We start from the raw sequence: 238,420 nt of genomic DNA on the forward strand, positions 1-238,420 counted from the left end.
TTGATTAGAGTATTTTTAAGCCCCAGTCTGCAAGGTTGTTTTGGGGGTGGTTTTTAAGGGTTTCTCCGAACGGGTTGAAATTTTTATTAACAATCTTCGTATTGAGAAATAAGCAAATATCGAGTTTCGATCTGATTGGAGCATTATTTAACCCCCAGTCTGCAAGGTTGTTTTGGGGGTGGTTTTTGAGAGTTTCTTCGAATGGGCTGAAATTTTGCACCAATAATTCTCGTATTGAAAAACTAGCGATTGTCAAATTTTGACTTGATTAAAATATTTTTAAGTCCCAGTCTGCAAGGTTGTTTTAGGGGTAGTTTTTAACCGTTTCTCCAAACGGGTTGAATTTTTGTATTAACAATCTTCGTATTGAGAAATAAGCAAATATCGAGTTTTGACTTGATTGGAGCATTTTTAACCCCTAGTCTGCAAAGTTGTTTTGGGGGTGATTGTTGAGGGTTTCTCCGAATGGGCTGAAATTTTGCATCAGTAATCCTCGTATTGAAAAAATAGCGAATATCAAATTTTAACTTGATTAGAGTATTTTTAAGCCCCAGTCTGCAAGGTTGTTTTGGGGGTGGTTTTTAAGGGTTTCTTCGAACGGGTTGAAATTTGGTATCAACAATCTTCGTATTGAGAAATAAGCAAATATCGAGTTTTGACTTGATTGGAGCATTCTTAACCCCCAGTCTGCAAGGTTGTTTTGGGGGTGATTGTTGAGGGTTTCTTCGAATGGGCTGAAATTTTACATCAATAATCCTCGTATTGAAAAACTAGCGAATGTCAAATTTTAACTTGAGTAGAGTATTTTTAAGCCCCAGTCTGCAAGGTTGTTTTGGGGGTGGTTTTTAAGGGTTTCTTCAAATAGGCTGAAATTTTGTATCGATAATCCCCGTATTGAAAAACTAGCGAATATATAATTTTGATTTGATTGGAGTATTTTTAAGCCCCAGTCTGCAAGGTTGTTTTGGGGGTAGTTTTCAACGATTTCTCCGAACGGGTTCAAATTTTGTATCAACAATCTTCGTATTGAGAAATTAAGAAATATCGAGTTTTGACTTGATTGGAACATTTTTGACCTCCAGTCTGCAAGGTTGTTTTGGGGGTGATTTTTAAGGGTTTCTCCGAACGGCTTGAAATTTTGTACGAACAATTCTCGTATTGAGAAATAAGCGACTGTCAAGTTTTGACTTGATTGGAGTATTTTTAACCCCCAGTCTGCAAGGTTGTTTTGGGGGTGATTTTTGAGGGTTGCTTCGAATAGGCTGAAATTTTACATCAATAATCCTCGTATTGAAAAACTAGCGAATGTCAAATTTTAACTTGATTGGAGTATTTTTAAGCCCCAGTCTGCAAGGTTGTTTTGGGGGTGGTTTTTAAGGGTTTCTCCGAACGGGTTGAAATTTGGTATCAACAATCTTCGTATTGAGAAATAAGCAAATATCGAGTTTTGACTTGATTGGAACATTTTTGACCTCCAGTCTGCAAGGTTGTTTTGGGGGTGATTTTTAAGGGTTTCTCCGAACGGCTTGAAATTTTGTACGAACAATTCTCGTATTGAGAAATAAGCGACTGTCGAGTTTTGACTTGATTGGAGTATTTTTAACCCCCAGTTTGCAAGGTTGTTTTGGGGGTGATTTTTAAGGGTTTCTCCGAACGGCTTGAAATTTTGTACGAACAATTCTCGTATTGAGAAATAAGCGACTGTCGAGTTTTGACTTGATTGGAGTATTTTTAACCCCCAGTTTGCAAGGTTGTTTTGGGGGTGATTTTTGAGGGTTGCTTCGAATAGGCTGAAATTTTGTATCGATAATCCTCGTATCGAGAAACTAGCGAATATCAAATTTTGACTTGATTGGAGTATTTTTAAGCCCCAGTCTGCAAGGTTGTTTTGGGGGTGGTTTTTAAGGGTTTCTCCGAACGGGTTGAAATTTGGTATCAACAATCTTCGTATTGAGAAATAAGCAAATATCGAGTTTTGACTTGATTGGAGCATTTTTAACCCCCAGTCTGTAAGGTTGTTTTGGGGGTGATTTTTGAGGGTTGCTTCGAATAGGCTGAAATTTTGTATCGATAATCCTCGTATCGAGAAACTAGCGAATATCAAATTTTGACTTGATTGGAGTATATTTAAGCCCCAGTCTGCAAGGTTGTTTTGGGGGTGGTTTTTAAGGGTTTCTCCGAACGGGTTGAAATTTGGTATCAACAATCTTCGTATTGAGAAATAAGCAAATATCGAGTTTTGACTTGATTGGAGTATTTTTAACCCCCAGTCTGCAAGACAAACTGTGGTCTGCAAATTAGAAACGCCTTTGAAACAGTACTTGCGGTTTGGGGTATATATTTTGATGTTGTTAGTACGGCAGTTGAAGGAAGAGTCTTGGAGTGTGTGATTTTGAAATGACAAGAAAGGTCGGTAGAAAACGGTGAAAACAGTGTTGTGTCTAAAGGGTTCTTGGAAGGTATTCGAAATCTGGGAAAGGATAAGTATTACTGAGAAGGGTGAACACGAGAAGAGCAAGTTTCGGGGTAATACTGGGAAGTAATTAAATACAGATTATATACAAATATACAAATGCTATACAATTTTGTGGGACTTGCTAACCCCCACAATACAATTCCGCGCGTTGATAATAAACGAACTAAACGTTTCTCACACATACCTATACTAGATGGTGTAACGCCAGTGTTGGTAGGTATAATTCAGTATCTAGTAAAGCTCTTGTCCGGGAACTAGCTCTTGCCACCCACTGGTTGATTCGATTAAGTGCGCAAAGATTTGCGACAAAAATATAACCTAGTGAAAGCTTTTATGTCAACAAATCTGAGAGTCAACAGTAGGGAGGAAGATTTCGCAATTTGTGCCTTCAAACGCTGGAAGGCGACAAAATATTGATTAAGACATTTATTAGAGTATGATTTACAACACTAACGTATTTTCTAATTTCATCCTAACGATAACACTTGAGGACTTATGCGAGGTAGGTAGGTATATATTTATATAGGTGTACTTCTGTACTTGTTAGCAATACAAGAATCTTCACGGGAATTATTTTTATATTGAATTAGAGGCTTTTGTGTTAAAAAATGATAATAAAAACCGAAAAAGCAATTTAACAGCTGACAAAGTAGACAATATTATTGCCTACCTATTAATCTTCATTTTTTTGTTAAACTGTGCACTATTTAGTTATTGATGAATAAAGCAGAACTTAAATAGCTCATTTTTTTAGCCAATGTTTATTGCTTTTACATATAAGAAACAAATATCTTAAATTGATATTTGTACAAAAAACATTAATGCAAAACAATTCTTCCAAAAACTGTCTTATATTATCCACCTGATCCATGGCCCGAGGTGATCACTTGACTCACCTTTATCTCGCTCATGTGCATAAGGTAAAGGCACCAGTGATCGACACTATTAGACCAACATAAACAAAAAAAATGTCAAAATTGAAGATTTACGGTCAAGTAACTCGGAAAATTATTTTAGAGATTCAATGATTCTTTCTCTTCATTCCTATAGTAACAAATGAGGATTTGTTTGTGTAGTTTTGAAATTTTGAATTTTTTAAACAACTGTTCCAAATCCCCAGTAATCGACGCAGGAATTGTTTGATTTTCCAGTAATCGACACCCCAATAATTGACATGACTCAAGAGATTTGTTTCGAATAAAAGTAAACAGAATGATAAAAAAAATAAAGTTTATTTGTCATATAAGAACATAACGTAAAATTATATCAATGAACAAAAAATATATATATTCTATAATATTAACAGCTTAACAATCAGTCTCCATTAGGTTTTAATCAGTCTTAATATTTTTGTTAATCAATTCAAACCGAAAAATCTCTATATTTTGCCATTTCCGGCACAGAATATATTCCACGTGAATTTTTTTTCATTGGTGCTTGTATTATTTCTATTATTTCTTCTTCTGTATAATGGATTTCGTCCTTTTGTTCTGGCCATTTCCAGTCACATAAACCACTTTTTGTCATGGTAGAAATAAAATATCCGTTTGTGTCCAGTTTTGTCACTCGACCAGGAAAATAGCGCTGTTCATATTCTACAATTACATATGAATTCTAATATGGTTGCTTAGGTGGTGTTGATTTTACTTCAACTTTGTAATACCCAAAGTCTTCATCGCTATTTTCTTGTTCTAAATCAATGTCGTCTAGGCTGTCACCACTTTCCACCCATTGTTCCTCAGATTCAGAATCGCTCGTCAGTAACACCGTCTGTTTAGTTTTTATCTTTTTCTTGTCTTTTTCAAGTTTTTTGGCTTGTCGTTCTTGACTTATCTTTTCCTTCACTTCCACTTTTCTTTTTTTCTTCTTCTTCTTTTTGGATGATATGTTGAACACTGTCAAGTAATTCATCTTTCTTTATTGAGTAGTGCATATCAGACAAAGACATTATCCAGTCTTCTAAAATGTTTTCTTCATGTTGTGTTAGCACTGTGTTTGGCCCCATCTTGGTCTCGAGCGAGCTTCTGCCACTTATTTTATCCAAAAGTGTTGTTCTTGGGACAGAAAAAGCTTTTGCTGCTGTAGCTATCGCCATTCCACGCCCAACAGCATCAATGGCTTTAGACATTTGTTCTTTTGTATAATTTCTTCTAGGAGCCATTTCTCTGAAATTAACGAACCAGTATCAGACATTTGTTGCCCCAGTTACTGACACATGTGTGTCGAACACTGGAGTAAATCATGGTACAGAGGTCTGGTGTTGAATGCGATATTTTAAATTTTGCGCGCAATTTGTTAGTGTTGCCAACATGGAAAAATCGTTTTCCCTATAATCGACACCACTGCCGGTCAGTGGTTCCCCAATGATTTTTTGTATCCAATAATCGACACCCCCCCAGTATAGGTTAGAAAATGTACAAAATCTGATTTACATTGACTGATCGCTTTAATAATGTGTATTCTGATATTTGGACATTGATATATCGGCCAAAAACGATTAACAAGGAAATTAGGTGCAATAATGTGTACCACTTACCTTACGGTTCTGCTTTACAAAAACGACACTGAAACACATGCGCTGATCTTCTGGACATCAACACCATTTTTTTTTAACTTAAAGTTTAGTAAAGTTTCGGTCTCCTTCTCCATTGTTGCCAATATAAATATGGAGCAATTCACTGTTGATTCTAATTCATTTGAACGTAAAATGAGCTTAATATTAACAACAATAAAGGAAAGTGTCGGACACTGGTGCACTGTCGATCACTGGTGCCTTCTACATATGAGTCCATATGTAGAAGTGTGATAAACATTATTTGACAGAAGTTCATAGTGAGGTTCATCTACGAGTATAGTGGTTCGTTTTTACGGCTGCATCCTATTATGAAGGAGTTAAGCCTTCCACAATAGGTCTCTGCCGCAAGTTATCCAGCGGTCATTAATCATCAAGAGACCAACTGTCTACACTACACGTACACGCTCGTAAACCCTTAAGATAATTTATGGCACAGCTATTTACATTTTCAACAGAGTTCCTAAATTTAAATTGCAGTGTCATACGAGCTATTGTAAGCTTTGTGGATCCGAACCGCAAGAATTATTACTGTCCATTGTTGGCATAATGGACAATGGAGTTGCAAAGTTTTACTACGTATATGTCAACTGAGTTAAGTTATACAATAGCCAGTTTGACTTATAAGGGTGGTTTGGCTTAAGCCGCTTAAGTCATAAAAGTTTTACTAGGTGTATGTCAAATGAGTTTATTATATACATATATCTATATCAGAACTTGCTTGATTTGTAGCCAATAGCGTGGATAGAAGCGTTAACAATGAGTTTGCCAAGAGATGAAGGACTAGAGCCTGCCAAATAGTGAACAGTGAGGTTTATTGGAAACAACCAGTAAACCGTAAAAATGGTTTGAAACATCAAAGATGGTTTTACTTTGTATTTCTGGTTGCGTCTTAAATTTTGAACTTGAAACAGAGGGGTGTCCATCAGACTCCATCTTCTTACCTACTATTTTCTTGTTGCATTTTTTTTTTCTTACTGTGAAATAGTCATACAGAGACGATTCCTAGGGTAAAGACGCGTTTTACTGAACCTATACCAATAGCTTCAAATTGTGTCATATGTTGTGACAAAATCATTCTTTGATCATCCAGGGTGACCTGGTCCTTCGAGCTAAACATCATTTAATTAGGTCACCTATTTATGACCTAACAGTTTGTTCCCTGGATGCAGCAGATCATCATTCAAGTAGGATTAGGTTACCCATTTATGACCTAACAACCCTTATATCTTATATAGAATACTTTGTTAAATATACCGGTTATAAGAACATTCGCACAAATCTGAAGTCGGATCGGTTAGCCTTCAATCTTTGAACGCGTGCAAATGATTTATGGAGGTAAGGGACGCCGCCGTAAAACACCCTATTATTAGTGGCCAAGAACTGTTGCTGTCATATAACCTTGGAAAATGTGTTTTACTATAAATAATAGACCGGTGACACGATCTGTTACAGAGGAAAAGGAAACTGTGACGTGTGTTAATTTGTTTATTATTTTTTGTTTGTGTTTTAACCTGTTATGATTTTATACAGGGTGTCCCAGAATTCGCGCCATTCCCGTGAATGACATGTTCCCTGTCCCGAACTCTGCCGTTATTCGCAAAAAGAATTGTCCAGGCTTTAACCGTGTGAGAACTGGAAGGCGCTTAAGTTGAGCAATAGAGAGGCTGCTTTTATATCCGAACGTTTCTATGTTCAAAGTTACCTATGCCAAGAACAAAAAATCGGGTAATACTAATGTTGAATGAATTTTTTCCGAATCCCCCTCCGTCAACAAAAGGAAACAGAAGTGTGGTTATAAATTTAATCATTTTGACAATTGTTTGTCATAAACTGTCACGAAGTTCATCACTGACCTGAAGAGACGCTTCTACGCCAAAGATGACTGATTAATGTACACAGAGACGTCAAGGTTTAGTTTGAGGCAAGTAGCATGGGACAGAAGTTATTTCTGCTGCCATTCTAGTTAAATTGTGTTTAACTGGGCTGTACATGTCATAAGAGAAGCTGTTTCATTTCATTGTAGGCAAATAATACATTTATTACTGTTCTACATAGTGTAGATACCGAAGAGCAGGTATTAGAAGTCATTTTCTTCGAGCCCCGTGAATAATGTGTTGTTATTTTTAACGAAAATTAGTACATTTTCAGAATTTACTCTGCATCATATCCCTGATATTAAGTTTATCGTTATTTCTAAAAAAGAGTACCACATGTCCATTCAAAGAACGTTATTTAGTGTACTAAAACATAAATATCGCTTTCGATTAATCGGTGCTTATGATTTTCAATAAACAGTATCAATTTGTACTGAACAGCTTTGTTGCTGATACCTAATCTAAGCAACGAAAAAAGAGACGAGACTCCAGTTCTCTGGTGTATTAAGATCATAGGTATCTGCTGTGGTGTCAATCATGTGGGGGAGATACTGAAAACTGAGACTTATTCAAGAATAATATTGATGTTGCACATGATGATTTAAAACAGTTTCTTTAAAGTTGCGAGTACTTTCTAGAGAGTGAAAAGATACGAATAAAAATTATAACAAAAATCGTGTAGTTGCATTTTTTTTTAAGAACAATACAAACTATAAACAAATCAGTACCAATACCACTAAGTCACTGATGTCTTATTCATACTAGTATAAAGAATATTTGGAAATGATGTTAATTTATGGAGAATGTAAACGCTATGCAGCCACTGCTGTGTGCGAATATACAGGTCTTTTCCCCAATCATCGGCTCCTTGACCAGCATGTGAATATTTAATGCGCACAATTGGCACTTCTGGGCAAACGAAAATCCACATTTGGCTAACGTGAGTGCATATCAAGAGCAATACTATTAATCTATGGGCCGGAATCGTTGTACCGTAACGTTATTAAACAATGTGCTCAAAATGATCACCATTAACTTCAATGCCAGTTCTAGCTCGTCGCATTATGTTGTGTTGTATATTATTTAACATAGATAGATAGACTCTTTTCAATGTTCGCCGTGCAAGTATCGAATTATGTGGAGGAGCGCCGTTGTGCTGAAACCACATATTCCGCCGTACATTCAAAGGAACGTCTTCCAACAACGCCGGAAGCTCTAGTCGTAGAAAATTAGCATATGCCTCCCCATTAAGTAAGTAAGTAAGTAAGTAAGTAAGTAAGTAAGTAAGTAAGTAAGTAAGTAATGTTTTATTGTGTTAAACTAAAAGTTACAGTCGTCATAAAAAAGAATATACAAAAAGGTACTTATATTTCTATAAATTACAAACTGAAATTGTACTCTAAATATTCATTAATGCTATAAAATGCATTTGCCATTAAAAATGATTTTATTTTCCTTAGAGCTTCCTTAGATGATAGTTGTCGGTAACTTAACGGCAGCTTGTTAAAAAATAATATACAATAATAATTAATAGCATTTCTACAGCGCGAAATCCGCCAATATTCAATCGACAGGTCAGCTGATCGCGTGTGATAGTCGTGAAAGGAGCTTAATGTGGGAAAAGACACTATTTCCAGGAGGATATATTTTAAGCTATGGTAAATATATAGAGATGGTAATGTCAATATGTTTAGTGTTTTGAAATACGATTTGCAGTCATCCCGGTATCCAAGATTTGCAATGATTCTGACCGCCCTTCGCTGAAGTCGAAACAATTTGTATATTGCAGAGCTATGTCCCCAAATTAATATGCCGTAAGTTAGGTGAGCTTGTACTAAAGCGAAATAGGCAATTTTTAAAACCTCACAGTCAACATTGTTCGATAAGTTTCTCAATAAATATACATTTCTGGAAATTTTATTTGCTATATAATTCCCGTGCTCTTGCCATAATAGCTTTGTATCTACCATGATCCCTAAGAATTTGTTTGTTTGATTATTGTTCAAGACTGGACAATCTCTCTTCAAACTAAAAATCATATCGGAGGACTTATCTTTGTTCACACAGAGTCTGTTTGCTAAAAACCAGAGTTCAGCTTCAGTGTGGATGTTTTCTAGACAAGGGGCGATTGATTGCATAGAAGTCACATTATTACTAATAACAGTATCATCTGCAAACAGTGTAGTTAAATAATTTGCCAGAAAAGAAGGCAGATCGTTAACATACATTAAAAATAACACAGGTCCCAAGATGGAACCTTGCGGAACCCCGTAATTTAATTTCATTGCTTCAGATGAAACACCATCAACATTTACAATTTGAATTTTATCCGAAAGATATGATCGCAATAATTTTATGGCAGTAGGGTGAAAATTGTAACACGAGAGTTTGTTTATTAATATATCATGTGACATACAATCAAAGGCCTTGCTAAGATCTAGAAAATAAGCTGCAGTATAGCCTTTGTTTTGAAAAGCCATTGTGACATTGTTAATGAAGGAGAGAATGGCCTTTTCAGTTGACAGACCTTTGCGGAATCCGTATTGACTGTCAGAAATTAGGCAATGAAAAGTCAGGTGTTTGACAATTTGGTCCAGCATCGCACTTTCAAAAATTTTAGAAAAAATAGGTAAAAGTGAAATCGGGCGGTAATTGTTTACGTCGTTGATATCCCCTTTTTTATGCACAGGTGCAACAGAAGCTACCTGTAAACATTTCGGAAAAACTGAGTTCGCTATGCATATATTAATTAAAATAAGGTGATCAGGTAACACAAACGGCCCCACCTAAAAAACAGGAACGGAGTTTAGTGATTTTATCAGATGCATTAAAATTTTTACCACAGTAGTACCAATGATTCCAGCCCATAGATTAATAGTAAATCGCTCCTGATACGCTCTCACCCTAGTGAGATGTGGATTTTCGTGTGCCCAGAAGTGCCAACTGTGTGCATTAAACATTCCTTCTCGGGAAAATGAACATTCGTCGGTGAAAAGAATGCGCCGTGAAAAATCAGGATTTAGTTCATTTTGTTGCAAAAATCATTGAGCAAAATGTACTCGTCGCGGGTAGTCGGTTGGTCGCAGATGCTGCACTTTCGTGTAATGGTAAGGATGCAGTATTCTCTCTTGAAGGATACGATGAGTGGTCGATCTTGAGCATCCACTCATTTGCGCTACATAGAGGACACTTCTCCTAGGATCCGCTTCCATGTTTTCTAACACTTGCTCTTCAGCACCCACACGTACATTCCGTGGAGCCCCAGCACGGCCTTTCCGACTAGGTTGAAAAGATCCATCTTCTCTTGCTCGATGTAACAATCGGTGAAACACTTGTTGGTCTGGGTGCCGACGATTATTCACGGGGCTCTAAGAAAATGACTTCTAATACCTGCTTTTCGGTAGCTACTCTATGTAGAATAGTAATAAATGTATTATTTGCCTACGATGAAATGAAACAGCTTCTCTTATGACATGTACAGCCCAGTTAAACACAATTTAACTAGAATGGCAGCAGAAATAACTTCTGTTCCATGCTACTTGCCTCAAACTAAACCTTGACCTCTCTGTGTACATTAATCAGTCATCTTTGGCGCAGAAGCGTCTCTTCAGATCAGTGATGAACTTCGTGACAGTTTATGACAAACAATTGTCAAAATGATTAAATTTATAACCATACTTCTGTTTTCTTTGTTGACGGAGGGGGATTCGGAAAAAATTCATTCAACTTTAGTATTACCCGATTTTTTGTTCTTGGCATAGGTAACTTTGAACATAGAAACGTTCGGATATAAAAGCAGCCTCTCTATTGGTCAACTTAATCGCCTTCCAGTTCTCACACGGTTAAAGCCTGGACAATTCTTTTTGCGAATTACGGCACAGTTCGGGACAGGGAACATGTCATTCACGGGAATGGCGCGAATTCTGGGACACCCTGTATTTTTATAAAATGCTGCAAATAAAACAAAAACATTTACAACAAAATTCCCTTGCATTCTAAGTTGTAAAATAACAAATTACTTAAAAAATTCAATCTGAATGTGAAAGTTTATTGAATATTGTGTACTAATTCTTTATTCCTTCATTATCATTAACCGGAGTGTATCTGAAAATTGGTATTTCAGATAAGCTGCTAATTTGATGACGTCATAGTAAGGCTTGTGGTCTTTGGTCTTTAAAATAGCGTCCGGCGGGAGTAGACATACATACGCAGACCTTATTAATACAGGGATTTTACTCTGTTTCTATTCTTGTTCAGTGATGTGTCTTAAATAATAATAATAATAACAATAAAATTTAATCGAGTGCCACGCTTTCATGTTTCATTCAAATGGGTCTTCCACCACTAGACTATACCTGAGCACCGCACGCTATTGCTTCTCTTCGCTAACGTAATATGCATTGTATTGGCACGCTGGTCGGTAATTAAAATCGGCGTGGGTAAAACTCAACTCAATACTCAATGCATTCCTCAGTAATAGAAATTTGACTCAACTTTGCGCGTACTTATTTTTCGACTCCGCTGGATTAGACTAGACGCTCACGCTAGTTCTCTCGTTGACTGACTACCCGTTCCCGACGGTTGTCTCTATTTAAACCGCGATGCGTTCTTCTAGGCAATTCACGAACGCCGTCTTCGAGGTTGTTCTGGAGTCCTCCATCGAGACTTCCGGCACCGCATCCAGGCTTTTCTCTATCCGAACGCAGTCGTCACTGATGATGAGTCCCCACCGCTCATCACCGTACATACTAGAAAACCATAGGCGGCGTATGGGTTTGCTTCGTAACAGTATGTACCATGGAGGTAAAATGAAATTCCTCTCATTCCTGGCGCGTAAAGGAGTACGAGAAAGTCAGGCAGTTGCGCGAGCGGGGGAATCTTGTATCCCGACCAGCCATCCTGAAGAGCCTTTGATAGTCATGAGGAAAGCGACAGTAGCAGCACTCTGGCTCCCAAATCAGAGTGAAGTGGCATGGAACTTCAACTACTGGTCGCCGGGCACACGGAGGATTTAAAAAGGCTTAGGCTTTGATCATTGTGAGTTAGCCTTATGGGAGGGAGACGAGGAGGCAATTAAACCCCTCTAAGGTCCACTCATTAAGTGCAAATTTAAGACGATTGACGCAAATACCGAATACATAGCCTCTCACAAAAAATCCTTGTCAGAGGTGCCCCCTAGGCAGAGAAATCCTGTAGCTTGGGGCGGGCTTCCAAGCTCCACCGGAGTGGTGGCGTCCTCCATTGTTAACCCACATTGGAGTTATGCTGAGGGGATAGTGAAAAGGTTCTTGATGGTAGTTCCTAGGCCTAGGGGACTCCGTGGATTTTCATATCCGGGTCTGCATGGTTTTTCAATCATTGCAGCACTTAACTGATACTGTAGAGGATAAATAATTGTCGTTACTGGTTTCACTATTTTCGAAACTGGTGTCGCTGATATTCTGCGCCCTACACCCATCTACTATGTCGACAGAGTAACACCAACAAAAGTGAAGTTTGAATGCCCAGAATCTGTTCTAAAATTTTTCAAAGAAATGTTAGAATCACAGGTACAACAAAAACACAATGCAGTCTAATCTTTATTTATTCATTTATAGAAATAGAATAGACATTTTTAATCACAGTTAGAAATACTATTCAATTAAGTTCTGTTCTGTAATCTAATCTACAGAATCTGAAAATTTTGTTAAAGTTAATCTCGGAAAATACTGTATTTAAGTTGCTTAAACATCTTACAATCAACGAATCGTAAACTCGTAAGTTATCAACCACAATTTGTTACCTTTTGATCGATAAGGCTGACAACATAATACATTTTTGATTTATTTCGATTATCTACACAACAAAGTCAACGAGAAACAAAGGTTTCGAAAATGAAGTCACATCTGAAAATTAATTAGAATTTTGCAATTCTTTATTTAGGCTTTGTTGAAAGTTAAAATGCAATAAAATGTTTTTCTGCGCATATGACACGCTTTTGACTGAGCATCGCTATGAATTTATGAAATGTAGTATTATTTTCTTCCATTTATTCCCGACAGTAAAAGTACCTCCTTTCGGTTTTATTACGTTTCGGTTTTACTCTTATTTTACAAGTTGGCCCAAAATTAATTTGATGTATCATGTAGTCACCCTGATAATGTTTGTACGGTTGTCTCTACTTAATGTATAGAAGAAGCCTAAATTTCGATGTAACTAATAAATTTAAAAACTACAAAGGCAACTAATTTATCATTCCGCACCATAGTGAGCCATATTCCAATCACAGTCTTCTAGTAATACCTAACTAAACCACTTTACAATATTTATTTCTAAAAATCTGGAAAAAGACTTGGAAATATCCAACACGATTGTTACTAAATAATAAGTTCTACAATGTAGTGAATATCTAGCTAATTTTTCTTTATCTACAAACTGTGTTGTTGATTTTTTCTCAAAGAATACAAAATAAAGTTCAACATAAATAAACAAAGTTGTGATAAAAATGTCTACAAATAATTAACAAACATAAACAATAAGAAAGAAAGCATCCATTTTATAATACGAGTGCAACAAGAATTAATTAACATAGTAATTCAATAGTCTTGTAACATTTTTCCTTCTAAATATATCTGTCTTAGTATTAGTCTATTTAAATAGGATATACTATACGAACGCGTGCTGAATTTTGCATATGCATGCAGATATAAGAAGGATTGTAAATTATTTCAAAAATATAGACAGAATAATTAGTTATTAATACTGTTGTAAAATTGTCACGAGTTGTTGTCATACACAAATTTTCTGCCTTTTAGACCATCCGCTTATAAGAAAATAATTTATTATCCTATACTATTAATAAGTAGACTTTAAAGCCCATTAACAAAATACCACACAAACTAAAATTATCAGATTAAGTATCGCATGTAACTGCATAGAATAGCCTCTGGACAAAAAACATCACAAAAAAAAATGCGAAATACTTTTTCCTTATCGTTCGATATAGGAAGTATACCTTAAGTAAAGGAAATGTACTCATTAAGTAACTAAGTTCCTATCCCGGAAGTGGTGCCTCCGCATAGAAGTCAGGTTCGTCGTCATCGGCATCCGGTTGGTCTCCATCAAGCTGAAATAATTAAACAACTTTATCAGTTTAAAAGTTAACAACGAATTGTTTGTTTACACAAGGAAAATCGATTATTTAGATCTTCTCATACTTCAGCGACTAGTGTTGCATAAACACAAAGCAGCTTTGGAATTTCTCTAACGAGCTAAATGCATATTTTTCATCTTAGGTGTCCCATTAACGAGACCGTTACATTTTGCGGTTTCACCACGCGATAGTTTAATCAGTTTTATTAAATATTTTCAGTATTATGCAGATACAACGTAAAGTTAGATTAATCTTTTTTCCTTTTGGCTGTAAATGACATAACATAAAATAATTGTTTGTAAAATCTAGAATAACATCGGCAAAAAATCCAAGAAAGAGATTTGCCAAAATCGCTGGAACAGTAATAAATATGAAAATAATAAAAAATGACGCTCGTCACATGACTTTTCATACGGGTTATATTTACGGACGAATAAATTTAGATACAGCATCAGGAAGATCTTGAATACACCCGTACTTGTATAAATTTTATCACTCTTTTGCTCGTCGTTAATGCCACAACTGAGCAATCTGAATGTGAAGTATTAAATAAATCACATATTTCTTAGTAGGTACGTGTTCTCTCTCTATATCGTATCATGACAAGCATTTCGATGCGTTTTTTCACTGAAAGGTGTATATTCAAGCATGTTAAATGCTATTTTAACACAAATCAGTCGACAGTGAACACTTTTTTTCTCTACTCGATAAATTCGTCCATGAAAATGTAGATAACAAAATTCAATTTCTTCACAAGGTATCATTCGAGTGAAATCGTAAGAATGACGTGGAAAGATGTTTTTTAGCGAAGCAACAACATTTTTATATCTGCCTATTTATACAATTGTTTTTTTTAAATATATGATTAAAAACTGAGGTTTCTAATGAAAAAATATGGATAGTCATAACTCAGAAGGTAACCAGCTGAATTTTATATAAAATTTATTCCAGGCTTTACAATTCGACATTACATGATTGTAAAAGTTATTAATAAACGGCTATAAAACAGAACAAAGCATGATTCAATTTATTCGATTCAAATTGAAAATTTTACGCTCACTTTAATTTAATGCGAAATCTTTTTTCTTGAACTAATGTTTCCATAAATTTATATTACAATTGTATCACCGAATAATTTAATAATAAATATGAAATAAAGTTCATCAGACAATTTTATAGTTTTTTCAGCAAGAAAAACTGATTACTGTTATCAAAACTATTTATTCCGGTTGAATGTTATCAAATAATTTACAAGAAAAAAGTTAACTGTTCATTATTTACTGAAGGTCAATCTCCCTTAGATAAAACTGAATTTTATCTAACATTGAGCCACTTTTATTTTCATTAAAATCACAATCAGTAATTTTAGTTTCTGATTTTGAATTTCTTGGTAGCTACGAAATGTTAATCAGATCATTTTGTCGAAGAACTTTATGTTTTCTTTGTAAAGTTATCTCAAGATATCTTTCGAAATATGGCGTATCACGTGCCCCTTTCCTTATTTTTAATAATCCACCCCTAATTTTGTCTACAACAGATCTAAACTGACACTAAGTTCTAAGAACGCAGAAACATTATGCTTATTAAAATTAAAATCACTCTTAACATATAACAGGTATCGGTTTTGCTTCAAGTCAAGTAGTAACACAAAATTTCTGAATGATTTGCGCTACGTGTTATTATTTTCTGCATCAGATAACTTATTTATTTGATTTCTACGGTTATAGAAATAATTAACACAACTCTCACGATGTTCAAACGAAAGTGTTCGGACCGTAACGTTTTCACAGAAGTCGTGAACAACCCGAACACCCAATATAAAAACGGATAATTTACAATGAGAAATCGCATCAGCAGAAACAACATGTGCTAGTTTTCTATTGTCAGGTCATTCAAGTCTCGTTTCTCCGACTTCAAATAAAACTGTTTTATCGGTTTACCAAATTTTAAGCATTATTTAACAGTTTCGGAAAGTATGCGTTACAAAAAATTATAGTGAAATAAAAGAACTAAGTTCGTCTCAAAAGCACAATCCATATCATTAAGCTGGAGATAAAACAGGTAATAACGTCATCAGATTTTTAGTGGGGAAGAGAAATCAATTTTGATATGTATAAGGTAACACTAATTACAACAGAATCAATAAACTGTACTGACTCATTAATTAATCTTTTGAGACAAAACAATTCTGTACGGAAGTATGCATATTTCAAACGAGATTTTTATAAAATTTTCAGATGCCATCACCGAATTTTTGGAAGGGATGAACAGATAAATTTTGATTAGCGTTTTGCTATCTACACGATATCCGTAAAATACACCTACAATTTCGCAGTAATCCCGTGGTTTCTATGATTACTCCATCAATAAAATTTTCAACAGACAAGTTGAAACGGAAGAACTCATTTTTCGCATTCTAAAGTCACGGAAAGGTGAAATTAGCTACTCATCAAATGGAGCTTACGCTCGAGATGTAAAAGCAAGATAATTTAAAAAGTAAAAGTGAATTTAATCAACTAAAGCTATATTTAACCAATCAATATTCTGGTCGGTTAGGTTTTGAAAATAACTTCTAAGGTAGTGACAAAACCACCAACATATGAAAGTAAAAACTGAACTAACCAGTCGAGAACAGACACGACAGTTGAATTTGATTTTATCAAAAATTAATGTTCTCGTTTACTCAAAATTTTATGTTTATTTCAAAATTAAGTATTTTTAGATTATCTACATATTTTCCGCGACTACACCAAATCTGCAAAATTGAAAAAACTAATGGCAGCTTGCTAAAAATAACAAGTATACAAGACGCCACATCCATACGGTACACATACAGTCCAGAACACATACATTTCCGAAGGTATGGCTTCAAATATTTATTTTTCTACGTGGGGTTGGAATCGTAAACATTACAGTTACAGAAATTGAATGAAAGGGTCTGCGTAAATTCATAGGAAGCCGTATTTATAGTTTCACTACACAACAGAAGAGTACAAACTTCCATATGATCTACACACTACACAAGCCCACGTATTTAGAATTACCATTTTATAAAATGAACCACTGACGCTATAATTTTGTAAAAATATATAACGAAAACAGGCCTAATTATGCATGCGTAATCAGTGAAAGTTAACACGAAGTAAACTTAAAGCAGCTGTACTGGTTTTTAACGATTGACTGCAAGCTTTCGTATCGATAAATAAATGAGTAAAACAATTAGTTTACATTAAATCTATTGCTGGTCTAAAAGTACTAATGTCGCTCCACATTATTTTTATAAATTTTCTGTCTAACTGTTTTATAAAATCGAAGAAATTGAGTTAAAAATTTAACAGTCGTTTATTTGCTACAAGTAAGTACATATAAAAATTAAAAAATTACTTAACAAATTTTATAGTCATCTTATTAATTTCAGCAGCAACACCTTTACCGTATGTTCTGTTATAAATTATTGCACGCGTCTAACTGTCAGCACTTAATTTAGAATAGGTTTTTAGTGTCTTTGGTTAATAAATGGACCTAACTGAGAGCTGAATTGAATTTAAGTTATTGTAATTAAACTTATTATTATTCCTCTGTGATTGTATAGGTCAAAGTAATTTCTTTAATCACTCAAGTGAGTAATATAATAGCGATGTTGATTTATTATTGCCAACAGATAATCATGGCAGAAATTAGTTAAGTATTTATAAATGATTCACGACAGTTATACACAAAAAACAATGCAAAAAAAAGGTCGATCATCTTTACATTAACGACACAGATTGCATTCTTTCAGTTTTTTAAACGTAATTTAGGGTGTATAACAAAAACCAAATTATGAGAAAGTATCACTATACAATATTCCTTATTAAAGGGTCGATTTACGATTTTAAAATATCATAAAGTGTAAATCTATTAATGCAGATGCATTAATTAGTAACAAATAACATCATTCAAACAACATCCTTCCTAAATAAAAATAAATGCAGGATCACTGTAGCATAAATCAAGATATCGTGTAACTTCAAAACAAAATAATATGAATGAAGGACGAAAGACAACCTTGGGATCGATGTTTTCCGGACAAACAAATTTGTCTTTTAAAGGACAGTCTAGTATACTGTACGACATGACTTATGTGTACCTATCTACAACGTATCCGAAGGAATAAAGTTTAATCTACGAATAAGAACTGCGTTTATTGTGACAAATGGTTACAAAGAACCACAAGGGAGCGAGGTGAACTGATACGAAGGGTATTCAGCAAAGACATGACACTGATGCATTTTGGATTTGTGTAGCTTATTTTTTATACTAATTTCAATCTTTTCCGAATACTTACTCTCTTTTGCTATTAAAATTTCACAGAAGTTAGGCGAGTTATATCTGAGACAATTTTTGGATTCATAGTTAGAAAAGTATCAATTAAAATTTCGAAAGGATTATTATGTAACTAAAATGTATTGGTTCAAACATATTTTTTTAGAATGTGCATACCTAAAGTAAAATAGTGGCTTGTTAAATCACAGGTAACGGAGTTATGATATGTCAGACACTTACGTGGTCATTTTCTTGAAAGGTATCTTAAAACAGTCCCAAATTTTGAAAAGCATATAGTAAAATACATATAAAATTTCATATTAATTAGTCCAGTAGTTTCGCAGCTTATCTGTCTAACAGTTTTGCAACAGACGTCCGGCAGACGACTAGCCGATAACAGAAAATCTGTATTTTCATATTCTGCCAAATGCTAACAACGGCTAATCAAAATTGCTTGAAATGTACACGATTTTTTTATTTCAACAGTAGCTACAATAGTTTTCAAAGAAAGAAGAATTCATTAAACTGCAGGCAATTTATTAAAACAAGAGCACTGATAACCCAGGGGCAAAATGAAAGCAACTCGCCATTTATGGCTTGAAATTAAGATCGAAACTTTACTTTAATAAGACACCTGTCGTACTGGTTGTTAATAACTTCTTTCTGTAATCAACGTTACGCTGCAGAACGTATGTTCTGTTTAATACATGTTTTCCGTAGCAAGCTACCTATAGAAAAGTCAAGTTTTAAATACTTCGCTTATTTTGATGATTTGCTTATCAGCGGTGTGATATCTTATCAAACACTTTACAATTATGTACTTCATTTTTTGTTTGAGAACATGCCGAAATAAACATCAAATAAAATTATTTATTTTAAACATAAACAGAGGCAACAGAAACACGTTCTTACTAAAAATAGTACATAAATGAATAAAAATATCTAAAGTAATTTGTGTTGACCTATAACGACTGTTTTATCGTTGATAAACAAAATTATGTGGTTTACATCGTTGCGCTGTAAAATTTTAACCACTGGTTAAATCATGTGAAAAGTTACAAGTTCCTCGAATCCTTTATATTTTTTAACCACTTAGAACCTTCGATTTACATAGTTTCTTAAGATGCCATTAATGAGTCAGTGAACAGACCCCTTGTCAATCAGCCGGATGTTAATGTAGAATTTCTGATAAGATAAATATGTTTTCAACAAATTAAGCTATCTCATAAACATTCTTGTGTTTCTTGATATTCCTTTGTCTACAGTTATAAACTCACATTACACTAAAACAAAATTAACTTACCGCTCTCAGTTCTCTAGGTGAAAATATGCGATCCAAATAACTTCTTAGTGGGACCATCAGTATTAAAAAGAAGGGGAATGCCAGAGAAGCTTCAGTTGATTTTACTATCCATAACACAACCAAACACAACAGCTGAATAAACGTGAATAAATGCATTTTCGCAGTTTTAACCTGAAAAAAGACAATATTAATTAGATGCAAATTTAAATAAAATAGGTTTATAAAAACACTTTAACAGATATTTTTGTTTCGTTAAATATCGTAGATTTTTGCAGTAAAGAAATGATTGACGTTATTCAAAGTAATCTAGTAAAAGTAATATATAAAGTACTACACAGAAATTTAAATAAAATTCTCGTATTTCCTAGAAATTTATTTATTGTCGGATCATGACGAGTTGTAAATATCTGTGTTGGGTGTGCATACATATTTATGAAATTACGAAACTTCCCCTTAGTCTGATAACGTTTAGTTAGAAATTTATAAAAAAACACAGTTACAATCGACTTGAAACAATAGTTGATGAAACCAAATTGATTTCATCTCATGTCAAAACATCAATTATTATTATTATTAAAATGATTCCCAATGATTGGCGCGATTGGTTGAACACTTTTAAAATATTAACGTATGTATTACATAATAACATCAAAATCATATTCGATGCTCTAAAACATATATGTGTACACAATATTTTCATTTCCCAATTTTGCTACACAAGTGCATGTGCTACTGTGAATCATCGACTTTTAACCTACTTCCACCTAAATTTGAGGTAAACCGGCGGCTAAAACAGTTGAAAGTATAACAATGAGTACTATTATTATAAAAATAAGTCATTTTGAAAGTAAAACACAAATTATTTTTATGCATGATCGATAAATGAATTAATTAAGTATTAAGGTGCAAATAAAATGGATTTAAAGATTGTACTATTTATCGAAAAGAAAACAGATCAAATTAGTTCCATATAAATCACATTAATAGCAATGACCATACAACAACACATTCTGTACGGGTCTCTTATATTAGATACTGTGGTTTTCTTCAAGGTCAATTTTTACACCTGACTGAAAGTGGTTATGCTATGCTATAACACTTTAATCGAAACTCTTTAAACGCTGAAAAATATTAACGACAAAAAAAAATGAATTGTTCGTTTATTAATGCAGAACAACTATAAACATTAAAAATTGATTTGACACAAATAGTTGTGCTTTATTTGTTTTCTACAGTACTCACGAAGTTTACTTAATTAAGTTAGTATCACATTCAGTGCAAAACTGAATAAATTCGAGTAAATGTCAGAGTGTGTTTAAATTCAGTAGAAGCATTGCAGTGTTCTCAAGTGAATTTTAAGTTACAAAAACGCGCAGTATTATGAAATTTTTTAAGTAAAGAAAGTTTATGTAATAGTAAAGGGTTACTATTGTTCTGATTCAATGTTTACCAATCGAAGTTTAGTACGAAATACTTATACAAGATATAGTTTGTATGTAACATGTGTATAGTTTTTAGTATGCATCAAAGCTCGACAACAGTGTCTAGCTCTGCTTTGTGTGAATAATTAAAAACTTTTTTTCATCGATTCTATAACATCTATTTGCTAGATGTTCGTTTGTACAGTTCACACTTCTGCAAGTTTCTCATTTCATTTGTTTAAACATAAAACATAAACGAGAAACCAAAGTAACAACCAACGGATATTTTAAATATTTGATTTAAAATCATGATTTTGCGCATCCGATGTTTAAATTACGAAAACTTTTCCCACCTCAAACAGTGGGTCAGTGCGTTATTAAATATTCCATTTTAAATATAATACTACAAGAAAAAAATTAGTTTTGTGTGTGTGTAATCAAAAAGAAATTAATACAATTCTCGGCTTGCTTCGAAAATAACCACACAAAGGGTCTATTTATGTATTTAATGCTTAAATCCGTGTCGAACGTATCGAGTTACTTCACCTTCTTTTTTTCAATGAAGACCGGTTTGTTTTAAAAGAATCGCAAGTGTCGGACGTTGCACGTGCAGAAAAACGATCATTATTCAAAACGTGTCCTATTTTAAAAATATTGCCATTGGTTTTATGAAATGTGCGTGATGCGTGTCTTCATTATCGATTTAGACCCTGTGTCCCGACCTGTGCGCAGGGCAACCTTCATGTTGCGCTCAAATCGGACACAGTGGCGTGCGGATAGAGGGGCTGCGTTTCCTGTGCTATTAGAGTAAGGTGGAAAAGATTTTAAACAAAAACTTATAACACAAAAGCATTCAAGTACAGCAAAAAAGTTTGTGATATGCATAAAACTACAATGTGATAGTTTTTTTTTCATAAGGAAATGTTTTATTAATTCAAAGCATGATAATAATTAATTTACCGTTTTGACCTATTGTTCTATTTTATGTTTTCAATTTTACTAATCGAGGTGATTCTTGTCGAAAGTCAACAACATTTTTGTCCTGTGAATTTAAATTATAAATGATTTGTAGCAAATAGTAACAGAAAAATATTCATGACTTCCCAATAACTCTAATTCAGTGTTATTGTATTACATCAAACTGTCGAATTCTTATCAATCAGTCCCTTGTTACAATGACCTTAATGCGAAATAAAAAAAAAAAAACAATTATTTTCCTTTGATTGATTTGGTATAGAGTATAGTATGTGGAAAACTCTATTAAAATTATTATTTTTCAATACACACATTCGGTAGTTTTTTAAGCCACTTTGTAATAAACACAGAATTCTCATGTCTCTATAAACTGCAATTTTCAGCGACTACGTCATGTAATTTTGTTACAGTACGTCCCTTTCCTGCTTTAAATAAGTTTTAAATTTGAGAAACATGTCAATATCTGGTAAAGTTCAGCTGAAGATATAGTGCGTTTACGACTATGCTTTGATACGCATTTTACAGCGAATCTCTAATAAAATTGAATATACACAAGAAAAGATACGTTACATAGACAGTTAAGTAAGCCACGTGATTTACTAAAATAATTCGGATTTACTGTTCCCATTGTGACGAACTCGTAAAAATTATTACCGTACGAAGAGTAGCAATTACGCTATAACCGCACTATATTTTTAGCCGATGCTCTAAGGAGCATTTTTCTATTTACATGATATAAATTGATTTTATCAATAGATTATAATGTTAGCTTATCTGCCGTGAAATAAGGTTCTGTATATGTGCTTTAAAAATTTTAAATTTGGTCATATTAGAAACATCGAAATGGGTTTATATGAACGGAATTTTATTGAACTCGATTGAGTGGTAGTGTGTTCCGTGGATAAAAAAGCAGACACTTATATTACAATTGTCACAATACTTTCACTTTAGACTAGAAAAAGGAGAGATTACCTGGTATATTAAACCTTTGGCCCTTCTTGCCATTCCGCTCGCTTGAGAAAGTTGTCAAATTGGATTTAAAATGTTGTACCTGCTTCGACTCGTTTGGCGTAAGAGTCAATTTGTTAGAAAAATTTAAGCAATAGGCGTTCGCTACTCGTTTTACTGTCTAGTTCGATTGAGAAAGCGGTAATGACAAAAGTTTAGCCAACGATTGATTTGCGGGGGCTAAAATTCCCCTTTCTGTTTTAGTCAAGGAGGGTCAACATCAATTAGCTTTACTATAGTCTAGCTTTCTATTATTCTTTAAAAGGGTTTGGATTTATGGTAAGTAATGTGCATCGCTTGCAGTTGGTCACATCACATCGAGCTATACTTTTAATTTTGGAAAAATAGCTATTTAATCCCTCTTTTAAAAATCATGTGATCGATTTCACGTTTTAAACAACTACATACATATATGTAGAGATAATTACGTTTATTTTCCCATTTTTTTTAATTGGGTTATATTTGAACGGCCGAAAATACAATTCAAACACGTTATTTCCAAATTCCAACACGGATTTATGAAAGATCGGTTAACTTTAATAACGAACACATTTATATAGCCAGAGTTTATTTATCATCAATACATTGGGAAGTGGTCACTAAGTTTGTAGGGATTTATCCAAAACCTTTGACCTTGTGAACCATAACATATTGATGACAAAGCTGAAAAATATGAATTTCAAGCCTATATTTATTAAATGGTTATAAAGTTTTACTAGTTAGTAACCGCTGTCAATTTGTAAAAGTGGGTAATTTGATTTCACGTGCGGTAACTACATGTGGTTTCTGGTGGTCCTCAAGGGTCACATTGTAGACCCTTATTATTCATTTTACATGTGAATGACATTTGTAATATTGTAATGTAGTTAAACACTCTCAATATTATATGTAGATAATTTTAAAATTTATAAAGTTATTAGAAATCTATACAGTTGGGAGTTACCACTTCAGGATATTTGTAAAGATGGTATATGGATAATCAATCATTTAGAAACATATTTTTAAAAATATCATAGTATATTTTTTGATCGTTATAACTCTTCAAGAGAGTAACAACTGTCGTCTGACAAAAATCAACCGCAGGTTAAAAATTTAGAAATATTTATTTTACTATTTTGGTATATGTATTTCTAAATTAATACATGGTTGTTCTAGTAGCTCATTCAAATTAATTTGTGTTTTGTATGTACATTGTACGCTCTGTCTTGGAATATGGTATTGTGGTGTAGTCATGACTCAGGGTACACATATCAATGACTGTGCGAAAGTTCAAAATAAATTAATACATATTTGTGGATGTCATAAGGTCTAGTACGAGGAGAATAGAATCTAGAAGAACAAAAATTGACCCATTTTTTTACAGTTTAATTTTAGGTTTAACCAACTCTTCAGTTATATAGTTTGTTTATATCGTAGATTTCGATCCGATCGAATTTCGAGACGATCGAAGTCGTCAAACCCACTTTAATCTACGGGCGTTTATATCACGGAAAACAGTCCGTTCGATCCACTGATTTGTAGTTTGAAATTGGTTTGAGTTTGACGTTTGGAGAAAGATAATAGTGTAACATTATTTCTTTTTATCTGTGCAGTGGTCAACATAAATAATAAACCTATAAAAGTTCAAGCCCGTTTACATCGCATCTTCAAGCATTTGAATCCGTTTTAGATCCGATCGGTTCGATTCGATCCGACTAGTTTGTCGGATCGAATTTTGATAGTCAATCCGTTTCAACATTCGATCTGCAGCGTTTATACCATTAGTTTCAATCGGATCGGACTGAGTCGATCGGCTCGAAATCCACGATATAAACTAAGTAATAGTTTCCCCAGTTCTAATTCGGTTTTATGATAGTACCCCATTGTGTAAAAGTTAACTTCCTTAACAATAGATTACTACTGCCTGTGATGGGACAGTCATAAATAAGGATTTAACCATTATACTGTATAATGGTAACGACACGGTTAAATCCTTATTTATGACTGTCCCATCACCGGCAGTGATGGGACAGCCATCTATTGTTAAGGAAGTTAACATTTATACATCATAAAACCGAATTAGAACTCGGGAAATAATAGTTTTTCGTTGGTGCAAGATTAACAAGACCTGACAATAAGTTTGGTGAGAATATAGGTCTGTAGAATAGAAATAAATTTCAACATTACATTAAAACAGTACACTGTATTGCAAGGATAATAAAAAAAAATGGAACACCAACTCAACGGCATATTATTAAGGTCACAAGTTCAAGTTAAAAAAAAAATCATTGAAACATTTTAAAAATATTTTCGTTATACTTCAATTTGACGTTCGGTTATAACAACAAAATATTTAAGTAAACGGATTAAAAAAGATGAAAATTAACCAGCATTATGTCAGACTCATTTTTAACATTTATAAGTTTTTTGTGATACTCTAAATTGAAGGAAACCATGATCATATACATAACAAAAAATAGTACTCTAAAATGTGGTGAAAAAAAATTATTTTCTACATTTGGGCCTTTGGATTTTTAAAATTATTTTTTCTTTGTTCAAAAAATAGTCTTTAATAATGTGTCGTACAGTTAATGCCTCATTTTTTAATTACCTGTATAAATTTTCTATTTATTTTTAGTTTTTATTATGAATCCTTTAATTTTTTTATTTTATAAATTAATATAGGTACATACTTTCGTGTAGATGAGTTTAGTTATCCTAAATTTATTTATAAGATCAATTCTATTAAACACGACAGAAAGATTCGACGTTTTCCTGCAAGAATAAATTGCGGAAGATGAAGCCGTCTCTTCAGTCTAATATTAGGAATATTAATTATTTCTGCATGTACTGATATTTATTCAATCATTCGAAGTCCTTATATTTTTCCAAAATGTTTAGTTAAAATAAATATGCTTGAAATAAAAAAAAATGTTGTCCGTTCCTATTTTATCTCGCGTCGATACGCCACTGCTTATTCCATGGCCGAATCCGTATCCATCATTTCAGATTAGTTGGCCGACTGTAAATATCCCCACTAACGCCGGCGCGCCGCCCCTCCGACCAACAACTGCACATCGTTCGGAGAGGGGGCGCCGAACTTCGCCATCTGGATTCAACAAGCAAACCAAAGTTGAAATTGTAGTTGCTTTAAAGTGACAGTGACCCGCATATGTTATTATTGACTGATAAAACGCGATAAGAACAGTTGCCCGAGTGGAAATCGACATTGTATCGGTGATAACGTTATAATCTGACGCAAACTTGGTCTAAATTCGGTGTTTTCAGGCAAAGCGGAAGAGACGCCACGGGCGTGGCTGACCAGCTAAACATTACTCATAGCCGGCATCCCAACTGTCAATCTGACGTAGTAATCGGCAAGTGGACAACAATGGTAGCGTAGATCCGAACCGGTGTTTTCGACAATGAGTGCCAACAATGTGAATGCTCAACCTGCCCCTACCACGCAGGCGACTGCTACCATCAAGTCCAGACCCAACATCATGCCCAGCAGTTACCTGTACACCTCGAGTAGCGCCCTTCTGAATCGCAACTCCGAGAACAAACCCACGCCGCCGCCCACTCTGCCCAAGTACACCTCCAGCTTCAACGCGGGCAGCGGCCTGAACAGGGACCGGGACAAGGACAGCATCGGGGGCTCCTACAGGCTTTCGAGTTTAGACAGGCTCGCGATGCGCCAGAAGTTCATGGACCAGCAGAGCCCCACGAACGCGAGTTCGAACGGGACGATGTCGCAAACCAACGGTAGTGAATCCAGTTCGATACAAACGAAGCGGGAGATGTTTTTCAATTCAACTGAAACGTCCATTGCCAAGGACTCGAACCGGATCAATAAAATTTCGATGGAGAAGCCGCCGGAACCTCCGGTCAAATCGTCGCCTCCAGAAACCAAAGAAGACACCAGTAAGGAGTCCACTCCCGAGATCATCAAAGAGAGGCCTAAACTGAAGGAACTCGACGGCTACGTGGGCTTTGCTAACTTGCCGAATCAAGTGTATCGAAAAGCTGTGAAAAAGGGGTTCGAGTTCACACTCATGGTAGTGGGAGAGTCGGGCCTTGGCAAATCCACTTTAATTAATTCCATGTTTTTGACTGAAATCTATAATTCCACTGATTATCCGGGACCCACTCAAAGACTTAAAAAGACTGTGGCTGTCGAAACCACCAGAGTTATGCTCAAAGAAAACGGCGTAAATCTGCTCTTAACAATGGTCGATACTCCCGGTTTTGGGGACGCTGTCGACAACAGCAACTGTTGGGCCCCAATAATTGAATACATTGAATCCAAATATGAAGACTATTTAAATTCCGAAGCGAGAGTTACAAGAAAACAAATCCCAGATCAAAGAATACATTGTTGTTTATACTTTATCCAACCATCTGGTCACGGACTGAAATCTTTGGACATTGAATTCATGAAACGTTTATGTGATAAAGTAAACATTATACCAATCATCGCGAAAGCGGACACCCTGACGTCCGACGAGTGTGCGCTATTTAAAAAACAAATACTAAACGAAATAGCACAACATAAAATCAAAATCTACGAATTTCCGGATACTTCAGAGGAGGATGAAGAACACAAATTGAACAAATCGTTAAAAGAGCGAGTACCTTTTGCCGTAGTGGGTTCGAATACAGTGATAGAAGTCGACGGGAAAAAAGTTAGAGGACGCAAATACCCTTGGGGTATCGCCGAAGTGGAAAATCTGGAGCACTGTGACTTCATCGCTCTAAGAAACATGATTATACGCACACATCTGCAAGATCTGAAGGACGTAACGAACAATGTCCATTACGAAAATTACAGATGTCGCAAATTGGCCGGTCTGGGGGTGGACGGAAAACCGTCGCGTATTTCGAACAAAAATCCATTGGCACAAATGGATGAAGAAAAGCGCGAACATGATCTCAAGATGAAGAAAATGGAAGCGGAAATGGAGCAAGTGTTTGAAATGAAGGTTCGTGAAAAGAAACAGAAATTGAAGGATAGCGAAGCCGAACTGACGAGGCGGCACGAAGCGACGAAAAAACAACTGGAGCAACAAGCCAAGGAGCTGGAAGAGAAGAGGCGGCAATTTGAATCAGAGAAAGAAAACTGGGAAAAGGAGAACCAGATCACTGTGGAGGAACTGAGGAGGAGATCTCTTGAAGGCAGTAGAGAAGCCGTTGACGGCAAGAAAGAAAAGAAGAAGAAGGGACTTTTCTAACACTGAATTGTATGGTTTTGGTGTGGTACCTTCTATAACATTCATGGTAATTTTTTTATTGTAAGTGACGTAAACGGCAGAGTATAGTTTCGAATAGTGAGACATTAAACACTCCTGCAATAGTTTGAGAAATTATTGTTTTGAATTTTTCACTAACTGCCATTATGATAGCGTAACTGTCTACGTGCCGATTTAATATTTTTTACCATGATTAAATTGTGAGCTGTTTAGATCGTACAGTACTTTTAAGAGATATAAATGGGAATTATTTAACTTATATAAATAAAAAAATAATTATTTAAAGAGAAAAGTGTCTTTTCATGACATTTTGCTTTGACGCAATGTGCCATTATTTTTTATTAATTTTATTTACAATGTATTATCTGTAAAAATAAATTCTTTTCAGACATAAATGTTTGATTTCAGAAAAACATGCAATTTATGAAAAGATTCTACAATTGTTAAATTAACTTTAAAAGCCACTTCGTGGATATACCGACTTATGCGTCAAGGTCGAATAAATTAGGTGTATTTATTACATATTCACAGTACTCATCAACTTCAAGTGGTTTAAACTTTGAATACTTAGTCAAGTATGAAATTGGGAAATTTTCCAATTTTTTATAATTATTTCTTCACACTTTAATACTTTATGGCTCAACTGTATTGTTATATCGTTTTTGTATTTTTAACTCCAAAGATTACAGTAATGTTTAGAATTAGTTTTCAAGTGACGGGCGGGACATGTGAATATTATAACCTATTGTAAAGCCTTGACTTTGCACAAGGATGTATGCTTGAATTTTGATTTCACACAAAATACTCAACATTAATCGAATTTGTAACTTAAATGACAATAACAATTTTTAAAAAGTACATTTAGATTGGAAAGTGCAAATTTTACAAATTTACAAGCTGCTCTTTAAGAATAATACGCCGAATTCTTTCGTACATCATTGGACAATCATAATTGTCGATCAGTCGTCAACAAATGCCTACGTAATAGTATATGTATTTTTCAGTTTGAATATGTGCCACTAATTGTGAGCAGAAGTATCGGTCTGTTAATTTATCGAGAAACACAAGTATTCTTTTTTGTTAAATGTCGAACACCTATAAATTAATTTTTACCTTTTAAGAAATTAACATATAATACCGATGCCAGACAGTTAAAATTACATTTAACTCCCCTGTGTTTCCAGTGGCTTTCTTTACTAGTAGTCACAATAACACCGAAATTAGTTGATCATTCGAACGATTGTGGAACAAAAAAGGTTAATTACTAATGTCAATGGTCACAGCAATTCGTTGTTTAAATGAAAACGGTAGCTTCTATTATACAAAAAAAGGACTAAAAAAGTTTGTAACTTAGATGTTGATCTTAAATTTTTGTAGTTAGGTTGCTTCAAGTCTCAAAAATGTTTTGCACATTTTAACATCTAAAATTTTTTTTGTGTCATGTTAACAAAAATTTCCCATAGGATCTCCTGCTAGTGGATAAATAATTAGTGTGTTGTGTATTGTATGTAATGTGTCGTGAATTATTTTAAAACGATGATCTCTTCACAATTGGGAATGTTAAATTTCGTGGTCAGGTAAGAAAGCAAATTTCAGTTTTTCTGTTGTTTTGAGTGCGCCTGTGTTTAATTAATGACAAAGTGTCACATTGTTTGTCTTAGTATTAATAGCTATTCAATTTGGGACAAAAAACCATAGTGAATTGATATATCCTTTATAAGATTTGTAGTAAAGTAGTTAATATTTATCTGAAATTTGTTTTAAATTTTTTGTATTTCATTAGCGAAAACGGTGATGAAATTTTGAAAAATAATTTTTGTACAGCCATTTTTTACATTATAAATATTACGTTACAGCTCGCGATTACATAAAATAAATCTCAGACAAAAAAAGATTGTTACAACATCGTAATGACAGGAGTATTCTAATAGCAGAAATGCATCTAACTGCTGTTTCAAATCAATACAGATTAGATATCGTTGTCAAATCACCCTAAACCTGTTTGCAGTATTCCTCTCGTTAATTTGCATACCCGCATGGTGAAAAATTAGTATGAAATAATTTCAGTCATGTAAAAATTAACATTAGAGGTAAATTTAGTTTTCCAACTTTGTGCTTTTTAATGTTTATGGTTTAATATTGCAAAATGCCTAGATATAATTTAATATGCATTTACACTTAAAATCGAATAACATATTTTTATTAAATTGTTAGATAGTAGTTTTAAAAACTTGTAAACTAAATAAGCATACATATTAAAGTGGATAAAATTATGCTAATTGTTACAATTACTGCAATTAAATCTTAACTGAAGGGTCGGATACAAAACTAGGCAAGTTCAAATTTGGAAAAAATAGTTTACTACATAAGTAATCGATTTAATAGTTTTGAAAATTAATAAAATTGCCAACACATGGATAGAAAGGGAAACTTGCATTTTTGTATTTTACTAGCTGCAAAACGTCAATAAAACATGAAATGGGAAATGGGACAGTCACCAGACTATCGTAGGAGAAGGATATAAAAGTATTATAATTACAATTTTAAAAGTTACCGAAATTCTAAATTATATGTCGTATATAGTCGTAAAACTAAATAAATAAACATGGACACCTTGCATCTCAGCAAAGTGTATTTTTACAACAAAAATGTAGTACAAGTAGAATAAACTGGCATCGTTCAGTTGAAAATGATTTCCTTTTAAGAGAATATTTTCGTTTTACTATTCGCGCTACGGTTATTTATTTTAACGTATTTTAAATGAAATAAATATTTGTCTTTTATGTTGGATATTATGCATGGTTAGTTCGTTTCAACGATGTTCCATTCCGAGGAAAATATGTACTAACAAAAACTTTCTGGCGCGCTGCAACAATTTTTTTTTATCAAATGAAACAATACAATTATACAGACACATTATTTATGGATTCGGAAATTTTTTATCACTCAGGTTATCAGTCGGAGTATTAGTTTTTTTTATGATTCAATTATATTAAAAAAAAAAACAACAAAACATACCGCAATAATCTCACAAGTAATTTTCCTAAAATTTGCTGGTAAATTTTATTGTTCACTTTTGGCTCTTTTTATTTCTCGAACAATCGCTATTTATATAAATTAAATAATAATTTTGTCCAATTGAAATAAGAAGATGAAAGTACATTTTGTTTCTCCTGTAAATTCTGGGAAACAGTTTTATCGGGTTTTACTTGTTTACTTCCCGAGCGTAAGTTACGGTAGTATTGTAATCGAGTCTATCGGCCGACTCCCTACTTATTTTCTTGACCTTTCATGACTCCAAGAGTACGAAGAAATAGGTCTCCCGTTTCCGCCGGCTGTCTGTCTGCCGTCTGTCCAAATTTTTATTACACAGATAATCTCCGAAACTACTGGCCCGATGGTTGTCAATTTTTTTATGTATATTAGGAATATCATGTAGATGGTAAAACGATAACCAAAATTGGCTGATCATCCTCACTACCAATGGGATGACTTCATCTCCAAATTTTACCTTCGATCAATTTTTTTGAATATTTTTTGGGTCAGGCAAATCAGTCAAATCATTTATTACCTATTAACAAAAAACAAAATTGGTATACTTATAGTACCATTTATAAACAACGGTAGCATATCATTTATTTCTCTTTGAAATTGGTAGTTCCAAATTTACAAACGCACACTAAAATATTTTTTCTTAACTCTCTTATCATAACATCAAGATTGTGTCAGATTTTATAGCTGTGTTCACTAAACGGAGTTAAACAATTTATGTTTTTTTTTGTTATGTGTGAAAGAATTATTTTGATCAAAGTTGCGGTATAAATCGCAGTAAAAACAGAACAAGAATTAAAATTGAAAATTCGCAAAAAGAAGCAAAAATAAAAACAGCCTGAATCGACAAATAAAGACAAAACAATCGTAATAACAGGTCAGTAATTGACTTCAAATAAATATCTATTTTCAGAGGTTTTTGCAAATTATTTATTTCGAAAGTCCATTATCAAATCTGCTGAGATTATTATGAAGTTAGAATTCGTCATATATTTTTATATTGTAATTAGCTTCAAACGGAATATTGGGTCTTGTATACGCTTGGAAAATAGATATTTTTTTATGTTTACTCATGTTAAAATTAAATTTCGCAGTAGACTGTAGTAAAATGTTAGAGGGCGTATTATTATATCATTTTAATGTTTTTAATTATTAATCTCCTGAGAACAAAGCAATTTTATAATTAGTTTTTATGTAACTCGCGAAACATGCGAACAGTGAGATGTTTTATGAGGCCTTGACTTTATACAAGGATAATGTACTTGAAGTTTCATCAAATACTTTCAGACTGATGCACTAATTCAATTTCATCGCATACAACTTTGCATCAAATGACTTATTCAGTTCAATTTATTACGACTTAATCAACCCTAGAAATGTCAACGTATTCATAAAGCGAAGCAAATTCCGATTTTACTTTAAAATACGTACGTTAATTTTCGTTAATTTATTTTGAAGGTTAACGACAATCAAACTGACTTGTTGGCAATATTACTTCTTCCGAATAATTATAACACTGCTACTATGTATAATAAACCAAAATCACAAAGATGTTGTGTTATTATTACTGTTTTTCACTCGTGTCGTTGTATATTTAATAACAAAACTATTGTGTGTGGTTCATGTTTGTCAACTGCGTGTTACTGTCCTGTAAATGTTACTAATTTGCATGCCCATGATTTGGGTTCCTTTTAGGATGGATAGTTATGCCCACACAATTCATAACCATAAGTTATATATTAACATGAAACTCATACATTAATTAAGTACCTACTTACATACTTAAAATAAATAGCAACATAATAACAAAAATACTTCCTCCTACGATATGTAGGAGTTTTAAGAAGAATTACATTAAACGCCTAAAACATATAAATGACATACCGAATTAATTTATAGACATCATCACAAATTTTGACCAAGAAGAATTTCATAATTTTATTTAAATGATGTCTAGAATGAATCATAAATTAAAACATATGAGTTGTACATCGTAAAAGCCAAGTTTAATGAACAGTATACAAAAATAGAGTCTAAAATATCATAGAAGTTATTTTTGCATTGTATGTATATGGATGTGTTCACCCTTTAAAAAATAATGTACATTAGCTGTTAGAAAAAGAAGGAAGAAGCTAATCTAAAATCAAGTAGACAGAACTTCTTTTGAAGAAAGATTTATTTAGTAATTTTGTGTAAGAATTTATTTTAATATGTATTCTGAACACATCCGGTATTGTTATGATTCAAAAGGAAGGCAATGTATGCAGCAGACAAATCTGAGCTAAGGCCAAAATTACATTTATTTAATGTGTAAAAATAAAACTTTCGAGCAACAGATAGCTAATGTTCTCTATTTCTTGAGATTATTCATTGCATCTTTAAAATTTAAATGAAATTGAATTAAGTGTTTTATGTTTAGTAAACTAGTTTATCATAAATCTAATCAGAATTGCAAACGACAGACAGAAAGACAAAAGGAAAATAATATAAAATTCACATTTTTTCATTCTAAAAGCTATGAAACGAAGAAGACGTGAAAATCGGCTTTCATGAAAACGAACCTATTGCAATACATTCAGTTTGGTGAAAATTATACTGATATGTTAGGTGATTGGTGGCTTTAAATGTGACAGTTTTCCATTTGAAGAAACAATATTAATGTGATAAACATTTTAGTTTTCAGGACAAAAAGCACCAATCTCTTTAAAAATAATAATTTTTACTAATTTTAGTAGCTAGAGTAAAATTAATCGAAATGTTTTTTTAAATTCAATTTCCAATAAAACGATGTCTCTTTTATATTAACAATATATTAATCATGTAAATTGTTTTTTTTTTAAGTAGTTGATGAGTGTTGATTCTAAAAGATTAAAATAATGAAAACAATGTTCTTGTTCTAATGTACCATCTGTACTTGAGTCCACAATCTGTTATCTATTGATGATAACGATGTATGTGTCTATACTTGTCTACATCACAAAAAAAACCTTTAGTAATATACATATGTGTGAAACTTCTTAGAATAACGACTTAATTTGTTAGAAAAGCAGTTTTTGTTTTAGTAAAAAATTAAACTAACATTATACAAATTTGTAATGAGTCTCTACGTAATAAATATAATTTTATAAAACGACATTTGTCAGTGCGTTCGTGCGTTCTTTAATATAGATAGATAGAGTAATATGTATTTTTATGTGCATTTTAAATATATGAGCCATTTATTATGGTTATCGGTACGGGCACAAAATCCCCTAATTTTCATTAGCAGTATGGTTAAAATTTATGACAAACAAGGAAACAGAATCAGTTGTTTTACAAGAATATGATTGTTTCAAATTTTCCAGCAACTGACTAACCTACATAATATAGTAAACTATGAGCACTGATAGGAAATAAATATGTTATCACTGGTTCTGATATGTTTCATCTTTGAAAAAATATTTGATGATGAGTAGATATTTATTTTATTTACCGTGAGATTCCGTTTAGGTGTATTAGTCAAGATGTAACAAACTATCCCAAATTCAAACTGATACGAATATGATGAGATCTTGTTCACCTATCGCCTTAAATTACTCAAACGCGATCTAGTAATTGTATTTTTCTATTACTTACATTTAATTTATTTATGATTCTACGTGAATCGTGATACGACGACAGCTGTTAGAAAAGTTTCTCAGTATTTACGTTCTTTGTCTGACATTTTTCGGAATGTAATTAGCGAAATGACTGAAGTTTCGCTCTGAAAACAGATTTAAGAAAACGTTTTATGTTTTTTAATCGAATTAAACATTTTATTGACTGATTTATTTGATTAAATATTTACTCTACGTTGAAACGCAATGAGTTATAATGAGCTGTTCGTATGTCGTATTTCCAGGTAGTTTATGCATCACTGATTTCTAGGCAAGAAAGTAGGAAAAGGTGCGGAACAAAGGTTTAAACATCACCTTAAATGTTTTAAATGAGTAGGTTTTAATGTATAATCTTGTTCTTTTAACTAAACTGTCTTCATAAATTGCTGGTAGGTAGTTAATGGATCAGTCGGATGATTATGACCTACTTTATTAGACAAAGTGACGCCACTTTAAAATTTAATTACCGCTTGTTAAGTTTAGCACCTCTTTTAACCAATCACGTAATTAATTGAGTTATTTTAAGATCCCTCATTTAAAAAGTTCGTTGAATTTTGCCTTCAGACCATAAATAAAATTCGGAGACATTAATTGAAAATAAAAGATGAGAAAAACGTTTATACTGTGACTCTGCGCACAGAAATTTGTTATTCTAATTTTTAAAACAACAGTTAGCCGTTTTCTCAAAATTTTAAAGAACCGCTAAGAACAACTGATTTTTCTTGTTATACGCAGTTTTAAAAATAAAAGAATAATATTAATAACAGAAGTATCTAAGGACGAACTAAATTTTCTTTACATATTTTTCTCAAATTTAATATTTACTTTTTGAAAAGAAGTCAATACAAAAACCAAATATGCCGTAACTATGATTCGGCAATTTCAGGCCAGCTGAATCAGCCGTTTTTCATTACTGAGATAACTGCGATAGGTGTGTTCATAGATTTTTTTTTTTGAATAAACAGTATGCGCTTCAGGGCATTTACTCGTATTTCAAAAAATAATTTCAAATTAGTTAACATTTTGTGATCCCTGTTTCGTACTATAACCCTTAAAATAAAACGTATAGACAAATTTTGATTAGCCTGTTATCATCTACAACATAATCATTAAATACTCTTAAAATTTGGAAATAATTGATTCGACAATTTTGGGGATTCTAATAAAAGTTGTTAGCGCGCTAGACAGCCAACAAAACAAGCTGTGAAATGCCATAAAAATGAAATTAGATATTCGTTAAAATAACGAATTCAAATATCGTAAATAGCTCATTTTCACCATTTCGTCACTTGGGTTTATCTTGACTGTTACTAATATTTGTTTACAATAGTTTACACATTATGATCTGACACTGTGTTTGTGTAAGGTAATTTGTACCGGTGATAAAATCTAAATTGTTTGGTTAATGATTAATGTTGTATTTACGTTTCGTTTCATACACAATAGAAGTTATTGTTTTAGTATTACCAAAACATAATTCTAATCCAAAATTAAACGAAGATAATTCTACGATAACCCCAATTAAAAAAAAAGCCCAACAGTGTGGAGAACTTCCGGTTTTTAGTCTGACGATTTTTCTAGCCTAAAATTAGATCCATTTAAATTAGGAACAACGTTTTTTCTTGGTTTTATTATGCGTTAGTAACATGAAGCAAACGCCATTACCAACAAGTTACCCACATTTTTACTGAGTACTAAAATTATACAGGATGTTTCATGTTAACTAGACGATGAATTAACTTCCAAACTACTGAATCATCTACTTATCCAACTTCTTCCTATCTTTAGACATAACGTTTTGTGTTATGACTTATTACATTTAGTTGAAATAATTCTGAAGAACTAAACTTGTACCTCAAAAAATGACACAGCCATTTGTAACAACGGTGTGTTTTTATCATATCTATATCGACCACTACGTGATCTTAAACTTCCCAAACCCAGTTCAACAATTCTTGTTGATCGCTTTATTCCCCGATCGGCCCTTGTGACATATGTACGTAAATAAATAATTATCTTATGATAGAGGGCAAGAAAAATTACGTTCTTTTGTACACAGTTTTTTTGAAATAAATGAATCAGTATTATGCAGGTGTTTTTAAAATTAATATCGAATCCCACGAGCAGTATAACGTCATAACAAATAAAAATGTCATAAATCAGGATAAGCTCAGTTGCCTGCACTGCGGAACAGTTTCAAAACATATTTAAAGTCATTTTTTATTAACCAGAACATAAAAACACCCCAAGCCCTCAGTGTATACAAACTAGTTTTAATGTATGTATTTCCTATGATATACATTTTAGCTATTAGATGGGAAGGTTTTCTTTGTAAACTCCAAAGTCTGAAAACGTACAAACGATTTTTTAATAAAAAACGTTCGCATGTGGTAACAATGAAATCGGAACTACCATTTAAATCTAAAGGTTTTTTGTTTCAGTTAGATATACGTACTAGATTACTGAATATGTCAGTAATTATTGCTGTGTTGTTTAGAGAGAAAGAGGTAATCAATGCAAAAAGCAACACTTACGGCACCAAGAAAAAAGCTATAAATACATATTTTATTGTTAGACCCATATAATAAGAATGATACTATTAAAAGTGGGAGTGCTGCCACCAAAATCTAATACAGAATTTTATGGAATATTTTTGTATAAGGCCGGAGATATCTATACTACATAAAAACCAAGTTTAACGAGATGTGAAATAATATACAAAAATACTGCTATTTCCTAGACAAGATCCATATCGGGGGATAAGTGGCTTGATATGGTTAAAATTGGGAAGTCCTCACCCTCATAGCCTGACTTGTTGCATGGATCGACAGTAAAGGGCAAGGAGTTCACTCAAGAGTAGAGAAGTATTCGTCACCCCGTCTTTGCCTTCAATTTTGAAAGTCAAATGGAATTCCTAATATACGTTTTACATGCTGAAAGTTCATTCTACGAGATGGATAGGACTCGATCTTTTTATGTACGTTACAGACTACTAGAACATATTACAAAAATTGCTTTAAAGTTATTCAAAAACAATTTTCATCGTCTCTAAAGCATAAATAAATCGGTTCATACATCATCTGATAGCACAAAAACACGTACTATTAAAATACCAGCAAGACTCGTAGTAGTAAATCTTAATTTAATCATTGCTTGAAATGCCGTTGCTGATTTTTCAGAGGAAACGAACGAATCAAGGATGTACCAAAAATTTCCACACTATGTTGCATGTTTCAAGCTAGCTTTTCGTACATCCACTAATGGTCCCAAAATTTCAGGAAAACATTATTAATTATTAAACCACGGGTACAAGGGAATATCACAATATAAATTTTAAACCATATTATACTCAACAAAACTTCTAGAAAACGTCATCAAACTTGCTGGGGATGAACAGGCAAATTTTGGTTAGCGTTTTACCATCTACATGAGAATACTAAAATACACCTCGAATTTCATAGTAATATGTTCAGTAGTTTTGAAAATTATCTAAATCTAATCTAAAACTGAGGAAGTGAGCTGATATTTTGCATAAACATTTTTTTAAATCAATACATTAATTACATAATATATGTATTATTTTATTGTCTATGTTTTCTTTGGTATCGTCTCTCTGCTATTCGGTAAAAGGTACAAACTTCGATTTTTAATGATTGAAACAAAAAATAAGCCGCTGTTATCTTTTTAAAATACCTCTGTTTTCCAATTAACAATAACAAATATTTGAACGTTAGCTGCGTAGCATACAACATGCCAACTTTATCTGTATAAGTATCATAATCACTGTTATTTCTATTTGTTAAATGTCAGAAAATATATCAACCACTATCTACACAACAAAAATAAGTTTTGTGGAAATGATTACACAAACAGAACTATATCTGCATTTGCGGTTGGTCCAGGAATTGCACAAATTCCATGCATGTCCTCATTCTACATGAAAACATCTCATTAAACAGATTACTAAATTTCTTTACGTTGCATTCTTTGTTTTTAAACCGGAATTACGTACACTAACACTTATATCTATTTCGCAGATATAAATGAAAAATAAAAACTTACCTTTCTCACGTAGGAAGCCTGGGGATGATGTTTTACGGGCATAAACAAAAGCTTGATACGATCGAAGAACTGAATCCCATCAATGGAAGCCACACCCATATACAGAAAAACCCCAAGAAGTACAGCCATTGGAACGCATTGCAACAACGGAGACATCAGTACAGAAAGTCCTATCAATATAGAAACCGTCAAAGCCGAAATTCTTTGTTCTTTGACTTCTATCAGATGGGGTTTTTCACCGGGAGCATGAGTTCTTGACATGACAGTTAAAGCAGAAGTATGAGCAATTGAACGTACAGTGGCCGCACATATCCACGGAAGGCCGAAAAATCCACACAGGATATTAATCAAACATATAAGTACTATATCCAAATGAAAACCACTCCCTTTTTTCAGTTTTCTTTCCTTTTTGTCGATAATCAATCTGAAATAAATGGGAGTGTTAGTTTTGGTTTATAGAAGTAATGAAAGGTAAGGACGTACTCAGCAATGTGAGTTTCCATAAACAGAAGAATGTAGACAAGCATTGCTGGCACTGCTGCGGCGAACATGATCCACACGGGCACAGGATCTGTAGTACTACTAGGTGGTATGAGCCACCCTCTCTTTTCGGATCTTGTTGGGGAGAGGCCTTCAGGCACGTTCAGTTTTTCCGTATACGTTTGTGGAATCATGTAGTCGACAAAAACCATTGTTATTATCGCTATTGGGACACCAAAATCGCCCAGCGCACGTCTTGCCTGAAAAATCCAAATGACAAATGTTGTATAAATCTGATCATGACGAATAATTATTTGTGTAAAGGTGTGGGTAGTAAGTGAGAGATTTTTGGCACAAATAACATCATTTTGTCCTGCCTTATATAAAAGTGTTTTTTACATTTCCAATGGAATATTTAGAACGATTACTTTACTTTTTAATCTATACTCTATATGTGGCTCACTTTTCACCTTTCTCTCTTTTTCGTCTCAGCTAGTATGTTAATTGTAACAAATGTTTTAATACTTGATTTATTACTAAATGTAGTTGTCGATCATTTAAAACAAAACTTAATCTTAATGGTTCAATTTAATTTTTTTTTTTCAATTTTAACTGAATTTTTCGGGTTACAACATCCAGATGTTTTTCCATTCATAACAGTTAGTTACATTTATACATACTAAATAAAAAATATACTCGTCGTTTTCCTTTACAGTAGCACAAAAATGTATTATCAATATTATCTTACTATCTAATCTTGAATAATTTAAGTCATGGAACACAAACATACGTAAAAACTAAAAATAAAAATACAATAAGACTTTATAATAATTTGTTTAACAAGTATGTCTGAAAAAACTGTAGATATGGAGCAGGGGTTGTCATACCAAAAAATGAAAGCAGTAGAATCAAATTTAGCAGTTTATTTGCGCTTCGGAGACGAAGGAAGTTCTGTTTAAACAACTCCAGACCAATTTTTACTTTCCGAGCGCAAGCTAAGAAAGTATAGTAATAGAGTCCATTGGGCGACTTGCCACTTTCATGTTTTCGCAACGTTTCATGACCCCTGAAGTATGAAAAAAGTGATCTCCCGTTTCCGTCTGTCTGTCGTCTGTGTTAATTTTTATTAGACAGATGATCTCCGAAACTACTGGACCGACTATTCTCAAATTTTGTATGTATATATTAGGAATATCATATCTTTTATTGATCAAATTGAGATCGACTCACCCCATTTTCCCGAAAATTTGGGAATAAAGTACTGTTATTATTAGCATTACACTGTATCTATATAAATTGATAGACGGATTCATACACCACAAGTGCAGGAGTATTTATTTTATAATATTCAAAACAAATTTTAAACTATTAAACTTATACTCAGGAAGTAAAAAGTTGCCAATACAAAAAACAAAATTTTGCTCCAGATATCCCATTTCGAAAAGGTAAACTTTCCTTCGCCAAAAAAAGTTAAATTGTACGAATTTACAACTAAAATAGTTGCAAAACCGAGTCACTATAAAAATGGACTTTCTGTAATTACACAGTTCCTGGTAGAACGGTCTTCATAAAATTCCATGGTTGTAATTGATACTTGAGCAACTGTTTTTTAATAATGCGCAAACATTCACTGAATTACATAATGTATCTTTCTTACTGTACAACAAAAAACTTGTGATTTTTTTCTTCTGCCGCCTTCGACGTTATTTTTTTTTAATCTTGGGCAATCAAAAACATCAAAAGTAACACTACAATACAATAACAGAGGCACTTCAGAAATGTCTTGAAATAAGATTTACTAAACAAAGTTTTTGAAATAAGATTGTCGAAAATCTTTATGGGGATAAAAATTTCACAATAATTACCATTGCCAATAAATCGATTCACTTTTTTTTTCTAAGAAACTAGCTGTACGCAAAAGTAAAAATAGGACAGATTGTTATACCACAGATAAAGGATTTCAAGTACATTTCCATAACAGAATTTTGAGATGACGTTGTCCATTCTTTGGATGAAACTATGTATTTTCATCATAATTCTAAATCGCTACGGTAATTTCGGAGACTGTTAAAAAAAATCATGGTAGATCGATTATGAATACACGAATTGAAAATCTAAATTTCCGTATTTTATAGAAGGCCCAAAAAATAAGAACTTACAATCGTCGATATGAATACTTTCCCAAGTTTTCACTCAAGTAAAACAAATAAATAAATAGAGTGCATGAATCCACAGCAGATAAATCTACAACAACGTAAGTAATTGTATGGTTTGTTCAGACGTAGACGGCAGGGTTTGAAGAGGATGCCCATTGAAAAGAGAACAGTTACGTTTGTTACATCCGATTTGCACCGCCCTATGCGAAATCGATTTAACAGTGCAGTGACGTCTGTTGCACAAGTTGTAATGAATGTAGACATTAAGAGCACGTTGCACATTTAATACTGATTCAGTTCATTCGGAATCGAATACTTTGTATTGTTCAGACCTTCCTTACGACGTCGTTTTTACAGCGACTTCTACAATTTTCCAGCTGTTTCACTTTTGCTAATATTTTGAATTCTTTTTTTTCGAAGTATTTTCAGTTTGGGCAATCCAAGTAGAATTCTGGATCACTTATTAATGGTTTCAGCAACGTTAATGCGACGTTTTGCAAATGATGATGATTAAGACACCGAATTTTAAACTAGTGTTGATAAAGTTAATTAGAATCTGTTCAAAGAGCCATTAGCTGCAACCGCTACCCTTCCACCCGGAATCTAAAATGTCTTATCAATCGATCTGGTTGAAGTTTCGAGCTCGGCTTCTGTGTGAAAATCCGTGTGGCATATTAGATAAGTGTGGAAAGACGGCATTCGAAAAACCAAGTGTAAAAAAACCGAGCCAGACGTAGGTTTCAGCGAACTCTGGATCCAGACCGCGCGGAGGCCAAACGGTTAGTGAGGGAGGTCCGGCACCGTCTCGCGAATTATTGCGAATAATGGGATCGACGACTGGCCAAGTTATCGGCGGAGAACCAGTCATTGTGGAGAATGGCTTTAGCCCCCCGATTCGGGAACACGCCGCCGTCAGTCATGTGAAAAGCATTCACCGAGGGGCTCGACTGCAAAGCGAATAGTCAATACAAAGATATTACTCATACCGTCCTGGCCATGAAAAAAGTGAAGGGAAAATTTGAGAATACACAAGAGACCATTGAAGGATATAAAAGCGGAGAAAATGAGTCTATTAGAATAATATTCTATGCAAACCTAAAGATGTTTGAAATTAATTTGTCGACTCTATCAGGGAAGCTACTCTAACGATATTACTGCTAATCTGGACGGATTTATTAATATGTCCAGTAACACTTCGTCTGTGTTTTTTCTAAAGATGAGTCGGAAGTTAAACATTAAAAAGGAATTAAAGCAAATTTAACATGCGGTCGTTTTTTTGCTTAACGATTGTTCTCTATCTTTGCCTATCCTCTACTAGTTACATTTAATTTGTTTTTGACGTATTCGTGTTTTCCAAATGTTTGTTACAATTTTCTTGAGATAGTTTCTATCGTTCAATTTTCGAAGTCAATTTTATAAACGGACTATCTACAGTTTACAGTAATCAATCTTAGTTATTTTATTCAGTTCGTGTTAACAGCTTTAATGATCAGCAACAAGCCGATGTACTTAGTTAATGCAGAGTTTTCCAAGGTATTTGATAAATCAAATCATTCTATTTTATTAGTGAAATTGAGAATACTGGTATCTCGGAGTATTTGGTAAACTTAATAGTGTTATCTGTCAAATAAATTTCAGTTTGTGAGTACCTTAGGGATGATTCAGAAAAGGTTTCAGTAACTTCAGGAGTTCCCTAGGGCTCTATTCTAGGCCTGTTACTTTTGGTTATCTATATTAACGACGCGATGCCGTGAAAAGCATCCATTCAAATCCACTGATGTATTCCGATGATCTTAAAACCTCGACGTATATGTTCTCGTAAGAATTGTTTCATACTTCAAAATAGCATTAACTTATTCTACAACTGCAGTTCATAGAACAATCTATGTTTCAGGTTTTTAACGAAGGAGAATTCTGCGGTCGTCTATAATTACACAAACCACTCTCTGACAATAACTCGGGTTGTTTCATTTTTGGACTTCGGAATATTATTTGATTGGAAACTTATGTTTTCTCTCCATATAGGTAACATAATTACTGAAGCTCTAAAAAGCCTTGGGTTTATCATAAAATGTAGTCGTTACTTTAATAATATTAACACATTAACACAGTCATTATTTTATACTCTGCTTTTGATAGGTCGCACTTAGAATACAGATGCATTGCATGGTCTCGAATCCTCTCAAACTCGTATTTGTGTATTGTGAAAATCCAAAAACGGGTTCTCAAGTTTCGGGTATTTATCATTTGTTTCATTCGTTATAAAATTGGCTGCCCACAAGTTGTAAGTTACCTTTACTTTTGTAGTAAAGATAAATCTTATGTTCTTAGTGTGAAGAGCAATCTGTTCTCTTCACACTAAGTGTTGGGGGTAATAACACGCCAACATCAATTGGAATCAACACTCGGGGGCAATTTTTTTGAATACAGCCAACCTCATCAAAGCCGGATTTTCACCCGTTCTAGTCAAGATGGTTTGCCGTGTTTGAAATCGAGGACTTCTGAATAAATATGAAACTGGCTGTGCTTTAAAATTACTATTTTCGACGTTTTTCTGTTATTTTCACACGCGACTCCCTAAGATTCGCAAACGGTATATACAACAGTGCTCTAGTGAACGACGCGACTACATCATCCGGAAACTCCAAGCTACAGACAATTGACGAGGGCAGCGCCGTTCTGTTCCCTAGAAACAAAACACGGAAGAAACAGCGATCGATGTGTCGTTTTGAAAAAGCCATCATATTCCACATTCTCTTGTGGGATGGCTTTTATGAAAGACCGGAACAAAATATTTGGGAGCTGTTCTCCACCATGGCATGTAATTGGAGGTGTACACCCAGTAGGGTCACAATAAAGCGAGAGAATGTTGTAGTTGATGATGATCGTATGGTCGCGACATCGACGGGGGCGAATTATTGGGACAAGCGGCACCTGCCGTTGTCAAGAACTAATCAACATTACTATTGACGTCATTGGTGGAGACTCGTTGAATAATTGGAACTTCAAATTCAAGAATCTATATCTTAAGAACATTTACCATTATAAAAGAAACTATTAAGAGTTAAATAAAAGTATTTTCAAAATGTCAGTTAATTTCAAGGATTACATACGACTTTCCAAAGTAGTTTAATTGAGACTAGAACCTACATCGTTTAGGTTACATGTCAGACGAAAATGTAACAAGTTATAGGTTACAAATATATATAAAATCAGTAAGTATATAAGCTTCATTTATTCTAGTTTTGTTGCCAAATTCTAATTAGTGGTTACACCTAATACTATTTTTATTTATTCACGATGCATTTGTAAATTCCAAGCCCACAATGCAGAAAATAAATATTTATAAACATCATTCTCGACGTCTCAACAGTCAGTGAAGAGAGAAGTATGTAAGTTCAAAAAAAAAAGCTAAACTATACTGTTAAAAGTAAACTTTTGAGCTTGAGTCCTAGACCTGTCAGTTTAATAAAAATAATAACCGAATATTTAGAAGAATTCATTACTAAAACGTTTTTCCGCTGATTATGTATGAAGAACTTCATACATAATCAATAACTTCATTATTTTTAATGACAGGAACTTTATGCTAGCGTACATACTACTGGAGTTGTGATGAAACATTGTTGTCTGACAATTTGATACACATTTTTGTGCTATCTCTAAGGAAAGAAAATTATTTATTTCTTTGTTGTTCATTACTATAATTAGTGAGAAATGTTGCAGAACTACAACATCAGGAGTACAAACAATATTGAAATCACTGTAAAATCTACAACGTGATTAATAAAAGTTTGCCCATCAAATTGGCTCGATAATTTACGTGTTGAGAGAGGTTGTATGAAAATCTGAACATCGATTTTGGTTTTCCCGGTATTTTTCTAAATAAATGTACCTGAAAATTTATTTGTTGCAGTTTACATTAGCCAGTTTGATTTATAAAGGTTGTTTGTTTTATGTTTAACTAGGTACATGTCGACTGAGCGTACAGTATTTCATACCTGATATTGGCAAGTAAAGATGGAGAGAACAATTTGACTGCATATTTCTAATCCATTCATAACTAGTCATCGAACAAAGCCGGTGGTAGTAAATTTTGTGAAAAATGTCCAATGTGAAAACAACTTTAATAAATTCATGGATAAAAGATTAGGTATCCTGAATTTATTTCAATCGACGAAAATGTTTTCCGCAAAGTATGTGGGAAAACGGTAAGTGCTTTTTTAAAATTTATATTGCATATTTTCTAATAATACTGTTTCAACCTTTTTTTGTCTTAAAATTAAAAATTATTTTTTCGATAACATATGATATGAGCGCAAGGTTCAAATATCATAACATATTTGTGTCAAAATCTCCACGAATCAAAACTGTCGCAAATTTCCTTGGAACAATTTCTTACCCGAACTTCAAAGTAAAATGAACAGCAAGCATTTTTGATTCAGATCTATGTAAAATGATGCTTGGTGCCAATATTCCTCTTAAAAAGTTGCAAGACCCTTGTTTCAGAGCGTTTTTAGAAAAATATTGTAAAAATGTTATACCGAATGTATGCTGAGAAAAAATTATATACCAGATGAGTATTTACAATGAAACTATGTATTTGTAGAATTAAAGAAATTGTAAAAAAATATATACATATATATTTTGTAGTCGATGAAAACTTGTGATGCTTGAGGGCGTTATAATACCAATCTACATGTAGGTTGATAAAGGGTCAAGTAAATCTTAGGAGTATTTTATTGCACGCAAACAATTATTTATTATATAGATTTATTAATGAATCTTTCATGAATTTGTTTTTTCCTGATGTTATTGCGACAGACAAGATTTTAATTACATTGTCTGCTTCAGCGGCATATGTAGTTAACTCCGCTCAACAACTTAAACTTTTATACCCTAATCTGATTCACGTTACATGTTTGGCGCAAGGATTAAACCGAGTTGCTGAGAAAATTAGGCAACAATTCCCAACTGTAAATTCGTTAATAAATAATGAAAAAGAAATATTTGTAAAGTCACCTTTGAGGATACAAGTATATAAAGGAAAGTTGCCACCACACCCGTTACCCGATGAGGTGCTTGGTTAAACGCCACAACTTTTTACGATGAACATTTCGAATAAATAAAAAAAAATATTTTAGAATTTTCAAATGACAACAGTGCTATCGCAATATGTCATTTGTGAACGAATAAGTATTCATTAAAACCACTTATCAATTTATTTCGGCGACGATTACAAAACTAGAAACAGAGTGCACGCCCTTAATTGAATCTGTCCGGTTAAGGAAAATTTTTTAAACCAATACTTTGAATGTTTCAGGAAAAATAGGCGATTCTGTAAGTAAAAAATCCGAGATGGCAGGCAGACAGACGGAAACGGGAGACCTATTTCTTCGTACTCTAGGGATCATGAAAGGTCGAGAAAACGTAAAAGTAGAGAGTCGGTCGACGGACTCGATTACAATACTTCCTTTGCTTACGCTCGGGAAGTAAAAAGTAAAAGAGGTAATTAATGAAATTACTGGTTACAAGGTCCTCAAAACATTAGTTTAATTTCAAGTGGAAAATCACTACCATTTTCTTCATACAAAATGTTATTGACACACGGAGGTAAAATTTTTACAATGGAAAATTTGGAAAAAAATTTCACTGTTAATTGTAACAGCAAAAAATATGTATTTTGTAACGTATTTATGCTATATGTAAAAATATGTTATAAATAATAGATGTAATTATAGACATTTCTCGTGTTTTTTTGTTTGAAGTTTATTGTTCTTTCTGTCCGGGTCACGGGAAGTACACTGCATGTGCATTGTGCATAAAACGGCATATTTAGCAAAAATTGTTCATATTTCGACGAAATTTTGGGCATATTTTAACAAATGTTTGTGCAATTTAATAAAGTTAGATTGTCAATCAAATTAAATAATAGAGCTTTCGAAAATAGATCGTGAAGCTCTGTACAAAAAGGCAGGGAAATTTGGTCTATCTCAACAGGTAGTACAAAATGTTAGGTAGGAAATCAAAAATCATCCCTCGAAAAACTTTGTGAAGGTGTCTTTGTACACTGATGTTCTTTTTGCAGTTGTCAAAAGGCTGAGAAGAACATTCCACACTTTCATTCCTACGAAATCTGTTGCCATCAGATTATGAACACCATGAGTATTGCACCTGGTCCGAAAATAAACAACAATAACATATAGGACGTATTTTGTCCAGTAATGAGGCATGTCAATTCACAAATTACAGAATCGGATTATGAAGTAATGAAAACCCTCATGCGGTTATGGAAGCGTCTTTGCATCCACGTTAGAAGTCTCTCGTCGGCGTATAACTAATCAAATTTTCTTCCAGTTCCTGCTCAAATGCATAGAAAATGGATTTTTGATTTGTTGGGGCCCCAGCTTATCCTATGCGTGAAATGATAGAATACTTTCAGAGATACCTTGATAACCGGATCAATACCAGAAAGATAAATATCCTTTGGACAGTTCGGTCGGCAAATTTAACTTCTCTGGACTATTCCATTTTTATGTACATCAAACAAAAAAAAAAGTTTTTAAACACAACACAATGGGAGCCACTTTGAACATTTCTTGTAAAAATGTTTGATTGAATACAACTAAAGCCCGCGGTAATCACACAATATTCTTATTTATGTTAGTTTTGCACTGTAATACAGATTGTTCACTGAAATATGTAAACGGCACATTTTCATTTAAAATACAGTGACAGATTTTTATAAACCACCTTGACAGAGAATATTTTATAATCAGCCTGTATGCTTCGGGTATTGTGACCTGAGAAAATCATCTACAATACCAATTATTGCTTTACAGCTCATTTGCCACGACGTTAACTTTTAACTTAAATTTAGGGCAAATACGAGTATGGTTTAACTTTTTTTTGTTTTCCGGGTATAAAGTTCGTATTTAATTTAATTTTTAATTACCGTCGCCTCAAGGGTCTTCATGACTTTTCAATTGTTAAATATTTCTTTCTAAAATACCGATACAATGTCCACAATTCATAAAAGCCAGGTACAAAAAATGACGCAATTTATTTATACCTACTCTTCGCCTCACACTACACTGACATCAATTTCCGGTGTTTGCAACACAAATAACTCTTTCACCTTTTTGCATGAATATATTTGAAACAACTTTTTTGTTCGAATTTGATGTCACGACTTTTTTGTTTTTATAGTAATGAGAAAAAATTTACTTACACTCCTCCCTAGGAACTGGCTATTCCGAAACATCTTCAAATAGTAAGCAATTGCGAAGGTCCCTAGCGTCAAAATAGTACAAAATAAAGCTGTGTTGGGTTGATTGATTGGTCCAAAGTTATCGTGCGGCGTGGGTAGCTTCTTAATCGACGTCACAGGAAACGAAATCGTATTCGCCGTATTTTTTATACCGATTGTGTCATTTACTGAAACGTTATCTACGCGGAGATATTCAGGATATGATTTGTTTGTGGCGTAAGGGTATTCCGATTTACAGTAATCTGCTAAAAGTGGATGTCTACCGTACTCTAAAAACAGTTTCATAATACTTTCAATTATGTAAAGTAAAACAATGAGCGCCGAGAAAATGTCTTCTGTGAAACGAGTGAATAATTTCACCAAAACGCTTCCTTCTAAACAGGCAACAACTAATCCTATTACGCCTAACCAGAGTCCGACGTACACACGTGTTGATAAAAATAGAGACTCTATGTCATTCGCTTTACAAAATTGATATAAACTTTCATCAAACAGGAGTAGTGCCCCAGTACTACCCACAATCACAAGAGGTTGGCCGGAAAATAGTGCGAAAATCACTCCTGCGACGCAAGTACACACTAAAGTCTCAGATATGCCCATGAAACCGTCGGTCTTCGCTCCCATGAGGCCACCGAAGGCTATAGCGCCTGACACCGCCGCGAAATACATAAAAATTGAAGCCGCCAAACATTGAGCGTTAAGTCCATCCGTAATGTCACTCTTATAATACGGATATCTGCGTTTCAAATCGTTAAAGAGGCCGCCCCACGGCTTCCGAGTCCGCTCCAGGGGGTTAGGAAAGGGCGGTTTCTTCTCATCGTCACCGGCCAAGATAGCTTTCGTAACTCCTTGCGCTTCTGCGACCGACTTCAGCGCGTTTTCCTTTCTTCTTCTGATCTCCTCGCTCTTGGCCTTTATTTCTTCAATCGGGAGCAAGGCCTGCCGCTCCCAGTCGCCCGGCGGAAGCACGATACTGTCATCTAAAAACTCATTGATAGCCGAAAGCAGGGCTTTACGGTTGCTTGCCCCGTAGGCGATGTTGTGGAACTGTTGATTGGCCATCAGAGTCGAAATCGATCTGCCCACTTCGTGATAGTCTAAATTGGCTTTCTTGGGTCCCAGAAGAATGAAGATAAATCTCACAGGTATGTTGACTTCAATAAGGGAGGGAATCACGACTCCCTCAGCGAGCCTCACGAATGCCATCGCGGGCTGTTCCAGGAAATCAACTTCTCCGACAAGGATGCTTGAACTTTGGGCCCCCGGAGGAATCCTCTTCAGAATGGCGTCGTTGCGTGCTTTTCGCACGTCATCTGAGCTGGCAGAATACGTCTCCTCCTTTATGTCGACGACAGTTTGCGCGTCTGGACTCACCAGACGGCTGCCAGCGTCGTTTGTCCCTTGGCCACCGTTTTTGTAAGCGTCGGCGGCGTGGCTTATCTTCCTTTTTTCGGCATCGTGGAGATTCTAAATGAAAGAAAAAAAGAAAATTAGTGGTGTTACAAGGATGAGGTGTTTCTAATTGTTTTAAGAGGGAATTAGAACGAAACAAAAAATAATTAATTTAAATAAACTTTGGAAAGAATAAAAATGTAAATGAACTTCAAAAGCTTAAAAATACATTAATTAATTTTGATAAACCCTGGAGATTTTCATTTAAATTGGCATCGTGGAATTCAATTTAAAACTTTAGAGTGGGCATTACCCAAGTTTGTCATTAGTCTGTAATCCATACCTGTGCAGGGCCTTTACTTTATTTTTCGATTTCGTTCCCTGTTGTATGAAAACAGAGGGGCATTTTTCATCCTCTTCTGATCGTTAACTCATATGGTGCACGCTTAGTTAACACAAGCAATGAAACGTTTTAAAATACATCTTGCTAAAAACTATACATGCTGTTAAACTCACACAGGGGTGAAAGTTTTATTTTTCGTTTGAAAAGATAGTAAAATATGCGCAGATCCTGACGAACAATACGTGGTGGAATATAAAAGAAAGTACAAAGCTGGTGGAGCATTAAATATAGCACATGAAAATCCGTGGGACTATAAAGCACAGAATATATATCGATCTCTCAAAACATCAAAAGGTTCACTTTGTGAATGTTCTCAATTACCGTAGAAATCGCGACTCGGTAACCGAACACGTATGACTTCATACGATTGCCTACAACTTTCATTTTAGTAAGGATTCTCATCAAAGAAAATGAGAAAAAATGAGTCGAATAGCTATTTGAAATAATAAAAAGATTTTTAACTCCTACTACACGAATGAAATTGCATTACCTCCATAAAGACCAATATTCATAAAGTGGGCAATGACTTCATAAGAGTCAAAACTTTGAAATTTATTTATATATATACAGGAGGAGTCACTAAGAGCGCAGTCCTCGATATGTCACAAATTATAAAAAACAGCAATAAAAGTCAAATACCAAAGTACGATTCTTCGAGGACCACACGCTAAAATTATTTTCAACTATACAGAGTGTTTTATTTTTACGGCGTAACACAATCTGGTTTTTTCAAATAAAATATCCTATATTCATTACTTATTGTGATTGACTTCTTCTTAGGATTTATAACCACTGTTTATTTTCGAAATTTCGATGCGACGTTGCCACGTTATTCCGTTTTTTTTTTAATATTTTAATAATGGCTCACAAAAAAATTGCAATAGGCTTGAGTTTTAAAATACAAGAGCGCTTAAAAAAAATGTTTTTTTGGAAGTATTTTTTATATTTAAACTTAATAGTTATTGTGTTTTTTTATTTTTTTAAGAGACACGCCTACATATCGAAGAGAACAAAAATAAAGTCTTTGAAAAACTGAAATATCGATATTTGAAAATTGCCACGTTGTAGATTTTTTATAAACCGTCTGTATATTAAAATTATATTTAATGGATACCGTAATAAAGCGCATAGCTGTGTTTACCTTTTCATAAAAGACATAAAATATTGTAACACAGATCTTAAAAATAATATAACATGGGAATTTCAAAAACAAACTATGGTTATACAGCCTAAGAAGTGGCTAATGACAAGAGATAAAAATATATGTTCAGGATATTCTCTTTAAAAAAAATAAGTTGTGTGCTATACCTCAAAAACAAAACAGTATGTATTATAGTCGAAAATAATTTTATATATATATATAGTACACTAGCTCTCTATATTAGTTCTTTATGTATCGTGCCTACGTGCGTTGATCACAGCCTCCCTTTATCAAAAAACTTTTGGAACATACTGAACATTAGAACGTAAATGGAAGATCGATATCAACAAAAAGTGTCAAACTTTCTAAAATTAATTCTTTTCTGGTACACTTTTAAACATTACTCAAACGAACTGAAACTTTGCAAATGTAATTAAAAAATTAAACAATAATTAAAAAAAGGGATAAATATTTAAGTGCAAACCCTCACTTTACGTTTAATGTAATAAGTAACCCCAAGTAACAGGAGACGTCAAACTGAAGGGTGACTTTAAAATATCGTACACCAAGTTGGCGTTGGAAAATCTGTCACTGCATTTTTAATAAGAGTTTGTCGCATCTACGAGGTAGGTAGCAATTTATTATTAATTAGTGGTTGCCTACCTATTAGACACCAAATATCTACTGAAAAAGCTTAATAAAATTGGGTTATGATTCACATTTGCGAGGCGACGATGAGCACTAATCAATCATCACCACGAGGTGGCAAAATTCGCGAAATTTCAAAGCCAATTTGATGTATAGTGGTTTGGAAGTTTCATAGGCCGCGAGCAAACCGCGATCTCCCGCGTAGGCTGAACTAATGTAGAATCAAGAGAATTCGGGTTTCGTTTTGAAATACGTTGCTAAAATAATTCCACCCTACATGCATTAAACCGACAATTGTCACTACATTGTTGACATATTGGATTGATCCACACAAAAATGAGGAAAACACAAAATAAACATGTGGACATTTTCAAGATCATTTGTGAAGTTTCGTCTGGTCGTTTACCGAACACATGGAGTGAGCGTCCAAGCTTACATAGTAACATCAAAATTGAATTGAAATTTCGGCAGGATGATATTTTTGCTTGTTTATAAATGCATCTTATATTACTTGTTTTCGAAATAACATACAGTATGATCCAAAATGTTTCCGACAAAAAAATGTTCTTCTTGCAATTTCTAGAGTTTGTAAACTGAAAACAGTGGTGAAAACCGCGTTTCACAATTTTCATAATTAATTGAGGAATTGACTTTTAAAAATACATCCTGAAAATCTATTGAACACCCCATAAGACCTAACCTTTTAATTAGTTCCCTAAATAGACATCATAGTCAGTCAACGACTAATTATACTGTTCCAGGGCTTTATTGTTGAAATGTCAAACAAAAAGTTTAAAGTACCTGTACCAATATAAACACAAAAAATTATGAATGATCATCGATGCATTGAAAAACAAATTGCTAAATATCATTGTGAGGGAATTTTTCAGCCGAGAGATACCACAAAAAAATGCCCACGCTCCATACAACTCTAATATTGACTTATCGTACGTCATTGTTAAAATCCATTCTATTATATAAAGAGAAATTTCAATAAAGCGTATCACGCGAACCGGAGGCTTCACGAATGTCGCAGAAAATTTCGTAATCGAAGATTTATATTATGATGGTTCCCGATCCCAGCATTGTTAAGTTCCGACGCAACTTCATTTTTATGGATCATAAAAACAACACACGAACTTGTCAGAAATTACCCTACCTTATCCCATTATCTTGTGTGATAACTCTGTTTTAATGAAAACAGATGAGTTTTAAAATTATTTTTACACTCTCATTCAAAGCATGTTCTAGCAAAAAAAAAAAAAAAAAATTGCATGCATAGGCCGCATTAATAAAACGTGTAATGTTGGATCAATTTCAAAAACGTCAGCATAGCGAAGGGTCTGAGCTTGACATTGTTATTAGAATACGCATAAAAATTAGTTTTGTATTCCAAGCACGTTGACGCTAAAATTGTAGTTTTCTTATTTCGTTATGTATTCGTTCTTGTTTAATTTGGGTTTATTTTTAGTAAAATTCTGAAATCTACATTCACATGACAAAGAATTTTACGTGCCTTGAGTGCGAGCGAGTCCATTAAGACAGTCTTTTCTAAATTTGATTGAGCTTTTTTCACACATTGCAGTCAAAAAAGTGTGTCTTACACCTTTATGAAGCAAGCTCGACTTTTTATGGACGAATTTTGAATCTCAGATCCCAGATCAACATAAAAAACTGAACTTTGCTGGAATAAACACAAATGAGAAGACGACGACGCGGAGTTTTTAAAGGCACGGGCTGTACATAAAAACATTCTCAAAGACATTCTTTATAATTGCAATACTTGAATTCTGAAAACTGAAAAAAGAAAAACACAATAAAAATGATGACTATTTATGGAAATAGCAACCAAATATGCCTCTTATGACAGATAAAATGGACTGTTCCAAGCCCCAAAAGGTGTCTGCAGCGCAGACGATACGTCGTCTTCTTCTTATAAAATTGCGCGTTAAAATCCAACAGTATACTTTTAGGTTTCACTGATTACAAGATTTCAAGAGCCAAGCCAAGCTATTAGCTACAGAACTTAGCGTGCGTTTATAAAAAAAAAAAGAAAATAATTTTAGCCACATACTGCAACGAAAAATACGAATGAAAAAAAACATTGAAGTTGGAAAAAGAGACACACGTGGACATTACGTGTGGATAAGAAGGACCGCGAGTCATAGCGTGCGGGGCACACAGCTGTCCCTGTAATGAACACACGGAGCAGCGGGCCATCATCAGCGCTTCGTAGCTTACGCCATCTTCCAGCCACAGCGACTGTAAGCATCACCATAATCAGCAACAGACTCGATAAGTTTAGTAAACTGTCGTATTTTAATTGTAAAATGTGAAAATTATTACATTTTTTTATGTTTATTAGAATAAACTCAAAAAGTTTTCCTTAATACCATTTGTTCACTGCAATTCTGTTTTAAAATATGGGTCGGTTATCACCTACTAAAATCAAAGATCTTATTTCAGCGTTCTCTGAATAGTACTTAGAAAATATTAACTAAACTAAATAACTTTTTTGTCCTATAATTCGTAAAATACACCTGAAAAGTGTGTCAGTTACACGTTAATTTTGGATTGATGGTTAAATGTCGCTGTTGTGGTTTTCCTACCACATCGTTTTGCACATGATTCAATTGGAGCTCAGCCAACTCTCGAGTCACAATAATAATGATCGCATAGCATTAATCATTTTATTACATTTTATTATAAGAAATTTGCCGTTAATGGAAGCATATTTGAAAACATTATTTTTTTAAAATGATGTATTATTATAAAGTACTAAGTCAGCCAACTCAGTGGTAAGCTACTATAGCTAGAAGTTTTTTCTTCCAACCACTGCCACTAACCGCTTTTCCTGACTTTTTGGCAAATCCTTGTACAATTTTATTAAATATCCTTGTAAATCCATTTAAATTTATTCATACATATTTTTGCCTGGACTTTTTCTCTGCTCTGCCTTGTACAGTGACTAAAATCCATTCTGAGTGCTTGGAAAGCATTGTGGGCTTAATATAATTTGCTCGAAAATTCCAAGAAAACATCCGAAAAATTTTAGAGAGCTAACTAATGTTGAAATTTATGTGTTTCGAGCTATACTTATTTCTATTTGTTTTGACAATTTTGAACGTCTTGACACACTTCCTAAGAATAAATTAATTTGACGAAAAGTAGTTCTGGCGTTTGCAGATTTAAGTAATTCGTTTAACAAATTCAGAAAAGTAACTTTTGACATTTTTTAATATTGTCTAGATAAAGGTGCTTCTTTTTTTACCTTCTCGTTTTAAATAGTTTTAACCAATCTAGTGCTACAGTTAAAAGTAGAGAGCGGATTTTATGAAATTTGCATATCCGTAATTTTTTGCATATAAGTCTTGATATTTAATATGTGAACGAATCATGCTAAGTAAAAATGAATACAGCTATAAAAAAAATTGCATATTTGCATAATATTTGCCTTCTGCTGCATATTTCACGCAACGGGTGCATATTTTACATTTTTATCAATTTTTGTGCTACTTTGAAAAAAAAAAATGATTGTCATTCGACCCGCATTTATCTAGAAAGACGAAATTTCATGAATCATATTGCAAATATTGCCGTGAGCTTCAAATAACTGGGAAAGGTTTGGGTTTTATGGTAATTTGGTGGAACCATTGGCTATCCTTCCAGGTAAATTCGGGTCCTAATTACTTTTGGAAATACCGTTCATTCCCAACATTTTTGTTCGTTACTTAAGTGTATTAATGATATGTTTTATGGTGGTCGAAGGGACGTTATCCTATTATTTTTCATCGTGAGTTTGCATTTAAGCATTTAAAGCGATAGAGGTGTGTCAGTATGTAGATAACTCAAATTAATTTATGGATTAAACCTTTTCTTGAACTTATTCTTCAAGAAGGAACTGTGTGTTGTCGCGCCTACTCTATCTAATCCGGTATGTATTTTTACATCTGTGGACGCAGTACGCAGTTTTTCTATTTACAAATACATACTTTAGAATCATCGGAAAAACTTTTTGTTAGAATATTTCGAAAAATATTTAAAAATAAATTGTTACCAAAATAGTAATTAAATAGTCGATTGCTACTATTTTTTAATTTGTTCTGTTTACCTATATTTATTTTTTAGTATAAGAATATTATCTTAAAAAATGGGATTTATTTGTCAGTGAGAAAGTGTTAAACACTTTGCAATGTGATTTATGTATTTTTTGTAATAAAAGGTAAGGTGTTTTTGCAATTTATAAATTAATTTAGTGCGGTTATTACGCTTTTTTTTTTATTTTTGGAACACATGCAACTGCATATCTCTGCATATATTAAGAAAGTTACTGCATATTTGCAGAAATTTGATGCATATCATATGATCATATTTTCCAAAATTTTGCTGCATATTTTCCGCTCTCTAGTTAAAAGTATATGATTTGACTTTATTTTTACTCTACACCACCCCTTCTTCAAACCTATTTGGGTAAAGGCTACAGGGGATTTTATAATTTTTGTATGGCTATTAACCAGACAACATGTAAAAATTAGTAAAAAAGGGGAAGAACAAAAGTATTAAATTTCTGTTTGTTGAACTTCGTCGTGGAGTTTTATTTGGGTCATCCTGTACATGTTTAAATAACATTTCTTTTCATTTTAACACGATAATGTTACATTGACAAAATTAAAGTATTTTTAAAGTAGTTGTTCTGACCATATCTAACATAAAAAATCTGTGTCTGTTTGGGACTGAGGTTTCTCTTATTATTTTATTTTACAAATCGATTAGCTTTGTTATGTGTATATACTTTCAAAGAGATGACAATTACTCGATGTAAAGACCAGATCACTTCTTAATTTTCATCAACAATGACAATAATTAAGTCTTGAATACACGAGCTGATGTTGAAATTTTCCTATTCTGAAACATTATATGCACAACACAATTTATAATAAAAGATCGGGTTTCATTTCAAGTATAAGTATTTCAGGATCGTCTAGACTTTAGACTACACCAGTAGGTGGTGCCAACCTAAGACTGTATAATTAACATATCTTTGTTCTCCTTAGTATCACACCGCTAACAAGGGTTCTCATATGGTATATATCGTATGCACTTAATTATTAAAAAGATACAGATTTTTTATTATTAGGTAATGGTATGAACACAAATCTGACATAAATGCGCTTTCGGTTCATTTTGTACAAATCACTACTCGTAAATGATAATAAATTTATATTCAATCTCTGCACTTGCCATCTTTTGGTCGATAGTCATTTGTCAAAGAATGGTTTTATTGCGTTAAACTGTCTGTTGTAAATTGGATTTATGTAGGTTTACGGATTTCTACTTGAAGCTTGCGAATATGCCGCAGGCTCTGAGAATTCTTTCGTTTATGAGATAAATCCATCTCCAGTAAAAAATTCGTTTCCATTTTTAGGCTAGAAGCAAATTAGTCTTGTTAGCAATTTGATTCATGAATAAACATTATTCTGAAATGTGTTGGGGAGATTGGACTTGTTAGAAGCTGAAGTCTAGCTCGAATCCACAATTAATTTTATCCAGCGCCAACAAAAAATGAATATGTATGTTGAAAAGCAGTTTTTGTCCACATACAACTAATGAAATTCTCCAAATTTTAAAACTATAATTAGTTCAAATCGAGTAATAAACAAATTTTTAATATAATTAATAATAGCATATTAATTTTTTCGATGCGTCATTAAAAAGAAGGCAACATGAAAAATGTCTTCTGGTTTTTGTTGTATAGGCTTAAATTTAGAACGATCATTATTCATCGTACAAAGTTCGTGTTTCTGTTATCTCAATTCTTCTACCTAGAAATAAATTGCACAATGAGCGTGAACATTACACAAATTTTCAACTGTCGGAGATATGTAACACCAACTATAAACCTTACTTTATCAAATAACAAATGGTAGAGTCTATATAATGATTTTTAGTATTAACTGTGGAATTATGTTGACAATTCCAAGTGCACGAACATTACAAATTTTACATTATAATCAATTACGATAAATTAGATTTTCAATACACTTAGAATTCACAACATTAATTCGATATGTTAATGTGAGCTGAAAATTCTTCTCCCTAAGAAGCTAATGCATGAAAAGCAAATATTTTTTCAGTAGGAATCTGTGAAAAATGTCGATGCAAAGTGAGTAATGTTTACACATAATGCTTTTATAATTTGTAACTCAATATGACATACAACCTCAAAACCCTGAATTTTGCAGAGCTGCTGTTTTCAGTTTAGAAAGAAAAATTAATCTGGAAATACATGTCATACATTTTTTGAATTAAGTATCATCCGGCAGCCCAAAATTTTGAGACATGCTTTTGAAAAGCATTAAATCCTAATTATGGCGCTTATTATGTAACCTCTATGACACTTTAGATGTGTCTAGGGATACAGGGCTTAAAATACACACGTTGCAGTTGGTTTTAACGCTAGCGTATTACATGAGATAAACCCTGACGGATTTCGCTAGAACAGAGAACAGCGTGGGTAGCACAAACTTCATAAAGTCGTTTTGAAATTCAAGTTTCTCAACCTGACAGTTTTACAGCTATATAGTGGTTAGGGAACGATACGCAAACAGACTTACAAAATGGTTATAAAAACGAATATGCTTACAAAAGCTGACACTCTTTTAACTTCAAAATTATTGTCTTTTTAATTTTCGTGAATATGTTATGTTGCAGAAGGTAGAAGGTTGCATTTTACCGTATCTAATATTAATATATATTTTTATTCTTCTTCATACCTTTTTTAAAATTAATTGTAAGCTGCTTTTAAGAAAAGTTTGCATCACATATCAAATGCACGTGTGATGAAAGCAAAGGTTTCACAAACTAAAAACAATGTTTTTTATTTAGAATTTCACAATCAATAGACTCCGGGGATTTACATATCATGTAAGTCAGTTAAGTTTTATGTAGTGATCCTTGTATAGGTAGAGAATAAGCAGGTTTCAGCGCTATTACTGAACAGTAATAAATCCATTTCGAATAGCATTGCGTATCCAACCTACACATAATTTATAGAAAAAAAATCCCTAAATTACGCATACCTACAAGTTAAAAAAATATGCAGTGCATTTTTGAGTTGAAATTGTTACTGGTAGTAATTTGGGTCATCTTCTGGTGATTTTATTGAACGTTATGCTTTAAATTAAAGGATATTTGTTTAATACTATATAAATCAGGGATTAAAAATATTTTTTTTGTTCCTGAGAGAATGGAAAAAAATTCTCGAGGGAACAAAAACGAGTTTAATCCCGTGTTATTTTTTCTATTTTTGCCAATATCGACAGATTTATTGTAAATCCAATTTGGAATTGCTTTGGTCGTTATTTCATCTCTGAAAAACTAAGGTAGGCTGCTCACGGTGTTATGATGACGCTTGTTTATTACCTTCAAAAAAAACTATACAGGGTTATGAGTTATGATAAAGTAATACAGAAAATTCATAAAAAGTGCAGTACATATTTCATTTGAAAAAAAAAAAAATGCAAACATATCAAGCTTTTTATTTTACTCTACATCTTTTGACATGTGTCAAAAAAGTTTTACGTCAAATTTGTAAAAGTTATGACGTCATTAATGATTTTTTTAAATAAGAATGTGTAATTTTGATTGCTTATTTTTATTATTCATTTTCTCCATTTTTTTATGTAACCCCCGCATCAAGCTACATTTTCATATGTAGAAAAATAAGCTTTATCAAATTATCCGATCAAAATTATAGCGTCCCATTTAAAAAAATTATTGATGATGTCATAATTTTCACAAAATTGACGTTTTTTTTTTATATACATATGTCAAAAGATGAAGAGTAAAATGAAAGGCTTGACATGTTTTTGCATTTTTTTTGAATTGCACTTTTTATGAATTTTGTGCATTACTTTACCATAACCCTGCATATTTTTTAATTCAAAAACACTTGATTCATATAATTAGTAATATGTTAAATCTTATAATGCTAAAAGTAATACTAAATTAGTTTAGTTCTCCTGATTTTAATCAATCAAAAAATGAAACTATATATTCGTACGCATTTTTTTTTATCAATATAATTTAATACTCAAGCTTCGACGGTTTGTAGCTATGGCTTTACCGAATAGATCTTTTTAACCTCAACTTGCAAAATTTTATTAATATACAAAATTAGCGTGCTGACATACTTTACAGCATTAAGTTCAAAACTGACCACTTTGAATTAACCGTTTTCTTATTGCCATTTATCTATTGCATACCAGGTAGTCTACTATAAAATTAGAAGTGTTGGTAGGTATTTAAACTATGCGAAGATTACTTTAAAAACACGTAAGTACTAGTCATTATTATAATCTGAATACACCGTTTAAATTAAATGAATAATTTGGTGTGCAATATTCATTTGAAAATGTAAAAAATATTTCAGTACCGTGTATCCCACATATACCGTTTGATTAAAGGCTGAAAGACACTTGTTGTTATTTTAAAAATTAAAACATTAAAAAACTTGATTTTATTGATAATATTCTTCGAACGTAGTATTTTAATTTCTAATCCATAAGTAATAAACTATATATTAACAAAGACGCACAAGTTTCAAAGCGATTCTATGTGACTCATTGTTTTAAAAATTAACGATGTTATTAAAACAATCTCAGGAATTGTAATGTGTCTGGCATGTTATTTTCTTCAAGTTGTCGTTCGCAAACATATAACTAATAAAAAAAAACTGTTTGAATTCATTTATGATTTTAAGTAATTTAAATTAAGTCAATTCCAATACAATAGCGACTATTAATATAACTTAATACGCAAAATAAATACGACAGTTTACTTTGAACTTCAATACCACTTTTATCGTCTAATAACATCATGACGAATATCATTTATAAAACAAACAACAAATAACAACACATGAATCAATTATGTAGCTTACGTATACCAACACCACTCACCTGCAACGAGGTATAACTATACTTCTTGGAAAATTTAAAACTCCGATCATGGTGTTCATTAACATGTCTATGTCGCAACAACAACGCTCTCATAATCTTCGACTTGTCTTCCTCTATGATGAGGTCTTCTTTGTACATTTCTTCAGAAATCCTATACGCAATGGCTGGCAACTCGTGCTCTTCCATGTCAAGAAGAACAACCCCATCTTCTAAACACTTCCTCAAATTTAACAAAGAGTGAAAACTCAAGGAAGCAACGTGCGGCTTTCCCCATCGGTCAACTCCTTCTTCCACATCTTCTTCGTACTTGATCCAACGAGCCGTTTCTTTCCATTCCCTCTCTTCGTTCGTGGCGAACAATTCATCCAATTCAACGAATATCTACATACGAAAAAAAGATAGATTGTCGTTTAAAATTCACATAATGCCGCTAACTTACAGCGTGGGGGCTGTGATCGTACATCTTTTTGATGGATGGGTGTAATTCGCCTCCTTCTTTCCGCCCAATGTGGACCATTGATGCATTGCTAGGTCGTGAAGTTTTATGCCTTCGGAGGCCGCGAGCATCGTCAGATCTATGACTATCCAGTTGATCCCTATCTGCCGCAATAAGTGGTAAATCTTCCGGTTGCGTGGAAATTCTACGACCCCTGTGACTTCCGGAAACATCACCTTTGTCGTGATGGTGACGCTTTCTGGGGCCAGGATCGTCGGGCAATGAATATTTACGAAATTTTGGATGATGTCCATGGTGATGGCGTCTAAAACAACAGTAAAATAATAAGGTGGGTATTTAGCACACACCTCGGTAGTGAAAAACATGCAATCAAATTCATTATTTTTCGTAATAAGTAGTAGAGTATTTGTAATAGCAATGAAGAAGTAATTGGAGTAAGCATCCGTAAGTTCGACATTCGTGACTGCAAAGAGATTCTACATTAGTTACAAAGAACCTTTTCATTTAATTAACAGGACTGTTTCACGGTATTAACCAGTAAAATTTATCTCCTTTGAATACTAATGCGACGTAATTATTATCTCATTTACCTAGGAGCGTAACTGTATAATGTAATTTGGCTATTACTGGAGCAAGTAACGTAATAAAAATATGTACGTAGAAAAATCTTAAGATGGTGGGATAACACTGATGAGTCGAACCCCAAACGACGTCACCCTGAGTAACATCATAAATAATGCGAATTTGATCTTTTTCTTATGATAAAATCTAAGACATAAAATAATAATAGGGTGATTTAATAAAGTAAAAATGCGATTTTCTTAATAAAATTTTGTGCTTGTGTTAGTCGCCTTTTTGGTATAGATAAATATACCAATTTGGATAGGTACAAGGTGGTACAGTGTACAATACTAATAATAACCCTAATTAGTATACAATACCTACTAATAATAACCCCACTGTAGATTTTGAAGAAAATGAAATAAGTCGTTTTTGATTTAAGCAATAAAATAGTCTCGTTCATTAATTTTCTAGTATAGCTTTTATGTACAATTTAAAAAAATTGGAGTGTGTTTTATGAAAATTATATCCATGATAGACTTCAAGAGTGTACAAATTTTAGCGCAGTCTATTCTCTAGTTTCTAAAATAAATTGTAAAATTTTGTTTTACGTACTAATTTGTAACCGCAATGTTAAAAAAAAGGCCCAGATTTTTTGAAATGTGTATTACAAAATTTGATTTTGAGAATTTTAATTTTTTATGGTAACCCATACAAGTTAAAATAAAGATAAATGTGTAGTGTTAAAGTAAAGGTAAAGAAGCACGCTAGGCGTATGTTTCAAGTGAGTTTTTATATTACAAAATTTGGTGATGACGTCATCAATTTGGTGAGAGGAAGGAGGCAAACGGTAAATTATGATCAACGATTTACCATGCTTAAGATAACCATAAAACGTGTACATGATTCCAGAGTCTTCAGTTTCGCACTTTCAAAGTTAAATTGTAAAAGTGTTGTTATACAATTTTGTTTTGTTTTACATAAATCTGATGTCTAGAGTAAAAATTCGCAAGTGTAGGAATATGTTATTTACTAAATAATTGGTAATACAGCAGTTTCGGCGATGACTTTTCTAACAAAATCGCTAACAGACAAGAAACATAGACAGAGACACAAACAAGGGCTGAAACGCAAAACCTAGTTTTTTAAGTTTTACTAGGAATTATACAACATCGATATGGATGAAATTAGCCAGTGGTCAACTGGACTCTATTATAATACTTTGCAGCTTACGCTCGGGAAGTAATTAAAAGTTTGATTCACTAATTAGACATCGTATCTGTTAACATAGCGACGATGTGATGTCATTAAATACATGTTTTTATAATGAAACTGATTAGTTTTAGTTCTCAAGTGTAATCTGGAGAAATATTGTAATAGGGTTTATTTGAGGAGTGGTTAATTTAACACATATTTTTCTTGATGTTTCACATTTTCTAGAATATGAAAAATTAGGTCGTTTATTGACGATTTTATTAAACAGATAATATCCAACATTAATGCTCATGAGTAAGAAGTTGTAGGTGTACTTTAGAAAATAATATTAAATACGACTGTTTTCGAGAAAAACGAAACGATAGTTGATACATTAATATTTTTGGAAATTCGCTGTAACTAGTTATAAAAACAAAAACCATGTTAATAAAAAATACCACCTGTTATCATTGTTGAAATATTACAAATTTTTTGGTGTCTTGTCAAAAATTTTAAACAGATCCTGTATTTTCAATAAAATACATAAATTATTAATTGTAATTAATATTACACAGTAAATAAATTAACCAATAGCAACCGAAAGCAAAATTAAATTTATATTTTCTACAAAAGATGCTCAAAATGCTCTCCATTTTATTTCCTGGCAGTGAAAAAGACGCTGAATAAAATTTTGTGGTGAGTTAATGAGAATTTCTGGACGAATGCTAGTAATTTCGTTATGTAGTAAGTTTTCAATGTGAATTGGTCTAATGATATAAACGCGATTCTTCAAATAGCCCCACAAAAAAAGTCAAGCGGTGTCAAATCTGGTAACTTGGTAGGCCACTCAATGGTACCCCGTCGGTCTATCATCTGCTAGGAAAAGGTTCATTTAAGTACTGTCGCAATTGACGTCCAAAATGGGGTGGAGCACCGTCTTGTTGAAACCATATAGTTTCTGCTGGTAACCCCGGATTTTGATAATTGGGACACAATTCTCTAAGTCTAGGCACTATACGTTCCCGTAACAGCCTTAAGTATCCCCCAGAATTTAAATTTCCATTAATAAAAAATGGACCAATTACATGGTAACCAATAATACCGCACCACTCAGTTAGATGCAAGAAACATCTTAAATGTCAAATTAAAATTATAAAGGTAACTATGTCATCTTTCTTTTTTTATTTATTTATTCTTATTTAAAATAATTTATTTTGCCATTTCAATCAGAAAGAAAGTATGATTGTGTTATATCAATGAATTCAGAAAAAAAAATCAAGTTGGCCTTGTATCTCAAAAACAAATGAAGCAAATTTTTGACAAATAATTGAGGCACAATTTCTTGTACATACTCCTATACCTAATTTCTGGTGATTTGTACAATTGGTCAATGTATTTAACCGTTTCCATACGTTCCAGCGACCCTCTATAAAATTTGATTCTACAAAATTAATTTTTCGTGAAAACCCCTCATTACAGGGGTCAAGGTGACACGTTATGCTGCACGTTTGAAATGATGACGTCATTAACGTTTCAGTGGGGTCAAAATATAACAATTTTGTTACGTATAATGTAACACTAGTAACGCAAAAATTCACAATCAATCCAAATAGTTTAGGAGATTAACTGTCTAATCAAATAGAAATGGAAGAGCGACATTTTCGTATTGTAGGCACAAGTTGTAAGACGTCGAGAAAACATTTGTCAAAATGACGCTTACTCCCGGGAAATTAAAATGTATAAATAGAAAAACCTCATATAAACAACAAGAGTTCTCTACATTTCCACTAAACCAGAAGTGCCAAAATCAATTTGATTATATTTATAACTAAAATTTTTATTATGGTACTCTGCATACTTTATAGATATACCTACTTTGCTTGGTATTTAAATCATTTGATTCTTCATTAAACACAAAACACTGTACATGTTAGTGCCAATTAGTAGGTTCACATAAATAGAACCATAAAATAAAATAAGTTTACAATCATGAGGTAAAACGTAGCTATTCCTGAAACTAAACCAACGCTTTCGGTGTCTAATCGTTAAGTCACTAATAATTTTTTATTTTCTCTAGACAAAACTAAACTGAATAAGTGAATAGGCTGGACAATGTTAGTGTTTTCAGTGCTGTGGGGTAATAAACATTATAGTGTTACCGTGCACCGAGTGATCAACGAAGATTCCTAACATTACTGTGTTTTAAAAATTCCAGCGAAACTACATGGAGCTCTTCTGAAACAATAGAAAAACTTGGAAGTGTCAAGGATCGAAACCGGGAACCTTTCACATACCAAGCGGACACCCTAGCATTATCCGTTATACGCCAACGACGTTGATTAATATTTTATGTTTACAAACTCAGCTCGTACGACAAATAATAGAACAATATAGCCATAACAAAGAATAAAATTTAATCAATATTCTGTAGTAATTAAATCGGGGCTGTTTATTACTTAAATAAAAAAAATGTTATGTACATAGGTCCTACGCCAAATTGTAAAATGTCGTTTTAATTTCATATTTATATCTAGAGATTGAAAATTTTGTGATAACATACGAGTACAGGTTTTATTCGCCATGAAAAAAGTTTACAAAAATATGGTTACATCATAACTTTGTCAAGTAAGCACTTATGAACATAAAATTTTAAAACCTTTCTCGTCTCTCAACGTGGTCTTAACTTAAGCAGATTATATAGAACTTTCCTCACGAATAATATAATATGTCATTTTATGTTTAATCAATAAAATAATCTTCATTCATTAACTTTTTGGAACATCCTGTGTAAACAATTCTAACAAATACGAGTAATTACACCTAAGAAAGCATGCATTTCAAATGACACTTATTCTACAAAATTTTGAGATGTCTAATAAAATCGCCAACGGACGATAGACAGACTGACAGACCGAAAGAGGAAACGCTGGACTTACTGCTTCATATTCTAGGAGCCATGATTGATTCGACAGGTTGTTGGTAACAATTTATTTTAACATTTTAAGTGTAGTAATGTAGTAATATCTTATACAAGTTTAAAAACCTATTTCAAAATTATTGATTTTGACGACCAAATTTTATGACAATTTATGTCAAGTATTACACAATAGACTTATGATATGAGCACACCAATGAGTTAGGATTTACTGATTAGAATACATACTGAAAAATATAATTGAAATTTAATTATTCGTCTTATTTACGAAATCGTGTCTTTTTCTTCTTGAAAAAATCCTACCAGAACAAATTTATAGGTATTTTAGGGATTTGTCTTTATTACTACTATTGTTGTTATTCTTTACCCGCTCACCAGAGTACAAAAATTACAGTTACAGGAATCCCACTTGTCTCTCATAATCCTAACAAGAGCTTAAACATAATTGAAGTCGTGTTATCATTAACTAATTAAATGATAAGATCCTCCGCTATTAAGTAAGTTTGCAGTTTCTGAATCCGTCTTACTATCTTTTTCATAGTACTTACTATTATTATTAAATTTGTTAAAGCATATATTGCTATTAACTAATCCATAATTAATAATATTATCTCGCATACCCAACCTTCTACTTTTCTTAGAATGTCCTCTAGTTTTTAATACTCTCCTTTTAATTACACTTTTTTGTTCTTTAAAAAAAAAAATCGACTCGAAAAAATGAAAATTTTTTCAAAATATTGTTTATGTTGTGAAAAATGAGTATCTTAAAATTTAGGACCTTTTCATTTTGTTATGTTATACTCAAATACCGACAGATTCGTAAGACCTTAATTTTTCTCTGGTATGTATTTTGATAAATTCATAAAAAGAATTTCTAGAATAACAAATAACTGGACAATCTAATGTGCAGGAAAAACTAAACGGTTAAGTTTAAATTTATTCAAACAAGTAAATTTTATATGATTTCTCAATTTCTTCGAAATTATGACTTTTAAAACATTGTTTACACTTTATGTGGCGTTACATAGAGCATTTTGTGTGACACTGTGATACTATTATATTTCCGGTCACTTGACAAGTTTATTTCTTGTTAAAAAAGCTCACTAACTGTTTTGACTTTAGGGCACGAATTATGTGATAAAAGATTTACATTATTTTCATTAAATTTGAATAACTTTCTTCGTTACTCGTAAATTGTAGACACTAAATAATACAAAAAAATAATAATAATAAATAAACATCTGAATTGCAGTGGATCGGGAATTTCTTTTTTGTGACTAAATCATCAAGTGTATAAAAATTGATAATTTCTTGTACTGAGAAAATAATCTCGGAAGTCTAAATACTTTTGGCCGATAAAATAATTCTCCATTGAACTGACTTCCACTGACTTTTTTTGTCAATAGTTACATGTTGAAATAAGTAATTTCTTCAAGAAACTGCAGGGTTTCACTATGTTTAATTTTGAGATGGACAAGGTGTTACTTTTGAAAGACCATTTGCTAACAGTTGTTGAAGTTTTTTATCTATTCCAGGTGCTTCATAATTTTTTTTGATAAACTGCAGTACGGCTCTTATACTAAAATTTATCAAATTCTATGCCAACGAAACTTTCATTTTATTAAAATGATTTATATTTTACAAAGCGTTCTTTAAAGGAGCTAATTTTTCTAAAAATTTCCGAAATTATTCATTTCTACTGCATTGGAAAAGTTCATATTTTAAGAAAATCTCGTCAGGTAATACTATAATTTTGTTATTTACTAAAGCCGAACGAATATTTTTAAAAACACGAGGAATAAAAAATATTTTTTTGCAACTATCAAGTGGATTCAACAAAAAGTGTTTTACCACAAATTTACTACATCGTATGCCAAAACCTTTTTAAACTGATCGATTAGAAGAGCCCACGTCAGATGTTATATTAGTCAAATTAATCCTATTTTGATGCAAAGATCAATAATCTCGCGAAGATGCATGATTAAAGATTTTACATCTACCGAATTCCCAGTAAAATACATAAACAACCATCGGATATATGTAGCTACTAGATCCGCTGAGTTGCAGTCCTAAACATGTTAATGTTTCCCTGGAGATATTGCTTTTCATTCAACGATAAAGAGCAGTCTTTTTCAAAGTCATTTAAAAGAGTTAAATACTACAACATTTTAAGGAGGATCCCTGGCATAAATTTAATATGCTCTACTTTTCTCTTTGATGTTCTTAAGGACGGCAGGGGAAGTTAAATTTGAAAAGAGTTTGATAGCTAGAGTATCCGCAGCAAATTTAATTTTAATGCTTTTTCTATATTTTTAACTTCATTAACATTGTTTCCAAAGTTTTGAATGTTTAAGCTCAAATTTAGACTTGAAAGTTGAGATTTTAAATTAATAATTTTTTATCATGTTCCAAAAGCAGTTTTTGTTTATTACTTAGTTGATTTTCTAAGTCAGACACAACAACGGATATTTTTTTTAATAATCCGAAAGAACATGTACTGGAAGAGCATCGTCTTTTAACGTATAGTGTTACAATAAAGAGTTATTAAGAGATCTCTACATTTCGCAAATTTTACAATTTTTGGGCCATTTCCAAAAAGGGTGTTTTACATTTTTCTTCCATTTCATTATTCTAGAACAAGTCATATCAAGGCACTCTAATGTAACCTAAATATGGTGTTACTTACTACTTATATTAGTAAAATTAATTTTTTTAAAAAGAAAAAAATATGCCGGCAGTGTTAATTTTACTACGTCTGTGAAAAAATTACTTTGAATTTTATAATAAAAAGATGAATCCTTATAAACTCGGTGTTTTTGTTCCTCTATTGTAATACTTGCTACCAATCCCTAACGTTTTATATTTCTCATTTATATAAAAAAAATAATGGGTTTTAAAGGTTTTTTTTCTTTTTAACTTGAAAACAAGGCCGCACTTTTGTGTTTGATGAATCATAGCAGTTACAGACGTTGCGAATTAAGCTCCCAGCAAAGCAGGTCCCAATTATGTTATCACGTAATTATTTAAGAGGTCGTCGAAATATTGAAACATATTTTTCGTTTTTGTTCAATTGATTGGTTATTTATTTTTGACACAAAAAATAAAATATGTGCACAGTTCCGCAACAATGGTGAGTAAAACGATACTATTATCACAAGGTACGTTGTTTCTGTCGATTTCAGTTGCGTAGGTATAGTGTTACAATAATTCAAAGCTCAACAGCACGGCCATGTTCTATTATCTACAGATGTTACATTGTCGACGATGTTATTTATAGTCAAAGTGGTTTGCTACGCGTCCATCAGCGATTCATGTTAAAAGCGAAGCCAAAGTGTAATAATTAAAAGAATTGATTGACACGTAATTTTAATAAGCAATTTAACAGTCGCTGCATATTAAAAATGCTACAATCAGTAAAAAAAGCTTTAACACAACACTTTGCTTTCGTATCATGTTTTATTTTCATGAATTTGTTTTGTGAAAGGATGAAAACAGTTACAAAATACACTGTTATTTCCTTTAAAGAGAATGCTTAATTATGTCTCTAATTACACAATAATATGAGTCTGGACAAACAACAAAGAGTTTATCGACTCGTTATTCTTGACGTTTAACATTCCTTTAATAAATATAAAAAATTAACATTAATGATGTTAATGTAACTGTGAAAATTTGAACAAAAAAAGGTTTGAAGTTATTTGGGCAGACTCTGCTCCCGCCTGAAGTACAAAACACTTTCTATTTTGTATGTCTAATAAAATAGGTTAAAAATCTCGATTCATTACAAAGGGAATAAGTTGCAATCTGAATTTCAAGAGGTATTTTACTTAATAAAATTTGAGATGGCATTAAATTTTTTGTAGGAACAGACATATGTTAACTAGCATTTTATTATTTGCATAATCTGTCTTATCTGTCTTACACAGTCGTAAGCAGACAGACAACCTGAAACGGAAAACCGACACTTGCGTGTGCAATAACTTGTCAAACGTCGAGAAATATAAAGTTAGACATTCAGCAAAATGACTCTATTACAATATTTTATGTTCAAGAAATAAAACTGCACTAAAAACATTAAATGTGAGCTCAGGCTGTGATTCCGCGTCCATCGATATTATGTGTTACAATCTTTTCTAGTTTTCTGGCAATTCATTTTGCACTAATGCAAAGTGTAGTCATTAAGAATATTTTTGGAGTTTTTGTTAAATATTATACAAAAAAAAAGGTGGTAAAAGTATCTTAGGAAGTGTTCACTTGACAAACTATCATATAAAATCACTGTAAACTCAAATTGTAACCAATGTAAAAAAGTAAATCGAAATTATTCCAATGGTTTTTATTCGACCAGGATATTCCTGTAATCATCCGATGTTAAGCTTTTATCAAACGAATGCTTTGACGCATTAATTGAGTTTTTGCGTGAAAATGTGGCCCCGTATTCATTATTACGATCTCCGCTATAGCAGCCGCTTTGAAGAAGTAAAGAATAAAAATGCCAAACACAAATAAGTAGCTTCTTGAAGTATTGACAGAAATTGTTCAAATATTCATACAATTAACAACATCTACAAGAAAATACAAACTTAACACAATGCAAAAATTGTAGTTTCCTAAAATTATGTTTATTTTATTTAACCGCTTACAAAATTGAATCATTACATCACCCATACTTTTTTAACAGTTTAGGTTTGTGCATTAAACTCACCAATATAAAAAATGTTGATGTTATTTTTAAATTAAAATAAATATTTGGCTGCAGGATTGCGTCGAAATAACCTGAAAAAATCATTTTTGGAGTATGCAGTTCACAGTTTATTAAACACATTTTTCACTTATTAACCTTAATCAACCAGGTCGTACAGATTTTTCCGAGTTTGACAATTCATGTCGTAATACTAAAGTTTTAATTTTAATAAAATCCAAAGCAACGAATTTTGTTTATGTATTTAACCTAAAACTGATGGCGTTATCCAAAATTCTGCCAAATAAATTATATCTAAAATATGCAAAACATGAGTCTATACTTGTAATTTATCATTACATTCATTTTTCAATGCTTATACAGAGTGACTCAAAAAAAAAGAATGAACCAATTTATTTTACTGATTAATCAGGAACGGCTAACTCCATTTTCCCGAAAAATTGGAATTAGAATACAGGAAATCCATATGTAACGGCTGTGACAAGAGTGTGGACATTTTTTCCTTTTTCTTTTAAATCAGAGATATTTTAGAACAAATACAATTGGCAGCATGTAGATTACAGTGTCAAGAATTTTTTAGAAAAAAATTGACGAGATAAACTAATGGGTAAGAGACTGAGAAAACAAAATATGGCGTCACGGGTGTGATTGGTAGAAAATTGAGTATAATGTCTTAAAGACAAATTTTACTATTTCTGCGAATTTCAAAACCATTTTTGCTTTTCCTTCAATACACAAACTAACGAAGACTTGGTAAGAGTTTTTGGTCATAAATTACTTGGAATAACCCATGTAATTTTATACTGCATCACTTTAAATAGTGTAACGGCTTACATACGTGAAATGTTAAAAATTATAGTAAAACTGGCATAATAAAATAAAATTATATCACAAGAAGAACAATTTTATTAACGTTTTAATATTTTAACGTTTTTGACTTGAGAACGGTTACCTTTTGCATATTACTCTCACAGTTGCAAAAAAAAAACAGTTTGCCTTTTGTTTCTTGATCCATGGATCAAGAAACAAAAGGCTAACACTACTAACACTTCTGAAGCACAAGAAGCGGGCAAAAGCGATGGTGACATTATTCAGTTATTTTATTTACTCCCTTTTGTCATTTTGTGGTAACTAGTAAAAATGGAAATTACGTATATGTAAATATTACTAGATACCTTTGTCTAAAAACACTCTGAACGGTTTATACTATTTATTTGCCACCAGTGTACAAGAGCCAAAGATAGAGGTCAATTTTCCTTTGTATAATTTTGATTAAAAAACCAAGGTTTGTTTCAATCCTTAGAGTTCACAGAACACTAATAATTTTTTCATACGTGCATTTCAGTAACACCCTGCACAAATATTTTTTTTAATGTCATATAAGTTGCACTCACCATCAAGAGCAGTTTGGAATCAATGTTAATTTCAATTAATTTTAACTTTTGTACGTTCGGACTTGTCACACCCGTTACATTTTTTTAGAGCTTCTGCTTTTCCATTCGAGAAATTTGATGAACTCAATAGCTAGATAATCAATTTTTTATTTTGCATATCAATTTTAACTTGCGGGTGAATTGGTTTAAACCATCCCTATAAATTTTTATTAAAATACAGTCACGGCTGTGTGTAAAATCTGATGTATATCCAACGCTTAAAAATACGAGGAGTAAGTAGATTTTAGGTGTCTTGTACATGACATATTAAAATTCATCCTTCAATGTATTTATTATTTATTTATAAGTATTTAAGATTTTCATGTGCTTTGTTCTAGCGAAAATACAATTGAATCAAACCAAGCACAAAGAGCTAATAAAAGTGTTAACATGAGTATGGTTTAAAAAAGACTAAATATTTTACATTAACAAGTATTTTTTTTTAGAAAAAAATATTATCTCGGATGATTAAGACTTTAAACTTCTGATTTTCAACATTCTCATATTTGTGCAACTTATTTCATTTTTTATTCACTCAGACTCATTTCGTGTGGAGTTACTGAATAGTTTTATTGTTAGTATTACACTGCACCTATCTAAACTGATAAAAGTGTCCTTGCAAAAATGTTGATAAAGTATCACAAAATTTTGTAATGGAGAAATTCACTTGAAACATATGCGTAGCACGCTTCTTCACATTTACTTTAACGTTACAACATATCTTTACTTTAACTTACAGAGGTTCTCATAAAAAAATTACAGAATCAAATTTTGTAAGTTTTCGAAAAAGCTGGATATGTTTTATTACACTTCAGAAGCGAGGGATAAAATAACTTTCGACCAATTTTTTATTAATGCTGATATTTCGGCCCCATAACTGGCGCGCTTCCTCAAAGCCGAAATTATATAAACATACATTAACAAAAAACAATTAAACATAACTCAGAAAACAAAAACTTCTTTCCCATTGTTTTCATCCATCTTGTAAGTTAATATTGAACAAAGAAATTTGGAACGTGGAAAGCAACACCTGATCATAAATTAATACATACTAAGATGAAACAGTCCTAAATTTAAATAAATCATATCCGAATTTAAGTTAATTAATAATGAACAATTTCGCTTTAGTTTGAGCACAATGTCGGCCTTTCGTTTATTCCACAGAAAATTTCGGAAACTACGAAACTGATTATCTTAAATTTTAAATGTCATTTTAGGATTAATGTATAGATGACAAAATGATAATCAAAATGTGTCTATCCATATCTTAAAAATCTACGATATTATCGCAAGATATGGTTAAGTGATTGTCATTAAATGACTTATCGGTAAAAAAATGGCCCAAGGTTATTTAAACAGAACCCTCTTTAGTAAAGTCTAAAACGTATCCAGCTTTTCCGAATGATAATAATAACAGTATAAAATTCTACAATTTGTTGCAGAACACAACAAACTCTTTAGAAATTTTGGGAAAATTCAGCATTTTTTTAATAATGGAATCTTCTTTGATCACTTGAACAGTTTAGTTTGGTCTAGACTCTAGATCATCGGTTCCCAAACTTTTTTGATCATGGAACCCCAGGAGACAAGTTTAAATTTTACGGAACCCCAAGATTCGTACCCATAAACTTAACTTTATAATAGACTTTTAACAAATTAGGTATTAATATAAAAAATGCGAAATTCTTCAAAAAATTTTTGTAAAAAAAAAATAATCAATAAAGAGTTGTTTCCCAGAACTTTGCTACAAGCAATGCATTACCCATCCGGATGTTCTGCATTACTAACCGGAATAAAACCGATAACTGTCGTCGTACTTTCTTTTTTTCGAAAACTTAGAATCTAGCTCTTTCGTATCACAATCCATTGTTGTTGCTCCCTAAAATGCGTAAAATACAAACCCGTGTAAAAAATGACATTTCTGAGCTCTACTTCACTTTGTTAATGAAACGATGAAGACTACATTTCTTTAGAAACTATCCAGTTGTGTAATCCAACTACACTTTCCCATGTTACCTATTAATTAACTGTTGTATTGAGTGCGGCTGTTCTCTTACTGCTTGTAAAACAGCCTTAATTAGATCTCTACCCAAAGTAAACTCCCCCGGATCTCTGAATGAACTACGTCCGAGCAGCACAAGTCTTAAACCTGTCCAAAATTTCAAAACGCATTTTATGAAAATAAATGATAGTGTGAACCATCAGTCAAGCCTTTAGATAAAATCACAGTACCTACGGTTACTACTCTATTACGTTTATCCGATATTTTAATCCGTACTGTGGATGAAAAAGTTTCATTAATCCTTGTTGTGTTTGATTATTCCAAAGCGTGATAAAATAAAGCGTAACTTATTACTTGCTAAGCTCCCATATTATAGATTCAATTAATTATCTGTTAATTAATTAATTGTTAATTACTTGTAATTAAGTCTTATTTATATAGAAAGAACGAACAAGTATTAATTAACTAGATTTCAAACAACCATTGATAACTGCAGATGTATTACAAGGCAACATCTGAAGCCAGATATTTCCAACTTCACTGGACAGTCCACTATTCGGTCAAACGTTAATGACATCTCCCTTGTTTCTAAATTTATCTCATAATGTAACTGAAACAACATTGCTCAATGGAGACTTAAAATCAATGTATTACCATTCACTACGTTACAATTTGTTACAATTTCGAGAAAATTAAATATACGTTTTTAACTTAATTAATATAAAATAAGTTGCTCCAATAGTTGCACAACAATATATTCATATTCGAAGTGAGGTTTATCTTGTAAACTTTTGAAATTACTCACCAAAGTTTTGAGAGGGACGAACAAATTTTGATTGGGTTTTACCACCTATAGACAGATAGGTGAAATAGATATAACATTTCACAAAAAATACTTCAATAGTTTCGGAGATTAAGATCTGTCTAATCAAATCACTAAGATGAAAACGAAACAATTCATCAAATACTCTTACAATACCTCCCTGGCGTAAGTTTGAGAAGTAGAAGTAATTTTTTTTTTCTACTGCACGTTGGCCACACCAAAATATAATTCGTCTCAGTAGTTTTAGCCTAACGCAAACTGTGGAGATCAAAACGAATTTTTAATAAAAAGTTTGATCCCCCATTAATCAAAAACGTACACGTTCTAACTGGCATAATTAACTTTTAAAGTTTGCAAGTGTTAGAGACAAGATGGCCAATATTAAAGTTCTCCCAAGGAGTAATGATTGCGACGAAACTAAAAGTTCCACCCTTAAAAACGAAATACACGAAATCTTTTGATCTTTCTCTGGTAACTCACCTTTTCTTTTTGTCTTTAAGTCCATCGACGTCGAAAGTATCCCTTGTTTCACTGTTGATAAATTGTACTTTTCTTTCTGGCGAAAATTCATTAGGGCTTCTATAGCCACAGGGTTCGGACAGAACGCATTCCGACTCGGAACTGTTGGCAGCTGTGTCAGATTCTTCTGCCAAAGTAAAAGAGCTGAGCGGACCCGTATCCGAGTCTACGTTGGGAGACTTGATGCTAGGAACGGGGGTGTGTGTGGGAGCTGACGGCTGGTCGGAGGTGGAAACGGGGGATGCGATGGATTCTTTGGGGGATGTTCCATAAGGAGGCGTAGAATTAGGAGTGATTTGATGCGAAGATGTACGACGTCTCATCGACTTTGAGCCGATTTTGATAGGCGTGTGCATGTGCGGGTAACTCTTCTTTCGGTGTTCTGCAAGAGAAAACAATTAAATTAATTAAAAATTTGATTCACTAAATGTTTCATAAAATTGATCAATCAGGTAGTTTAGTTGGCTAAGAAGCAGTAGAATACTCAAACCTATATTCAAAAAAGCAAACAGGTTGTGAAGATATTTTAAAAATCATCTAACTCAACAATACGATGGTCCGAAATTTTCTCTTTCATTGGCACAAAACAAAGTATATTTTTCCAAATTTAACCAAGAATTTCATCATCACAACAATGATTTTTTAAAGAGTTCAGATAGTACTACCGTCAGGCTAATCATAGCCTCAAAGCATGACCTAAATTTCACAGCAATTGGTTTAGTATATCTAAGAAAAACTGAAAAATTTTCTTATACAATTTTAAAATGTTTTTTCAAAAATCTGAACACGCAGGCTTAAAAATATGACCGCACTGACAAACCTCAAGTGTATAGTCCTATAATATTTTGATAAGATGAGGTTAATGGGGATAAGCAGTTACCACATTTATATCTATGAGAACTGTTAAGATGTCGCAAAATTTCAGAACAGTTGGTTTTGTACTTTCCAAAAATCAGCTTTCGCTTAGAAAGTAAAAAATTAAAAGAAAAAGTTTCACATTGTAAACAAATTTAACAAATTTTCGTAATCAGTTACAAACTCCTAACCTTAATTTCATTCAAAAATAAGCAACTTTTTCGCACTATCTAAACACAATTTTTTCTTTAAATAAATTAAATCCACTTAAAACTCCCCTCACCATCTTGATGTCTATATTCAAACGTCTATTTAGTGAAAATCATAAATTTAAGCAACATTTTGTTACATAGGTATGTAGGTATATAAATGTAAAATACATCTTTAGTTACGATTCGATGCACAGATGTTTTCTGAATGTATGGCGTAGCTAACATCGTATATCTCACATCTGACATCTGTCACTGTCAAACTTTGAACGAAGTAGATCGCACGTCTCTATCCGAACTCCGAATTGTCGATTTAACCTCAAATTATTGTTAGACTTCGCTACGCCATACGTTGAGGTATCGAGAGGAAACTAGAGCAATGTTTTTAACGTTCGTTATTTTAGATACTCGCTAAAAACTTAACCAAAAAACAAATTATTTTACCTTTTATAGAGCTACAATTTTTCTGTACTTTACTGCGTTCCATGAATTCGACAGGAAAAACATTTTCTGCTGCACCACTTAACGTAACAAAAAATGATTACTCCTTTGAAGTTTACGTTGCAATATCAAAGTATGAACTTAAAAAAACAGTCATCAGTGACATAAAATTATGTTTTTCTACTGAGATATGGTAAAATGAACCACAGAAAAGGTTCATTAACATGGTAATTCCTGAAAGTGTTCATTACATACGGTGTTTCAATTCTACAGATGAGTCAAAATTAATTCAGAACAACTATCTGCATAAGAAACAAATTATGGTGATAAAAACTTCAAAAAAAGTATTAATCAGTTTGATAAATGAAGACAACCATGATGGTTCCAATTTTAATTTCTTTGGACTGTTTTCGTATGTATTAAAAACATTTTTAATTAGAACTTATTGGAAAACTGTTACGTTACACAAACCATGTTTTACAGCAAACTGAGTAAACAATAATCTTAAAAAAAGCATTCTTAATGTAAAAAAAATTCCCGCTGAAGCTAAAAGTGTAACCATTTACTTTGTGCCGCTTTATTAACTTTATTTTGTGGATGTTTCATGGTCTAGTAAATAGAACAACTGCAGGTTATTCATGAGAAGCTCCTTACCTAAAAAATTCAAAACACAACCAACAACAAGTTTGCATATCAGTCTTTGATGTTTATTACCACAATTTTTTTAAGTAAAACAGAGTTAGCTCTTTGGTTCTGATAATTTGGAAATAAACGTCAAGACATTTACTATGAAAAACAAAAAATTGCAAACACCTTTAAAAATAATTCTTGTTTAATAAAAAAAAAAGTATTTGATAAGATATGACAGATTTTGGTATTTTTGACATTTTCGACCATTTTCAACTATATCCGAAAATTAGTTGAAGACATTTTCTTGTAGATTTCGATATCCAGAAGTCATTTTTGTCTTCGTTTCTTCGGAAAATTCTACCGTTTTTCTAAAATCGCTGATTGAAATACAGCAATTTTTAAAGTTTCGTCAAAATAGCTCTTCATAAAAAATTTGTAGATAAAAAAGGAAATTATTATTAATTTTTGTTCCATTATTCCATTATTAGTTTACACTCCCAGTTGACAGAAGAACATAATTAGCCCCGCCCACCCACCCTGTATCCTTTTGAGTGATTGATTTTAACCGATCTGAATCAAATGAATGATTTTACACTGAACTGAAACAAAATTAGTAATTAGAATGAGAAAGGGTAGGCGCTAGTACTTGCTAAGATAAGACTGATTTTCGCAAATGACATACCTTCCAAGAAAATAAAGGGTGGGTGGGCGGGGCAAGTACTTGCTACGATAATAATGATTTTGCCAAATGACATTTTCCAAGAAAATAGAGGACAGATGAGTGGGGCTAGTACTTGCTAGGATAAGACTGATTTTAACAAAAACCGTTACGATTAGCGCTTTTTTTAATTTTTCACATCCTAGATTCTATAATTAGTTTTCATTCCCACTCAGCAGAAGAACATTAAATATATAAAAAATCGAGATATCGAGAAGTCAAAAAATCGAGAAATCAAAATTTGAAAAGTCGTAAAATCGAATGTAAAAAATTGGAGAATCGAGAAATTGAAAAATTGATGTCTTAAATCAATAAATGGAAAAATAAAAGATTCGAAAACTAAAATACCGAAATATCGGAAAGTTGAAATACCAATTATCGAGTTATCGAATAGTCGAAAAATCGAGAAACTGAAATATTTGAAAAGTGAAAAATCGAAAACACCAAAAATTTAAAAAGTGGTAAAGACGAAAAATCGAGGATTGAAAAAATCGGTACTTCGAATCGATAATTTGAGAAATTGAAAATTCGAAAACCCGGAAAATCGAAATATCGAATAATCTAAAAAATAAGAAACTGAAATATCTACCAAAATCGACAACTCGAAAAATTGAAAAATTGAAAAGTCGAAAAATCGAATATTCGAAAATTCGAAAAATTGAGAAATTGGAAAATCGAAAAGCTGAAAAGTTAAAAAATCGAAAAAACGACACTGAAAAGCCGAAAAGTCAATAAATCCAAAAATGAAAAGGTTGAACGTTATTCTGTGTAATTTCTTTCAGATATCATGTATATACACACAGTTCTAAAAACGGGAAGGAATTAAGAAAATACGTCATTAAATTCTTGGAAGAGATGAAGATATTTCTACAGATAACTTTCCCACTACAATGTTTGCAACTTATTGCCCATTAGAATTATAGTTTCATTTACTGCTATCCAAATGTCATAAACCCTAATATCTGTTCTAAAAAGGTAAACATAAGCAACCTGTTTCAGTTTCTTATTCTCATACATGAAAATTGAAAAGCTCATGACGTCATCACAATGAATTATTAGATACGAATTTTGAAAAATTTGTCCTGACACATCGCATTTTTGTTACCATTTGGAAGCGACAGAGATTTTGTGAGATAATAACTAGAGAGCGGATTTCTGTCGGGCTAGGCAAGGCCAAACTTGGTACGGCTCGTACGGGATGGGAATTCATTGCGGTTACGGACTGCACTTCGTTTATTTGAGATTAGAATAACGCTGTTTCGTTGCACTCTACTGTTAATTCCCGTTCTCATTTACCTAGCCGTTTGATTAATAAATCGTTAATTATATTTATGGAATTAGTACCGATTAAATTCAATGATTATCTATCACCCGCTACTGAGTCCCGGCGATCCAGCGCGTCCCCACCTATAATCGTGACGTAGCCCGACAGAAATCCGCTGTCTAATAATAACTGAGTATGTATACATTTCATAGTTACTTCTCTAGTGATACGGAGTTTACTGTACCATAAAGTATTAAAATTTATTTACCCGTAAAACTTACAACGCGCTAAAATGAGCTGAAAATTAACATTGTAATTTCATATTAAGCTTGATAATATGTACGTGACTACAAATTTTGTTGCAAAACTATGAAGCGCTATTATCTTCATCGCATCAAATTGGATTTCGGAAGTGTTCGTTTTTGTGGTTTATTCGACATCTGAGAGCGCTTTTGTAAACTCGTTGATTAAGATGAGGAAATTTGGAGTCGCGTTCGAATGTCCCATTGGAGCTCCTTTGACTAACTTCTCAGTTTCACTACTTCAATGTGATGTGATCGGTAGCTTCCGGATTTTATGGGACGTACATGTTATTTTACAAACTAATGCCCATTACAGTTATTTAAATTTTCAACTTTATTTCAGAAACATGTCATAGAAATTATTATGAGACAAGGTGAAAGCAATAAATGCGATAGTGTACGAACGAACTCCATTATGCTGCTGGGTGTCGGTACAGTAAAGATAAATTTTTCGGTGATTCAGCAACACACACTGTTAAATTATGTCACACTACAACACTCCTTCAGGTAAAATAAATATTGGTTTAACTACCTTCCAAAGGGTGTGGTGTATCTGGTCCATATTACAGTTTTCCAAGGCTGCATTAAATAAGCAGTTACCTAGCGAGGCAAATTTCATGGGGACGGGATATTTTGTTCTTATAGTTTTCATTTTTATTTAAAATGTGTAATGTTCGAAGAGTACAAAGAATACATATAATAGTTAGAACAAAAATAAAATGAGATAACCTATACTTTTTCTATAGCATTTATAAACAATTTCCATACATTTGTGATTTTGTTGCGTCTAAGCATAGCCCATCCTAGTTTACTGTTGAGAGTCATGCTTCCAAGCAATTGATGACTACGCTATAATTTTTTCATGGTTTCAAAGTATGACTACATGTAACAGCTCCAAGCAATACAGAGAGTTTATACCGAACTTGTCTGTAAAACAAAAACTCTAGTAATTTAATGAGGTTAAAAGGATATTTAACAATAACGTACATGTTTTTTACTGTTGCTTCCAATTAGCTGCTTGTTAACAAAAGCATTAGAAAAAAATTTTGGTTTACAAAAATGGTAAGACGGGTTTGCACGTTTAACTGCTTTAATAAATGACAATTAATATCTAAACCATTAAAATATTTATTTAAGAATAACTACTGCACAATGCACTTTTACGTAACTTTTTACCTTCTACGGTTGTCTGACTGAGGCAGTTTCACCTTACAAACGGGAACAACATAATCCATTTACATTATTTCCTCTACAATTTAAGATCTTCTTTTAAAAATTAAGCTGAATACCAATAAATACGAGTACGAATGAACATACAGTGAACATTAATTTTTGGTGGGTGAATGAAAGCTGGTTTTTGAGTTTAAGGTTGTGACAATGTAAACTCGGTAAGTCATGTCAATCCGTTAGAATTGAAAACATACCTGCACCAAAAATTTGTGTCAACAAGAACGCTTTTTCGTTGACTGGTGTTGCAAATGAGTGATTAAATAACAAATTCGGATAAAATTTAAATCCTTTTTTAGTAACAGTGTGATATAATGAACAAAAACAAAGCGTTTAATTGCAAAGCGTGCAGAAATTAACTCGTCAAAAGCAAACAGGCCAAGGATCGATCAGTGCAAAGGTGTATTATGCGTTCCAGTCAGAGTTGACAACGTTCAAAACCCATAACAATGCTAAAATGCACATGAGTACGTGCATATGATGGAATTCGTGACGGCGTTGTCAGGTCTCAAGCACTACGTTTGGCGCAGGGGATTTTCAATATATTTTCAGAATGTATAATGCCTCCATTATTAACAGAGTTTATTGTTATGAAATTTTAAATATATCCTGTTCCTAAATCTCGCTATCTAGAGCGGAAGAGAAGAACAGTTTTTTTAAACAGTTTATCGTCATCTTCTTTTCAGCATGTTAGCGAAATTTTTCATCACGTTTATTTAAAAATCACTGTTTATGGAAATCTCGGAGTGTAGTTTCTAGACGTTTAATGACCCCTAGACTATGAAACAATAAGTCTCCCGTTTGTCTATCTGTCTGAAGTTTATACCTATGTTAGGAATATCGTGTAGATGGAAAAACTAACAAAAAATTGTCTCATCATCTACGCCAACAATTCCATGACGTTCTCTCATCAATTTGGGTAGCTAAGGTGTCCAAATTTTATAAAATGGTTTAAGGAATGAAATTTTAATACACGAAAATAGAAGCTAAAAGCACTGGATCCGGAACACCAAACACTTTACGATAAAGTGTAAAATTCATGTACTCACTTCTTCAAAAAATCGTTGCGTTTCTAATAATTGATTACACGGTCGCGAAGTTTCTCACATGAAACGCATTGCTAATGGGTTTTATGTACCACCAACTTAAACGAGAATAATATATACTTCAACTTCAAACCTGTTCCAGTAGCCAATTCAAGAGTATTTCGTCAGTTTGCAACTATGCAACTTCCGCTTGTATTTAGTGCAAAATATTGTTATTTTGAAGTTTTTCATCCTCGTCTTAGAATCAATGCGCGTCATTTACCCGCCTTTTTGCATGACGTCGTAATTACTTTGTGCGAGGACTATGCGTCTTCGAACACAATTTACTACAAATTTCAAGTCATACACTGATCTTTACCTATAAACGGGTGTTTTATTTGTGCGAAATATTTTTTTATTGTTTTACGAAAATCTAGACGCCTAGGATAAACTTCCCTCACTCCTTTACTTCAGGAATGAAACATATCCAGCATTTTCGAAAAATAATAAAATTTGATTTTACGAATTTTATTTCAATTACAATACTTCCTTAGCTTACGATTTATAAAATGTAAATAGCACATACTAGGGTAAATCCGGGAGAGTTTGAGATAAAATCTGAAAAAATGTATTGGTAAACTACATATAAACATAAATGAAACGAATGTATCATTTTAATAAAAATCGAATGTTACTCTCCGAAAAAAAAAAAAATTCTATAGTGAGCCATCTCACCTGGAGTTAATAACTAAAATATATATTTATGATAAAAAAAAAATACCACAAAGGTTGCATAAGTCAATATGCCTACTGGAATAACAACAAATAAGTGCATTAAAAAAAAAGAAACGTCAGAGACAAACAAAAAAAATTATAGGATGTCAAATATACATTTACAGGATGTTATTTGGCTTTTTACACTGTCATTGGTATTATTTATCGGTTGAATGTATAGAGGTTATCATAAATAAAACTTCGCAAATGCAAATTTTTTAATTTCTCAAAGAAGCAGGATTTGTTAGGCTGTATTTCAGGAATGAGGGAAGTCCTGTCGAAATAATCTTCCACCATTTTTTTTTTTAATTTTAGTGTACTCTTCTCCACATTCTTGACGATTGTTGTGACACAAAGTCACTGAGATCTTCTTCTGGGACCGACTTAAATATTCTTCTTCTTTCCATGTTTTTCAATATGCTCCAGAGATCTTAATACACTTGCTACTTGCCTAAATCGGTTTTTGACTTTATGAATGATATACGTATGATATAGTCATCCTGATTTATTTCTTTAGTAACACCTCCTGACAAGACTTTATATTCAAGTTTCTGTACATGAAATAGTGTCAGTTGACTATCTTTTGATAATGAGGTTGCATCTGCTGGTATATTATGGTATTTCAATTTGGGCGGTGATATTGCTGGTCCGTCTCACCCATCAATGTGTGAGAGTTATTAGTCCACCCAATATTTATTTTCCTATACACAGTTTAAAATTAATAATGTCATCAACCTGACATAACCCCAACGGCCTACAGAATTAACAGACACCGATAATGACCTGACAAATCGCGTTGTGTACCCGAGTTTTCAATTCAATTTACACGATTAAAATATTTTCAAGTCCTTCAAATTATCGAACAATTACCTATTTTCTATTTTAACACAAATCACGGCAAAACACATGTTCAACTATACATGTATAGTAGAAACGGTGACAAATGGTACATTTGCTTGATTTCAATAATGTCGTAGTTATTAAAAAGGACTCCCTTTCTCCCTGACTAACCCTAAGCAAAATTTTGAGGTGACGTCGTCAAATTGTTGGTGGGGATGATCAGACAAATTTTGGGTATATACATATAACATACCACCAGGTGATTCAGTGGAACTTTAATCGAGACTATCTTAAATGCTAGAATTACTGTCGATAGTTTGAGCAAAATATGAACGATGAGCTTCTAAATAGATTTAACATTTTATTGAGACGAGACGAAGCGTTGGATTTATTGGAATGGCTTTGTAAAACCAGGTGTTTGGGTGGGAATGTCTTATAGGCTTTAATGCTCAATTTCGAAACAACCATACATAACTTTCAACAAGATGCTGCACCACCCATATAGCCAATGCAACAATCAAAGAATATTTTGACCTAATCTTAATTTCCGTTGATTTGTGCTCTCCCAGATCCATAGACTCCATATTCAGGAAGAACATTAATGATATTAATGATTTGAAGAATGCTGTTACTGAACTTCATCAGGCTAAATCACCTATTTGATTAATGTTTTTGGAAATATAACGAAGGGGTAAAATTTTGTGTAGAAAATGATGGCGGTCATTTTGGACAATTTTTATAAATATAAATAAAGTTTATTTAAAACATTTTTCCCTAGTTAAATTTTATTTCCAACTTTTAGGCAACCAGTAATACTCATAAGCAATATAATAAAAATACTTAAAATAACAATATATATAATAAATGAAGACAAATCGTTTAGTTTTTTGAACGCTCTTTAATTAAACTTCATCTGAATTACCCGGTGCACACTGCATGCATTGCATGCGCTATTTGAAGGTTACTTATTATAGTATTACTGCAAATGATATGTGAGATTTAGGTTAATCTGACAGAAAAACATTAGCAAAAAATGACCGAGAATTAATACTATAATAAATGTCCGACCCTGATAAAATGAAAAAAAGGATTAATTAAATAATTGATTGCAATTATTTTTTTTTTGTGACATATTATGTCGCTAAATGGTTCATTGAATGCGCGATTGCCTTAATCTGAATTAAAATATTCAATAAACTAACCCTAAACTTAACAAAACTGAGATCACTTTACCAGTGTTAAAATCATACATTTTTAGAGCATTTTGAACATATGTACATGGGAATTACAAAAATACATAAAGCGTTAATGCAATCATATCGGACTAGTTACGCTGTGTCTGTATTCAATTCAGGCTTACCAGAAGATTCACAATACGAAACTTGATATTTACGTAATACCTCTTATGCTCTATTCCAGACATGGCTACAGCGTTACAAGACAGTAATACATCAAATAGCATTAACGGATTTAAAAAAATATATATATTGTAGAGCGAACTTAACTGCAGTAACCGTACTGATACTTAAAATAAAATAAATATTTTCATTACCTGCCAACAGGACATCACATAATGCAGTGAGAACCATTTCAACGATGCCGGTAAAGTGCGTACTATTGTAACACTAGCATAAAATAAATTATAATAATTGATACAGATACAATTTTAAAATATAAATGACCGTGATATTCCAAGTAAGAAGAAATGAGAAGCTGTAGTGGGAAATAAGTCATTGTCGTTCAAATCCTATGTCATTCAAAGTATACCGTTTTTAGCTATATTCTTTTTCACTTTATGCGTCATCGTAGTTTTTTACAAACGGTATAAAAACAATTGGCATTATAATATAATGACAAATTATCAGAAGTTAAATCGATGGTCACGTCCTCAATAAATACACCGAGTAACTTACGATGGAAAAATTTGCCCTAAAAATAATAAATTTTGCTTATTTAGTAAACATTGTAGAAGTGGTTTGACGAACCTTTTCTATATTGTGTCATACAAGAAAAAAATTTTAAAACCACATAAATATTAACAAAAACTTTGACACAATAACACGCATCGAAGTCAAAGAAATGTTTTTCTGTAGCTAATTGTTACGTTTTTGTTAGTTACAATGCTATTAACAATAAAATTACTCAGTTACTATTGTATATTTTTTTATTCAGCTTGGTAAAAATCTAGTAGATGAAAGAACCTTGTTAACGTTTTTTAGTACTTGTTTGTTATTATTTGTTATTCATTATTATACACAGTTAACAATAAATGTTGCAAAATTCTGAAAAGGATCGTTCATCACAAAATTGTTATCATATTGACAAAAAAAACAAGATTTAGCAATCGAACCTTAAACATACAATTTATTTGTTTTATGTATCTTTTTCTGTTTACTAAATTAGTAATTCTGTTCTCGTATTAATAACTTTTTCATTACTTTAACCTTGACAAATTTGGTAGTTTCATTGGAAAATGTAGTCGAGAAGATACTTTTTTTTTAAGAAAATTTAACATTACTTAAATATTCTCATCACGAGTTGTTGTTGAGACACCTGAACACAATATTGCTACAGCCGATCCAATTAAAACGTTTATTGATAGATGAAGATCCAGAATTACGCATTCCTGCTCGCAACGCCGTAAAAACTAAACTTAAATACTTTAAGTTGCATGATACTTAAAAAAAGATGTAAATTGTTACAGCTCTTGTCGTATCAAACGACACGCGACTACGCGATCTATGTTTTCATCAAGAATAATAAGAAACGAGTTTTTAAATTGCGTAAATTGATGGGATTACTTTAATATATTTTTGATGTTTCGTGTTTATGAAATTAATTTACAAAAAATAATTCGATATTTTATGACAAGTATTAAGATGGTATGTAATAATTTTTGTGTTGTAAAATTACCTAGTAAGGTAAGTGTATGTTATTAAAAATATGTCATAAGTTTTCTTTAATCTTATGCTTGAATATGTAACTATTAGGGGCCAATGTATAATAGAAATAATTACTAGTACAGCGTCTACGTCAGAAAATAAAAAAAAAAACTTCTGAAAAGAAAATATTCAAAAATTAAAATTGGTGCTACCTGCTACCCAAAATAAAAATTGCTGTTTCATTACCTTATTTTACGACATGCTACATGTATTTTCAAGGTAAATTGAAGTTTTAATAATATGTGAGCAAATAGTAATAAATAGATATAATATTGATAACGTCGACTCATGACTTGTCAATACCCTCATAAATCTAAAATTTGGGTTTCTTCTCAATTTAATAATATTTCACTATATTTTGCTGACATGAACTATTAAGTTTCTATTATACTAATAAAGTTTAGGTAAATTATCTTTTTTGCTATGATCTTCATTATGTTCCAATAATAGACTTTTAGTTCAATACAACAATCGTGTATCACGCCAGGGCCATCACGGCACGAAAATTTATGTCATCAAATATGACTTAATTATACTTGGGAACTTTTATGCGAACTAAAACTTTCATTCATAAGTTTGCTGTTCCTAAGCTTATTAGGTAAATTTAAATGCACACAAAAAACCAGTTGGTATTGCATAAATTACGTACCAGCTAAAACCAGTTTGTGTAAGATAAATGTTAACACTTAATTAAACTTGTACACATTTGCATGTATTTATAAACCGGTATGAGTTTCACAATGACATTAAAGATTTTTTTTTTTATTATTATAGATGCTCAAACACAACAAAATCAGGTAGATGTTAAAAATCTACAAAATATTTCCTACAGTTGAGATAATATTCATTTGTATTGTTAAACTTTCGATCAAAATCTGCATTTTTTTTTCAGGCTCACTAGCTTCTTCGTTTCAGACCTATTGTAAAAAATTCTACATAAAATAATTTCAGTACTTTGCAAGCTATAAAGTTAATAAGAATAATATATTCGAAATATAGAAACGGTTAACGTGCAGCATGCAAAGGAATAAAAGTTAATATTGAAATTCCAAAAATAATGAATACTATTTTTAAATAATAGTTGGATGTTATCGTGCTAACTTTTGACTTATCTCGTAGGAGACAACATAGATTGATGTTGATTCCATTTATGTCAAAATTAAACTGAATTTACCGTCACGGAAGCTATAAATGCTGATTTGGCAATAAAATAGAAAAGCTCATAGATTTATTTTAATATGGTGTAACAATTAAATTTAATACATGTGTTAAATTTCATTGGAAATTTAAAAATAAGGTATGTACAAATATTCCAATTATTATTTCCCGCCTTTGTTTGATTTACTTTATTTTGAAAGTTTATTTGAATCAATCCTGTTTTATATTAACACTAAATTAGAAATCACAATTTTACACGGAAAGATCAATTTTCTTAAAAACTGTGAAAAACCTATTGAAAAGTATTGAAAATTTGAGATCATGATCACGCTGTTTTTAAAGATTTTTTAAATGTTATTTTTATATAGTACAGAAGTTTGTAATACTTACGGATGTAATCTTTTTCCCCATATTGCCTTGGTATGCCTGCATTGACAGGATCATGGAATTTATGTATGTCGAAACCGGCACTGTTGTCAATGTCCATAGCAAACACTTTTGCACATTCTTCGTCGAGTTGTACGTCTGCATCGTGGCTTGTTCCATCATTCTGCAACAGGAGTAGAATACAAGTAAAATTAATTGCATACCTTATGAGCTTAACTACTTTCTATGATTTCTATTGTATTTTTTAGTGAAATAATATCGTTTTTGAAAAGTTACAGACGTTATCAACCATAGTAGTAATTAAATATGTAACCATTTACAGTATCACAGTAAAACTGTAACGTTTAAAACCGTTCGTTTAAACCTCAGAAATATACTTAGTTCCGATTTTACTCATCATTTTTGTCTAATAGACTTACATAAAAGGCTATGGAGGTATTTTATACGTCCAAAAAAAGGAAAAGAAATTTTACAAGGAATTTTAATTAAATATTTAGTTTGAACGACCGAATCCAGCTACCGAGAAAAAAATCCTTCAAATCTTTATTTGACAGCATGTCTTCTTATTACTTCTTTATGAAATATTTAGCTAATATTTTGCACCAATATACTGGAACACTTCATATAACAATTATTAAAATTTCAAAATATGCATAGGTACATGTATAAATATTTAATAACTCTTGGTGATGTCCATTTGCACATGGCTTTGTGCATATGTGTATACGAAAACGTCAGTTTATAGTTTTAAATGAAATGAAATATTTTTGTCAAGAATTTAATTAATACTTTGATGCTTAATTAAAAATATCCTTTATAATGACTGAAAATATCGGCTTCTTATTAGTTTGTTTTGCCTATTTACGCACATGCGATATATTTTGAAGATGATTTCCGTGATGCAAGGTAATCTTACTGATTGCGATATAATTTGCATGCTTTAGTATTCTGAGTAGTTTTCCCAATTATTGTGTATCATACAAATGTAGATTAAAAGCAAACTTCGTAATGAAACTTTTATTGTTTGACCTCTGTTTTTAGAGAAAATTGGAAAAATAAAGGAGGAATACAAATATTTGCCAAGAATATCAAATAAGCTAGAAAGCTTGTCAAGTAATAATAAAGACAGATCACTAGGTGTCAATGTGTACATGTTGCTTGAAAATGAACAAAACAAAATGAAGGAATGAGAATTTATGGAACACCGTATGCCTTTCATCATCAAAATGTAACCATTCTGTCTTACTACGCCCTCAAGTATATTTATCATTGTGCAGAATAATGAAATTGTGGCGGGTAGAGACTTTATGTGACAAAATTTTTACTCATTCCGTCCACAATACATTAATTACACGTATGCTAAAAGCAGGCCGTCGGAAAACGTCCCCAAGTTGAGGCTGCTCTCACCACGGGAAACGGAACAGACAGCTAAAATCCAGCACCGATTAGAGGAACATTTTTCTTGATCGCCCTACTTTGCTCGTTCTTAACAATAAAACAATTACTAACTTATTGCTTGCTATTTTGGACTAAATATGAAAAAATCTTTCCCTATCAAAATAGTAAAACAGAACGTTAGGTATTCAGAATTACGCACTTTGTAGCAATCAACTCAGAAAGCAGGATTGGAGTGAATGTGATACAAGGGATACGTTAATTTGATATAGGATTAAATTGAGCTCTAGTCAAATCAGTGCTCGAACGAACTTCATAGACAGTTCAAATACTATTACAAGTAATAACTCGTATGCTATACAATTCTATGAAAGGTGTTTCATCCAAGAAGCAGTTTCTAAAATTTTTATTCATAAAAATAAACCGTACACTATTTAATAAAAAATATTATGGAGTTGCTAAATTTGTCATACGCCAAAAACCAATTTTCACTAATCTTTTTAATTGTTATTGCTATTTTTAAAATGGCAGATTTTTTACCGGATGTGTTCAAATATTCATGACCGTGGAAAACAATCAAATCAATGTTTACACTCTACATATCCCTAAAAACATGTTAAGTTTACGTGATAGTTTTGAAAATAATTTACAAAATTCGAAATTTGGGAGATTGGAACATTAAAATGAGTTTAGTTTCACAAAAAAAAAAAAAAAATAAACATGCTTATACATCATGATATTATGTTATTATATCAAAAAATCAGTAGTGTTCAGTAGTTTACTCTCGGTTCTGTTCAAAGATTTTGGCAGAGCTTCACATAGTTTCGCCGCCGCCGCCGCCTGACTCAAGGTTGCTTTTTGTCCAAACGGCACATGGCAGTTTCTAATAAAACTGCTTTTAAATTTTAGTGGTAAAACGAATCCATAATGCCTCAGCTTGATGTAATATTAACAGTTCGCCGTTTTCAACCCCTTGAGAGTTTTAAAAATAAATCGGTGAAATAAAACTGCTCAAGTATTTTTAGATAATGTGTACCTTTAAGATAATAAAATTTCTTTTCAAGACTAAAAAACAGTCACCACGAAACCGTTATTTAAGCGTCGCGTAACTGGTACAAGGGATCACCAAATCCAAAGCTTATTTTCATTATTTTTCAGGCTGCTTTGCTTAAAATTTTCAAATATTGTAAAATATTTCTCAAAACTTCCAAAGGGTATATCATCAGCTTTTTGTATGCCATAGTGGAAAGCCAACTAAATAACGCAATAACAATTTGAATAAAAAAAATACATAAGAAACGAGCGTTTTAAAAATTGATGCCTGGCACCCGGCATACTTAATAATATTACAGTTTTTTTTTCGAATTTTGGCAGCTTAACTTCATAATTTAAAAAAATTATAAAATGGGGCAAGCCTGTACTGAAACACCTGTACGTATTTAAAGAACAAAAACACTGTAAAATTAATTCATATGAGACACATGATGTAAGATAAGACTGTTCTGTCGATTGTAGGATTTACGACATTCATCAAAGCCTGAAACAATCTTTGCATTTGTTTTTCCATGAAAGTCATATTGGCCTCAATATTAACAACAATTCCTTGAAGTAATTGACAAGCTTTGGAAAAATAAATAACCTCACCACAACTAATCTATTTGCTCCTCCTCTCTTAAAAGTAATTGACTCTTCAAACCGTCATTTTTTATTCAAGTAATTCGATTAGGTTCATTAACTTGCTACAAGACACTAAACACAATCTCTGCCTTGTCATAACTGTGTCATGGTAAACAATTGTTCCGTTATTAAAGCGTTACTTATTGTTATAACGTCTAATAATATTCATTTAACTGGGTCTCGGTTCGCAATTCAAAGTGTAGAAAAACTTCAAGTTCATTGGTCAAATGAAACTACTTTATGAAGAACAAATAACGACTAACCCCGACGGATCGTGGATATAGATGACGGATTTTGTTTCACAGTGATTTAACGTTACTGGCAGATCACTTACCGGCTTATTTAAACGAACTGGAGTGAAAAACACTTAGAATTGGCGAATGTTTCAGTCAATAAGTTTAACGCGGCGTTATTTATAAACAAACAAATACCAATTTTACGAACCATGAACAACAACAAAAACCTCAATTAACTGCCTGATGAAAATGAGTTGTATGAAAAGCGTGGCTGTTTGTAGGCTTACCTGATGCCCTAAATTTCGAAACCACTTAAACAATTTATCTCTCGCCCTTTGTAACAAAGATCTCTGTGTTGTCGTTTTCTCAGTAGGCATAACAGAAATTTCATTCTAACGAATTTTCCAATTCACTTCAGTCTTTTAGTGGACAAATTACGCTTGTCGGTTTTATAAATGAAAACTTAAAGTTCACTCACGGCTTTAAATTAAAACAATGCAAATAATATTTACTGCAAAATAAAACGATTCGTTGTATTTTAAACTCAAATTTATACAGCAGAATCTCTCATGAAATGAGGACTTGAACAAATAGGTGTGCTTTACGTAGACGAGATTTATAATCGGGTTAAACAACCCACTTTCTTTAATAACTTTAAGTGCTTTAGGGCACCTTGAACATTGAGAACTGATGTAAGTTGCTTAAAATTTAAGCAATAGTTCAATTAATTCCACTACCGTAACTCGACTTGACTACCTGGCGTTTTTGGTGGATGCGCCGGTTACATGAATCACAATGAATAAACAAGTTGAATAATTAACAACTCCACATTCATTCATACAAATACGTCCACCAAGGTTAATGTATGTCTGAGACCCATAAACCAAAGTTCCAATGCCGGCAAGTTCACTACGAATAAAAATCAGCTGATTTTGAAGTTTATTTTAGTTTGAAAATTTGTAACGAGTGAAGGCGCTCCAAACTGTGAAACAAAAGTATGTAATAAAAGAGGTCTAAAAATAGTTTTCTATTTTTTGTTTAAGAAAAATTTTGCATTTTTTAATTTTAAATATTATTTGCATTTTTTTAAAAGATCGTCACAAAACTCTCTATACCGTAGAATGGGGTTATTTTCGGGGTTGCTCATCACCGCTCGAGCATCGCAATTTCGAGACTGAAAAGTTTCCCATCAGATGTTGGTCACGCGATAGATGCGAAACGATACGGTGGCGGCAGTGAGTGGAGCGAGTACCGCGGCCGGCAAAATCCGCCGAGCACTGACCTAGTGCGGCAGGAATCCTTCGGATCCTAGTCTGAGGACGGGTCGATACGAGGCCCTCGCGCATGCAGTATGCCTCCACCGGCCCCACAGTCAAGGTCATTACCAATGACATTTCCTTCTGCATTTTTAATTGCACATGAAGACATCCTTCATTACATTTAGATCCGGAGTGAATAGCACAAAGGTCAACGAAGTGGTGACCACGAGGCGGCATTTAGAGGCGGACGAATGTGGAAGGACGGGCTTTAATTTTAGCGACACGGAAGGCGTTAGTTACTCGGTGAACAACACCTGACAGATCAAGATAAATTCAACATTGTTAAAGGTACAGAAGAAATACTGTTGAGTTCTTTTCAGACATAAATAAAAGCGAATACATCTTGGTTTTGTTTTTTACGGATTAAATTAACTATAGTAGACCAGAAGCTATAAGGTTATATGGCCATCATAAAATCATCCCATTGTGTCGATGTTAAGTTGTTTACAATATAAAAGGTTTTAGGGTCGTAAATAACGTGTCCACTGCAGCTTTTACTAAATATGTAAATCCACCACTCCACTATTTCTTTATTACCTGCAGCCGCTGATGGTTCCGAAATAACCACTCGCTTTGAAAGCCGGCCCTGTTAAAAATGTGAGCAAGAAATGTTTAGAAGACGATTTATTGCCAACCGGTAAGCTTAGTGCGAACCACACAAAGGGGGTATTTATTTGTGGTCAACTACTTTTATGACGGTCATATAACCTTATACCTTTTGGACTAGTATATATGTGATGCTAACAAACTTTTCTTAATGCAACCTTATTATTTTCTTCTACTAATTCTAGAAACCACAATTTTGTTACTAACTTGTCACTTTGAAACGATTAATCAATGGTGGTTTAATAATTTTTATGCATTCTAAAACAAATTTGGGGAGTGAATTTTCTGTGATTTTTGAACAGTCGTAATGATACTATAATATTTTGACGATATTCAATGTGTAGAATTCCTGTCTATAAATTTTAGTCACATATTAGATTTTTTACCATTGTCAGTCAAATGAAATAAACTTGTTACATGTAAATAAAGTACAAAAATTAGTCTAAAGTGAACTAAACATCCCTGGTCCATGAAGTACAATAAAACCAATTCATCTTAGAAAAATTAAGAAATTTTGTTTTGGAAATCAGCCCCCGATATTATTTCACATTCCTTAAAAAATCTAGTTCAGTTAAGATTATTTAATCCCTCCCCTTTCACGGACACTGTCGATGAAAAAAAAAAGGCATTTATGTAGTATCACCAACAATAACGATATTTGAAAATAAGTGCGCTCAAGAAGTACTGACTAATTATAATAATACCTCTATTCATTCTTGTTTTAAATTCTTCAAATAATATCCTCATTTTTTAAATAATGTTTCAATAATTTTGCAAACTAAATTTTTATTATCCATACATAGTATAAAACAAAGTATATATCTGTCTGTCTATCTCAACGCGAGAATTTCTACTGTTTGGATTTTCATGCGGTTTTGACCAATAGAATGTTTCACGAGGGAGGTTTTGGTGTATAATTTATGAAGGTTTTGTGTAAATTGGCCGAACTATGATAATATTTGTCGAGTAGGTGGGAAAAATCATCTGAAAGCTAGACTGGGATGGGCTACGTAAACCGTTAGAATATCGAAATTTGCATATTTATTTAGTTTCAGTCTTCTCTGCAGTGCATTATTATTAGATAGATCTCTTAAAAGTGTGTTTTGTAAATAGATTTTATTAATTACGTATTTTTGAATTTTAAAAGATAATTGACTTATTTCAGTGCACAGCATTGAATAAACAGTGTTTGTAATATTTTTCGGGTAATATTAAAATAAGTTAAATAATACACATATTCAACTTCATTACACCAAAATACTATCCGTGCCGGGCCGGGTTGCTAGCAAATGATATAAAGCGATCTATATACAGGCTGATTCTTAATATACGCAAACAACTTGAAGTAGGTATGTCTTTCCCACATGAAAATTTGACGAAAAGCGCATACTAACATATATCTAAAAATGCATCGTTTTGAAGTTATAAAAATGTATTGTTACATCGTGTGAAACAATTTTAAACACCCCGATATTTTTGAACAAATTGCTATAAAAGATTATTTCACCTAACTTGTTATTTTTGTACAAAATGTTTGCAAATTCAATTTTTTATGGTAACTCCTAACAGTTAAAACAAAAATAGGTGTGGTGCACTGATAAAGAACTAGACGTATGCTTTGCAAAGTTTTTTTTTTAACAAAATGTTTTGATGATGGCATCAACTTTTTAGTAAGGACAAATATATTAATTTGGATAGGTACAGCGCAATATTAAAAAGAGCTATATATATTCTCGTAATTTCAGAAAAATGAAGTAAAGCGGTATTTGATTTCATCAATAAAATAAATTGCTTTATTCATGAATAATAAATACACGACACTGCTTCGACTTCCGCTGATTAAATAAAATATTGCAATTTATTTTGATTTTCGATGTTGTAATTCACCTTTGGTTACAATCTGTCTAGGGAAGACTCAGCCTCCCCTGGCCTCCCCCTAGTTACGGCTCTGTCTAGGGGTCATGAAACGTGGAGAAAATATGAAATAGCCAAGTGTCCCAATGGATTCGTTTACAATACTTCCTTAGCTTTCGCGGGAAGTAAAAACTAGCGACATAAATAACACTCCTCATACACCCCGCGCCAAGAATTTGCGCTCCCAAGTACGGACAATGCAAAACATATTTAAAGCAGATAATCAACGGGAAAAAATGTCATCTCAACACTCTCACTCTCACACAACAAGCTTAAGTTCAAGTGTTTATGTTTATACATTCAAGAAATGTCACCTAGATATTTGCTTGATTTGAATGAAACCGAGGATTAAAATTATTAATTAAACCACAATTGAACAAAATGTTATGAATATTATAATCCTCATTTTAACATTATTATTATCTTTTAGTCTTTATTTATAAAGACGTGGGTATTCTCACAGATGGGGTGACTTGTTCTTAATTTGGAAAAAAAAAGTGATGATGTCATCGACTTAGTTGTAGCACAAAAACAAAAAAGAAATAGCCAAATTTGGTATCGAACGTGCGACCACAGGTCGGCGTTTTCCCGAATGACTAACAACTCCACGCAGCGTTGTATCTCGTCTTAGTAGTAAAATGTTATTATACTTTGCAAATGATTTTGAGAAAATTTCAACATTTATGGAAAAAAACTCAAAGCGGATTCGGACAGCACAAGTATGGGAGTTTATTGTTGAATAACATTTAATTCATTTTAAAATAGAATTCTTTGAGATGACGTTATTAAATTGTTGGTGGGGATGATTAGACAAATTTTGCTTAGCGTTTAACCATCTACATGATATTCCTAATGTACATACAAATTTAACAACTATCAGTCCAATAGTTTCAGAGATTACGTGTCGAATAAAACTCGACACACACGCCAGATAACAAGAGCTCACTTTTTCGTATTCTAGGGGTCATAAAACGTCGAGAAAACCTGAAACTGGCAACTCGCCCGAAGGACTCGATAACTTAGACTTCCTTAGCTTACGTTCGGGAAGTAAAATTTACGTAGGACTCACTTTGCAAAATTTTGAGATCATTTATTGGTAGGTGTGATCAGACAAATTTTTGATAGCATTTTACCATCTACACAACATTCCTAAAATATACCTAAAATTTCATAGTAATCAGCCCAGTAGTTTCAAACATTATCTGAAAATTATCTCTAAAATCACCGACAGAGAACAGACACGTGGAACCGCAGGACATACTTTTTCATACTGTAGGGGCTGTGAAACGTCGAAAAAAACTGAAATTACCCATTCGTGAAATGAACCCTATTACAAACTTCCCTGTTACGTTCAGAAAAAAAAAACATTTGTTTTTGTTTAGTCATAATTAGCATTCTGTGTGTAATTTAGTGCAAAATTCATTTCGAAATTTGAGAAGCAACACATATTTGTATCACGTTAACTGCTTTGAAATTATATCATCAAGGTAGGAATGTACTTGAAATGGAAAACTCACTTTATAAAGTCCCTCTAATGCGATCAATAGGTTTCGCAAAATTGAAATTACTAAATTAACAAATCAACTGAAACATTAAATTAATGTTTATGGGTATTTAGATAAAAACGTGATTAATTATAACACCCATTAATAATTAACTTACGTGAGCTCGTGAATTAACCTATCCGGTTTGAAAGCAACTGGTTGTCAAGTGTAAGTCTGCAAGCAAACGCTCTTTCGACATACTTGAATGTTAGCATAACTAGGTTATTAGTATGTTTAGTGCACACCATAACTTGCTCACAATAAATCCTGTTTATGTGAATTTATATGGCTTCGGTTTCAGTACGCACCTAAATATTTAACCAACAATGCAATAAACTTAATATGAGTCGTTAGCAATGCAGCATCATAAAATAAGGAAAAATTGTTACATAGTTTGCGTTTTCAATTTTCCTTTGTGAATTAATAGGCATCGCAAAAACAGAAAACCGAATACCTATAACGCATACAAAGCAACATAAATTCATCAATAACTTTCAGAAAGTAAGCTTAGAAGACATTTACCCGTATAAATTAATCATATATGAATAATTAATTAGCTTCAAAGGCACATTTTAAAGTACAAATATATTCTGGCGCTGTATAACTTCTAAAAACTTAAATTGAAACAAACAAAACGTCCGTTTCGAGTTATAGCGCTCCAAAGTTGTTGCTTCCAACTTTATTAAATGTTATAATGACGAAGAACTTTTCAGCATTACATTTAATGTTCCATCTGTGATTTTATTAAAATTATACTGAAATAACTTTTGTGTTTGTTTAGTTTTATAAGTAAAATTACATACTTAAATATGTTGTGAATTGTAAATGTGATGATCTAGTTGAAAAAAAAAGTTGTATACGTTAAAAGTTCTTCAAATAAATGCAGTCGTTTCAAAGTTAATTGCTTCTTTTAAAGTTCACGGTTTTCTCGGCAATGATTACATTGTTGTTTATAGAAATCGTAAGCTAGAATCAATGTTACTGAGTGACAAAATTATGTTTGAACTCGGTTGGCAACTGGACGACAGCGTTGCACTCAGATAATGAATCAAACTATATATATATACTTATAACTGGCTCTTTGGTTGCTTCTACATTCAACCCGTTTTCTCCAAGTTTTCGAACAGTGGCTACGCCCGAGAAAATCACATGTTACAAATTAAAAATACTAGTCAGCTAATCTACTATACTTCCCAACATTCTTCGTTTGTGTTTAATAATTAATAAAGAATTTCAAAACGTATCGAATGTACACGTCAACACTGTTAATTTTTAAACGAAATAGGATATTTTGTGCTGACCTCATTTTAATCAACTTAATAAAGACAATTATATTACTCTTTACTTATACTTCTGTTGCTTTAGGTACATACATGTGCAAAGACGACTGCCTGTACATAAATGCGAAAAACAGCATCTTCCGTCTTTCCGATTGGGAAAAGTTTTCTATGTGATTTCTGCAGTTCGTAATATACTTAGTTATAATAGAGTCAGATATATGGTCAAGATCAAGGGCTAGACACAAATGTGAAGGTTTTATAGCTATCCAAATTTCCGGTAATGAACAGTTGACAAGGATAGTTGGGAGGTCTAAATTAGTGAACATCGACGAAACGGCTTTCACCCCTCTTTTCAACCTTTCTGAAAATAAACCTCCCGTTTCTCTTTCCATTTTCCTCTCTCCCTAGCTGCATTATCCGTCTGGACCGAGGAGGTTATTCCAACCTCCTGCACATTGTGACTGGTAATTTTCTATTTCAGTGTTACTGTTACCTAGTTATTTGAAATCTTTTATGTTTGTGTTATTCCGAACATATTCGTTTATTTTTCTTTCCAACTTTCTCGACATATTTTTCTCGATAACTCTCTGAATGTTTACCACCTTGTTTATTTGATATTTATCAAAGTCCAGATCTAGCCACAAGGGTTGCAACAGGAGTGATTATTATTAAACATTAGTTGAAAACTGTTTAAGATAACGGCATTTTATGGGTACAAATAAACTGCAAAGTTTTATATTTGATAAAGTATTTCCCACACAATAAGGCAATGATACTGAAATAAATTTTTCGTTAATTAGGTTTTGTATTGTAAAGATAATAAATGCCGCTTAAATTCTGCTCGACATTTTAACACATTTTGTAAAAAATCATTTAATTAAAAAAGTCAACCTAAATTAATCACACGTTCAATCACAATATACACTTTTTGTTATTTGACGTGAATGGCCAACAGAATGTTTTCAGAATAAATTGTTTTTATTGCACGCAACAACATTAAAATCGCCAACCATTTAAAAGAGATAAAGGTTAATTTTTCCTGTAGGGCACTGTTGTTTTCATAAAGCCGTTATTATTTTTATATCGCGAACATTAATATTAATTTTGTGGCGGATTAATAAACTCTTTTAGCCGTACGTTTGTTTATTTTAACGACTATTTTATTTATTGATAATAATTATTATACTATTTTGTACAATACATTTGCTAAATGTATCTATCATTTATTGTATTTAAGTTTTATTTATTATGTTTATGACATTATGTTTATTATTTTTTATCCAGCATTTTTACAGGAGTGGCACAAGAGCACCTGCCCACCCAAAATTACAGCGTCCATAAACACACTTCGCATAGCACAATAGTAATTTTCAGTATTTAAAAAATTATCCGAAAGTTTGTGTCGTAACTATCAAAACTAATTTCTTTATCTCGCTCCATTTGTATCAAATGTATCAAAACTTACATCTAAAGATGTAGTAAGAGGAGACCGAGACCAAATCATGACTCATTTAAACGTTTTGTTTACACCGTTGCCATGGAAACCGCGTCTCTAGTCGCTGTATTTGACAAGAATCGGGTCCTGCTTGAACAGTGACTGCTAGCAGTAACTCAATTGTGGGGTTCCTTTTCATTCCGCGCGAGTGAAATTATTTGATTTTATATAAAAATAATGAATTCACTTGAATATTTAATCAAAAATCGTCCTCTGTCTTATAATGTCTAGGCGATAAAATTGTAGTGAAAAATTTTGGGTGAGCCACTTTCGATTTCATAGGACATAACACGTATCTTTGCATCATTAAGGCCCGCTTTTACCAACCAGGGATAAACCAAGGATAACTCTATTCCTTGGATAAACGTCGGATAGCGATTTTACAATCATAGGATAACTACGGAATAGATAAAATTAGGGATAAACAACGGTATTTCTTAACCCGCGCTGTGGACATGGGATAAGAATTTATCCAAGGAATAGTAATTAATAATAACACTATCCCACATCATTTTGATAACTGATTGGAAACTATTGACTCTATTTTTTCTTTTAGAAGGTGTAGATCCACATTATTCTCTCGTTTCTTCAGTTTTATCAAAATGAACAACATAACCTCCAAAATGTTAACCTACGATGGTTGCATGTACATAAATTCCTTTATTCACGAATATAGATTTATAATATTCCTAATCACTCTAATCACCATAATAAAAAATCGAGACACACTCTGAAGTCGTATTACAATCGCTAACGCACATTATTTATTATTAAACCATTAGCCTTCGCTACGTCACCAAACCCTAGCTGTCGATTGCCGCTGCAAAGATGATAGAATGAGAAACTTCTACAGTGTAGAGGAAAATTGTGAGAGTAATGTTGTCACAAAGCAGATCCAAGGAAAAATTTCTTCATCAGAGAAAAGTTGCTTTGGTAATGTTATTGTAAAGAAGATCCAGGAGGAGATGAACATTGGGGGCGTAATTCACATTCACGCCTGAATCATGAATTTCATGACCGAGAAAAATGGGAATAAAATTGTAATTTTGATTACTATGTCAATGTCCCTTTGGACGTCACATTCGTCCTACCTGGCTCCTGATCTCTTCATTACTACCGAAATCAAAAACTTCCACCTGTTCTCCCCATATTTATTAAAATTTCTGTAAACTTTTGGATAACACACTTCTGTTGTGTCAATATTTTTGACATTTTACGTATCATTTTCTTACCAACATCACAACAAAATTAGGTAAACCGAGGGATAACTAACGATCAGATAAAAAGTATTGTAAAAGCAGTACAGATTTATCCAAGGGTTAAATGACGGGATATATTTATACCTTGGATAACTATTCTCATGTTTATCCACGATTTGTAAAAGCGGGCCTTAGTGGGTTACAATCTTCTTGGTAATAACGGAAATTCGTAAACAACTAGACACCGCCTACATTACCAATATTCGAGCACATATCGCAAAAGTCGACAAAAATCACCACATATTACTAAATAACAAAAACAGAAGATTAGGCTTTATTCACGAGAATAAACAAAACTATATTCTAGTGACAGAGTGGAAGATAGTGTAAAATAAAAACTTGTATATGCATTGCTTGTATTTTTATAAATCCTTAAATTCTGTGGAAAAATCTGAGGTTTCAATATCATATCAATGTAAAATTTTGACAGAAGGCAAAAAAATATGTGGACGACAAATACTTTTTTAATTTTACTGAATGTACATAATTTCATTTATTAATTGGTAATAACAATCTGCTTTATATCTTCATATTTATTTAACTCATCAATCAAATTGTGTCCCTTAATTTCAAAGGGTCACGAGCCGCCATTGCGTTTTTACTTTTGTACGACTTCTTTATTGCCATCAATTATTTCATAAATTCATAATTAATAATACACATTAAAAAAAAATCTTCTTGTTTATATTTGGTTTTTCATTATTGAAAGTACGACAATAACACTATGCAACACTAAAAAATTCACAGAAAGTTCAGATAGTGTTTGAGGTTGGGTATACTCCATATAGTAAAGAAAAAAATGTTTTATACTCACATCACATCACAAAACATAGATAACGGGTGTTTTGTTTTTCTTACTTTTTGGGACACTTGATTGCATTTAATCGTAAAAATATCGCTTTTATGTACCCACCCATGCTTGCACACTTCTGTTGGTGTCTTCAGAGGGATACTGCGAGATCTGACTACAATAGGAATGCCAATCGTTCGAAAAAAAAGACCTTTTTCAATGAAAAATTAAGTATTGTTTTATTAATTTTGTATGATTTCAAAAAATTCAATAAACACTTTTCATTTTGATACCTGATATGATAGCTTGGGTACCTATACTCCATATAGTAAAGAAAAAAATGTTTTATACCCATATCACATCATAAAACATAGATAACGGGTGTTTTGTTTTTCTTACTTTTTGGGACACTTGATTGCAGTTAATCGTAAAAATATCGCTTTTATGTATCCACCCATGCTTGCAGAGTTCTGTTGGTGTCTTTAGAGGGATACTGCGAGATCTGGCTACAATAGGAATGCCAATCGTTCGGAAAAAAAAGACCTTTTTCAATGAAAAATGAAGTATTGTTTTATTAATTTTGTATGATTTCAAAAAATTCAACAAACACTTTTCATCTCCAAACCTGATGTGATAGGTTGGGTACCTATACTGCATATACTAAAGAAAAAAATGTTTTATACCCATATCACACCACAAAACATAGATAACGGGTGTTTTGTTTTTCTTACTTTTTGGACACTTGATTATAGTTAATCGTAAAAATATAGCTTTTATGTATCCACCCATGCTTGCAGACTTCCTTTGGTGTCTTCAGAGGGATACTGCGAGATCTGGCTACAGTAAGAATGCCAATCGTTCGAAAAAAAAGACCTTTTTCAATGAAAAATGAAGTTTTGTTTTATTAATTTTGAATGATTTCAAAAAATTCAATAAACACTTTTCATTTTGAAACCTGATGTGATACGATTCTTTCAAGCATAATTCTCAATTGAGTTTGAGGTAAGAAATTTTAACTGCATACTGTGCATTCTGTGAATTTTATTTTTTTTTTAATTTGTTGCATAGTGTAATTTAATAACTGATGTAACTTTCTATTATACGCTTAAATTACTTGTTATTTTATGTGGTGACATGTGAGAATAGCGGTGAATGATAATAATAAGATACATGTTCTGCATGTTGTTGTTATTGTTGTTATTAAGCTTTAGTAATGCAGTGAACACAGCAAACTTCCGTTATGACAAGATAAAACAAATACCCAAACGAAACACAATCATGAAATATTGTCAATTTTACTGAAAATGTACAGTGGCCTGATGGGCACGGTGTCACGTGCCACTGCATCCAATCCGTAGGTAATAGAAAATACACAATAAATTACAGAACACAAAATTACCATAACGAGGTCGTCAATTAGTTAGGTTGAATTTTGCACAGAGAAAGTATGTAAAACTTTACTGGAAGAAGGGTTAAAACAAATTTTGGTAGGACAGTTTCAGAACTCTTTATATCAAATTTTACAAATTTTAATTGTCCTAAAAATTTGCTAATCTACTATAGTGACATCTAGTCGGCCAAGTCAAAAATATCGTCCTCTTAAGACTGATAATAATCTTACGCAGAAATTTTAAATTTACTTAATCAACGTTCTCTTCTTCGTGTTTAATCTCAACAATTTCTTGTTATTCTACTTTTTCATACACAAATTTTAAGTCATTTTTCGAATTTATTTGACTATACTTCGAAAGTGAGGGAAAATCTGGCTACATAACCTTACACCAATTTTTTTCAAGATAAATTAAACATATGTATGTACACTAATACTTCAAATGCATACTTTCAAGTACTAATTTAATAGTCATTTCGTGTTGTTAATTTCCTGTGTTTAAAAAGACATTCATTATTTTAACAAATACCGCAAAAACTATTGATTCATCTTTACTACATCATTTAACGTTTCTTAACTAAAAATTGTCAGTCGTATACAATATGGCTAAAATGAAAAACCTAATAACTGTTCTTTCGTTTTAAAAGTCATATTGGTAATACTGTTGTTACTACTGCTGTTATTATTATTCGACATAAAATAACAGAAATGTAAAAAAGCAATTTTCTCTCCCACTCAATAGAGAATATATTACATCCCACTCTCTTAACTGGTGTCACACTAAGTCATAATCATGATAATTCCCATCTACTAATCTAATTAATCCCTAATCCTTAATTTTAAGGAAATTCAGCTTATCAAAGTAATATCATATACTTACTTTAGAAATCTGGAAAACCGAGTTACATTACAGTTCCTTTAATTAATTACGTGAGTGCGGTAGATATTTGTACATTTTTTATTTGTTTGTGTTCTCAGAATTCATATTGCGAATTGTAACGAAATATCGATTCAAGACATGCTTTTGTTTCAACTAAGTAAAATAAATATTGATTGAGTAGGTTTTTGATAAATAAGACGAAACATGTGGAAATCCTATTGTTTTTGTCAGCACTCAATCAACTTGATATATGTTTTCCTTAATCGATCAGTCAAAACACTATGAACATTTATTTTCATCGCAACAAAGCTTTTCACAATGGTTTCGTTTCATTAAAAAGAAGGGATAAACAGTTTTAAAAGGCACTACAGTCGTAGTACACGTTATTTTTTTTAAATCCCTATTGGCTTGCAAAGTTGCATCGTAACTGATTATCACAGACAATGTATCAACTATTTTTAGATATAAATGGCTAAATATATAAAAATCCGTACACCATCAATCAAAACGACTTAAATATGATTTACCCGAATTAAGTTCCTCAAACAGAATTAATACGCAACTTGATATAAACAACAATCCTAATTCGCTCTATTACATATTATACGGATATTAACGGCATTTAATGGAATAAATCGCATTCCATTTGTTAATAATAATTAATATCTCCTTAAGAGTATCACGTGTCTACATTATTTAAAGATCATTCATAAAATGTATTACTCATAACGTAAATATTTTTTTAGTGATAATGGCAATTGTATTAGTAATATCAGAAGTGGGATTTGACAAATTAATGAGGTTGAAGAAGTGAATCAACGAAACCATGGATAAGAAAAGGAGATTCTAGGAGAAATCTATTCGAAAATTACAACAAGCAGAAGCATTTAACAAAAAACTTATACATAATTTCCAGGATATTTCTGAAGGATGTTGTTGAAAAACGAAGGCAAGAACTTCGATTCCAGAGATATTTGGTATTAACTGAAAGCTCTAATGAAATTCTGGAATATCTGGGAACTAAAATGAAATTCCATAACAAAATTTCCATTTAGAATGGACAGAGGAATATTTGGTATACAGCAGAGAATGTCTTGAAAGAGAATAGCTACTAGAAAAGATTAAACAGAACATAAAAACAATGTTAGAAAACATGTCTAGTGAAATGAAATATGGAAACTTAAATAATAATTATATCAAATGACAGAACGGATGAGCGTGAAAGAAAATGATTGGAAGAGCAAGGCTGAAGATTTTACAAGACTATGCAGCCGAAGAAGGATTGAGACTATCGGTTATTAGTTCGAGAACAACATGATTTATAAGTCTACTTTAAAAACAATTACGTGGAACTAAGGAGAGACAGGTGTTAGGTGAGACCCTCCTGAATAATTGCAATCATACACACCTTTGCTGACGACTGTAATGCAAAGGTTAGTCTAAAGTTCAGTGGAAACGCAAAGTTGAATAACTTATGGTGTGGTCGGCCACAGAAACCGGAGCACTTCAGAAAATTCTGAACAGTATGTGGTATCTACCCGGGTAGCAGTGAATCGAAGAAGTTGTTAGCACTATAGATGTGTTACTAATTCACATGACAAGATACAACGAACAAATAGAACTACTTTCAGCAAATCAGTTCTACAAAACTTGTTGTTCAAATGCAAATGTAAAAAAATTGGTGTTGCCCTTTCGTTTTCCAAAGATTTTGCATTTCGATTGCCTCAGACCCAAAATCGGCTATTACCGGGAAGCTCTAAAAATTTAAAAATAAATATATACTACACCGCTAGTGGAACAGTTTGATGTTTTTCTACACTTTGGTCCTAAATGAACAAAATTTAATTTTTTGCCTCTTCACACCACCTGACACAAATACAAATCGGTTTTGCATTCTGGATTATGACTTAAAATTTTATTCATTTCGTTTAAAATTTCTATGTGACACGTGGCGAAATGACATAATCATGCTCACTTGTGACAAATTCACTTATTTGTTTATTAGTTTACCATTAGTTTATTTTCGAGTTAAACAGAAATATACAAAAAAGTTATATGGAAATATGCAAAAATTAACAGCAGAATTGTAACACGTGTATACGTCACTCCAGAATGCAAACAAAACCATATTGAATAACTGACATACGACCTGCTGATGGCGTTAATACCACTTTATCCGCAAATACATCAAATGAGAGGAAACACTCCAAATCAAAATATAATAATCCGAACATGGATCTACGTTGTGTATTTGTCAACATAATTCTGCGATTTAAGTACAAGCTGTCTTACGTATTTTAGTTAAAAAAAAAATAGATTAATGTTTGAAAATTAATACACAGAACGATTATTGTGAGATAAATAGCTCTAATTTACCTTTTTTTTAATCAGACTACTAAATCATTAATTTATAATTTTTTTAATTTTAGAAAATTATTTAATTTAAGTAATCATTCAAAATAATTGACTTAACCTACTACAATCCTAGAAATTGTAGAAACAATAACTCTGCTGCAACTTTTTATCACAGATGAGTAAGCAAAACCAACAAAAACAGAGCATTTCAATATGACTCGTTAAATTACAACATGTGTTTTGATTTCAGTAAAAATCTGAAACGTTCCAGGATTGCAAAATCAACAACGATCAATTCACAGAATATGACTCGATCAAATTGAGACACGTGTTGACTTGAACAAAAATCTGAAACGTTCCAGGATTGCAATATAAACCTACCTTTGATGCGAATCCCAAGAAAGATAACTTTCGTAGATTAGTTCTAGCGGCGTTATTCATTTTATAGCACTTGAAATAAACACCATTAACTGAAAAGTAATCCAAACTAAGACTCAATTAAGGCGAATAAAAATCACAATTGTTTTCGGAACGCGCACTCTCCACAAATTCACAAATTCGCGGATGACGAAATCGAAACGGAATAGATTTTTTTTCTAGGTGATCGTCCAAGTCGGGTAATTGCAAATAGAACTTGAAAAAACATGGGGTATCCTAAATCCGACGTTTCGACGTCCTTGAGGGCTCCTGAGAAAGAGAAACGCGTCGTATTTTTCGTCCCCGTCTTGTATCAAAAGTCAATGACTGGTCCTGCAAAAAAAAAATCTGTTACAATGTGTGCCGGCGGGTGAAAGTTAAATTTAATGATCAAATTATAACGTGTTGAGATATTATATCGATGAAACGCAAAACATCATGTGATTCGCTAGCTGTTTTCAAGTACAATTATGTACACTTAATTGACCATATGGGAATTTGTGATTGACTATTGTTAAATTGTTAACCATTTATATACTAATGTGTTTATGCAGTCTATTGTAAAACTGCTGTTTCCGGTGTATTTATCTTTTTTGGACGTTCGCAAGGTACAAAATTGCAATAATGATTTAATTATTTTAATTCTGAGTTCTTTGTTGTTGTCAGTCGGGTAATTGTATTAATTACTGATAATCTGATTTTTAATTTATCTGATCAGGAGAAGAGTATTTTAGGTCTATACATATCGTTTGTTGAATTTTTTTTTTAACCAGTCCTGACAGACAATTCTGACTTAAGTATGACAAAAAGAAAAATGTAGCTGAAGTATTATTGTGTTTCGTGTTTCCCCATTCTTATCAAGCAGAAGTGTGTTACCCAACTTATTCAGACACATTGCACAGTATAAACAAAAATAAAAGAAAATATGTATTATTGGCATGCATCTATTTTAATATAAAAGCCAAATGAAAATAGAAACAACTTATTAATTGAAATAGATTACCACGCTTTAAATGTAAAACAACAAAATTACTTATAACTAATAGTAAATAATCTTTTATTTTCTAAAAAATCACATACAATTCTGATAAATGAAACACTACAATATATCATATACATATATGACCAACCTTTTATTTCAAAATTACAATACAAAAAAATGGTAATAATATTAGTTTCAAGTGTTTCAACATCCGAGATATTTGGTAAATTATACTCCTAAACATAATTATAAACTTTTATTATGTTCTGAAAATTTTTGATTGGTGGTTTTGCCATAAAAACGAACTTCCGGGTAAGAAATGGTCAAAAAGCAAATGTGAAGTTCTCCTCTAGATTTCACAACAAATTTACACATTTTAGAAATTAATTTAGATCAGTATTACACAACCTTCGTCACGTGAAAGTTGGAACATTGACTGCTATAAAGTTCACCTTACAACAAATGATATATGAATTACTAGCACACTTGCTTAATATATAAATTGTGACAATGTCTATAAAAAATTGCAACTATACGATAAACAAAACAAATAAAACCGTAATCACTCACCTCATATTAATTATGGTTTAGGTTTTTTATTCTATTGTAGAATATTTACTGATTTTATTATAAAATGGAAAAAACTACCCTCCCAAAGTACCAATTCAATTAATTAACTAATGCGATAAATTAAGAAACAATGTGCAATAAAATCTACAAAATAGGACATTAATTCTATAAAAAAGTCCTCAATAAAACAATAAAAATCCATCAGAACGCTAAAAATCTCAAACGTTTTTAAATACAACCCAATTTTTTGCTTATTCTAAAAAGGAATAAAAAATCTAGACAAAAATGTGGCATAATTTCAATCCCTTCTCGAGATAATTCACGACGAAAAAATCGAAATAGTTGTTTCCAAAATGTGGTTCGTTGAGTTCTTTAATATAGTGCCTGAAGATGAAGGTATACATGCTTTCGAAACATGGCGCAGCAAAAACAAAAGAATAAAACGTATTCTGAGAGAAGTCGTAACAGTGTTATTTTTAGTTTTATTTGGATCATCACTGACGTAAACACCAACTGCATAAATGCAGAAAAATGCTGTTATCTCTTCACTAACACCATTAAATAAGCAAAAAAGCAACGCGGCAAAATAGAGCACACGAAAATTTCAAACTGTATACATAATGCGAGAATATGGTTAATATTAAACTTTAAAGGTAAATGAAGCTCTACAAAACCCTTCCTTTAATAACTACCAAGGTGGTTCATCAGCATTTTAAATAAACCCCAGTTTTAATTAAATTTCCGGCGTTTTAAATCCACATTATGAATTTAGAAGCAAATAGATTACTGTAACTAATTAAGCACATTGTGAAGGTCTTTTCAAGTTGCTGATCTATTACTGAACTGTGACAATTCTGTTTTTTGCAAATTCTCGTGATCGCAAATTAACAACGCATAATAAATTAATCGTTAAATAATTCGTATATATTAAAGCGCCGCCAACAGCTGCAGTTCGCTCTTACACGATTAACTACTTAAAATTAAACTCATCCTTTGATGTTTCCCTCCTTTACTTCTAATGAAAATGCGGTATTTAGGCCTGTTTTCCACAACCTGATGTACTATTTTAGAATCTAGGGTTTAGCCTATAAACCCTTACAAAATTTCATGTAATCATTTTCCTCGAACATACTTATATTAAATTTAATTAAAATAAGTATTTAAACTTTTTTATTTAATGCATGTTGGACTTTTTGACAATGAACTATACGGATTATTACTATTTATCTTAAATATGTTTTTTTATGCATTTCTGTTATCTACAAAAACTGTATCGTAAATTTATATGTTGAATAAACTAATTTTATCACCCGCGTTTGATTTGCACTTACTTTATGCCTCATGCATTAGATAGAAACTTTGAACACTACAAACATTCGCTAGCCCGAACAAAATGTGCCCGGTTTGAATCAAAAGTAAACCACCAAAAACAAAACTGTCTAGTGAAATATCATCAAAGCGAATTTATAAAGTTTAATCCTCGCTTGAGATTAGATAAGTCTTTATATGAAACAATAAATTATATTTTTATATAATTTTTGGATATAAATAATGGTAGATTGATCCGCAGCTTAATTTAGAACTATTCAATATTCGGCTAGACGTGAAACCGTTGGAATTTAACAGAAAACCATTGGAAGTGTTTCATGTGAATAATGCAAAGCCAAAACAAACCACAAAAATCATTGAATGGATTTTTTTTCAATATAAATACCACTTGGAGTATGCGACCGTGTAGTTAGAATCGAACAACGATTTGAAATAATTTGTTACGTAAAATTTGATAATTTTGATGAATTATTATGGGTTATAAATTATAAGCAATTTCCTAAATGCGAATTTCGTAAGTTGGAGATAAATATAAAAGGTAAAACTGTATATTCAAAGAGTTTTGCAATTTAACCATTCAATTAAAAAAAAATTGTGTGTATGACTATTTTATACTGATCAGATTTTAAAATCTAGTGCTTAATGCCAACGTGGCACCGAAAACTATTTTTTGTTTAAATCAGTGCACGTGTTTGTGGATTTTTTTTTATGCATTATGCTGGTATTTTCACTTACTTTCTCAACCAATCAATTTTATGGCAGATTTTATTTTGTAAATTTTCTAGTGTTAAATTTACTTTCTCGATCACTGGTAATTTTGAAGTAAATATAACACGTACAAGCAAGACTACTAATTATGTTTCATTACATATTATACGCATTTTTCTAAATTGCAAAACATAATTATTAGAAACTGCTATCAAGTTCAAACTTGGTGTCGTACTGGAAGAGATGTGATGATAAGAAATTAAAATTCACGTAAGGTGATTGAAGAAAAGGTTAATTTAAATGTAACCTATTTGAAAGTCCGTGATTGCCCACCAAATTGCCGATGTGCATTATAAACGCAAGTGGAAAAAGCCATACAATAATTCGTAGTTTTTACTAAAACAGAAAAACATTTTAATCAATATACTAAAACAATTTCAACAAATCGATGATTAAATTCATGACAGCAACTGAAATTCATGCTCTCCAGCCGACTTCCGAAGACTTTTCAAGTTGTATTTGTAAAGCAATTTTTTTAAGCAAAGTTTGTCAACACACCAGAGTTACAAAGGGATTAAAAAAATCAGAGTAACTTGTTGAATGCTTAACAAAAAAATTGACCTAAAATTATTTCACACTATCAGTTCAACTACACTTTTCTATTTATTTTTGTTTTTGTGATAATCCCTATACGTTAAAATAAAACTAAAAATCGTATGTTTCAAATGAATTGTTTGTTAACAAAATTTCTGATCACATCACGAACTTTTTAGAGAGGACAAATACATCACCGTACGTATAGTGTAACACGAAGAAATACTTAGTCAAAATTTCAGGAAAATTAGATAAACCGTTGTTGGTTCAATAAATAGCTTTTTCAATTTTCTTGAGACTTCTCTCATTCCTGAAACACAATCAAACAAGTCGTGTTTTAAATAAATTATAAAAGCAGATTCTAATTTTTTGGGAAAATTGTTAATACGAGTCTATCAATAAAATTCATTCATTCATTTTTCATGTTCATCCTGTATAAATAATTTCAGAAATAAAAGCATATTGCTAAAGCCAAAAAAACCATTGCATCTCGAAGCATATTTGTTAACAACCATTTATTTAATAATTTTTTGCAAAGTGGTCATTAACTTTCTCGGGTGAATAAATAAATAGATCAATAAATCTGAATCGTACTGTAAATTTTAAATCGATTTTAGCACCTTTCCAAATTAAAAAAAAATGGTCGCCACAATTGGGTACAATATGAAATACACAATATTGCAAAATTTTAGAGGATTCGCTTTGCAGTTTCACAGTTAAATATAATATTTTATATTATAATTTAATTTGTTTTATAATAACCCCTATAGGTTAAAATAAAGATATGTGGTGCGGACTATTAAAGCACAGGTAAAGAACCATGCTATGTGTATGTTTCAATTGAATTTTTCCATAACAAAGTTTTGCGATGATATTATCAACACTTTGTGAAAGACACACATATCAATTTAACATATGATGAGCCCTTCTTGATTTGTTCAATAAAACAGATTGCTTTATTCATTCATTCATTTTTTTTAGTCATCCTATAATTCTAAAAAATTTGAATGCATTCGTAACCCACAAATATAGATTCATAGTATTTTACACAGGATTTCTTCGGCAAAATTTTGGGGATAACTTCGTCCATTTTTTAGGAGGGGACAAATAGATATATTATGAGTAACGGCTTACCATACTTACTTTACAACGCTTTCAAGATTTCAAAGCATTCAATTTTACACTTTGAAAGTTGTAAAATGTTGCTATACAATTTTGACATTTTTTCAAAAATTTGAATGTCTGATAAAAAATCAGCACGGATTCATTAACTACAAGTGCAGGTATAACTTATTTTATAAAATGTAAATAGACATGTTAGTGTTGTAAATTTTGGAGATAACGTCATCCCATTGTTGGTGGGGATGATTAGACAAATTTTGGTTAGCATGTTACCACCTGCATGAATCATGATATTCCTAAGATACATTCAAAATTTGACAGCAATTGATCCGATAATTTCGTTCAATAAATATTGACACAAACGACAGACAGACAAGAAACGGGGACCTATTTTTTCGTACTTTAGAGGTCCGATTACACTACTTCCTTAACTTACGCTCGGAAAATAAAAAATCATCCTTTTGCAAATATTATTTTTTTTATGATAATAATTTTGATTTTGTGATGACGTCACCAAGTTTTTGAAAGGAAGAACGGACGAATTTGGCCTCGCAATTTACCGTATTCACGTTAATCTTAAAGCTTACACACGGGAAGCAAAAAGGTTTTTTACTTTTTTTACTTTCTGACCGAAAGCTCTGAATAGTTTTCTAATAGGTTAATTTTCATTGTCCAAATTAGACATTCTTAGAAGATGAAAATGTCGATTTTCCGTTTGTATTTATCGTGTGGTGGCAATTATTATCACACAAATAATTTCCCAAATTACTATTTTACCATTTGATATTTTTTGAATACTTTATATTTATGCTTAAATGGGTGACTTCCCAAAATATTGGAAAGCTAGTGTTGCTTAAAAGGTATCATCACATAGTAACGTTATTTGTGGTTTCTCGATCTAGCTATATTTTTAACTTTATATTATAAGAGTTATCTTAATACATACAAAATAAATTTAAACCACCAAACTTTAAGATTTATCTTAGAAATTCAGTAATAAATTTATTCCAAATTTTAGAATTACACCCTTACTTCTAATTTTAAAAAATATGCCTCAAAGCGTTTTATTAAAAAATGTTTTTTTTTATACATCCGCAGACAAAATAGGTAGCTCAAGTTTACATAATTAGCTAATAAAAACTAAACAAGCACAGAATAATTTTATATTTTTTATCCAATGGAATTACTAATAACCGAATATAGCGACCTGTTAATAAATTAATTTTCAAACATAATAATAACAATAATAATGACGTTTACTGTGAATAAAAAACATTATTACAATGTATGTCAAAAAAAAAGAAAAACTAAATCACAGATAAAATTACACAAAAATGTGTCTTATGTTTAGCAATAATTTTACCTGTAAGTCATGTATTGAGATTCTTTGCATTTGATTTTTTCTTTGGGACACGCGTAGTCATAATAATATACGAACGAGTTCTAAAAAAATATGGAGAGCTCTGCTTCGTAAACGCCGGGCCACTCTTCGCGTCTTCCGTATTTCTAAATTTCCTGTAGTTCTTAATTTTGTGACTTTTGTTGTTGTCTAATGTCTTTTCTTTTGCTTTGTAATCGTTAATGTCATCGAATACTTCTATACTAAATAAACTACGTCATAGTCACATACTCACATACGATATAATCGATAATATGACATTTTCTAAAGGTGTGACATCCTAAACAATAAAACGATAGTTATTAGCAGTAAAGACTTCAATGATTCACATAAAATCAGTTCTAGGAATTACGCAGTAAAATTTGAATTAGTAGTCGCTATACGCTGACTTTAGTTTCTAATAAGACGTCTGCACGATGCAATTATTTTATAAACATTTCTTGTTTTTCCGTCCAGTAAACAACTATTTACCTGACTACAGTTTTGAAATCTATGCAGATTTCAAAGCGGCAGTACTTACAATACAGTACCAGGACCAGGCAAAAGTTTAAAATAATACTTGGCATTGATTGTGGTTCCCTGTAGTAGATAATCTACGACAATTATTCACCGCAATCCCAGAAAACCGTAATCATTCGTTACTTTTCCAGGATACAGAAGTGCACGTGCTTTTATCGGGTCCGCACATTCTTTAGATTGACTGTTTTCTGGACTGGTACAGAATTCACATCTCACTAGTTATTACTATTCGTTATCAAAACATATCTCTAGGTCTGTAAGTTGTTACCAAATATCAACTCTGTTTACTTTTTGTTTTATTTCCAGCCGCCAAGGCACCTAACAGATCCTCCACTTGTCGCAGAGCTCGATCACGAATAATTAATTATTCACCTGTTTGCGTTATTATTTATTAACAATCTAAAGACGTTCTTTCAGCTTTGAATTTATCAACTCAATAATGCACAGTACTTTGAGATTCGGCAGAGCCGCCATCCAGTTCTTCAACTGTTTCAAACGTCTTAATGCCCTATTTCCACAACAGTGAAATGATAGCTGTTTGTGAATAATTCATTGAAACACTGACAAAGCGATTCCCTGAATTTTAGAAACATCTCTTGTAAGTTGGTATTACATGCAATTTTTATTTCTCAATATTTATTGTAATGACGAACTTGAATGGTTTTATTACAGTGGACCTGATAAGACACCGCGGCCTTATACCTTGAAAACTGAGAGAAATATTGAAATTCTGTAAACGCCATTGCTTTGACCTGGTCGAAGACTATTTCGACAAAAATTGTATTGTAAATTGATTTCTTTTCCAAAAAAAACTGGACGTTTCGTGTAAAAACTCAACGCGGATTCATAAACAACACGTGTAGGACTATGTTATTTTATACAATTTAAAACCCATTTACTATGTACAATTTTGAGATGACGTTATCACATTATTGGTGTGTATCACTAGACAAGGTTTGGTTAGCGTTTTAGCATCTACATGATATTCATAATACAGATATAAAATTTGACAAAAATTGGTCTAGTAATTTCGAAGATCTGTTTAATAAAAATTGACACAGACGACCGACTGACAGACAGATAGACAGACAAGAAACGGGGGACCCATTTTTTCGTACTCTAGGGATCATAACCGATCGAGAAAATATGAAAGCAACCAGTCGTTCGATGGACTCGATTACTAAAACTTAAAAACTGTTCAGAATGTATCTGACAACAGTGGCTAATGTTTCATAATGAAAATCAATTTATATTGAACAAAAATGACACGGTAGAACACACAAGAAGTTAAATTTGTTCATAAGAAGGTATTAATAGCAAATATAAAATATAATACAATACCTGGAGTAACACACCGATGCTTGAGTTGTTCTTATAATTATTTTTAATTTGATTAATCTTTTTAAAAAATCCCTTAAGAAAAATCGTTTTCACAAACATTAACACATTCAGACTACCACACACCGTTCGCTGAGTCGTAAAATAACGTCAGAAAAATTAATAACAGTTTAACGTTGCGCAGACATGGTCGAGATTTAAATCGAGCTTTAGGTATCTGAAATTCACGTTCGAATTACAGACTGCAACCAGTTGATTATTACATAAGACGCTATTTGTGGTTCTCTTAATAAATTATTATTGGAGATAATATAAAGGCAAACATTTAAAAACAAGATAGCGAAAACTTGATTACGTTTTTTATCATGCAACAACTTCGTCCAACTCGATACAGCGAAAGAATTTTAACCTGAACAATAATTATAACATTCCGCAATAACATACATTAATGATACACCTACAGAAAACAAATTGTGTTGCCTGGAAAGGAAATTTTAACGTCGTTGCTAATAACTGTGACAGGAAAAATAGATGTTGCAAACTAAGAAGTTTAAATTCTGATCGTAGAACACATCTCTAAGAATTCCTAAGTCTCACAAAGGACTTTACATGTTTGATGCGGATGAATTCGTTGTAATGTTCCACCAAATTTACTGTGCGATTTGCGTAATCTAAATGTTATGATATAACTTAAAAAACACAATTATGACATTATCGATTATTACCTGGATGTTTAATGAAAAATTGCACGATAACGCACCACATTGTTGATAAACATTTTCACGTAATGCGCGATAAGTTGAACGTATCGATGATGAATTCTGGATATTTCAAACACGTTCTAAAATTAAAGCCAAGGTAAAAACATTTCTTTCGATACAATATCAAAAAATTTAATCAAATCATAACAATTCAATTTCTTTTAAACGCCAGAAATATCGATAGATGAATGAGTGCTGTAAACACTAATATTTATAAAAAAGAGGAAAAAGTGAAAAACTATCAACATCATAAATATCCGAGTTAAGACTATCGACTATCGATTCTTTCATGGCAACAGGCTGTTTCCAAACGCAAAGTGCACAAGGCGGAAAACTTACCAATTATAGATGGTTGATGTCACATCGATCAATACATTGTGTGTATACGTAATGACTGTAGTATAAAGCTTTTTATTTAATTAAAAAATGTTTTACTAGTACACAGGCAGCAAAGTATCACGCAGAGTCTCTCCGGTTAAACATACAAATCGAAAACCACGTGTCGCTGTCACTGACGAAGGTGTACTAAACTGGACAGTATACATTCGAGTTTACTTTAGATAGATAGCTGTATCTTCCCATAGGCATTGAATTTCACGTAATAAAATCATTCATACAATAGTAACAAGCTTTCCGTGAAATTAATGAATTGTTTGTAGAACTTAATATGTCATTGTGCTCGTTACTGACCTTGTTTAATATGAAAGTGACAAACTATTAATTTTATTTTTAGTACAAAGTTGACTTATGGTCAATATTAGGAAGTATTAATTAACATTTATTATCTAATAGGATAACAATAGTATCTGGTGACGTTTCAAATATTATATGCGGCCTTGGTAATTGACAGATTCCAAATAACAGTGATGAGCAATATTTGCAATAAGCAACATCATCATGCAGAAGAAAACATATTTTTACATAAATGCTGCTAGCAAACTAACAATTGCACGTTCATGACTTCACGAATTGACTTAAATTCTAACGTGACTCCACATTTAGATCGGTGATTTATTAAAGTATTACTAATATATATTTTTGTTTCAAAAGCAGTCTCAAGATAATTGTTATTTGATTGCAAGATAGCGGTATACTTCTCTTTGAGGAAGCCCTTAAAACTGAAAACTTTATCATTCTAACAAAACTTACTCACACATTAGTTTACGAAAAGAACAATGTGGTACTCTTAATGATCTTTATCTTAAAATGATATGATGTCAGAAAAAGAGCTAATGTGCATTTTTTTATTTATCTCAAGAAGCATATTTATCTAGGTATGTTAAGTGTTATGAAATAAAATGTGACGCAAAAAATTCTACCATAAATGAACATAGTTATGTATAATTTAATCAAATATTTTTTTGTCATAAAAGTAAAAGCTTAATACGCAGTTACGTTAATAAAAGAAAATGTCAGTTATATATACACTGAACGGCAAAAAAACGGCCACTCTGAAATACACTGACCGGCAAAAAAACCGGCCACCCTGAAAATATACATAGCCCTGACGGCAATCCTCGATCAGAGCGACAATTTGAGAGACGTCTGTAAGAGTCAACGACGTGAAAACGTTTATTAACTGCCAAACTTATAATCAAATGATGAAAAACACTGTTTACAACAACTACCTCCTTTATTGTTTTAATTAAGAAAATATCGTACTTGGTCTGCTTCTATTATTTTGTTAAATTAAATTAAATTTAATTCTGTTTATTTGCCTTCTTATTTTTTGCCAATTTGTACATCATGTGTCAATAGTCAATGGTTCTTTAATAAAATAACGATCACTAGTTAAATTAATAATTTTTAAAGCGCTTTTGCGAAATTTTTAAGAGTGGCTGGTTTTTTTTGCCGGTCAGTGTATTTCGGAAAACCATTTTACGAATTATTAATTTAACTAGTTATCGTTATTTTATTAAAGAACCATTCACTGTGGATACAAGATATACAAATTAGCTAAAAAAAGGAGACAAATAATTACACAATTAAATTTAATCTAAAAATGTAACACAAAAAGTGGCCGTTTTTTTTTGCCCATCAGTATAGTAAAAGTAATATTTCTATGAATTTGATGATAGCAGTACAATTTAAAAAACCTGCACGTTAATGTTTTAAAAAAAAATGGTTTATAGTTATTTTACAGAACTTCCCTCTGAGTTCACAAATAACTAAATAACCGTAATTTCTTATTAGATAAATTATAATATTTGTTTTTATGTATCCGTGGATTATAGAGTAAATACAGCCAAAACAGCATATACTGTTAAGGTATGTTTCAAGTGAGATCCTCCATTAAAATTTTTAGAGGGAACTGGACCACTTTGACATAACAAAGTTTTTAGTTTTTATCATTATTTTTAAATATTATAATTTGATTGTAAGCTCTTGATTTGAAAACCGGGACAGTGACTTTGTCCAAATTGTTTGGTTTGTTAGATAAAACATTAATTAAACTCTCAAATTTTTTTAAATTTGGAAGAGAGGGTCAAACCTAGTGGTCCAGTTTTCTATGGCCGCTACTGTACGTACAGTGTAGTACCGCATGATCGAAAAAAAGTCTCTAGTAGGCCAAACTGTCAAACTGAACAACAAGCGCATAGGTGTTGCCTCCTAAAAGTTTTTGTTTATCGTATGATGTTAATACCCATACTGTGTTTCCAAAATTTCGGCAAAATAATAAACCCTTTATTGTTTAAACAATAAAATAAGTTTTGTCACCCATGTGTATAAAAGATATGGATACATTATTAAATAACGTTAACCTTAAAGTGGGTGCAAAATTTCAGACCAATCGAAAAATTTTGTTGCGCGATTTTGAATTTTTTCTAAAAATCCACATGTACAAGTTAAAAAATAGAAATGGATTAATAAATCACACAGGTACAGAAACATGTAATCTGACATATTTTGAGGTGACGCCATCAAATTTAGGTAAGGTTGATCACAAAAATTTTGCTTAACGTTTTACTATCTACACATCTTTTTAAAAATGTCGTTTTCGCGAACATCATTCCAGTAATTTCGTAGTATCTAATAAAATCGCCAGACAGATGATAAAGATATGGAAAGGGAAACCTTTTTTTTTTTTTTCATCACTTCCGCGATGCCTAAGTCTGGTTATCAGACAGAACTTCCCTTGTTCCTGAAGTACTAGTCACAATTAAAAAAAGTTTAGGCTCAGAAAATAAAAGTGACAAAAAAACTTCATTGTCATCGCACGTAAGTAAATAAATTTGCTACATGTCAACAATTATCGATTAAAAACTTATTTTTTACTTACTACTACTTATATCTGGTTCTCCACCGAAAATTTTTTAATTTTAAAGACCTGATATAGTTATTAAGTTATTACAAGTAAATAATGAAACGTCCAATCGTCAGGGGCGTCCTATACAATACTTACCTAGCGTACATAAAAAAATATAGACAATACCAGACACAGTGTAAGCAAATAAAGTGTTCCAATTTGGATTATTTGCAAAAATCTGGATGTCCATAGTAAAAAATCAAGGAGAATACATAAACCACAAGTACACGATGTTACTTTATAGTTTAAATAATAATAATATTAATAATAATTTTATTAAAACTAGAATATTACAAAATATTTGCCAATGTCCATAGCAACAATCCAAAATAGTATATCATAACAAATTTAGATTTTCTTAAACTGAGAAATAATACAAAATTCATCAAAACTAAAGAATGCATTTTTCGCCAGAAATATTGCAATTCTTTTCTTCTTATGGAAATTACTTTTCTCAAAGTTTTTATAGTAGGAGGAAGAATGTTGTAAAATTTGTGTGGAAAATAGTTGGAACATCGAGATTTATTAATACGTGTACATATATTCAGGGCGAATGAGATCATAAAATCTTATTATATACGGTTGGTTGTATGAAAAACAGGAAAACAGTTGACATACTTACTACTTACATTATGAAAAATATAATATAAAATAACAATTAAACGTCTATCCTTGTCCCGTTTTTAATGCAACCGACTGTACATGTAATTGGCACTATGAAATTCTGAAATATGAATATAAATTAAACATAGAAGAATGTATACGAAGGAACGCTAAGAGTTCTTAAGACGTTAAATGCATCTCAACATTCCTGTCTACAACCCAGGCCAACTATGACTCATATACATTTCCTTTAAGTGAAAAAATTCTAGATGCATGGGGAAAACGTTCCCACAGAAGAATACTATAAGAAATTAAGCTACCGACACAACATCAATGAATAACGTTTCAAATGTATCATCACGCATTTGTCTGAAAAAAAAAAAATTTCCAATTATTATTTATTATAACAATTACCATGCAAAATTTCGAGATAACGTCATCAAATTGTTGGCGAGGACGATTAGACAAATTTTTGTTAGGGTTTTACCACTGCACGTTATTCATAACGTAACACATTTCTATTATAATGTTTCCTTAACCTACGCTCGGGAAGTAAAAAAATATACTATAAGTTTTGTGATTGTTAAAATTTTTTTTTTAATTTTAAAGACCTGATGTAGTTATTAAGTTATTGCAAGTAAATAAATAAGCTATTATATGATATAAATGCTTGCAATCTCAATTCCAAGTTTCTTAATGCAAATTATTATTTGATAAAGGTTAGTAGCAGATATCAAAACAATAAGGTTGCTACAACATACGTAAATATAACCGAGTAAAAAAATGGTCAAGTGTTAAAGCATGCAGAATCGTCTCAGATTAGGAAAAGGAGACGTTTAGGTAAATTTTATGCATTCTGGCGTTCGTAGATACAAGAAAATTGGTAAAATTCTTCAGAAACGTCACTTTTGAAGTGTTTTCTTGTACTTTTAAGCCAATCAGATACCCTACGGGCTCGGAAAGAGCAACGAAACCATCAAATTTTAACTAGAAACTGTATTTTTGTCGATTTTTATTGAATTTGAACTATATTTCAACATTTTTTGATGGTTCTGAGCCACGAAACACACTTAAAGCATGCAGAATCGTCTCAGACTAGGAAAAGGAGATGTTTAGGTCAATTTTATGCATTCTGGCGTTCGTAGATACCAGAAAATTGGTAAAATTCTTCAGAAACGTCACTTTTGAAGTGTTTTCTTGTACTTTTAAACCAATCAGATACCCAACGGGCTCGGAAAGAGCAACGAAACCATCAAATTTTAGCTAGAAACTGTATTTTTGTCGATTTTTATTGAATTTGAACTATATTTCAACATTTTTTTATGTTTCTGAGCCACGAAACACACTTAAAGCATGCAGAATCGTCTCAGATTAGGAAAAGGAGATGTTTAGGTCAATTTTATGCATTCTGGCGTTCGTAGATACCAGAAAATTGGTAAAATTCTTCAGAAACGTCACTTTTGAAGTGTTTTCTTGTACTTTTAAACCAATCAGATACCCAACGGGCTCGGAAAGAGCAACGAAACCATCAAATTTTAGCTAGAAACTGTATTTTTGTCGATTTTTATTGAATTTGAACTATATTTCAACATTTTTTTATGTTTCTGAGCCACGAAACACACTTAAAGCATGCAGAATCGTCTCAGATTAGGAAAAGGAGATGTTTAGGTCAATTTTATGCATTCTGGCGTTCGTAGATACCAGAAAATTGGTAAAATTCTTCAGAAACGTCACTTTTGAAGTGTTTTCTTGTACTTTTAAACCAATCAGATACCCAACGGGCTCGGAAAGAGCAACGAAACCATCAAATTTTAGCTAGAAACTGTATTTTTGTCGATTTTTATTGAATTTGAACTATATTTCAACATTTTTTGATGGTTCTGAGCCACGAAACACACTTAAAGCATGCAGAATCGTCTCAGATTAGGAAAAGGAGACGTTTAGGTCAATTTTCTGCATTCTGGCATTCGTAGATACAAGAAAATTGGTAAAATTCTTCAGAAACGTCACTTTTGAAGTGTTTTCTTGTACTTTTAAGCCAATCAGATACCCAACGGGCTCGGAAAGAGCAACGAAACCATCAAATTTTAGCTAGAAACTGTATTTTTGTCGATTTTTATTGAATTTGAACTATATTTCAACATTTTTTGATGGTTCTGAGCCACGAAACACACTTAAAAATGCTCAACCTCAGTGGCGTTTGATGCAATTCAGGGTTTACCTGATCAAGATCATCACGAAAATTGTGAGGTTGAACAGTCATCTTTAATTTTTAAAGTATTTTAACATCTAGGAGAACTCGTATAACTGAAGAAAACCTAGAAAAAGTAGTAATTGTTATTAAGGATTCCCGAAGTTGCAGGCCACGACTGCAATAGCGCGGGCGATCGGACGGTAATGAGCATCACTTCCGCGATGCCTAAGTCTGGTTATCAGACAGAACTTCCCTTGTCTCTGAAGTACTAGTCACAATTAAAAAAAGTTTATGCTCAGAAAATAAAAGTGACAAAAAAGCTTCATTGTCATCGCACGTAAGTAAATAAATATGCTACATGTCAATAATTATTATCGATTAAAAACTAATTTTTTAGTTACTACTACTTATATCTGGTTCTCCACCGAAAAAATTACTTTAATTTAACACATTTCCAAGAATGCTGAATATCGGAAAAATATTTGCTATTAAAAAAAGTCATACATTTATGAAACGCAAAACCACTTAAAAAATCTTACACATAAATATAAAATAAAAGGTATTTTATTAAAAACTTTATTTCTTACTCAAGTCGCTGTAGATTAAAGCAGGATATGGTTGATATACGACACAAAAAACGCTATTATTTTTAGTAATACATAATAATTATGTATAAATAGTTTAGTATACTTATTTATTATATTTATGTCATGGTTGATTATTGATAGTTTTTATCTATATTTCTTTTATCAGCACGTTTTGTTTTTTCTGTTAATTCGTCAAATGTACTTTAGTACATCCTTTTGAGTTTTCTATTGGTCAAAAGACTCATTTAACACGTATTCCCGTAATTCCAGGAAACGCAGAATATCCATGGTTGAAATTGTGCGAATTAAGTGCACGAAACGCTAAATGAAGTAATGAAAGTGTAATTTCTTGTAATTAAAGAAGAAAGAAAGCAAAAATCGATCCAAATAATTCACACCAAAAATTTTTCCCTTAAAAGCTAAACTTATATTCTGGACTGCAAACACTTTTTAGTTCACAATTTATAAGAAATTTTAATGGTGCTCGTTGGAACTTTGTAACTACGTCAGGCTAAATGAGTTTTGCCAACACACATTCTACACTAAGTAAGTATTTTAACAAAAGAGTCAAAAGTTCTATTTAGTAACGTTGTCAACAACAATAATCAAAGAATCATCTTACTATTCTTTACTCTACAAATACAAGACTAATTTAATCTTCAAATGGTCATCTTGTACATCGGCATGTGTTGGCGTTTACACCGAACTAAGTATTTTATTCTTTTTATAACAACGAATAATAAATATATTCCCATTCCGGAAACGTCACAATTCAGTATTAACAAAATTTCAAATTATAAAGCGCACTCAAGATATAAAAAATTTATGAAATTAGGATAATGTGAACTTAACCTTTTTTTTTATACATTTACAACAAACTTAACGATTTACCTGCTGAAATATAGCTGCGCGTTCAATTACACCCTGTACATGCACAGCTAGGTGCGCACACTATTGCCATCATTACGAACAGCTCCGTTGTAAAACGAAAACTGACGGTTCTTGTTATAGGTTCGGGCTCAATAAATTATCGTCCATCATAAAACCCTGTCCTTACAACTTTCGGCACCACAGAATTTGCATTTCTTTCAACTGAATGAAATTAAAATATCAAGGACATATTGCAAAATTGGGCATTATTCTGTAACACAGATAGGTTAGATGTGGAATGAGAAACATTCCTGTTCCATCAGAATAAGGCTCTCTTTGTTGCCAAGTTAAAGAACTCCAATTTATTTTTATTGTCGACCACTTTCTGTAGAACTAAGTGGAAGCATCTTATATGTATTTTAATAACCCTTTTCATATTTTGAACGGTTTTACAGATTATTCGTCCGACACCTGTTAGATCTAAAAGAGCAAAACGAACTTTTGATAACGTTACAGATTTTGTTTCGACCTACAAGCTATTCGATAAAAAAAGTCCTTCAGTTTTAGTACGCAATTGTAATTCCCAAATAATTAAATGAAAAAAGTTTTGCTTTAATGCACCTTTAAAAACTTCTCCGAAACAAGACCAGCCGCTACATGATTAAGTTTGACCTAGGCATCAAGGCATAAAAATTCGCAGTGTTGCCTTTAACAGTTTAATTGGATCTGCAAAAAAAGTGATTGTGTAACAAACTACACCAGAAGCACCATATACATAACATTTGAGGTGTTTGACCTAACCTAACCTGAATTTTCATCGCCACGATCTGAGACAATGAAGTTCTCCTTGAGCTTGCATAAGGTTAGTTCATTGTAATAAAATGTATGTACAATAGTAACGGATTGATCATTTGTAACAGTGGTTTTATAATAACAAAAATAACCACGTATCTAATACGACACTTTTGTAAATATGTTTATGCCTAAAATTACTGAATCAACAAGATCTATTATTATCGGTTTTATTTTATGTGCTCTCGAAAATATTAATACGATAATGGCCATACATTAACCACGAATTAAAACGTTTTTCCACATCGAATTATTTTAAAATTCTGTTAAAAAATGAAATTTGTTTTGCTCTCTCTTTATTTTTTAATGTCTATACAGCATGTCTCACAAAATTAGTACATGAACCCAGTTATTTCACTTAATTTAATTTTCACAACATTTTGGCAAGGCAGTCACTTACTGCAATTTTTACGTCACCAAAAAAAAAACATCTTACAAAATAATATGTGCATAAATATACATATATTCCAATTTAAATATGTAAACGACTTTTTTCAAACAACGATTAATCAAAAGCTTGTCAAAACATTTAGGTTCAGAAAAATTACCAGTTATCGTTTAGTTCATATTTTCATATGCAATGTGTCTAGAAAAGTAAAAATAAACTATAAACTTATTTGCAGCGAACTTTTCTGGCTTCTGAAACAGGCAATCAGGTATCGATTATTCCGGGGCGATAAAAGTTCGGTGCAAAAACTTTGCAGATTTTTGTTTCGTTTATGATTTAACACACCACAATAATAGGAAAACATGAAAGCGCTAACCATATTGTTATGCGACATCCACAGAGTTCGCAAACATGTTACTTTTTTAATCATACCGCGTGATCAGAATTGGAATTGACTTGAGTCTGTTGGCACTCCTGGATTTTTGTTTGAAATTGGTATCATGATGTTTTCCATAATTTCCGGTTGTCAGCTGTCAAGATCGACAGATTGTTGATATTTTTAATTTGCAAAATGTATCCAAAACATAACCTAAATTTATCGCATCACGCAATTACTTCCGTTACGTCAACATACTTAAACGCACGAAAGGTTCCCATTTTTGTTTAAAAAGTACCAACAGACCCAGTCATTTTTGATCATTCCGCATTTATCCAATATCCCGTGTACTTTAAATAGTATCCATATTTCTAGCTCTCTCGATTCAAATAATAGTTTTTGTAAACTACTATTGGACTTTAATTTAGGTGTGTCGAAATTCAATAGTTGTCTATTGAATTTGGAGGCACCTAAAGCATGTCAATATGGATTATTAAAAAATTAAATGCATCGAATGTGAAAACACATTTTTTAATATCTTTGGTAGAACATTTTTAACAAAATTTTTGCTAAATGATAGTTTTTAGTTTGTAAGTAGCGAACACAAAAATCGCAAAGTGTTGGCGGGTTTCTTAAAAGATAATGATTGTGCTAATTACGAAATAATTTTTCACAGTTTTTGAAAGTACATTGCTGGATGCAACCGACGGGTGCTTGGCTTAAGAAAATTGTGAATAAAATTCCGACTTTTTTTTTAATTTCTCCACTTAAGAAAATTTTGAATAAAATTCGATGTTTTTTTTTTTTTAATAAATTTGTCTACTTATTATTATATTGATAGATAAAAATTATTACTTAATTCTGACTCTGCGAACAAATTTTGTGGTTTTTTAATCTAAGTTACGGTCTCACAAGAGTAGAAATTTTTAGGTCAAATTTCCGTATTTAACAATTGCTTGTAAAAAACTACGTTGTAGATTTCAGTTACATTACCCTAACTTGTCAGTTTACTGTCAGTAAAGGTCGGTTTTGCGTATATGTAAACCAGTTTAAACGACCCGCAGTTTAGCTCCGAATTAGTATCAATATATACTACTAAATCTCTTAAAAATATTGAAGTACATAACTGATTATTAACATTATACTTTTACTAAAGCTAAGCTTAGGTTTAATACGAAGATTTTAAGCACTGAACATTTTTTATGGAAAAAATTGTATCTACAATTTTGCAAGATATCGAAATAATTTTTACTGTCGTGTCTCCAAACTTTAGAATTCTGTCCGTTCTTTTACACAGTTGTCGCATAACAATCATTTGTTGTTAGAGACTACAGATATACAAAATACAACCTAAATACGATTGCTTTATCAGTGCCATGCACATTTTGAATTATAAAAATATATATTTACCCTTTTTAAAACGATTTACTAAAAGTTTTTTGACATACAGTATATTCAATGCATACATACCTCTATAACTGGTGAAATTTAAGAAGTATCACCATATAAATTCTGTTGAATTTAAAAAAGTTGCACTGTTTTATGGCGGCCCATAACAATCGATATTTTGCTATAACTTCGTTAAATTCAGTACTATCTTGAAAAATTAAAAATTATCAAGTTATATTATTTTAAATAAGCTTATATTTAGTAGTCACGTGCCACAAGAGACGATCTGCCCACTGTTAGACGAAACATAAACCACGGAGGACATATTAATGTAGAAACTTCACTTTATGAGATTTGAGATATGATACGAGCTTAGGTCTCGCTTTTAATGTTATACCAACCCTGTAACTTGATCGAATGGCTCACGTTAAAATTAAATTCTTGACAGATAAAACAACTTTCTTTATTTTTGTTGGTTTATATTAAATTTGCACACGTTGACTTATAAGTTTGTGTAGTTTTATGATACCAAATGTGAATTATTTAGCTTGTTTGGAATTGGATACGTCGACCAACATAATTCAATAAATGGCACAGCAGCGGCTATGAAAAATTGGACCACTAGGGTTTGACACGAGCTTCAAAATTAAAAAAAAATTTAGAGTTTAAAAAAACAAATAATTTTTACATAGTCACTGACCCGTTTTTCAAATCTCAAGTCTTGAATGTCATTTTTTTAGACAGAATTAAATGGCAGACAGTGACATTGACGACCAGAATTTTTTGCTCGTGACGGTACTTTCAAATTGCTATTATGATAATTTAATAAAAATAACAACTAAAACTTTGTTATGTCAAAGTAGTCCAGTTTCCTATGGCCGCGACTGTACGTATCTTTAATTAAAAAAAAAGTAATTTATTATCAACCCTGATATTAAACATTTGTACCACTTTCAGATTTATGTTTATAAAATATTAACTGGTAAATAAGAGCGACAATTTAATGTGAATCATCAAACAGGTATTATTAATATTCGTAAACATGGAAATTACAAACGAATTTGTTTTCCACCCGAAAATATAGTAGTTTAATAGATCGATTCTGTAACTTGTTATGTTAATAACATTCTGTTATCACTATGTAAACACAGCTAACATTCTGTTGTTGCTATGTAATAACATATTTAACATAAATTGCAATTCGCTAAGGTTCTTTCTGTTATGTTAATAACATTATGTTATTAAAATACTCTGTAAAATAACAGAGACATTTGAGTCAATGTTATTAACATAATGCGGTTATTTTGAGGTTTATTAATTAATAATATCACAAATTTGACTGAGGTGGCAAAAGAAGTAAAATGACAGAAGTGGATGATTTTCTACCCGTCTTCGGTTACTTATTAGAAGACGAAATTCAACGGTAGGTCTTTCATATCATACTATTACTAAAAATATAACAGTACATGTATTATATGTACAGAATGAGAATTCGGCTGAGGGAGCTTCGCGACAATCAAAATTCCTTTGAAAATTTAACAAAGACGGAATTTAGAAAGTCCTTTCATTTTAGCAAAAATATGACCCGTTTCTTACTGAAGAGGTTGCAACTTCATTTGGGAAATCTACGTGCCAGTGCTATTCCGGAATACTTAAAAATTTTAGCCACATTGAACTTTTTAGGCCATGGCTCCATACCAACACTGCGTAAAAATGTCTTCTTCTGTTGCCATGAGTCAGTCATCGGTTAGCAGGGTCATGACTTAAATTTGTCACCTAATTAGTGAAATTTTAATGCCTGTCTGGATCTAGTTCCCAACGACAGCAGAAGCGATAATATCTACTAAGCAAAAATATTATGAAAAAACACATTTTCGTGCTGTATTTGTTTGACAGTGACAGATGATGAAAATGGTGTCATTACTTCGAAAAATAACATTTTCGGACAAATGACACATCTGTTATTTAGGTACTAACATAACGGTTTACAGAATACGACATTTCTTGTTTTATGTTAACGTCCTGATAACATAGCAATTTTAATAACAGAAATTTAAAATAACATAATGTTAACTGATTGTTACAGAATCGACCTATAAATTCGCAATACCCACGTTTTTGTGATCTGAATAAAAAATTCAAGTGATAAAACAAAAAAATTGATACTTTTAAATCTTAGGGAGAAAAATGATGCAATGCTTATTGTAATAGACTCGATTTATCATCATCAAAAACTCATTTCTGTAAATAACTGTAGTGGAAGTTAAACGTGGTCTAAATTTATGACTCAAGCGAAAATATAATTGTAGTAAAAGAGCTACGAAACTAACAAGCAATTTTCAAAATCATAGAATATCATTTATCTCAAAAAAAAAGTTTTATGTACATAAATTAACCACACTTGCCATATTAATCTAAACCAACAAAATCCTACATTTAAAACGGAAATGTGGGATGTGGAACTCAATATCAAATCCTGCGCTCCGTGCGATAAATAATACTTGACATGATATTTATCAGTATGTTATTAGTGTTATTCTAGTGTAAACGATGTTTAAAAAATATGGATACCGATTATGTATATTTACTTCTACATTAAACGATAGGGGATGTAATTAAAACAAAACAGACTGAACAAATTCAAAACAAATTGAACAAACTGATATAAAACAATTAAGTTGTGTGTAAAAACTCACCTTTAACAAGTTCCTTGGTTATTACCCGGCTGTTTGTAGATACCTTAATAATTGTAACTATGGCCGGTAAATAATAACACAAAAATGTTCAGAACGTACAGAATTAACAGGATAACCTAACTTTTCAAGTTTAAAGTGTTTTTACATTATAACATGAAATATCATTTAAAGTAGACATTTCATGTTTTTACCACCTCGTTAAATTAAAAAATTACTTATCACATTATTACCACTGTAATTTTGCACTCACTCTAACTTTCAAATCAACTTATTTTCGCACGAAGAATGAATAAATCCTACAAAGTTATAAACACAAGTTTTTGAAAGTTTATTTTACCAGAATGTACCGAAGCGACATCACGTCGTGCATTGGTAAACAAGTCAACGGAGGATGATAACTGACCACGTAACCTGTTGATTGATTCTTTTTATAGTTTAATGCGTACCACCAGATGCCGCCACCATGTTAATTACATAAAGGTCACTAGATGTGCATGATTTTAAAGTGTAGCAAATTCCAATTATGGAGGAATGTGGATTAAAAGATAAACAATTATAGTTTGACACGATATAAACATTTACTCCTCCAATTAAATGCAAAATTGTAGGTTGAGAATCTTTCATTCATTCACGTTCCGGTAGGTGGAATAATTTCTTTCCGTACCAGTTGGCCATGACGCGCTTTTTCAAAGAGGTCCCTCTTACAGAATTTAGAGGCACTAATTTTTGCCACATCAAAAGGACACGATTAATCCGACATAAATGACAACTTTGACATTTAATAATGATTTTTATCGTCGTCTTCGTTGATTCACTATTAAAGTCTCTCCAATCCTTTAAATGTGACATGTGAGGGCGCATACGTCGGGAGGGAAAGGAATCTGTAATGTCGGCTAAATGTCTGTCATGGTCTGACGTTTTGACACAATTTGACATCATGTATTTCGGTTTTTACTTGAAAAAGAGGCAAAATTTCGGTACCGGTGCCAAAGTCACAACGCCATGGGTGTGGATGGTCTTCAAAGGGATATGCAGTAGGAAAATTTTTCTTTGAGGTGTTTACATTGTTATCGGAATGTATCTCAGGAATTATCAAGCTGCACTCTGGATCACGTTTAGTGCTTGCTGGGTAGCTTGAAGAAGTAGGAACAGGTAGCGGTGACTTGGAACCATGGAGGAACAAAGTAGGAACAGAGCCGGGTTTAAGTCTTTTATTTGAATAGTAACAACTTCTCTCAAAAGTGTTTACCACAAATGTATAAATTATTGGCAATATTATCATCTGAAATGGTTTTAAAGGCTATACATTCCTTTAGGTAAAAAATTCATGTTGGGGTAACTACTTGTAGCATTAAAAACCTTTTTGCACCACAACCTTTTGTTCACAGTGTTTGAAGGAAATCTGTGCATTATTTTGTGGTCTCTAGGATCCTTGATTATCCCACAAGCAGGCACACAGCAATATTTTTTGGACATTTTGATAATATTCAATTCAAGCACAAATTGTTTTGGCGCGCGACAAAACGGATTAATTACAGGTTCCTGTAACTCCCGAAGGGGGTGACATCTTTTGATATTGTCCCTTTTGACAAGTCGGACGATTGTAACCAATTGGAGAGACTTTAATAGTGAATCAACGAAGACGACGATTTTTATATTAAACGTTCAATATTTTGGAAGCGTCTTCGATCATTGTTTACACAAGCCACTATGCCATTTCTCTGAAACCGTTTTTACAAAACTCTCGTATGACACCCTTGCCCTGATCACGTTCCTACTCTTCAAATGTTATAAGAAATGTTTGTAGATTTGATCTGAGGATTTATCTTTATTCGTTACAGATTTATAAAAATCGGAACATGCACGGAACAAATGTTTTAATCGGAACATTTATTGGACGAAATTTAAAGTCGGAATTAGAGTATTGAAATCGGTACAGTTCCCATCAAATCGGAACGTCTGGTCACCTTAGTCAGGGCTATGAAAGTCTCAGCTGACTCCATAAGAAATACATGGGGAGCTTACGGAACGACATAAAGAGGTCACTGGCGTCACTAAAGGTGCTCCGACCTTGAAGAACATAGTTTCTTTTTCATTTTAAGGTTTTCGGTGAACGTTTTGTCTGGTTTTGTCAACAAGAAATGTCATATTATTTACGGAATCATACGGGATGTTGGGTTATGGGGTTAAAAACAAACGTAAAATTTATTTTAACAAAGTAATAGATACTTACGACACAGTCTTACGATACATGTAAAAAATACTAGAAAATTCCAGGCTAAAGAGGTCAACAAACTGCAGGTTAAACGAAATAGTTTAATTTTCGCTGTGTGCGTGTTTGAGCGGTCCAAGATTTATTTTTAAATTTTAGTGTGTAAAAAATTCTAACTCTAATAAAAACTGAGACGAGGTAATCAAGAGGAAAGTCTTTGCAGGGGTGGTGGAATGGTATTTTTGTATGGTTCGTTTTTTAGTCGCAAACCAGTTAACGAATACAGTGCATAAATTGGGTAAAACTCACAAAATATATTACCCACTACCGGAGTATAAACTGCAAATGTTTAGGTGGCATCATTAAATCGCCAAAAATCACATCTTCATTGAAAACTTTAAAATGTCACACAATTAAAACAGGATGTACCACTTCGTAAGAATGTGCAAAGTTCACACAAACTTCGCAGAAGTGGTGGTGTAAGAATGTTCGTATTAATGAGTACCCACAAACATACCATAAACAGTTGTGTTCTTTCAAGGTGAGTTTCCGGTAACTCACATCACTTAATGATTGTTGAAGAGGCCGGAATACAGGGAAGATGTGTTGTGGAAGTTTGTTTAAAAGAACACCTTAGCAAATTTTTCATTTCAAATAAAATAGTGTTTCACAGTTGGTTCTTGCACTTGTATCGAAATAATCTGTAGTAAATAGTTTCCGAAACGTTCTTTGGAATTCTATTGGTGTGGGATTTATACAATTCCCAAATTGACGCCTCACAGAGCCAAACAAATATGTCAAACAATACTGATTTAGTTGCAGCAACCTTTTAGTGAAAATTGTAAACAAATTGTATTCTGTGAAAACTATTAAAAATAATAAGCAAAATGTTTATGTTCCTGAAGTTGTTTTTTATTTTTTTGTGAGTGATTTAAAAATATTAAGAGTGAATTAAAAATTTTGCAATTCACTTGTGGATAACAACTTATTTGTCAGACTTGTTAAGGCTTTAATAAACGCAGTTTAAAACGTCAAAATTGAATAAAAATGTTTTGCTTGAATATATTAATAATTTATAAGAAAGAAAAAAATGACCAATGTCACTAATACATGCCAACCATTTTTATTTTTGTGTACAATTATTATTAGTATTATATGAATCACATACGAATGCTACGAAATATTTGAATCTTCGTGTTTCCCGGGAACGGGCTCCCAAGGTCACACCCGTTCCGCAAATATTGCTGAAGTTTCGTTACTGATCTACTGTGCCTTAGTGTTGTATAAGGTTTTTGTAAAAACGTATTCGGCAAAATCGCAGTAGCTAATGTAATCAATTACCGAAAAGTTCTTAAATAGTACTTGTTTTTCGAAACAATCTGTGTTTACCTGGTCACCACACATGCTCGTTTAAATAATTGTTTACATGAAACAATAGTGCTTGAAATATCAAACAAACCTGCGGTTTCCGAGGTTTGTTAAGTAAATGTACGTTCCTCTCTGAATTGGCGATCTCGTTAACCCATTACTGCCCACCGTATGATTTTTCATACCATATGAACGGGACTGTTTGAGGTTAGGTACTTAAAACAAAAGACAACTTACCGGCTTTTGAAATATATCAAACTCTACCTTTTTTAATGGTCTTTCGAGTGCTTATTCATTGGAGATTGTTTAAAACAAAGTTACATTATCATATTGGTTTTTGCAAAACGGTGTCCTTCATTTTTTGCAGAATGAGTAAGAGGTAAGTTTACAATTTTTTATTTTTTCTACAAGAGAAAAATCCATGCATGTTTCTTGCGATATATATAAAATGAAGTCTGTAGATTTTGTTTATGATTTTTTTTCACATGTTTTGCATTTTTTTTTACCTAAAATTGAATTCAATAGCTTGCGTATGAAAAATCATACCTTGGGCGGTAGAAGGTAAGACAGTTTTTTTTTACGGTTTATCTAGATAACTTTTTTAATTCCCTTTCATTGCTCCATAATCTTCGAGCTTATGATATAAATTGCGTTGGTACAATTCGAGCAGACAGAATTGATAAAGCGCCTCTCAAAGATCTGAAGAAAGAAAAACGTGGAAGTTCTTATGTGTTACAAGAAAAGGAAGGTAGTATTACACTGGTGAGATGGCATGATAATAATCAAGTTAATATAGCAACAAACCTAATCAACAATGACATATGCTTATCTAAGGGTTCGTGCAAGCGATGGTCTAGAAAGGATAAAAGTACAGTGTCAATTGAACAACCATCTTTGGTCAGCATATATAACCAAGGAATGGGGGGAGTTGATTTGTTTGATAAAATGAGAGGCTTATATCGCATTCGCATACGTTCCAAAAAGTGGTATTGGCCATATGTAAGATTTTTTTTTAACGGAGCAGTTGTAAATATGTGGATGCTGTATAGATTTGCACATCCAAAAGTTGGTTTACTAGAATTCGTTCGCAGAATAGTTTTAGCTTTGCTTTCATCGCCTCCACATTTGGGTGGACCAAAACCAAAATGTACTAGAGCCGTTTTGCCCGAAATTAGATTCGATGGCGTGGATCACCTGGTAGATAGCAACAGTACTCAACGAAAATGCGGCTTTTGTGGGAAATGTGCTAAGTTTGTATGTGTTAAGTGCAATGTAGGCCTCCATCCAGCACATTGTTTTAGAGCCTACCACACACCATAATAAATATTTTGTGAAAAAAGTAGTATTTTTTTATTAATTTTTCAATAAAAGTTTTTTACACATACACTCTTTTGACCAGCGTATGAAATATCATACGATAAAATAAACATAGTTAACAAAAAAAAAAAGTTGTTTTTTTTGCTAGTTTGTGTTTAGAAGGGCTATTGCATTAAGTTTTGCTAATTTTTATCAAAATAATAAAAAAAAAATTACTCGGGCATTAATGGGTTAAACCAATTTAAACAGTAATTTCTATCAATAAGTTCATAATACATCAACTAGAAATACAATGACAGTTTTGACAGCCTGTCAGTTGTCAATTTGGCACTGCAGTAGTGAAAAATTTCATTCATAAAGATGTTAGTGCGTAATAGTATTTCACAGATGGCGATACGTTCGTAAGCTCGCCTAAGCCTCCTACGACCCTCATATTCTATTCCACCAAATTTCCCGTAGTGTACCAACCTTATATTCTACAGCCGTGATGTTAGCTCATGCCCCAGCCGCGCGTGCGCCTCTACTAGTTACATGACGAACTAACACAGGATCAAGAGTGATTTTAAAACTACTGCCGCATAGAGGGCGTTCGAGACGAAGTACCACATACATTCTTCTTCCATATTTTTCAAGTTTTCATTTGGCTGTAGTTCATGTATTATTTATTATTTATTAGTCTTTGTTACATTATTGATTCATTACACCTGTAGAAATTAAGTACTTTATTTTAAAATTACAATCAACAAGACCAAAAGTGGTTATTTTAGCATATGCTCAAAGATTTGAACTGTCGTAAAATTGTGATAGTTCTTTATTTCACGCAACTTTCAAATACAAATCTTATTTTTAATCAACTGAAAATGAAATAAATATCTAATAAGTGTTGTATATCATTATAATCCCAATCTATCAGAATGTTATATTTTTGTAACGACGTCATCAATTTTCTACAAGGAATGAATGAATAAATTTTAACTGATGTTCCGTAGTTCACTAAATTAATACATATAAAATGTGCTGACACTTTTAAAGAATTTTTTAAGAGCTTCTGCCGGTAAGGTAAAAATATGAATATATTATTAAAACATTTACAATATAAATTCACAAAAATTTGAAGCATCATCAATTTTTCGGTGGAGATGACTAGGTATACAACTTTTAGCTGCTCCTTTACCATATAAGTATGCAACAATTTTAAAGTATAATTAACATTTTCTTTTCTTTCCTGTTACAATAATGGACTATATTTGCATTGTACACGCTGTAAAACGTCGAGAAAAATAAAATTTGGCATGACTGTTCAAGTACTTCTTAGCTCATTCTTTCTAAATAAAAACTGAAAAGTTCGTTGATTTAAGTACATTTTGATTTTGACTGATTGGAAAGAAAAACTTAATTTTGACTAAAAGATAGTTCTGAATACAAAAAGCAGTAGAAAACACACTTGAAATACACAGTTAAAATAAGTAAAATTCTGTCGTGGAATTTTGTCACTTCATTCTGACGAAATGTAATTTTCGTAGTTTTATATGAGTTAGTCACTGAAACTGTTGATCCGCTTGAAAATACTGTTTTTAACATTGAAATAAAAAACTGCTTGGCTCTATGACACGTCGTTCCACAAAAAAGTTCCTGATAAGAAGTACATTGAATTTTTTTTGTTGCTTGGCATTACGCAGACATTTAATAAGTTTGTCACGTTTTTGACTCTGATGTGGGAGTGTGCGTTCGGTCCGCAGATTGATTTGTTTAAGTGTTTTACTTTTATTTAAAATAATTTATTTTCCCATTAAAGTAAGATGTAAGTGTTGTGTGCACAACAGAACTCTCCGAAAAACGGCGAAGCAGAAAAGGAAATCAGGATTTAAAGGGTAAATGTTATTATTAGCTTTTAATTATCGCGTTATCATTTGTTATAATTTATGGTATTCGCTTTTTTAGTTGCAATGGATGCAAAGTTATATTTAGTAATATTGTACAAATTTTTATTTGAAGGGATTTAACAGATACGTAGTGCAACAAAGGTCAAATCTATCCCGTTAGATGTTATTTTCATAAAGTATTTTTTTTTCACTGCAGTTATTTCAAATATAGACGTTTATTAATTCCAACGACTTAAGAATTTTACATTATTATACAGTGCATCGTTTTTAAAAGTGGCCATAGGGATTCCCATATTAAATTTTGTACCCAGTGTTAACTTATGTTTGAGTAAAGATTTAGAATTGAAATTTTTACTGGATATAATTTGTGTCATCTTTTGTCGATTTTATTTTATTTTCTTAGAAAGTATGTCATCTGCCAAAATCACTCTTATCTTAGCAAGTACTAGCCCCGTCCACCCGCCCTCTATTTTCTTAGGAGGTATGTCATTTGCCAGAATCAGTCTTATCTTAGCAGGTACTAGACCCACCCACTCGCTTTCTATTTTCTTAGAAAGAATGTCATCTGCCAAAATCACTCTTATCTTAGCAAGTAGTAGCCCCGCCCACCCACCCTCTCTTTTCTTAGAAAGTATGTCATCTACCAAAATCAGTCTTATCTTAGCAAGTACTAACCCCACCCACCAGCCCTCTATTTTCTTAGAAAGTATGTCATCTGCCAAAATTAGTCTTATCATAGCAAGTACTAAATTTAAATATCCTTTAAATTAAAGGATATTTCGTAATAGGTATTTGATGGGCTGAATTAAAATTATGTTGTCAAAAATGACAAATTAAAGTGATAAGTGAAAACCTTCTATGATGTACCAACATTTTTTAATCAAAATCATTTTAATTTTTTAGCCACAATCACATTATAATTGGAGTTTTATCCACACTTATGAAGCATATAAAGTACCACTTTATCCACTAGTGGAATAATGAAAAATACAATCTTAAATCATAGTTATTTATTTATTTATTATTAATATTAACATTAATATTTACATTAATAGACATTTCATTTTTTGTTTCATTGTTTCCATTAATAACAAGCTTGTAGTTTTCATCAGTTTCAGAACGCATAGTGTTTGTCGAAGTTTTTGATAAATCTGTAGAAACAATGGATGTCTCCTCTTGTAAGGAACGACTAGTACCTTGGGTCTTCCTTGCAATATCAAGCTTATCAGATATAGAATCATCAATATAACTTTCTGTTCTGCTACAGCGGAGCTTCTCCACCCACCATGCCGTTTTATTGTTGTGAGGTCAGCACCTTTATTAGCCAGTAAAGTTGTCGAAGTGTGCCTCATGCAATGGCCGCTATAAGCTTCTGCGTTTGCCAAATTAAAAAATGAAGCAACTCTTGAAGGAACTTTCGACAAAGTGTTGATTCCAACAGGTTGTGAAGTACATTTTTGATTAGTGTATCGTAAAAAGAATCTGTCATTTGATAACTTCTTCGGACGTAAGGACATGCATTTTCTACACGTCTCCACAGAATTGATAGCGGATCATTCTTCTATAATTGTAAATTTTCGTGAAATGCCGGTCTTGTTATCTGGTATCGAAATAATTACATATGCGCCCGCGTCTTCTACATCACTGATTTTCAAATTTGTCAGTTCACAGCAACGATAGGCACCAGACATCCCCATTATTAGTGCAACCTAAAATATTTCAAGGTTTATTGTCTGCAATGTCTAAAAGGTTAAGAGATATTACCTTAATCATCAAATATTCTTTATCGCAAGCCCTTGTCAAAAATGCTTCCACGTGTGCTCTTTCCAATTGACCCTTTTCCTGTAAGATCGTAAAACTTCCATAGTGACTTTCCGTGCGCACGCATCTTCAAAACCACGTATCCGGCACTCCGGCAGCAGAGCAAAGGCCTGTGACAACAAACCGCTTTGACAGAATGCAACCAGCTACACATGCGTAATCTGTCGCTCATTGGTTAATTTTAACTTGGCGCTCCAAAAATCTGACTTCGCCTGCGCGATGTTGTCTCACTCTGTATCATTGGAATTTATATAATGTCTACTCACTTTGCTTACAGGAAAAGGGTCAATACCGCAGCTTTCTTCGCCTTGTACCCTCTCGACTCACTCTTTAGATAGGCAGTGAGCTTACTATATTTTCCAATGTCTATGTTTTTATGGCCCTTTTTAGCGGCCTTCGGCGTGGAGTACTTCGACCACATTGATGAAATTGCATATTTCTTCTTCAAATTTAAGAAATACGATAGGTAGCAGAAGTTCCTTATTTACCCCTCGGCAACAATTAGAAAACACCATGCATTTGTTTTTCCATATTTTTATGCATCACTATTCAGTATGCATCTTGTAGTGATGCATATAAACATGGAAAGAGAAAGTTGAGGCGTTTTCTAAGTTTTTTGCTCCTTGAGAGCGGCCATATAATGTAATATACAATGTATTTCGGGTGAAAAAAGCAGCATCTTACAATTATCACAATAAAAAAAATCAATACTTTGTAATACCCAACCCACGACATACGCTAATTAACCATTGTAATTAACATTGTCTTTGTAAAGATGCGTAAATTTTCGAATATTAGTAAATGCTTGGACGATAACACAGTTTAATAAAACAACTTTAATGTGTTGAAAAATAATTTTTATTGGACAAAATAAATATCGGTCAATGTGTGAGTTTACTTGAATACTAGATTTGTCTTGAAAATTTTAAAAAAATTTTGCGTAATTCAATTTTGGAATGTTTTCAGTTTCCCAGGTTAATCTAAAGAAATATTTGTAGAATGTGAAATTTTCTGTCGTATGTCTGTAGGTGGTGTTATTACGTAGGTAATCTTTTAAATTATCAATCTGATTACTTTAACACTGTAGGTACATACATGTACTTATTAACTTATTTTACACTTATCGTGTAAATTATACACAGTCAAACCTGTCTGTCTATGCCGAAATCGCGCGGTTTCAGAATTTCTGTCCTTCTTAAACAGGGTTCCGGCTTTTACAGGAAACCCGCTTACGACGGAAAGTAAAACGGAAGTAACCTCTATAAAACGGAAATCAACTTTTATTAAATTGAATACATAGGCACATATAAAACAATTATTTGAAATAGTCGTTTATTGTTCTTTGCTTCTTCGGCCATCGAGGTATATTTCCCATAATATATTTAATTAATATAATTTCATTTATATTTAATATATATTTCATCAACTGCAAAAGGTTGGCTAATATCGGGCCACATTCAAATTGTTCGAGTATTGTAATCTTTTTAAATGCTTCGATAATGTGTTGGTCTGTTTTTGGGCCAACACACATACAACCACCCGAGTCACTAATTAAATGAGAATTGAGATATTGAGAACAATGATTTTTTGTTGAGAATATAATTCATGAATCACATGACCCCATTTCTTCCAATAGAATTTGTTCATGCCCTTAGTTACATGTCTATCACAGCGATAATAATTTTATTGCCTTATTGTGGTCTGTTGCTACCTAAATTTAAAAACTGTCAAATTGACAAATTTTAGAATTTCATAAATTTTTTTATCTATTATGGCTTGCCAACGTTGGGGGCAAGCTCAAAACGACGAAATCAATTCTATTATCAAAAAATGTGTTCATTTATTATATTCTCATGTTGAATATAACTCGTGATATGATTAATAATCGAAGATATGGCTCGTGAAACCGAAGCAGCACATTCAACTCGTGCTTCGCACTCGTTGAATCTGCAGCTCGGTTTCACTCGAAATATTATCGATAATAATCATATCACTTGTTATATTATAATTGACAAAAAGTCCACCTGCAGGTCTACGAATTGAATTACATGTTTTTTACAGAAATCATCAATTTTGTTCAAGATTACGTCTTACACAGAGTTGGGTGCATGTATTTTGATACGCTGGTACTTGCAAATATTTTTCGTTTCGCGTTATACAGCTTCCGCGTTATGCGGACCAAAATACATTAAATTGGATATTTTAAAAACCGGGACTGCGGAAAGTTCCGCCATGAGCAGTTTTCCGCCTTTTACAGAGTCCGGCATAGACAGGTTTGACTGTATCAAAATTAAGTTTTGTCTATTCGCCCTTTTTGATAACATAAACTCAAAATTGTGCACCAGTTCAAAAATATATTGTGAGGTATTTCTTTATCTGTGGCTTGACGGCTTTTTTTTTTATCTTGTACCTACGAGTTAGGGTACTGTAAAAGGTACATTTGTACAACAACATTTTACAATTTGTCTTAGAATCTAGATAATGCATATTGGTTTAATAGTTATATGGTATAATGTTTAAAATCGATGCATTCGTTCCGTTTACAAAGTTGATGCCATCGCCTCAAAAATTGGTCCAATAAATATTTATTAAATATACAGGGTTAGTCAGAGCAATTCCGCATAATTTTAATAGCAAAGTACCTATATGGAAAGATATACATAAAAAGTTCTAGTACAACTATGACCGCTTCTTAAAAACAGGAAAGTTACGCGTTTTTTAAATTTGCTATTTTATCAAAATTACTTTCTACCATCGTTAATTTATTAGCATTGCTACCTACAAAGCACATGGTTTTCTTGGTTGTTGCAGCTGAGTTGCCTTGGAACTGTCATTACCTATTACGTATTTCTTTGGTACAAACTGAACGAATCGTTATCGACGTGTTACAATAAGAATTCTTTTCTAATCAGTTAATCATTAACTACGCTGAAATGTAATTTTGATTATTCATGAAATATGCTTTTGGTTTTTGTCATTGCCTGTAGATATTGTCCAAAAATGAATTTGTAAATCGAATACATATTTTCAGTTTCCACGAAACGAGTATAGTTATTTTTTAATATTTCAAAAACTGTAATAAATAACACAAAACAAAGTAACGTAATAATGATACCGTTGCATTTCGTATTTTAAATGTGATGTACCTGTGCTTAATAGAAATTACTAAATCAATTTTTATTCATGAATGATGAATTGCTGGAATTTGCCTGCTACAGAGTCGAGGGAATTTCGACTAAATAACTTGCAGCTGTATCTTTAACTCTTACAGCTGTCTCTCAAATTGTCGCTGTTTCTGTTATTTTGTTAAATTAAATTTAATTATGCGTTTATTTGTTTTCTTTTTTTTGCTAATTTATACGTCATGTGTCAATAGAGAATTTGTCGGATATTAAAGACTAACAAGTTCCATCCGTTCATCCGTATCATATGCAGTTGGTTCATGAACTGTGTTCATAAACTACAAGAATATTAGCATTTTGCAATTTAGTTCGGGAAGAGCTGCTGATCTCAATTTTATCAAGAATATTTTATTTAGTGATGAATCTAAATTTTCCAACAATGACACTATAAACAACTCAATTACATCATGCACAAAAAAATCCACAATAGATTCGTGAAACTCATTTTCAGAAAATTTTTTTCAGCAACTTTTATTTTAAATATAATGCGTTACAGGAACACTTTGTGTTGATGTTTTTAAAACCACAGACTTCGTAGATTTGTGATATTTTTGGAATTCTGGTGTTAATCAAGGAATAAATGAATAATCTATTTTGGGTTGCCACTTGGGCCATTTAGATCGAATCACCCTGTATTTAAATAAATAAGCCTCTTCCGAAAAAAAAAGTCGTTATGGTGTCAACAGTTTTGTTCAACATTCCACTTAAAATATTTTTTGTGTTTTAAAATTTACTCTTTGAACTCCCGACCCGATTCTCGATATTTGTAAGTTTCAGCTCGACGCAAGTTTTATCTCGAAGAAATCAATAAACACTGGAAAAGTGGAACAGATTTATAAATGTTTTATTTATTTCTTTTATCGTGCAGGGGGTGCGAAAATATGGCGCAATGTACATTTCATAACACAAATAAATGCTTTGACTTAAAATCATCCAGTAGGTACCGAATTAATTATATTTTTTTAAGAATACACTTCACTGATAATAAAGTCGCATACAAATTAATTTTAAAATATGTATTGAAATCTAGAAACAACTGTAAACGGTATTTTTGCTCCCGCTCTAAAAAATCTCAAATGGGTCATCTTAGCTGAAGAACCTTGATGTACATAAAAAAAAGTAATACCTATTTTCAGGAGGGGCTGTGCCGGGGGGCACAAAGGTACGTGCCCCCCCAAAATTACAACGTCTACAAACACACTGGACATGGTAAAACAGTAATTTTCAATATTTAAAAAATTATCCGGAAATTTGTGTCATAATTATCAAAATTAATTTTTTTATGTCACTCCAGTTGTATAAAATGTATCAAAACTTACATCCACTTACATCTAAAGATGTATGTCTTGGATATATGCTATGTTCAAGATATGTTATTGCTGATAAAAACCGGGCACAGAGACCGAATCATAGCTGATTTAGATGTTTTGTTTACACCGTTGCCATGGAAATCACACGTCATAGCCGCCTGATATGCGCCTGATACAAATGGACTGGGGTCCCGTTCCGACCGTGCTCAGGAAGATTGAGTTACTATCGCCGGTTTTAATTTTCATTCTGCGCGAACACGTATGATAAATATTCTTGGATAATCTTCCCGGTAATACAGACATTCGGAAACAACTACACAGCACCTATATTAATAATATTCGAGCAAGGCTCGACAAAAATCGCAATATATTAGGTCGATTGATAATGTGCATAAAATTTTGTGGAGTGTTTGAACTTGGTTTACGTGGACTTGACGAAAGTAGGGAATCACAAAATCTAGGTATATTAATTCGAGGTCTGATTGATTTTACGACTGAATTGGACTCTGCTTTATCAAATCATTTTAAAGGAACGCCTAAAACTGTTCAAAATGAACTTTTAGACGCCATGTACGTAAAATTTTAACCGAAAGCAAAATGGTATGTGGAGAAATCCTTTTTTACTGTTATTGAATGTATTTTTGTATTTATTTCCGTCACAAAATTTCGTCTATTAATTGTAATAACAATCTGTTTTACACCTTCATATTTAACTCATCAATCAAATGGCCACTGCCTATTTTGCTAAAAGAGAATTTCTCTCTAAACATCTCCTTCTTGTATTCTTCAAAAAAATCCACAATTCATCAAAAACCACCGCGCACTCACTGTTTTTGGGCTCGTAAAAAAATTTTTTTTCATACATAATTGTTTAAAAAGTTCTTCGTTAAGGTCTGATATAAATTTAAGCTGGCTAGTCTATTTTTTAGGAGTAGTTAACTTTAGTAAAACAATTTCTTCGCGTTATACCTGGTCAAGTAAAAAACTTTTTTTCATTTTCTTTATTGTGTTTCAGTTGAATTTTACGTGTAATCGTACCTTTCCCGTTCGAAATTTATTTACTTTTGATTTACAATACTCTAAATTACATTTTTCGTTTCAACTTCATAGGTATGTGATCATGGCAAAGTGGTATTTTCTTCCAGTGTTGTTTACCTCAAGCTATCAAAGGCAAGTTATCATGTTAGTTACTTTATCTAAAGAATTATTAGAAGTATACTTTTGTTAGCGAAGTTATTGTATCGAATTTAGAAATTTCTGAGCTTATTGATGTCCATATTTTTTATTGGTATTAAAAGTTTGAAAATATAATGACACGAAGAGTAATTGCACGTTTTTCAATATGTAATAAGAATAAGTTTCTAACTACTTCCGACATTTTTTTTGCACAGGACCAAAATTAGAAATATACTTACGTAAGTTATTACATGTGCACATGGTTCATGTCATAAATACACTCCTAACAAACTTTTATAAACTAAGTTAAAATACATTGCGTTGTCGTGTATTTTGAAATTTAAATTTTTCGTTAAGGAACAAAAAAAAAAAACAAGGGCGCGAACGGCATTTGAAAATTTAAAAATAAGAAAAATCCTTCAAATATATGCAGCCTTAAATTTTCAGAGTCACGTTGCCCTCGATTTGGTAGGGTAGAGGGTTGGAATGTGTGGTAGGTCAATTTCTGTGGAGAACACTCAGTTCTCACTTTCTTTTTGGACCCGTCCGCGTCACTTAATGTCTAAGTGTAAACACGTGGCTCAAATAAATAAGCGTAGCTTAAATTTAGTTTGTAATTTCAAAAAAGGAGCAATTATTTAAACAAAAACGAATCACATTCGACGCCACAAACCCTCTCAATGTGTGTAATTAGTGGATTTCTAACTTGAAATGTGTAAGACTGACACTGGCGTCAACATGTGTTTTTATTTTCTTATTTGTCACTTCATACTTCATATTTTAACGGTTAATCATGTAAAATGTCCATATAAAGCATGTGGCACAGAAATTCACTCATTCATCTTTTCGTTTATCACAAGATCCAAAGTTTCTGGTGTTTATAGCCACAGGTAAAGCCCGATTTGGATGTAAATAGGATTAGTTTCAGTTCAAGAAAATGATAATGCAGCTGTCGACAGTTTATTGATTGTCCATCAAAAATATAAACCCCTCCCTCCCGAAAAGCAAAAAAAAAAACCTAATAACATTAGACAATTTTATTAATGTAAAATTAATAACAATTCGCGTAGATGATATACAATTAAAAAACAATATTGTATTTTCTTTTTAAATATTAAATATATAACATAAATACTGAATTTTACAATAATGATTTATACAAAGCTTTAAAAGGTATTATATACAATATTCATCGCTTAAATCCAAATCATAAGAAACACAACAAAACAGATTGAACTTAAAAAAGCATATTATAAAACAGTACATTTACAGCCAAAACATAATTGTGCATTTACTAGATTGCTATTTATTTAAAATAAAAGCGCCAAAGTCTGGATCTAGGCAGCTTCCAGGCTATACTAAACATTTAATACAATCTGTTTTTTTCTTTTACGAAAAATTAGTATGTTCCTCATCACTGATATCTCTGACATAAGCGTGTTAAATGTTAGGGTTTTAAACATAGTTAAAACCGTTATTACTGCAGATATAAACACATCGTTTTTGAGTAACAGGAAGTTACAAATAATTGACACAAGTTCTTTTTACTGAAAAAAATGCTTGGTCATGATTTTACATTACTTTTCAAATGCACATAACTACAACAGATAGAAATAATGTTGTATAATACAAGCATTTTTTGTTTTCATGATTATCAGTGTTTATAATTACATATCCTTATTTATTAACAACTTACGAGTTTGGCATATAATTAGAACACATGGGTAAGTTTAATGATTATATCAGTGGTTACTCAAAAGCGATGTTTCTAGATGTGGAGAAGATTAAAGTATTTTACTAAATCAATTTGTTATGATTGGTATGTTTCAAATTTAACATTAAGTAAAGTAATACAATATGTGCAACCATAAATAATGAGTATTAGTTAATTCAGACTTTTAAACACTTATAAACAAATCTACATTGGCGGTAACGCCCAAAGCGTTGCAGTTTTATCAGCTGATGTTGATAAAAATGAAAATTCTGATGGATGCCAGCGACCAGAAATGACTTTGTCCTGATGTTGTGCAACCACTACACTTGGAAGAGGTAACGTCAGATCTCCTGAAAAAAAGATAATTATATTACAAATTTCGAAAACTACAAAATATTTTTGTGATAACGGTATTGTTATTTTTGGGTTTCTTCTTGTATATGAAAATATTGCATGGGCTAGAAATTTTTCATGATCACTTTTCTCTAAAGAAGTCCGTTTTTTAGTTGCAGTTTTACACACAGTTAAATCGAAAAATGTTTTTGTTTGTTTGCAAAACGTAACTTAATCTAAGATATGGGGCACTACGTGACAATGTAACAATTACAGGGTGATTTAGGAATTGAGTCCGATTTAATAATTGTATTTATGCAACCCAAAATAAAGTCCCACGGGATATTTCGGGAGTTATTCAGTTGTATAATTTTTTAATATCAAAGTTATTTAATTTCTAAAAACAGCAAATGTGTCAAAAATAAAGTCCAAATTATCATTAATAATAGAGCACATTAAGCTTACAAAAAAAAAAAAAAAAAATTAATACGTAAAAACAATGGTAAAGTCACACAAGTTATTGCAGTAGATGCTCAAAATGTGCATCAAACTTCTAGACGGGTGTGACGATGTAACATGCATGCTTTACATGGTTTTCGGTGACATTTAATTCTCCATAAAAAATAGTCTAGCGGGGTCATGACAAGCCGCCGAGGGGGTCATGGACGTTCTGCGCCTCTATCAATCCACCTATCTTCAAACCTATCGGTCAAATAGCTGCGCATAATGCGATGTAAATGGGGTGGAACTCCATCTTGTTGAAACAACATCTTAAATCTTGCGTCAATTTCCGACTCCTCTAACAATTCTGGAGACATGTCTCGGATAAATTGTAAATAACGCACTGTAATGAATGTTCCACAAAAAAAGTATAAACTTATCTCCTCTAATTCTCCACCAAACGTAAATGACGTTTTGGAAATAACTCGTAGGAATCCATCCAGGATTTTCATAAGCAAAATAATGAAGATTGTGTTTGTGAACGCCACCATTATTACTAAACTTACGATTCGTCACTGAATAAAACACATTTTAAAAAACTTGGAAAACACTTAGATGCTCCCGAAATAAAAGGCACATTATTGAAGTCTTTTAGGTTAATCAATCTCTTTTGATTTTTGCACCAATGTAATTAATGTGGCACGGATGGAATTTATGACACAAAATCCTCGATACCGAACTTTTGACTAATTTCCATATTTCTGCCAAATGTCCGTTGACTTATTTGCATGTGGATCCAGTTATTGCTCTTATGACTGCCACTTCATTTTCGGTTTTAGTAGCAACTTGAGCTCTCGGTTTTTTTTTTTTTTTCAATAGGCGTCCGACTTTCTCGTAGTTTTGCTTCTGATCAACGGAACACTTTTATATTTTTTCTGCATGCCAGTTTTTTCATCGTTTGTAAACATTTTGGATCGGAGTAATTATCATTTGAAACCTCACTAAAATCAATTTAACGGTTTTTAGAATTGGATAACTTTTTAAATGAATAATTCGCCAAGTATCCTATAAGAATGCATTTTGGGTTGCATAAACACGATTATGAAAACGATCGCTATTCGTAAATCATCCTGTATATAAAATTAGTTTATTACTTTTAAAGCGTGTGGCAAATTACCTGTGCCCGAATTTGGAGAGAAACTTAATGTGTATTAGACAAGGATAGCACGAAAATAGTACGCATGATTGCTACTAATTTCGAAATCGCAAAAAAAATATGTAAAAATTCACTAAATGTTTAACCTCATTAGAATGTCACTCGCACTGTGCACCGCCCAACAATTTTGGGGTGTTTTATGTGACAGTAAAAATAAATGTTGAAAATACAAAACAGGTGGAAAAGACTTGAATTTATTTAAGAATTATTGAAACCATTGACTCATTATCCGCCACAATGTAATAGAGATACTGGAGACACTAGTGTAACTTTGGTTTACAACTCGGGCTACTGATGGTATAAATTTCCAACTTTTTAGTTCCTTTTCTTTATGTTAATATAAAAATTCATTTACTTTACGAAGATCTAGTTTGCAAACGCTTTAAAATTTTCATGTTGCACTACTGTAGAAAAAAATTAAAGTTTCTTTCTTCCAAATAAAAATTGTTCCAATAATTTGTGGAATTTGTACACATACAAAGTTATAGTTCAAAAATAATGGATTCTTTTAACCTTTATTAAAAAAAAAGTGTGTGTCTCGACCCTGAAAATTGAAACATTTAAGTTAAAATATCATACGAAAATTGTATTTGTAATTTTAAACGTAAGACGCTGTTAAAAAAAATCAAAGTGGAAACCTACAATTACTATAAACTGATACTTACATACAATTATTAACGAGATTTTGTCAAAAAATGTACTACCATATGTAAAATAAACCATCAAAATTTGGATTGAATTTATCATGTTTAACTACTATACAGAATGTTCAATACAGAGACATTGAAATTCTATAAACGCTACTGGTTTTAGCTTGAAGTGGGAAGCTTAATTCAATACATTGCAAATATGACAAATATGACGTCGGACTCGTAACGCAAACCTATATTTTTTCTTCCCGAGTGTAAGCTAAGGAAGTATAGTAATCGAGTCCATCGAGTAAATTACCACTTTCATATTTTCTCGACGTGTATGACCTCTGGAGCACGAAAAAATATTCTCTCGTTTCCGTCCGTCCGTCCGTCCACTTTCATATTTTCTCGACGCGTATGACCTCTGCAGCACGAAAAAAATATTCTCCCGTTTCCGTCCGCCCGTCTGGGGTCTCTATCCATTTTTATTAGACACGTAATCTCCGAAACTGCCAGACCGATGTTGTCAAATTTTGTCTGTATATTAGGAATATCATGTAGATGGTTAAACGCTACAATTTGGTTAATTATTCCCATCTCCAAAATTTATAACAGTAATTCTTTAAATTTTATAACATAAGATTCTCCTGCAATTAAGGTGTGTGAATCTGTGACGAATTTTCACCCCAGACATCAAAATTTTTTGGAAAAAAATTCAAAATTGTATAGGTAACAATATTTTGCAATTTAACTTTGAAACTGTAAAACCGAATGCTTTGAAATCTTCTAAACATTTTAAGGTTACTGTGATCATGGTAAATCGTTAAGAAAAATTTTTCCTTTTACCCTCCCAAAAAAAATTTACGACGTCGCCTCAACATTTTGCTGAATAAATCCTCTTAGAAATATGCAACATATTATGACTCTATACTATACATGTGGTTCATCAATGCACCCATAGTTTTAAGAATTATTTATACAGGGTGACTTAAAAAAATTAATGAATGAGGCGAATTATTTTATTAAGTAAATCAGGAATGGCTCACTCCATTTTCTCGAAAATTTGCAAGTACAATACTGATATCATTAATATTACACTGCACCTATCCTCAAAGTGATATACATGTCTTTGCATAAATGTTGATGACGTCCTCCCAAAATTTTGTTAAGGGAAACTCATTGGAAACGTACGCGCAGTACATTTACTTTAACATTACATACATATCTTTATTTTAACTTATAAGGGTTCTCATCAAAATAAAATTAGCCTAATCAAATTTTATGAATTTTCGAAAAAGCCGGATTTGTTTTATTGTACTTCAGGGGCGAATGAAGTTCTGTCGAAATAATCTTCGACCATTTTTGTTTTAATGTATTTTTCAACAGACCATTAAATTACGTTGACAATGATATAATACAATATTTTAATATTTACTTCACTTCCAGTCGATGAAAAAGTAAAATTTATCAATATAAAAGAATTGAAGTTAAATGAAATAAAGTACCTCCACTTTATTTTACAGACAACTAGTAAGATCTGTTTCAAAAACAGTGATTTAAACATATGTTCGAAATGTCGCCCTTTACAGTGAAGTCAAAAATTTTTATGACTGCGACTTGTGATGGTTAACAGAGTTTTACATGTTAAACCAGGCACAGACATTCCTTATTCAATTTTTAACCTTCTAAATCACGCAAATACCGCAAATAAAGTTCCAACATTTGAACAGTACTTGGTAAAATTTTATTGGTATTTCAAAGTTAATCATCAAGGTTGGACCCACAAAACCATAAATCACAAATTAAATGCAAATGTAAAATTATAGTAGGCCCCGTGGAAATGTTCGAACTGTGAACTGTACACAGGCGTTAAATCTGGGCTGCGTGCTGGTCCATCCAATTTTCATAATAAAAAAATTCAACCATTTTCTACAGACAGCAAAGAAATTTTGTAGTAGTCCAACCTTTGTGATGTTGATATTTCACAGTATTAATATAGTAAAGGCGAATGCCAAACGAAAGAGGGCATCAAGTGGTCTGTGCATAGTGTCAATTTATTTCGGTCGTGTCCATTGTTCGTCCGAAAAGAGAGTATATTATTTCTACCAAATTTAATAAATAATGGTAATAGTTTTAAAAATGTGATTACAAAATTTAGGTTTTCTTAATCTTTGAAATTCACAATGAAGTTTTGAAAGTACATAATATTTACTGTAACTACGTAACTTTCTTATACTACAATCGTTGGCAACTAAACATATCTCTTCATTTAGAAGATTTATATTTTATATAGTTAAAACTAATTTAATGCAGATGAGTGTTTTAAATCGTTATATTGTAATTTACTAATTTATCAAAATCCGTTAAAAAATATAGGTTTGCGTAGCGACGTCGACGGCACACTTGCAGTGTATTAAATGTAGCTTCCCCCTTCAAGCCAAAAACAATGGTGTTTATTGAATGCCAATATTTTTATCCGTTGTCAAGATATAAAGTCGCCGAGTTTTATCTGGGACACTCGGTGTACATTCTTATTCACCAAGTATGCTTTGGAGCCTGATGAAATGTTGCAACTTCATCGAGGTATATTTATGGTGAGCATGTGTAAGGTTCCTAAATGCTAACATCTGTCAAATCTATGCTGTCAATAATAAGATAACCTAGAGATTTTGGTACAGTTGTTCGAATTCTACGCGTTCTAGGTTTAGTATTCTCTACTTTATACATGTGAAGTTAGAAACGTCAACATCTGTACAGAAAATTATTAAAGTAATTCTGATCAATACGTAGGAATTACAAGCTATGAAGACTGTACAGCAAGATACTTTTACTGTAATGGTGTATTACCGTAAAGAAGTCTTTGAAAAGTTTTTTCCTGCAAGAACGAATTTTTAGCGAAATTTCCTGAGTTTGAAAGTAACAACTTTACAAAAGCATAACTACATATGTAGAAGAACAAATGTTACGTTCCAGCTCGTTCACCGGATCTTACTACTCTCGATTTCTCTAAATTTATTTTGGATATCTGAACAACTCAGTTTTTAGTTGTTAAATGGAGAATGTTGCAGGAAATTACAAAGTACCGCGTTAACATAAATTATGAAGTAATTCCGAATATTTATAAAAAGAGACGGATTAGAATGTCTTTGTAGTAAAATGAAAGATATGTTCACATGTTAGTGGGAAAGTCGTTGAAAATTAGGAGTATTGGCGTTGGCTGAACATTGTAATAACAATTTAGTTAAATTTTGAAGAGTATCTAACATACATTAGCATATATTTTAAGTTTAATGCTTCATACGGCAATTAAGTAATATTAATATATTTTAATTTTTTAATCCCAAAATTACAGCAGAGCTTACAAATATTATAAAACAACTGTTTTAAACTTTATGCTAATTAATTGTAACAAATGGCGCCTGTGCGATAGACGACAAACCAATAATTTCAATTTTTAATGAAAATTCCTTGTTTTTAAAAAGCGGCAAATTTTGAGGACAACACTTTCGACAACTATTCCATAACCCGTTTGATCTACAAACATTCATTAACACGTTGTATAAATATTTTTGAACGAAAGATTATAGTCAAAAAAGAATTCCAACGATACAAAAGTTTTCAAATAAAAGAAAAAAACTCTTGTGAATTTTTTCACACTTAAAGAAACTGGGTATTGCGTAACGGGTGTCAATATTTAGTATTTCTCACGACTATTAAAAGTTTGCGCTGTGAGATAAAGGCGAATGTTGCAGTTGATACACATAAATGAGGAATTACCACATTTTTTTTACGAGTGTATATGTATATTGTTAACTGTGTAGAGTGGATTCCATGGCAAAATGAGTGCTTATCAAATAGGGTTAAGCAAAACTACAGCGTGTTAATAAATGATTTACATCCAGTGGGCTATGACATTCATTTATTAAAGTGCCGCATCATTTCAATTTTTGCTAAATTAATTAATCTGTTAATTAGTCGTCAAACTTTGAAACAAATTTTAACGTTTATTTCTTTAAATTACATAGGAACGGAAAAATGTGGACTCAAGAAGACGATAAATTTATTGTCTAAGCCTATTTTCGGTTTGGCAAATTTTTGTCAAGTAGTGTTCACGGAACTGTAAATGTAAATAATTTATTAACACCCTGTAGTCACCTTACGTTATTAATGGGTGTACAATAAAAAATATATTTGGAGTAGGCCTTGGAATTATTTGCCGTTTATTTATAACCGAGTAATTATTTTCGGAGAGAAGTAGGCAGTCGAGTATACTTTAGAGCATGGATCGTTTCATCATTACTACCTTAAATGCATTCGGGTTGACATATAATTTACGTTTGACTTGACGGCTTTTCTTAGACGTACGTATACATTTTTTTTTTATGTAACTCTACACTCTAATGAGAGTACACGCTAAATCAAATTGACAGTCTCACGAAGGATTAACATTCTGATTGGTCATGTAAAGCAAGATTGATGGATTAATGAATGTGACTGAAAGAATGACAATCTGATTGATTCAATTTTCACCGCCTGCTCCAAATATACTTCTTATTATACACCCGTCCTTACTCTTCTAGTTCAATATGTGGATGAAAGTGTTCAATTTACCATAATCCAACAAATTATAAATTCGTTTGTTAGTCAAATACCATCAATAAATTTGTTTGTTTTTGATCCGTGCAACATGGAAAATGGGCAGTATGCAACAAGTTGAATAATGAACAGATTTCGTAGTAGCCACTGTAAAAACTAACATATACTAACCTTGTAGATCAGTTAAGACGAGTTTGTTATCATATCCAGCCGACAGCAAGTAGTACGCTGATGGTGAAAACCGAATCGATCTCACATCCGCCGAATGTGGTTTAAAGCACTGAACACTCCTTCCGCCCCTAATATCATACAAAACGCATGAACTATCTTCATGACCAGACACAAGTAGCCGTCCTGATGGATCAACGCATAGACTAGCCACAGGTGATCCTTGCCTAGTTCCCGGTATGGTACAGGGTGTGACCATATTAACACATCCCCTGGTTCGCAAGTCCCAGAATCGTACAGTCTTATCGTGTGATCCACTAACAAACATTGCACCGCCCCACGTGTACAGAGATAAAATGTGCCCGGTGTGTCCGCTCAATGCTTGGAATGGAGTTCCTGTGGCACAATCGGTTACGTAAATCTTACAATCTCCGGCACCACCGCTAATTAAAAGGCTTGATTTATTCGACGTATCTTCTAAGAAGCATAAATCTCGGATGGTGCCGTCGTGCATAGATAATTCGATTTCTTCGCCTTCTAAATTAGATGTGTCCGCGTTGAATCGCATTAATTTGACGGTTTTGTCGTTGGAGCCGGTGGCCATCAAGTCGCCGATTGGTGACCATGCTAAGCAGTAGATCGATCCTTTGTGATGCTTTGTTCTCTTGAAGAGGACCATAGGCTGATATGTTTGATGGTCTTCCCTAATTGCAAAGAAAACAACTCATTAATACAGAGTAATAAAATTTCTCGTAAAGATTGATTTAAGGGGTGACTGATGAAGCTCGGCAAATATCGATAGGTATTTGCAATTTGTTAACACTATACCAAGTTTCGTGAGTCATTCTTATTACTATTAAATTCACATCTTAGTTGAAGAAAATATTAGCAAGAAATGTAATGAATTGAATTGGTCTTGCTCTCAAATTTTGCGTAAGTCATTGTTAACACCAACTTTAACTAATCACGTTTTGTTACTGTGTGTTGACAGTGTTTCGGATTTCTAAAAAAAAAAAATTGTTTTTATTAGAGCACAAAACATTTCTCTTGTGCAGCTGTTACCGGTACGGTGAAACGATGGACGAGGGAACGTGGTTTTATTCAATTCTATGGCACGTGTTCAATTTTTGACTGTGACAGGTGAACGACTTCTTAGCAGATAGAATGCCACGATGTGTCTGTTATGTAGTAGTACCAACTACACAATTGGTCTCATAGCGAACTATAATTCGTTTTATTTATATTTTTTTTGCATTTAGTTTAACATAATCGGTTCTGATATGTAACAACATTTTTTTGAACAGATAATTCAACGAAAACAATAAAACTAACTGGAATGGAAAATCTGCATAATAGTAATAAAAGTCGCAGATTCGATTTTTTTTTATTACAATGTATGTATAATTAAAATATTCAAAACTAAACTAGAAAGTAAAAATGGTCCATTCTCTCTTATGTAAACATTGTTTATTGACTTGCGCGGACATAGCATTATACTATGCTTATGATTTTATTGTATCAACACGGAAATATAAGCTTATCGGTTATATCAAAAGCCGTATTTTAAAATTTAAATTATGTGAACACTTAATTAAATATTAAAGTTCATTCGCAACTGGATAACGGTTAAACTACAGTCTTGCGTCTGAAGATTTATCGGCAAAAATGTTAATGTTGAAAAGTCATGTTATACCGTATGATCCAAAAGTTTTCAAAGAAAGGAACGCTGTGATCCGCGCACCAAAGGCATTATAGATAGAGAGCTAACTTTTATTGGAAAGAAATAGGTAAGTAGTAAAAGTAGTAAATCAATCACCCTGTCTCTATCTGAAAACTTTTGGACCATTAGCTATATTTTTTAAAGGACATAGTTAAATTACGCACTATTATCTTTTTTTTTATATCGAACTTCATATTATAAAAATGCTACCGAATGTTCGTAGAAGCTAATAAGCTTGGATTAAGCAGTGACGTTCAAATCTAACCCTCGGTCACTTCATTTTTTCATTGCATTAGTTTACAAATTCGTTCTAGGTCTTGTTATTAAAGACTACTTTCTTGAGAAAATAATGAATCCGTCAATTTTTTTTAAACACATATGGTTTGTATTTAACAGAAAAAAGCGCGAAATATGTCACCTTTAAGCCAAATATTTGAACACCAGGATCGAAAGTTTTTTGACAACTTTCAAATATCTTTTAAAGAAAACCCGGTTTTAGGAATCAGCTCAAATCCAATAAAAAGTGCGGTTGGTAGAAAACGATGATTGCCGGAATAAGAAACTTCTAAATTTTGCATTTATTCGTCTTTTTTCGGGATTACAAAACATGTCTCTTATATCTAAAAAAGCATTTAAAGAAAGTTTGGAAATCTGTTAAATAAATACAATAAACAATTTCAGTATAAAATAGGGTTTGGATTTTTTTTTAATTTGTTTAGCTTTCAATTATTTGTGAGTAAAACTCTAAGGACCAGTTTATAAAACATTTTAATCAATCACGCATTTAATGAGACGTTTGGCGACGTCTGATTGATTGGTCACGTGGTTCTTTAATGTCGTGTTAAAAATTTAATCGCAATCAAATATTTTATTGAGCTTCTGTAAATCCGGTCTTGAAAAGTAGTAGGAAAAGTCGAAAGTTATGAGTGTTAATTAGGTTTATTCAGTTTTTGATGGTGTGTACTTAGTTATTATAATTTTCATTTTCTACGAACTTTTAACACACATTCACAATATGCGAGTCCAGCAAATACACTTTTTTCGAAAAATGCAACAAATTTTATTTTGCTATTTTTTAATAGCCCCTATAAGTTAAAAATAGACCCTGATTCATAAACCACAAGTTTAGAAGCATGTTATTTTATATAATTCCTATGCATAATTTTTAGAGGACGTCATCAAATACAAATAAATTTTGATAACAATCAGTTCAATAGCTCTACTATTATTAACGACTTGAACTAAAACTCGGAGTAAATAGTAAATTTGATGTTTGAGATTTTATGATGCAACAATGGCCTTATTAACACTTTCGATAGAAATTCAACTTTTACAAAATACACTTAAATAAGATATTTTTTAACAACTAAACTTAAAGAAAAGTTATAAACTTTTGACTGTTCATCCTTCTTTTTGATCACAGTTAGTTCTAATTTTAGAGTGCTGTCAATTCAGCAATACCAAAATAAAGCCCAACGTTACACCAGTAATAACTGTTCAAATAAACGTTTTATTAAAATTAAAGCAGAAATTAAATACTTATGATCCTCCACCACCCTCCATTTATGCATATGCATGCTTAACGTAGCTAGATACGGCATGAGAAAGGTTATAACTTCATAACTGGTATAATATGAGTGGATATGAATCCATTTTTTTATAACAGATTTTCAGTGTTTATTAAAGTATTGTACATTTTATACGGAGGAGAAACTGGTTATCGAAAAATAATGTAAACACGGTTATTATTCCCAGTTATTTATCTATAAATTTAAAAAAGAGATGACCAATTTATTCTAATCTTAAAAAATAATGTATTCTAGGAATTCGAAAACATTAAAATTAATATTTTTATTTGCGTTAATTCGTTAATTTTTAATTACAGTTTGAGATATTTTTATTAATGTCAAGTACAATGTAAATATCTAGAAATATGAAAGATAAACTTTTAAGTTCAAGGAAAAGAACCTCTAAATTACAGTGAAAAAATGTAAACAACAATCTATCGTTTTAAAAAGTAGAAGACGCCACAACTCAAAAACTAGAAACGTTGCAAACAAGTGAAGGAACAGAATTAAGAGACAGATTCCAATTTCGTTCATACAGAGTTATGCACTCAGTGGTCAGCATGTGGCATTAATGACTAGTTACAAATGTTTGAAACAATTTCACTTATGCTTATGAGAACCTGGAAGCTGTTCCGCAAAGTTATTACAATGTGTTCATTACACTTGAATGTATGTTTTTGTGACACTGCACTGTGTGATTACCATATTTACCCGATGATTACCATAATTTAACAGATAATTGCTACTTTAGAAAAAAATCCACGTTCGTTTAGATTATTATCTGTTATATCTGATCCTAATATGGTAATGTAAATTAAGCAAAGATGTGTCCACTATGTAAAAACCAGCTTGTAAGACGTGTGAAAACATATGCAGTTACTTTTTTTTTTTATTTGAGATTGCATTAAATGATTACATCTTAACATTAATTATAGCATACAAAGATCGCAAAAGGTGATTAAGAAATTTAATTAATTCGTTCCTCATTATCATTAGTCGCACTCTATAGGAATTGCTACTATTACAAAAATTATGCTACAACAACATACCTGAGGTCACCAAGTTTAGGGTAAGCACATATTCGTAAAGTTTTCGAGTTTGATCCCACTGCATACAGTTGTCCACCAGGGTGGAATTCTGCACACCGCACAGCTTGAACATCTTCTAAGGAGGTAACAGCGACAAACTTAGGCCTAGTACCACCGCTGTCGTTGTTGTCCTGTTCTTGATTTCTTGGGTCAGGCTGTAAAAAAAGAAATTCAGCTTATTAATAATTGCAGACTTAAATGCACCGTGCCGATGTAATATTACTTAATTAAATGTTTTAACTGTACAAGATACAGTTACAAATCTTTCTGCAAAGAATGCAATTAAAATAATTATTTCAACCAATAATAGTGATTAGTTTATACTCGTAGTAGTAGTAATTTAAATAATTTTTTACGTTTAAGAGTAGCGATAAATTAGTTTGAATAAAATACCGACTATTTATTAAGTGACTGCATAGTCAAATACAAACAACTAGTTTTCCTAGGGGAAAGAAATTGTTTTTGAAAGCTTCAGTTTTTATTATCATGACCACAGGGCAGTACATAAAAAGAAAACTACAAAAATTTGGTTCAAAATTTTTTTCTTTTAATGTGTCACAACTATGGTGTGTGTTCAGATAAAAGTAGTAAAAGACAGTACGTATACATAACAAAAAAGGAAAACATGGAAATCGGTACTCATTCAATCGTACATTAGATTTCTTTTAAATATACGCTAGATCTGACGCTTTCTCTTTATTTAGGAAATCCTATTGAAATGAATCAACGCGATTAATAACTGACCCGTCTGAGCCTCACCACTTACTTCCGATTTATGCTAGAAAGAAAGATTTATGCGACATCATGAATTCGGTACAGTAACGGTAAATAAAGTAGTGCAATTAAATAAGTTTCTGTGGCTGAGAATTCATTATACTTAGAAGTGATTTCTCTATTTGCATATAAATGTCCATTAGCGACAATATCTGATTTAACTCTTGACCAACTACATTAATTACAAGTCTATTAGGAGTATTTATTATTATTTTATTTGCGGTGTTAAGAGTCTTTTGTTGGAAATAATAAAATATGTCTGATATATGTATAAAATTTGTAATACAATTATTTTTGAAATGTTTGTACACAGGGTGTCAGATATGAGATATCTAAGAGAAAACACTATAATTAAAAAAAAAAACCTAACATTTTTTTTTAATTTATGTGAATTTTTATTTTACTATACACCTAATTGAGAAAAAAAAATAGAGTTCAATATTTATTATTAACATTCATGATACACTTTATTTGATTTTGTAAAATAATATTCTCTTAAAACATTTTCTGTGCTTTGTTCACTTCATACGTGAGACTGCGTTAATTTTGTGAAACATAATGAAGCATACATTTTTGAACGTGATGAAATTATTTCGATTAGTATTAACCTTTCCGAATAACCGAATGCAACATTTTACCAAATTTTACTTAAGTCGCTCTAGTGAACACATTATTTTTTTAAAGAAAAATTGGAAATAATTGACTACTATTAAATAGTGAACCTAATAAAACTACGTATTAAAAAAATGATATAAAAAACCTACAAAATCAGAAAAATGTTCCGTTGCTTTTTAAAAGCTTGGCTAATAAAAAAATAATTCATGGTAACTTTAAATCAATCAACATTTTAACAGGCGGGGAATAGCGTTTAATTTTGTACGTTATTATTTTTATTGACTTCTGGGATATTAATTTTATTAATATATTAATATTAGTCAATTTATATGTGAAAAGTTTAGTGAAGTTAAAATTTTGTTCAAATATATTCTGCTGAATGTTTTTTTATGTTCGTAAATTTCTTTCTTCTTTTGGGGATATCAATAATTCATTTAAATCCATCTTCTTTAATCATGAAATATGTATTAATAAATTCTATACGTTTCAAAAAGGTTCTTTTTGCAGAATCAAAGACGGTTTATTTTGATAAATTTGATTTTTATAAGTCGCATACTTGTCATTAAAAATAGGGATAAAGGACCATGTTATTCTAAAAATTTCAAGCAAGGTTACCATACATAAGTTTGAGTTTTTTGAAGGTAATGAAGAGATGAATTCTGATTCCTGATTTACAATTTTATTTAACAAATCACACTACATTGATGTAGTGAAATTTGGTATGCAGATTAAATTTTTAATATGGATAATATCAACGTCATCCGTTTTATTGTCTCTAAGTTCGATTGTAATTTTTTTTTTAATCTGCATGCATATACTAAAAATAAGGGCAGATTAAAAAATTAGAATTCTATATACTATTTTGCATATTATGCATGATATTTACTACATGATATACTTAAAGAAATCTAAAATTTCACAGTAACCGATCCAGTAGTAAGTTTCGGTTATTACTTGTATGATAAAATCTCCCACAGCTGACACATATGCGGAAACGGAAGAACTACTTTTCCACATTCTAGGAACTAAGAAACAGAGAAAACATGAAATTAGTCGTTCACCGGATAGACTCTATTGCAATACTCAACTAACGCATGCTTTTTTTTAGCTCTGAACGTAGATTTTAAATCAACATTGATTGCATACTTTCCATTGACCTGTGTTTTTTAAAATTGAACACAGAAACTTGGCATGGGGTTTGTTCAGAACTAAAAAAATGTCCCAGTATATATTTTGTTTAATAGAAAAAACATTATTTAATTTTTTTTGAAAATCGAAGTATCTTTGAGCTATTTTAAAGACGCGATCTATGTTTTTTATTGACGTTTTGCAACAATTAGTCAAACAAGTCTTCAATGATACAGAGTACTTTGTAATACTGAATACAGACGTATCGTAGTATCATATACTAGTATATTCTTTGATTAAAAATAATTTGATTTGTTTATAATAAACTTGTTTAACTTTTATTAACAGTTTTGTGTTACTGTTAATCAAAATAACTTACTGAAAATTTAAGCTACACAATTGAGGTTTACCAGGAACATTTAATCATTGGCAAGTCAGGAGTTTTTTTTATCATTCGGTGCGCTATAATATTTAATATAACGTTTATTCCCACAACACCGAAAACACGCAAGTTTAGCTTTGTCTAGGCGTGGTTGGCGAAAAAATATTTGTGTGTTTTTCGGTGTTGTGAGGATAACCGTTATTTATTATTTATTATTGGCAGGTCAATTTTACAAGTTCATATTTTTATAAACATTCTACAAGAAGTACTAGGAATTCTTTAAGTTTTAGGTTGTGTATCAAGCAAAGTGTAATTAAGATGAACATTGCATTTTTTTAATTTCAATTTCCTTTTTATTTGAGTTAGAACAAGGAAGTTTTCTTAAGAAAGCAGCAAAATTGATTATTATTTTTATAATAGCTTTTTGTCGTTTAAATCGTCACCCAGTATCTAAAACACAATCTATCACAAATTATAAGTGAAATTGCAAGCATCTATCAGAAGGTGCAGAGGTAATTAATTAATTTCGTAGTAATAAAACTGTTAAATTATTATTCGTATCGTTTTTTGTTATTGGTGAACGACTTTTTACACAAAGAAAAAATTCGTTAAAATTCGTTGGAATAATTATCAAAAAAAAAAAAAAAACAATAAAAGAATTTTTACATATACTTTTATTTTAAAGAAAGTGATAAATAATGCAGACTACATCACACGCCCACTGATACGACTTTAGGAAATAAAATAATTTGAGTGATATTATCTACGATTTAATGAATTCACCACTTTAAAAATTATTGTTACTTTCACTTCCATCACAACTTAATTTTTTATCTTCATCAAGATATCAATTCACTATTTCCCCTAATTAATTTCATTCACTCAAAATAAAACAAAAAAATTCGGCTATTTAACAAAACATTTTTAACCAAGCGATCAAAGTAGCGAAATTTAGTTTACGAAAACTAGTACCTAAATCTGCCAAGATTCAAATAATTCATCATACGCAATGTTTTGCGCTTAATTATTTGGCTGTTTTGAAAAAGCGAAAGTCTCAATTGAAGGCGAAAGTATCGTGCAGTCGGAAAACACGAATAATAAATACCAAGTATGATGAAGATTCGGTCAAAAGGTCAAATTAGCAAAGTTATTCTTGCATTAAATTTAAAGCACCTTTTCCACTTACAGAACAACCAAACCCGCACAAGTATGACGCGTTGCTTCTAAGATCATATTTAATTTTAACTATTGTTTGATTTCCCTTTCATTCAGTTATTTGTTAACTGAAATATTTATTAGAGAGAGTTGGAACTATCGTGAGAATATGGAAGTTCTTATAATGGGCGATAACGAATTAAAAATGAAAGTTCAAAGTCATTTATATTTTTCCGCATAATTATTATCGAATATGCTAATAAAAAAAACTACCTTGATGAATATCCTCAAGAACAATTTTCACTGTCAGTGTTAGTATTAGTAAACAATGTATTTTATTGTAGTTGTAATCATTTTAACACATACTGACGAAATTATTTGAGAACGATAAGAACTGTATGATGTTGCACACTGATGATACTGAAATCATTCAACAACTGCATTTTTTTTGTATTTAGTTGCACTATCATAATGATATACATTTGCCTATCGAGCTATACTGAAAGTAATAACTAAAAGTTTCAATTTATTTCATGACTAGCAATATCATAATTTATGGTTTTGAAAATAAAAAGCTTTAGCGGAGTGTGATCTTGATTAACCGAGTTTTAATCCTTTTTCTACAATTAGAATTAGCAAAGTGTGTTAACGTATTTATTATGGGTACTAACTGGAGCGTAAAATAGCCAATTTTGGAACATTTATTCATTAAGCAAGTTTAACAGAACTGATTTGTAGAAAGTCGCCGCCAAAGAAAAAAGAGAAAATAACCTGCAGCCTTCCTGCTCGCTTCGTCGGTGGTGAAAAATTGGTGTCCACTAGGAGATTATCCATGGATCTTCGATTCGTATATTTGTTAAATTTCTCATTTCGTAATGGAATTCTGTTTCCATTAACATCGTCTTCCCATTCCGTCGTCACAACATCCATTCGCACATCTTCCATTGATCTCGATCGACAATGACAAGGGTCTTCATTTTGCCGTACATCGAAACGCCTCCTTGCTGGATCGATCATTAACAATCTATTGGGATTAGGAGGCGGCGGCATGGCGTTTCGGTAATACGGGGTAAAAAAATGATGATCTCTTTTGGCATTAGTTTGGTAATTATAAAACGGAGCTTGATAAGAGTACGGGCTTGGCTCGCGCCAAGGGGGTGGATCGGCGGGCCTGAAGTTGAACGTTTTCGGGCTGTTGATCCTTTGATGGGTGTACCCGGATGGCCATGGTTTCCTGGGAAGGACGTCGATGCTTTGCCAGTGAGGCATTCTCGGTGGTTTTTGCTTCAACATCAGATCACCCATGTCACATTATTTACAACAAAGTCGTTCACTGCACTATTGAGTTTCTAGCACAACACCCGGTTTAAACACGAAACTGACCATCGGCGGGCATCATCTGCGCGCACTTCTTCAAGCGTATGCCAGCAGTATAATCAACCTACTTCAAGAGCCCCACCAGAGACGGTATTTCTCCTGTTGTTTCCAAAACAACGGATTTTTCGAAAGGCTGTTGTTTGGCACGACGAGCCTAGATTAGCTTTTAATGGCGGTACTCCACTTTAAAATGGATATTCAATTTTACGGCGGCACTTAATTATGCCAATATAAAAGAAAATAAAACTAGTGGAACTATTAGCTTGATTATCACATTGTTAGAAATTACAGCGCGGTTGAGTGTGGGTATGGGCATAACTGGAACACAGTAATAACTCTTCTCCGACCGTAATGGGTAGTTATTTGCGAAGTACTAAATAACACCGCAGAGGGTGTAATTAAATAAATAGGGATCGAAAAAAATAGAAAACAGGAAAGTTAATTCGAAAACAATTAAAATAGCCAACGATAGCCATAAAAAATATATATAAATTTTTACCGAAATTTAGAACATTTGACATAAACTATAAATAATTAACAAAAAAATAATCATTTTTCCGCTTTACAAATCACGGAAAAAAATCAAGAAGTACCGGTAATACTTTAAAAATTAAATTAGTTGACTTTTCTTTAACTCTAGTCACAACGGTATTAAAAGTGTACCTTTTTTGGTACATTTCTTAAATTTTAAATTTCACAATACTAAAATTTAAAAACATGTGTAATATTTAAGACGAGTAATATCTGATCTACTCCTATAAAAACTAAGAAATAAACAAATAAACCGTACTAGGTCGTTCCATTTGATGAAAGTGCGCCGCATGAATTTTGACTTTGATGAAAAAATTGAGGGTGATCTTTTAGGTAACAAATATGAACAGCCGTCATTTAATTTTTTTGAACGCTCCATTTTCGATTGGCATCCATTAGAATTCTCAAGTCATTTTAAAACTTCGCTTTAACTTTTTGTTTAATAACACGTATTGAAATGTTCATAATTTTATTTTACTGACTATCTAATAGGGGTGCTTTCAATAATAAATATAATTACCCTACCTGAACAGGTACCAATGAATGGTGGGCTACTGAAACTTCATTAATCATTATAATTTGACGATTTTGGTGCCTCTCAGCTGTGTTCTGTGTCAATACTATTGACCTGAGGGAGTTAATTTTTTTTCAGGCATTTAGTACTCACACAATAGAAAATGTAAAGGAAGTTTCAAGTTTCTGGATCATGATTTTCTTCGGGAAAAATATGCTCGAATTTTGTAAACTTTCGAAAATAGCCTATTTTGGCCCCTGAAATCATTATGTTGAGGAAAAAATACAAATTTGAAACTTTCAGGAAATGTAGTTCCTATGTTAATCACATACTCCTACACGTGTAGTTTATGAATACGTGTTGAGTTCCAGATCGGATTTTTGAAAAAAAAAAAAATCAAAATCTTATAACAAAATTTTGCTTAACTTTAACTTATAAGGGTTATCATAAAAAAATAAAATTTCCAAAACCTAATCTTACAATTTTTGGGAAACAGTTGGATTTTATTTATTGTACTTTTCTTCATCGGCCAATTTTTTGTTTTAATTTTTCTACACCAATAAAATGATGATGTTTTCAAATTTTGATATATGTCTTGAAAATATTACTTTATTTTTAATAAATAGTACTAGTGTAAACAATTCTTCCGAATTCTAAATATATTGTTAGAAACGTACGTGCATTTACTCTAAGGCTATTAAAAAAAATATATCTCTTAGTGAGGCGAAAATAACAAAATAGGACTTACTGGCGTGAAAAGATAAACGTAGGGACTATATTTTCTGAAAGTTTCAAATTTGTATCTTTCCTCAATATAACGATTTCAGAGCGTACAGTAGGTTTTTTGAAAGTTTACATATATGTATTTCATGTAGTTTTCTCTCCCATAAAATGATGGTCCAGGAACTAAAACTTCCGTTACATTTTCTGTTGTATGAGTACTAAGTGCCTGAAAAAATCAACTCTCTCAGATCAATAGGGTTGGTACACGAGCCCGCTGAAAATCACCAAAATAAGGAAAATTAACAAAGTTTTAGTAGCCCACCAGGCATTGATGACTTGTTCAGATAAGGTATGTACTTGTATTTATTATTGAAAGACACTTCTTAGGCAGAAAAATAAAATAACAATCACTTCAATACATGTAATCGAAACAAAGTTATAGCCCATATTAGCAGAGTTTGAAAATAGCACAACTTCAGACTTCTAAGGGGTGTCAATGGGAGGCGAAGTTTCTAAAAAAATAAATGACAGTTTTGCATACCGGTTTTTTAAAAAATCATGCTCAACTTTTTTCATCAAAATAAAAAAATCATGCGGCGCACTTTTTTATTCAAAAGTTTGGTGTTTTCATATGAAAGACTCCTGGAAACAGAATCTAAAAATTTAGGAGAAAAGCTCAAGCTTTTAAAAATTTTCTGAAGTAGAAACCTTTATTATATAGATTTAATTATGTAGTTCCATGCTCAAACTAAGAAATAGACAATTCCTGTGAAATTCGAATTTAAAACAACTTTTTTTAAGTTCTTACCAAAAACGGACTCCCGTGTTTAGTATTTCCAGCTAGGCGAATGTTAGTCCAGTCATTTTAGGATAAAAAAGGGATCAATCTCGGAATGAGAGATAATAAGCTGAATTTTTGTATATACCTTAATTTTGGCGTTTTAAAAGTTGTCTCAAAAGTCTCATAAAATCTCATGTCTGCGTCGTAAGTTATTCAAGGTCAAAGGTGAAGAAAAACAGTTTTTTGCAATTATCTCGGTTTTTATTGCTCCAATGATGTTAACATCTATCATCATAATTGTAGAGCATAAAATTTGGGACAAATTTTATTTGAAACATTTTTTGATGCGCTCAATCGTTTTTGAGATAGAGAGCAGTGAGCGCGCAGCGCCCATCCATACGTACTGTAATGCAATCAACCGTGAATATCTGTGAATACTACCTTGAATTTTGAAAAATTTGTATTATTTATCAATTAATACATTGTATTTAAACATTTTACATATTTTCAACATATTCATTGAATAATACTTACCTACTTTGTGTAATTAAAAACGCATTTAATGAAATATTTATATTATATCTCAATTTATTTATATCTTTAAAATGTGTAAGGTTTTAAATACTTATTTTTCTATCATGATTATTAACTGTAAGGTCTGGAAACAACGATTCAGGGCACCGAAGATGATGACGATGAAACAGAAATTCCCGAACGTCCAGAAGAAGATGATGGTGAAGAAGAAGAAAATTAATACTTTTGTTCTTTAAATTATTAAAGATTTGTAGATTTTCAGTGCAATTCAATTTCAATCGTAAGAAATGTACAGGTACTGAACAAAGATAAAATTAAAATAAACTCGTTTTACTTCCTTAAAATTTACTTTGAAAAATGAATATAACTTTTAGATATATAATATATAATAATATAATAAGTATAATATATTATCTAATATATAAAAACTTACACATTTGAAAGATAAAGTACTTAATTATTTTTCTACTTAAAATCTACTTTCAATAAATTAAGATATACCTACAATAAGTATTTCATTTAAAGAGTATTTATTTCCACAAAGTAGGTAAATATCATTATCATTAAATGCATGTATTGAAAATATGTAAAATGTTATTAAATACAATGTATTAATCGATAAATAATACAAATTTTTCAAAATTCAAGGTAGTATTCACAGATATTCACGGTTGATTGCATTACAGTACGTATGGATGGGCGCTGCGCGCTCACTGCCCTCTATCTCAAAAACGATTGAGCGCATCAAAAAATGTTTCAAATAAAATTTGTCCCAAATTTTGTGCTCTACAATTATGATGATAGATGTTAACATCATTGGAGCAATAGAAACCGAGATAATCGCAAAAAACTGTTTTTCTTGACCTTTGACCTTGAATAACTTACGACGCAGACACGAGATTTTATGAGACTTTTGAGACAACTTTTAGAACGCTAAAATGAAGGTACATACGAAAATTCAGCTTATTATCTCTCATTCCGAGGTTGATTGCTAATTTGACTGGACTATGTTGACTTGGCAATATTTTAGATCCGGAAATGACCCGGCATTCAGGCAAAACATCTAAATTTTTTAATTTTTTTCCAAACCTCTGGGTGTCTAGGGTAAAAACTTAAGGCAGATTCATATTTTCTAAAATTTAAATAACATTTTCTATGGTAAATTTTGAGGTGACGCCATCACATTGTTGGTGGAGATATTAGACAAATTTTGGTTAGCGTCGGCACGATATTTGTAAAATACGTATAGTATTTAATAACAATGGGTCCAATAGATTCGGAGATTATTTGTCTACTTATTATTATATGTACAACACGATAATCCATGATTGGTATTTTTTGTCATTCTGTCTGTTTAATTCTGTAAGACAAGTAATCTCCAAAACTGTCGAGCCGATTACTTTGAAATTTTTGGTGCATTACATGACTACCGTGAAAATAATGAAACGCTAACAAAAGTAAATCTCAGTCGGAATCTGCGCTGTAACATTTTTCTCCACCCGTAATTTATGAATCGATCGCTTCAATTTTAATTTCTTTGCATAAATTTTGTTTTCTATCTTAATAATAACCAATAACCTTAAAATACGTCATCGAAAACTACACGAAATGAGATACGATAAGGCCAAATTAACAAAGGTGGATCATTAAGAAGAGAATTACTTCAGCGTTAAAAATGTTGGCATATTTTCATAGCCTTGGCACAGCTAACTAGGGTAGTGCGAAACACACTATAAGCTAAAAATAACTAAAGGGCAGAAAAACACCCTTACTAACAGGATCGGTTTTGGTCCTGCGACAATCGATGTTTTTATAGTAAACGGACAAATACCTCAAAGTAAACACTGGATGATTTTAGTATCAGTGTCTGAGTTAACTAACAAATGAAACAAAAGTATCAATAATTGTGAATAAATCTACGATTTCCGGAGGAGTGAAACAGATCCCGTTAGCAACAGGTTTTTCTGTCTTTTTTTTTCTGTAAGGCGAAAGTGGTAGCTCGTTATGGTCTAAAGTAGTTTTTTCCGTTCCCTGGAATCTAATTTTCATCCTTTCAGAAAAAAACCTGATGTTACAACTTGTGAAATTTTCTTGCTATAGAATACAACAATTTGGATGAACTCTTCTAGCAACAACTGCTGTGATTTTTAGAATTTTTTTAAACGGACGGTTTGCAAAAAAAATCCTTATTTCATATTTTTATAAGCACAAAACTGTTGTAAAGAGTATTTTTGTGCGTTAATGGCCGGATCTGTTAGTGTCATTTAGACCAACGATGGTTGAAAATCTCTTGCGCCGAGGACGCGTGCAGCTTTGAAATCTGCATAAATCTCGGAGTTCTACTTAGGAAGGTAATTGATCGTCAGATTCACTCGGCTAAACACTGAGAGACAAAATAATTTCATGACGTGGAAAGTCAACTACTAACATAACGACCTACAAACACAAACAAGTTAATATTCCATTACTGTACGCGACTCTTACAAACACCTCTATTAAATTCGTTGGAAATCCGCCCCTGTTCGCCATTTACTTCCCGCCAAGCTTCAACTGATAACACTAGTCTACAACCAAAAATAATCAAGAGAAATAATAGAAGCATGTTATTAAGTTTGACATGCTGGTATTAATTTACAATCAATTTTTTCTGGCACGTCATATTATCGATGTCTGACTTATAACATAAGTTTATATTCTTGTGAAGATAATACTTTATTTTACATATTTTAAAAAATCATACGTATTAGAGAAAATCTAAAAGCAGTTTAATAATCAACATCATTTTTGACAATCACAAAAGCTTCATTTTGTTGACCAGTATAATGTATGGTTTTGCCGATTATGAATTTTTGTTCTGTAACTTTAAATTAAATAAATTTCTGAGATGTGTAGTGGGACATGATTATAAGTACCCACTAATACCTTGAACTCACTCATTTACAGAATTATAAGAAACGATCATTGCTGACCTTTCAAAATTGTGTAATTGCAATGCAGAATATGCTTCGATATAAAAACTTTGAACAATATCTTAATGTAATTATGCATTCATGGAGTTGCCTTTCACCTTGTCCATTTATTGAAGGAATTATAGTTTTGCACTTTTAATTCCATAAATAAATTTAATTTAATTGGTCATTAGTATGTTATAATAAATCAAAGACACGTCTTTTAGGTAAAGTAAATAAGTTAATCAGCACAGAACAACGAGTTAATGAATTTTATTCTTGGTGGTGGTAGCGATTATCTAAATTAAAATATTATAAAATGTATCGACCTTATAGCAGAAAAATCATTTCGTTTCAACAGCACTACTTTGTTTAATATTTATTTGAAATGACATCAACTACTTGTAAGTATACATCCGTTCACTTTGATACATGAAATGTAACCAAAAATTGCACTATTCCTGCCAAAATTGCAGATAAATTGGTTGAATCCTTTCCGAGATAATTGTAAAAAACAACGTACACAATTGGTGTTTAGTGTCTGCACATTTGTTCACTTCAAATTATACTTTAATGGAACAAAATGACTACGAGCCCAACAAAAACTACACTCATGTGTATTCAAAGCCACAGTAGCAACAGGTTTATAGTTGCAGAGGGTAATTTTTCCATCAATAAATAATATAACACATAATTTAAAATGAAAATTTATGTAAAATAATTTGGTCACATCTACCCCATGTTGTTAATTTCGTTTGTAAAAATTAACAATAATTAAGCGTTTTTGTTGCTTTTTGCAGTGTTTCTGTAAAAAATAGTGTATGATATTCATGTTAAGAGTGATTTTATTTTGTTCGTGTAGTTGGGGAGCTCACTTCTTTCGCTATCCACACCTACAAAATAAAATCTCAATTTTAACATTTATATCATCAATAACTATTTTTTGTTTTTTCAAGATGTTTTAAAAAACGCATATGATTAGAATAACTTATAAATATTATTTTCTATGTTTCCATAATTCATTAACGTTAATACCAGTAGGACGTTTCACTTTCTTTTTCGGTGAGCTCATATTCGATATTAAATAGTCCAAAATACGTCCGGCTAATAAATATCTAGCACTACATGCGCAAAAAATTGGCGACTTCTCTCATTCCTAAAGTACAGTTATGTTCACATAAATCCGGTACAACCTCACTTTTATGTAGTGTCAAAATCAATACAAAATAGCATGTATATAAATTTAGATTGTCATTGTACGGGATTTATGTGAGCGTGAGCATGAGTGTACATCTGAAAAAATACAGCTTCTACGAAAGAAAAAGAAAAGAATAATTTTGGGAATTTCATTTATTTTGTATGGCAGCCCCTAAAAGTTAAAATAAAGATATCTATGGACTGTAAAAGCACGGGTAAAGAAGTATGCTATGCTGTGGCGTAAATAACACCCTCGCAGTGCCTGTGCCACGGAGGGCGCAGTCCGCACAGGCACGAACAATGTCACATACATTATTTAAAGCACCAACGGGGGAAAAAAAAACAATAACTTTTTATTAAAGCACGTGCTAACCAGTCTCCTCCAAACAGAGGAGGTAAATAAAATTACTAGTTACAATAGAACAAAAACGTTCTGAATATTATTGTGGGCAAGTATTATTTTATTATTATTAAATGTAGGCGAGTGCAACATTACTGCATTCTCACATTTTCGAATGGAATTTCTTAATTTGATAAGATATAAAAATATAACTTGAGCAACAAAGAATGATCACGATGTAATTTTTGAATATTTTTTATTCTTCATTTTTACTTCCTGAGCGTAAGCTAGGAAAGTATAGTAAACGAGTTCATCGGACGAATAACAACTTTTATGTTTTCTCGACGTTTCATGACCACTAAAGTACGAAAAAAGTACTCTCCCGTTTCTGGCTGTCTGTCTGGTGTGTGCCGATTTTTATTATACATGTAATCTCCGAAACTACTGAACCGTTTGTTGTGAAATTTTCTACGTATATTAAGGAATATTATGTAGATAGTTAAATGCTAACCAAAATTTGGTTAATCATCCCCACCAACAACTTGATGACGTCATTTCAAACAATTCTATTTTAAAATGATTTAAATATTATACAATAATAGACTCCTATACTTGTGGTGTACGAATCCCCTTTGAGTTTTTTCCTTAAACGACTAAATGTTTACAACAAAAAATTAACACAGTATAATAACATTTTGCCGCTAGAAGAGACTATGGCCAAGTGGTTAAGGCATCAGGATGCACATCTTTGTTAAGAATTTTATTAATAATATTCAGAACATTTTGTTCGACTGTGGTTTAATTTTAGTCCTTAGTTTTGAGGCGACAAACTCATTGAAATCAAACGAATTTCTACGTGACATTCTTCCAATGTATAAACAAACGTTCGAAGCTACAGCTTATTATTCTAAGAGGCCATTTTTTCTCGTTAGCACAACCACTTGCAATTTACGCCCCCATGGCGTGGGGCTACGGAGGTTTTATTAATGCCGCTAGTTTTTACTTTATAGAGGTTATCACAAAACAAACATCGCATAATCTAATTTTATAATTTTTCAAAAAAGCGGTTTGTTGGACTTGTTGAGGGAAATTATGTCAAAATAAACTTCGACCATTTTTTTATAAGGGATTAAAATTAATACAGCTTCCATTATTGAACATTTATTTTTAGTGAATGCTGTTGTTTAAAAATTTTTCAATCAAGTTGTACAAAATTGTGTGTTCTTATAATTAATAATCTGCGATTCATAAACCATAAGTACAAGAGTACTTTATTTTATAAAATTTAGATACCCTTTATTACGCAAGATGACGAGGTGACGTCATCAAATTGTTGGTGGGGATGATTATACAGAGACGACAGACGGCCGACGCACAGACATACGGAAACGGGATGCCTACTTTTTCGTACTCTAGGGGTCATAAAACGTCGAGAACACATGGAAGTAATCAGTCGCCCTAATTCCTAATCTTGATTAGTTCAAACTCGACAGATACCATTAAAATTGCGGCAAATTATTGTTAACATTAGTATCAACCAACTTTTAAGGATACAAACAGACTACGGGTGGTAAAGTGTTCAAAAATACTATTTAATTTAGCATTGTCTAGCATCACAGTTTTTTAACAAAAATTTGTAAACAAATGGTACTGTGATGAGAAAATTTTGCACTAAGTCATCCTGTATAACAAGCTTTTTTACGACACAGGTTTATCAATGTTAATTACTCATACACCGCTAGAAACTTGTCTTACAATCTTGACCTGACAGACACATATAAAGTTAAAGATAATTGTAACAATTAAAAATGTACATAATTTGGGTTAGTATATCAATTGTCGTACACAAGGTGATTATAAATGATGTAATCAACATGTATTTCAATAACGAAGAACACAGTATAAGGTTAAAGAAATTGCAAATGTATTTGTAAAGTTATCATTATCATGTTTAGTTCGCTTCGAGGAGAGATTTTCTTTACTACATTCAAATACCCGTAAACTTTATTATTCTCTCAATAATCGATTAATACAGTTTTGTACTAAAACATAAAAAACACAATAGAAAGTTTTTTATCTGTTTCCAGTTGATCCTGATTATGCATGACAACAATTGACGTAAGCATTTTTACTACTTCAAACCTTGTGATTTAATCAATCGTGATGTTCAACTAAAGACTTTACACGGCAACTGACAAACCTTCTTCAAATGTGAGGGTCCAAGTTTATTGGAAGTATATTATACGTATATTCCACATAAACAATATCGTGTGTTGTTTTTGTTGATATATAATTTTCCGTTCCTGGTATTTTCATTTATTCTGAAAAAGCTAATCTGACCCGTTAGGAGAAAATTTGTCACGTTTCCGGATTTAAGTGATCTGGAAATGGCATTCGTTCAGCACTCGGAATGCATAAAAATCGAAAAAATAATCACCTTTGTGACTTTGTTTTAACGAAACCGAATAAATAAAAAAATAAAATAGCGAAATCTAATACGACCTACCGCAACTTCCTTCTCGTCAGTTTTTTCCTCGGAAGGCGTGCTTTCGATTTTAGATTCGCTGTGAAGATATTCGCACATTGAGTCCGCATCTGGCGGTGGATCAACGAGTTTTTTCTCGCGTTCACCTCGTGAAATTTGATCTTGGTCATCCATATTACTATGTATACTATCAGCCGTAATTAATCATGAGAAAATGGAAAGTGTCACAAGCTTTTCATCTTCTTTGTAAATGTACGTGCGGCACAAAATTAGAAAAGCACCAATTATGCAGACATATGCCCGACAACTGAACGTAAAACGTCCAGGTTGTAACAAGCAAGTAATAAATGTATAAAAATTACTTTCGAAAATTACTATGAACTGAATTATTGGTTGCGGTCGCAGTGTCTTTAACGTTTCCGTCAATGATAGGAACGAGTAATTAGATATACTTTCTAATGGAATGTTACAAATCAATAATTGAAATTGGCCAATTTAACGGGAAAGTGTCGAGAAAAATAAACCACTTCACATTTGCATTTTTGTGGTTAAAAAAGAGATCATCGAAATTAACGAATTTATGGCATCTGAGGGGAGAGCAGTAAATATAAATAGCTTATGCAACGACCTACATTGTTACATTACATTTACAGCATGAATGTGGAAAAGTTTAATAACGATTCTCACTTTGAGTACGCTGCCAAGTGGTTACAAAATAACAATGAAGAAATAGTAAGATGAGATATCACCTTTCACTTGCAATTGATGAAAATTTTATTATTTTTATGGCAACATCTGTGTCGACGCAAAATCAACGTGAAAGATAAGTTCTTGAGAAAAGCTGCAGTAAATAATAATTATGCACTAAATTTTGTAATTGAGTCTGACTAAGATGTGACTACATTGACATTTTGTTAATGCTACATGAGAATGCAAAGTTAGTTACTTTATTTTCAAATACTCTTTCATTTTTCACAGCGAAATGAGTTTAATACTGGGTAACTCGAACATGTTGAAGTGCCAGCAGCACCGCAAAATTTAACATACTGTGGACGTGTCTCAAACGCTAGCTTATTTGCTAGGACTAAATTAAGGCACAATAGTAATGTAGGGAAGGTAACGTCCTTGACTTAATGCATATGCACTGAATGGATCATTTAGAGGATTTTATGACATTGATTATGATTTAAGCAATATTGAGATTTTGTCTGCAATTAAAAATTTTCAATTTTCACCACACATCGCGTGAAAATTAAATTTAATTTTGCGTTTATTTGTCTTCTTTTTTTGCTAATTTGTGCATCATGTGTCAATAGTGAATGGTTCTTTAATAAAATAACGATCACTAGTAAATTAATCATTTTTAAAGTGGTTTTGCGAAATTTTTCAGGGTGGCCGATTTTTTTGCTGGTCAGTGTATTTATGTAATAACAAAAACATTAGATGAAGGGTTACGATCATTTATAAGAACTATGTATCGCATTCTAGAGTAAAGTAATGGAATTGTTTTTTTCTGTGGTGCACTGAAAGATGTATGAGTAAATTTAAAGTCTTGCAATTGTTTTCTAAAATATTTATTGAATGGAGTTAATAGTAAATAAGTAGGCAAGTTAAATATTTATATTTACTTTGAATTAAAATTTAATGTGCGATTAACCCGTGATTGCGAAAATTTGGTTGAATTTGATCACGATTGATCAATCCAATAATGATTAAATCAATGGCGCGACTAAGTGCGTCTGCAAACCGGGTCTTAACGTGTTAAATAATAATTAAACTCTTAATTGGAGTAAAATAGTGCTTTAACCCAGATACGAGATCTACATGAATGTGTAGGCCAATTCTGACAGTCGTGTTTTGCTGGTTATCTAGTCTGCAATGTTTGTGCTTATTTACAGTATTGAGCTACTTAAGTAAGTAGTATAAGTAATTTTCTTATAAGTAAACGAAAATAAAGAATTTATAAAGACACAATAAACAAAAAATTTTTTCTTTTATGTATTCAACGAAAAAAATTAAGCATGAAATATTACAAAAATTATTAAGACATGTTTTATGCAGTCGCGCCCAGAAAATCTTTCGACGACGAGGTCACAAAGTGTGAAACATCTGTAAGCATTGTAACCCTACATTTTTAATTTTGTCATTTTTGACACTGAAAACAATGATGTGACAATAAAGCCTAGACTACATTCAAATTTTTGAAATGACAACAAAATAATGTCCGAAATGATCTGTCCATTACTGTAGGACTAAAAGAAAAAAATACAACTTGTAAAAATAAGTATGACAAAGTACTTACAGAAAAATTATTATTATTATTATTGCAAATTTTAACTGATGTCCATGAAGCTGTGGCTTAATAGAAGTAATCAGTATTCATTGCCATGACTAATGTTCGCCTAAACGGTTTTTGGATTGTTTTCGGATTTGATAATTTCCATAGGCAGTTTATTTAGCTCACTCATTACATGTATGGAAGAATTTTTTCTGATATTTGTTTTAAAATTTTGTATTGTTAAATAAAAACCCGTATCCTCATTTTTTTCTCTCAAATGAAAATAATGACTACCTTTCTTTTTACCATTAAAATTTCATATATTTATAAAATATGCATATACAAAATTCACTTGACATACACCTTGTACAACTTTTATGACTTAAGCGGATTAAGCCAAAGCACCCTTATAAGCCAAACTGGTTATTGTATAACTTAACTCAGTTCACATATAACTAGTAAAACTTTACATAAATAATTCTTGCGGTTCGGGTCCATTATAAGGGTAGCTTGGCTTAAACCATACAAGTTTTACAAGGTGTATGTCAAGTGAGTTTTGTATATGTATTTGTAATTTAAGATCTTGTACGTGTATACAGGGTGCTGAAAAAATGGCACACCAACTCAACGTTACATAGTTAAGTTCACAAGGCTATGTTCGGGAAAAATCATTAAAAAATTCCTTACGTCAATTTGACGTTCACTTACAGAAACAAAATGTTGCTTTAGACCGATAAATCAAAAAACTCTAAAAACTGGCCACACTTGTCCAATTGATCCTAAACAATTTTTAAGTATTTTTGTTATATTTTAAATGAAGAAAACAATGGATAAAAACAAGATAACTCCAAAATTATTTTGAATATTGGAAGTCTAATTGATTTCATGTAGCCAACATTAAGTGGTGAATTAGAATATGGCGAAATTATGAAAATAAAAGTTAAATTTTGAAGGGCTATATTTTCTACATTTGGGCTCAAGAACTTCTTAAATTATTTTTTCTCTAATCTATTGTTATAGAGTTGGTACGCTATTTTTTCAGCACCCTGTATACCGACAGAGGAATAAAAACACGATTAAGAAAAGACAACCAGGGATTTTTGAAAGCTTGTTTTTAACAGAATTTTTGTTTTGTCAGATTACCGTTAATTTTGAAAGTCTGAATTGTTTTGATCGTATTTTTTATTGCTGTCTCTGTGCGTATGGACGGATGAAACTCTAAAGGGGGCATGGAAGGTAGTTCATAATGCACAGTCTTCTGTTATTATCAGAGTTTTCTGACACTAAAGCACCATGTTGTAAGTTTCCGTTTTTTTTTTCAGTTTCTAAATCTTGCACTGTACTGGGAAATCAGAATACATTTTCGGAAACTCCAAAAATTGACCTTGATAAAATGTAAAATTTATGAACTGGCTTTTTTCTCTTGCCTTAATATATGATTCGTTAATGGTAAATTTTTATCAATTAATATACCCAGGTTATTGGACGCACTGATACTGTTAATTCTACAATTTAATTCGCGGTTATTTTTACCAATATGTAACATACTGCTTTTGATCTACTATGTGGTATTCCTAGTTCTCATTTCAATTTAAGATGGTATTGAAATATTTTTGGAACGTGATTATCTACAGCACAAGACAAAATGCTGGATCGAAGAATATCAGATGCGTAGAAAAAAATTCTTGCCGGTCCTAAAACAGATCCTTGTGGAGACTTCAGTCATCCCATCATGAAAATCACTGAAATGTTTGAAAACTTTTACAGTAAGTTATATACGTATGTTTGGTAAATAATAAACTGAACAGCAAAAGTATTCGGGTTGACGCGTTTTCACGAAAACTAAACTAGTGGTCGTAATAAAGTGTTTACAACAAGAACTTTTATATTTAGTACCGTTAAGACAATACATCGGTGCAAAATTAGCAAAATTTTCAACAAGCCGTCATCATTTTTTTTACATCACGTCCTAGTGCCACATAAGCATGGCATATTTGAACATAAGGTACATATAAAACAAAACTGCAATTTGTTTTACGTTTTCTTGTATTTTTTGATAACTGTAAACAGGATAGACAGATGTACAGACAGCATATGTAAACTATCGTTAGGATGTTGCTATATATTCGCAATTTCTTGTTAAACACGGAAAGAGGAGCGAGGGGAACTGTAGCATCGAAGTTAAACGCCATAACAATTTAGATTCCATCTACACCTGTGTACTATACAAAAGAACGAATCCACAGTTCGCGACACCAAACTTGCTTCAGAATGCCGATGTAATTCATTAACTTCAAGGATTTTTAAACTTCCCGAAAACCTTAAAGCATTAAACTTAGCGTTTACCGCTTACCAAGAAGTCATCTAACAACAACATGGTCTGCATTAACATACTAGATTTTCACTCGTGCCAAAACCATTTTATAACACATACACGGCGTAAGCAGAAATGAATGAGTCTGTTGGTAATCTTGCATTTTTAGTTGAAACTGGTACCATGATGTTTTCTATAATTTCCCGTTGTCAGCTGTCAAGACTGCCAGACTGTTGACATTTTTAAATTTACAAGATGTATCCAAAACATAACCTAAATCGCACGTCACGATTGACATATCTGTCAGAGAAATACATCCGTAATACCAACGTAAACGCAAAAAAGTGCACATTTTTACTTGAAAGGTACTGCCACCAGTCACTTCTGATCACGCGGTATTTATTAATACTACATGATGTTTTAAAAGATTTAACGAACGGATAAAAATGGATAAAATTTAAAAACTATAGATCGATCGCACAAAAGAAAAACCTGAAAATTGTTAGAAATGTTACGGTATATGCCGCTCACGATTGTTTTACAAACGCAGTAGGCGAAGATATTTTTTTGTTAGGTTGGCGTCAGGTCCTGTTATATGACGTTCTATTATTCAATATTCGCCTTACTGTCAGTGCCGTCATTAATTTGGCTACTTTATTCCTGGTAACAATGTTCGGTTGCCATCAGTTATAACCTAAAATAAATTTATTATAACAATTCACAATGCTGCCAACTAAAGTGCCAGATTTTCATAGATAGTGCGAATTTGAAACAATCCTAAACGGTGAATATCTATGATTGATGGTCACATCAAAGTACCACAGGAAATCTAAATTTGTCCAAATGTTCCGTTCACGTTTATGGCAAACCCTCACTGTACAAATTAGCTAGCGGGTAGTGCCAATCTGACATTTTGTTATAGAACGATGTATCATTTGCAACGTTTCACATTTTTTCTTGTGAATACAGTTCAACCTAATTTTAGTTTTGTACGGGTATTTTGTGATGATTTAAGGTGTAAGAAAATGTTAAAATCATAATAATTGGACAAAGCAAATATAAACAATCAACAAAATGAGCCTTGTATGCACATAAAACACTCTACTTTCTATTATAAAAGAGTAAGATGAATATCAACAAAATTATTCCGCCAACTTCATTCATTATATTTAAGCACAACACTGATAAATGGTTCCAAAATCGAACCTAAAAGAACAAAAATCATATGGTTTGTTCTGTAATATATGGTGCAGAATGTAATATATTTTTATGTTAGGCGTTGTATTTAACGTCTTATAAAGTGGTTGACAACCATAAAATAAGATTTTGAAACAAACGTGCTTACAATTTGTGTAGTGGATAAATATGGAACAAGAGATTAATTTTTTTCTACTCATTAAGGTTGAAGTTTGTCATTTTCCCATCGCTGGCAGTGGATGAAATTTCATTTCACCCTCTAGTGGAAAAATACTCGGCCGTCTACGATTTTAACGGGTCGTCCAGCCTGAGCGTTTCGCAGCTAGCGAAACGTGTCGCGTATCGCCTGCACCGACCGCACCGTCCGCTTCGCGCGCTTCGAAAATCATGACGCCTAGGCTGGACGACCCGTTAGTGTTTGACGTTTAATACTGCTAGTTTACACAAGTGAAAACAATGAACATGAGTGAGACTGACGAAGTTTCTGAAGAAATTTTGAATGCTGCCAATGCGGCATTTTCGAATCTGATACAAGTGCAGTTATTGATACAGGAAGCAGCCAACTAAGTTTAAACAAAGATACAAGTTCAAATAATACTTACGATAAAAGTGTAAATATTATTGGTGATAATTGCACAAATTGTTCTATTACAGTTAATGTATTTCAAAAATAAAATACCTACCATAAACAAACATTTATTTCCTAATTTCTTAGAAAAAATAGTATATGCAACTCGCGGATGAAGAAATTTCAACGGCTCGAGTTTCTTTTTCGCACTCGCTCGTTGCACTCGCTCGTGTGAAAAAATCACTCTCGCCGTTGAAATTCAACTTCATCCACTAGTTCCATAATGTACTATTAACTAATTTAGAACTAAAAAAATCTAGTAGTAGTAGAATAAATAAGTGTACACACGGATTACCCTTTTGCAGAAATTAGTTCTCTAGGTGATATGTAATCTCAATTTTGTTCCTAAAATCATATAACGCACGTTTTTTTAATTTTACTTTTTGTACAATGCCGGTAGCAGAACTAGACTGATACCTCTGTCAAGTCAAAACAAAATTTTACGCAAGCGCCAAGAAAATTCAAAATTAAACCTGCCTCGCAAAAAGGAAATGACTGACTGAATGGGCCTTCCAAGCACAGATTATAGTTAGAAAACCAGACGTTTCCAGATCTCACAAAACAAATAACTTAACCTAACTTTCTTTACGTTTTTTGTTAAAAATTCCAGACCATGTTGCCATTCGAGCTATTGGGAGAAATTGAGAAGTTGGTGGACTTATAGAACATTCATACACAAACCTTGAATCCGGATTCCAGATTCAACGCTTTGCAAAAACATCTTTTTCTCACACGCATTTGTTAAATATATATGTATTATAACAAGTATACGTCATATCTACTAAAGATTTGAGTTTTTTCCGTTGTCATCCTCTTTTGTTGAATATTCCAAACATTTTTCCAGAATCGCCAAAATGGAATATTGTCATTTTTGAGAAATTCTAAAAATTTGATTTTGAAAGCGAGTGTGGCAGCACAATAATAGCTAGACAAGCGAAGTAAAGATAAGCCGCTCTGTAGCCTAGTGGTCAAGGTACCCACCCGCCCGACAAGTGGGAGATGGTGGTTCGATCATTTTTCTTCGCTTACCTACACGATCATTTCGAAAATCTTGGCCTAGAGTCATCAACAGGCTATACATTTTTCGAAACAGCTCTTTAAGATAATCTTCTATATCCAAAAACTTTGTGGCAAATTTGTCAATATTACAATTTTTTAGTATGATAACTTTTGGGATATTTTAAAAATTTAATTTTGAAATTGAATAATTAAGAAAATCCTGGTCTGGGACCAGCTACAGACTATGTTTTTTCGAAGCAGCTCGTCGCGATCATCTCTATATCCCAGTATTTTTTACTTCTTTCCGAACACCTTTATTAATTTCGATATGCAAAGGTTCTCGTTAAAAAAAAAGAAAAACTGATTTAAAGTTACGATGTGTTTATAGCCATGTAAGCCATACCTTAAATTTGTAGAAAATTTACCTAGTGGGTACTGATTTATTTCGACTATGAAGTCTACAATATATATAAAACAATTTCCGTTTTTAATAATATAATAGCTATTTATGGTATAAGTGAATAAAAATGAATTTTATCCAACGAAAAAACAGTTTAGCACATGAGGCGAAGCTGAGTGTGATAATGTTTTTGAGTGGATAAAATTCGTTTATTCACGTGTATTATACAAGATTTTTTCCAATTTCGCAAAATTTTTCAAAAAATTTATTGTTTAGGTAATCCATATACATAAATATTAATTGTACTATTACTAATATGATGAACATTTGAAGAAGGTAAATTACCTAAGCTGCCTGTACTTTCGTCACGGTCAAATTCAAAGGATGTTCCTGGACTTTCATTAGGACTGTTTTACAGGAGGTGGACTATCAAGCGTTGCAAATTTTAGTTGAATATCCACACATCCATAGCAACGAAAATTTCAGTGGTAGTGCGAATTTTTAGTTTTTTTACTTTATTCGTGTTGTCAATGACAGTGTGAATAAAGTGTGCTATAAACATTTTATTCATCCTTTCGATTAAACTATTATTTTAATAGCGAGATTTAATATACAAAATGAGCATTTTATTAGTAGAAATTGGAAAAAATATTTTTACATCATTAAAATCTTTAAAATTTTGAAGTGTCAATTATACTGCATGGTACACATTCATCATTTAGAACAAAGTGCTACTTGTTACCTCATGGTAATTAATTTAATTAGCTAAAAACAGAAAGCTTTAATTTACATGACAATAACACATTTATTAACTTGTTATCAATTCATTTTTTGACATAAAATACTACTTATATGGGAATTTCTGCAAAGAACAAGGTGGTTATGTAAAATTTAGTGCGTTATATATTGTTATTCAGTTTTTATTCAAACTTTTAGATTTAAAGAGATATATCAGTTTCACAATGCGTGTGAAAAGGACATTGAATGTGAAAGTCATAAAGTTAGGTTATATTAAAAAAAAAAAAAAAAAAAAAAAAAATAATGTAAAAATGCAAAAAACGTGTAATAAATTTCCATAAATTATTGAAAAGATAGAAAACGGTTTAAGCAATGCACTCAGTATCCAAAACTTTTAAAATTTATTATCGTATAGTTGCAGACTGTGTTAACGTTATAAGGATGTAACAAGAAGTGACTAATACTACAGATATTTTAAAAGTCTGTGTGCAACCAAGAATGCGTCACCCATGGAGTTTTCATTAAGTATGTCACTTTTAGTAATACCAAGAATTTAAATCATTATTGAGAGTAATGTTACAAGATCTATCAAAGATTTCAATTATGGATTAGCACGGCATGAGATTATGATTAGATCACCATATTAATTTATTATAATTGACTGGGTGGTGTTCAGTTTTAAATTGCGGCGTATACCAAATATAAACAAAAGCAAAAAAAAAAAGAAAACATAAGAAATCCTTGTAAGTAAACGACCTCACCGTGTTAGGCAAGATCAATGCAAACATGCGTGGGGCGCCTCGACTTACTTAAAGGTATCATGCGTCATCGAGCCGAATCCATTAAATTGCCATATAAATCTAATTGCGCATCAATTTTTCATTGGTACAACTTCACCTGTCATGTTATATCATCAAGTTTATGAGTTTTTACATAAAAACAACTCCTTTAGGAAGAGACGAATTATTTAATATGCAAATTTTGAAAGCCGCCAATTTAGGTAACGGAGATTTCAATTAGAGATTGGAACGCAAACTTTGTTTTCTGATTGATGTTAGCAAATGATAGCTCTTTCCGTGTTTTAGCAGTCTAGTTTTGGTTGCGCAATTATACAAAATCAAGTTACTGACCTCCTTTAAAGCGATTTGCATATTATCTTATCAAAAACAAATTGTAATTCCTCCGTAAAAAGTGTCTTATACATTTTTAAACATACAGGTTTTTTTTAAAGGTATTCCAAAAACATTGTTTACAAAAAACTGAATAAATGTGCTTTTGTAGACCCATGAATAATGCAATGTTATTTTATCGTCTATTAAAACATTCCAGAAATCGACATCTACTAATTTGGATAAACGTGGGTTGGCGACTGAAACAATAATACCAAGCAGCAGCCACTCATTTGGTAAACAAATAATGTGTGGAAGCTTTTATGATACATAATTGTTATTGACAACATCAATTTGTAAACACGTAAGATAAATCAAATACGATGTCTAGATTGAAATAAAATACGTAAATAAATACAAAAAATCGAATACACAGTTGCGGATAAAAAAGTCCCGTTAGTACGCAACTCCTAGTCGGAACAAATTTTTACAAGTACGATATCTGCGTTATACCTTTCTACTTTGCCAAACGGGTTCTTCCCAGCATGAACTTCCTGAACTTCCTCTACGATTTGTATCCCACGAATTTCTACGTCCATCCAATGAATCAGTGGAATAATTTTTAGAATTCCGTCTCATTTGGTTTGGTACTTGTAAAAAGCTTGTTTTTAGTGAGGACATTGAGCCTCCCAGTGAATCTCTTCGAACGCCCCATGAACGAGAATTATCTTTTCTCAGTGATCCCGTTGAAGACCCTAAAGGATCTTTCCGTAAAGTGGACGCAAATTGACTTGGGTGTTCCATTTCCTTTTTCGGGGGGCCATTCGGAAGACCGAGTGAGTCACGGCGCCTACAGAATTAGTTTTTCATTGAAAAATATCAAATACTGTTTTCATGAAAACGCACTGACCAGAGTCATTACCCATATTCGTCATTCAAACAAATATTTTCTACTTCACTTGTTCACACGAAAAAAATGTACAAATCTTCACGTAATGATTCCAAAACGAACGCAACCGTTACTCACGCAACGCTTCTTTTTTTTATTGAATTTATGATATTAGAAGTATGTTTAAAAATGCGATCTGAAGTTAATGACATAAATAATTAATCGGATTTCACATTAGAAATGGAATTATAAACGATGCATGTCTAAATGATTATTTAGTGCTTGTAGTTAAGCGACATACTTCTCACACGTAAAAATTATTCATCAGAAATATGTAATTATGAGTAATTAGTCTGGTGCTAAACAATGCGAACTAGTTCCGGAAAAATGCTCATGATTTATAAGAAACATCACGGTACTTAAATGTGATAAAACTGGCAAAACCGTAATGTTTTGTTTATATAAATGCTCGTTCTGTAGTGTTTCTTACCTATAGTAAGTTCCATAATTATTCAGGGCTGGCATTGATTCTCGTCTTGGCCCAACACCGTTACCAAAATGTCCGGTATAATGAATATGGGAATCTCTCTTTTGATTGATTACATTTCCGAGGGAGTCTCTGTGATTTGTTATGTGAAGAACACTTCCCAAAGAACCTCTTCGTCCGTTTTTTCCATGAACATCACATTTTGTATTCACCTTGGACTCTACTTCAACGTGTACTTCAGGTGCTGGTTTTTGTTCGAGTTTGACATCGTTGAAGAGGGCCTCGAGTCTTTTAATAGCAGCTGCATGGTTAATGGCAGTGCCCATTTTTGGCAACCTTTTCAATCTCGAGCTTTAATTATAAAGAGCGACTTCTATGATACCTAACATCACGATATAGAGATAGGTAATTACCTATATTTGTTTCGGCAAAATGTCTTTCACAAAAATGAAATCGGCAGACGATTTAAAAACATTACTATTCGTTCACTTTAAAAACACTCGTGGTATTCGCACATAACACTATGACCACTAAGACGTGAGTGTGTCAGCAGGTTCCCATGACTGCGGCCACATTCCAACATTAACGCTCTACGGTCGCGGAGGTACTGTCACGGTACAGGCCAAATGCGCGGTATTATGACAATAAATCTCAAGATCTACAACCCACGTCTAGCCATAAGAAAATTGTAAAAAAAAAGAAAAATTTTCCATATTAGATTTTGTTTACATAATTGAAAATTATGATCTTGCAAAATATTCTAAAGTCAAGGAAAAATCCAAAAATGGCAGTTCCCGCTAAAAATGTAACAGTATACATTTTTAGTAATGTCATAATTTGGTAGTTTCGTAATCTTTAAAATATTTTTCACACAAAATAACGAAAGTCATTTCAAAGAGAAATCAGTAAATGAAAGCGGCATCAATAGCAAACTTTTCAATTTCCTTCGTAAATAGCAGGTGGATGTTAGTAAAAAGATGATAATGTAAATGTAGGTACGCAAATGGTAAAATTTTACTGTAAGCGAAAGGCTACGAAGGTATGTCTGTTCTCTTTTTGTGGGATAAAACATGTCATTAATTGTTAAACATTCCTTTTTACAGAGAAAACTTGATGCTACTAATTTTTTAACTCCCTTGACAGGTAAGTTACTGGGATAAAAATTCGATAGATCTTTATTATGTCCTGAAGTCTACTAAAAATATTTGCACGATTTGTATGGGCTAATTATGGTCGAATAAGTTGTGTGTTATTGCTTTCGTTTCGAGGATTCCAAACATTTCGTTCAACCCAAAATATTATGTAACGTGTACTTAAAAACTCGTATTCTTAAAAATTACCTTCCTAATGAAATATTTTTTTCCAATGGATATTATTACAGTAAGTTTACTACGAAATTACAATGTAATAGAAAGTACAAATTTAAACCAGTAAATAGCAGAACTTTTAGCCGGACGACACGAGTTTTTTGGTACACTGTACATTTGATTAGTTTTTGGTGGCATTACTCGATGTTCACGAGAAAGTGACAAACCACAAAAACCACATAAATAATATAAATACGTATAAGTGATGTTCTACAAATGATAGAGGAGTCGTTAACGATACATTCCTTACGTTCAGTAAATCAAAAAAATTGGCGCAGTTCTTTATACCGTACCTCCATACATCTGAAGGTCAAATCAGTACGCGCATTGGTGTTAACCTTTTCAAATATGTGGTACACAATAGCCAACCTTTGGTCAAGGAAGTTTAAATCATAAAACAGAGAAGACTAAGTCGCTATAAAGTTAATTTATACTCCTACTTTATATATTATTGAACAAAATTATGTAAATCGTAAATTTTTACGAAGAAACAACATCTTTTAATTAATTTAACCGAATTACTTGACAACGCCAAAAGTAACAGAAAAATATATTAACATATACATACTTAGAACACCGTGTATATTTCCTTAGATACGGATTATTTACCTTTTTATAGTGCACTAAATATTTAATCCGAATTAAAATCTAATGTGCGATTAACTCGTGAATCTGAAATTTTGACTGGTTAAATCTGATTACGCGATCGGTAAATTGCGTGATTAAAAATGCGTCTCTAAACAGGGTCCCTATTTCTTAATTTTTCTTAAACATTCTAAAAGATCATTCGGTTGATGCAGGTTTGATTCTAACATTATCAAGCGGCTACTATCAAAGCAACTGAGATTAAGGATACCGTTACTTTACGTAAATCGTTACATAAATGGAATTATTAAATTAGAAGATGATCCGAGGCTTCGAAAACCTTAACTATTATTACATGTACTGATATATAATTTTATGTAACTTTTTAAACAACGTTTGTTTCATTTGTTTTTCAAAACCGAAGTCTAAGTCAAATGTGATTAAATTAATGAGCGGTAATGGAGTTTTGTATACCCGGTGTGTAATTTTTACATATTAAATAAATAAATTCTTATCAATGCAAAATAAACATGCAATATTAAAGATAGTTTAATTATTATTAGCATGTAAATTACAGGGCGTGGGATTAATAGGTGTGCTATGTCATTGAAAATGAAAATGATCTTAATAGTTTCAATTTGAATTTATTCAAAAAAAATTTCAAAATTGTTAAGTTCGCTTAAGAAATTACATCTAACCGGTTACTTATGTAATCAGAGATCTGCAAGTTCTAAATGTCAATAAAATCAAAAAGTCACACGGCATATTTATAATTGGCTATCTTTTTTGTACTCATGACTAATCCGATCAAGAGTAATAAATTTTTTAGATGCCTCTACTGTTTGCAAACTGGTTATACGAGAATACAATGTTGCATAACTTCTAGTACTAATTTTTTCGAAAAAGAAAACATAAAACTTACGTGTTTTATTGAAAACTAATTATTTTAATACAAGTGGAATTAATGTATTTGACAAAAGTTGTTTTAAGCTTAATTTAGTTTAAATAGAGCAATATTTATCTGACACAAAAATTGAGACTTTTATAAAGTTCCCATTTCAAGATTTGTTTTTAAACAGCTACAATTATTGCTATTCTAAAACGATGTGATAAGAAGAATAAATCCTAATTTGTAATAAAAACTATATATGTATTTAGTTACTTTTTTCGTCTTTTTTTGTGAAAATTATTGTCACATCAATCACGTTGGGTTACTATATTAATTATTATATTATGTTTACCCTGTTCTGCTCTTAGTAGCATTTATAAAAACTAATACATGAACTGAATGTGTTAATTGTGAAAGTTAAATAATAAAATATTTCGATTATTAATAGTGTTATTACTTTGTGTTGTTAACTTGTGTAAAAGTATTTTTAGTATGACCACTACCTAGTTGTACACAAAATGATAAAGTAAGATATAAAATATTTGTATAAAATTTCGTTCTTGATTTTTAAAAATTAACACTTGTTAAACAAACTAAGTTAGTCCTTGCGAAACTAAAATTTATAAAAGTATTTTTAAGTTAGTAGCTCAATTTACTATTTTAATAGCATTAGAATGCTAGACGTACTTAAAGTGTTACAGAAATTAGAACATGATATAAAAACTCCTGAGAATGTAGATCTATACAGGTTTTAAGCCTCAAGCAAGAGTAGTCAATTTATTTGCCTCCGCCAATGTATGTCAATGAATTTTCCTTCTGATAGCCTTAATCAGCAAGCTGAAGAAAAACTGAAATAACTTATAGGAACAGAAATGCATAACAAAAATGGAGAATTTGTTTTTAAAATCGTTACCGTAAAATAATTAAAACTATTTTTTTGGTACTTATTCTTTGTTTAATTTTGTAACAAATACAACAAACAGAACTGATTACAAGCTACATTTCTTACTTTCATAGTTTTGAAGAATTTATGTAAATCACATGTAGCTGACAATGACTTCTTTGTTAAGATTTAGATGAGCAATACTGTCATTCCAAAATTCTTAGAGATCTAAGATTAATACTTTCACTTGTGCTAAATTGGTTTAATTTGAGAGGGTATTTTATAAAAAGTAACGAGAATTTAACCTAATTCACAATAAAAAATTAAATTATAACAAATTTTCACCATCAAATGCAATGGAGAATTACATTTGCGGTTGCTCCTACATGGTTTAAAAATGTTCCAGAATGTACCCCAGGCGGCATTTACTACATTTTGTTTAAACATATGAGAAACAACCAATAGGCTATACTGGGTACTAGACCATATGGGGTCCAATTACCTTACGTACTACCAAATTGTTCAAATTTGTACACACTCTAATATTTAGCCTTGTCGACAGAACACAACAACTTTTATATATGACACAATCTGCATTTAGATGTCAAATACTTTTTTGGCCCACTATACATAACAATAATGATAAACGAACATTAAATTGGTAAGCAAATAATTGTAAAAAAAAAACCTGTCCTCTATTAGGCACTGCCAATTTATGTAAATTACTTCCAATATCTTATAACTTGCTCACAATTGTAGAAAGAGGCGCAAGGTTAAGTTGGTTAAGTCTTAAAATAGCGCACTGTAAAGCAGACTTAATCACACGACAATTAAAAAACAATATTATCAATATTTTTGTGCAGGTTACGCAACTGCCAAAAGTTAATAAAGTGATCCATAATCATGCGACGCATTTATGTAAAATGTACTCACATTTAAACATTATTGTGTCATTTTATTACGTAAGAACACTTTAATAAAAGTAACACCGAAATGAGAAATAATAAAGTCATACATACTTACAAAATAAAAAAAAAAAAACTTGTACTACGTTTTTATACCATGTACAGTAACCGATTCCCGGTTACTTATGTTTTAATTTCTATTTCCTGCAGTTCCCTTTTTACTATAATCCTTTGCAAACATATGGGATGGGTAGTAGATTAATAATAAAATAATCCTTTATATTAAGGTAATACGCTTTTCAGAATTCAAGCATAATTTTACAAATGAGAGAAATTTGAGTTCATTGTATTAAAACCTATTATTCATTACGTAAATTTTATTTATCATTTATTCTTCATACCATAAAAAAGTTATCTTACCTTAACGGCGTCGTAAACACCTTCTTGTAGTCCTCTAAGGTCTCTCTCATCAGGTTGTGGGTGTCCTCTGAAACAAAACAACATTGTTATTCTATGCTCATAGAGCAAGGATAAAATGTTCAAAATGCTTGCAGAATATGTAATTACTAATTATGTACGTATGTTTTGGTATTATGTAAATTAATTATGAAAAATGCCCGTATCTGAACATAAATAAAATAAAATAAAATTCAAAATGTATAGTACCTGTAGGTGTCACTGTTTCCATTAAGATTTGGTTTTGGTGATGGAGTACCTCTGGTGACAGTTGATGTACCATTTACTGGTTTATTTACGTTTTGCTTGCTGAAAAATTAACAAAATATGTTGTCAAAAAATGATAAAATAGTCGTAAAATTTATAATGTATTGATATATTATTCGCGAGAATCGTTAAACTACATAGAAGAACTTTCTTGGAAAATAGCATTACTGAAAACTGTATTGTAATGCAAAAACGGAAATTCTTGCATTAGAAATGTTAACCTCTTGAATTCATACAATTAAATTCAGGAAACGAATGATTGTGTGATGTGTTGACTCACTACATTAAATAAAAGGAAAAAAAGATTTGTATACTTAAGTAGCATTACTTACACAATGCTGATATTTTCTTAGTCATTTAAGTTTAAAATGGTTATGTTTTTTTACCAGATGTAGATGTACCTGCGCAGTATAAACGACACCTTTGATACATTTCTTTCACAAAGTGTTACCATGCTGATATTCATGATGATTCCACAGCAAAAATGTAAATAATGAAGTTAATTTTGCAGAAACTGGTATAAATCTAATTTGTCAAAGGTGAATGCAAGTAACTTTTTCAACAAATGGAATATACATAAATAGTGATAACGTCATATTCCTTGGAACAAACAATTTTGGATGGCATTTAAGGTTCGAAGCAACATCCGGGAACTGAAAGAGCTACTTGTTAATTTCTTATTTAGAAAACTGTGCATTTATTGTTAACCTTGATACTCTATTGAGTATATCCAATGCTTTTTTCCGTGATATTAATTATGTTACATAGTTCTGGGGTAGCTCTGTTAATACAAATAAAATATTATAAAAAAGCTGCTTGAGATAATCACACAGAGTAACTGCTGTATAAAATACTCTCCGTTCCTTGCTTGTACAAATTAAACCCGCTAAATAATAATTAATATAAGTCATAATATTAATGCTGAAATTCAGTCAGATAACTTACGGAGAAAATCACTTAAATGTTTTTTTTATCGGACAAATTGAACGCAAAGAAGTTCTTTAAATTGATACACTTGTACAATTGCATTCTACAAAACTCCGTGAGAGAATTTAGTTTTCATAAAAAAAAAATATTTACTGATATTATTTTTACATGTTTTATTGGTTCTGAATTTCTTCTTTTATTATTTATTACTTTTGAAATGTGTAATTTCATTTTTATTTCTGTTTTTCGACCAACATTTCGTTGTTTTTACTTCCTGGACATTTTACTTAATATGTAATTATGTACGTTTTCTCAACGTACAAAACGTAATGTCAGTCTCCCTTTTCCGTCTATTTGTGATATGGTAACTTTCTTAAGCATATCTTCTTTGAAACCATGGACTGTGAAATTTTTGGTGTATTGGTATACTTTTTGTATTGTGTACATGATAGAACCAAAATTTTGTCTGTCCGTTCCGATAAAAAAATTATGACATCATCTGAAAATCTTACAAAGTAAGCACACTTGGAATTCATATTGTAATGTGTTCCTTCTTCTGAGGTTAGATGTTGTTTAGACTTATTATGAGTAAATAACTGAATTTACTGCAGGGTCATTAATTCACAACCAATCTACACTCAGGTGATAACGTGATTTTTATCTAGCATCATTTTCACCGCCACTTCAAAAGACAACAACAAATCAAAGAGTGCAGAAACCATCTTCGTATATTTAAAGAACTGTTCTGGATCTTTTTTTTGTGAACTGCATAAAGACTAAGCACTCAAATCGATGCCGATTACTTTCATTTATTTTTGTTGGAGTATGAACCGCCTAAAATTTGACGTAATTTTATACACGTTAAATGTTAAATGTAAAGGAACAAGTATAACCAACTTTTAAACCCCATACATTACTAAATAGGAAAAATCGATTTAAGATAATCCATGAAGTAAGTTCTGAAACTAAAACTGCATTAGAAAATCAATATCAATAGCCACATTTAAACGACTGTGTGAAAAAGGATTAGATGAGAATTGCTGCAAAGAAACCACCACACCTGAAAAGTTTTATTTATGTGCATACAGGGTGAGTCACTAAACGCGCGGTCCTCGATATCACATTACTTATTCTTATTGCAGACAGAAAAAATTGGTCTAAAGAGTTTAGACAGTACTTCCCTCGCTGTCGGAAACTTGACGACTGCATGGCTATTGTGTTTTTTTCTCATTACATTTTTGTAGTGGGAATTTAAAATTGCGATGACGTCATCAACATTTTTGCAAGGACACGGATATCAGTTGGGATAGATGTAGTGTAATACTAAGAATAAAATTATTGTATTCCCAAATTTTCGGGAAAATGAATTGGGTCGTTTTGAATATTGATTTTTTATAATCAATAAAATAATGAAACAATTTACTCACGTATACGGCAACTGAAAATCGTTTATGTATAAACATTCTTAATTTAAGATGACAAGCGTAACAGCATACGTGAGAGCCAAACAGAGAAACTGTAAACAAAACGACCATCGGTTTTATTGCTTCGACTTCCGCTTATTATATAAAACATATGGTTTTATTTTAATTCTTGACGGTGAAATTCAGAATTGGTTGATTATAAACATGTCTATTTCACATTCGCGGAACCAAGTGAACAAATGCAGGTCTGTAATGTTAAAGTCGATGTAAATAAGCCTGCTACCCTTATGTTTCAACCGAGTTTTTCCTTTAACAAATTTTGTGTCTACCAAATTGGGTTGGTTGGGGTGTAATACTAATAATAAGTGTTGCCTTTAATTTAATCAATAAAATAAATTGACTTCATTAATTTTTTTTGAACCACCTCTTAAGAAAATCTAAAAAATATGAATGGAATGATAAATCACAAGTACAAACTCATCATATTTTTTGCATTTTAGATAGGATTTATTCAGCAAAATTTAAGGGTGACGTCATCAATTTTTTTAGGAGGGATGAACAAATATATTTTGAACAAAAGTTTACCATGCTTATAATAACTTTAAAATATTCCCAAGATTTCAAAGCATTCGGTTTTCTAATTCCTGATTAAATCGATAAAATAAATTCACGCCTTCATTAATTTTTTTGAGTCACCCTGCATATGCAAATCCAAAAATATGATTGGAATGATAAATCACAAGTACAGACTCATCATATTTTGTACATTTTAGATACGATTTATTCGGCAAACTTTTGAGCTGACGTCATCAGTTTTTTGTAGAAGATAACCAAATATATTTTGACTAAAAATTTATTATGCTCTTTATAACCTTAAAACATCTGCAAGATTTCAAAGCATTCGGTTTTGTAGTTCCTGATTAAATCAATAAAATAAATTTACGCATTCATTAATTTTTTTGAGTCACCCTGTATATGCAAATCGAAAAAATTTGAATGGAATGATAAATCACAAGAAGAGACTCACCATATTTTGTACATTTAAGATAGGATTTTTTCAGCAAAATTTTGTGGTGACATCATAAATTTTTTAGGGGGGACGACCAAATGCGTTTTGATCAAAAATTTACCATGCTTATGATAATTTTAAAATATCTTCAAGATTTCGAAGCATTCGGTTTTGTAGTTCCTGAGTAAATCAGTAAAATAAATTTACGCTTTCATTTATTTTCTTGAATCACCCTGTATATGCAAATCCAAAAAATATGAATGGAGTGATAGATCACAAGTACAGACTGATCATGTTTTGTACATTTTAGATATGATTTATTCGGCAAATTTTCGAGCTGACGTCATCAAGTTTTTGGAGGGGATAAGCAAATATATTTTGACTAAACATTTATTATGCTCTTTATAACCTTAAAACATCTGCAAGATGTCAGAGCATTCCGTTTTGTAGTTCCTGATTAAATCAATAAAATATATTTACGCATTCATTAATTTTTTTGAGTCACCCTGCATATGCAAATCCAAAAATATGAATGGAGTGATAGATCACAAGTACGGACTGATCATGTTTTGTACATTTTAGATATGATTTATTCGGCAAATTTCCGAGCTGACGTCATCAATTTTTTGGAGGGGATAAGCAAATATATTTTGACTAAACATTTATTATGCTCTTTATGACCTTAAAACATCTGCAAGATTTCAGAGCATTTGGTTTTGTAGTTCCTGATTAAATCAATAAAATATATTTACGCATTCATTAATTTTTTTGAGTCACCCTGTATATGCAAATCCAAAAAATATGAATGGAGTGATAGATCACAAGTACAGACTCATCATATTTTGTACATTTTAGATATGATTTATTCCACAAACTTTTGAGCTGACGTCATCAAGTTTTTGGAGGGGATAAGCAAATATTTTTTGACTAAAGATTTATGATGCTCTTTATAGCCTTAAAACATCTGCAACATTTCAAAGCATTCTGGTTAGCAGATTAAAAATTAAATTTCAAAATGTTGTTTTATAATTTTGATTTTTTTTTCAAAAATCTGGACGTTTCGGGTGAAAAGTCGATTCAGAGTTGTAAACTACATGTGTAAGACTATGTTATTTTATACAATTGAAAACCCATTTACTATGTACAATTTTGAAGTGACGTCATCGCATTAGTGGTGGGGATGATTAGACAAATTTTGGTTAGTGTTTTACCATCTACATGATATTCTTAATATAAGTACAAAATTTCACAACAATCGGTCGAGTACTTTCGGAGATTATCTGTCTAATAAAAATCCGGGACAACAGACGGACAGACGGACAGACGGACGAACAGACGGACAGACGGACAGACAGACGGAAATGGGAGACCTATTTCTTCGTCTTCTAGGGGTCATGAAAGATCGAGAAAACGTAAAAGTAAAGAGTCGGCCGACGGACTCGATTACAATACTTCCTTTGCTTACGCTCGGGAAGTAAAAAGCATGCATTAAAATTATTTTCGACTATAGTGTTTTGTTTGCGAGACACTGCACACAACTTGTTTTTTTTTTTTTATATAATATATATATAGAATACGCTACATATTTTTATAATCGTCGTGTATTTTTGAAATTTTTGTTTTCTTTTAGCATATTAATCGCATACTCTCCGTAAAATACTATAACCCAGACATGACAAAAAAAAAACTGCCCTAGTATATTTCTTTACGTGTGTAGCGTAAATGCATGCCTATTGTAGGTTAGTACCGGTACGCTCCGCTGGCGTTGCTACCTTTGGAGGGTGCAGTCTGTACCATGCGGGGCGACGACAAAATAATACCTTCGATGCGCCCATTGGTTCTTAATCGCATCCAGAGCCAGGGAAGGAGGAAAAATTCCCCCGGTGCTGGTCAACAACGACAGCGACTGAATTATACTTGCTTGCGGTGCCACAATTTTAACACTCCCTTAGTAATCCCGCGATTGCTATGAGTTTGTATTGAAATTATGTTCCTGAATGGAAATACACCCTACACGTACTAAATATTTGACCTGCTTTAAATAATGCTATTATCACATATCGGGACACTTTTTAAATCTGACCGTATTATGAAAATAAGTATGAACTTAATCTCTATGTTTAGTTTTAAAAACACATATTAATGCATAAGAACTATTAGAAGTATTTAACTAATGTTACGCCAAAATTACACACTTGGTTTGTAGAACAAGAAATTCAAAAGGAACGAAGTTAATCAAGGCAGTGAGTTTTCTTCTGCATTGGTACAGGATATTTAACTTCTTTTCTTCAGATAAAACACAATTTGCTCTGTTCCACGCATCGAGTATTGATTAGATTTTTGTAAATATTTTACGATAATCATTCAACCAAATGGAACATTTACTTTTTTTTAATCGACGAGCCTTGCTGTAACATTGGTTGCGTACTTTCAATGCATTCATGTTGTGTTTTAAAAATGAACACGGGGATTAAGCCCACACTTCTTTTCACATGTTCAATGGTTTCTCAACGAATAATACAGCTTATAGATGCAAATTAATGAGATCACTCTAAACTTAGTTAGCGACTTTTTGTTGTGTTTAGCCGGTACGCTTCTCCTAAACAGGACGGACTTATTAGGTATTAATTAAGATGTTCTTTCTTTACAAACGAGGTGTTTGAAAAAGCCAAAATCATAAAACCACTATTTTCGCAGATGGCCTGTAGATGAGATGAATCATTCTAAGTAAAACGGACTATTTACTATTTTTTGTTGTTGTTTAAATTAAACAATAGAATCTTCGCAAATAGGGCGTTTTATTTCATCGCTCGAAATTATTCTGTGTGGCTTGGTACAATTTTTGTTTTTTCCCAAAAATGTTGATTTTTCATGAGCAAAGATAAGTAAAAAAAAAAACACTAATTTTTTTAAACAGCTATAATAAATTTGATTCTACTTCGTAAGTACGGTGAAGAAAAAATGTAGCCCAAATTGAAAACAAACACCATAAATATGTATTTATTTACGTTATATACATAAAGGGTGTTTCAAAATAATTTTCATCTAGTTGGCTTTGAAAATCTGCAGCCATAGGTGACTAGATGAAAATCATTTTGAAACACGTTGTATAATATTGTATAATATATCGAGGATAAATACGCGTCGTTTTAACTATATCAGACATTAACTTTTTATTTTAACTAAAGACGTCGAAAGAAACTGTGTCACATTTTTTTTTTAATTTAAATGACAACCCAAGAAATCGAAAGTTACAACTTTTGTCAACATAAAAATAAATGCACAGTATTAATTTGACTTTGTAATCGGCATAGAACAAAAAATATAGCGATAACTCTATTTCTAGAAAAAAAATCTTCTATTATGTTTTTCAAGTACATCAAAATAATGAATTGTAGTTATTAAAATATACCTAAAACAAATATTTTGGATCTAGTTTTAACTATACTTTGTAATAAAAAAAAAATGCATTCTTTTAAAGTTGTTCATAATTATCTTTTTAGCGGCGATGTGTCTACATATTTCGGAAATACCTTTTTTGACACTAAAATTCTTAACTTTTAAAATTTATTTCGTAAATTGTGTTGAACTATAACTGACTGTGAGTACGAATCCAGAACATTTTTAATGAAAAAGGCATGTTACACAAATAAAGGGTGAATTCTTTACACAAGAACACATGTTGTTATTTGATCATATTGTCAACAGTTACCCAATGTATTTCACTTTATTTTGAGTTACTTTTGTACTTTTCGTTATCATGTAATAGGAATAGATTAAGTTCGATCCTAAAACGATTAACACTGGTTAATTCTTTGAATTTTCTAAAATTTTCACATCGTGTATAAACAGTTTCAAAATGCGCGAACGTCTGTGTATATTTTGATCACACTTTTTTAAATTATTTTCTGTCACAGTATTTTAAATTAGTTATAACTTATAGTATCACTTTTATATTCGACAGTAGTTAGTTACCTTACCTGCCAGATTGTTTGGAATGTAAACTACATTCGGAACTATCGACATAGCTAACAATTCTTCTTCTGCCATGTTCTCGATATTTCGCCAAAATAGGAGGATGCAAAAAGTTGTTGTAATACATAACGAACTACCCAACACCGCACTTCAACTTCCAACGCTCAAAGCATGAACATGTGGTAAAAAGTCACAAGTAGTATAAGCACTGCGTAATTTAAACATTGGAATCTTTGCATGCAATGTACGTAATTTAGTCACGCCGAAGATGTTCACGTATGACTATAGTGATCCATTTTTTCGGCAATAAAAACCAATTAAAAATATCGTTGGTCGTTAAAATTTAATCAATTTTATTAGCTTGTAATTGCGATTATTACGCTTAAAACGATGAGAAAAACCGTTAAATTCTCGCACCTAACTGAAAAATTCATTTATCATCAACACTCTGTTTACTTCATCATTTTCCTTTAAAATATTTAATTTTAAAACAGTCCACGATTTATGTATTTATTTTATTCAAATATTTAACAGATAATCTTTGTTATCAAATTTACGCACTTAATGGAAACTATTTCCAGCACTAACAACAGAACCAAACCGACAATAGTATTCCACAACCGCGTACTCGTACGCATACTCCCACAAATCTAAGTACCGACTAAATGTACAGAGATGCTGATTTGCATTATTAGCATAAAAAATACATTCTCGTTACGTTATGTTCATGGCAATTAGAGTGCCGCACGTCATATTGACGAGCTTTGTTCAACAGTATGCTATAAAAATGAGGCGCTCTCTAAGGAAAAATTATTCAAAATATAAAACACGATTAGCTATCTTCAACCCATAGCTAATGAAGAGTAGTTGTTATGGATATTGTTAGCGGCGAAACTCAAAGGAAAACAACATGACGCAGATCCATAATAAACGTGTTTGTAATCGATCATGTATAATTAATGTTAATATACATATGCAAAATGAAAAATTATTATTTACTAAAAATTCTAAAACTTAACTTCATAAAAGAAAGCGATCCTTGCTTAATTGTCTTAAGTCATCCGTTACTTATATCTTTTAACACGTGATAATTAAAACGTGCACTTTTGGAAATGTTTTGTATACATAAATATTGATGAGTAATTTATAATAACATTAAAAGAATTACCAAATCTGACAATACATCAGTCGAGTCATTTTATAATAATAAATTATGAGTAACAGACATTTTGTAAACGATGACGCTACACACTTCAAAGGAACTGAAAAAAAGTAAACAAAGTATTTAGCATGTCAAATATTTTGCATAATAATCCAATTTAAGCGAAAAGATAGCATCACTTCCTTTATGACACAATATGGTACAGTTACGTAACAAAACGGATAAATCTTTTTTTAAATTAAATACCGAGTCTTTTTTTAAAGTACATAGTACAATTACAAACTGTGCAAAAAATAATCAAAAATTATAACGGCAAAACGTTTAATTTTATTTTTCCGGATTACTGTCTTGACAAAAAGATAGCTATAGGTGTTGGAATCTGAACCTTCATTAGGGTCCACCCAGAACAAAAAAAAAAATCGTCCAACTTATTATTAAAAAAAATCGAACAGGTCAATTAACAATAAACTGAGACACTACATAGACACTGCGACATTTATAGCCATATCAATCACTGTAAAGGTGATTGATTGCTATCAGGCTGTCACGGAATCACGAAGTTATGGACGAAAACTACATTAAAGACAATCGTTTTATCATCTAATTATTACAACATTGCAAAGATTATTCATTGTTTCAAAAATATAGTTGATCGAATCGAATTCCCGGCGTCTCACAACAACAAATGCAAATGATGTTAAATATGAAGCCGACTAGTCTGGTATCATATTGCAGTCGACTAATAAAACTTGCAATAAAAATCTCGTGATTGGCTCAATGCAATGTAGAGTTGTTTATATTTTTAAACAGGAAACCGTTTTAGTGATTTATTCTAGTGAAAAAAAACAAGGGTTATCTATTCTCTCCTTGACAATTCAGTAGAAAGATTTAAGGTTTTATTAAAATAGGTAATTGAAATAAAAATAAAAATTAACATAAACCTAAGAGGAAGAACTAATAAAAACTATTTAAAAAAAATCAAAAAGTGTTTTAAACAGTTTCAGTTTCATCATCGTTGTCTTCATACTCTGCTCAAGTAACTTCAATATCTATTTAAATCCGTATTAGAATCATTGGATTGCGCTAAGGAAATGATCATTGGCGCATTGGCGGAATATCAGCGAAAGTGTAGTTCGGTAGTTCCCCATAGTTTTATACCAATTTTCCCGTATTATTTTTTCGAAGGAGTTAACACTGTTACGCTACATCTCATCTGTGGAATAAAATTGGACAAAGCTTCCTGCCAGAAACTGAATCATTAAAAACTAAATAACACAAAAACACAAGATTACTTATTTGGTGCTTAACTTACTAATTACAATTTTTGCACAATGTTGTGGTACTTGTGGTCTTCCTTTTCAACAATGTACACAAAAATATATAGAACTGTTTTGCTTGACGTTGTTTTTGCAGTGAATGAGAATTATATTCGTGTAATAAGTGTAGAAACTTAGTTTTAAATACAGAATTGTTACAACTTGAACATAACAAAGAAAATATATATATGAAGTACATACACACATATATACATTTAATAGATATACACAAATAAATGGCACTTTTAAATATTATGGGACGTAAAGTCACAGATAAAACTTAACGACAAAGTGGATTCGCACTAATTGCTTACATTTGACTTGTCAAAATTTTGAAGTTTTAATCAGTAGATTTTAGTGTTAAAACAGAGTGACACAAGTGACAGAGATATAATGTGGATATGAACATTCACTTGATGTACAGTCACGGCCACAGAAAACTAGACTACTCTAGTTTTCTATGGCCGCGACCGTACTTATAAATGACACTGTTGTGTTAACTAAATTTTTATCAGATTGTATTGTGGCTAAAACCACGTCGATATATAGCTTATAATATACGGATTTCCTAAAAATTTTAAAGCAAATAACGTTTCTTTGTCGATAAGTTTTGCCTGCGATTTTAATTGTATTAACCGTCTGATTCAACATTTTCCTGGTAGTCTTCGACTTCTGTTGGCTAATATGACACATGACCGATATTACAGCCAATTTAAGTAAATGTAACCGCAAAAACGACATAAGTCACTTATTAATGTTGTTTTTGCAAGGACTCTTAAAAGATATTGGTGTGATTTCCAACTAAGTTTACCGAGATGAATGTAGTTGTTGCAGTGAGCATGAGTTTACCCCAGGCAAAAACTACATTTCAAAAAAATAGGGCTTACGTAGTTTTTGAAATGACCGATTCAACTGTATACCCTGTTTCCTGTTTTAGTCAGAAGTATTAGCATTAATTCGTTTATTATAATATGTTTTATTGGTGCCCCATGCTAGCCCGATGGGATTGTATTGTTATTGCGATTGAATCTGTATATCTTCTAATGATAGAAAAATTAATTAGGACAAGAAGGAGAACGTTAATTGCCGATAATTTTTTAAACCTATTACAAACATTTAAATAGTTATAAACTGATTTTTAAATTTGATTTACATCTTACGTCAATTTATTAATCAATCACGCTGTAACTTTAATAAATAATACATGACACATCCCTCCTAATAACCCCATTTTTCTTATCTTCTTCAGAGAGTTCCGAGAAAACTTATTTCTACAAAGCTAGGAGGGAAGTGGTAGGGCGAAAGATAAATAAGAGAAATCTGGAAATGGTAGACAGATTATGAAGCAAACCTATACAACATCTTTACGACATTTATTATGAATTTAGTGTTGTATTTCTTTTTTTTGTTATTTTTATTATTATTTACTGTTTACTATTATTGCTACCGTTTGTACCATTATGCCCACATTGTTTTTCTTTTCTTTTTGTTTCTGTAATTGGGTGCTTACCCGTTAGAAATAAACATTATTATTATTATTATTATTTAGCACAACAAAAAGAATTATCGCTTAGAATTGCTTCACAAAATTGCGAAAAGATTTAGCACTGTTTCCTTTTCGAGTAAAGTGTTTAAGAATTTGAAGCCAATTTTCCATCTAGGGTTGCCTATTTATTGTCGACGATTGGTAGAGTTTTTATTCTTTGAAGGTAATCATGGTAATGATAAGGTGATTAACAGAATTGAATAAGTATGTATTCCATGTAATACTCTTCAAGGTAACCTAACCGATACTAGATATCAGCAAAAAATTTGGACAGATTTTGTATCGATTTCACGGCGATGATTCAGCTAGGACCACAAAAGCAATGTTACTGGAATTTTTTGACAACCGGATCATTTGTCGAAATACAGGAATAGTTATATCGATATCTTTAATATTACTCCTACAGATTTTTTTGTAGTCCTAGTTAAAAAATACTATGTTAACGAATACCAGTCGATAATTTGGTGGAGTTAAGGTTCTAAACAATAAAAGAAAGTAACAACATAAAAAAAAAATCATTTCCAAGAGTTTCCCGAATACAAATTATAGTATGTTGATCGCCCAATTTTACTTTTTACTCAGATTTATTTTGTAATAATTAATTTTATTAAATTTACAACAAAGAAAAAAACCTACGCTGTCGTGTAAAAGGTATCATGTAAGAACAATTGAACAAATTGGAAAGCCGATCTGTTAGCCTTCAAACTCTGAACACGTGCAAATGATTTATGCGAGTAGGATTGGTCCCCCTTCGTAAACCACCCCATTATAAGTGATTGAAAACTCTATTGCCACCAATATAATGTTAGAAAATGTGGGTTACTACACATTGATTGACTTCTATTGATCTACTAAGGCGAGTTAATCTGTGGTTGTTAGCGCTTCTTATAACATACGCACGCCGTTTTTTGATGTTTCATAGTTTCATCATTTTGAGATTTCGATCTCTCCCATTTCAATTTATTCCCCCTTCCCCGGAATTTAATAAACGCAACTGTCATCCGCTACATAATTAAAAAATAATAATCATAAATCTTGAATAGCTTTCTCTGTTGGTTGAAATACAGTAACAAAGTATTTATTAAACTTTTGTGTGTACATATCTGATTTATCCTATCCTGTTTATAGGAATATGTAATAACATAGGGGAAAGTAAATCCTGTAGTATGTTATTAAATTCTAAAACTAATGATGCTGCTAAAAAATATGTTGCACATTAAAACTTCTACAAATAAATAGCGCCACTGAAAATTACTTTTTTTAAAGTGTGCGATTATTTCAGCCTTGAACAGACTTCTGCTTTTTGCTGCAAGCAATTCTAATCCTTTACTGGTGCTCATTATATTTAAATCTGGCACGAAACGACATATGAAAGTAAAAACGGATGTCGCACATTGTTACTTCCGGCATTAAATCAAATTAAATTAACACAAAAATCAAAACAAAAACTTAATAATAATGAACACAAATTACGACTCTGCGCCTTTTGCGCGGGGTCGAATGATTTATCACCATGTCTATTATAAATGATCACTAAAAGAATGTAACTGGATACTAAAACATAGATGATGGCAATTTATTACAGATCTGCCTGTGCTAAAATGAAGAAAAAACCAATTTTCTAGAGCATGCTTGTCTTATTGATGCTCTTTTCTCACAGATCACTGTCAATGTGAACCCGCTTATAGAAAACTTCTAATTTACCCTTTTTACCATTTTTATTGGTCGAGCGTAAGCTAGCGAAATATTCTAATAGGGTCCATTTGACGAATGGCTAGATATTTACTCCCAAATTACTGGACCGATTTCAGCTGAATTTTGGGTGTATTTAAAAACAGAAAACTGCATCCATATAAAGTTCAACTCATCCACGAACTATCAGAAGATAATCCTGACAGACGATTGGAATATTGTGAAAGCTTCATGAGACATTGTGACGACAATCCTAATTTTTTAAATAGTATCGTATTTTCGGATGAAGCAACATTTTACTTAAATGGTACCGTAAATCGACAGAATTGTCATTACTGGGCTCGAGAACAACATCATTGGGTTCAAGTGGCACACACCCAACGTCCTCAAAAAAATTAATGTTTGGGTGGGAATAATAAACAGAGATTCGTTGGTCCCTTCTTTTTTTTTCACGGAGATTGATATTTAGATCATCTTATAACCGCAGTGCTTCCGGGTCTAATTGCTCCGTTTCCTGATCCAGATAATTCACAAAATTTAGATCGCAGGATTTGATTCCAACAGGATGGGGCACCACCACATTATGGCATAAATGTAAGGGTTTTTTTGAATAATCAATTTGATGGAGGGTGGATTGGAAGGCGTGTATCAATAGAATGGCACCTAAGTCTCCGGATTTGACACCCCTTGATTTTTTTGGAGCATTTAAAAAGTCGTGTTTACATCAACAGACCCGGTAATTTATACGACTTGAAAGCACGAATTCGTCATATAATGACTTGTATAAGTCGCCAGAGTATTGAAAATTCCGTCAATCAGGTCTACCATCTGGTCTGGGTTGGTGTCAGATAGTGAATGAGGAACAGTTTGAACAATTTCTATTGCATACAGTTTTACTCCAATGTACTGTTCTGTCTATTTAATATTTATCATTAAAAACAAGTTTATTTTGTTTATTAGGAGTATTAATTTTCTCAATTTTTTTGTTATGCAACCCCTACATCAAATTACATTTTCGTATGCAGAAAAATAAACTTTGTTAAATAATGCAATCAAAATTATAGCGTCTCATTTAAAAAATCATTGATGACCTCATAAATTTTGCAAATTTACGTTTTTTTTACATACAGTGCATCTTTTTTAAAAGTGGCCATAGGGATTCCCATGTTAAATTTTAGACCCTATGTTAACTTTTGTTAGGGTGAAAACCCAGAGTTGAATTTTTCGGAGAAAATAGCCTTAGGGTTCTACTTTAATTTTCACTACCACTTTTTGCAGCAATTTATTAATTTGTGCTTTAAAAAATAAAAATTCTTTTGATTAAAAAAGTTTGGTACATCATAGACGGTTTTAACTTAACATTTTAAGTTGTCATTTTTGACACCACAATTTTGATTTAATCACTAAATACCTTTTTGCACTCATGACCTTTTTTGATAGCTTTCGCGCATTCACCAGAGTGTGGGAGGTTGAACTTCCCGCACACGTGCATTTAACTTCTCGTTGCCATGGTAACCTTAAAATACTCGGGTAGTGTCAACATTGTGACGTGTTGATGGCGCTGTCAATGGCGTTGTTTATAAATAACTCACAGTTAATCTCTTCAGTTTAAAGGTTTATTCGTCGCAAAAAATATTGTACACAACACGTTCGTGAGCCTGCTTCCCGCATTCACGCAAATGCGGCACTCCCTTCGGTCGTGCCTCAAACAAGCGTTCATGCGGGAAGCAGGCTATCCCGAACTTAGTTGCGTAAATTACTATTTTAATGTCCACGATCGAAAAAACTTGTGTTTATAACTCTACCATAAAATTCTCAAAATGTGCTCTTGCCGGGTATGTTGGTATGGGAATGTTGCAGCAAATTTTTCCGCAGTTTCTCTGTTGTCGATAAGGCTTTAATGTATCCATCAGTGACCATTTCTACTTTTTCTTTAATTGTATACTGTTGACGAATTTCGGTCACTAAAAACCAGTAATCGAACAAGTAATCAAAGTTTAGAAACGTCAGGTAAATGTCTGTTTTTACATGGCTGTCTAGAATATTAGTGACAAAAATATCCAAATATTTTTTTTTTTTTTTTTTTAAATACCCTTTAATTTAAAACATGACTTTTAATAAAATCGACAAAAGATAAACCAAATTACATCCAGTAAAAATTTCAGCTCTGAATGTTTACTCAAACATAAGTTAACATGGGGTATAAAATTTAACATGGGAATCCCTATGGCCACTTTTAAAAAAGATGCACTGTATATCGAAAGATGAAGTAAAATAAAATGGGTCGTAACTAAGTGTGCATTATTTTTAATACTTTGTGCATTAAATTTTATACTATGCGCAATAACATTTGTGCATTAAATTTACTATGTTGCGCCATAAGTTTTTGCATTTTGTGCATTATACTAAGTGCAAATTGGAATAATAAAATTATTGTTTTGGGCAATGATTTTCTGTACTGCGTGCATTATTGAAACTTTGTAGAAAATAACAAACAAAAATAAACCTGCTGTATTAAAATATATTTTATGAATGCATACAAAATTAACAAAAACATAAGATATTCATAGCAAAAAAGAAACTAAACAAATTAAAAGTTTTGAAAAAATTAACAAAGAAACTTAAAATAAACATTCTTTCATCAAAAAACTTAATTACTAAACATTATTAATTCAGTGAATAATAATTAATGCTTTTTTTACTGTAGAAGGGCGGATTCCTTCCCTGCCGAACTAGCGCGAAATGAAGCACATGACACGTCTTTTAAAGAGTGAGAGTGTAATGCCCACTTTACTGTGAACTAATGCACATTTTAGTAATTTACGGAACATTTGAAATGCTCGTTTATTTTTTCTCAAATTCAAATTGATTTATTAAAGAAACAGTTATTTTAACGAATGAGCAAATTTAATTAAATAATTCTAAATTGCATTACTTATTGCGTAAATAGAAAAAATAATCTGCCATTATTTTATTTATTGCCCTTTCAGTTTTACAAATGCAGAAATAGTTTCTTCTGTGCTGAAATGTTTTTAATAATGCTGGGACTTATTTCACATTTCATTAAAACTAGTGCGCATTTAAATTGTTCTCAAATAAAATTTATTTTAAAAAGCAGTAAACTAATTTCTCTGAAACTCAATACATGCTTTAACGTTATCATCAGCTTGATTGACCGTAAATTAAAATTTTTATAAAGTCATCCCAAAGGTTGTTAAGTAAGGTGCTATTAACAGTATGTAGATAATGTACGTCTGTACACGCGTAGTTTATTAATTTTATTTCTTAGTTATTTATGTAGTAATTCATAAAAAAAATATGAATGAAATAATTAATTTTATTTATTATAAAAAACACTTAATCTATTTTCCCGAAATTCAAAAAGGATAGCACTGTCATTGTTCAAGGAAAGCCTTTTGTAAGAATCGAAGGGAAGTTTTGTCTAAAAGTCTAGGGGCCGGTTTATAGAAAAGCGAATTAAATATTTAATAATCCTGGATTTATTTAACATAGGATTAAAATGTGGAATATTAGCCCGTGATTGAATAAGTTTTAACTACTTCACTAGATGTGTTTTCTAAACCATGCCACTTTATTTACTTTACACATTTGGCGGCGATAATACGGCTACATGCTGGTAACATATGTTTCGTTCGCACTAATTTACGAATTCCCGTTAATTTGTTGCAAAATCTTTTTTTTTTTACCATTTGTTTTATGACTTCACTCATACCACATTGTTTATTTCCTTTTGAGTAACGTCGCAAGTGTGTAAAATAATCAATAACATTTATTCTCTTGTCATGAATAGATTGTTTTTGAGATACATCAAGTGAATTTTTTAAATACAACAATCCCATTGAGGGATTTTTATATGCCGGAGGGAGCATTCCCCATGACATTGTCATAGAAGTAAAAAACTGACGTTTCTACAAATTCAACTTCAATTAAATTTTGCATTTGCAAAATAATTGTCTTGATGCAATAGCACCACTCTCGTTAAAACTAAAAATGATTGGTTGATACACGAGTGAAAAGATCATGGTTGCATACCATACTTGATGTAGTTGGCGCCATCTAACCAAAACAAGTCGAACAACGAAACGCAATTATTTACCCGACGCGACAATTTCGCCATGCATCAAATATGAAGTGAAAAATTGATGCCTTTTAGTACACGCTGTTAACTATTATACGATACTCACCAGTCATCAATCAATTTGTTCTCGTGATTCATCTGTCGCAACAACTCTTCTCGCTCTCTCTCCTTAAGCGCCATGGTTTCTTGAAATTTTTGTTTCTGTTTTTGGAACTCCCTAAAAAGATCTCCATTGTAACTTCTATCTAAAGTCGGTTCTACCGGACCGCTAAGTACATTTTCCACAACGTTAACAGGTTTTTCGTTCAACGAGTCTCTTCTTGAAGACCGAGCCGTCCCGACCGACGCTGGCGATTCTCGCCCTTTGTGTTCTGGCGTCGAGGCATTCGATACTTTCCGTTCGGGACTCTTAGGTTTAACCGCAGACTGAGTACACGGTGGCGTGGCTAATTTAGGCGTACTAGTTTGTTCCTGAATCGAGGGGAGCTGTTGAAACTCTGCGTAGCTATTACTCAGAAAAACCTCTCCTTCGTTCTCGAAAAGCCGATCAACAGACGTGTTCATCAGTTTGTTATTTTTTATTCCGGTTAAATGAAAACTGGCGAAACTGCTCCGCGACATGGGTCCGTTTGAAATATCTCCAGTACTCAGAGCCATGAGACGCGGGTTGCCGTTCTGGCCGGCGCTTCCGCCACTAGCGAAACCGTACGGCAACCCGTCCAACACGGGCATCAGAGAGCGCGTCATGATGTCGGCTGCTGATCGCGGACGAGTAAACGGCATCGCCGAGTGGGGGAACGTCTTTGGTTTAATTGGAGTTACTAGCATATGTTCAGTCCACGAAGTTTCCAATGAAGGCCTCTCCAATCGTTCTACGTCTACATTTAAAGTCCTTTGTTCGAAAGGTACCGAAAACGTCTCCGAGGGGACGCTTTGCAACCAAGACAATAAACTAAGATCGGAATCACTGAAACCCACACTACCGTCCAGCAATCTGGAAAAGTTCATTTCGTGCGATTGCGATTCCGTCGTCCCTGTGGCCTTAGCTTGACAGTAATTCACACAGGACTCGTACAAAATCCCCTTGATGATCAACTGTATAAGCCTATCGTTTTTCGCGGAGTTGTTCGCGTTGGCATCGGTAGATTTCCTGTCTCCGGGTAAAAATTCGGCCACTAGAGGATATACTTCACGAAAACACTGCACGCGTGCGTTACTCGGATTCCAATCCTTATATTGTAAATGGTCTGTCAGTCGTGGTAAAGTTAAAAGCAAACATAAATTCGAGTAGTCTTCCTTTGTCGGCGCAAATTTCTCCAGATCGTTTAAAACTTTGACGACTTCTTCGACGGCGTTGTCAACACTATTTCCTTGTACGTTTGCTTCCGATTTAATACATAACAGTTCTATGTATTTGTGCTTAAGAATGGTATAGCTGAATTTGCGCATATTAAATGCCTGCAGTGCCTCCAACGGTTGGATGAATTCCAATACGTCATCCCATTGTCCATCGAGAATGAGTTGTCGCAAGAAAAGAACATCGTCCGAGTAATTACCATTTATCACACCGGTTTCACGTTCTAAGCTCAACTGGGAAATATGCAGCTCACGATTGTGCAAGAATTCGAGGGCCAGTCGAACCACGTCCTCCTCCCGGAGGGTGAGCCGAGCCGACGGCATGACGTACCGAATTTGAAATCTGCAACAAATTCAACTTTTATTAACAGGTCATAAAGAACAGAATCCAAGTCGGTTTACTTTACACATGACCGCTCTACCAAAAAATGTAGACGGTAATCATTATCTTGAATGTAATGTTGTTAAATCAAAACGTCAGAATTTACAATAATTTAAATACTTAACTAGCCGACATGGATTTTCAAAAGACACGGAAATTATTTGAGATTCAGACTATAACTGCAAAAACTCACAAGCCCATTCGTTGCGATTTATTATCAGTGATAACTGACTCTACTTTGTCAACATTGATTGAATCAATTGTTGGGTTACAGTTTCTTATAACGGTAACGTGTATAAACGCACGAAATTGAACCGGAAATAAGTGCGTCGGAAATACAAATATAAAGGTGCAGCCTAAAACTGGAGTGAAGCCACAGACGCTATGTCTATTTTTGAATACTGTTATCAGCGGTCTCCAACAAAAACGAAACAGTACTTTTTTTTCAGCAAAACAAATCATGATATGTGGTTTGGAATACGTCCGTAGATTAGTGGAGTTGTAGAAAACATCCGTCAAATACAGTTAACACGCGACTAAAAACCACACACTTGGTAAAGTTCTGATTTTAAAAATACACCGCGTCCTAATTATGGAACAGAAAATACAAAAACTTGAGAAAAACAGGCCAAATAATTCTAAAATCTCGGGTGATTCAATTTAGTATACACATCGATTTTCGTGTGGAACTAGTAACTATGACTTGTCACACTAAGTTAAATACATTTGAAAATATACACTTTTACTCTAATACAAAGCGTTGTGAAAGTGTTAATCATATTTGTTCAACGGAATGGCGTATACCTATATTTGTTTCATTATACAGTAATATAAACGAGTTGACATTTTGGTGTAAAAATTAAAAAAGAAAAAATATCGAAATTAGAAAATCTGAATTTTTGTTAACTATCAACATGTAAACTGAAATATGAGATCGAACACTCCACAGTGAGAAATCACAATTAATCAAATATTCAAAAAAATCTCTCTCAGGTTCCGAATACCACTAAATCCTCATGATTACTACTTTCTGTCAAAAGAATAGCTTGATTTGAATACTGGCATTCTTTTTTGAAAATATTTTTCAAACTTTCCACATTTATGAAACGTCCAAAATACACTTTTTCCTTTGAGGGAAAAAAAAACTCTTCTAATACACATAATAAAGGCTTACTACTCCTCTTGAAAAATAAAAACTCCTATTCACTTTCAGAATAATTTAATGATTAAATAAAATATAAAGGATATTCATAATTACATTCATTACAATACAGCTGTTAATTCTCATAATCACAATCTAGACCTAATATTTTCTAATTTTAATTGCTTAGTAAATAAATCGAACTATCTTCTACCTGAAGATTCATTTCACCCGGCATTGCCATTTGATTTTTTAATATCCTTTTAATTTTAATCCCCAACTGTAACATTTTCATTAAATACTAGTTGGAAACTATTTTAGGAAAGGCAATTTTCCACTTCTATACGGAATGCTCCTCGAAATAGTTCGGTCATTCTTGGATAATAATAACAATGATGCATGTTCTATGCTATACGAGAAGTTACCCTAGATTCTCTACATTTATTCCTGTCAAACATCATAAACAGAGTTCGTCTTGCTACCCTCCCTGGCTTAATCAAGAAATTATTAACTGCTCACGTCTAAAATCCAGGATGGTTAACGAATCAAAAAACTTTGACTCTACGCATTTTAAAAATTTATATACCATCATCCTCGTTCCAAAGTATTAATTAACATACCAACGCTATATTGCGGGACTTGAAAATTCATTTACCAACGATCCTCTAAAGTTGTGGGCTTAATTCAATTAAGAAAAGGCTCCTCGCGAATACCAGGACTTATGAAACACAACAGCACAGAATTTTTCACCCCTTCTTCAATTGTTAATTTTTATTCCACAATACTACTATCAATTACGTCAATATCCGAGAAGAGATAAAGATAGTTTTATTCGAGGAATCGACAATATTACCGCCTCTATTTCTTAAAGACTGTACTTACGTCTTAAACCTTTACATCGTATCTTTAACTTAATTCTAAAAACTTCCAACTTTCCTAAGCATTTGGAAAACTGCTTGTGTTACATTCATTTTTAAGAAGGACGACTTGGACAGTGTGGAGAATTATCGTCCAATTTCGCTTCTTTGTAACTTCTCGAAAGTGTTTGAATCCATATTTTACAAACACATTCGACGATTCTGTTAAAAATCTTATAATTATGTAGTTCTCTTTTTCACTGGAAAAAAGGTCTGTAGTTACTAATTTAGCATGTTTCAGCCAAAGGACCCTTACTCAGCCATTAACTCAACAAGCCGTATTGCAGTAAAAGTGGCAACACTGTACGGAGTCCTATTCCTAGACGGCAGAAACACATGTACATATCGTGATACAGAGCAAGGTCTATTTGAATTTCTGTTTTTCTGCATATTTCTTAAAACAAGTCTTTGAAATTAGTATCAAAGGTATGTAGCACGTTTATTAAAAAACAATATACAGCAAATACTGTAATTATTAAGGAATTAAGAATAAATGCAAAAACTTAATGTAACTTCATGGTTTTAGATTCATCATGCCCAGACGTTTTTGTGTGCTTCAACGCTGAAAAACTTTTGGTTTTCCTAAAGATGTCTTGTTAAGGGAAGCTTGGCTTTATTTTATTCCAAAACAACAGTGGGCTCCAGGATCATCGGCTGCTGGGTGCATTAACCACTTCATTTCAGATGACATTCTTATTGATCAGTCATGTAGAGGATAAGACGGGAAAGATTTTTATCAAAGTTCCCAAAATTGAAAAATGGAGCTGTGTCCAGTTTTCAAAAATTTGCCAGTTTCAAAAAGATCTCAGCTCAGTGAACTGATCCAGAGCATCGAAGACGAGCTATTAATCCTCTACATGATTTACTGTGGATTTCGCCAGGTATTTTGTTATGAATCGCAATTACAAAATTTACTGAGCCGGTACAAAAATGAAAATTTCAATTTAAATTTAGACCATTCAAACAACAAAACGTTGAAATTTTATTTAGATAAAGCTGAAGAGTTTGCGTTTGCGACAACTGCCTTTTGGTGATTTTCGTCTCTAGTTTACTCGTTTCGTTGTTCATTATTCGTTAAATAAAAAATACTCCTATAATGTTAAAGTAACAGTTTTAATCATCTGAGATCTAAGAGAAAATTACGTGGTGCAGCATTCGAAAAGTAACCAATTTCAAGTCAAAGTAGGCGTTGCTGCCGCATTTTGCTAATTAAAGATAAGGTGGATTCACCTCACAAGTAAACCGAGTCGACGTAGTCTATACCGATTTTCAAAAAACATTTGACCAAATTGATAATCTCATTTGGTTAGCTAAACTGAAACTTAGCACCTTTCCTGACACATTATGTTCTTTGTTTGTTTCATACCTTATCAATCGGAATCAGGGTGTAAAATACAGGGTGTCCCAGAATTCGCGCCATTCCCGTGAATGACATGTTCCCTGTCCCGAACTGTGCCGTAATTCGCAAAAAGAATTGTCCAGGCTTTAACCGTGTGAGAACTGGAAGGCGATTAAGTTGACCAATAGAGAGGCTGCTTTTATATCCGAACGTTTCTATGTTCAAAGTTACCTATGCCAAGAACAAAAAATCGGGTAATACTAAAGTTGAATGAATTTTTTCCGAATCCCCCTCCGTCAACAAAGAAAACAGAAGTATGGTTATAAATTTAATCATTTTGACAATTGTTTGTCATAAACTGTCACGAAGTTCATCACTGATCTGAAGAGACGCTTCTGCGCCAAAGATGACTGATTAATGTACACAGAGAGGTCAAGGTTTACTTTAAGGCAAGTAGCATGGAACAGAAGTTATTTCTGCTGCCATTCTAGTTAAATTGTGTTTAACTGGGCTGTACATGTCATAAGAGAAGCTGTTTCATTTCATCGTAGGCAAATAATACATTTATTACTATTCTACATGGAGTAGCTACCGAAGAGCAGGTATTAGAAGTCATTGTCTTAGAGCCCCGTGAATAATCGTCGGCACCCAGACCAAACATGTGTTTCACCAATTGTTACATCGAGCAAGAGAAGATGGATCTTTTCAACCTAGTCGGAAAGGCCGTGCTGGGGCTCCACGGAATGTACGTGTAGGTGCTGAAGAGCGAGTGTTAGAAAACATGGAAGCGGATCCTAGGAGAAGTGTCCTCTACGTAGTGCAAATGAGTGGATGCTCAAGATCGACCACTCATCGTATCCTTCAAGAGAGAATACTGCATTCTTACAATTACACGAGAGTGCAGCGTCTGCGACCAACCGACTACCCGCGACGAGTACATTTTGCTCAATGGTTTTTGCGACAAAATGAACTAAATCCTGATTTTTCACGGCGCATTCTTTTCACCGACGAATGTTCATTTTCCCGAGAAAGAATGTTTAATACACACAATTGGCATTTCTGGGCACACGAAAATCCACATCTCACTAGGGTGAGAGCATATCAGGAGCGATTTACTATTAATCTATGGGCTGGAATCATTGGTACTACTGTGGTAAAAATTTTAATACATTTGATAAAATTATCACTAAACTCCGTTCCTGTTTTTTTAGGTGGGGCCGTTTGTGTTACCTGATCGCCTTAATGGGGAGGCATATGCTAATTTTCTACGACTAGAGCTTCCGGCGTTGTTGGAAGACGTTCCTTTGAATGTACGGCGGAATATGTGGTTTCAGCACGACGGCGCTCCTCCACATAATTCGATACTTGTCCGGCGAACATTGAAAAGAGTCTATCCTCATAGGTGGATTGGGCGTGGCAGTACTAATATCTGGCCTCCTAGATCTCCAGACCTTTCTCCTTTGGACTTTTTTTTGGAATCAAATTAAAAATTACGTATATAGAGAACCCCTAGATACGTTAGAAGAACTGAAAGAGAGACTGCACGAAGCCTACGCTACAGTTACTCCTAAGATGTTAAATAATATACAACACAACATAATTCGACGAGTTAGAACTTGCATTGAAGTTAATGGTGATCATTTTGAGCACATTGTTTAATAACGTTACAGTACAACGATTCCAGCTCATAGATTAATAGTATTGCTCTTGATATGCTCTTACGTTAGCGAAATGTGGATTTTCGTTTGCCCAAAAGTGCCAATTGTGCGCATTAAATATTCCTTTTCGGGAAAATGCTGCACTTTCGTTAATAGTAAGGATGCAGATTTTTGTCTGGAAGGATACGATGCATGATCGATCTTGAGCATCCATTCATTTGTGCCATTTGTTCTTCACCGTCTACGCGTATAATCCGTGGAGCCCCAGCACGGCCTTTCCGAATAGGCTGAAAAGATCCATCTTCTTTTGATGGATGCAACAAACGACAAAACACATGCTGGTCAAGGAGCCGATGATTGGGGAAAAGACCGTATATTCGCGCACAGCAGTGGCTGCATAGCGTTTACATTTTCCATAAATTAACATCATTTCCAAATATTCTTTATACTAGTATGAATAAGACATCAATGACTTAGTGGTATTGGTACTGATTTGTTTATAGTTTGTATTGTTCTTAAAAAAAATGCAACTAAACGATTTTTGTTATAATTTTTATTCGTATCTTTTCAATCTCTAGAAAGTACTCGCAACTTTAAAGAAACTGTTAAATCATCATGTGCAACATCAATATTATTCTTGAATAAGTCTCAGTTTTCAGTATCTCCCCCACATGATTGACACCACAGCAGATACCTATGATCTTAATACACCAGAGAACTGGAGTCTCGTCTCTTTTTTCGTTGCTTAGATTAGGTATCAGCAAGAAAGCTGTTTAGTAAAAATTGATACTGTTTATTGAAAATCATAAGCACCGATTAATCAAAAGCGATATTTATGTTTTAGTACACTTAATAACGTTCTTTGAATGGACATGTGGTACTCTTTTTTAGAAATAACGATAAACTTAATATCACTGATATGATGCATAGTGAATTCTGAAAATGTACTAATTTTTGTTAAAAAGAACAACACATTATTCACGGGGCTCTAAGAAAATGACTTCTAATACTTGCTCTTCGGTATCTACACTGTGTAGAATAGTAATAAATGTATTATTTGCCTACGATGAAATGAAACAGCTTCTCTTACGACATGTACAGCCCAGTTAAATACAATTTAACTAGAATGGCAGCAGAAATAACTTCTGTTCCATGCTACTTGCCTTAAAGTAAACCTTGACCTCTCTGTGTACATTAATCAGTCATCTTTGGCGCAGAAGCGTCTCTTCAGGTCAGTGATGAACTTCGTGACAGTTTATGACAAACAATTGTCAAAATGATTAAATTTATAACCATACTTCTGTTTTTTTTGTTGACGGAGGGGGATTTGGAAAAAATTCATTCAACTTTAGTATTACCCGATTTTTTGTTCTTGGCATAGGTAACTTTGAACATAGAAACGTTCGGATATAAAAGCAGCCTCTCTATTGGTCAACTTAATCGCCTTCCAGTTATCACACGGTTAAAGCCTGGACAATTCTTTTTGCGAATTACGGCACAGTTCGGGAGAGGGAACATGTCATTCACGGGAATGGCGCGAATTCTGGGACACCCTGTATACCAAGTACAGGAATCCTGCAAGATTCAAATCTTGAGCCGCTACTTTTTTGCATTTCATCAACTACATTACGGAAATCATCAGTCAATCGTCTTGAATTTTATTATCAAAAAAATGCTTGCATATTTCAAAATAATTTTGTCGACAAAGTTTTCGGGTAAATACTGTTCGATAGCTCGACAACTAAATGTTAATCGTTTTGAAGGATCATATAATAATGTGAGATAGGATGAAGTGCTTTCACTATTTATTTGATACAAATACAACTTGTTATCTGGACCCGGAGTCTGCGATTATTTGTGTTTACAAAATTAATTTGAAAAGTTGTCAGGGGTGGTTAACCTTACAACTGCATTTGCGCAGTACACAAAAGTTTTAACAATACAATTCGCAAATTTCTTTTTATAAACGTCCGCAACTCTAATCTCATCTAAGCCGATCATGATTGGACGACAAAATTATAATTCAGAATCAATATAAAATTATAAAATATTGTTCCACAATTATTATTTTTTACAATAATTCCTCTACGTTAAGATAAAAATAGAGATGGATAACACCAGGCACAGGAGTAGGATTATCTGAATATATTTTCTGTCAACAAATACATATTTCAGTTTTTATACGTATACTGCAATATTGTCTTCCCAAGTTAAAGTGGTTTTTATGATTGGTCCATTGTGTCAAAGTTGATGCTGGGGACAATGGAATAAATCGCTAGCCGTAAATAAGGAAGTGGTTGGTTCTTGCACGGCCGTTCTTTGTTATTCAACTCATATTGTCCGTCTGGGGTAATAATGAGGTGATAATGTTTATTACCTTGTCATAAAAACCACTTTAAACTGGGAAGAGAATACTAATAAGAATAAGTAATAAGCAGCAATAGTACTGTTGAGATTCGGGGAAATTAAGTAAACCGTTGATTTAATTAATAAAATTAATTCCTTAATTTTTTGCTTGTGTTTCAGGGATGAGGGAAGTTCATTCTATCCAAATAACTCTAGACAAGTTTTTTTTTACATATTTATTACTCTATTCTGTAGGAGGATTTATTTATGTATATTATTTCCGTAAGACTAATGGGGCGGGACGACTTAATTCCTCCAGGGCCTACTTAGGGATAAACGTCATCTTAGCCTCTTGACAGTTCCCAGCAAGATATCTTGCTTGGAAGCTCTAACAAATTGAGTAGTGTGTAAATTTTTCATTTTATTATTGAGATTGTTATTGTTTTAATGACCCCTGCGGTTTGTAAAACATCCGAAACAAAACTTCAGCTGTGAACAACAGTACACTAGTTTACAATCAAAGTACAACTACTAATGTAAGCAAAACAGAAAGTAAAAGTTTTCACAGCACTATTGTTATACCTCTCAGAAAGTCGTAACATAAATAGTTATACAATTTTGCAGACTTTTTATGTAATTTATTCCTAACAAAAATAAGAGCAAATACGATAAAGAGCCGTAAAGATGACAAAACTATAGCTGAGAATTATTGTGTTTTATCATCCTGAATAAACAGTTTTACAAAAAATATACTAACAAACAAATAACAAAAAATAAATCCATGTTTAGTATCCTATTTAATTATTGAGAACTTCCTTATATGCACTGGCTGTAGTATAAATTGTAAAATTTCATCCAACCAACTTTGTTTTTTTTATAATAATGTATATGTATATTTAATACATGGACATACTATTAAACTACAAATGAAGAAGTATGTGCCAATATAAATTTCAAGTGCGACTAACTTGGCAAAATTCTGAGATGATCTAATAAATATTTTGGTGGGGATGGACGACAAATTTTGGGTGTTGTTGCACCGCCTACAAAATATTCTTAACAAACACTCAAAACACAGTAATCAGTCCAGTAGTTTAGGAAATTATGTGTTTCACAAAATTATCAACACAGAGGGCAGAAAAATGGAAACGGAAGTTCGGCATGTTTGTATTGTTTGTACAACGTTGAGAAAACTCGAACATAAACAGTGGTTGGTTTAAACGACCCCCTTACTATACAATATTTACTTAGTTTATGTTCAGTCACTCAAGAAAAACTCTAGTTTCTATGTACTTTTTGAAAAGTCGATAGTGAGCACCCGTTATTTTTAACGTGTATGAGAAAATGACCTTATACAATATTCATTACGTGAACAGCCTATCTTAATGAACTCGTTACATCGGTATTGTCCATTGCCTATTCAAACACGTAGGCAAGAGTTTTTTTTTAATTTTTAATGTTTCGTTTTATGCTCTCTGTAATTAACTACGCAGTGTAAAACGTCCTTAAAACTTACCCTCTTTTGAAGGTTTTCTCGGTACAAATAGGAAGTATAATGAGGATATTAATATTCTTATTTCAACATAACACCACATGGTAGAAAAGAACGTAAACAAGCAACAAATTTCTGTTAAATTAAAATTAAATGTTTTTTTAAATCAGTCTGTTTTGTGTCTTATCATTAATACTCAAAAGTAAACTTACCTTAAGTAAATGAAAAACACAATTCATAACCAAAATGACAACAAATCAAACTATCTTTATAAAACCTGTGAAATTTTTGTCATCATGACAACTCAATAAGAACAACTGAGTAGAAATCTACCTCAACGGATGCTGATGCGACTTACCATCTGTCACTCTCTACCTTTCTACATTTAGTTATTTACGGATTATTTTGCCACTATGTTATATTCACCCATTATTCTCATTAACACAACTGTTTATTTTTTATTTTGTAAACACTTTGAACGGTATTCTACCTACGACGAAAACTTTGCCCAAGAATTTCACTTGTTAATTGCAGATGCAAATGAGGCATATATAAATTGCCGACACCATTAATTTTAGCGGCTAAACATACAAGGCTTGTTAACTAGGCTAAGACGATTAATGATCCATAAACACTAAGTAAATAATGAAATATGAGAAAAGTTGCTAATCAAATGCATCCAATTTGTGCAATAAGAAGTCTGCACTATCCGGAGTGCAACCATTTCTGGGATTTGTTGACACATACTGGTTGCCAGTAATGTCCACTTTCCAAATAAGTGAAATTAAAGATACCAACAAAAACTTTCAATACCGATAAATATGGGTACGAACCGTATAATTAATAAAATACGTACATAGAATTCTAATGAAATAAGATAATTTTTGTTTAAAAAATATAACATAGAGTAATTAAATAAAGCTCATCGCTAAACCAGTTTATACAACATGTAACATGACACGAGATTATGATGACCCCCTAGTTGGAAAGGAGGATACCAATAGTGGCCTGGGTCACTAGTTCGACGCATACCTACGATCACCTTCTAGTCATGAAAATAACCTTCAACTTTTTGTGTATCCTAAAACGGTTTATTTTTATTACTACAAGTGAATGTTAAAATCCATTTATTTTGAAGTTCAAGATCTAGTACACTTCAGAATTAATTAAAGCTTGAACTCTGTTGAAATTTCTACTTAAATTTGAAATTATTAGTTTTTCTATACAGTGCTTTGAGAAACTGTAACAGACAACAATTTATCATTTATTTTATAATTCAGTTCAACAGCACTGACTCTCCAATTATGAATTTTAACAAAATAGAAAGCCACATTAAATTGAAAATGGTAGCTACTTTACACCATGAATGGTGTCGACAACTGGATAAATTAGAGATGGTCTATACGAACAGCAAATAATAATTTTTGCAATAAATTCTAATACACATCTGTTCAATTCACGATCAGCCGGTTGGTTGCGAGACGTTTGTTAACTGCAGTTTCTTGACCTTCCGTGTTCATTCACTTGCACTAAATATTCTAGTATACCGACGAGTAAGATTCACTTGCGACCTTTATGTGGAGCATTTGACATCTGAACATATTTTTAAAACGTATTATAGTTTTGGTCTTACGTCATCTGCAGTATGTGTAAAATCACGCATGATAAATCCAATGAAAAAAAATAAGGATTTAAATGTCATGTTATTACTCACTCTTCATTCATAGTGTTTATTTTTTTAATACTATATTTTTGAATTCGCTTATAATTATTTATTAACAACGGAAACATATTCTGACAAAGCGCACTAACAAAAAAAAAACACCAACCTTCCTCTAAAAAAATCCTGGCTGTAAGTAATAGGTATACAAATTTCGGTGTGAGTCACAACCACCATGCTTCACCATGGTTTCTTATCTCCATATTAAATTTATAGCACAGTTCACCACAGCACCCAAACACGGAGACACGAAATTTAAAGTTTTTGTTGCAGTTACTCAGACGACTGCTGCAAATAGGAAAAGCGGGTAATCAGCGAAGCAGATTGCGGCAATCGACGCACATGTACCGTAACTTTACCGAAGAGGAACTGCACACGGGACGGAGCAAATGCTGCTCAGAATTTATTGCTCCCATAATGTGGGTATCAATAAATTGCAGAAATAATCTTTAAACACATCTATTCAAAAACGGGATTTTGAAAACGCTACTATTATTCACTAACAACACACCATTTCTGAAGTCTTACCAAATGTGTCACACGTAGACACTTTTTCAAGTAGGGATGTACTCACTGCCTTAAAAATACGTCAACTTGCAATATTTTTGGGCGCCCAAGACATTTTTAGTTTATTGTTAAATATGTAAAGTATATCGTAGAACTTAATAATAATGACCGAAGCTCGACAAGAATATGGTGGTGACTGCGTGAAAAATCGACTGCTTTTCTACTTTACAATTTTTGGTAAATATGGTTAGTAATGTTGATGGAGGAAGAATCACCCAAGTTTTATGTAGAACGAAAAAGTGTCCAATTAAACAATGTTGTCATTAAAGTGTTAAATTTTAGACAAATATTTTGATCAATATGTTTACTGTTATTACAAAAAATAACACTACAAATGTAGCTTGATCCTTCTCGTTCTGCTCCACGTTGGCGTTATGTATGCTTACAATAACTTCAAAACGTCAAAATTTCAAAGTTTTCAGTTTTGCAGTTCTTGATTTAATCAATAAAATAAACTGGCTCAGTCATAATTTTTTTCAGACACCCCGTGTAAGCAAATCTAAAAGATATTAATGCAATGGCAAATCACAAGTATAGACTCATCATACTTTGCACATTTAAGATAGTGTGGCGTCATTAATTTTTTAGGGGGATGAGCAAATACATTTTGATCAAAAACTTGCCATGCTTATGATAAGTTTAAAACAACTCGAAGATTTCAAAGGATTCGGTTTTGTAATTCCTGATTAAATCAATAAAATAAATTCACGAATTTTTTTTTTATTCACCCTGTATATGCAAATCCAAAAAATATGAATAGAATGACAAATCACAAGTCAGATTCATCATATTTTGTACATTTTAGATAAGATTTATTCAGTAAAATTTGGGGGTGACGTCATCGATTTTTTTAAGGGGGACTAGCAAATACGTTTTGATCATGCTTATCTTAACTGTAAACCATTTGCAAGATTTCAGAGCATTCGGTTTTACAGATTCCAAATTAAATTGCAAAATGTTGTTTCATAATTTTGATTTTTTTTTCAAAAATCTGGACGTTTCTGATAAAAACTCAATTCGGAGTTATAAACTACATGTGTGGGACAATGTTATTTTATACAATTTAACCCTATCTACAATATTAAAGTGACGTCATCACATTATTGGTGGAGATGATTAGACAAATTTTGGTTAGCGTTTTACCATCTACATGATATTCCTAACATAAACACAAAATTTGACAATAATCGGTCGAGTATTTTCGGAGATTATCTGTCTAATAAAAATCCGGGACGGCAGACAGACAGACAGACAGACAGACAGACAGACAGACAGACGGACAGACGGACAGCCAGACGGAAACGGGAGATTTATTTCTTCGTCCTCCAGGGGTCATGAAAGATCGAGAAAACGTAACGGTAGAGTCGGCCGACGGACTCGATAACAATACTTCCTTTGCCTACGCTCGGGAAGTAAAAAAAGTGTGTCATAATCAGAGACAAAATCGCAAGAAGTAAGTAGCCAAACCCACCAAGGCATTGGTCCACCTGAACCTCCCCTGGTAGCGATCAGCCTTCAGGTGGTCACCTGCATAGGACAAAAATTGATCTTAAGTTTTTAGACAGAATTTCTCTCACCTCTGAAGTACAATGAAATAAATCCAGTTTTTTTTTAAGAAAAAATTGGTCTAAAGAGTTTAGACAGTACTTCCCTCGCTGTCGGAAACTTGACGACTGCATGCCTATTGTGTTTTTTTTTCTCATTACATTTTTGTAGTGGGAATTTAAAAAAAAATTGTGATGACGTCATCAACATTTTTGCAAGGACACGTATATCAGTTGGGATAGATGTAGTGTAATACTAAGAATAAAATTATTGTATTCCCAAATTTTCGGGAAAATTAATTGGGTCGTTTTGAATATTGATTTCTTATAATCAATAAAATAACGAAACAATTTACTCACGTATACGGCGTCGGTGTGTAATATCTAGAGAGCGGATTTCTGTCGGGCTAGGCAAGGCCAAACTCGGTACGGCTCGTACGGGATGCGAATTCATTGCGGTTGCGAACTGCACTTCGATTATTTGAGATTAGAATAACGCTGTTTCGTTGCACTCTGCTGTTAATTCCCGTTCTCATTTACTTAGCCATTTGATTAATAAATCGTTAATTATATTTATGGAATTAGTACCGATTAAACGTGACGTAGCCCGACAAAAATCCGCTGTCTAGTAATATGAAAGGCAACTGAAAATCGTTTATGTATAAACATTCTTAATTTAAGATGACAAGCGTAACAGCATACGTGAGAGTCAAACAGAGAAACTGTAAACAAAACGACCATCGGTTTTATTGCTTCGACTTCCGCTTATTATATAAAACATTGGGTTTTATTTTAATTCTTGACGGTGAAATTCACAATTGGTTGATTATAAACATGTCTATTCCACATTCGCGGAACCAAGTGAGCGCATAAAACAAATCCAGGTCTGTAATGTTAAAGTCGATGTAAATAAGCCTACTACCCTTATGTTTCAACCGAGTTTTTCCTTTAACAAATTTTGTGTCTACCAAATTGGGTTGGTTGGGGTGTAATACTAATAATAAGTGTTGCCTTTAATTTAATCAATAAAATAAATTGACTTCATTAATTTTTTTGAACCACCTCTTAAGAAAATCTAAAAAATATGAATGGAATGATAAATCACAAGTACAAACTCATCATATTTTTTGCATTTTAGATAGGATTTATTCAGCAAAATTTAAGGGTGACGTCATCAATTTTTTTAGGAGGGATGAACAAATACATTTTGAACAAAAGTTTACCATGCTTATAATAACTTTAAAATATTCCCAAGATTTCAAAGCATTCGGTTTTGAAATTCCTGATTAAATCGATAAAATAAATTCACGCCTTCATTAATTTTTTTGAGTCACCCTGCATATGCAAATCCAAAAATATGAATGGAATGATAAATCACAAGTACAGACTCATCATATTTTGTACATTTTGGATACGATTTATTCGGCAAACTTTTGAGCTGACGTCATCAGTTTTTTGTAGAAGATAACCAAATATATTTTGACTAAAAATTTATTATGCTCTTTATAACCTTAAAACATCTGCAAGATTTCAAAGCATTCGGTTTTGTAGTTCCTGATTAAATCAATAAAATAAATTTACGCATTCATTAATTTTTTTGAGTCACCCTGTATATGCAAATCGAAAAAATTTGCATGGAATGATAAATCACAAGAAGAGACTCACCATATTTTGTACATTTTAGATAGGATTTATTCAGCAAAATTTTGTGGTGACGTCATAAATTTTTTAGGGGGGACGACCAAATACATTTTGATCAAAAATTTACCATGCTTATGATAATTTTAAAATATCTTCAAGATTTCGAAGCATTCGGTTTTGTAGTTCCTGAGTAAATCAGTAAAATAAATTTACGCGTTCATTTATTTTCTTGAATCACCCTGTATATGCAAATCGAAAAAATATGAATGGAGTGATAGATCACAAGTACAGACTGATCATATTTTGTACATTTTAGATATGATTTATTCGGCAAATTTTCGAGCTGACGTCATCAAGTTTTTGGAGGGGATAAGCAAATATATTTTGACTAAACATTTATTATGCTCTTTATAAACTTAAAACATCTGCAAGATGTCAGAGCATTCCGTTTTGTAGTTCCTGATTAAATCAATAAAATATATTTACGCATTCATTAATTTTTTTGAGTCACTCTGTACATGTAAATCCAAAAAATATGAATGGAGTGATAAATGACAAGTACAGACTCATCATATTTTGTACATTTTAGATATGATTTATTCGGCAAACTTTCGAGCTGACGTCATCAAGTTTTTGGAGGGGATAAGCAAATATATTTTGCCTAAACATTTATTATGCTCTTTATAACCTTAAAACATCTGCAAGATTTCAGAGCATTCGGTTTTGTAGTTCCTGATTAAATCAATAAAATATATTTACGCATTCATTAATTTTTTTGAGTCACCCTGTATATGCAAATCCAAAAAATATGAATGGAGTGATAAATTACAAGTACAGACTCATCATATTTTTACAGTTTAGATAGGATTTATTCGGCAAACTTTCGAGCTGACGTCATCAATTTTTTGGAGGGGATAAGCAAATATATTTTGACTAAACATTTACTATGCTCTTTATAACCTTAAAACATCTGCAAGATTTCAAAGCATTCGGTTTTGCAGTTCTTGATTTAATCATTAAAATATATCACAAGTATACACTCATTATATTTTGCACATTTTCGATTGGAATTATTCGGCAAAATTTTGAGATGATGCCATCATTTTTTTCGAGGTTTACAAAACCGAATGCTCTAAAAACTTGCAAACGTTTTAAAATCGTAAATATTTTTTTTTCGTTTATGCCCCCCTAAAAATTGATGACGTTGATTTATAAGTTTGCCGAATAAATGTTCCTTAAATTTTATAAATTACATACTAGAGATCCAGGTTTTTGAGAAAAAAATTACAATTTAACTTTGAAATTGCAAACCGGATGCTCTTAAATCTTGGAAATGTTTTGAAGTTAAAAGAAACGTGAGAAATCGTTAATCAAAGTTTTTTTCGTTTATGATTCCCAAAAAAATTATGACGTCCTCTTCCAGTTCTTTAAATTTTATAAAATAACATGCTCCTACATGTGTGATTTATAAATCCGTGTTGAATTTTTACCAGAATTTGGGGAAAAAAAATCACAATTATAAAACAGTATGTTACAATTTAACTTTGAAATTGCAAAAACCCAATGCAAATATTTTACGATTGTTGGAAGCATGGTAAATCGTTAATCAAATTTTGCCCGGTATCTTACAATTTTGCCGAATTTCTTTTTCTTCAAATTGATTACTGTTTTTGGGGAAAAACTGAGTGTGATTAATTAAATAATCAGTCCTCTGCACTGCATTGAGTAGACAAAATCAATCAAATTTCATTTTCTTTTATACGCTGATGCTTGTAAGCTGAACGTACTAATAGGCGAATTCTTTCGAAGACTAAACATAAACAGCCGAAGTTAAGCATGTACTAAGGAAGTTCTATCGAAATAATCTTTGACCAAATTTTTTAACTTACTTTAGTACAAGCAGAGAAAAACGAAGGCATCGACGAGATATCGCTGCCGTCATAGTTTCTCATAATTTGCTAATTTGAACTGAACGCAGATTGATTGCATTAATGTGCACGTGAGGTACCTATTTCCCCGAAGGTGAAGACTACTTTCTAGGTTTATTCGAATGTTTATGACCTTTTACTCTTTCGAACACATTCCATTCCATTTCTTTTCCTTCAAATAAAGACTGAACTGAACCAATAATGCAAACATCCTAAGAACGCTATCGGTAACGGCGCTTGGAATGACAAATAAAACGTCGACAGCACAATAAGCTTTTGTATGTCTTTGTTTACTGTACATGGTTAGTTGGCAATGTTGGCATTATTACATTAAATATTTGTAAAAAAATCGGAAATGCTGCCACAAAGAAAACGCCACGAAAAATCTATTCTTATGTATTGGGAATATCCAAAACAAAGTTCAGTTATGTTATATGGTTTTCATTAGTTTAAGTTACGCATTTAGAGGTTTTTTAACAAAAAAGTTTTTTGTAAATAATGTGCTATTTGCTAAAGGTTTTGGTAAATAATGCTCTGGATATTGTAGCGATGCAAAATGTGCATGAGTTTTTTTATACATACGAACGGAATTATGTATCTCACGTAAAGGAATTATGGAGCGACTCGCCTTAAAATACAATGAGCTTCTGATTACTGTTCACATCAGGTGTTTGCGATATTTAAATATGGCTTCATTAACTTGAAAACATGCTTCTTACTCGATAATAAATATATAACAGGTAATCAAATGACAACGAAGGTCCGTAAAAATATCCAATGGGATACCATTGTAGAATGTGAGATTATAGACGGCGTTGGTAGTATTTAAACCTATGATCATTTTAGTGAATAATGTACTTAATTAAGTAATAAAAAATGTCAAAAATAACATTTACAGAATTTAGAAAGTACTAGGGGCCTTATAGTTACGGTAAGTGAGAATTACCTGTACATGTGCATGTATAATACATAACTCAAGAAAATTTTCTCTAAGAAAACAAGCAATAATTTCTAAGGAAGGTTCAATAACCTGATATCCGTAGAGTTATTTAATTAAGTCACAGACACATAATAACAAGTAACTCGGTTACTTTGGAGGACAACAAGGTGAAATATCTGACTAAAAGTTTTCCTACAAAGTAAATTTTTAGTCCACACTTCCTCGTTGATGCTACACTGTGAAACCGGATTTATTTAAATTAATAAATAGAGAAAATCGGAGTTATATCAAATGATCGTTATTAAGTTTGTAAGTTTAAATATAATATCCGTTCGCAAAACTCCCGCACTGTCAGTGTCAGATTTGGAAAAAATGACCTGAGTGTACTCAGTGGTGAGATGCGAAAAACCTGTACAATATGTTGCAAAATTGCAATCTAGTGACAAATTAGTAACTAAAAATAACTTGTCAAATAAAAATGTCAAAAGCACATTAATGGAAGATTTTTATCAATTCAAGTAAAGAAAGAGTATGACACACGAACGACAACGAAAGCTTCTTTTGAATAATATATATTTTTGACCTTACTGTCCACTTCTACGCTTCTGGTGCTACAATTTGTTTGAATTACTGACAAGTTCTTTAAACACATTGAACACTTCAGCAACTCAAAAAGGTAAAACAGTTAATAAACCTTTGATTTCTCATTCATTAATTTTGAAAATTTGAAATTCAAGGCGGTAATCATATAAACTTAAAAATCTTTTAGGGGATTATTTCTCATACCAACAGAATGTCATTCTGACAGTGCGGGAGTTTTGCGAACGGATATTATGTATTTATTAACATTATTCCAAAACCATAACTACAAAAAAAAGTTCAAAAGTGCCAACTTATGAAATGCACATTTTAAATTTCTGCGTTTCTTGAGAAATTCAGTAGAGATCGAATTTTTAACTAAAGATTTTTTACCACTATGATAAATACGAAACCTTTAAAATTTTCGTAAGCCTGACAAATTGTTAATCAAACCGTATCCCTTTATCCACTCCCAAAAACTGATGACTTCATCTCAAAAGTTTACCGAATAAATGCTATCTAAAGTACGTAAATATTATGACTTGGGGTTTATCAGTGCATTCACAGTTTTTAACTACTTATACACAATGTATCAAAAAAAAATAATGAACGAGGTACTCAATTTTGTTGAACAAATCATAAACGGTTCACTCCAATTTTACGAAAATTTGAGTATGCAGTGTTGTTATTATTATTATTATTATTATTAGTATTACTGTGAACCCCTAAAAAGAGCACTGAGGTGGATAAAGTGATAGAGGTGAATTTCTTGATTGGCATATGATGGAGATACATCAATTGTTCGTCCTCTTGCTCCTATATTACGAGTATACTGTACTATTTTTCTATATTTAAGCTCGAATATTCACTGACAAGTTGCTAATGTAAATTAGGAATAACTGGAGTCGCAATGTTCGGTCTTGAATCACTCCTCCAGCAACGGTTTGATTATAACTGTCCAGTACTTGTTGGCATTTACATAGAATTTAAAGTCATTTAGACAGAGCCATTACATTTGTTCGAAGAATCCAAGTTGACAATGAGATTATGTTTCAGCATTTGTGATCAACAGAATATTTAAATTATTTGATTATTCTTTTTGTTTTTTGTTTTCGTTCGACTTAACGACTTTACGCTTGCCATATCGTTTTGTTTCTATTGTTAGTAACATAAAACTCCTGTCTACTTAAAATTATCAACAAGTGCTAATATATACACCGATACAATTAATATGCAAGTTTATTGATATAGAATCGGACAATATACAAAAGAATAGAAATCAATTTTACATTATTACGATGCATTAAAAACTCGATCAAATTGGTATTGATAATATCAAGAAATCCAAATGAAGTTGATTATTTAATAGTCGAAATGAAAGTTAATACTCGGCGTAAATAAAGGTGGCAGAGATCGTTCTTCTTTCTGTCTCTTCGTTCAAAACATAGTGATTTATTGAACATAAATCAATGTTGCAACGTTACTATAAATTGCATGTCAAAGTTGAGTTAGTTTAATCAGTTCTGCTGAATGTGTAGAACGAACTACTGAGCCACTTTGAAGTATTTCACCTATTGTAGGCAAAGTTCATCGATAACTAAACCGGTGAAACAATTAAATATAGAATGAAGGAGGGTAATAGTATTGTATATTTACAATACGATAATAGTACTGTCTACATTTACAACACAATACTATTATCCACTTCTTGCAGCAAAACAAGGTCTTTGCCATTAGTAATGTAGTGCTGGTAATTTTGTTTTTCAAGGTAATGTTGTACAATTATGCGTGTCTATGACCCCACACGAAAGCGATTCGTATTTTTTTGTCTCATTACACAAATTACTAAACCCGAAACTTGATAATATCAAACCTTCAATGGGAACGCTTATAAGTAAGAATATCGAACAATTTGAAAATTAAAAGGTGTGTGATTAAAACATTCGGTTTTTACAACAAAACGCGGTATTTTAGAATAGCAAAGCCGATAACAGTTGACGTTGACGCAATTAAAGACATCCAACGCTTCTTTTTTAAAAATTATTAAAGTTTTAGTTGGGAAAATTTTCAAAATTAATAGTAAATCATTTCTTATAACTAGTGTGTGATGCTCAGAACACATTGTTAAAGTTGCTCTTTGCAACTGTAGAAGAACTGTAGATTTTGAAGTGAGCAGAAAAACGATGTTCGTATTAGTTATGGTAACATACTATTGCAATGCAACATGTAATAAAAAAATGTGACAGACATTAAGACAGTTAAAAAAATCAATTACATTAAACAAAACCACCCGTATTCAAAGTGCTATGATACAATATAATTTACGAGCTAGCGATCGATCTACGTTAATTTCAGTACTCATGTAAAATTTTGCATACCAACAGAATCCTCATTCTGACAGTGGGGTGGGTTAAACACTCATAGGTGAGGACGCATATTATTTTGTACAATTTAATTAATTTGGATTTACGTATCAAAATTCTGAGATGGTGTCATCGAAATTTTAGTGGAGATGATAAAATTTGATTTGCGTTTTACTGTCTATACGATACTCTTAAAAACATATAAAATTTAACTACAACCAGACCAGGAGTTCCCAAGATTATCTGTTTAATAAAATTAAGGCTTTTCAACGACTCTACCATATTATCAATTATACCCAACGGTATGGATTAATAAAACACATGCGTTTTTCGCTATGTTTCCTTCTTTAAAAAAACAATGCCAACTTGAGGACTTTTTTTAAATGAACAGTGTTACATTATTATTAATTATAGTTGTTATAGTTACACGTCCAATGTAACTTTCAAATACATTGAAAAGAAATTTTAAAGAATGGTTCTTTAGTAGCACAACACTAAAGTAGCCTTTAATGGATGTACATGATAAAATTGTTTTGTTTGTTTACAAAATTACGATTACATAACGTTAAAAAGAATGGTAGTATTTGTTGCGTTACGACAAGAAGACCCATAAAAAGGGGAGAAGTTTTACCCCAGATGGAACAGTTTTGGGAAGTTTGAATTTATCTTTATTTTCAATGATCATATTAAAAATGCCCCGACTCCCATCATCTATTGGAAATTTCTATAACAGGGGCACAACGTTACCCGGGCTTGAAAACCACACACACACACACTCTGATTATCGCCACTATATCTTTATTACATCATGGTCAGATCTATTGCAACCTGTGACATACGTGTAGAACAATCAAACATTTATGTGTGAAATAAAAAAGATTCCCATGTTTCTTTCATTCATGAGGATCCACTGCATTACACTAATAAGTACGATAAAATTTTGAGATTTTTTAAAGTATGGATACAGTACAAAATTCAAAAAATGCCGAAAATTTTCAACATGATTTACTAAAGTTTAAAAACCAACATCTTTTAGCTTTGGAAATCTTTTTTAAAGACTGCTCATTCAGACACAATACTAAAATAAACTCTGAAAGCTTCTAAAATTACACATCTGAACCTCAAAAAAAAACTGGTTGTGACATTTACAAATTTAGACAATACTTTTATTTGCCTTCAGTTGCGAATTAAATCAATTTGAAACATATTTACCTCATAAATAATACAGCGACCTCAAGTATAACAGCAATTTTTGCATTCAGTTTTAAAAACCGACATAAATTATAAATCAGAAACCTCACCAATCACAGGGTTGGGAATCCGGTTTTATAGATTTTTGCAAATTTAAAAACTTGAATACCTGCTGCAACTTTTACTTGACAACCTGTACGGATTTCTTAAAAAAAGCTGTTTGGAGTCGAGGAACTCGTCATAGATTACTCTATTGATGTAAAATTTTAAATTAGGTAATTATCCTTTTCCATTTTTGAAAAACTTCGCATTTAAAATGTTCGGACTTGTTTGGGCAATTTGAGTGTTACTTCGTTTCGTCAACATTACGACGACAAACTAACATCTTTTTTTTTCATAAGCTAAAGTAAAAATAATATTTATATTATTTCTTGCGTTTTCTGAAAGTTTATCATGTAGCAGATATTACTTTTTTTTTAAGTAAACATTTAGTTATAGTGTAACAGGTGAACAGTATTTTTAAGACCCTATAAAAATGACATAATTCGATTTAATATTTAAAAGTGGAATAATAGCTGTTTGCCTAATCAAATTGTTATTAAACACAGCTTTTACAGTTTGTGGATAGGTACGTGCTGTAAAAAGCGAATTTCAGGCGCATGATATTTTTAAAACAAGAAAATTATTAAGGTTCGTTCTTTAACATTTGTTTTTATATGATGCACTTTTAAGAGAGTGCTCTATGTTCTACATAACTATAACTATACATATATTAAAAGTATTATATGGGTTTCTCATTAATACATCTGAATTGGTTCTAAAGGAAATCTACGATACAACTTATGACTTTGAGTGAATAGTAACGACTTTTCTCGGGTATGTAAACGTGCAACGACTGTGAGGTTATTTTTTCTGAACCCGTGGGCGACAGAACTGGACCAGACCATAACCATAAAAGTAAGATCAACTTATAATGTTAAGAAAAAAAAAGATCCAAGAGTTACCAATGAAATAAAGCCTCTTAACAGTATTATTTTTAACTAAACAAACAAATTTAATTGAAACAGGTAATATCCATAAATAATTGAAACGTTGGAACACGTCCTAGTGTTAAGTCATCCTGAATTACAGATTTAAGTAAACGATGTTGATTCATTCGTTTGCAAAGCGGTTACTGGAGTGGCCCAGAAGCAATTAAATCATTAAAAATTGTTACAATCAATGTTCAACACAAACACGTTAGGTTTTGCAGGGCAGGTCATTGCTTTTTAACTATATTGATAGGTTATGCGAAAAATATGTAAAAACTTTAAAAAATCCATACTCACCAGAGTTTTAAAATTCGTAGTGTGTGTGAATATTTAAAATAACTATCACAAAAACAACCAATGTAAACACACTTGCACCATAACTGTGATAAAGTTTTGGCAGAAGACAGATAGGAGGTTGACATTTGACTGGTGGCGCTGCCAACATGGAAATCATCAATAGTTGAGGTGCATTGACTTCCTGCTAATTATATAAATAGTTTGAACTAATTTTTTACATATTTATTTTCATGAGAAATTAACTGTAAATGTGTAGTACAAACAAATGCAACAGGGCAAATATCTTGCAATAATTTGATGTGGCAACGTTGGCGATCCTGTGGGTGTTTAAATGCCGGTCGATATGATGATGCTGACCCATGTGTTGAACGTCAAGGCGGGAATTAAGAAAGTTGCCGGAGGTTAGGATCCACTTCTACGTAATCAAAAATGCTTATTAACTATCAAAAGTTATAATCCTGGCGAAGTATATGAAATAACTGTTAACTGCTACTTTTTTTTACTTTTAATTCGAAAGAATAATTTATTCAGAAAAGTAGAATAAGATCTTATGTTAACCTACAAGCGGCTTTGTACTGTTGGTTGCGGGCAGGTTAATATTTGTAATGGATTAATGTTTTTTAATATGTATAACAGTACAGAAGCAGTTGTTTTTCAATAGATTAAGATGACTTTTTGCCAATTCAAGCCATTACTCGTTTGCTGATTACTTTTTTATTTTGTCGGTTATTTAAGACAGGATTCTCCTAGTTCCTGATTCGCGCAAAAAATTAATGATGTCTTGTTTCAAAATTATATTCAAGATACATGTGGTCCTCATTGACCTCACTGTGTTTCTTTGAAATTTAAGATGTATAATATTTGATAATATATATTCAAATGGTGAAGCTTTTAATAGATGACTAAAAATGTAAAGTGAACGCCAAAAAACCGATGATTTCATTTCAGAAAATTACTAAATATACACATATTGAAAAACAGAACCCCCTTGACGCACTATTGTTTTGAATAAAAAAAAACTGTTAGCTTGTGTCAAAAAAATGAATTCGTTAGTCATACGTTGACTAGAACATCTTATTGAATTTCCATATAATTTAAGAAACTCACTTAACTTTTGGTCAGACCTTAACATCACCCAAAAGTTGATGAATGATGTCGCCTCAGAAAAATTATTTAATATAATTCGCTGTGAGAAGGTTTTATGGCAGTTATTTGTTAAATAAAAAAGAACACGGAATTCCTTTATAAATCATTCCAGAGACTTTTATATGTAGAGCATAGTCAAGCAATAATAACCCGTCTGCCTTATTTAATAGGCAACCCAAAATACAGTTATAGAAATCGTGATCCGGATCACTTGCCTTTAATTTCTTGAAATATTGAAGGATAGTGAACTGAGCTTCAAACTTTTAAATTTTTTAGTCAAATTCCTGAAACGACGAAGAAGTTGATGTACCACAAGAACGCGTTTTTGTTTCCCCGACAGATAAGCACCAAAGATACGATTTTTAAACGATTCATAGAAACTTTCTTCTTCCTTCTTTCTCTACAGAAACTAAAACCTGCGAATTACTCAGAAATATTACAATTGTGCAAATTTTTCGAAAAAAAAAAAAAACAAAATTTGAACGGTAGGTTTACGATTTAGTTTTTTTTTTCTAATGAAGCTAAATTTTCAAATACTTCATAGTGAAGTGAATAAACATAATTGTCATTATTACGCGCAAGGAAATTCTCAGTTATAGTTAGACAAGGACATGTTCAAAATATTCAAGTAGTGTGTTTGGTGTGGACAAATTATCGGTCCTAATTTTTCCGAGATAATTTATATGGAAATTTAAATATACATTTCCTTCGATATACATTACAATTACTTGTGCAAAATATTAACTTGAAAACACCTCAAATTTTATGGTATCAGCAAGACTGAGCATCTGTGCATTTTCAAAGAGTTGTACGAAAATACCTTTACGAAAGTTTTCCGAATAAATGGATTAGGACAGATTTTTTTGTGGAATGCAGTAAAAAAAGTTTATTTTACCTGAGTTAATAACATAGAATATTTAGAACACAGAAAAACACGGAAACGTTTAAATCCATTACCACTGAAACTTTAATACCTGTTAAAACATCTTTGTGAAATGGTATTGGTGAATGTGAAAAGTGACGGGACACACTTTGAACATATGTATGTTACAATAATTTATTCTTAAAAATAATTAATGTTTTTCGATAATTTTACGCATTTTTTTTGCAAATTTTCAGTAAATTATTTAAATTTTTAATATTACATAGAGATGGTCCGTAAGTAATAGAGCCTGAATACATTTAAAACGCAACCCAAAATACATTATTATTACTTGCTAGATTCTTGTATTGATTTTTAACACGCTTGTAATAGCTTCACTTAGGGCCGGTTTATCAATGCTCAGTTAAAAGTGTCTGTTAAGTAACTGTCAGATAAGGGTAACTAGCAGTTAACGGAGGTAAAGTGTTTATCAATGCACGATGTTCCTTCCAGTTTCGTAGCTCGAAGTTTAGCTGTTACTCTCTTAAGTTGGTAACGCTCACCCCACTGGAAATGAGTTGCGATTGGTCAGTTCAAAACTACCCCGACCTTGAAAGTTCCATCAGATTCGATCCGCATTCGGTATTCAACGATTGTATATCGCGTTTCACGTGATCAATCATGAAAAAGCAAAATTTAGCATTAGAAAAAAAGTATTGGAAATTAAAAATGAAACAAGTAGGTACACCTATAAATAAATACAGAGAGATCGAAAAAGAAATTAATCAAAGTTGGCCATGCACGAAAAGGCGTTTGTCTTAGGGCCGGTTTATCAATGCTCAGTTAAAAGTGTCTGTTAAGTAACTGTCAGATAAGGGTAACTAGCAGTTAACGGAGGTAAAGTGTTTATCAATGCACGATGTTTCTTCCAGTTTCGTAGCTCGAAGTTTAGCTGTTACTCTCTTAAGTTGGTAACGCTCACCCCACTGGAAATGAGTTGTGATTGGTCAGTTCAAAACTACCCCGACCTTGAAAGTTCCATCAGATTCGATCCGCATTCGGTATTCAACGATTGTATTATAACAAGCTATGTAAACAAATCTATGAAGTCGATTTTAACCTACTTCTAATTATCGTATCGATTTGAAATTTTGCAAGGGTATGTAATTTGGAAGATAATACAATAATTCGGTATTATCAAGCAGTGGGGTCCACTCTACTCACTAAATTTTGCGATATGTAATCGTATTCTTGAAGACAACGTACTTATAGAGAAAGTTCAAATTTTGGCAGTTTTTGCCATTTGTATTCCGAAAAAAAAATGTACCTATATGATTGACGAAAAAGTAGACATTCTGTTAATTTGACGGCGAATCCCAAAAGACGTCTCTTTGGCAGCCCGTGTTTATTCACAGCGTTTTCTTGAAAGAAGAACACCTACAGATACCATTTTTTAAAAGACTAGAAAGAAAGTTTCTTGAGAGAGAATTAGCAATTTACGCAAAAACACCGTGGACGAAATGGTTAACAAAAATCCCCACTGCAGCCAAACAATAGTTGCAGCAATGGGTGGTATTAGTAAAACGTCCGTGCAATTGTAATTACTCCCATAATAATATTCACAATAGTGGTGAAAATGTATTTTGGGTTGCATTTCGTATACAGACACATTATACAGGGTTACTGCGAAATATGTGCAAATATTTTAACCACGGCATCCCCCACCCTAGTAGAGCCGAAATATAGAAAAAACAAATTAAAAATCGAATGGGGCAAAACCCCCATGAACCACCCTCGATACGAAGGCACTGAGCCACCTTGTAAACAGAGTTGGAAAAACGTTCGAATAAAAACGACCTAAACACTTTCAGTTTCAATTAAAAGTAAAACCGACTTTTTGCTGCTTATCATTCGTTCATTCATTTACTCATTCATCGTTAAAGGTCAGTGTGAAAGTTTTTTGGTAATTTTGATTCTGACGGATGTTTGGTCCTTGTCACAACGATTTTACATTGTTTATTGGAACAGAAATAAGAGCAACTTAGAATACTACTACCTTTTTACAAGAAATGTTGAAAATGTTGTTCTTGACTAACAATACAGGCGTTAGAGCGTCGCAAGAGGTTTGTTGATAGGTAAAAAAACACCGGAGTAGCGGCTGCCACTTTCACTTGTTGAAGCTCTTAGATAATTTCTGAACACTGTTGATTTCCACAAACGTATTGTTTCATCCAACCAATACACGTTTCTCGAAAACCGTCTCTTGAAATCGTACTTGTTGACGACTATGTGGACTCACAAAAAGTGAGTTACACAACGTGGACAATCAGCGGGCTCAAAACCGTGCACTTTGTCAACATGGTATGGATGTGACCGTGTTCTTTTTTTTAATGTAGGATGCACTACAAGTTGCGAAAATCCAATTTCTTCTTTCTGTCCCATCACGACCACGATTGTGAGTTTGAGGCTGAAGGTACCATGATCTCGGAGATGCTGTACCACTGATGCAAATGTTCGCACACACAAATTACCATATCGACACGCTCTGCATTGGAAAACTCTACCATACACCGATTTCAACGACCGCTCGATAATCACTGGCCCTTTTCGTGTTTTTCACGTTGCGATTAAAAAAGTGCCTGATAAAGTTACTTTTTTGGTTCTTAAACCGAGCCGCCTGCCATTCATTGCAGTAATTATGTAGGTCACGAAACATTACCAGCGGCGCGTATAACAATTTACATTTAATTTCAAATAATTTTTTCTAGACACTGCTACCACTTAGGACCGTGAATTTTTGCCAGTGACATAGTCATATTGTGACCTATTCCCCATTTTTTTTTGCATGTATTTCGCTGTCAGCCTGTATATTACTTGATGACAATTGTATACATATAATACGAATGTTCTTAATTCTTCATGTTAAACTCTAATATCTTTACTAGCTCTTTAAGTACGGATTTACTTTTGCATTATCTATAATATTTTTTGCGACTTTACATTATCAGTTATAACAAGAATGTTAAAATATAACGTGACTTGGAAATTAAATGTATAAAAATCTCAATAGCGAAGAGTATGTAACTGATCATAATTATTTTTAACATATAAACACATAGATGAAGATGTATTAAAGTGAAATCCGCTGTTTTCACCTAAATATTTTCTACCAATAATAATAATCAATAGAAAGATTTAAATTGTCAGTCATTTGAATAAGGATACGACACGAGTAACAAATTTTAACTTTGAGAGAAAATGACCTTTGCAGTCATATACCTAAATAACACTTAGTATGTTTGCCACTACCCATTCCAAGTTGAAAGAGACGAATATAATAAATTTAAATTTAGAATACACATAGATGTACTGTTTTTTTGCGCATATATACTAAGTGCAAAAAAAATCCGAACACTTGGATAGAATAATAATTTTTTGAAAATCTTTTGGGTTTACAGTCTACTACTCACTACTAGTAAATGATGAAAAATTCAAATGGAAATATTAACACCTAAGCTAGTAATGGGTTGGAGCAACCCTGTTATTGAGGCATTCGTTTACACGTCTTGCCATGGACCTAATGAGTCGATCAATGTCATCCTGATTTAATTCATCTCGAGTAGCTTATACTTCACGCTTCAGGTCGTTTAAAGTTTGTGGTGGCCGCTGAAGATGAGTTAAACGTCGTCCTATCATATCCCGTACATGTTCTATGGGTGAGAGGTTAGGAGATCTAGGAGGCCATGGCAATAACTCCACTTCATACTCTTCAAAAAAGTTAAAAGTGTTTCTAGCGATGTGTGGACGCGCATTGTCTTGTTGAAAACCAAGCCCAAGTTGCGTTCTTAAGAAGTGAAGCAGATATGGTTCTACCACTTCTTCCACATATCGCGGAGAGGTCGTACTCCCCCTAATAAACACTAACGTAGATCTACTACCGTAAGCAATGCACCCCCACACCATTAATCCTACTGTGCGGTGTACATGTCTTTCCACAGCAAATTGAGGATTTCGTTTTTCTCTACGTCTTCTTCTCACTAACATACGGCCATCATGCATGGATAAACAAATGCGCAATTCGTCACTGAAGGGAACAGTGTTCCATTCCTTGTCCCATCCACTACGTTCCCTGCACCATTCGAGTCGTTGACGCTTATGTGCAGGTGTTAAAGGTAAAACAAAGTGTAGGTGGTAAGTTTTAAGGACAAAAGATCTAATACGGTAGTATACGGAACGCATGTTTATAGGTCTAACAACATCAGCAAACCATTCGTTGGCAATTGCCCGAGTTGTAGACTTTCGGTTTCTTAGAGCTAACAAACGCAGACGATGGTCTTGGCGCCCCGTGGTAGCTCTTGGTCGCCCGGATCCTGTAGCTCTGTGTCTTCTACCGTCTTGACTTCACGCCTACCAACATTCCGTCACTGTAGACACAACTCTGTTAACACGAACTGCAATTTCTCTAAAGGACAATATTGCTTCATGCATGCCTATTATTCGACCCTTATCAAAATCACCTAATTGTGAATACTGAAGACGTCTTCGCACTGGGGGCATGTTAACGGCTTTTTAAGGAATTTAAATTGTCGAAATCGAATACCGAAAAACGTCAAAATTTTACAGAACAGCCCCATCTTGCTAGACCTCAAATCAGGACAATAAAAATTAAAATGACGTAAAAGTTCTTCAATTGTCTTCATATGTTCATCATTTCTTACTTATACAACAACCAATGTGTGTATAAAATTTCATTTAAAAATATTGACGTTTTCAAGGTGTTCGGATTTTTTTTGCACTTAGTATATTTTACAGCTTGTTGACAAAAAGTCCATTTCGATTGTAACAATTACTTTCACAGGTGACGATGAATACCGTCGTGTTAGACCACCACAGCAACAATTGATAATTTATTACAATATAGCCTATTCATTTAGGATATACTTACGAAGTTCTATTTGCCTCGTTATTGGATTTTACTACATTGTACAACATTGAAACAACATTGGTTCAATAATTACAATGTTGAAGAGAGAAGTATAATTTTAAATTTTAATTTAAATTAAATATCTACTATTTTTGTTGTATCTTTTTGTTTATCACTACTACATGTGAAAGACCTTTTGCTGGTTTGCAATTTACCAACAAATGAATCTGACTGTGTGCGTATGGAAATTCG

The 238,420-nt window shown here is 32.3% G+C and overlaps 3 protein-coding genes and 1 long non-coding RNA gene across 16 annotated transcripts; 2 read left to right on the forward strand and 2 right to left on the reverse strand.

Moving 5' to 3' along the window:
• Positions 1-12,491: 12,491 nt before the first annotated feature.
• Positions 12,492-130,357, reverse strand: LOC135128152 (band 3 anion transport protein). Of its 5 annotated transcripts, none has more exons than XM_064055037.1 (12): positions 130,035-130,357; positions 107,415-107,783; positions 88,897-89,056; positions 76,083-76,503; positions 61,935-62,256; positions 61,496-61,876; positions 54,675-54,797; positions 48,913-50,418; positions 39,529-39,785; positions 39,046-39,469; positions 19,666-19,836; positions 12,492-14,030 (listed from the first exon to the last, which is right to left on the reverse strand). In XM_064055037.1, the coding sequence occupies exons 2-12, from the start codon at positions 107,472-107,474 to the stop codon at positions 13,959-13,961; spliced, it is 3,897 nt and encodes a 1,298-aa protein (XP_063911107.1). In that variant the 5' UTR covers positions 107,475-107,783; positions 130,035-130,357; the 3' UTR covers positions 12,492-13,958. The 5 variants fall into 5 exon arrangements, with proteins under 5 accessions (XP_063911107.1, XP_063911109.1, XP_063911108.1 ...); XM_064055039.1 differs by lacking the exon at positions 130,035-130,357 and adding an exon at positions 124,355-124,419; XM_064055038.1 differs by lacking the exon at positions 130,035-130,357 and adding an exon at positions 117,112-117,274.
• On the forward strand, positions 26,138-28,692 carry LOC135128151 (septin-7). Its single transcript, XM_064055036.1, has 2 exons — positions 26,138-26,285; positions 26,337-28,692. The coding sequence occupies exon 2, from the start codon at positions 26,474-26,476 to the stop codon at positions 28,277-28,279; it is 1,806 nt and encodes a 601-aa protein (XP_063911106.1). The 5' UTR covers positions 26,138-26,285; positions 26,337-26,473; the 3' UTR covers positions 28,280-28,692.
• Positions 130,358-132,045: 1,688 nt separating the features above from the next.
• On the forward strand, positions 132,046-133,150 carry LOC135128467 (uncharacterized). 2 transcript variants are annotated; one of them, XR_010280413.1, is made up of 3 exons: positions 132,046-132,544; positions 132,600-132,733; positions 132,788-133,150. It is a non-coding gene; the product is annotated as an uncharacterized LOC135128467 (long non-coding RNA). The 2 variants fall into 2 exon arrangements; XR_010280412.1 differs by having other exon boundaries at positions 132,046-132,733.
• Positions 133,151-145,325: 12,175 nt separating this feature from the next.
• On the reverse strand, positions 145,326-231,347 carry LOC135128153 (WD repeat-containing protein 47). Of its 8 annotated transcripts, none has more exons than XM_064055044.1 (7): positions 231,237-231,347; positions 206,911-208,503; positions 189,598-189,696; positions 189,352-189,418; positions 157,741-157,934; positions 153,407-154,107; positions 145,326-146,367 (listed from the first exon to the last, which is right to left on the reverse strand). In XM_064055044.1, exons 2-7 carry the CDS (start codon positions 208,482-208,484, stop codon positions 146,222-146,224), a joined length of 2,781 nt encoding a protein of 926 aa, XP_063911114.1. In that variant the 5' UTR covers positions 208,485-208,503; positions 231,237-231,347; the 3' UTR covers positions 145,326-146,221. The 8 variants fall into 8 exon arrangements, with proteins under 8 accessions (XP_063911114.1, XP_063911113.1, XP_063911115.1 ...); XM_064055043.1 differs by lacking the exon at positions 231,237-231,347 and adding an exon at positions 219,265-219,462; XM_064055045.1 differs by lacking the exon at positions 231,237-231,347 and adding an exon at positions 217,648-217,714.
• Positions 231,348-238,420: the final 7,073 nt, after the last annotated feature.

This window comes from Zophobas morio, unplaced genomic scaffold, assembly GCF_036711695.1.
Source record: "Zophobas morio isolate AGI-343-1 ecotype UQ-CSIRO unplaced genomic scaffold, CSIRO_AGI_Zmor_V1 ptg000012l, whole genome shotgun sequence".
NCBI classification, from domain to species: Eukaryota; Metazoa; Arthropoda; class Insecta; order Coleoptera; family Tenebrionidae; genus Zophobas; species Zophobas morio.

Excerpts from the sequence above, each read along its gene's own strand:
- LOC135128151 (XM_064055036.1), top strand. The coding sequence starts at position 26,474 with ATGAGTGCCAACAATGTGAATGCTCAACCTGCCCCTACCACGCAGGCG.
- LOC135128152 (XM_064055037.1), bottom strand. The coding sequence starts at position 107,474 with ATGAATAACGCCGCTAGAACTAATCTACGAAAGTTATCTTTCTTGGGA. Across the intron at positions 76,504-88,896 it reads TGGGGAAAAAGATTACATCC|AACACCGAAAGAAGAGTTAC; the intron begins GTAAGTATTACA and ends TTTCTCTTGCAG. Across the intron at positions 61,877-61,934 it reads ACGATCACAGCCCCCACGCT|ATATTCGTTGAATTGGATGA; the intron begins GTAAGTTAGCGG and ends TTTCGTATGTAG.
- LOC135128153 (XM_064055043.1), bottom strand. The coding sequence starts at position 219,332 with ATGGTGGTTGTGACTCACACCGAAATTTGTATACCTATTACTTACAGC. Across the intron at positions 208,504-219,264 it reads CAGGATTTTTTTAGAGGAAG|ATTTCAAATTCGGTACGTCA; the intron begins GTTGGTGTTTTT and ends AATTTGTTGCAG. Across the intron at positions 157,935-189,351 it reads GTGTTTACGACGCCGTTAAG|CCTGACCCAAGAAATCAAGA; the intron begins GTAAGATAACTT and ends CTTTTTTTACAG.